Here is a 288,358-nt window from a genome sequence, read left to right as displayed (position 1 = left end):
CATTAAGGTTCATTTTTATAACCTTTGTATAAGATTTCTGTTTGAGACTGAAAGTACATTAAACAGTCATGGTCTGTCAGTGACCTTATATTTAAGAGCAGAGAGGTAATATGGGATTATTGGTAACACATTATTTTACAGGGCATCAATAACCATGTGTAAGAAATTACCATAGAATTACAATGTTATTACATGGTTATTTGTGGCTTTGCCAAATGCAATGTTACTTGATCATCCTTGGATTAATGGGGTGTTGATCGGGTTTGGCCATTTACCTCCATCCTGGGTCATAAACCTGATGTTAGCTGAACTAAGTTCCCAGTCTAGCAGTCATAGCATTTAACATTTCTTTCCCTCTGAAAAAAAAAAAAGTTGCTGTTGGGAGGTCGAATCACAAAATACTCTGATTCTTAAATGCAGAGGTTTTCAAAAAGACTTCATCAAGACCTTTTCAATAATTGCATGTTATTTTATATTCCCCACAGTCTGTAAACAGATTCTCAAAGTCTGGAGATTCATATTTTCCCAAACTATTTGGATTTTTCCATCAAGAGAACACTGCTGGCCGCCACCTTTCCCTGCATTGTAAATGGCTCACAGACTCAGAGAAAACTGGAGATGTTTGAAATTACCCTGAAGATCATCGAGTCGAACTAACCCAGCACTGCCAAGCTCACCACTAAACCATGTTCCCAGCACGAGGAACACTTCCAGGGATAGCCACTCCACCACTTCCCTGTTCCAATGCCTGACCACCCTTTCACTAAAGAATTTTTTCCTAATATCCAATCTAAACCTGCCCAGCACAACTTGCAGTTGTTTCCTCTCGTCCTGTCTCTTGTTACTTGGGAGAAGAGACCAACCCCCACCTGGCTACAACCTCCTTTAAGGTGGATGCAGAGGGTGAAAACATGCCCCTGACACTCCTTTTCCTCAGCCAAAACAGCCCCAGATCCCTCAGCTGCTCTTCACCAGACTTTTGCTCCAGGCCCTCCATTTGCTGGTGGATGCTATAAGAAACCATAGGCGAGCCAGAAATTTAGACCAATGCACTGCCTTTGTGCATTTAGAAATTTTTAAAAGAAACATCAAGCTGTGGACATGAGGTTTTGGCAGAGAGGCTGGCTGTAGCCTCTGCACTTTTAAACACTGACAGCAGCAGGCTTTTCCCTCCCTGCATTTCTGTTTTCCTAGTCCTTCTCCTAAGGTTAAGGCACACTGAACACAGCCCTGACACTGGCTATTTTCATTTCTTTGTATGCAGAGATCAGCCACAGAGCTCTCAGCCGACCAGGCCTGAGAGAAGCCTAAATACTACCCTACAACAGTCTAGAAAGTTCACCACGGTGAAGGCTTTCTGTTCCTTATGAGTGAGAGTTTCAAGGAAATTTAAATATTTTAGGGTAGATGCAGAGTTGAAATTCCTATGTGCTTAGGTTGGCTTTATTGGTATCCCTCACAGCAGCAATAAAAAATAAAACAATTTCAAAAAAATGACTGAAATTCTAAGAGCTTGACCTTTTCTTCCACCTCTTCGAGTAATAAGGGAACATATTGTGGTCACAGTGCCTTATGCTCCGTTTGTAGTCACTGCATAGAGTTGTAAATCGAATATATTGCACAGTCATGGTCATACATAGCCCTCATCTGCTGGTCAGCAAGGGTCACCCCATGCTTTGTATGACCCTTACTACAGTCTGACATGTGAGAAAGTATTTTTTTTTAATCAAAGACATGCTGTGAAAGACTAGGAAAGACTAAGAAAGAATAAGCAACAAGGGTTCAGTAACACACACAGTCCTCAGGGCTTTATCCCGCTCTGCCACTGATTCCCCCTGCCATCTTGAACAGACTAACTCCTAGATATCTCAGTCTTCCCCAAATCCCAAATGCAATAGTAGTGCTTCCTGTCTCCATGAGTGATGGAGGGAATTTGTCAGTATCTTCAGCCCCTTCAGCTTCTCAGCTGAAAAGTGCTATTCACACACAGATTATTATATTTGGAGCTGAGGATAAGGGGGATATTCAGCTGTATGGGCTGTCCATAACTGAGATGCCTTTTATTCCTTGCTTGAAATGTAGAGCTCTAACTGAACACCTTCCATCAAAGTGACTGTCATTTTTTCATATTGATGCAGCTGTAATTCACAATTTCTTTTCCATAATCCTATGAGAAACCAGAAAGGGTAGAGGAATTCCCACAGCCTCTTTGTCTGGAAGCTGCTGTCTCCTCAGCCAGGGGGCTGCTGTGGAGGGCAGGGGCTCTGGTAGGACTGGCAATGAAAGCTCTCATCACCAGCTTTTAATCAAACCCACCAGCCCTCCTGTTAGAGGTCTGTCTGTCAGCAGCTCCAGCAATTCAGCGCCCAAAGTGCTCCTTGCTCTGTAGCCTAATTCAGGAAACAACTTTTCTTTAGGAGTGTTAACATTGGCATCCACTACCTCATTCCAGCTTATATTTTAGCAAATAATTTCTCTTTCCTTTCACCAAGTTCATCCTCAGTGGAAATTAGAAATATATATTGCCATACTCTTGAAAATTCCTGAATAAATCAAGGGCTGGGTGATTTGAATTTATAACAGCACTATCCATCACTCCTTGAGCCACACAACACTTAATCCTCCGTCTTTCTTCCATCTGAAAGTAACCTTGGGGATTAAGTACTATTGGATTTAAAATCACCTCACCTTTCTTATGAAAAATATTTGTAAGAAATACTGAAAACATGACAATTTCACTGACATAAATTTGTCATTCCAGACACGGAATATTTCTACCCATTATTTGCATTGTACAGATCTTGAGACTGTAGCACAAAAGAACATACGCAGTTTCCACAACCTCTCACTCCTCCCAAAATTCCCTGTTTAATGACTTTGGGTTTGAAATTGCAAACCTCAAAATGTTAAGGCATTGCTTGCTGGTGTCACCTGAGTAGAGGGCACAGGGATTTGAATGTGGCCTGAGCAGATTTAAACCCCAAATGCAGAAAGCATTTGATTTTGTATCCCAATTAAAAGAGAAGAGAATAATTTTGTAGTAGAATTCTAGCTCGATAATTAACTTCCAAATACGGGAATTAAAAAATAATGATGCAAAAGAAGAAGAAAAAAAGACCAATAACTTTGGATTTTTGGGTGGTTTTTTCTTTTTGGAGATCAGGTTAAATAAAAATTTTTAAAAGTTGAACTGTAAGTTAGAGCTCCTTAAAAAATAAATGCATCCATAAACACCAATTACAATGGGGCAGGAAAAGCTTGTTATTATCCCAGACCTCCTATGAGGGAAGGATCACCTGCTTGTGCTCTTTGCCATTGTGTAAACTCTAAATTGCCTCAAAATGGCTCAGCAGACCCTAATTTATATTCTATGATAACCATGCATTGAGTTCAAAATTCACCAATATTAATGTCAATAAAACTATAGCCAGAATTATATGCAGAATTAGGGCTCCAGCCTGGATGAAGTCTGTTGTAGTCTCTGCTTACATTATTTTCCTTTCTGGGAGAAAACCTTTATCTGGAAAAGGAATTAAAAACTGCATGTCTTGTAATGTAAAAATGGAATAAACATCAGAAGACGTGAGGAAATTAAGCAAAGAAATGCACAGAAGTTAAGTACAGTTTTTCATGGAATTCCCTGTAACTTCATATAATAATAATTATACTTCATAATTTTGCATAGTGATAAATAAACATTTTCCCCAGAAAAAGTAAATATTATTATTTCTTGAACTCTGTGTAAAAAAAAGAGGGAAATATCTAAAATGAAAGCCAGGCATATTTTATGCTGATTGCAGTAATAAAATCTCAACCTCTGCAACCATCAGAATCAATGTTACTGTAGGGGTCTGACCCAGAATTCACTGGAGTCTAGGGAGAGATTTGTCCTGACTTCAATGGGCTTTGGATTAGGCTCTGCAGGAACAGCCAAACCCTGCAAAAAATTTGTTCTGCCAAGTTCAAAACCAGATCTTTGAATACAAATAAAACTGAACCTCAATATCATCTCTTCTTGCAATAAATTCTTCTAAGTTCATTGGGTAGAAGGAGCTGAGATTTCACAATACCTAAAAGCTCAGTTTCCCACATTCCAACAGAAATAAAGAAACCTGATGGGGCTTTACTGGTTCCATCTTTTCTGTTCTCCAGGGAATACTGAAGACAAGACTCCTCACTTGTTGGTGAAACTCACTCTCCGTTCCCACGTGAAAGTTGGTAGGAACCTCTGCCACAATTGCAGTTCTCAGGATGGGAGAGGGATGAAAAATGCATCCTTCTCTTATTTGGTTTCCTCAGAGATTATGGATATAAATCCCATGCCCAGATGGAAGAGATGCCTTTTTTTTTTTTTTTTTTTTTTTTACCCTCTCCACAACTTCTTGGCTCCCATCACTGACTTGGAAGTGAGTTTTATTTATTTGGGGGAAGGTGTCGGCTGGACAGTTGCGGTCGTATTTCACGTGTGTGCAGTCCTATGACTTTAATTGCTCTGCTTTTTCCGCTCATCATTTCCCTATACATTCACTCTTCACTGCAAAGCCAATAAATCCCAATAAATCCCTTGGCTCTGTAGCATACTGAATGCACTTAAGAGTTCTCCAGAGAGGACTGGCCAGCCATCACACCTCCCTGACTGCCTGCTGTCTGCTTCATTCCCATCCGGCATTTGCAACCCAGTGCTGGACTGACACAGCCACGGAGATGGGCTCTGGCGTGGCTGGCAGGTGGCCAAATGCAGGTTTATTTCAATATTACAGCCCTGATTAATAATGTGGGTCAAGGGATTCTGGGGGGATGGCTGGTGTCTCTGTTGTTGCTGGTGTGAGGTTTAGGGCTGGGTTGGAAAAAGAGTGATCTTCAGATTTTAATAGCATTTTCATTAGTTTAAGAGTAACATGTATCATTTCACCAGGCAGATTTTTCTAAATAGCTCTTCCTGTGGTATTTCTCTGCCAGTAGTACATTAAATTAAATAACGTCATGAGAGCTCAGTCACCTGGCTCACCATGATACACAAACAGTTTTATTTAACCAAACAGGGACTTCTGCTTCTGCTTCATGTGTCACAGTTCAGTCTGAGCATCACCTGTCTCTTATCATATATGGAAACCTCTGCAAAGCAGCAAACTGCAAGGAAACCTGCAACAAATCTTTCTGTTTTCAGGAGAACCTAATACTGACTTTTCTTCACCTGTATCTGACAAGACAATGTCTTGATTTCCTCTAAAAATTTAAGCATGTGAAGAAATTATGGAAAAGCAACCACTTGGTTTCTTCTCCCTCCATTCATTCATTAGCTGTAACTAAAACTCATAGCTCACATTTACTCAGAGTAAATTGTTTTGGGGGGCAATAAGAGCAGGAGAAGCTCTATATAAGGCTTGTGTGTCATTTGGTAACAGAAATGTGTCGGGAGTATGACAAGTCAGTTTTTGTGAGAAAACCCACTGTCATGACTATTATTTTAGTTGACTCCAGAAACATGTATAAAAATAAATCCCACACAGGATCTCTTAAATGTATGTAATACTGCAGGTCCATAAGCGAACACCTGGATTTAGCAGTCATAATCCCTACATCTCTTCTGTTTAATGTATGCATATAAATGCATACACACACAGAGATTTGCTGTTTTAAACACAGGCCATATTTAAGCTTCCTTTCTGTGTGTCGGGACAGATGGATTGAAGTCACAGCAACAGTAAATATAATGTTTCTGTCTGGTTAACATGAACAAATATCTCTGCATGCAACGTTCATGAGTCAACTTCAATGCACTCAGCAGAGCAGCTCAACAATTTTACCAGCTCTGATGTAACACAAATTTAAAATACATGGTCACTTGCTAAAGAGCTGCAGAACAGATGACTCTTCCCAGCTAATGTATTCACTGTCAACTTCCCCCAGTTTAGTTGCCAGCTAGTTTCTCCTATCCATCAAAGATGTTTTCATTAAAACTGATTAGCTGCTGAAAGCAGAGTGAAAGGGGATACCAATGATTTTTATTCTAAAATTAGCTGCTTTTGTATTTTCGCAAATGTGTCATTGGTTTCACTCACAACTCTTTACTTCCATTTCAAAAGCAGAACCCAAACATTATGTATAAGCCAAAAAAGGTGGAAATAGTGGGAGAAGAATTCTGATTATGAGCATAGCCCCTTACTTTCCCAATACATCCGTAGCAGGTTTCTGTTACTTGCAAATTCTAGTTAAGAGCTTTTTCTCCCAAGACCTACATATTTGTATTACCAAGCATTAAAAAGCACTTGAGAGTCTTTTTTTCTTTTTTTTTCCCTTGAACAAATCTTACCCAGGAGAAGATATAACCATCAGTTTGAAGGCACTTTTCAGACAGCCCCAGGAGAACAGTGAGGTACCTAGAGCTGCTCCCTGCTAATGCTGCCAGTGTTCACTGCCTGACAGACCTCCTTGTTCTTCCCTCATTTACTTGCGGATAACTCCTGCAATAAAAAGAAGGCAATTCCTATAGGAAAAGACCCTTATTTGGTTAAATTATACTGTTTGGAGGGGGGGGGGGGAGGGGTGTGTGTGTAACATGGAGGCAAGCAGTGCACTTTTCAGGAAATCAAGATTTTTTGTGCAAATAGCCAGAGAAAGCATCCTCTTGACAGCAGATTGCTTCTTCCCTGACTGCATTAGACTGGTGCAGTACTGGTGTGTCCTGACTGCAGCTGCTGCTCAGCACTGGCTCTGACACATGGAAGTAGCTCCATGCAGTAATTTGCTCAGAATTAGAAAGAGGAAACTCAGAACAACACAGCAGACAGAGATGATGTCCAAATGTTTGGAGAAAGAGAGCTTCTTATGGGGATTGAACTTTCTGTAACTTGGTTTGCTGTGAAGATTGCTGATTCACTGACTTTTATTATTTTAATGTGTCTCTGTAAAACTAACCATTTATTAGGAGCCAAATCCGCAGCTGGAATAAATTGTCTGATTTATCATCCTACCTTCACAACACCCTTTTTGCTCCGGCCTTTAGTGTTAAATCCCACTTCAGCCTCATCAGTAAAAGCCTTTCCCAAGTTTAAGTGCTGGAGGTACAGGGAGGAAAAGCTTTTTCCTGTTGTTGCTGATACTGCTCAGAGGCTTCGCATGGATTTTTCAGGCTAAGGATTTAATTGCAATGCTTAATCTGAGTTGTCTTTAAGTCTTGGATGCTGTTCATTAGACAGATATTTTCTGCTTCTTCTTTCCAAAACTTAAGCATCACAAAAACAAGACTGTATAAGGCTGGAGCCTCAAAAACCCGCTCTAGGCAGCTCAGGGAGACAAGGGTGTTCCTAGAGGAGGTCTCTAAAACCGGAAAACAGTGCTTCTAGGAATCTTTGCCAAAGCACTTTGGAACTTTTTTCTACAGATGTGACAAACAGGAGGATGTGACTGAAAGAGATTAAGAAACAAAACGTTCAGGACATGAGATACTTTTACCCCAAACAGCCTGACCAATTAACAAAAGAAGTATAGGATATTTGTTTTCTGAAGTGTTCAAAGTGTCGGAGGTGCTTTTCCAAGGCAGGAATGTGCAGATCCTGCCCAGAGACCCACTGTATCTGTCTGAGAGGCTTTCACCACCCTCTGTATGGTGGGAACATTTCTCTCTAACATTTCTCTCTGCAGAGCAATCTGGCTAAAACAGTTTTGTCACTGTTTCATTCCTTTTTATACTTCAAGGGCTCGTAAAAAATGTGACCAAAAGATGCACATGAAAAAATCTTGCCTGACACACAAGTGGGCAGCTACATTTTTCTGTATTAGAGTGTATTCAGAATTTCCTCCATTTATTTTAATCCTGATTTTATATAACAAAATGCAGTAAAACATCTGTTTATTTTTTATTTTATTTTTAATAACAAGAAAAAATTAACTTGATAAACTCATTTCTCTATCTAGATTGCGAAATGCCACATATATTCAAGAATTATTTTTCAGCCAGTCAAATTGCTAGCAGAAAATCCTTCATTTTTCTAGTTTGCTTCAAAAATCTGAAATCAAGTTCTCTCCATATTTGCTTTATGCAGTGGAACACATCACTAATTTCAGATGAGTCTCACAGGTACTTGGGGTATACTGAATGTACTTTTAATCAATGGATATAAACTGAGGTATTTGATATTTCAAATCATCCAACACACAGGCTTTATTTCTTAACTTTTTTCCTATGCAAAGCCCTTTACATCTCTTTTTTTGTGCCCTTTCCCTGACATTTTTCCTCCCACAGTTTCATAGCTTTTTTAAAGATGGTGTGTCTCTCTGCATTTGAGAGAAAATCACAATTCCTGTAGATTTACTGTGGTATAAACGGTGGGAATGTCAGAACGTCACCATCTCCTCTCAAGCTACTGTCCTTCATCCTCCCTAATGCTTTGGAAATTACACTGTTTTCTGTGGTTAAGTCTTATCCATGTTCCCATTTGACACAGAAACAAACAAAACCCAGTTATCTCTGGTGAAGCCCTGCAAATTACAACCTTCCAGCCCAAAATGATAACTTAATCTTCCAGGAAACAGCACAGACAGAGAATATTTGAGCTTTGGGGAATAGTAGCTCACTGTGGCATGTGAAGCCAGAGCTTCATCCCTTCACATGTCCTGGACCAAAAGATATGTGAAGGGGCGCAAGAGCTGAATAATTTTGCTTGTGATTTTCACACTGATTCACACAGAAGGGTCTTAATGCATCTGGCCTCAGATTTTCACTCTTGAAGATCTCCCTGACGTAAAGATGGGGTTAATTTTCCACTTTTAGTGCAATAAGAATGTTGGATTAAGACACCAGTGGAGCAGGTGTTGGTACCAGCTCGGGGACGCTGCGGAGGGGATCCGCTGCTCCCGTAACTCGGTGGTTGTTCCTATGCTGTGGAGGAGCAGCTTTCTGTTCCTGTTTCTCTGGCTGTTTAAACATAATGCATCCCTGAACTGAGGGAGGGAAATTGCAGGCGCTCAGCCGGCCCTTCCTGGTGCACAATGGCAGGAAGACACTGCTATGGGTTCTCTGGGGCCTGTGTGGCCTGATATAACTCTGCCAAAGAAATACAGTGAACCTGTGAGGCAAAGCCACACACAATATGTCAGCTCTCTCTGAAAGGACAGATAATGCTGGATATGGTAGCAGCTGTGCTATGAAAATGTCTTGTCTGCTGGTAGCAAATGCTGCCTAATCCTTGTCATCTTCATGCATAAGAGCAATTTAGCAATTGACCATTAGTCTTATGTATTCATGGTTTTTTCTTCCCTCATGTGTCATCATACTGAACAACTCTGCCTGAGAGAACACATAACCACGGCTGAGAGAGCTGGGGGTGTTCAGCCTGGAGAAGAGAAAGCTCCAGGGAGACCTTAGAGCCCCTTCTGGTACCTGAAGGGGCCACAGGCAAGGGCCTGGAATGACAGGACAAAGGGGAATGGCTCCAAACTGACAGAGAGCAGTTTTAAATTAGATATTAGGAAGAAATTCTTCACTGTGAGGGTGGTGAGACGCTATAACAGGTTGCCCAGAGAAGATGGCCCATCCCTGGAAGTCTTCAAGGCCAGGCTGGATGGGGCCCTGAGCAACCTGGGATAGTGAAAGGTGTCCCTGCCCATGGCAGGGGGTAGGACAAACAATGCTTAATGTCTCTTCCAAACCAAATAATTCCATGACTCTTGCTGCCCATAGGAGAGCTCATAACACTTCAGATCACAGTCGCAAGTGGTTTTTGGGGGGTCAAAAAACATCACTGAAACACCCAGAATAAGGCAAGTGATTCCAAATCCTTTCAAGTCTCAGTCCCCTGCTCCTTCTGACACTCAGTGACAAATAGTATGTGGTCCTGCAATTAAAACTACTACAGAGACAAAGCAAACAAACCCCAGGGCCTGTTAGAAACATCTAATCACGACAGAAAAATTGCACCACAGAAGTATGCTAAACAAAACACTTATTATGAATACCTCAAAAAACAATGACAAATGCAAGGCTGTAAAGATCAACAATAAAAATTAAAAGCAAAAAACCCTCAAAACAAATGTCTCCTAAATTAATGACAATATTTATAGAACAGATCTAAGCACAGACCTAATATTTAGCTTTATTTAAAATTTGGCTCCCAAGAGAATTAAAAAAACAGCTGGTATTGTTGATCTAATAGCGCCATGTCGTCCCAAGCAGACGGTGTAAGGACTGTGTGAGGTTCAATGTCAACAAGCCATAGACTCGGAAAGATTGAGTTTACTATTTTATTTTACGTTGAAATGTTGTGCTGCAATGAGAGTGGAATTAGATGAAATTCTAGAGCAAATATACAGTTTGAACCCTAATTCATTTAGTCAGTTTAAGAAAAGGGAGAAATAAATATCACCCCGCTCAGTACAGCCAGCTGAACTGTACACTTCAACATCCACAGACAGCATCAGCTGGCTTGGGAACTTTGTCTTTAGGAGTTCACTTTGTCTTTCAGGAGGGATCTGCAAGACTAAATTAAAAGCAACACAGCAATCCTGATTCAGTTCTTCATTAGTCACCTATAGAGAGGAAGCAGTTTCTTGTCTGATTTTTGAAAACCTGGCAAAAAATGAGCTGTCTAGGTGTTTGTTTGTGGATTATAATGTCTAACATTTGGCAGTGGAAATATCACTTAGGATCCTTTCTCTTCTAAATAAATATAATTCAAACCATCAACAAAAAACAAACTCAGGAAAGCATTTTGACCTGATGCAGTTAGCCAAAATGATGATTATCTCCAGTGTGACAGTGTGTTCTATGAAATAGGCTGTTCATTTACAGCTTTCCACTACCTTTCTACATGCTATACCTTTATTCAGTGGTCCTGAGAAAATGTCTGGGGCTTGTTCAGCATGAAAAGACTCGTGTGAAAGCAATGTGTCTAGCTGAAGGTGTCCCTGCTCATTTCAGTGAGGTTGAACGAGATGACTTCCACTGGTTTCTTCCAACCCAAACCATTCTGTGATCAGTGAGAATTAATGAGGACGTTGCAATTGCTTTAAACAGCTCCATAAACTGCCAATAGGTATTTATATTCCCAAATTTACACACACAGATATATTAATATGATGCTGCTGAAAAGCTAAAATGTATTTGTTGCTGCCAAAGCTGATTCCATACTACACGCAGAGAGCTGTACAAACCCCTCACACGTCTAGAGCTTGTGGAATGTGTAGGAGGGCAGGAGAGCAGCCAGCTCCCCCACCCAGCCCAGCACACATATGAAAAACACCCAAGGGACTCTTTGATTTGCACAGCACGGGCAAAAATTATTGGATTAGGGTGACAAATAGGATGAGCGGGTTGAGCCGTGCCCCCTCCTTCTCATGTTAAGGGAAACAAAGGAAAGTGCTGGGCGGGCCCCTCCAACGCCCCAGATGCCTCCTCCTGGAAGGATGTTTCTTCCCTCCAGCTTTTCCAGCCTGGCCCTTTTCCATCTCATGTGGAACAAATGTCAGAATAATCCTGACACGGAAATCTCTTAACCACGCTCTAAAATCTGTCTGCACATGGGAGGGAAAAAACCCAAATATCTGATACATGCATCAATATGAGACTTCCCTAATTGACAGAAACCTGGGGATAAATTCCCTGCCAGGAGTGTCTGCCCAGGTGCATGCCCAACACACTCATTTGACATACTGCCTGCTATCAAAATCTATCTAACGTGCCCCTTTTTCCTCTTTATTCATACTGAGAGCCCATAATCTTTTACTAAGAGGAATTTTTTTAAGAAATAACAAGAAAAGTACTTCCTAAGCCTGTTTTACAGGGAAACTTTCTCTTTTGTTTCCAATCCTTGCATATCTTTATCCCCTCTGGAATGATTTCTCAGTGATATATGGTGCTAGATGCTCTTTACCATCACTTTCTTGGCATTGACTTGTACTTGGTTTCATTTCTGACACATCCGGTTGAACAATAAAGTTTTTGGAAAAATTTGAGCCCTGACACACAGGAGCTGTACATAAATTTCCTTTAATGTTCCTAACGGCATCTTTTGCATTCAGGAGACCATTTAATATCACCAAACTTCTTTTTTTCTTTTTTTTTTTTGGACTCTTCTACCTTCTGGACAAGGTCAGTGAGAGTAGCAGAAAGCATGGAAAATCTCTGGGTTACATTTCCTATAATACCCTTGCAAACCAAAAATTTAATTTTTTTTTGTTATTTGAATAGAGAAATGGCCTCTAAAATAGCTTAGAAACTGGGTTTAGCCTTCATTCTTCAGCCTAAAAGTCATGGATTTGGTCCTACTTCAGGAACAGTTGCTGATTCATATAACCTCAGGAATGATCTGAAATTTCACTCGAAGTCATTTTTTCAGGTCTGATAACGACTTCAGTGTATCTCGATATAGAACCTGCCATATTTGCTGTAATATGACAGAGAAATTAATTAGGGTAACCCTAATTCAGCCCAAACTCTTTATGTTACAGCACAGGGCAAGCCTCTGAGCCAGATCCAGCTCCCACCTGGTGGCATGGAAGATGTTTCCACGCAGCATTTTGTTCTTCTCTGGACAGCTGGCACCATGCCTGCCCCCTGCACAGTGAATATTTTTAATATCGAAGGTCTCCTCCTCCTTGCTAGATGTTGGACCACGCAAAAGCCTACATTTGTTGCGCACATTTCTAATGCATAATTTAAAAAAGATAAGCTAGCATGTTGCCTGCGAGCTGTAATTAAATCAGTAATTCCTTGTGGAGTTCTCATTAAGTCGTAACAGTAGGAACAGTCGTAGCCCGAGGTAGTCCTTCCTGCCTGCAGTTTTATTTTGGTTTTCTGCACATCTGCTTCCTATTGTGCCTTTTAGTACTAACACCTTGAGCATGAATGATTCCCCTAGGCTTTCTGGCTGGCCACCTTGCGATTGTTTTTCTCCTTTAAAAAGGAATAGTGAAAAAAAGATCCCCTGACCTAAATGATTCAGTTCTCCACAGAGCACTACTGTCTTCGTGGAATCTTTGTGATAGGTCATATTTACATAGTTAATCCTTAATGATGGGAGTTCAGTGCTTCCTCATGAGTAATGCTGCACATCACACAAGAAGTAGATTTTGTTTTTTGTTTTGTGTATAAGCCATAAATTTTCTTGTTTAAGATCCTCTGTGTGTGTAAAGGCAGGATGGTCCAGCAATATAAGCTGACTTCCAGAGATCCAGGCTCAATTCTCTGCCCTAACACAGAGTTTACATGAAGGCAGAATGGCAGAATTTGTCTTTTCCCTTTGTTTAGGTCCCTATTCCCCGAAAAAGGTTAACCTGAAGTTTGGCACTGGTGACTCACCAATGAGGACGTGGAGAGTGTGGTACTTCCCAGGGCATGCACAGGAACCAGCCCTCAGGGCTGGCCACAAAGGAGCAGAGGAGCAAGGACACATCTGAGCAGCTTCCTCCAACACTGCTATCTGGACTGGACTGCAGGGAGGTGTTCAATGTATTAAATCAATTTCTATCAGATTCCCAACCAATTTGACCATTTACTCTCTTCAGCAGTGGATAAGAAGATAGTTCTGGATGAAGGTAGGCACATTTCAAGGCAAAGGCTGCAGCAATTGCACAGCATGTTGAAGATCCTCTTGTTGATTCTGTCCAAGTTCTGTTAAGACCTACAGATGTTTCTGCTAACACCAAGAAATTGGCTGCTGGGCTTTCTTCACCTTACTATTGAGCAGTTTTTCATCATAAAAAAGACAGGTTTGTACCCAGAAAAGAGAGTAAGGCTTAATACAGCCTCATAGGACCCTCACTAGAGAAACCAGAGTCACGAACAGTAGTTGTTACCCTAAAAAGTGTTTACACTTTAAGTGAGAATTTAATGGAAAAATACATTGACCTGGTTTGAGTGCTTCTGCACCCATGTGCTAGGAAAAAATTAGACAACTTTGTGTGTCCTTTCCCTTTTGCAGGCATTTATGGCTTGCTTTTTAATTAAAAAAATTTAAAATTAGCTCAGGTCACTCTTTGCATTTTTAACTTTGGCAGTGTGCACTACAGACAGAGAACTTTCAGAATCTGCATATAGCATTTCATATCAACAACCAGAGCCAGAAATGCTTTAGACTGTTCAGAAACTATTTATATTTTACAGATATGGTTTTCACACACTTACTACTTAATTGCATTATAAAAGGCTTCCTCCTCTGCCAGGGCTGGTTGAAAAGCAGGCAGTACCCAGATGTTCTGCTCTCTGCCAGACTGTGATGCTTCTGTGAGTGAAGCAGAGAAGCACTTCACTTCCAGACAGGCACAAATTGCATCTGTCTTGTCTTTGTTTTTATGAGATCTTCTATATCAAACAGGATATGTCGGAGGCCCCAATTCAAGTACACAACTCACTTTATGCAAATGTTTATGAGCATGACTGAGTAGGAATGGCTTTGCCATATTAGGAGCTAGGAAAAGGGAATAGTTTGAATAGTATATGTCCAAAATCATGAAGATTTAACTACAGATGTCCCAGCAAAACTCTTGAAAGGAAAACAAAAGTCCAGATAGGAGAAATGTTGTTTATCGATAAAGTTCATGAACTCATTTGTCCCTTAAAGGGAGGCAAAAAAAGAGGGTCAAAATATATTTATAAGGGGGAGAAAGGGGAAAATGTTTTACTTTATGATCACAGTGGTCAGATTATGTGTAATTTAATAGACTATACTCATACAAAAAGGCTTTTCATAAAAGGATGGAGTCTTTTTGACAAAGTGTCTCCTACAGTAGTTTGTTTCTTTTTCTGTCATAAATTCCTGGTAAACTTAGGAAGGCAAGATCCTATAGATAGTGTGGCTGCCCTATACCAGGGCTTTCAAGATAATGCCAACCTTACATGGAGTTCAAGGCTCCATTTCCCTTTGTTTGCCACTTCCTGCACCACTGTCCCCTTCATTCTCCGTGAGGTGCCAGAGCTTTGTGAATTCCACACCAGCAATGCTGTGAGGAGGTGGATAAAGCACAGACCCATGAAAGCAGCTCTCAGTAGTTTTATAACTTTTTTTGTGAAATATTGCTTTATCAAGACAGAAGTTTCCCTTGGCTAAACAGGGAAGGAAGACAGGCTGTAAAACAGAATTCCAAATCCACCCCACTTTTTAAAAGAGTCTCTTCTACTAGTCCCTCCTTCTGTAAAAGTAACAGACAAAGTGCCAAGATTATGAAACCTTGGTTCAGAACACCTTGGGTCTGGCTGGTTTCCATCTGTAAATCACAATAATAGAAATGTTGCAAAAGAGAAAGGACCAACAAGCTGAAAATTAGTGCTGGAACTTGCCTGGCAGCAAGTTCTGGTCCCAGTGACTTGTGAGCACTTACCCAATAGTTCTTCCTTTTCTTTCCACCCCATTCCCAATTGCTTACTGCTTCCTCCCATCTGTTTAGTTTTACAAACTAAGTATCACCCACCATTTCTACCAATTTAGCCCTCAACCCTTTCTACCTAACAGGCCATTCCCCAAATTCTTCATACTTTCGCAAGGTCTCTTTGAGGGTGCATTTCTAGTCCCCCGAACTTCTTTATCTGACCAACTATTCCAGATTCTTACAAAATATCTTCTAAGAGATATTTGGCCTCTTAGATGCTGCCAACTGTTGCTTCTCTGAAGCTATTTTATTTAGTTTGATTTCCAATGCACTTTTTGAAAGCTTTTAGTTACAGAAACTTCAGAGCTTTTCCCATTAGGTTTGGTATTTGAGCCCCCAGGCCTGCAAGTAAAACAATACATGAAGGCATATTCAGATGCTTCCAGACTTAAATTCTTGTAAGATTTCCTTCATTTTAGAGCAAAAATTTATTTTGCATAGTTTTCTTCACTAATTTCTTGTACCAGCAGCCTGGCTACACTGTGTTTCCCAGCAGTCTAGTTTGCTTTATCACTTAAACTTGGTGAGTTACTCATATAATCCTCTGTGAAATAAAATAAAAAAAAACCTACTCTGTAAATATGGCCCATAATGTGTACCTTGTTCTTTAGGAATCTCACAGACATTAATTATTCTGCATCGACCATACCACACTGGAGAAATAAAAACATTGGTTTCAAGATTTTATTCCCAAGGCTTTCTGATTTTTTTTTTGCATCCACAAATCATGTGACAGCTCTGAAGTCCCTCAAAGTCTCTCAAGAAGACATGTAAAAAGAACTGCAAAAAAGCAAGGCTTCAGAAAACATCTCATTCAATATCTTTTCATTTCACTCCCTATTCTCCAACTGGGAATGACATCCTTAAAGGATAAAAACCAAAGACCAACTGCTTTTTCGTCCTCAGACTCTTTTCTAAAAACAGTGTTGTAGTGTAAGCAATTTGGGGATGTTGCACATGCTTTCCTTAAGCTTTCTGCCAGAAAATAAATTTAGAAGTTATAAATAGCACATGTGTATATCGAAAGGAGTTTACCCTATAGGCTTAATGCTATGTACAATTTCAGTTGTTTTCTGTGCTTTGTGTACAGTAGAAAGCAAGTTGCACACAGCGTATGGTTGACATTCTCAGTTCTGATAATGCATGAGGGAACAGCACTAAATCATTTTTATTTGCTGAAATATCAAAAGGCCTCTGGCTGACAACACCAGGGAAGAAAGGCTGTGACTCTCAGCGAGTTAAAAGGTACCATTTTCATGGAAGGATGGCAGAGATGAGAAACTCTTTGCCTCCCTCACACTGCTTTCTTTTTCCTCAGCTGCCTGACAAGGCGCTTTTTGTTCAGCTAGATGTGGATGGGGAAAACTTGCAGACTTGCAAGCTTTCAGTAGGGCTCAAGCAGCAGCGAGTGCTCAGCAGCACACACGACTGGATGCTGACCTTAATCAAGCTGCCTCTTCACAGGCAGCCCCCAGAATTTGGCAAGCCCTGCTTCCAGGCGTTAATTAAAAAGGAGCAGAGCCAAATGTGTTTGCACAAGTGTCACGGTCACACTTCTGTCTTCATGCTCGTTATGTGCTCAGCATCAGAACTGCTCCTTAGAAAGGCTTCTCCAAATGCTCTAGGAACCCAGTTGTGGCAATTTGGGTGACAGCTACTTCAGCTGTGTGTGCAATTAGGGGATGCATAAATGAGTAGGCGGCTGATTAATTTTCTCCATGCCTGTGAAAGCAACGCTAACCAAGCACATAATGGATGCTGAAGGAAAGTGACACTCACTGTTTATGTATTTCTGTCAGGATGAAAGATAACACTTCACAGCGGCCGTGGCATGTCTTGTCCTGAAAATCGGTCCTTAATTATGTTCCTGGCACTGCAAGTAACCTCAGACAGGCAGAGTCAACATGCTGTACAAGAAGGGATCTTCAAAGAAGTGTTGCTCCAATACCTACCCCATGAAGCCTTTGTGGGGGCTAAGGCCCAGCAGGAAGGGTCCTGGCTATGCTAGGTGTGCACACCAGTAAGAGGATATACCTCTGCATCTAGTTTAGTAGCAGAAGAGTGGAGGTTCAGGTTGTAAGAAAGGTTTTTTAGATCCTCCTGCCTGCCCCAGGTAATTTCACCTAACAGATACAGTGTGCAGTAAATGCCTAAATTATAAAGAGCATTATAAAATGTCACATCATTCTTATTTTCAGAAGTAGCATGACTAGCCTTGGATTTTAGTCACAGGTATCATAAATTTCCCTTACATTTCCTTACTGGTGTCCACCCCTGCTCCTTCTGTGCAGGCCATGCTGGGAAATTTCATTTTTAAGAAAGGTATTTCTGTGAATCACAAAAATCAAACCTTCATCTTTGTGACAGGCTTGTAAAGATCTGACACCAAGCTGTGTGAGGGGGCATGAAAGGAACTCACATCTTGTGACTGAAAAATGTGGAAAGGTGGATGGATCACTGGTTGTCCAATCTGACACCTCTTACATTGAAGCATGTTGCAAGCAAAAACAGTCTTTGATACGGAGATTTAACATCTGAAGGTGGATGTGTTGCACTTTAATCTGTGGGAGATCAGGTCCCAGTTACACCCTTTTTAGAAGAAGCTTGATACACAACCTCAAACTGGAAGAAATCCTCATATATCTGTTAATATTTTTAAAAAAGGAGAGAAAACTACATGATGAAAGCTTATTTTTGCTACACTCACAGTGCAGACAGTTTCCTGATGGTCCTTTCAAAGGTGAAAATTCAATTTCTACAACTCATCAATTCTAATTAAGAAACAATTAGGAGACTGACCACCAGACAACTTCGGGGAGAACAAACACAACTTCTTCCATCCATCCATCCATCCATCCATCCATCCATCCATCCATCCATCCATCCATCCATCCATCCATCCATCCTTGCCTTCAGAAAAGTTATTTATTACAGCATTGGAGATTAATAACTCTGACAATAGGAAATAAGGAGGGAAAGTATAAGGATATGAGTGATGAAAAGACAAAACAGCTCAAGGTTTTATATTCCTTGCAGTGAATTTTGTGATTCTGTGGATCAAAAAAGAAGATTTACTGTGATGTTCACCTGAATCCCGTACTTTTGAATAGCCAGATTTTTGAAAAGCTTTCCAGTAAGAGTTTCTGTTGTCTCAAAATAGCCTCGGAATGGGCACCTTATGCACCATGAAATGGAAGAACAGCTTAAAAATGCTTTTTGGTAGAATCTGAAAAGTTACTCTGAAGAGTAGACATCCACAAAAAGTTTGTACAAAATGACTGAAACAACTGCCAGTAAAACTGAAAGCAAATGAGATCACTCTGCCTTCTGTATATGGCACTTGTTTTATAGAACCCTTATTTTGGATGCTCCTTAGAGAACTCAAAATACTTTTTATAAGCTCCTGCTCTCCATCCTTCTTTTGTGATGTCCTGCACCACAAAACCATATGAACAGACTTCAGAAAAACACGCAGAGCTGACATAACCAAGCCTCCTTTCCAAGCAGTACTTAGTAATTAGGAGCACCACTGCACGGACCATTAGAACAATGACTGAGATTGCAAAGGATGATCATGGAAAGAACCAAACGATGTGGATGAGAACCAGGTCAGGATGTAACACATTCCTAGCACTGAAAGCAATGGCTTGTTGGATCCAAAACCTGTAATAAACCAGCGCCAACTGTTGCAGCAGACTCCAATCTGGAGCAATACATTTATCTTAAATAAATACCTTGTGTGGGAGGGGGCAGTGAGCATGTTTTGGTTATTTTTCCAAGGCAGCTGTTGCTAGACAGAGATTCTGAGTGCCCTGAGAAGTATCCTAGTGCAAAAATATTTTGTAGGTGAAGAGGTCAAAAGTGGGGTGCCCTTAAACAGAGGAGGGCTCAGTTTATCAAGTGACCCTGCAATTTGTCATTGTGACATCGTTACCCCACTACATCTGTTTTAAACACTGATGTACTGTACATAACACATCTACATGCAGTGAATTTCTTTCCCCAGTATTTTGTACTGTATGTGCATGTTTATAAACTTAAGACAGAATCACAAGGAGGACTCTGCTCTTTTTCTGTTTCATTCTCCAGAATCACTTACATCAAACACAGAACAAGCACTGGCAATGTTTGTTTATATATCCAGTTTTAACATCAAGAAATTAGGTAAATTAATTGTTATTTCACAATATTCTTAGATTGCCTGTGGCCACGCAAGTTTGTATGTAAACATCTGGGTCTGCAAGCATAACTGAAACTGAGATTCTCCTTTGGGCTCTTTGTCTCAGGCCTCCAAGACTGAGAAGCCAATTTTCTCCATAAAATGTCTCAGATCATCGAGGAACCACAGAATGCACCGGGTTGAAAGGGACCTTAAAGATCACCCAGTTCCAACCCCCTGCCAAGGGCAGGGACACCTTGTGCTGGGCCAGGCTGCTCAGAGCCCCATCCAATCTGGCCTCAGACACTTCCAGGGATGTGTAGGTGTGGATTGATAATGCCAGCTTACCCCAGGACATTCCAAGACAGGGAACTTTGAAAGGAAAATGGGTGCTCCTCTTTTAGCTCTCGGTCATTTTGCTGACTTGCTGAATGTGCTTTTCTTTCACAAAGCAATTGGACGATAATGATAAGAAATTACCAGATGCCACCGAGTTGCATACAACCCACTAACCCAAAGAAATATTGGAAGACATTGTTTTCATTTCATTTGATTACAGGGTGAACTTTAAAATATGATCTGCACAGAGAAAAGTCATCTTTTGATGATCATCAAGCTACCCAGATGATCATGGACGTGTGAGAATGTTTGCTTCAGAAATTCAAACCAAGCAGGGCTCTCTGAGAGGACGTTTTGGCCTTTAAAAAAACCCAATTTGTGGATTGATGATAACTAGGCACAGCACTGACAATAGCTCCCAGACACTGCTAGACAATAAGAAAGTACAGGAAATCCATAAGGCGGATCTTTCTCCTTGGGGGATACACTTTGTCTGACCTGGAAACCACACACTCAGCCCTGTCCAAAAAGGAAAAGATTAGTCACTGGTAGGTGGGCTCTCAGCCCTACCTTGCAGGAGCCTGATGGCAGCCTGTCAAGGATGGGTCCTTGGCTAGGGGGACTTGGCTTCAAAACAAAATATTACAGTGGGAACATTACCATTTGAGCTCCCTCATACTTTCTGTCTAAAAGCAGGGCCACATGCTCAGGCAGGATGCAGAATTAGCATCCGTGGAAGCAACATTCCGCCCTTAGCCATTAGTATGTGACTGTGAATTCGATGATCTTCTTAGTAATCTGTATCTCACCACATTCTCATTAACATTGTATCTGAGAAATCAAGAAATAATAACTGCCCGTGAAATTACTGTGAATTCCTAAATGCTATGCATTTGCAGAGTGTCTACTTTGTCTCTTCCAAGTCTCCTGTTAATGGAGAAGAAAATCCATCAGTACATTAATTGGATTAGCATAGTCCCAAGATTTTTTTCACTTTGACAGTGTTTGAGTAATATGGTTTGGGGTTAATAAAAATAGTTATTCTCTGCATTTCTAGTCACCTCTGTAGGCTGGTTACACACCACCAGCCTCAGAAACTTCCAGTATCACTGCTTCAGCTTCATTGTATGAGGGAAGCATCCACCCTCAAACTATTTTAAAGTGGGGTTTTTTCACTACACAGGGCCCCTCTGCTCCTCACCTATGTTTTCCAGTTATTCCCTCTGCTCATGTACATTCTCCATCCCACAGCAGAGTAGTCCCAACTCTGCATAGATAGGCAATCAGGCATTTGGGCCAGAGTAATGTGCAAGAGACTCCAATGTACTGCAGGGACAGCAGTGAAAGCTTCAGCACAAAGGAACCTTCATAAGCAGTGCTGTCTCCTGTGGCACCCCTCATTCTGAGGTCACTCACTCACAACCCAGTGCCAGAGGTGCCTCCAAAGGCAGGTGGTGTTAATAATATTAATCACCACCCCATGTCCCGGTGCAAGTGGCTCCTTATCCAAAATTCTCTCACTGAACAGGGTTAGGACAATTACTGAGACTTGCACACCTTAAAATGGCAACTTGGGTTTCTCCTCTGAGATGTTCATGGATTTTATAGCAGTTTTCAGCCACCATTTCTCCTTTACTGGAGCTTTCCTGTCTCTCACTGCTGGCTTTCACACTTTCTCCTGTGCTTTGGCCCATGAGCTCCTTTAAAGGGACTGAATAACGTTTCCCACATGACAAATTGGCAGCACTGGATCATTATTATTCTTTAGGTTAAACAAACAGTTTGGGTAGGGAACAGGTCTAGGTTAACTGAGGTAACAAGAGGAAGGAACAGAGCTGCTGCTGAGCCCAAACACTTGGTGGGTGGCATTTGCTTGATTCACTGTTGCTGCTCTGAATTGCACGGAATTGGCAACCCAAGTGTTTTGCAATCAGGAATCAGGACCAAAAGTCTGTGCAGTTTTGGCACTGAGGTCACAAGTTAGAATTTGGGTTGGGTTTTTTTTTATTGCTTTTCTCCTTAGATTGGAGATCTAGCAATTTATTGTTGCTTTTTGTTTTCCTTTCTTAAGTGGATCTGCTTTTCTCATGAATATTTGGCTTTACAAGTCAAGGCTTCGATAGAAACACCCAGTGCAGAAGATCTGTGATGCCACTAAAAGCCTCAATCTGCTCCAAAGGGGACTTTCCACTGGCAGCTTGGATAGATCTCTGTGGAAAGATGAGGCATTGCCTTCTTTTCAGGACTGCCCTGATCTCATCATCTGTTTATTTGGGGGAATCTCACAGGATTTATCTCAGTTATTGCTTTGCACAGGGACAACCTAATAAAAGATACAGCTTTCCTATTCAGCAAATCTTGGTGTGTGGTATGAGACCTGCTGCAGTGTCTGGACCAGAAGGTAAAATTTCATCTTAGTCAGGCTTTTCCAAGAGACAGGTAAGTCCCTTGGTAACTGCAAGGAAGAATGGTTGAATTTCATTGTTTGTACAGAAGCCCATACCCACACTTGCAAAGTAAACCAACCTAGATCCCCACAAGGTCTCTCAGACTGTTTACTTTTAAACTCCTGGAAAATTTGGGGTGGTAGTTTAATTGACTTGTTACGTTACTCTCCTGGCATCTCCTTCAGTACCTTTGCTCACTGTACTGTTGCAAAAAGGAAAACAGGAAAGAAAAGGGAAAAAAAAAAAGAAAAATTCAGTCCCATAAAGATAACACAATAAATGTTGCATCAGCAGTTTTCTAAAAGGATTTTGTTGTTATCAAAACTGGCAGACATTAAACAGACAGAGTCTCAGAATAATTGATATGGGCAAGGGGGTAAGCATTTCGTCTCCCGGTAGGCCAGCCACCTGTGCAAACAGCACTTCCAACTTCTATTTCAGCTGCTGGCTCCTGAACAGTCAATTATTTAGGGCTTTCCAGAGATTTCAGTGGTAGAGAAAAAAAATATCCAGGCCTGTGCTTGAAAGGTAGCTTTATCAGCTTTGCTCAGTCGTGCAATTACAGCCTTTGTTCCTCTGTAGGTGACCGCAGGTTCCAGCCAGACCCTGTCTTGTGTTTAACTTTTAGGGAGCAGTGATAGCACCACTCATAATGTTCCCATGTTCTTCATACCCTGCACAGTCCCTGCAATCTCCCTGCAGGAGACTGGATGGACACTGCAGGAGAACAAGATGGATTCAATGAGACACTGAGTGTTTTATCTCTTCCTTTCCTCCTGAGATAAAAATTCCTAAATAACTTACGGGTGGTTTCAGTAATGACTAAATACCATGGAAAATAAACTGCTTGGAAAGACCTTTTCCTGTAGTTGAAGCTTTCCTGAGCCATCCTTCAACAAGGCACAATTAAAGAATGAAGAGATGAACAGGTTTATCTCACTGAACTGGATTAGACATTGGAGTATATGATACATATTTCTTAGGTAAGGCTAATAATAACAACAATAATAATAATAATTATAATAATAGTAAAAGCAACTGAAAAGAGCTACATTTCTTCCTATTTTTGGGAGGAATAGAACCACTAACTGCTAAATTATACATTGGTTAACCTGGTTTACGATTTCCTAAATGTCTGTTGTAAGGTTTCTTGTACACACAGCAAAGGAGGATTTTGCTTTCAGAAACCTTTGATGATCTACATCATGCCTTGCTCTGCACTCCCACGGGGATTTTGGAAGAAACTGTGCTACTTTTATTTAATGAAACGAACCCTTTTACACAAACATAAAATAATTCATGTGGGAAAACACATTCCTAAAGTGATGTATAAAATTTTTGGCTCTGATCTGCTCATTAGCACCCAGGAACAAGGTTTAAGAGTCAGTGCTGACAGCTCAGTTTTCAGTAGTGGTCACGAGATGAAATATCAAATCATCAAATATGCTCATACAGGAAAATATTTTCCCTGTGTGTTCTTCTCCTTCAAGGATTGTTTACAAGCCCTGTATTTGTAATTCTACCTTCACTATTTACTTGGTGTCTCTCAGAACGAATTGCTCCAAATTCTTCAAGCTGTTAAACACTGATGAGCAGGACCCACCAATTCTTGTTTTCTTCCTGTTTCATTTGCCCAGTAAGGTGCATGAAAAGTCCCTTTAGGTCCTACAATGTTAATGTTTTCTTGCAAAGTTTTTGACTCCAATCCCAAAGTTGCCTTAATGAGTATTTTGGGACCAAAACTGGTGCCAGTTTTGACCAGCCAGCATCCTATTACCCTTCCACTATATTCTTTATCAGATTCTTCACAGCTCACTTAGCAAAACAGATTTATCATTTTGTCTTTCTGTTAGGCTCCATATCCTATTCCTTATTTCATCCTGCTATTCCAATCAAATGGCTATGTGCCATGTTCTCCTGGCAATGCGGCATTTAAAACTTTGATCTTAAAGCATCTCCTGTTATCACCAATGAAAGAGATTGCACTGCATTATGCAAGCAAAGTTTAAACAATAAAGCAAGGTTTAAACACCTTTTAGCTAAAATTTACTTGTTTTTTTTTTTTTTTTTTTTCATTGAAATGTTTTTCCCTTGAAACACCGAATCCCTCCCAGCCTAGGGATATTTCTGCAGCCACAGCACTCTGGATGCACTTCCCAGTCTCCCGGGGTCCTACCCAAAGTTCTGCTGTGATGTCCTCCTCACTCCTGGAGATCTTGCAGATTCCTTCTGCTCCATGCTCCATCTATGAAAACAATGCACACAAAAAATGTGTGGTTTTCTAGATTTCCAAACTGTTCCCTCTCAACAGGGGTCTCAAAGGATCTGTGCTTTCCACCATGACTGCTCTTCTGGGGGGTGGCAGGCCCAAGTGAAGTGCTATTGGACACACAGCTACGACTGCAGACAAAGGGCTGTGAAACAGCATGAGGGAGTTAAACTCTGACTTTCTGCTGAAACTCGGCACAGTTGTTTTCAATAAGCAAGAAAAGCATCAGCTGAAATATCTGTTTTCTGCTAAGAGAGTAAACTAAGATAAAACCTTTCCAGCAAAATGAACCATTATCCACAAAAGTAAAGGGAGGTCAAAGTGCATTGGTTTTGTTTGCTTCATATGTCTTTTTTTTGGGGGAGGGGGTTGGAACATCAGGCAAATGCTAAAGTATTCACTGAGCCCAGTGTTAATAGACATTTGGCATCCATCCTGCATCAGCTGGACTTGTAATCACCAAAGAGATTTACATGGGCCAATCTGCCTTGTGTTGACTGGCCAACATCAATCTTAATGCAGGGTGCTGGCTTCTACAAGGTGCCATTCATCCCTAAAGTACATGGTTCTAGGGCAGATATGCTAGGAAAAATCACAGTAAGACGAAGACTGGAAATTCTATTTTAAAAAAAGTCACCACATCAATGAGATTCAGTCTCCTTTAGCTTCCTCATCCCATCACTGATATTGCCCCTCATAAAATGACAGCTATTTTAATCACTTTACTGCTAACATTTCTGTGGTGCTTTGGGTTTGTCTGGTGGGTAAACAAGTACTCCCCTATTCACTCCCTGATGTTTCTGTAAGGGCCTTTTTATGTGTTCATGTATGTTGTAAACTTAACACAGCTTGGCTCATTTTAAACTGTATAGTGAAAATACCATGGGTTCATTTCAGAGGCTACCAAATGGAAAGTACAGCTTTACAACAGATGTTATCTTACACTCTACCTTTTTTTACTCCTTTTTGAAATTTTAATTTAAGTTCTAGACTTTGTGTCCCTTTATTGATTTTAGAAGACATGGTGTATCTGCACCTTCCTCTTACTCAAAACTCACTTTCATGAAGATCCAAACCAATATTTGCCATCAATACAATTTGTTTTCCTTTCTACCACCAAAACAATTGCAAAAAAATAAAAGTCTGATGAAACAGCTTTGGATCTGTCATGTCAATGGCAAAACTGTGAAATTCACATCAGTTATTCACACAGGTTTCCAATTACTGGAAAATAAAATGGTCAAAAGCATAAGAAAGCAGGCTTACATGTGGAAAGATTAATTTCTAGATGTGTTTGATTACACAGAGTTGCAGATACGCTGCTCCATATAATACTGGCAGATTATTAAAGCTTTGTGTTTGTTGTAGGGACCCTTATCTCAGGTGTACAAGACTTCCAGTCCTTTTTCCTAAAAATGGAGTGAAGGACCTTGAAACACCTTTCAGGATATTCATTCTCAAGGTTTTCATATCTTATGCGAACCCTCACTGGGAACTGATGTTCCAAATTCAATCAAAAAGTCCTCCTCAGTGGACTCCAAGTACATATGCAGAAGCCTTTGTGTCTCCAGTAATTATACAGAAAGACCAGGCATTTAAATTAGACTCTGGGAATTAGACTTCACGGAAATCCTTAGCTCCCAGATAAATATCACAAAAGAAACAGATTTCTGCCCCCTCGCCCTAGCCCCAGAATTTGTTAATTCACCTTCTTCCATTTGTGAGGCAAGACTCACTGTTTCAGCTTTACACACATTCCTCTGCCACATCAAGAGAAAAGACATTAGAAGCACCATTCTGTCATGATTCCCTGTGAAACGTATTTTAACTGGATTTGTCACAGTATATACGCTGTGTGCCCCCAGCCAGAAATGGTGTGCTTGGCCCCTCCCCCAGGTAGCTAGAGTTAATAAAATAAGCAATCCTTTTCTGCATCCTTATCTGCCATCTGGGCATTGCTAGGGTCAGTAATTCCCTATACCAGTGTAAGCACAGATGGATTTGGGGAATTAGGGCTTCATACAGATTGTGATGTAGATTCCCTCAAAATAGGAGCTTTTGTTTTTAAACAAATTAAGTACCTCCTCCTCTGCTTGGTTACAAAGGCCCTTTTCCAATATCCAATCACATATCCATGTAATCCTTTTGTTATTGCAGCCTCAGTAACTACATCATGGGGAGAAATTAAACCAAACCCCTGTCTAGAAATGGTGGGCAGGGAGGCAGCTTCACCAACTCGCCGAGGCACCAGGCTGGGAGCCTTTTGAGCAGTATCTGACTTGACATATGACTCCCAAAAGGACCACAGATACAATATTTCCACTATTTTTGCCTTTCTCCCATTATTTCCTCATCATTTGCCCTGCTGTGCCTCCTTCCCTGAGTCTCTAGAAAGTGCTTGAACCTGGGAAGGGCTTTCGGAGCAAGATAACCAAGACAGAAAATTAATCCTTGGCCAGTCCTTCACCTGGCAGCTGTTTGCCATCAGTTCTGCTTGGACACAAAACTACTTTCAATGGGCTTTTCCTGCATGTCCCTTCACCACTGAGCTCCCAGTGAGTGTCACTGAGCGCGTTGTGTTTTTAAGGAGCTAATTTCACCCAGTGTGTGATGTCTGCATGGTTTCCAGAAAACTCATGGAACAGAAAATTAGCCATATTTTTCCTGATGATTTAGAGTGGTTATTAAATTCTACTTCCATTTCTAATGAGTGCTGAAAAAAATCCACCTCTTTTTTTTTAATTGTTATTTATGACATCCATGGAAGAGAAGTAAGCCCACTAGACCAGAAACAACCTCATACTCTTCATTCAAGTTACAAGTTTAGTAGACAAAATGTATTAAAGTCATTAGAAAGCCCAGTAAACTGTTTTTACAGTAAGCTAAAAAAGGTTACAGTCCCCAAAGTTTGCCTTGTTTAAACTACATTCATCACCACTTTGGAGACAAACATGCATTTAGACACTTTGTCTGGCTGCAGAAGTATTTTCCAGCATCTATTATTTTCTGTCAGCTGACAGCACTGAATCTTCCAAGTACTGAATTTAATGCTGAAAGTGGAAACACTATTCCTGCTTTGCTTTTGCTGTCCCAGTGCACCCTCCAGGCCCCAGCCATGCTGCTAATCCTGGGCTGGGATTCCAGTTGGTGTCGTGGGCAATGCTGGGGTCTCAGGGAAGGGGAGGTGGCCACCTCAGATGATTCCCTACATCCTTGCTTTTCTAAATAACTTTGGCTCCAGCTGGTTCCTCACTTGGTGTAAAAGTAAATTTAATTTTTACCAGGCCACAATGAGTCAAAGAAGTGAGCACAGAGGTCATCTGTGATGTTCTGGCCTTGAACTCTGCAGATATTCAGATCTGGGTGAACGTTATCATGGTGATCCAATTGCAACTGATTAAGTTAAAGGCTGCAAATTATTTAACCCTACTGTTTGATCTATTCCTAGAAGTCTTATTCAATATGCTAGGAAGCAGGGTTTTTTCTTTTTTTATACTTTTCCATTACCTGCTGAGTAAGGAAAGGATTACAGTAATGTCGAATTCCTCTCATTCTTTCTATTGCAGAAGGCTGAGAAAGAAAACTCACCACAGGTTTTTAAGAAAAAAGTCCTGAAAAATATATGTAAAGCAGAACTCCAAGCTTCAACCATGGGAGATGATAATTTTTTGTTGTTGTTATATTTGAAATATTTTTATATAATTGAAAGCCTTTGATTGAGAATGTAAGGCTGAAAATTAGATCATCCTGATAGTCATCCACTTAAAGAGGTGGGAAGCATATCTATACAGGCATTCCCAAAGAGGAATGCTGAAGGTAAACTGCAAATGTAAAGAATGATTCCTCTCTGTACACATCTGTGCATTAACTGTGATTAAATCTTGTCCATGAGAGCTCTCTGCTGAGGCTGAGAATTATTTTTGCTTGTGGAAAAAGCCTGCTTTGTTCTTGCTTCCCCAGCATCAGCAGCAGACAGCAGTAGGAGAGAAGGTGCTGGGCCCAGGGGACAGGGTGCCCTGACATCACAGAGAGCTCCCCTGGGTCCACTGAACATTTAGTGCCTCTTTCTCAGGACCTCACCTATCTGGGAACAGAAGAATGTTTCCCACCAGAGAAGGGGAAACATTTCTGGATTTCAGGTTTCTCTACAGCATGAGGGTGGAAGAAAACCCTCCAGAGGATCCCTGTAGCCATCCAGCCGTCCTCCCAGTGGGGTCTTTACCTGTGGAGTCATGTTTTATGCTTTGAACACTAACACACAGACTGACTGAAGCCTTTGGTCTTAACACAGAATACTTGACAGATGCATAATGGTGTGTTTTACAAGTCTGTGCAAGGTGATCTTTTGATCTCCCCTTGGCCTAAGGAGCAAATATTTAGGCATGAAAACCCGCTGACTCCCCAACACATACTTCCTCCAGTGACCTATGTGCTGTGAGCAGAAATACCTCAGGCACTTATTCTTTATGAGCCTTCAAGCAATTTGAAAACATCACCTACACAATTTTTCCAATCTTTACAAAGAGTTTGAACCCAAAAAAGAGGCGAGGGGATCGTTACTAAAAAATAAAACAGGCGGTGCTTTAGGTAACTGCAAGGTATACGGTACCTCTGCTCTTCAGCTGCACGGTAATTGCTGACTGCTCAAGCTCATGGAAAATGTTTGAAGCCAAGTTGCATGAACATCTCGTGTTTTTAAAAGGCATGCATGCAGTACTTTCATTTGCTCTAGAGCAACATGAGTGTTTTAGCATGATCTCCTCTTCTCCAGTTGCAACCCCACAGGAGAAGCGCTGCATATTTAAAATCAGTCTTAAATGTGGAAGGCTGGCATGTGAATGTATTCCCATGGAATCAATTTCAAACACTGAAATAGGATGCCCTTTACACTTATTTGTGTGTAAGGAGTTTTGGTTTTAAGGGATTAGGGTGCAGCAAATATATTAATCAAATCACCCATTTGATTGGGTTCCTCGCATGATCACCAAGTGTGCTTTCTCTGTGAGTAATAAGAGAAAATAACTTTTAAAGCGAGCAGTGTATCTAGTATAGACTTCAGGAAACGAAGTTTGTTTCCCCAGTCTTAACATGTGATGAATTTCCCTTTTCTCTTTGGAAATTCTTCAATTATTTGTCTTTCCCCCCCCTAAATTAACACTTGGTAACTTGATGTGAAGACTTCTAATAGCCTCTCCTTTTTCACAAAGATGTCCGTGAAATTACAGGAGTAATTTCTACCTACTCAGTGTCCTCAAATGATTTCTGTTTGATTCCTGTGAGCAGTTTCAGCTACAAGCTCTAGTGTGTAAATATCCACCCTTTCAGTCAGAGCAAAGGGAAAGCAGTGCAAGTAGAAACGATGTTTGAGGACTGTATGATTTACTCTACTACCTTTGCAGCAAAGAGAAACAAGAACTGCAATATTTTTATGGCCATGAATTATTCAGATGCTCCAATACTTCATTTCAGAATAGGTTTAATAGATGTTGATGCAATCTACTAATGACAGTGAACTGGAAAAGGAAGGCTTCTTAATCATATGCCTTGTTTCAGCTCAAAAACTGCTTGATTTAATATGAAAAACCTACAGAGGCCCATGCTTTCAGAAACAGCATGTAATTTTAGATTTACATGGGTATAATTTAACAGATTTTAACCAGGAATTGCAGCAATTGCAAATGCAGAGTCACAATTCAGTTACTTTATGCCCACAAACACTGTTTATCTGTTAAAACCATTTAATTTTTGACATAAGCATACAGACAGGATGGTGTTTGGAAGGTGAACTGATAATTTTGTCAGGTTTTTTACCCAGCTGACATAGATGACACTTCAAGATGACACAGGTGACCTCTTCAGTGAACTGCAGGAAGTTGTTTTCAGGTTAGGTTTCGGATATTGCGTGAAATGCTGGTCTTGAGCCATTTTCTTTATCTGACATGGCCTAAGCCCATGCAGAAAGGTCAAGTGACTTGCCCTAAGTGACAGAGTGATTGAGTGGCTCCTAGACCTCTGCTCCCAGCTCCTAGACCTCCCATGCTCCTCAGCCATGTCACACAGAAATTCAACAGCCTCTGCCTAAAGTGTTGCTGCCTCAAGTCATGTCTTGCTGAAACTGTGTCTGGAGGGGGAAGTCAATATCTAAAGGTGTAGAAAAGCATGACTTTTGCCCTCATCAACAAGCCTGCAAATGCCTGTTTTCCCCCTTCTTTCCCCCTGTCCAATCTGGTTCAACATCAGTCAGTGCATCTCCCCTCTCCAGCAGCCTGCCTCTGCATCAGCACCTTTCCAAAGAGGGCAGATTGCAAAACACACTTCTGCTGAGGGGCTTATTTCTTCTCACTCGTAACCTCCTGACTCATTTAATAGACTAAGTATCTGGGATGGAGCCCAAAACTTTGTAGCTGGATTCTGTTTTCTGTCCCTTAGGGCAATTCAGTCCTCCAAGCAGTGTGAGCTTGAGACCCCTCTAGTGTTGCCTGCTTGATGCAAGCGAGGCCACTGAAAAAGAAAGAAAAAGCCCAGTCTGTCGAAGTCCTTATGTTCCCAGCAAAATATTGTTGCTTTGTTTTAACAAATGCTCTTAAAAAGCATGCAGATATAAAATAAAGCAGTCGGCCATCCAGCCCCAGACCTGAAGTGTGTTATATGGACAGGCCGGCCACAGGGCTGCCATTGACTTTAATGGGAGTTTTGGTACAAGACCTATTTGCAGGGTATTGGTAATCTGCACATTCACTGCCACTAGAGAAAGCTGTAGAGAAGTAAAATGTCTTGAGGTGTTCAAGATAATGGAAAAACTCTGTGATGTCATGACAGCATGTCTCAGATCTTATTTTACTCCTGAGTGTCTGAGTGGGTTGGTGACGCCATGATTCCAGAGCTCTGCAATGAGATTTTACATGCTGTCTTATTTCCACATGTCTGAAGGGTCCTGAAGTTTCCCCTGCAGTATATCACAAGTCTTTCTAAATACAAGGATACAAGAGGAAAAATTCCTTCCTCTTTCTGAAGGTAAAATGCTATACTACTTTTTTAATTAAAGCTTTCTTTGAGGGAATTTTAACTTTTAATGCTGCTTTGCCACATATAGATAGAGGCTGTTATTTTTCTAACCCCTCTGAATATTTAGCATTCCACCAGAGGTATTTTTTTTTATTGGCTTGTGCCATAAATCTCAGTGTCATGGGTCTTTTGTGCATACTAAAAAGTTAAAGAGGTTCACCAACTCAGCAAAACCATGCATAACTGAAAAGTTACAAAAACAGATTGTTTCTGAGATTTTAGGAAGAAAAAAAGTGCCTAGAATTATGGCTTGATGGGATAAATCTGCAAGGAAACAACTGCATTAGCAGTAGATATTTATAAGTGATTAGGTATGCTTGTTAGAGTGATCCTTTGGAAGCCAAACATATTGCAATACATCACTTTTTCTCTCAAAGGATTTATGTCTTAATTTTGGACTTGACGCTTTAGTGTGTGAGTGGATCAGCTCAAAGAGCAGATGACTACCAGTGCACTTCCTTGTGCCCTCATTGCCTCTGATTTTGGAGATAATACAAAAGCAGTAAGATTTTCTGTCAGTGCTCTTAAAAGAGAAGGGAATCGGTGAGTGAACTGAATTTAGAAATCTTTTCAAGCAGTCTGTCACCTGCAGAGGATTACGAAGAGGCTGCTGTACAAGGAAGGCAGGCAGCTATACCATGTCAGTCTAGATTGCATAAGAGACAATAGAGGTAGCTGAAATTTGATAGTGCGTGAAGAAAGAGCTGGTAGATTTATTCAAAATGCTGAGCAAAGTGGCTACGCAAAAGGAGGAAGAATAATTTTAACAGATGGTTCTTCAGGAAGGCTCAGAAGAGAGAAAGTCACAAATATCAGAGTGGGAGATGCCCAGGAGATAAATAGATTAAATGGAAACAGAATATGGATTTTGCTGCTCTGTAGAAAAAGCAGTGACAAAATATTCGATGTCATGCAGGAGGGGCGAACAAAAAAAAGCAGATGTCAAATGGGATCAGCTGGGAAGAGTGGAGTCCGTTCTAATCACTTGAGAGAAAATATAAAAAAATACATAGTTTATATGTCTGTGTCTAAACAACTGATATAAGGAGCAGACTTCTCCAAGATTCTGTTCACTGATTATCTGGACAGGAGACCTGGCCAAAATGTACTGCACTGAGGCTCCTTTTTGGCCAGTATTTCTGCCCTTAGTTCCACGGAAACTATGGAACGGACAGGTAGGAGGAAAAGGCCTCAAGTGAACATCCAGATCCCATCCCAGCACAGATCTGGGATGTGTCCAGGACCTGCACTTGGACCTAGAAGCCAGGGAGCACTGCCAAATCCCACAATATTCACATCATCTTAGCAGAGCGCAGGAGGAACGTGAAACCATCAGTGCGATGCAGCTGTGAAAGAAGCAAAGCATTCTCCTGGGATGGAGCAGGGGTGGGATTTCCAGCAGAGATAAGGAAGCATTAATGCCTTAGAAGGCCCTTGTCTGGCACAGGGCGCTTAGTGTCCTCCACACTGGAGGAAAACTAACTTGTGCAGGAAGATGTAGAGTGAGGAGCTGCCTGGGTAAAGGAGAGACTGACACTGAAGAAATCAGTGAAAGACAGAGCTGGGTGGTTTAGTTTCCCTGTAAAGGAGAAAAAATCATTATATTTTGACACTTGGGGACATAAATGCCAGCTAATTCCCATCCACTTACTCCTCAGAGTTTTCCAGCACGTCCTGCTTTGCCCATCTGCAGGGTGACAGCATCACCACCAGTGACAACCGTGGCTTGCTGCTGCTCTCCTCTCCACGCCATAGCTGCTATTAAGGTGGAGGAGAACTTTAAGGTTTTCCCAGGTGGAAGCATTGCTGTTTGTCCAAAATAGCTGTGTTGTTCAGGTCCATATTGCTTGCTCTCTCCATAAATTTAGTTACTTGACCGTGGTTTTGGTTTTAATTTTTTTTCTGGCACGTGGCATTTGGTCCCACAACACACCCAGTGGCTCAGGCCAAGAATGACACTTAATTTTCAAGCAGCCTTATTGATGGCATTATAGCTAATATAAATTATACTGAAATATTTTAAATTGCAGCAAGTTCATTTTGTTGCCCAAAAATAGTGTATGAAGGACTTTGTATTTTCTTTTAATCATTTTCATTCAATAGATAAACACTTTGCAAGCAATTGTTTCTAATGCAAAGCCAAGTTAGGTATTAGATAGCAGGGGTTATTAAATATTTGAGTTTGGGAACACTGAAACACTGAGAAAAAAGGGGCAAACCAGCCAAAACCACCCCTCTCTAATGAGCCTGACAAGAGGTAGACACTTTTTTTTAGGAGGACGCACATCTGGGGCAAGATAATCGATTTGGGCCCCCAGCCCAGACTCACTCAGGGGCCGCCAAATTTGCCCATCTGTGCACACACTCTGTGAAGCATTTGCCCTACGCAGAGAGCCCTCGGCACAGAAACCACCATCCAAATTCCACTTGAATCCTCAAAACACAGCCCAAAAACAGACTTAAGTGACACAGATCCATGTGCAAACCCTTTGTGGAGGAGTAAACTGGGCCATTTTTCAAGCATTGACACCTGTGTGCACAGCTGATAGCTTCTCACACCTGGCTGAACAGATGATTGGATTTGCACCTGGAAAATCCATTTTGAAATGATTTTTGCACGTATTAACTCTATGATGTTTCAGTCTCTATAGGAGTTTATGCTTGGAAAAGACCATGTGCAGGACTGGTAATTTGAGGTAAAAGTTGCCTCTCAATGCAGAGAACAAAAGAGGAAAAAAATGGGGATAAGAAGCAGAATTTCTATCCTATGCTCTTCAACTATTGTTAAAAAAAAAATCTGGAAGCATGTTTTCCTTCCTTGATTCCATCAATACTTGAAAACCACTTAAGGCTACAGCCTAGCACAGGAATGTATTAACCTCTCTGTCTTTTCCAGGCTTTGCCAAACTTTTTAAAGTCTTTGCACCCTACAGTTTTGTATCTCAGATTTCTCAGTCTGAGTGGAGCAGACAAAATTACAAGCACTCTGGTCCCTCACATCCTTCCTCTGACTGAGCAGCCCCAATTCTTCCCCCCAGATCAATGAGCAAAAGTCAAATGGAGGGCTAGGCAGCGATCCTGAAGCCTGCCTTCCCTGCTGCTGCTGGAAGCAGAGAGCTGTGATGGGATACACAGGCGCATCCCCACAGTGACTGAGCTGCTGGGATGGAAAATTAATCTCACAAACACCAATCCCAAAGATCCTAACTCAATAATCATCAACCATGTGCTGTGTCCATGGACCATGGGTGAGGAACCATGCCTACTCTAAACTTAGATCAGAGCAGGCAGAACATCCTCCTCTTACTTTGGAGCCATTCTTTTCCTCACCCTCGCCATAGAATTGAATTTATATTTTCATCTGTCAACAATAAGGTGCAGATAATACCACGTGCCTCCAGGATTTGCACTGAATAACTTTGATCTTGAAAACATTATCCAAAACATGCTGCTGGCAGCAATGCCTGGAAACAGCCCATGCAGGAGGTCCAAATAAAGCTGGTGACATGTCAGAAGAAGGAATCTATGTGTTTCTGCCATTGCTGTTGCTATAAGAACAGTAGGAGTCAAACAGAGATGAAACAGAGCAGCTGAAGGCTATGGCAGGCAAGGAGCACTGGGATTGCCTGGAAATGCAGCGAGAAGCGTCTCCAAGAATAATTGGTGAGTGAGACTATGCCACACTGGAGAGCCATCACCATCCAGAGCCTTGCTCAGCAAGCTAGGAAATGCCTGGGTGCAAGCATCAGTTTGGAAATGCCGATGGAATTTTGCTCGAGCAAGACAAAATAGGACCGACCCGTTAGGTGTGAGAATTGGCAGCCCAGCTGCATGGAAAATGAGGAGCTGGTGGAGACTGTGGATGAAGCAGAAGTTTCTCCACTGTGCCAATCAATCATTTAACACCTTGGTCAGTTTGTGCTGCCCACATAACTTTGGTGGGATATTCAAGCACAGGGGCTAAATATACATTTACAGGAAAATGTGATGCCACGTTCAGCGATGTCTCACTCAGGTCTGAATAGGTCCCTCATTTCTAAGCTCTTCCATCCTGTTACTTCCCAAAATAACTGCGATCATGACAAAGGATGAAATAGCAGAGAAATAGGAAGAAATGAAAGAACATAGAAGAATAAAAAGAAATATCCTTTGTCATTTGTTGGTTGTGACCGTAGGAAAATGGACACAGCTCCTTTGTCTACCTGTGAGTTTCATGCCCAGATTCTTAGAGGCAGCAAGAAGTACAGCAAAAGACTGCAACAAAGAGATGGAAAGGAGTTTGATTCCCTTTATTTCACTACATGAAATGATTGTGCACACCTGTGGTTTGAGGGAAAACAGGAAAACAAAAGATCCATCATATCCAGGCGTGATACATAAACAAAATATGCATTACTCTGAAAAGTGACTACGAATGGAGTGCCTTGGGAGTAAGCACTACACTAAAAACTATTCCTATCTGCCATTCATTACTGTGTCAAAATTGCTGATTTCTGGAGCAGTACTTCCTGTCAGTCCTGAGATGCATCCAGAAATTTCAAAGTAAAGCTGAGTTTATTTTCTCTAATGAGTGCAGCAGTCTAAATTAAGTCTCCAGTGGATTTGCAGAAGGGAAGCTTACTCAACATTTGTGAGTGGTTTTACTGGTATTCAGAAGAATTAGAATCATCTCCTCTGCTTTTCAGCAAAATCTGAAAGGCTATAGGGGAATAAATGTCACACCTCTCTCCCCAAAAGCCAGCAGCTACGATTTTGAACAAAACCCAGGAACAAGTCTGCTGACAAAAATGTCAATAAAGCTCAGGATGTTTACATTTAGAACTAGATTTGTGTCTGAAAACAGTAGTTACACTTCACTGAGCTTCCATGCCCTGCCCCCTGGACACTGAGTCTTCCACACAAGATCTGCCCCACATCTGCATCAACCCAGACCTTGACACCTCTCAGGGAGGATCACCACAGTCTTGCCCAAGGAGCCCATCCAGCCTGAGTCCTCTGCAACTTCACACCACTCAAGTCAGAGGGATTTTTTTTCTCCATAGTTTCAGTGTTTGCTTTATCTAAAGAGGTGAACACCACTGGCTTTGCTGATGACACCAGGCAGGAAGCTGGGAACATTTTTTCTCCCACCCCTTTTTTACCCTTCCCCCAGCACCTCATTGGATTTTGGCATCAGAGAATCAAACTGCATCATCAGTTTCTTACACCTGATCCCTTGATTTTTAAAAGTCCACAAACACAAAGGGCTGCTGAAGTTTTTCCAGCTTAGCATCTGTGCCCATCAGCTCCTGTGTTTCTTTGTAATAAACTTATTAAAACTGTGTATTTTGGTTCTGTGGATTTATTACTTGGATGCTTTTCAAAGACCTAATCTTGTGGTTTTTTGAGACATTAAAATGTTAGAGAGTTTGGGTTAATCTTTTTGCCTTTTATATTCTCATCATTTTGGTCCACTAAAAACAGAGTATAAATAACTGGCTTTACTCCTATCTGCTCTGCCTAAAGTTTTGATAACTTAAATGCAGGCAAATTCTTCCTTGAAGCCAATTAAACTGAAGACTTTTGTAAAGAACAGGACGTGAAGTGGAAAAAAACAGATATCATATATAAAACAATGCAGGATTCCATTCCTTTTACCACAATAACAGCCTTGAAGGGTTTGCTTTCACAAATAATTCAACTCCAGTGAAAGTGATATAACTCAGCTGAAATCAGAGGAACGGCCCTGAACTTTGATTCACTGTTTTGCTCAAATAGTTTAAACTTTCAGTGACGTGTGATTTAATAAAGACAAAATGGAACTGACTACCCTAGCTGCTACCAAGTAATTTAATACACCCTCTTCTCAGCTGTAGATAAACAGAAAATACCATGACAGGGCTACATCAGCTATGGAAATATTCACTTGAGAAGGAGACTGATCTTGGAAGTCCTTCTAAAGTAAAGTGAGAGCTGTTGCTCCCATGAGCTCATCCTCACCAGCTGCAGGGCCAGGAGGAGGTGTAGGATCAGCAATGGGGACCAGAGGGGACTGCCAGGACACAGGGCTGTGTGACAGTGCTGATGTGCCAGCCAGGAATGTGCCATCAGACCCATTAGAAGAGTCTATGCCTTACTTATGCAGCTCAAAATGTAAGAGGAGAATAAATAAAACTACACAAGAACTGAAGGAGCTGAAATCTTAACATTTCGATATTTCTGAATTATTGATATGTGCTTTATCCCTCCGTGTTTATTTGAAGCTCAGGAAACTGCTAAAGAGCAAACTGACATGCCTTATTCCCAGGTTTTATACCCAAGACTGACTGACATGGGAAGTGTGATGCCACTCAGTCTTTCTTCTCACTCAGTCAGTTCCAGGCTGGTACAGAAAAACCTGGAATAAACACAGTTTTTCCTTCTTCAGTGCTGGTGTGGTTTTCAGAGGTGTGCAACAATTATTTCTGTGCCTTTTCCATTCAAAGAGTAACTGATGCAAGCAAAGGGCTGGTTATAAGTTTATATATGATATTTTAGGTATAAACCACTGTGTTCTCCCATGCCTGCCGTTAGAAATCAGACCTTAGGTGTTAATAATGAAAGAGCCAACACCTTGGGGCAAACCAGACATTACCAGGAGCAGGACATGAACTTTCTAGGAATTTTCAAATTGAAAATGCCAGCAATAACAGAGGGACTGTTAAATATACCACACTTTCTCCCTTGCTGCTACCTTTACTCAAAGAGAAATTCTAGAGGTACGAATTCGGGTAAACGAAATTTAGTTTTTGAACATTAAATTTGCATGGTAGTTATAAGAATGTACATACACAGGCATTTTGGTCAGCAACCAGTCATCTTATATTTCATTCAGAAACATACCTCTCATATCAGAAGTATTAAAAGCAAGAAACAAATTACTCTTTTAATTCTGGACTCTATAAATGAAATGAATTGATTGATTTTGATGGACTTATGGTCAGTACAGGAAAAATCGGAATCAACCCTGAATTTGTTGGGGTTTTTCTCAGAATATACCTTTATTGAACAGTTGGCAAAACTACATATCTGTAGTCATTTATTAAACTAGTGTCAGAACTCGTATGAGGCAATTCCTAGGAAATGGCACAGGACAGACAAGAGTTCTTCAAAGGATGGCTAAAAATAACCAGTAGGCAATCCCAACTGTGATAATAAACTTATGCAGAAGATTCTTCAAAGAACAGTGTTATTAAAGGTTTCTCCTAAATGACCAGAAGCAAGACCTGGCCATTAAGACTGCAGTTATTATTGCTGAGATAATTAGCTCTTAGAAAGCTTCTTGGAGTGTATGTAACTTCCTTTCTTCTAAGGAGAAATAATATTATTTCCTCTCAGAAATTAACTTCATTTGCCTTCTTTACATTAGGGCCAAAGTAAATATATAATAAACCTTGGAGCCGAATAATACTTTATATTACAAAAGAATACAAAGGCAAAAAAGGACACCTATTCTTTAAATTTTGGGGGTTTGTTTACATTTAAGACCATACAATTCATCATGTTCTCCTCATGGAGGAAGAGGCTCTAGCTAAGCAGAGGGGGCAGAAGTTGCAGAACCATATTTCCTTGTCCTTATTCTAGAAGACATATTCAAAGACATTCTTCAGTCCTGAAGTTAGAAGAAAAACCTCCCTTTCATTAAAGGGCTGAGTCAGTAAGAAAGAAGTTTTACTTAGGTATTAGGACAGTACCTGGGATAGAGAAACTCCTCCTCAGCCTCAGTTCCTATTTCAAGTTCAATTTATTCCTTTTACCCACTAAATGTGGGAGATACGAGGTACATTTTTGCACACTCGGGCAGGATAATGAAAGGAACACTGGTATCAAATATTTGCAAAGTGAAATCAGAACATGAGGTTCTATAACCAAAGAACATCTGGATTGCAGAGGTTTAAAGGACTGTTAAGCAGTCAAGTCTGCTTTTGGAAGGCTGGAATTTCACATTTGGCTACTAAGACATGGTTTTATCTGGATGCACACATCTTCTCTGTACCTGGAAATGTTACTTCAGTGCCCGGATGTTAAGCTGGCACTCAAGCCATAAGCCAGACATTTTATTTCAGAGTCCTTTATTTAATTTTCCTTGTCCTTGTGTGAGGATATTTCTCCCTTTCAATCCCTCTAGGGCTGGTTCACCCAGGGTTATTTGCTCTCCAAACACTCTGCTTGGAGAAGGTGGTCCAAGTCTGTCTCTGGCTCACTCCTCCTCAACCACCTCCCTGCAGTTCGGGAGGCTGAAATCAAGGAGAAACTTTTTGCCTGAATGTCACCAGAGGACAAGTAAAAAATGATGTAGATGTCAAGGGTGAGGAAAGGCAAAAATATTGGGGGAAGAGGGGATAAGTCAAACTGCAGGGAAGTGAGTGAGGCAATCAGCCTGGCCACTCAGCTTTTCCTATGGTGAGCCACAGGCTATGCTTCAGGCTCTTCAGAGCAAGAACAGGCCTCAGTTTGTCCTTAATTTTCATTTCTCACCTCTCTCATATCTTTCAAAATCTATATTTTTAATGTTTTTTCAAGGGGTGAGAGCAAGGAACAGGCAATCAATTGATCGTTAATCTCCCATCTTACTGTCAGGAAGGAAAACAGTCTTTCGACAGAGTTAATTTAATTATTTTTATGGGAGACTTAAATATTATTAAGAGCATTATTTAGTAACAGGAAATCCCCAGGAGTGGAGCCACTGGAAGGCAAAACTAAGACTGTTTTCACATGAAAACCTGACCCTCTCTGCACAGGACTTGTACAGCCACTGCCACTTCACGTCCAGGGACAAAAATCACACCAGATGAAGGAAAGGAGAATGGGGCACTTGGAAACAAAGCAGCAGAAAGTGGATGTAATTTAACAGCCATGTTAGAAGTTTGTCTGCCTGATACTCAGTTAATTTTCTTCAGCTGGATGAATCCATGGGCTAATTTGTGTGCATCTTCCAGGTGCTACAACTCTAAATTTTCTAAAAGCTCAGATGCCTGTTGAGGTCCATGTATGCACAGAAAACAAAGAACCTGCAAATTCTGGGTTTCTGGGAGTCCTGGAAACACAGAAGTGATGACATCCTCCAGTCTGCCAAGAGAGCCTTGACATGGACACCCATATCTACAATCCCTGAGCATTTGCATTGCGATGATGAAGGGCATGGGGAAGGCATGAGGGCAGTGGGGAAGCATGGCTGCATCCTGTTAGGATCTGGTGGCCAAGCACTGAAAAGCAGAGACATAAAACAAGGAGTAATGTGCATGAATAAACCCTTCTGGAGGAACAAAGAAACCTCTGCCTGGAATCTGGCCCTCATAACAAATCCTTAATGCCTCAGCCATGTTCCAGAGCTGGGTTTATTGACCTAAAATTCTAGGCACATGCGAGAGCGTTTAAGAGAGGCATGTGCTTCATGTCACACTTATCTTTCAGAGCAGGAAAAGGAGGACAATTGGTTTTCCTCCATGTTTCGGTTCCAGCCAAAACCTGAAAGGAATAATAGGCTAGTATCGAGGTCTGTGCCTTTAGGCAGTTTTTATGCTAGATAAAATTCAAACCAGAAACTGTCCTACCATAAAAACAAATGCAGAAAGATAAAAACTTTGTAGCAGAAAGTGGAAAATGAGGGTTATACACTGGATTTCCCTGTAGCTGTTTAAGTATCAGTAGGAAAGTCATGAACAGAAAGAAATTGAGCTGTAACATTTGGATCTGGATCGACTGCGCTGAAAGTTTTGATTTGGGCCCCGAAATTCTGGGTCGTTAATACAGGATACTTTGAGGCTGAGAAAATCTCACACTGAAAGAATGCCAGATCAGGTCAGTAAGGGAACATTTCCTCACATGGCACAAAAGGTGGAATCTGGAGGCATTAACCAATTCAAACACAGAGCTGACCTGGGGCTGCAGTAATAGCAAAGCCAAACGTGTCCTCTTCAAAACCAGTTGACACACTGAAGCTTTCTGTTCACTATTTTTACTATGAAGAAACTGAGCTGAAATCCAGAACTATGATGTTTGGTTTATCAATTTACTCTGCTTTACTCAACCTCATATGTCAGGAATCTCAGAGCATCACCAGGAGTACAGATGTCAGCAGTTGGCAGCCAGTGATTTCTGGCTGCTCAGAGGTCATTTTTCTCTTGGATTTCCCCTGTGAAAGGTTTCAAATTCAGCATTAAACAATATCACATTTCATGCCTGCTTGCTACTTCAGGTCCAGGAACTAAATTTCTTCTAAAGTGTGTAACAGTAAAAGCCAGAGAGGCTCTTCTCTTTTTGATGTTGGATGTTTCCAGGTATGACTGCAGTGCCATAAACTGTTTGTACCTGTGATCAGATCACACATTGTAAAATAGCCAACACACACTTCTACAGATGCATCAGAAAAAGGGGGGAAAAAACCCCACAACTACATGGCTAATTTTTTATCAAAATAGGAAAATGATTAAAAAAAATTTGCTGACTTCAGATTTCATTCCACCACAATGTTTTGCAGTGATTTTATTTTTACTAGTAAAGAAGTCTTTTTCATCCCTATATTATCACTTCATTACATTTATGTACTTGGAGCTTAGCTTGAATGGGCAGGATTGAACAGCAATAATGGTACTCTCTGCTCCACATTTCAACCTAGCTATAAAGATGGGACATTCTGGATTTGAAGGGAGTGAATCTGGCTTATGACATAAAAGGAAAGTTGGACTAAAAATAGTTATTTTGCTACACATTGAATAATTTGCAGAATTGGGTTAATCTTTTTGATTGAAATGAGGAATGAAATGAGGAGTTCATGCCACAGATATGGAAAGAGAAATCCCTCAGAAAGGTGAAAGGCTGTGCTTGTGCTGCTTTAGTAGCAAGCAGTGATAAGGCAAGAACACACACAAAAATTGTTAAACTTTGTTTTAAAAAGGAAAAGGAAAATCGTGCTTTTAGCAGAAGATGTACTGCCTTTCCTAAAATGCTGCTACTGGAAAATCCAGCCTTTTGAGAAGATCCCATTGCATGTCAGTGCCACAAAACCAAGAAATATAAAATAAAAAAATCTATAGTGAGTAGGTCTGTGTGTCTAAAGACTCAGGAATGACTCGCAGCTCCAAATATAAAGTTCTTTTCACTCTGAAAATCTATTAACAAGCACATTGAGTGCACCAGAGATCTGTGATGTCACCCAGACAGAAATGTAATGGACACTTTTCATCTGTTCTGGAGACATGTTGTAAAAGAGCAACAATATAATTATTAATTTTTTTTTTTCCAAAAGGTGGGGAAATCTACAGTCACTTTTTGGACATCTAACCAAAGAGCTCATCATGCAGATGAACTTAATAGTATGGGGCTATGAACTGATCATCTGAGCTATTACTGCTGATGGGCATATTCTACAATCAACAATAATTAATCAGTTTCCTTAAAAGAGTTAGTATACAGTTAGTTAGTATACAGTGGGTTTCACCTCCAATAAATCAAGCTGTATGAAAACATAAACACACAAGAGAATGTTTACAGATGGAAACTCTGACCTAAGGCTTTCAACAGACTCAGACCACCGGAGTTTTGTCCTCCTGGGGTTCACATGCCCGATGCAAAGTGCTGCCTGCATGGCACTTGGGACTCCTCAGAGCAAATCCCAAGCAAAGCCCATTGTGTCAGGAATCCTTAGCAAAGAGAGTGACATTCAACGTGGCAATGATGTGTCAGTGAGCGAAATTTTGGACCCCAAAGAGCAGTGTTGCTCAATAGGTGCCAGAGATAAGCATTTGTGAGTGGTTACACAGACAAATGCCCACAATTCATTTCTCAGCAGCAGCATTCATTCCAGCAGATGTTTTTAACTGAGAAGACAAAAAAAAAAAAAAAAAAAAAAAAGTAATGGAGCTTCTTTCCTACAGCTATTAGTTGGATGTTAAGGATGAATGGAGGAGGAAAATTAGGGAAAGGCCTGTAGCAATCAACTAAACTGAGCTGCTGAAGTCAGAATAGACATTATTGCAGTGGGGAAAGAGCTTCCATACAAGCTACACGAAACCAGCTTGCAACTTAAGGAACACAAAATGCACAAAAGAGCAACAAAATGTTATGATTTATATTATTAGTTGTTTTCTCAGCTTCCCTTGCAGGGGGACAATTAATCCCCCTGAAGGAGATGACAAGCTCAGCATATCAGACCTTAAGTGCTGCACTAATGGGAAGGGAGGGGGAAGGAGAGGTGAGGCAAAGCTGATGAGTCCCTTTACAACTTTACTTCAAAAGTTGCCATGAATGCATTTTAAGAAAGTATATGTTTGCATTTCTCACTGGAGAGTGGCTTATACAGCAAGCTTCAATACACACTTCCATCAGGGCAAATCAAATACCCAAACATAAATAAACTAAAATAAATTAATGAAATGAAATAAAACATAAAATAAAATAAAAAAATTAAATAAAAAAATAGAATAAAATATATAAGTATGTTTAAAATGCTGTTAAAAAGAAAAGGAATGGAAGTTCCACAGATAAGTGCAAAGTGAAACAGTGCAAAGTGAAAGTATTCTATTTTCATTCACTCATTATGTAATGAATGATTCTATATGATCTTATGTTTTCTCAGTGGGCCTTCTAACATAATCTGTATTACATGGGCTTTCTAATAATAATCACCTATATTATTAATTCATTGTGTAATCATTCCATGATTCTGTAGCATGTTTTCTCAATGGGCCTTCCAGCCTGTGAATGAAAATTCTCACATTGAGTGTCTCACGGCACCACTAAATTCACAAAAACCATTCCCACCAACTTTGACTTAGGGTGGGAGCAGACCCACACTTGCTGGATGAGCAGCACTCCAGGAGAGGATAGCTGCATCCAGGGGATGCTGCATGGGCTCCTGGAGCAGAGGGACATCAGCCAGCATCTCCCTGTTGATGGCAGAGACAGCAGCACAGGCACTTGCCCATGCACACCTGGCTGCAGTGGCAGAGGCAGTCCAAATCACCAGCTAATTTTTTTCCCCCTGGTCCACTTATAGGAACATAGATAGGTGATTACAGGGCCTGTAAAAGCTGTATACATGGCTTTCATGACTTTAGTTTTTAATGGAAATGGTATATTCTGTCATTTCAGCCAAAAAAGCTCAAACATTTACTTTGGAAAGAAGTCATAAAGAGCCAGAGCTGCCACTGAAATGCAGCAAAGATAAACATTATTTTATGGTAATTAATTGATAAGGCAGATTTGAAAAGTTTAAAACAAAACAAAACAAGAGCCTTGCAAGCCTGAGGTAATTTTTATTTATTTCTCTGCCATGAATTACCTCTTTATCCCTCGTGCACAGAGAGAAAAAGTGGATTCTTTTTGGTCTCTGGCACAACGCACATGTTATAAACACTACTTTTTACAGTCTCTTTAGCTCATTAAGGTATCAAAAGTTTCCCTCCGTTTCCTTCTGTGTAGGATGCTGGGCACTGTTGTACATGGGCTGCTTGGCAGAGGCTTCAAGTGTTTTACTTGCCAAACCTCTAATGCCAAGTTTGCCTTTGAAGTTTTTGCCTACTTGCCCGAGGACCACTCTGTCCCGTGGTAATCCCATTTCCAACCAAAAGGCTTAACCATGAAAAGGTTCTTTGACCCATCTAATTCTTGGAGACAGAGATTCTGTAGCCATATATCAGGGGAAAATGCCCCAACAAGTCTTTGATTAATCTGATACCTTGTCAGGGAATGGGTGGGTTGTTGCTCTTCCAGCAGCTGTCTGCTGTGGAAAACAGCTCTAAATCAGTCAGTGACATGAGTTTCCTCTTTCCTTCTGATCTGAAAAAGGAGCAAGAAAGAGACCCAGGTTCACAGCTATATTCTAGAAAAATCTAGCAAGACCTTCATCACAGGGTGGCAGATTTCTACGGCTGTGACAGAGCACTGAAATTATGATCTTGGAATCATGCTCCATGGACAAATATGGATTAAAATTTGGAAAATTTTTAAATCTTTTTCAAGAAAAATCTTTTTTTGTAGGCTGTTAACAACTAAGTTTCAAATATTCCTGGCCTGGAAAAGAGTAGTTGTACTTCATACCTTGCCAAAAGCTGGGGGAAAGCAGTTGGTCTTTTCATGTACTGTGAAGACATCCAGGAAGACAAGGCTTTTGAACGAGTTTGCTCTTGAATCCCAACAGCAAACCTTTTGGTGATCCATACTAGGGATGAAAACACCATAATATTGCCTGAATAAAATTCACATGGCAGCTCATTTCAAGGAAATTCATGTCAGGTGTGTCTATTGACTTATCCACGTTAAGAACGATGGCTCTGTTGGTTTGCGCTGAAGATCTGGGTCACCGCTCATGTCAGACCCAAGGAATTGCAATTTATGGAGAGTGGACTGCAGTTAACCAAGGAAAAAGAAGAAATGTGCTATCCTGTGGGACCAGCCCTTAAATAGCATAATTGAACTTTTAACTAAAACCTGTTAAATTGAAATTATGAACTGATTATTCCTTCTCTATTCTGATTGGCCTTCCACAGAAATTTTACCAATTCTTCTCTAATCATCTCTGCTTATTTATTCTGTTGACTGCTTCCCATTTCTTTTTATAGCCTTTTCCTCCTTTCTTTAAAACCATTTAGGTCTCAGTCTTGTTCTACAACATGCAAACTGGTTTGATTTACTTAATATCCACTTATTTTTGTGCTTCTGGATAGTCTCATGTGGAAGCTTACTGAGGATCCATCCTGTTGCTGTGCAAGATTGTTGCACCTATATTAATGGTTTTCATTTTCATAGTATTTGAAGGTCCTAGCAAAGTCAGATTTGTAACAAATAGGGGTTATTCAGAATTCACTGAACAATGGACGGTAAAGACTCCACTGTTTTAAACGAGGAGATGTCCCTTGAATAAGCAAAACATTTTGTGCACTGCATCTTGAGAGAGTTTGCCATGATTTTTTTTGCCCCAGGTGTTGAGTATGGAGCCTCTGGATATTTCCTTTCTGGACCTACTCTGCACCTGAGGCTTCAACTGAATTCCTTTATATAAAGACTAAAAACCCAAGGCTCCTGTTGGCCTGATCACTGTCTTTCAGAACAGAGCAAGCATCAGCAAACTTGTCTTTAAAGCTTTACATCAGTGAAACCTGAAGAAATTAATTTAAATCATATTCATGGGAAAGACGTATTACAAATGGAATTTCACTAAATTAAAGAGCAAACATTAATAAAACTCACATGAAACTACATGAATCGAGAACATTTTCCTCTCCCATTCATAGAGGAGATAATAGAAAAATAATAATAGAAGAATAAAGCTAAAAATGAAAAAGCCAAAGGTTTTGTTTGCTCTCAAATTAGTGCATAGATTGATGCACAAATTTATATGAAATCATGACTATATATCTACATATCTATAAATAGTGTCCTCAAAAGCTATGGGAAAGCTGTACTGTAACAATTATGCTTCTCATGTAGCAGTTAACCTTTTTCTGTTTCACAGACAGTTAAATATGCAGTTACTTCTCAGTCATCACATTAACATTACTGCTCCTTCAGAGCTTTCTCTCTGGCTCCATACACTTCATGCTCTAGATGCTGCAGCTCCCAGTACTTACAAATGATTTACACAGATTACACAATGCCTCATTTATGTATAAAAATTATACAAATGCACTGGAGTATGAATTGGCAAAACAGAGTCAGCTTTATGCAGTACATTTTCCAGTTTCCATAGTATTTTCCTAATTTTGTCAAGTTAATTCATGTACTGCAAGACACTTGACTTTAAAACAGACTCTGATTGTTGGTTCAAGAGCATTATAATGAATGTTATTTGTTCCCCTTCATTATTATGCATTTGTAAATGCCAAAAGTCATATTCCACCAAAGGAAAATAGTTTCCTACCATAGGAGAACCCTGGTTCTTTCCCTCAAATCTGTGTGTTTTCCTTCATGAAGACAAGCCTCTTAAAACTTAACCATCAGATGGCACCAAGACATACCACAGAATTTCTTACACTGATCCTGATACTATTTCTGATACACATCCTAGTTCCCCAGTCATATCTTTTTACCAATCCTTTCCTACTCTTCCATTTCACCTCCTACCATGCTGGGTTTTATACTGCTGCCAGATGGTATTTCAGTTTAAATCGCTGTACTAGCCAAAGACTTGACCATCCAGGTCATGCTGAAAAATACAGGAGGCTGTGGTTCACTGGGATAAATAATCACCAAGAGCTGCACCCCAGTATGCAAAGTAACAACCAGCAAAGGTCTTGGCAGCTGCCAGCCTCAAAAAGAAAAAAAATTGGAAGAATATCCAAACTATTGTTAACAGAATCTGAATATTTCCCAGCTTTTCCTGAGTGATTGTTATAAAACTGACATTTCCCTGAGTGACTATTATAAAACTGACATGTCCCTGGGTATTTCTGCCCCCTCTTTCTCTGGTACAGCCAGGAACAGCAGGATGCTCACCTGGCCACCAAAGCACCACAACCTGAACAGCATCAGGACAGAAATACTCCTCTTTCTCCTAAAGTTTGGTGTTTTCTTGCTGCTAAATACCATTGAAGCTCAGGGCTGGTGGTTTCACCACAGCTTTTACCCCAATTCATCATTAGCTGCCCTCTCTATTGGTCATTACTCTTTAACTGTGTTCAGTGGTTCCATCTGTGAAAAGCACCCTGGGTGCATTTTAAAGCATTGTAGAAGTATGTCGAAGAAAATATTAGCAATGACCTTTTTTTCTCTCTCTCTCTCTCTAATGGGTGCTGTATGCTATTTGCACTTTTAGAGCAAAGGCTATTTCAACTTTTTTCCATTATATAATTCTCCTCCCCCCCCTCCCCCCCAATGGTTTATAACTGTGCAATAAAAATTCACTCAGTTTAAGTCTTGGCAAACAAGGTTTTAAGTTGGGAAAAAGTCACTAAAGCCAAGCTGGAGCTTAAAGAGTGTAAAATATGAAGGAAACCAAATTTTCTTAAATACATTTTTGTGCTTACACAAACGAAAAACAGATTAATTTTTTGTATTTATTGAACTTTGATTGCCATACACAAAATAAGTTCACTGTTGAGTGTGTTTTTCTTGGCCCAAAAACACAGGCATGTTAGGTACATTATTTATTGTCAGACTATGGAAAAGAGAAAGGTGGTACCTAGGAAAGAAAAATAATCATATGAATAATTAACTTAAGCTTGAAATAAAGCTCATAATATGAGGTTTTCCCAAGGTTGTCTACTTAAGTAATGAGCCAAAGCATTCATTTAAATGAAATGCAAACTATGTACCAGTCTCAAAAACTCTGGGGCCCATTTAAATGCACCATGGATGGTGTATCATATTTTTATCACAGTCTTACTCATCACTAGGATGCCTTCAAGGAATCTACTGAAAGAAAATGCTCTGATACGTCTCTTGGTTGCATTAGAAGAGAGATTGGTGACACAGACTGAAAACATCCAACAGCACTGGATGAGTGCACCAGAATAGTCAGAATGGTACTGTAGCTAAAAGGAAACCTGAAACACTACATGCTGTTCACAAAACCTGACTTTTTGTGACTAAACAAACCCTTTTTGAGGCCACAAAAGGCAGAATAATTATTTTATCACTTTGATCTCAGTGAGGCAAGGTGCTGTCACCAGAAAAGCACCTCAAAGTGCCCAGAACTTAGTCATTCAGCTGTGTGAAACAGGTGAATGAAGTTTCAAAGCCAAATAGATAAAAAGAGTCTCAGTTTGAAAACACAAGAAAGGTGTCTCATTTGATATCTTTACACAGTCTGTTTTATGGCTTTTCTGTATTTAAGCACAAGGAGCTATAGCTCTGGAATAATACCTGAAAGGATTTTACCTGCAATCATTGTAAAAAATTGCCAGACCAGGGGCTTAATTAGAGATGAAAAAATTATAAAGCATTTAGTTCTATTAATAATCTTCATATATAAAAATAAAAGTGTCCGAGAAAGAAGATGAGGAAAAACAGGGACAGAAAGCCAAGATCCAAAGTGAATCCAATGGTGACAGGTCCCATATGGAACTCCAGAAGTATTTCTGCTGTGAAAGATGCTCTGAACTCTCCTCTGAGTGCAACAAGCTCCCCTCTGCCCAGTCAAATGCCGAAGACATAAAGGATTCCCCCCATCCGTTTGCTTGCCTTTGTCAAGTAGTTATATATGTTTCTGGTAGCTATATGGTTCTTTCAGTCAAAATACCTCAGACTTGGGGAGCTGAAGAACACTTCCTCAGTGCAGTTTGATTATTTTTTTTCATTTTCTCCCCAAAACAATGCCCATGTAGAATTAAAAACTAGTGCTTAATGGTTAGAATAAAGGTCCAAGAGTCACAGTTTCTGATTTTTATTGCTAATGTTTCCACACAGTTTTTCTCTGGCTGTGGCAAGTCATTTACTTAGTTTCTCCTGATTTCTAACTTTACACTGATGTAAGATGTATAATATATCTAATATATATTATGCAGCATACATTCTATGTTCTATAAATATAGAATAAATAAATACACAAGGTAGACATTGCAAAGAACTTTGAAGGCCTTCAGTACAGGTGCTTAAATGACATATTCAATAAGCACAACTTCAATAGCTCATCAATGTATTTCAAGGCATTGTGTGCCATGGATAAGAGTTTTAATCTCATATAGAGATCTCACAGATTTGGTGCAGTGTTGCACCAAGAACGAGCTGGTGGAATATAGTCTGTACTTCTCTTCAGAGATTAATATTCATGAGAAACTAAGAAATGTATTCCATTTTGTACTGTTTCCCACAACAGTCTGACACAAAATATATCAGGAGAACTTTGGCAAGGGTCTCATATAATAAAATATTCAGTTTACAAAGCAGAAAGTGTGCCCCGCGCTCTTCCATAAATCTACTATAATAGGCACTTGTGGCAAAAAATACATTTCTGAACACATAGAAAACACAGATTACCGCATAATCATGATGTAATTGGTTGAGAGCCACCACGGCTGTTTTCTGCTGCAAGCCATATAAAAGCTTTCGGACTATTTTAAGTTCAGGGCGGAATGAAGTGAGAGGAAGCCTCCGCAGATTTAACTTTGCTGGAAGTCACATGAGCAGATGAAATGAGATCAACTTGTAAAGTGGAGGCAAGCTGTGGCTGGAAAGATTTCCTCATGGCTTCTGCCTTCATAAGCTCAGAGGAGAGCTAAAGCCATGTAGACCATTACCGTGTAGTGAGCACATCATCCTTATTTTCGACCGTGCTGCACTCTTCCATCAAGTTAATAAGGTCTGGATGGGGCTCCTTCACTGATCAGCACAGCAACGTAACCCTGAAATGTCCAAAATACCAGTGCAGGAGTTCCCAACCAGTCCTGTACATCTGGCTGTCTCTATGAGCAAACAAGGGGATTTTTTTCCAGGAAGAAGTATTGCAAATCACTCAGAAATGTGCTGCATCAATCCAAAACATTTATAATCATTTGACTTTGGTTTTTGGGCACATGATTTACATTTGCACATGCACACAGGCAGACAGATCCTCCCTGTCTCTCCCTCCTTCTCTCATGCTTTCCTATAAAAGCAGTTGCTATTTCCTGACTGGCTTCCTTCCAAATTTGTGAACTAATTTAATTTGGCACCTTTTAACTCATTCCATTATGCCCACCACAAACCTTGCCTAGGAGAAAAAAAAAAAAAAAAAGAGAGAGAAAAACCCCATGGGATCAAAGAAATGAGGTGGACAGAGAAGAAAACTGAATGACCAGGGAGCCAAGCATATCAATGCTGGTGTATAAAACATATGGGGCTACCAAAATTGTGCATCCTGTGTGCCATGCACTTCTACAGAGCCAAAGGTGTGAGCTAGGAATGACAAACTCTGCAAGTTTCCCAATCTGAGCCCACTGTGGCACCTAGATGAATTACTGCTTTAGACCCCCAAGGCAACATCTGCACACAACCTTCTTTGGAAATGCCTCTCCAAGCATCGTTACGTGGATAAATCCCCCACCATCAGGAGATGGTCCACGCCATTACAGGATACTGCCACACTCCCACGAGAATAGGTGGGAAATCCTGGGACCTTCTGGAGGTTTCCAGGTGCTGTAGGGAGGCAAAGGCCCCCACACCTCTCTGCCAGGTGACAGCATCCCCCTGAGAGCAGTGAGGAAACGACAAGCAAAGTGTGACTGTCACAGCTGGGCTCCGGCACCGGTGCAGTGTCAGCACAGCTGTGTGCCCCCCCCCCCTTCCCACAGCCCAGCTGTGTGAGTGAAGTGTCCCAGCATCACCATCAAGGAAACGTGTAGCTGCACTGGAAAGACATTCTGCTTCTTTCCCAGGAGCTCTTTGAGCAGCTCAGAGCAGTCCTTCAAAAGGTGTAAGACATTTGGTAACTGACATGAATAGTGCAAATTTTTCTCATACTACCAGGAAGAAAATAACTCCGCTTTTAGCTCTTGACTTCCTAAAAACACCTCAAGAGAAAGATTCAAAATACTTAAATTAGATCAACCCAACTGCCCCCTCTACAGCTAGTAAAGGATCAGGATCCCTCATGCAGCAGATGTACAATTTATGTGGCACATCCACAGATCTTTTAAACACCTCCAGGGCTGCTGATTCCAGCTCCTTCCCTGGGCAGCCTATTCCAATGTTTGGCAACCCGTTCAGTGAAGAGATTTTTCCTAATATCCAATCTCAGCCTTCCTGGTGCAGCTTGAGGCTGTTTCCTCTTGTCCTGTCACTTGTTACTTTGAAGGAAGAGACCGATCCCTTCCTCCCAGAGAAGTCTGGAACCCAGCTAAAAGGACAGTATTTGGTTTCTCAGAGTTACTACAGCCCTGTACTGAGTCTTCTGCACAGTCAATGACTTTGGGGTCAGGAGTGGAGTTACTCAGTGTGTCACATGACAAATTCAGGATTTGCAGCTGAAGTGGCAAAAAAAAACCTGATCCACCCAGCCAAAAGAGAGGCTTACATGGAATTACCCATGAGCCCCCACCAGGATGAGGGTGGGAAGGTGGGCATGGCTGCAGAGGGGGTAACAAGTGTTCCAATGTTCTGCAATGATATTATCTTGTATAAACAGTCACTTGAGATTCATCTCTGCATGTTATCATTCTTAGTCTTGTCAGAAGCAGTGTCTGAGCCACTGCAGTGATGTTATACAGGACTTGCACATTTTCACAGTTCCAAAAATCCCCCTCTCCCACAAGGACAGCTCCCAAATGAACTAAGATTGTTGTCAGAGTAAACCGATAATAAACCTAAACAAAACTCCCCAAATTGCTGCTGCCTTGTGACCAGAATTTCCCAGCATTATTACCTGTCAACATTGGGGATGGCAAATCCTGAAAGTTTTTGTCTTTTTCTTCTCTGTATGGTGCTAAAGAAATCTGGGAATGGTCCCACCTCACCTGTTGAGCATACAGCCATCCCACCTCCTGTCTGCACCAGCCTGACAAGCGTGCTTATCCTCTTACAATGAGGTCCTCTTGCTGTTTCTGTAAATTATTTTTATGAGTTCAGAATAACAGAGTGGACAGGTGAAATGTCTCAGGAAAGACAACGCAGCCTCTCTGAGAACACATTTTCCTGCTTAGAATATTGAGAGAGTTGGAGCACATTGGTGACAGTAGGAGCATAGGAAAATGGTTTTTCACTCACTCAGGAGAAAAAGAATGCAGCTTTCAGTCAGAGTATTGACACCACTACAACTAAAAGCAAACACTTTGCAAATTGTTGACTATATTTTTTCAAAATCTTGATTAAGCTTTGTTCTCAGAGCTTCATCCATTGAAACCTAAGCTTGTGTAGGTTATCTAAGAAGGAAAGTTTAGACCCATGATGCCATGATGATTTTTTGCCTTTTCTTTTATACCCCTTTAATATACCTTTTTACAACTTCTGTATTAGTGTTTTTTGCCTACATTCTTAGACTTACTTGTCAAGCTAGGAGAGTAAACATTTTAGAAGCTTCATAGCTAGGGATCAGAATGCCCCAGACCCCAAGGTCCTCTCCAGAACACATTCTGTAAACCAAGATAGAACCATCCAGGGGAAGGTTCCTTGGGGAGGAGGGGCTCATTCAAGCCTCTCACTGGGGAATTTTTGATAGATATGCTAATTAGTAAAACCTATAATGTTATACCAGATCTTTTGTGGGTGTGCATTGCAGGGTGCATTTCAGTGCATTCCACCTGGACATAGTGCACCTAAGGATCCTGAAAATAAATACAGAGGTAAAATCCTTTTTTCCCTTCTAACCATGTTTGACTCTTGATTTTAAGACCAGGAAAAGGCATCACCCACTTGCAGAAAAACAAAAAGAAGTGGAAATCTCACAATGTCTGGACTGCCTTACTAACAAAGATGTAAAAGTAATTTTTTCAATGTATATCTGTAACTTTTAAACTCACTTAAAGGAGATCCTATTTAGGGAATGTCATCTGAAGCTTACAGAATTTTCTGATTTGCTTTAATCTGGAATGCCTACCTGAAAAACAGACTAAATAGAAGCTCAGTAGAATCTCTAAATAATGTGTTGGTTAGAAAAACTTGTTGGGTAACTTTGCTAATTAACCTTACTAACACTTTTTTCTGAAGACTTACCTCTTTCTTACCTACACTGACATCCCTCTACTTTAGCAACACACCATTCTTAAACCTGGAAAAGAAACCCCAATTCTAAAATTCCTCTTCAATAAAGAAAAACCCACATATATCTTAGGCATCTTTTCCAGTCACCAGCTCACAGTTGTTTGAGTCCACTATAACCAACTCCTTCCATTAATCTAGTGGCCCTAGTTTAATATAAAAATTAGGAAAACTTTCTTTTTTTCTCCTTGAATAGAAGAAAAATTGTAGAAACAAACAAAATAATTACAAAAAAAGATACTGTTAAAACAATATGTTACTACAGGGCTGTAATCTAATAGTTTCAAATTATATCTTGTAGAACTGTGATACAGAGGCACCTCCTGATAAATTTGTTAGAGGTTATTAATAATCATAACTGAATGCCCATCTATACATAAGGACACAAACTAGGCAACCTTCTCCTTTTCCTCCACTTGTCAATGCCTTTTCAATACCTTGTCTCCAAAGGAAAGCCTCTATACACAGTATCTTCGTATTGCTATATGACTAACAAACACTTTCTGCCACTGTTCACGTAGAAATAAATTTAAACTAGATTTCATACATGTATGTCTCTCTTTGAAATGAAAACTGAAATTTATTCCTCTCCACTTTATTTTGAAACTGCCTTTTTTTTTTTTTTTTAATTGTGTCTAGAAACAATTCTGCTTGAAACATTCAAAGCACAAGGCTGTTTTCAATAGATTGACAGAAGCTTTAGGGGGAATTCTCTGCCTTTACTGAAGCCTGGTAGTGCTGGCAAAAGAAATTAGGAGCAGCTGCAAAAACTACTAATGCAAAAAGAGGCAATTCATCCTAAAATATGAAGTCAAATACCCCCTCAACTTGTAGCAGTTGAGAAGAAGCAGTGATTTACCCACACCCCCTCCATCCAGACCAGCTCTGAGAAAGAGGGCATTGCAGTCACACAGACCTAAGGGAGATGAGAGACATGAGGTTACAAAAAGGAAGCATGATCACTTTTCTCTCTAGTCTGAGTACAGTCTCAAGGTGTTTGGTTACAGCAAAAAACATGCCAAATCATCAGAGGGAACAGACTATGATGAGAGTCATAAATCTATTTAGATTAACTGAATTTTTCACCATTTGGTTTCAAGTAGAAGAACTAAATATTTTTTCTTGCAACTAATCTGTTTTGACTCTATGAAAAACATTTTCATTGCAATGAAGTTATTAAAGTCTTAGCACTTACTGTTTTGTAGTTAATATAGGAACTTTTTTCTCCTGGCCTGCTAGCTCCTCTGCAATAAATTTCTTTGCACAGGTCGGCTCTTCACTCTACTTCTCTTATTACTTCATTTAAGAGAATGATTTATTTTAAACCCCAAACCAAACACAGGATCGAAGCATAGAGGTTAAGAAATGAAATAAAAAGAAAACAGACCTTCACCTTTCATTATGCTTGTCTTAAGTATCCGCTTTATTAAACTTACTCACTGTTTAAGTCTGGTTTATTAAAAACCATCAGTGTTTAGCTTATGCTATTTTTGAAGCAGTCTGCACCGTGTAGTGTTTAATAGGCTGTCCAAAACCAGATTTTTGCTGTTGTTGTTTGAAAAGCAAACAAATTTAGAATGCTCCAAGATATCCATTTGTATAATGCAGTTAGCAGTCACACAAGCTTGGCTAATATCATACCAAGTTAATTTTATAAACCAAAATCTGAAGCGTGTTTATTGCCTCTGGTAGGGCTACTCATTGAAGATATAATCTGGTTCCCTATTGGAAATCTCAGCACAGGTTGACACTTACATCAGTGTTTAACCACACTCTTTACCCATATGAAAATCTCTTTACACTCTCAAGAACATGTAAAGAATCACCTGCCAGTAGGAAACTGATTTTCTGTTCCACCCCTAAATCTTGATGCTGATGGATCAAGAATCACTTACAATCAGCTGCACTTTATTATTTATAATATATATAAAATATAATTTTATATATATTGCACTTGGTATAATCGGTAGGAGCTCTGTTCAGAATTTAGATGAGAGGAGGATTGATATGCAGTGAATTTAGAAGCAAGATCCAGTAGCAGACACTACATTTAAAATGTTACCTCTGAGCCGTTGCTCCCATGATGTCCACAGAGAATGCTGTCAAAATAAGGGACAAGATTTTGGTTATCAAGTGTTATTAGCTCTGAAGCAGTGCAATTGTATCATCTGCACTGTATCATCATTTTTAGAAATAGGGAATTTGGTATGAATCCTGTGCATCTCTTTTTTGGTATTGTTTTTCCCTATTTCTATGTATGACACAGTTTGGACAGCTACAGCAAGAAACATCTTCATCCGGCTGGGAAAGTCCCACTTTCTCTGGTCCTTTTAAAACAAGAAGACTGCTTAAACCATGATAAGAACAGCTATATATGGTACAAGCAGATCTTCATAGCACAGGATAAATTCATCTGTCTAAACACAGGCACCTTGTGCTCTTTGAGATGCTCTGAGTCATGGCTTCTCGTGGCAATCTGACCAAAAATACAGAGCAATTTTTTAAACCATTGCCCCAGTGAGGTGATGATGAAGCAGTGTCAAACCTGTATCCATGGAAGGCAGACAGCTCCTCCTGCCCTGGACACAAGTCCCTCTGCAGCCACCAGCGAGGGCCAACAGTGTCCCCAGGGGCAGCATGATCCATGTACAGGCAAGCCCATGTGCTGTCCTTTCCTGTAAGGAATGAAGCACAGCTTGCTGAAAGGCCGTTTCCCGCACCCTGGAAAAATATATCAGCGCTTTGCAAAAGCAAACAAAAAGCCCCAAACTTTGCTCCATGTCAGAATGAAAAGTGGACATTTTTAAATTCCCAGTAGGTATGGCTGTGTTTGAGCAAACCCAAATTGCTGGACCTCACAAGTTGCCACACAGCAGAGCTGTTGTTGCCCTTCAGTCAGCTCTAATTAGGAGCTAATTGAATGAGTTTTTGCCTCAGACATTTCTGCGAACAGCCTCGAACTACAGAGTCACAGCCAAACGTCTTCATTTGAAAAGCTGCTCCTGCCTCTAAACTCAGACATATTGCACACCCCTTTGGAATGCCCTGGAAAGCAGGTAAATAACTCAAAATCTGTAGCTCTCCAGCTTATCCCAAATGCAATGTCTAGCACCTTATAGAAATAACAGAGAAGGGAAATAAATGCAAGAGAGAGAGAAGTAATAAAAAAAAAAAGCTCTAGGAGGTTCCCATGTAAGGTCACCAGAAGAGTTGAGGGGGTTGTTTTTCTTCTCCCTAATAGAGCGGCCTAAATTTAATTTCTCTTTTCATTTTCTACTTTACTCTGCTCTTTTCCTCTCAATCTCCATCCTCCTCCTTCTCCTCCTTTCTTCTCCTCCAGTTTGAAATTCCATTCCCAGCCATATGTTTCTCATTGTGATCCACCTTCCATTTTTGGTCATACAGCAGAATGTGGTTTGAAGATCCAAGAAAGGCAGAGCGTGTTGACACAAGGACGTTGGATTCTAGGTTTTGTCAACACTGAGCTGAAGAGCTTTGGGCCTTGAATCAATTTTAGCCCCCTTGACCAAGGAAACCCTGCAGAGAGTCAGACTAAGATCAACGAGAACAGATTTCCAAGTGAACAGAGCCATATAAGTATATCTTGCACTACAGGGGAGTGGTTTTTATTTTCCCTATGATCTGCCCTTGCTCCAATATTAAATTCAAACACTACTCAAGTTTGCTTGGCATGCAGCTCTTTGCAATGAGACCCTAAAATTTTCTTGTAGGTAATGTTCAGTAATGAAAGCCTAAAAAAACCTTGACTTTCAAACATCAGATGGAGTTTTTCTAGAAATTGAGACAAATATAAATAATAAACCCAAAACTACTCCAAGCAAGTGATGGAGAGCCTCACTCTTCTCCCAGACAACCTGGGGAATTTCCTGCTAAATTACTGTGCTCCCAGATGTCTGGGCATGTGAAGTGGGTCCACCAGCTAAATAAAAGTCCATCCCTGACCTTGGGATTCAACTAAAAACATGTGTATAAGGCTAGGTAATGGAAGAGGGTGCAAGGGAAGGAGAATTAAACTGATGTTGACATTATTTGAAATGTGCTTTAATTCATGCTCTGCCAGATAGCTGCAGATTAATCTCAAACTGTTTATTTTAATGTATCATATTTCTGACTTGCAGCTAGCTATCAGCTGCTGTAATATAAGCTTTAATTTTGGCACCAACGAGTTCGTCATTGTGTTTACATTTGCACTCACACTTTCTTCGGTTTTATCATAAGCAATTTCATGATTTAATGGCACTTACTTTCCTGAATAAGAACTGGTGTAGTTAATTTTTGGTGATGGGAGAGAGACTTTTTATAAACTACCTATTTTCCTTGTGTAATTGCTTGCAACAACAAGGTCTTGAAAGATCCCTTAGTTACACGGCCATTTCTGAGGGAAAGTGGAAATGAAACAGAGGATTATCTGGTCTTAAATTCTGGATTAAGGATCGGGCTGATCTGAATAAATCTGAAAAGTTTTAATCACTTTTCTAGCTAACACACCAAACTCCACATTGAAAATATCCCGGTTTCATTGAGCTCAAACAGAGCTATATTATAATCCAGAAATAACCAGGAAAATGCTGTCAATACAAAATCATACCAGCTAATGAAAATCAAGTAGGTCTTTTGCTGAACAGAGTTACTCTAGCCCAGTGTGGGAAGAAACTTGGATTAATTTATTTGATTCAAATATTTTTAACCACTTAAAAATATTGCTTCTTTAAATTAGTGTAAACTTGGACCGGCAGACACTTGCAGATCCTGATGGCCATGGATAGGAAGTGCTCACTGGATATGTAGTCAAGAGATGCATTCCCATTTTTCTGAGGATAAGACTGGGTTCTTGCTCCCTTCCTCCTGCCAAAGGACGAGCCCAACTCCATACTAAATTTACAAGTGGTGGTCTGGTTTTAGGATCTGTGGCAGGTTTCCAAGATGACATAGTGGGGTGCGCAGATGCCTCCAATGAGCGGCAGTGACACGTCTGAGAGGAATTTTTATAAAACACATGGATGTAAACCTTCAGGATTCATGTTTTACATGAGGCAGCGCAGTCTGAAGTGTCAGCCTTTATAACTGAGTAATGCCGAATAGTCCCAAGCTGGGCTCCAAGTATTACAACTTGCAAAACACTGCAAGACCTCACAAGTGTGGAGACACACAAGCAGGAGGCAAAACACATCATGACTCCTAGCCAGATTTCTTGGCTTGAGAAAATTTCCCAGCGAGAGAAAGTTCCTCTGATTCTGGAGCATGCTAGAGAAATTCAAACAGGAACCATACATCTTGAAGATGCATAAAACTGTGAGAGCAAAGACAAGAATTTTGTACCTATATCTTCAGATTTTGTCCTCTGGGGACAGAATTCGCATATAGCATCTCTGGGAGAAAATTAACTGTGGCAGGGTAACAAAAAGAGAGAATGAGAAATTATAAAGAAGGCAATAAAAAGAAAAGAATAGGAGACGACTCCTAGACCTCACACAGCCTCTGTTAAACAATGGGGAGAAAATCTTCCAGGAATTCAGTAAGACCTGAGAAGAAATAGAGGGACTGCTGGAACAAATGGCTGCTGGCTCCAGTTCCACTGAATGACCTTGACTGTACACATTAGAGCTAGTTGTTACATCAGGCACTGAAATAGAGAACAGACCATAAAAAACTCTGAACATTTCCTCCCATAAGATTCCTTTGTTATAGGACTCTTTTGTAGCATTTAGTAATAATTTCCTCTCTGACAAATGTTCTTGTGCAAATTATAATGCCATTATGTTCTGATGCGAGCTTTTTCCCTCGTTTCTTAGTTAATTCATCTTTATGGAAGTTCTTCAGCTGCCAGCCAGTACTTGAAAGTTATTAATTCCAAGTGACTTTAATAATGCATGGGAGCTGAGAAGTTTAGCAAACTCTCAAAATATTTCTTTACCAACACTTAACTGAATATTATATATTGCCCTCTAATTTCTTTTTCTTTGCTGGAAAACCCTCACCTGGATCTCTGCCATGCTCCATGGTTTTTTCAGCTCTGACAAGGTGGGTTGCCAGTAGGAAGCACAGGAAAGATGGGGAGTGAATCCTCTCTTTATTCCCTGTTTACACGGTAGATTGACCATAGAGTTACCGTAAAACCTCTCCTCTATTTCCTTCTGCACTAAATGTGAATTTTGTTACACACAGAGCAGAGCCAGGGAAGTCAGACAGAGCAACTGAGAAGCAGAGTTGCTCAGACTATTCCTTCCTGTGTGGCTGGCTGGTAAAGGTGTTTCAAGACACCATAGACTTATTGCTTTTATTAATCCTCTTCTGACTGTCCAGGTTACTGCTCTCACATTTTCTCCCTCCATACTCGGGTATGTCCATAAACCCTAAGCTGCACTTTAGTGGTGCCAAAACCTTCATAAATTATTATGTTCTCCCCTTCACTAGCAGATAACTTGTGCTCAGTCTGAATAAATCTTGGCAAAAGATGTAAAATGGCTGATGCACCAGAAAGATTGACCTTGGGAATTCATCTAATGCTCACACAAAAGGTGGTAAAAAGACGTTCATAAAGGAATTTGTAGGAAACTCAGATTGCAGGAGGTACCGCATTTTTGCTTTAGTAACACTCAGTACCTGGCAGCCACTCAATTGATCACGAAAAAAGATACTCTCTTGTTCTGAACAATCTCAGAGGAACCCCACAAATGGGAGCTTACTCATCCTAAAGAATTTTTTCTGGGGAAGGCAATATTTCACCCTTTTGTAAATTTCCAAAAGGATTCTTCTGACTGGCTGTGAAAATCAGCAGGATCTCTCTTTTCTTCTGTTTAGCTTTGTTCAAGTTTAACACAAACAGCTTAAATTCTGTGTGGTTACTGGAACAAAATATATTGCCAAGGATTGAAACTATTAAATCTTCTCTTTTATCTGTTCCTCATGGATATCACATGCCCAGACAAATTAGATTGTTCATAACAGTCTGAGCTTAATATTTTCCCCATTAAAAGGGAAATCCTTGTGATAACATATGCAGAGATGAATCTCTCCACAGTGATTTTATAGTATTTTTTCTCAATGAGGCTGACAAAATAGATTCATAAAGCTGAATACTTTCAGTCTTGAAAGACCTAGGCGTTTGCAGTGATGCTGTGTTTAGAAGCTTGCTCAGGAACTTCAAATCATAAAATGATGCATCTTCTTTTTAAGAAGTTAATTACACCAGTTTTGGTAAAATTCAGGTAAAAATACAATATCTAAATGACCAGTTTTGATGAGGAGACCAGGAAGGGAGAGGGAGTAAATTAAAATGAAAAAGCTTGAAATAAAATAGGTGCAAGCCACTAAAAACATTATGAGAAGTTTGTATGGAATACCAAAAGCTCAAAGTTTGCTTCTCAGCTGAATTATAGCTCAGCCTGGCTGACTAAAGACACCTTCTGCATATAATTACTCCCTAACCACTCTTTGTAAGACATTAGCATGGTCTTGAAAACCTAAAGGAAAAACAATAATTGCCTTTAACACTTTCTCTATTAAATAAGCTAATTATTCAGATTCTTTTTAATACCCATCACTCCAGCCAACTGTCTTGTTTGCTTTTGCTGTGTTATTTGTGCAAACCTGAAAGTCCTCACAGCCTTACAAAAACCTACAGCTCTCAATCATCAGTCACACCACAGCTGAGTAATAGCCTGACACACTGATCTCTTCTTTCCTCACTCCAAACTGTGATAAGAAAGGACCATCTTGTAGTTTCTTGCTGTTTCTCTTTTTGTGGCAGACAAAAAGCCTGCCATCTAACCTGCTCTCTGCTGGCAACTCAAGCGTGGAGCAGACATCTTCCTAGCAGGAGAGCTGTAGTTTTTAACAATGAGTACATCAAAGTGTAAATCTGACTGCTCTGAACCCACAGCCAAACAGAAAGCCTGTTTATGGTGTTTTCTGTGTTACATAAGAGAATTCAGGCAAATCTCAAATGTATTTGCAAGTACCCTGAAACCTTGTGTTACCCAAGGTTTGTCTGTCATAGTGATGTCAGCTCTTGTGCTTGGATTCTTCCAAATTTTATCACGTCATTGTAGCACCAAAAAATCATTCCAGCATGCTGAGCCATCCCTCCATGACGTCAGGGCAAACAAAACCTGGGGTTTAGCCCCGCAGAGGAGGGAGGGAGCAGATCTGCTGATGAAGAAGAGACTAAACTGCCCTCTCTTACCCGAAATCACATCAACATCTGGAACTCTGCCAGTGACCCCTGTGCTCTAGAGGACACACATTGAAAACCTGAGCTCTGCTTTTCAATGGCAATGTTGCTGATTGGGATCATTTTAGGATGAGCTTTAGGATATCTGGAACAGAGAGAATATCTGCTGCCCTTGTTTAATTTTGTAACATTTGGGTTTTTTGTATTACAGCTTTACTTTATAGAGATTAAAATTTATAATTTAATATTTATAGGGTGTTTCATTAACATTTCTTAAAGACCACCTACTTTTGCTTGCATAAAGTAATATGAAATTCATTAGTCTTTCCTAAAATGGCGAAAAAAATCAAAGTGTTAAATTGCATGAAATAACGATTAAGTTACTACCTATCCACAGAATTACACTTTCCTAAAGAAAAGTCTGTTTGCCACAGCAAACTCTAATTCCTTTTGAGAAAAACTAGCAAGAACAACAAAAGAGATGCATGTAAATATTTTAATAGCAGTGGTATTGTTGCAGCTGTAACAGTCTAAAGGCATAGGAGAGGAATCACTAGCAAGAAGATGCAATATTTTTTATTAGACTGACTGACACAGCTGTAAAACACTGGAAAATAGTGAACAAAGCTGAGAAGAAAAAGAAAATCCAGAAATATGGTAAATCAAACATGGATGTCCCCATGCCTCACAAAGGACATCTTCGGACAGAGCTCCATTGAGGCTTCCAACACCGTAAGGTTTCACCCCTGCTGGGGTTCAGACGTTGCACAGAGCAGTGTGACAGCAGGGACCTAACTAAATACAGCTGTACCTGGGCATGCTTATCAGCTTAAAAGGAACACACTGATACATCTGTTAGAGGATGTTATACACCATCAGAGGCAGGACAATGAACTCCAGGGAACACGCTAAGAGATGTCACTCAACGTGATTTGTTCTCCTGGAACTTTATTTATGACTGCTGCACTTAAAAGCACACTGAAGTGCTGGCCAAAGCAAGACTTAAATTTAAATTTGGATTAACCCTGACTAAAGTTTATCCTGAAGAGGATGAATTCGTATTTATATCCAAGTCACAAGTAAACTGTTTTCTCTCTCATCCTATTACTGCACTTGAGCCACGTGGGAAAAAAAATGAAGTTTACTCCTCTGCTAAGGAAGGAAAAAGATTTGCAAAGATTTACAATCAGACAGTCCCGTTGACTTGTAATGAAATGTAGGTGCTTATTACTGACATAAAATTTAAAACCTGAAACTGAGATAAAACACTTTATGGGCATATCCAACAGCTCAAGCACTTTGTGCATTAAATCAAGATGGCATGCTAAAAAACAGTGGCCAAAACCAGGATTCACTGTGGAATAAAAACGTGATGAGGGTCCATCAATTCCGTCTAACATTACAAAAAGCCTATCTTTGAGTTCAGTTGGCCTTTCCTTTCCATGTGTGACTCCAGCAGGACTCAGCTCCCAGCTCCTGTGGGTTTTCCAGTCAGTTTTGACACACATAAACCTAAACACTTGTAGTACCAAATCAGATGTGTGTAAACTTAAAAAGCCCAACTTTCAGTCAGTCACATATTCAAAATAATTTGTTAATTTCACTGTCTCTACATATATACACAGACACAAAAACCCCACCCTATTTAACAAAATTATACAGGCACATATTCAGTGGTGCAGCTCTATTCCTGCCTTTAATTCTGGCAAAGATGACAGAAGAAACAAAAGAAAATAAAAGAGTATTCTCCTTTCAAAGAGCCAAATGGAAGAAATGCCTCTGAATACCATGATTAATTTAACCCTAATTGTTTGAAATGCTCTTCACAAGCATCACGTTGTCTCCAAAGAAACAAACGGAATTGGGGGGTTGCCCTGAAGCACATTGTTTTTCAACTTACAAAACCAGAAGTTATTGAACGCAATTGAACGTGTAAGCTGGTCACCAGGAGCACAATGGAAACCTAAAACCAGGCCAGAAATGGGGAATTCAATTGGGGAGCTCGCCAACCATCCATTTCCATATAAGAAGGGAAGATTCACAATGGTTTTTGTTAAAATATAGGCTGGACTGGGCCTCAGTGTAAAGAGCTCTTTTAAAAACATGTTCCTACACTTCTTGTTGAATCTGTGGAGACAGAGTTCAATAAGAGCAGTGTCCAAGAATAAACCACTCCTCTAGGAATGCCAGGTGCTTATAGGTATTGAGATCAAGACAGCTTTTCAGACTACTCAACATCATGAGTGCAGAGAAATGGTAGAATATTAAGTTTCTGATTTTTTTTTAAAATACAGTTTTGGTTTTGTTTGGTTTTTTTTTTCAAGTTGAACAGAGAGAATAGAAAAAAAAATACTACTGTAAGAGATGGAAAGAAAACATTTCCCTCTGAATAAAAATATTCAAGCAGCATATCTGACTGAAGCATTAAGATTCACATTTTTTTGTGTGCTGCAGTGGCCCCTCTGTTGAAGAAAAATGAGTTTTGTCCTTTGTTAGATCATCACGAGTTTTGAAGTTTTCCTCAAAAAGGAGTGTATCACAATAAGAAACTTTGTTCTTTTCTCTCTCTTGACTTAACAAGTTTAAGTAAATCACAATTCTTCTTGTTTTATTATTACCTGCCATGTCAGGGGAGAGAAAACAACAGAGGAGAAACACAAAAATCTCATTTTTGTATACACAGGTGGGTTTATGTTTCAGCTGTAATATACATTAATGTAGTTTCTGTGGAGCAACACATTAAGCATTAACAGAACTTTTCTAACAGTCTTTTCTGTCAAATAACTACAGCTGTAGCAACTTTAGGTTTTATTGTTCATGACTATGCAAAATATGACTAACCATCCGATAAATCTTCCTTTCTAAACTTCTGAGTTACAAAAGAAATGGTTTAACTCTGTTACCTTCCTCTTTCCTACTGAATATGTTGTAAAATGCTTAAAAATGAATTATTGTGTAAATTCTCAAGCTGAAGTTTTTATGTAAATAGTCCACACACAATTTATAGCATTCTTGTTTGTGTAACGTTCTAGCTTATTGGCATTTGTCCTATGAATATACCGTTTTGGAAATTAGGCACTAGGGTTATAAAACATTGTTTTCCCAATACACTGTTTTAAGAAAAAAAAGAAATAATAAAAATCAGCCTTGAAAGACTTGTCTGGTAAAATATTTTAAATTTAAAGATCAGGGTGAATATGTACTTTCATGAGGTAAGGAAAGAGTAGCTCGTTATTAGAGTAATGACCTTTGCAATTGTACAGGCATCTAGTGAAGGCCACACGGCTTTGGGACAGGCATGGATATTATTTATATCACAGGCACCTTGGAAGTACTGACCAGCTCATACTGACAGCAAGAATAGCCATGGCATGAATAAAGAGATTCCAAGGCAGAAAAAAAGGGGTGGTATTGAAAGAACCAACCTCAGGGTGCTGTCTGTGAAAAGCAGAAAGCTTCTTCATTCATATAATGGCAATTTTTTTTGTTTAATCTCTCAATCTTTCTTTCTTTGTATTCCCTCAAGTGTATCCTAGGCCCCAGAAAAATGAAAAACACCAGCAGACAGCCCCACCTTCCCTCAGAAGGAGGAGGTTGAAAGGGAAAAGAAGGAGAAGCCCTTATACTAACTCAAACCTGGACATAAAGTGATAAGAATGAAATGATTCCATATACACAGGATAACAGGGGCTCATTTGTGTTCTGTGAGGTTGAGATTTGGCCACAGACTCCAACTGGATTGACAGGAGGTAATGTTTTATCTTCCCAGTATATTAAAAACACATGTATCAGACTTAAAAACATACAAATCCACTCCAACAAACAAGCTAAATAATGGATGAAAAGGCAGTAAATGGGGGAGAAAAGTAAAATAAAGGCTCAACTAAACTTTACAGCAATTATAAATGTCATTACCATATATAAATAATTTGTCAGTTTCAAAGTCATATCAACCTCATGATTATTAATGCAAACTTAAAAAAAAACCAGTGATGTGGCATCACTGATTTCCATTTGTTGGTTGTTTATTATCTTGTGTTGGACTTCTGCTTTAAGTGCTCAGTACGGTCTTGATTCTGCAACAACAACAAAATAAACAGAGAAACTTTCTCATTCTTTGCTGATTCCCTCCCATCTCTGTACTCCACTGGAGATGGAAGATGTCAATTTGGATAAGGTGTTTTCCCCCAGAGAATATAAATTTCATCACAACACTGGAGAACCCTATAAAACAATGAAACTATTGAAATACGTCATTCTCCAGATCCTTACTAATGCCATGTAAACAACTCAGGCAGAATCTGAGTGATGCTACAAGTCATGTGCTGAACAGAGGCTTCTTAAACCCCCAGTGACACTCCACCATCTGCACAAGGCTGGGAGGGAGCAGGATTTAATTAGGAGTACAGCAGACATTGAGCCAGAATTACTAAAGCATTCAGGCCCTAGGCTTCCTTCGATCACCTTCTTCCCCTCCAAATCTAATCCTTATGACTCGAACTTCCCAAATACTGACACTGCATTTTCCACATCCAATAGCCTACTATGGTCTCTTCACACTATTGCTTACCTGACATTCATAGGGGACAGCTGCCAACAGGATGCCACATGATTGAAAGAGAATTCCCTGGTCATGTAATGAAGGAGTTATTGCAGACAGGCGTAGGAGGGAGAGTGTGTTTCAGATCATTACCCCAGAACAGTAATTTGTGTTTCCTCCCAGCATTCATGCTACAGTTCAGAAAGAAATCCTTTATAACACCAACAGACTACCAATAAACAAGACTTGGAAAATCAAGTAGACTCTTCTTTACAGAATAATAACCAGCTTCTGAGCCACATAATGAGGGGAAAATGTTTCCTCTTGTACACCACATCAGAATTTCTTTGGGATTAGGTGTGCAGAAGAACCTTCAGTTTTTATCCCAACCTAGCCTAGCCTGTTGCATACATTTGCTTTCAAAATGGATGGTACCTGGTGTTCTTAAAGACTTTCTTGAACTTCTCCAATTTCTATTGATCAATGATTTATTGCATCACTACTGGCTGGGATTTCACGTGCATCTGATATTTTGAGTGGTGCAACATTAACTCTACCTTCTGAGCAAACCAGAGCAATCGAAGTGTCCCCAGCATCTGTAAATACGAAATTACTCTGGGAAGTCAATTCAAAAAGTATCACCATCAGACCCCTTTTTGCAGTCTACCATATCCATAAATTCTCATTCCTCCCTGGGTCTCCCGGGTTTTCTCCTGCCTACCCTGTGACCATCACCCCCCACCACCTTCAGTGGGGCTCTGTACCTGTAGGGTGGAGCAATTGGCTCTCAGCTCAGGAAAGAAATTATCCCATGCTCTGACTTGGTTTTCAAATCCTCACCTTAAGCTAAGCCTGACCTACTGTGGCCTGACTTTCTTGTGTCTGCCCTCACTCTCCGGGGTAAAACACATTCTTTAGCTCATACTCTTTATAAATATCAAGAAACATAGAATGGTTTGGGTTGGAAGGGACCTTAAAGATCATCACATTCCACACCCCCACCATGGACAGGGACACCTTCCACTAGGCCAGGTTGCTCAGACCCCCATCCAGCCTGGTCTTGGACACTCCCAGGGATGGGGCACCCACAGCTTCTCAGGGCAATCTTTCAAATGTGAACCTTGAAGGACTGGCTTTAAAACGCCTTCCCCAGCAGGCAGGGGATTAGGCCCGGGAGGAAGGCATGCAGACAGCAGCACGGCAGGCATGGCACAGCACAGCTTTCTGCTCCCTTGCTCTGATCAGCAGGCATGTTACAGACATCTGCTCAAAGGCTCCTGCCTGAAAAGAGAGCCATGAACAGAGTTTTTCTCTCTTTCACAGTCAGCTGTTCTTACTGAATCCAGACTTTGTGGCCTTATGCTCTTTGTGAGTGTTCTGACTGATGTGATGAGGCAATGTGGTGCCTTCTCTGTTCACCTCGCAGTGCTTAACATCTGAATAAGCAGATTGAAGAAGTCTTCATTCTTCCCAGACATCAGACAAAATGATATCACCTTCAGCCCATGTATAAACAGATTTCTTAAATCCTTTCAGAAATTAATCAGCATCAGTAAACACTTAATTTCCTTCCTCTAGGGAAGCCCTCTATCTCAGACTATGCTATTTGCAATAGGAAAGGCAGCCAAACATGTTCTTGGGTTTAGTTTTTGTACTATTTTGTCTGCCCAAACAGCATCCGGATTGTTTGCTCCCTCCCAGCTCAGGAGCAGCAGCGCTGGCAACCACCACAGCCCTCAGCAGCAGATTAGACCCAGCCAGCACTGCTGCTACAGCAGCACGTTGCTGCCTCCATGGTCTGATTCCTCAGCCAGCCTTCAAGGTGATGGCTTTGGGGCACGTGTCTGAGGTGCTTGTAAACTCCTGCCCCAGAGGTGTAAGTGCAGTGCCTCATCAGCACCTTTGATTTGATAAAGACACACCAACCTTGGTAGCTAAGATTAAAACCAAGCTTAGCTTAAGTCGGGCACCATGAAGGACTACAGAATTATTCTCCCCTTCAAATATCCCCTTGTCCAAGTTACAGAGGTACAAATCCTTTTATTTTAACCTGTTCTTAAAAAAACCCAATAAAACAAAACAAAAGGAATTCTGGAAGAGAGGAAAGAAGTGAGGAGAAAGAGTGCTGGAGTTCAAGAAAATTCCCAAAGTGGAAATAAGCAAAATATACCTATGTAAAGAAGATATAATAATAATAATTTAACAATGATAATAACAGTAGCAATAATAAGGTCTCATTCCTTACAAAAGCTTAAGACTAAGCATCTCCCTTCTGAGGTCGTTCTGGCTCAGCTTCATAATCTCCATGGAGGTGCAGCTTTTTGTCACTTCTCAGAAGAGCCACTGGCCTTCATCACCCCTTCCCTCCCATGCTGATGAGGTGCAGGTGGCTCTGCTCCCTGCCACAGGCAGTTGTTGCCAGGGGAATTTCCCTGAGAAGAGCTCATTTTTTAACCCTGCCCCTGCCAGACCCTTCTGTAGAGGAATTTGACCCACCACTTCCTCAGAAGCCATGTACACCTGGACAGCACTTAAAGGGAGGCAGAAACTGCAGTCGAGTACCTTTCAGTGTTTGTGCTGCTCTCCTCAGTAGCAAGGCCACAAAATGACAAAAATTACCAAAAAAGTGGCTTTTAACTGAAAGGGTGTGGGTTTAGATTAGATATTGGGAAGAAATTCTTTACTGTGAGGTGCTGGAAAAGCTTGTCCAGAGAAGCTGTGGATGGCCCATCCCTGGAAGTTTTCAAGGCCAGGTTGGACAGGGCTTGGAACAATGTGGTTTACTCCCTTCTGACACTCGGGGATGGCAGGGTCCAGCTGGCTGGAGGTGTCAGCAGGATTCACGTCTGTCCATCCCCAATTCATGGACTGCTTTTAAATTTGGCCATGCCACGTACCATCACCTGAGCATATCTGACCAGGACCCCGAATCCTTTATGCATTAAAGCTGTTTCCATCCTGTTGCAATTATTAGGTTTGGGCTGGCTCCTAGAGGGGTGAATAAAGCCAAAGTATTTTTAATTTAGAAAAATAAGGCAGCTGTGCCCACTTTCCCTTTCCTCAATTAACTGAGGAGCTCCCATACAGCTTATGAAACACCTAGACAAATTTACTCTTCTCCATTCCTGATTTTGGAAACAGCCTTTTATTGGTAACATCCAGCACTTCAAACCCGGTTCCTCACAGTCAGCAGTGATGCTACAATCGATGACAAATACTCAGGAGTCAGCTGAACCTTTTCATCACCAGGCACCACAAACAATGCATCCCAATATTTTTCCCACAATCCCATAAGCTCAGAACCAAAACTTATGTGACAGCAGTGCTTTCACACTGAGCCACTGAAAATCAGAGTAAGGCCCTCCCACTTTACATGAAATTAATTACACCACCAGAGGATGGAGTGCAGCTCCATGAGGCAGGTGTCATGCCTCGAGGGCAGATAAAGGCAATTCAATCCCTTAATCCAGTGATTATTTTATTTTTTATAGTGTTCAAAATTCGCAGGGAGAGCTATGCTGAAACATCAGCTCCTGACTGGCCATAAGAGAAAATCAGTGTGCCTTACTAGGACTGGAGTGACTGGTCATGCTTGTGAGCATCGTTTCAAGTATATCTGGAATTTAGGCCTGGAGTCCTGGCGAAATACAAACCCATCCAATTTACAAATGCAAATCAAATGAAATTTTCAAAACTCTGCTCAAGGTGGGTTAAAAGTCCACAGTTACATTTTTTTTAATAAAAGAAGTGTTTATTTTTGCAGAACTGGACTCTTGGCAATGGTATTTCTCTGCAGCTTTGGCATGTGTTTGGTCTGGAGTAATTTGGGGGATCATGCAGCCCACAGCAAGTCCCTGACACTCGTTTGTACCTTTCCTGTGCTGCACCAGTGCTCCAGAGCAAGTGGAGAAGGAGGTTTGTTCACGAAAATCAGTATTGCCTTGAGGGGTCTGCTCAGGCTGTAGCACTCATTCCTAACATAAATCCCAATGCCTTTGGAATTGCGGTGAATGGGACCAAACTCTGGGAACTCTCGCTGCAGCTGATTCTTTGTGTAGCTTCTGCCACTCTCATCCAAATCAGGAAAGTGGAGAGTGGGAGAATCATCTGAAATATAGGCATAGAAATTTCTATACTGATTCAGAGTAGTGAGCCACTTTATCCTTTCTCTCAAAAAGAGATCTCAAAAGGAGAATAAAAGTGGAAAAAAGGTCCCTGGGGAAAAAACTGTGAATTAATGGTTGGTTTATCACACAAAGCATGAAGATCTCTTATTCTTTTTCTCTTTCATTCCCACAGTGCTTTTTAATCCTGCATGATACAGATGGGAATTTAAATAAATTCCTCAATTCCTGTTAGGTCCTTTATATCGGTTAGTGACTTCTGAGAATGACATTGACACATTTCTTACAACCTGCCAGTACACATAAGAGTGTGTTTGTGTGTGCATATTTTCTAAGTTTCTGAAGTGCTGTCACTGTGTTCTGCAGATTCTGCTAACTGAGCCAAGAGAAATAGCAGCAACCACCTATTTAAGGAGAGAATAGGAAAAACACCATTGATATATAAATCTGGAAAACAAGGGGAAGGATTTATAGCTTTATGCTGCAAATTACAGAGCCATCCACCTTGGAGGGAATATAAATATTAATACCATTCTTTCAGCAGTAAAGTATCCCTCCCTTTACCTGTTCCTCTGGAGACTGATCAGCCATCTCCTCTCCCTGCACTGTTTTAAAACTTGGGTACACTGGACACAGCCAGAGCTACAGAAAATTACCAGCATTTACTTTTCACCTCTCAAGTTCTGAAGAAGAAAAGTAGGAACTTAGGTGTGCTCTTTCTCAACAGCCATGTCTCTATTTCTGAATAGATATCCCTATCTGGTAAGGATTCCTGCCTGCTATTCCTGAGCAGTGGCTGAAGCCTGGCACATCAGCATATTATCAGTTTAAAAGTACTATTTTCTCTCAGGCTTTTGGGGGATTGTTACTGAAAAATCCTTTGCCAGGTTAAATATTTGTGTTTGGCTTTGTGAGGCCAGAGACCCTATTTGCTAATGTCTTATACTGATCCAACTCCCACAACCAAACAGAGATTAGATTGGGACACTCTCACAGAAGTATCACAAAAATTTTCTGGTGTTCTCTCTCCTTCTGTTATCTTTGAAGATCATGTTTCCCATACAAAAGAAGGCTACCAAACCCCCCCCCCACTCGAATTTGCTGTGCTTGAATAATTCCTATAGAATGAGCATCCATCAGAGAGCTCCGATGGGACTGGCAACAGTCACTGCTCTCCGCCCACTGGGAAGTTAATGCCAGATGAAAACTTCTCTTTATCCAAAACTCAGATGTTCAGTTAAATCATTACATATGTACTTTATATTACCTATTACACACGACACAAAATATTCGCCTGATTTTAATTAGACCGATGTTATTTGACCGTCAGGGGGAGACCCGAATGAGATCAGAGGACAAAAAAAGAACAGGTAGCTTTTAAGCAATCTCAGGGTGTGGCTGTGCTGTGGCTGAAGTGTCTGTCACAGTGCAAGTGTGAAGGTCTACCCTTACTATCTTCCAGCATTTTCACATCAAATTTGCTTGCTGTAAAGAAGAAACATTTAAAAAAAACTATCAAACTGCTTCTAAAATGGAGCTGGACATGCTCAAGAAAGATATATTGATAACCCAACCTTATGACAGCCCATCCCACAGCTTGAGGAGGTCCCATATAGATATACAGATCTATGTACATGTAGCATAAGGTAGCCTGGCTTTGCCAAAATCAATGGCCTTGCTAAAGTCACAGCAGAAAAAAAATTGCCACATACTTTTCCTAATTGCCAGGTGTTCAAACCATCCAGCAGCAACTCTATTTCTGGAATCAGGCAACGATTACTGAAATTTTATTAATATGTTTTTATAGTGTGAATTAATTACTTATTCAGTATCTTCCATGAGGGAAGCAGCTTTGTTTTTGTTTGTATTGCCCCAGTGTCCATTCTGAAGCTGACAAGCACAAAGACTTTCATCCAGTGATTGCCGAATTTAATCCATCCAACAGTTGCAAAATTCTGATTTTCAATTACCAGAAAAATATGTTCCCAGATCTACCTGTGTACTTCAGTGATTCCTGCTAGATTGGATGTAGGATGTGCTTTCCTTTTCCCCTACAGACTACAGTCATTTTCGTTCTGTTTAGAATTGAAGTGGTGACCTGCAATTAAGTGCTAAACAAGAAAGGATTATTTTTGTTAGGCTTGAGATTCACAGACTATTGTTTTACACTGATCTATGGAAAGCCTTAATGGAAGATGAGCTGGCTGGGAAGGAAGAGCATAAGCATGAGGAGCATTTGGGTTGTTGACAGCTTTTGTTTCTTCTCGCCTCCTTTTTCACTCTTTTTCCACGTGCTTTAAAGCTCCGTCTGCAGAAGATCAAAGCACCAGCAGCAGAACTGATGTTAATGGGTTGGGCCACAATTTAAAATAAAACTTGAAAACTTTACTTTCTTTGTTCGCTTGTTTGTTTGTTTTTCCCTTCAGAAGAGTGCCCAGCTGACAGTGTATTTGACACTAGCAGAATTTCCATCTGCCTTTCCTAGTGAACACAGTTTAATATTCGTGGAGTGGCCACCAAACACCTCATTACACAATATCCTCGATCCTATTGCAAAGTAGGTACTCCAAAGCAGGCAACTTCCACAGGAGTAAAGCAATACTGGAGCCATAAGGAATTGGTGTCCAAATCCACCTGTAACCCTCCAGCCCCAGAGCCCCTCCGCCAGGAACAGCCAGACCAAACCCTCCTGCTTTTTTTCCTTCATTCCTCCTAGGCGATAGCGTCATCAGATGATGTTTCTCATGTCTAATTTTGATGGACAAGGACAAAGCTGTACAGAGAAGCAGGGCTGAGCGGAGCAGGGAAAGCGCCCGGGGTCAGGACGCATACGGGGAACAGCTGGATCGCACACACGGGGCAGGCTGCGAATGAGCTCATGCAGCTGGGGCCGGGGGAAGGCAGCTCTGAGGCTGCCCAAAATGTCACTGCAAACAAACCCTCTCCATTCCCAGCTGAATCACAGCTGTGTGCGTGGGGACCGTGGTAGAAACACAAGGGAACGCACCAAAATGAGTGGCTTTGGGCATGAAATCACTGCAGCACCTCTGAATTCCAGCCCCCCCAGGGCAGAACACCTCGGCACTGCATCCAGACCTATTGCACATGCAGTGGGTAAACCTTCCAGTGATTTGTCAAAGGTTTAGGGTTTACATTTGTTTATAGAAATGGGTAAATGCTGGAAAGTTGGGAAATTCTTTCCAGTCTTATCTGAAACATCACAAACTTCCTTAAAAGGTAAGTTTGGGACTACACTTTCATGATGAATTCCCAGGACTTCAAAGATCTTATTCTGCTTGGAAAGGTCCAACAGCTTCAGGCCTTACTGAGACACGGCTTTTCTCACTATATTCACCATATTTTGAAGCATTTTCTATAAATTCAACTAATTTAAAGTAATGCTGTCATGCCAGAACCTTAAATCACTGCAAATGGTCAAGAGCAAAGTCATACTTGTTCAGAGTGCATATATATATAGGTAAATGTACAGTTATTTGGTTTTATAACATGTTCACCTATTTAGCAAAAGCAGATTCCCAAAATAAAAGAATAACTTTTGGCATTCTGGTTTTTAAATATTTTTCGCATCTTATTTCCTTCCGATTTCCTGTTTTCTTCTGATGACATTGAATGAGCACAAATTGAATGAGCAAAACAGCACAAATTTTACCTGTAGCATAACTAAAGGTTTTTGAATGACATTCATGGCTCCACTACTGTAATTCTATTTTTATTTCACTCTTAATTTTTAAATCAGATTCTGCTCCTGGTTACTTCCAAGCATATCTGAGATAGTGCAGCCTGAGACACTCAGAACTACAGAGAGGCAGATTTAAAGCCCAGCAAAACCCACACTGTGAAAATTTCGCTGCCAGCAGAGAGATTTTGGAGCTGCCACAGAGCACAGTGAGAGTGCCTGGCTTGCTGTGACCTGCTGGCTCTATCAGGTTTCAGTTCTTCTGCCTCCTCCAGATCTGCTCATTTTCTCTCTGATTAAAATGCAGTCAGTGTAACCAAGGTATTGGGAAAAAAAAAAAAAAGAAAATAAGGAATGGCAAAACCGCAGAAATGTTTGGTTAAGTTCAACTGGTACTGACTGAGAGAAGTCAATGAACCTCTGCAGTGTAAAGGCTGTAATGAAAGAAATGTTGTAGGGAGAAGCTGAGCCTCTGTCCCTTTAAATGTTATTAATTATGAGAACAAGCTTGGCTGCTGAGTGAAGACACCTGTTGGAGAAATAGGGTTTGCAGGACCAGCAGTGCAGCTTGTCCATAGCAGATAGACTAAAACAAGTACAAATAACCATGGCAATGGTGGCCTTCAGCACCAGCACAAACCATTCAGCGGCAAACTGCATTTAGCTGAACGAGCAGCTTTTCTTGTGGGTAAAACACCTCTCGAAACAGAGATTATTTCTGCAGATGGGCTTCCCTCACCTCTGTGAAAAAGGCATTATGTGCTTGATGGTGATGCCCAGCAGACCAATGGAGTTTGGGATGATGCAAAATGTGTCAGTGTTTTCTTCTCTTTTGTGAGCAGGGTACCGTGGTGCTGGATGGTGCTGCAAGGCAACCCAGGAAAACACAGCATTTTCCAGGCTGTCTTCACAGGATGTCACACAACTGTACACAAAAAAAAAGGTTTCAATACATCTTGCATCCGATTCTGAGCTCAGTTATCTGAGCATCAATCAGAAATAACTCCCGTGAAGCCAATGGAGTTCCACTAATTTAAAAATAATGAGAACGGAGACTCGAGCTGAGTTCTCCCTCTGCCTTATTTTCTGCCAATTACTGCCTTCTGTTGGGGCATATTTTTCCTTATGAGGCTGCAAGCCTGGGGTGGATTTCACACACCAGCACTGCTGGGTTTTGTCTCTCTCACTGCGAGCACCAGTGTGGCTCTGCAGCCATGGCCCCATCACTCCTGCCCACTGCACCAAGGTGCTATCAGCCAGGGGACACCTAGAAATGGATGCTTATCAGCCAGGGGACACCTGGAAATGGATGCTATCAGCTGGGGAGCATCTAGAAATTGATACCACCTCATGCTATCCAGATAACTCAGCCTAAGAAGAAAACCTGCAAACACATTTTCCAAAGCACTGAGGTCTCGGTAGGTGGTAGATTGTTCCCCTCACTCAGTGCCAATGTCAGTTTCTCTCTCTGGAAAGCATTTTTTCACTTCTGTTTGCATTTCAAGAGTATAGAAATGCAAGGCACTTTGGGATGGTTTTAGCTTGATTATCTCCCTCCCTCCTGAAAAATGCAACATTGGAGAGGAGAAAGTCACAAAAAATAAGGCAAAAATGGGAAAGAAAGGGGCCATCTGAATAAACTCACTGCATTTTGCTAGTTCCTCGAGAGACAAAAACAGCTTCAAAATACTGTTTTGGATGGTTCAGTGCTGTTTTCTCTCATCAGCATTTTGTGGAATGACTAGCAGAGTTTTACTGGTCAGACTGTCAATATATACAATGCTAATACAATAATAAACATCCAGAGTCATGACTCCAGAGCCAGGCTGTTGATAGAGGAAAAACTTTGGAAACACAATGGTTTACTGAGAGTAGACCCCCTTCCCCCAGTCCCAGCAAGCTTGTTTATTTTTTCAGGGTCTTCTTATCATGCATTATTAAAAACAACCCTTCCCTTCCAAATAAAAGAACCACCCAGCAACACAAAGAGGAGTGTCCTTGTAAAGACAGTGTGCAGATAGCAAGAATAATATTGCTATTTTTTGCTGCTTTAAGGTTGAGTGTTTGCTCCCACTTAATCCATAATAAGTCTATCTTTATTTCAATGAACTCATTCACCATATAAATGCCAGCAGACTCTTCCAACAGCATTTATGGAAATAAGCCACTTTGACAGTGCTGTCACTTCCTGTTATTATGAAAGCAAACTAAAGTAATTAAGTCTTGATAACTCCATACTCTGGAATCACTGGATGCTGAGTTAGGGGTTTTGATTGTATAGAACAAGTTTAGGCAGGAATGATATAACTGGTAAGACAGGGAAGGGCCCTGCTTTACGTACTTAGCTCTGGATGCCCCAGCCCAGGAAGCATCCAAGGCCAGGTTGGATGGAGCTCTGAGCAACCTGGTCTAGTGGAAAGTGTCCCTGCCCATGGCAGGGGGTTGGAACAAAATGATCTTTAAGGTCCCTTCCAACCAAAACCATTCTGTGATTCTCTATAGGGTCCATGTGGACAGAGCAGAGGGCTCATGCAGGGCTGCACTGAGAGGGTTAATTTCAGTTTGGCTGTCCCTCCATCAGCACTTTGGTAAGTGCTCCATGTTCTCTGAAGTTTTTCCTAGATTTACAGCTTCTGGCTATAATTGATCATCCATATATAGAACACATAAACTGCTAAAAGAAGTGTGATATAACCATGGGGGAAAAGTCATCCCAGGCCAGGAAAGACTGAACAACAAACTGTAGATTAACTACCCCAGTTTTGTGCAGACTGTGGAACTAGGAAATGGGCCTAAGTACTACCCACATATCACTGCTTATATCCATGATGTGGAGGATAACTCTTTAATTTGAGGAGAAACCAGAAGGATATCCCAAAAGGGCCCCATAGCCTGAATTCTTCTAGAGGAGACTTGCTCTGGGAAGGGCTGCTATATCCTTCTCAAGTGAGGAAGATTTGGTAGTTTTTGAAGTGTCAGTAACTAAGGATTCCCTTTGCTTTGGGAATGGAGTTTTCAGCAAGAATGTAGCACTTTTTAAGAAGGGAGAGGAGAGGAGGAGGGGAAAAAAACACAGCTGGTGTCCTAAGGGAAAAAAAAACCCATAGAGTGGCAAGTCTGCACTGGGGAGCTCCTTAAAAGGGTCTTTCATGTGGTTCTGCATCAGAAAAACTCATTTACTAAGCTATTTCAGCATTTTTGGTTAGTGGGTGACCGGATCATTACAGCATAAAACATAGCTTATATATATGTTTCTCTTTGTTCTTTATTCTTGACCCCAAATCCCACTGGCCCTGGGGAAAGCTAATTAGATATATTGATGAAGGCTACTGCGGTATTTTTGTGCAGAGCTTGAAGATGAGAAAGTTTTGATGCTTTAAGTTGCATCCTACTGTTTAACCCAGTATCACTTCTCGTGTGCTTCTGCTTCAGCCTATGAACATTTGTGGCTTCCCTTATCCCCAGGAGGATGTCTTAGCACCTATATTCACCTATAAACACTGTAATGTGAATGCATCTCTGCTTTCTGTGCCCAGGAGCCTGGGTGTTTGATGGGGGTTGGCACTGCAGCCCACTGCAAAGACCCCCAGCCACTGCAGCACATCCCAGAGAGGCAGACCTTGGTAGAGCAGGCACTGGTTTGTGGAGTAATCAGAGGCAGATCTTGGTAAAGCAGGGGCTGGTTTGTGGAATAATCAGAATTTCCATTAAGGTAAAAGCAAATGGCATCTGTTTTGATTTTTTTTTTTTAAACAAAATACAGGTTCTCCTCTGCCTGTTTTGCATGTGCGTGTTGTCTTCTTGCACACAAAACTGGAGTGCAGAGTTTGTCTGAGCTATTTTTATAGCAGCTGCTTATGGAGAAACAGCACCAAATGAGAAGCAGCACTCAAAGACACCCATTAGCCAGTTCTGCAAGGCTGAGAGCCCAAAAGAGACATTTGCTAAGCATGGTGTGTCTTTCAGCACAGGCCTGGTGGAAACATTAAAACTGGGATCAGCAACTGCCATAAACACGTGTTCCTTAAAGCATCCCAAGACAGGCAGTGTGTTTGCTGTCACTCCCAGTGCTGGAGGTCCTTCCACAGACATGATTTTTGGGATAGCAGACAACTCACAACTTCAGGAACATCGTGTGGTATCTTGTACTGAATGAGATCCCCATGCAGTCTGAGCGCGGGTGCACCTCCGTGCCCATCTGGTATTTTCGGGGCCTTATCATGCAGCAGCCTCAGCTCTGCTTTATTTCTCTCCTTGTTCTGCTCTGATTCCACCCAGCAGCAATGCCCTGCTCTGCTGTGGCTCTCCCACTAATACAACCTGCCTTTTCCCACCAACCTGGCACCCCCCTTACTCTGCTCTGAGATCGGATACAGCTCTGGGCAGTCCAGGTCTGGGAATGAGGAGCCCTGCTGGTTCTCGTCTGTTCATTCCTCTGAACACCCAGGGTCATACAAGAAGCCAGGTTTGATTCTCTTCTGCTTGATTAGCTCCTGGGAAGCCAGCTGGGAAACAGGGATGTGGTCATGTAAATGGACTCCAAGTGGGCTGCAAACATAAAAGTGCTGCACTGGCTCCAGAGCATCACAGAGGCTGTAGATAGCTGGACTCAAACTGTCAGGCATAACCTAAAACACTGGACTGCCTCATGGAAGTTCTAAACACTTGGGATCAGCAGAGTTTGGAAATGACCAGATTTTATAAGAAGGACAGAACATCCTCAAAACATAGCACGGCCTCACCAGATCCTCATCAGCAGGAGACCTCACAACTCAGCTTGTGCTTACTGTTTTATTACTATTACTTTAATATTACTGCTATTAATTGTATTGTTATTAACTTTATTATTATTACCTTTAATTCTGTGGTGGGCAAGTAGGTCTGGAGTGCTAGTTTAACACAGCCAGCTGAAGAGCTGCAAGGTGATCCTGAGCCCCAGGAGCACCCAGTCACACTCTGAAGGGCAATTTCCTCGCCATAAATGCCAGAAATCAGGACTAAAGAGGAAGGAATTTGTCCTACCGCAGCCGCTCCCAGGGCAGCAATCCTCAGTGATGTATGGAGTGGAAAATATGTCAGAGCAGTTTAGCAGGAACGAAAAAAATCACGATGAAGAGAAGGGCGGCTGAGTGACAAAAGAGTCATGAAACAAACATCCAACCACAAATAATTTGTTGGTTTTATTTGTTCACATTATCCTGCTGACACGGCATGTTTTCCCCTGCTGACTGCGCTTGCCGTATCGGCGCTGGAGCCTGGCAAACGTGGAGGCTGCTTTCTGCAGAACAAAAGTGATCAGAATCCATGTGCAACTCCTTGTGTGTCACCCGTGTCTACACGTGAGATCAGCAGAACCAAGGAAAAGGGACCCCAGGATGAAGTAAAAAGAAGAAACAGAGAAGATCTGTGTGACAGTTGACTATTTTAGCAGCAAATTCAGCCTAGAAGAAAGGAAAGCAAAAGGAGAGGCTCACGCTGGAAGCAGCATCCCAGTGCCTCTGAAAGGTGGACAAGGATTTCCCTCCTCCACGTGGGTTATGTCAGTATGGAAGGTCATCTGGGAGTCACGTGTGACCCTCCCAACCACTTCCTAATCCTCAATAACAGAGGAAAGAACCCACTAGAACCAAAAGAAAGCAAAGCACAATCCGTTAAGGCCATAAAGGGCCACAGAACCCTTAAGAGTTTAGGAAAATGTGAAGGACCCCTTGAAAACATTAGGTTGCCTGCTGCTTTTTGTTTAGGAATCTCCATCCAGCCGTCACAGGAAAGATACACAGGCTCTTGGACGTCTCCCTAACAGTTCTCATTTTAGGTAATGTAAATAACATTTTTTACATTAACATCTTATTTATGTAGGATCTTCTGTCTCAGCAGATGTCCTACAGCTGTAGGTGTATAAAATATAAAGCAGGGCTGGGGGCGGCAGGGGAGGATTGATCTCTTCCTTGTACTCAGGCAGCTGAGGAGGCAATTTAGTGGTGCCATGGAATTGTTATGAGCTAATATCACAGAAGCTGGATATCAGGCCACTGCTGAGTAAAACACAATTTGTCTCATCCCTTGATGTCCCACATATTATATATTTAAGTCAAAGATGTAGAAGAAGTGTCATTATTTTTAGAGAAGCGATTTCTATTTTTAGGTAGAAGTGAGTATGTAGAAGAGAATCACAAAATCACAGAACATTTGGGTTGGAAGGGACCTTGAAGCCCATCTCATTCCAACTCCCTGCCATGGGCAGGGACATCTTCCACTCACCCAGGTTGCTCCGAGCTCCATCCAACCTGGCCCCGAGCACTGCCAGGGATGGGGCAGCCACAGCTGCTCTGGGCAGCCTCTGCCAGGGCCTCACCATCCTCACAGAGAAGAATTTTTTTTACTAATGAAGATTTCCCCTACTGCAACTACTCACAGATGTCTGTGGACCTGTGCTGCTGTTCCTAACTAACCACAGAGAACCAGCTCTTCAGCTGCTGTAAGCCAGCCAAGTGCCCTTGTTTTCAGCAAAAAGAGGCCAGTTTTGCACCAGGACTAAAAACTCTTCAGAGCAAAAAAAACCACGAGGCAGTCAGACCCAGGAATCTGCACTGTTTAATCCTATTAAAACCATTTATCAAAGGCAGATTTTAGCTTCACAACCTGTTGCTTGTTGTTCAGGAACCCCACAGTTTTGCCCATTGCCTTTTATTTTCCAGGCACCATAAAATCTGCAGCTTTGTTTTCCACCAAGTGACAGTGTCTCCTGCCAAAGGGCAGGGAAGTGCTGATCAGACAAATTGGAAAAGGTTCTCTTAGTTTTCATACCACAGCTTTTCTCTTGTCACTGACATTTTCCAGATTAAAAACTCAGTGCTCTACAAGATTCATTTATAAGTGTAAAAAAAAAAAACCATTTCAAAACCAGCTACAGACAAACCCTATTAAAAATCCAGGACATGGTGTACTGCACGAGCAGAACAGTTAGATATGTACATGCCTGGCTATTTCATGGATGGAAAAAGAAAAATTGACCCAATTACAGACCTGTCATACTCCACTTCTCTCTTCAGAGTATTGAATGTCACTTAAACCAAAGCAAACAGCCAAGCTCATTTCCCGTGACAAACATCCAGGGACATCTTAAAGTCAAAACAGAAGCAACCAAAATCAGAAGGCACAGGCAACTTTGACAAAGCTTCAGAACCTCGTCAGATGCAATTATTCAGTGAGTGCACTCAAATCAATGAAAAAGAAGGGCCCCCTTTGCCACAAAAAGCATTGAAAAGTTTCAGGGGGATGCTATTTGCAGCATTAGCTTCATAAAAAGCTGCCCTCGGTTTTAATGCTAAGAACAGGTGAATAAAACCAATGCTGAGAAAACCAAAAGGGGTACAGAACAACAAACAACAACAGAATTTAATATAATGTGCCTCAAATAAATTCCCACTTCTCTGCAATTAAAAACTTCAACCACAAAAATCAGTTCTGTCAAAGTAACAACAATATTTCTTACCTCCTTTACATGGCTCGAGCTGCAAACTACTTTGGGGGGAAAAAAAAAAGGATCAAACCCTCTAAACATAACAGGATTAGAAAAGCTCCAAGTGACACCCATACCTGGTGCATGCTTTACCCCAGCTGGAAAGTAATTTCCTAGTAAAACTAAGGCTACAAGTTTTGAGCATCACTGGCACTTACCAGGAATGACCTCCCTCACAAGCAGTAGAGAGCAATTGTCATCCTCAGGGACCTATTTGTTCCATCAGGATCTCTTTTCTACTTCTTGTGCTTTGAGTGATTGGGTGGTGCTGTAAGTGCAGACCAAGCACTGGAGATTCTGTGGGTAATTTTAATAGAAGCGTATTTGACATGGATAAAATAAGCTGGTTATTTGGTTTTTCTGTGGCATTTCTGAGAAGCCAGAGTTTTATGCAATTCCATAAAACAATTGCTGAAATGTCAGGGTGCTCCAGTAGATTAGATACACTGATTTTTGGCTTTCAAAGGATTGCTTTCTTGCATGCTGTTACCTTTGAGTGCTTTCAGCTTTGATTAAATCTCAAAAAAGCCCCCCTACTTTCCAGTCTGTGTTGCCTGTATAGACTCTAATTCAAATCCAGAACAGGAGTCAGATGAAACCATGATGCCCCATCCCTGGAAGTGCTCAAGGCCAGCTTACAAATGGGTAACCTGGGAACAACCTGGTCTAGAGGAAGGTGTCCCTGCCCATGGCAGGGGGGGCTGGAACCGGGTGATTTTTAAGGTCCCTCCTAACATAAAGCTTTTGCTTGTCCTTTTCCTGGTGACAGTAACGGGCTCAGACTGAAATACCAATCAATTTCCCTTTTACAAAAGCATTTTCTCCCTTGTAAAAGAGCATTTAGGCAGAAATTCACAGGCAGTTAGGAATGTTGTCCTGGCAATATCAAAAGCGATGGCTGCCTTGGGACACCAGCCTGGTCCAAGCATTCCAAGGCTGAGGGTGGGTTTTCTTTATCAGAACTCACTGCTCTCTTTCAAAACTAGCAGGCTGCCTCTGGCAGGAGTTCAGAAGAACATGGCATGTTGATTACAGCCCCACCTGCAAAGCAGGGAGGTGTCACCATCACAGAAAAGGCATTCCCTGCCACATGGGGCTACGCAGCTCTACAAAGTCCAGCCTCTTCTTATGATTGTGATGAATTCTACAGGTGTAAAAAAAATTCTATCTTAAAACATTATTCATTTTCCTTTTTAATATGCTTAACATCAGTTGCTTTAAGAGAGACAAACCATTCCAGCTCTCACTTAGCTTTCTACGAACTACAAGGAATTCTTGTAAAACGATGCTGTCACATAGTTTCTTTGCCAAGGTTTAACAAATTGTTTTAATAAAGACTTGCATTATTGAACAAGAGTTGTATTTTAAAAGAAATTACAATGCTTATTTGTAAGGATTCTAGATTATTGCACCAAAATGTGCTTTTTGAATGATTCATCAATATCCATTTCTCATCCCCTATGTTCTTCTATATTAATGTTTGTTCTCTATATTAATGTTTATTTCTTAGTCCCTAATTTGCTGTTCTAGCTAATTGCACAAGATATGCAAGGAGAAACACTAATTACTAAATCAGACTCTGGCTTTTAAAAGGCTCAGGGGAAATAAACCAACAGTGGGAAGACAGGGACCTGTTTATTTTCCCTGCTCCTTGTCTGACGTGCTGCACAAAGAGTCACAGTGCTTTAAGGGAACGCACGGAATCACACGGTACAGCAGCTTGGGCTTTTATGGCTGGGGGGAGGCAGGTTGCTAATCTGTTTTCCAAGCCTGGAGTCCTGACAGGGAATTTGCAGGGTATTAATTGCCACGTGGAATGAATGTCCACGGATGTGTGTTGCTATGCATACGTGTCACAGAATCATTTAGCCTGGAAAAGATCATCAAGTCCAACCATTAACCCAGCACTGCCAAGCCCACCACTAAACCATCTCCCCAAGTGACACATCCTTTTCTGAACATTTCCAGGGATGTTGATTACATCACTTGCCTTGAAAGCGTCTTCCAATGTCTGCTCCACTTTCTTCTCTTGACTGATGACACAACATGTAAGTTATCTGAGATATCACACATCATCCTTAGGGCTCACTCTAGAAACACCAAAATGTTTTTAACCCCTTTGCTGTTACTTTGTCCCAACTGACAAAATTTTCTGATGTGGGGCTTTCGTCCTTATTTTCTTCTAGCTGACACTGTTTGGTGACTCCCTGAAAACGCTCCCTCTGAGAGGATGTAAATTAAAGTCAAACGAATGTAGTTCAGCATTCCTGTTTCCCAGGAGTTAGGAGGAGCCATTTCTAGTCATTCTCCATGTCTTGCCAGGTGTGCTTGCCAGCTGTAAGAGAGGAAGGAAAGCAACACCTTGCTGCACCCTCATTTTGCCCCACACTGAAAGGAGTGGGAAGATTGTGTAAGACTGGGATGAAGTCAAGCTCCAAGCAGGCACAGTGTGATCCCTATCAGTGCCAATGGAATGCCGCCATTTGACTGGCCCAAGGCACCACGCAGCCCTTAAGCCCTTTGGGTGTTCTCAGTGGAAAAAGTGGTTGGTGGAGACTTCTGAAAATTGCAGAAAATCGGCCAGAATTTCTGAAAATACTTCCTTGGATTGACAGATGGAGAGTCTTTTTCTTCCCCACCAATAATGGCAACTTAGAGGAACAGATACAGGTCATTCATGTGGAAATTGTTATTTTTTTATTTGGTTTTTTTTGTACATGCTCATTAATGAAATACATGTGGCCCTAAAATTGACGAGCGAGTCTCTTGAGGATTTACTTTATGAAGTCCAGAGATAAAGGTGCTGTTAAACTCACAATCCAACTTAGAAAAACTCTATGCACTTCTGATCATCTCAGCACAGAAGGATGATGAAACCTAAACATCACTGGAAAAAAAGGCTGTAAAAATTATGAAGAGTCCAACCATATTTTATTGCTGGAAAAGGCTCTTGTAAGATGGCTGAATTGAAGGTGAGGTTCATGCAAAATGTAGGAAAGGCCAGTTTAGTGCAAATATCTAAATTTTAAAAAGAGAGGTTGTGATGCTGACTGGCAACTTAACCACGTGCTGTCAGTCATCCTCATTAAGTGCTATTTATAGAAAACCAAAGTGAGCACATTGGGATGAACAAAGAGCTGGTTTCACAGAGCAGAGGGAAGGCTGGCAGAATTAATACATAGATGGTCACGGAATGGTGAACAGTAAAACGCTAAGATGATAAAGCAAAGAGATCAACCTCTTCACTTTCTTCCCTCAGTCCTACTTCATAAAATAGCAGACTTTTCTCTTAATCAAACTCCTCATTATGGATCCTTTGAAATTGGGAAGGAGAATGAGGAGAAAAAGAAAAAAGATTTAATCATCTTTTTCTCCTCATTCTCCTTCCCAATTTCAAAGGACCCATAATTAGGAGTCTCGTCTAGAATTCAGTTAAGAAAATACCATTTACACATCCTAACACTGAAGAATAATACATGAATTTTGTGCTTCAAAAACACAATCTACAACAAAAACACACTACTGTGAAAGAGCTTCCACCACACCCAATTTACCTTAGGAACACACTGGAAGCTCGAGTCCTTTGGCTGGCTCCATCTCCTGCTTTTGAAGACATCAGTGAGATCCCGCAGCCCCTTGCAGCCCCAAGCCTTCTCATTCCCAGACTGAAGCAATGTGGCTCCAGCTGGATTTTGCACTGCTAACTGATACTCCCTGACACAGGTTGTGGTCTGCAGCATAGACTCACAGTCTGATCCTCGATGGGGGATGTTTTCAAAAAAATGCTGGACTTTATGTTACTTTTCAATGTAACTCATTTTATTATTAATTTCGTGGTTTTAAAGCTGCAAAACTTTGATAAAGAATACTGAAACCAGATCAATCTAGATTTCACTCCTTTTATTAATTTATTCCTCTACCACAAATTGCAGTATTCTTATATTTTCCCTTTCACAGATAAACAAGAGAATGCCAAGTACATCTGCCATTTCCCTGTCCATTGTCATCTAATTAGTAACATCATCAGGAGAAAACATCTCCACCTGAGATGGCAAAGACCCTTCAGCAATCTACCAGCAGAAAGACAGGTCAGAGACAAATTGCTGACATGAGATGTGTTTGGAGGCTCCTGCACACTGCAGCGAGCAGTGCAGACTGTTTTTCTTTCCACATATTTATGACTTACAATACGTCCCAGATTTTGAAATGGGACCATGTAGTTCTAATGATGAACCAGGGGAATTATGCAGCTCACTCCCTCACAACTGGTAACTTCGGATGAGTGCTTCCCTTGGAATCCTTTGCTGAACCTCATCATGAAAGAATTATAAAAATAGGGCAGAAATGGATCGTATGTTTAAGTGTCAAAAACATCTCTATGCCTTTCGGAAACAGGGAAACAAGGAAACCAGTAAAATATACATTTGTCTACCATGAAGTGTCAAAATTTAGAGGAAGGCAGTACTACTTGATAAATTGTAAACCTTGCTAAAGTTATGACATACATTTTGTGTAAGTCCACATTGTATATTATTCTCCTTTAGCAAAACTTTTTGATAATTTCAGAGTGCTTAACTGGCATAACACAGCCCTCAATATGTTTGGTGTTACATTTAAAAGCTTTCATTTGTTAAAGTTTTCATGTGTTATTAAAATCACTGCTTGGATGTGGTACAGTTTGTATTAAAGGATAATATTGAAACTAAATATACAGCTTTTTAACAGATGTTTAATTACAGCAGCTCCTCAAACTCTGAAATCACTTTGTGGATCTCATGCTATTTCAGATGAAATGACTTACATACTAATGTGGGCTACTTTGGCCCATTATCTTTTCACTTTAGAGGGGCATGATGAAGTTGGGAGTGCTTTTAGCCAAAAGGAGTTGGTTCCTAATTGGCAGTTTTGAGACAAAATAAACCCTAAACCAAACAATTAACACATAAAACCCCCTTGAATTGTTGTCCTTTTTTAAGTTCTTTACACTCACCACCAATTCGAATTGTAACCTCAGAACTCACCTCTTGCCTGTAGCCTTAACTTTTCCACTCTCTGCATTCTCCAAGAAGTTGTCCAAGCTCTGATTTATCCCTTTGTAAGTATGAAAGAATGCAGTTATTTATTGTTCAACTGCTGCTTTATGACAGAAAGCTCTTGTTCTCACACTCCTCACTGTCTGTGTACTGGAAAGCTCCAGCTTGGAGCAGAGGTGGAAATCATGGTTAAAAAATGTGAAACCAGTTGCTGCTGATAAAACCCTACAGACTAAAATACAGTTTTTATTATTTTATTAGAAATGTGAAAGTAGATTTGGTACTTTTGGACACTATCTTAGGCTCAACAACCTCATGATACTCTTCTCCATCTTCCTGAGATAGGTACTTGCTTCTCAAAGACTGTTTTCTGATTAAAAAGTTTATATAGCTTAAAAACCTTATAACTTAAACCCAAAAGCGAAGATCAAGGAGTGGAAATTAGAGAGAAAAACAAAAGGTTTCCAATAACACACACTAAAGATTTTAAATAAATATTTTAATTCTATTATTGGCATTTACAGGTAGAAAGCATACAGTATGTTACAATTTTATCAAAATGTGAAAAATATGGATGTTACATAAGTAACAAATGTAAAAAAAGTATTTTTCTTACCTTCCCTGAAAGTAAGAAAACTATTCAGCATAGGAAAATATTGATATAAAAACACAGCTTAGGTAAAAAAAAAAAAAAATTGAAGTTTTTACACAGTACAATAGGTTCATCAGATCTGCATGAAGACGTAAGAACTTTGTGAGGTTCTATTTTACCTACAACTTTAGGGAACTGGGGGCAACTGGTAAGCTACATTAATGAATCTACAAGTAGTTTTCCCTCATATCCGCTCCAAAATGCTAGAGTGCAGTAATTTTCTATACAATAAATAATTCTTCAAAGTTTCCATCATAGAAAATCATAGAATGCAGAAAATGCCACTCCAAGGTCACAGAGGCTAGGCAGTGCTTTAATAATAACTATGATAATACTTATTATAGTGCTTTATAATGTTGAAGCACTTCAGATGAGTTAACTAATTAGCCCTCACAACACCCTGTGAGGCAGGGAACTAAGTGTTTTTCCTACCTTTCCACGGTACAGATGGGGAAATGGAATCAGGGGAGAAGCACAGGCTGCAGCAGCAGCACAGCCAAGCTGAGAGGCCAAGAGATGTGGGAATGGAGAGGTTTGTCCCTTGCTGCTGTAAGCCAGGGGGCTGGGCTGACAAATGACCATCAGGAATCACTGAGGGGGGGGATGGGGGGGAGCAGGAAGGGACCAGGATTAAGTAAGCATCCCCAAAAACATTTCATAGAGATTCAGAAGCTCTCACACAACTTTGTCAAAAAAAACCAAACCAACCAACCAACCAAAAAAAAAAAAAAAAAAAAAAAAAAAGAGAAAGAAACCTGAAACAAACAAATAAACAAACTGAAAAGAAAAAAAAAAAAACTCCTAAAGTGCTGACTGGCTTGAGCTGCTTCTAGCACCTCTTGTATGGAATAAGACTTACAGCAAGCACTGTTGCCAGCAATTATTCAAGCTGATTTCATCCATAAAGTCACATGTGAGCAACTGCAGGATATGGTAACTACATTTTCTGAGACACCTCACTACTGTAATTCCTTCATTCACCATCTTACTTCCATGCACTTCTTAAGGAAAATGAAATCCTCAGTACTCTTGCATCGTAAAACATGTTAGTAGCTGGAGACAATATGCACATCCTTCACAACTGGAACAAAAAATTAGTTCATTTTCAGAACAAAGCATTATTAATTTAAGAATCACGAACCAAACAATGGTAAATAGGAAACCCTTTCCAAAGGCTGCATGCCGAATATCTGGTTTGCAAATACAATGCATGCAGGAGAAATAAATTCATCCAAGCATAATTAAATTAAAAATGTCTTAAGTCTCTTTCAGCAGCATAATGGTTATTATTTTTAAAGTCTCCTCCAACCAGACTGGCCTGGGGTTCAGATGCTGACCTTGGCTTTTCTACAACCATATAATGGTTTGAGCAGGCCCCGCGGCTTTGCACTGTGGCAATACCAGGAGACAAAGCCTATACATACTGTTCTGCCTCCCCTTCCTTGGGAACAGGCTTCGCTGTACCACCTTTGCTGTCTTCACTCACTGCTGCTGCTGCTGTTTTTTCGGGAAGCGATGCCAAATCTTTGAAAACATCCACATAATGCCCAAAGCCCGGGCCCCAGTTCAAGAGGTTGTCCCAGTTGAAGCTTCCCGCTTGCTGCCCCAGCTTCCCGGGCAGGGAGCTCTCCCCGGCGCCGGCTGCCTGTGCCCCCACGGGCCCGCCCTCGCCGCGGCGCCCCGGGTACCGCCGGGGCTTCAGCCTGGAGCCGTAGTTGTCCTCGTCATCCGCGTCGGACTCGTTGACCTGGGATAACTTGGGCATCCTGGAGGTGTACGCCACGGGCTTATCCCGGTCGTACTCCATCTCGGAGCAGGTGAAGGACTCGTGCGAGTCGCTGTCGGAGGAGGACTCGGGAGCGGGAATGCCGTCGGCCGGGTTCCTCGTCCGGGACAGAGGCCTCCGGCAGTCCTCCTCCGAAGAGGAGCGGCCGTGGTCTGCGCTGCAGATGCTGGGGTTCCTGGGGCGAGGGGTGTTCAGTCTCTCCACCTCTTCGATGGACAGCCCCACCGGAGGAGACGTCTCCAGCGGGATCTGCCCTATGGGCTGCTTCAGGCGGCTTCCCGGGCGGGAGCTGTGGCTCGCCATGGTCTGTGGGCTCTTGCTTCTCCTCCCCAGCCGAGTGGCGTAGTTGAAGATGCCGGGCTGGCAGACATCGCCGTGCATCTCCAGCGGGCTCCCTTCCCTGATGGCGAGGTGCAGCTCCCTGGCCGGGCTGTGCCTGTAGAACGTCGAGGATTTGGAGAAGGGTGCGGGGCTGTGCCGAGACAGGGGGTTGGGAGTGGGGCACGCCGAGTGGCTTAGGGACGTTGTCCTCAAGCCCTGCCCGTAGGCGGGCTGGTAGGTCAGGCTGCTGGCGCCCAGGGGCATGGGGGACTGCCGCGCGAAGCCCAGCGGGCTGTGCCTCTGGATGGAGAACTTGGGAGTGTGGCTCCGGAACTGCTTGTAGTGCTGGATGATGTCGGCGTCGGAGGGGGCGATGCTGCTGGCGTTGTCGATGTCGTAGTGCTCGATCTCGGGCTCGGGGGAGGCCAGAGGGGCGCTGGGGATCGTCTCCGTGGTGTGCGGGATGTCCGTCTCGTCGTAGATGAGGTAAGGGTTTTCCCTTTCGATGATATCAGGTTTCGGGTTCCCTTCGGGCTGCTTCCTGACAGTCATGTCATCACCATAGGGCGGGATGTTGTCAGGGTCATCAAACGCCACATTCTCGCTGCCTTTTTTCTTCTTCTGCTTTGTTTTCTTCTCCTCCTTCGGCCCCTTTGCCTTCTTCCCCCGGCACTGGTTGCAGAGGATGAGGCTGAGCACCAGCAGCGCCAGCAGCGTGGCGCAGCTGCCCACGATGGCCGGCACGGCCCAGAGCGGCAGGGACAGCTCGGTGGGGTGCGGCGACGGCAGGCACACGTGGCCCCCGCCGATGCCCGCCCGACACTCGTGGCCAGGGGCACACAGGACGCCCAGGCAGGCCACCACGGTCTCGCACGTCCGTCCCGCGTACGCCTCGGGGCAGCTGCAGGTGAAGCCGGCGTGGGGCCCGGGCTCGCAGCTGCCCCCGTTGTGGCAGGGGCTGGAGGCACAGGCGCCCGCAGGCACGCACTGGTAGGCGAACCAGAGGTTGACGCACATCAGCTCGCCCCAGCAGGGGCTGCTGGCGCACACGTTGGGGCCGCGGCAGCCGATCTTCACCGAGGGGTCTGTCTTGGACAGCGTGGCGAGGCTGTGCTTGCCGGCGAAGGGAAGGCTCTCGCCGCCGTACTTGATGTAGGAAATGCAGCCGTCGAAGCCTAGGAGAAAGAGGGACAGTCATGCTGGGGGCTGAAGGCTGAGTATGCACTGTCAACAGCACAGTACAGGCTCCGCTGTTCAGTATATGAGCCAAGAGTTCACATGGTTGCTATAGGGAAACATCTATTCTAACAGTACTTAATGTCTTTAAATGGAATTTGAATAAATATGCCTTCTAACGACTTCATTCAATATACTGAAATGCTTTTGTATCTACATCTTCCCATATTTCTAAAACTTCTTATCATTTCCACAGAGAAACCTGTGGGCAGCTGGTTTGGCTGTGCTAGCACCAAACATTATTTGAGTTTGCCTATCATGCTATTGCTAAGTCTCCTCTTGTCTTACCATCTCCTAAATTCACGACAGTGCTTTTATATCCCTGAATCTTGAGTGGCCTTTTCCCAGACTTCCCATATCTTGGTTCCAGTTCTACCCTACAACAAGTTTTAGTGCTGTGAGAGCCCAGGGAGATGGAATTATCCCCAGGCTCTGTGCAGTGGTTGAGTGAGGTCACAGGAAAATCCAGTCTTTTGCCAGCCTAATAATTCTCTGTGTTCCCCAGACTAAATCCTTTCCGGAAGGGTTTTGAGGTAGTGCAACCTTACAGTGATCCTTGCTTGGAGCTGTGGCAAAATGGTACAAGAGATTGGTACCACTCTGTCATGAAATAGCAAATCCACTCGAGTTGTACGAGATGGTATTAAAGGTTTATAATCCTCAGAGCTGAAGATTTAGGTTCAGGTGGGAGTCCAGGCAAAAGTGATGATCACCTTGCTGCATGCGTGGTGGTTCCTTGCAGTAGTGATGTGATAAACAGCAAGGGGGAATTTGTCACATCTACCTGGATTTGGAAATTTTATTGGACACACCAAGTTCACAGCCCTGTCACCCTCGTGTGTTGTCTGCCTTTAACAGCACTGCAGATATTTTTGACTCTTGAGTTCATGAAGAGTTTTATACCAGCGCCTTGTAAATCCTTGGTATGTCCTACACAATGTAACCCAATATTAAAATAAAATAAAACAAAATCATATGAATAAGAGCTTTTGGACTGTGTGTGCTTAATGGAAGCCAGACATTTCTAATTTGTCTGCCACAGCATTGGGCAGTGGTGAGAGGTTAGTGTCCTCAATTTTCCTTGTTCCAGTTTTCCTACAAGCCTCTGCTTTTTCCATGTACACGCTGCTCATAAAACATACGTGTAAAAAGGATAAAGGTCAGCACAGCATCCACGTGATTTCGTACCACATTTCATACATATTCACAATACACTAGTGTAAAGTGTGAACTTGCTCCACTCAAAAATACTTTGTCTGGTCACAATTCATGAAGCCAGGAAGATTTTTCAGTATAAAAATATGTGAAAAATACATCTGTATTGTCTGGAGTATCTCACGTTTTGCAGCTAAAAATCACTTCCATCTTTACTTAGCACTTGGGAAATTGTATCAAATATGTGTTATCTACTTCTTTTGCCAGGGTTTGAGACAGTAACTTTAACTCTTAAGGGAGACTGATTTACTTCTTAGCAGCCAGACATCAGTCAGAAGGTGATTCCTTACTGTCCTTGGTTTCTGCTGCTCAGAAATAAATCCTGTTCTTCATTTGACAGCAGGATAAAGCAGGAGGAATTTGGAGTAGCATAAAATATTTAAATCATATTAAAAACAGGCTAAATCCTTCAGTACTTACCAAATCCCTGTAAAGTTTTTGTTTAGCATTTTTGCCCAAATGAAAGATTTGCTTTGATTTTCCACATTCTGACTCAGGTAAAGAATAGATCCTTTCTTCTCCATTAGGGGAACAAAAATATAACAACTGATGTACAGACAAGCAACCTCCCTGTCTCAAAGAAGCCCTGCAGATGGAGTGCCTGCTTTTGGAAACAACAAGCCTGCAGTGTGCACTAAAGGAACAAGGTCTGTAATCCTTGCTCATTCAATTTGCAATTTTTCTGCCAAAGGATGGATATATACTAATTACTGATAAACAGTTTGGGCAACCTTAAAGCAAACAGAGACTCTGTTCAAATCTGCTTATGTGCACTCTATTAAAAAAAAAATTTAAAATTACCTGCAACTGTGCTCTTGAAGGGTTGGCTGGATGGAATTCCTCCCAGAGAAATGGTGAGGACATTCAGCCCACCGAAGTCTTGTGTGGCATGGAGAATGTCCCGGCTGTGAGTCCTGTCCACCGACAGGATGGTGGCAGAGCCGTTCTTCTCCAGGAGGACCGAGTGCCACTGGCCATCTGCAGCATACACCTCAGGGATGTTCCTTTCCACTTTCCCAGCAACTCCAGCATCGGATATGTAGTGCACCTTCCCACCTTTTATCTGGTCAGAAGAACACAGGATGTGTAATTTTAAGATGGTGTCCCGTAACAACTCCTACACAACGTAGCCAGTGTGATGCCTACTCAGTACAGCTACAGTAACATGTAGCCCTGGTGTAACAGAAAGCTGGGGGTGGGTATATTTTTCCCCAAATAATTGCTTTGTACTAAAAAGGCATTAATTATTTAGTACTAAAAATTTGGCCAGAATTAAATACATCACATTGTAGAAACTTCTGCAGAAAAACTGCATCCTAGAGAGCTGCCACCCACTCATTCCGTGGCTAATCCTATTGAGAAGCCAGCTATAGGGCATGCACATGACAACACATTTTAATCAGAGAAAGAATAATTCTTCCTCCTTCTTCAATGCAAGTGTGGAAAATGCTTTGCAGAGTGAACAGATGTTGTCCTTGCCCAAGAAAATTGCATCCAGTTTTTATTACAACACAGTAGGAATGCATAAGGCATGGCAGGGCTTGAGCAAGAGTCCCATTTCATATCTGCTTTTTCTGTTAATTGGCATTTTGCAGAAAACCAGTTGTATTTCAGAAAACTTTCTGAAGAGTTGCAAAGTGCATGATTTTGTAAGAATTTTCAACTAGTGCTTTCTTGAGCAAACTGCTTTAAAACTTGTGAACTGCTAGGGGAAAAAAGGAAGAATATTTTGGCTTTTTCTCTTAAGAATGATGCCTCACAATTCTACTGAATCATGAGATGCGGGATTTCAAACCTCTTATTACGATCCCAAAATGAGATTAGTACAAATTCTGCATTTAAGATGTAGGAGCTTAAAAAGAATCCCCAGCATCCAACCTTGCTGGTTTCTCAAATCCTGCATGAATTTGGGTATGCCAGCTGACCTCCTGAGGGTGTACAGACTTGTGTAAGCTCACGTAGGGTGGCTCTGAAACTTGCTGCAAGTTTCCTTCCGTGCTCTGCACGTTTGGTCACACCTATTAAACAGAACAAGTGCTCTCCGTCCCGTGTTCCCCACCGCGGCTCGGGCAGTCCGAGATCCGCACCACGAGCGTGCGGGACGTGCACAGGCAGAGTCCAGGAAAGGTCAAAGCCCCAGGTTTGCTGAAAGCTCTCAAAGCCTTGCGTCCTTTGTTCCAGGAAAAATAAGGTTCACCTGGGAAGAACTGCGAGGTGACACACCGGCTACAAGAATGCTGCTCTCGTTTCCAGAAACTGTTAAATGTTCTGGATTTGCTTCTCCGGTGATGCAAGCTGAGGACTTTGTTCAGACACTCCAGCTTTAATAAGGCTGTAAGACCACGCTCGTGTCTTGGCAGCAGCCTGAATGAATGCATCTAGCACGTATTCCATTTGGATGGAGGATACAATGGTTAATATGTGCATCCACTTCATTTCTGAAGGCAGTAATTTGGACTATTTGAAAGCGTATTGTTCGATAAAGCTGCCCTCGGAGACAGGATGCTTTTGTTACTGATAGAACACAAAGTGGCATATGTCTAAACTACCACACAGCCCAAGGAAAATCCCACATTTACAAATGCAGCCACACAGACTATTAAAACATATTAAACACCATTTCCCATAACCACTTATAAAAAGGTTGACTGAGACGAATATATACATATATTTATGTCTGCAACCTGTAATTGGTTTGTTATGTCTTACTCTGTCTTTAATGCCCCATAAAAAATACTGCCTTGTATTTTGGTCTTTATGTAAACAGAAAGGAAAATACCATGCCAGACAATACCCTCCAAGCTTAAGGGAAGACTGAGCACAGAATTGAAATTTTTAATTCCACCTTAAAAAAGAACTGTAGAATTATTTACCTGTCAGCAACTTTACCTGTCAGATACTTTTCCATACTGATTTATGATTCTTTAACCCTATTTCTCTGTTTCTTTTAATATTGCACGTGACTAATGCTAACAGACTCAATAAATAACATACTAGGGGAATTTGGAAAAGAAAATTTCCAGAGACAAGACTGGTCCATGACTGCTTCAACCAGGAAAAGATAAGGAATATTCTTCTTGGTGCCTTGAAGCAGAATATGTTTCTAAATTTGAAACAAAGGCTGATGCTAACAGTATTGAGTAACACGAATTTCTGGGTTTTATTTAAATGGCTGAGCAACTGACAAGTAGAATATAATGAAAAGAGAACCACTAAAGCAAACATATTCCTAACTACAGGGCTGATTCAACTTTACTAATATTCCGAGTCTCATTTACTGAACAAATTGGTTTTCATTTGTCTTAGAACTGAGCACTAGCCTTTACAGATTTATAGCTCATCAGATGGGATGTCATTTAAAAGGGTTATGTTCTGATTAATTCCTACAACTTGATATATGCATAGAACCATGGAATGGCTTGGGCTCCAAGGGGCCTTAAAGATCATCCAGTTCCAGCCCCTCTGCCATGGGCAGGGACACCTTCCACTAGATCAGGTTGTTTAATGCCCCATCCAACCTGGCCTTGAGAACTTCCAGGGATGGGGTATCCACAGCTTCTCTGGGCAACCTGTGCCAGTGCCTCACCACCCTCACACAGAGATCTGTTAGCTCATGTAGGTAACATGTAATCCTCATCCTCCACCCGTACAATTCAGAGATCTTAGAGCTCCATTTATGCTAATTTAATCTGATTGTAGATGACATTTCCAGACAGAGCAAGACAAGACAGGCAATTTCACCTTTAACCTGCTGTATTTATCCCATTTCTTCTAACTGAATTACTTGCAATATGCACTTGTAGGAAAATAAGCTGTGACGAAGAGCCTTAGTGATAAGGAATCATTCACCTTCTTCCTTGTTGTGGATTTTGGAGGAAGCATTTTCCATCTGAATTTGACCGTTATTTAATGTAACCTGAAATATTTTCTATCTTTCATGGATTAAGGATGCTTTTATATCATAAAGCCCCCTCTTGGGTTCTTTGGGGGAAGTTTATATCCATCATTTAGTGACTCAACTGCTCACAGTCTGAGTGGGTCTGAGATTCTCTAGTTTTACCCCAATCCCAGCTACACCAAAACCAATTAGCTACAAGAGGAAAAAATGTGAAGGCATGAAAGTAGACACAGGACTCATAGCTTTTCCCTAGCACAGTTTAATATTAAAAACACATGGCGGGTTTTCTCTGAATGCTAATACTTTGGATAACAAGCATATCAAAAGACCCAAAAATCAAGTTATAAAATTGTCTGTTTTAGAGACTGACAAGAATTGTTACAACAGGTCCCTAAAGCCCAACTTCTGCACCGGGAGCAGATGGAGATGACAAGAAGAACTTTGCTGGGTTGGCTTCACTGGCATCTCGGGCCACCACTGAGGGAAATACTCATCATGATATATACTCTGGGAATGAGGAGCAGTGCAGAGGCCATACTGTACTAGCTACAGTTAAATTACTACAGTTTTACTAACTAGCATCACCTGGGAACTGCTTGGCAACAACCGGCATGCTGATGTTACCTCTCCTTCCTCAAACTTCTGCATCTGGTCCTAGGCAAATCTCTGCTCTCTGCCCTTGCACAGCTGGGGCTGGGACTTGACACCCTCTGCTTGCTTGTATAACTTCACCAATATTAACAATAACATGAGTGTTTGCATAAACACAGCACCAGTGCTTCTAGCCAGGAAAGGCAATTAGTTCTCTCTCTCTTTTTTTTTTTTTTTTCCAATAATGCTTGGAGAGCTCACCTAGCAAATTCTGCTAGGGGGAAGAAAAAAGTTTTTTCTCTCCAGAAGTCAAAATAATGAGATCTTATCTGCTAATATGAGCGAGGCAGAAACTTCCTATGAAATGATGTGGTAAAAACATATGCCAGGGAAGTAGTGCAGACTTGCTTCTTAAATGCAGCCGGTGTGTCAGGACAGCTTCGTAACTCTTGACTAGGCAGGTGGAGAATATCCATGGGGCTGAAGCTTAGAAAGTGTGAATTTCTGTATGAATTTCTCTAAAAGTCAGGGAAGAAAAACTTGGAAAGCCTTGCAGCAGTCAAGGAAACTTGGAGCTTACACCAACCCAATAAAGGGGCTTGCCAACATCACTGCTGTACTCATTTAGAGTTATGAGTAAATGGACTGAGTCATCGCCAGGAACCGAACCGTCGCTTTCTCTTGAGAAAGGTAACTCCTGCAGCAATAAGCTCTTTGAGGAAAGAAGAAACAACAAAAAACCCCAAAACAGTGTGGCATTTGAATCATTAATTCAGCTATGTATGCCAAAATAATTTGATATTGACACTAGTCTGTGAGTAAGCTCATGAATTCAAGTTATCCCTCACTTCCTAGTTTGATAAGCTTGAGCCATGTTGGTAGGAATTAATGAAAACCTTTTGGCAATCATTTGCTAGCTTAAGGAGGGTCTGGGTTCAAGGCTCAAAAAATCAGAGATAAAAGGCCAATAACAAAATGATTTGTTCTGTAAAGTGTAATGATGATAATAACCATGGCAATGAGCACCGTTCTCACTGCCTTAAAGCAGTCACTATTTGGAGTCTAGACAAAACTGATTATATACAAAACCATCAAGATCTTCTGATACCTTGGCAAATAGGAAGGGAATTGCTGAGAAGATGAATGATACTGGAGCAGTGCCTAGGTTCAGTTAAAGGCCTACTATTTTATAAAGGAAACAGCAAGAGTAATGGAAAAACGCGATTTTGATCACTGCACATAGGCAGTCCAATCAAATCCAACTCGGCATTAGCTGTAATCTTACCTTCACGGTAGTGAAGTTGCTGCTTTCTTGGACGTGGAGTAAAACTCCGTTCTCGCTCCTTGTCCTGAACTTCACTTCCAAGCGCTCCACGCCGGGGGGGCCCTCGCCAGCGCCCCGAGCCCCAAGTCTCATCAGGTAGTCCCGCTTCTTGTTGGGGCTCATGTGGTAGTCGAGCCGTCCCTTGCCTTCCAGCGACAGGGCCGTGTCAGCAGTAATGTCTGGGACAAGGACAGGGAAGCACTGAGCATGCAGCTCATCACAGCTCCAGCCATCATCTCTACCTAACCGCGACCGCTTTCCCTCGGAGCAGAGATCAAGTTCAGAGCAGGTCATTGGGGGAGCAGGAGTGAATGGCAATTGCAGCCCCTCTGTTCTTTGGCTTCCACCAGAACGTGTGTTTGAGAGTGGGAGTGTGCGAGTAATTTACTGCTGCTATCAGTCAATAGTAAATTAAAACTCACTAGGGAACAAGTGAGGGAGTAGAGAAAAAAATTTGGCTCTCAGAACTGTAATTCCTTCTCAGGGATGTTACTGTTTCCATTACTGCAAGCAGGGTTTCATGATATATTGAACTCTAAGCTCTTCAGGGCAGAGCTAATGACTTTCTATTTGTTATGGCATAAAAAAAAAGTGAATAAAAAAGGCAGAGCATTGACTACCAGATGCTGTTAAAATTATGGCTAAATTCTTTTGTAAACTGGTGCAATAAAAGCATATAAATCAGCTAAACAATAATGGGACATGTAAAAAAACAAAGCCCAGTCATTATACTACAACTACACGTAAATAAATCACTTTGCTCTCCTGGACAATCCTGTATTGATTTACAGGGCTACTCCTATGAGAGTTAATCACCCCCGAGCGTAAATGCCTTGTTTTCATTTACATTTACAATATTTTCTTGCATATAATCCACAGTAAATTTGATGAAAAGGACTTTAGTTTGGAGAAGCCATAAGCACATGAACTCAGTGTTTACGTGAAGGGGTTTTCACTTACCCTCTTACCTCCCCATAGCAGACAAATCCCTCCTATGGGATACCTTTATTTTAGTTATGGATTATATGTTATTGGGAAGCAGGACTTTAAATGAGTGCAAGTTACCAGAAATGTGATATACAGACCAGAAAATATTATGTATTTAAGTTGTTGCCATTTTTAGCTCATGAAAGGACAACAGTCCATTGTGGACTTTTAAACTGCTTAAGAGGCAACATGGTGCTTACTTTCATTATTTTACAGAATTCATTATCCCATGGCCATGAAAAGAAACTCTTAATGGCCTTTGGCTGAGCCACAGTTAGATGTGTGTTAAAGACAGTGAAACCTCCTCCTCACATTTTTCACAGTGCTTTCCTGTCAGTCCATCCTTGCAGTGACACTGCTGCCACGACCACTGATCCACACAAGTGCCACCATGTTGGCAGGGGCTGGTTGTGCAGGCACCTTCCAGTCTGGGACACCTGAAAGAAATCAGATGAGTAGATGCTGAAGGATGTGCACACAAATAAGCAGAGCAAACATGCTGGGAAGCATCCTGTGTTTAAACGGTACTGCCTTTCTACCCCTCAGAGATTCAAAAATGGCTCTTCTTCCCATCCCTGGAAGTGTTCAGGGCCAGTTGGATGGGACTCTGAGCAACCTGGTCTAGTGAAAGGATCTTTAAGGTCCGTTCCAACCCAAAACCAATGTGCGATTCTAAGGACCTCTGTAGACAGCTCAAGTTTCTAAGCAGATCGCAATTTTCAGCATCAAGTTATGACAGTCTTACAAAAGAGGAAGGAATTCAGGGACAGCCAAACTCCCATTATCTGTTATGCAAGGGAGATGAAACTTTTTTAAGGCATTTTTTTATGCTGCAGACAGCCAGAGCCTTTGCCTTACAATGAGCAGGGCAAACATGGGGGTTGAGAGAGGAAGCGTGAAGGAGGAAATCTGGATGGAAGACTGACATTGCTACAACTGTGACTTCAAATACTGAGGTGGAAAAAACAATAGAATCAGATAGTTCAGCATTTCTGAAAGATCACTTAGAGGATATGAGGGAAATTCAGTGACACTTGAGAGGCAAAGTGAGAGAACAGACATGGTGGATTAAGAGGAAATAAAAGGGAGTAGAGGGTTAGCAAACAGTATGAGTATAGTCAAACCCAGGTGGAATTTATAAAGAAACCCAAGAACAGCGGCTACTCAATTTCAGCCTGCAAAGCAACTCGAATAATCATTGACAGTAGAAATGTAATGATGTTGCTTTTTTAAAGACTCTGTAATCTTTAGTGAACCTGCCACCCAAATTCACTTTCTTCCTACATTTTTCTCATTTTACAGTAGGTTTTAAAGTAATTTTTTTCTAACGTGAAATATCTCTTGGTGTCTGAATGGAACAGCATTCATGACAGCTTCCTTTATTGCAAACGGGGTCCATTTGATCCCATATATAGCAGACGTACTGATCTGAGATTCCTTGAGCTGCCAAAGCCTGGCTGGGCTCCAGGGGACGTCCGTTGACTGCAAACTCCATTATGCAGCCCACAAAATCATGGCTTTCCACCTGTCCTCTCCTCTGAAGGATGGGCTCTACGGACCTGATGCCACCTACAGTAACTCGATTTGGTTGTACATCAAGTGTCCTGTAAAAGAGAAAAATAACTAATCAGTACCAGACATTAGGATAGTGATGACAGCACAGGAACTGCAACCATCAGCTACAGCCTGCAGCTAAAATTCCTCTTCCCAAATTGGTATTTTACATTTAGAAGGGGAGACAGAGAGATCAATAGCACTTGAACAGTTGTAGTGGGTATGACTCTAAATTAACATTCAGTTTGCGTGTCAAAATTTCTATTCACTTGACTGAGCAGTGTGCTTGAGATCACAAAGAATAAGGCTTTGTACCCAACTATAATTTAGATATTAGGTGATACTTAAACAGCAGGAAGACAGACTCATTGTTTTGCTAAGATATAATACCTCTGCTGGCAGAGAAACCCTGTGTGGCAGGAAACATGACTGTGATTATTGTAAGAAATTAGCCAAAGTGATTTGGATTAAAGTTATTGTTATCTCCAAAGATGCAACCCAAAGGCTACTGAGTTAGTTACAGTAAATACAGAATAAAGTTTGTTTTCTTTACTGGACACTGTTTATGAACTCAAAACTGTAACAGAAAACACCTGAAAACAATGTCAAAGAAATTACTCCTAGTATTTTTTTTTAAAGACAGCAGTAATAAGGTGATTTTATTTCCTATGTCTTTATGAGAAATGAAAGGTGCAATTTAAATAAATACATGACCCCAAACCATTAGGCAATAGATCTTATCCTCATTTACACCACAGTACAGGCTACTCATGGCCATGCATTTCTGGACTGCCACCAGAGCCTGGGGACAGAGATGGTGTCAGGAACTGCGGATTTCTGAGCAAACTCCTTGTTATGATCCAGTTCCATGCAGAAATGCAGCCTGACCTAACAAGTAGCAGCACACATATAAAATCCAGTTTGCTTCTGCAAAGATGGAAGAAACTGACTCTTGGGAGCCTTATCATTACTCCAACTTTCTCTGGCTTTACAGGGAGATTTCTTTTTAATTTTACTTTTAATTTGACTCCAAAAAAATCCCACCCAAATCCCAAACTAACCCCACAAAAATGAAGAAATATTTACCAGTCAGTTGAAACAGCAACGTTGCTAACAGTGCAGTAGCCTGGCTCCTGATCCTCAGAGCAGGAATCCACTGTCAGGGATGCTGCCTGCAAAAGGCACGCACACAAATATGCTGAATGTTACAAGGCTTTAGTCCCCAGCCAGATGAACTATCTATGCTTAAGTGTATCCTATCAAGGACTTGTCTAGAAGGGAGTACTTGTATATTATGATGTCACTCAGGATTGCAGGGTGCTTCAGAGCCACTGCTCAACTCCATACTCCACCAGCACAGCGAGGACACCACCAAGGTATGGGTAAGAACAGGTGTGGAGCCAACTGTCTGCTTCATGCAGAGAAGCAGTTAAACACCAGTTTTTCACATTTGGGGAGGATTTCTTTCATATTTGTTTGCTTTACTCCTTGAAAGTGCAGTTACTTTGGCTTGTACTGTATCCTATTCCTGATATGGTTCAGATAATCTGAGCAAAAACCTGCTCCCTCCAACCACAAAGGGTGTTCTTTCAGGGCCTTCACCATGACATTAAACATAGTGAGCTTGATAAGAAGCATGTTACAAAAGCTGGGAGTACAAACAGTTAGATTACTAGTTAAAAAATAATAATCCTGGGAGTAGGAACACTGAGATTACTAGTAATAAATAATATCCAACCACTTAATAAAACTCAAAAAGTAACCAAATGGACCTGCTTAAAGTAACCCCTTGACTAAGAGGTCATGAAGGATCTCAGCTTTGATAATGGAGAAGCATCTGGACACCGAGAGTGTGACTGAGCTGATGTTTAGAGAAGTACCAGGCATTATCAGTACTTACAGCTGTCTTACTCTTTATTATTACTATTATTATTTTTATCCCCAAGCCATCAAGTCCCAGACAACGAGGTTGCCTCAACCTGGTCTAGTGGAAGGTGTTCCTGCCCACAGCAGGGGGGCTGGAACCAGATGATCTTTAAGGTTCCTTCCAACCCAAACCATTCTGTGATTCTGTGACTAGCCATCCAACTTATTTACACTAAAGCTACTCATGGCACTTCTATGTGTAATGTATAAAAGTCTAACCAAAGTTGTCCCTAAAATCATGAAATAACTCCTGCTGATTTAAAAAGAAGTTTTTATTTTATTCCTTATTTAGCAAAGAATTGTCCCCACAGTGATTTATTAATAACAGATGCGCTGAAAGAAAAAAAAAAAACCAACCAACCCTGAAGGTTAGTTATTCTTTAAAACAAATTTTCAGAAAAATAAACATAATCTCCACAATGTGCATCTCCTCATGTTTCAGCTAGATGTGTGGTACAGTTTTACAGCAAATTTAAATCAAACGCCACCTTTAAAAGTGCCTGGGTTTATATTTTGATTTAGATTACTCTATGGGAGCTGAGCAAGCAGCACTGGCTATCAGTACATCATTACTCTGCAGAGGTTTTTTCTACTGCCTGCAAATAAGTTTGCTAACAACAGCCTGTTGAAATCCCCACAGATTGTCCATGCTAGTTCCAAATACATGCTGCAAGCTGACACACTGTATTGACCAAATAAATTCAGAGTTCTTAGCCCTAAATCATGCCCTTCAGTACGATTAAATTGTTCAATTTGCTATTTTTAATGAGAGCTTATCTTGAATTTCTTTCCATACAAATGAGCAAAGTGCTTCTCCCAAGAAATGTCAGTCTGCAGTTCCAAGGCAGATTATAGCCCTGTGTAAATGAAACAATTCAGAGGAAGAATAATAAGCTGGCTGCTCTGTATGCCACCACATGCATACATATTTTCCTTCAGAACATCAACAACAAAAACTGAAATGAGTTTTTTGTTCTTAGCTCAATCAGCATAATCTCCCTAACTTACATTGCTATGTGCTCTGCAAGCCAAGCTCCAACCCCAGCTGAAGGGCTGGATATTTGAGAATATATTTTACTTGGACCAGAGTTCATACAATCTATTTTCTAATGTTAGTCAAATGTTCCTGCTTGTTACTTAAGCATTACTCTACAGTTACCTTGCCACATTATGAGCCTTTCTATCCTGTCACTCTGCAATAGCTCAGGAGTGACAACTTAATGATTTTACCAGTTTCCGATAAAATCCCACTGTGCTGTAGGAAATGACAGATTTGGAATCCTGAAGGGGGCCTATTTTATACAGTTTTGGACACCTGGGAAACATTTTTCCTGTAGCAGAAATATCTAAGACAAAGGCAATTCTCTTCACATACTGTTTGTAAACATTACTGAAAAGGTTTAAACATTAAAAACAAAACAAGCAAAAAAAAAAAATCACCTAAAGGTATAGGTTGCCTTAAATGTTTGCTTTCAGCCTGAAGCATTCATAGCTGAAATTTTCTATAAATAGCCCTTTTTATGTTCTCTCTTCTTCTATAGTCCTCTGGCACACTGACAAGTAAAACATTTTCTTTCCCTGTTTTTTTTCTTCAGTGTACTTCATTTATTTGTTGCAACTTTTACTGTGTGCCCCTATACTTAGCCATTTAAATCTTATTTATAGAAGTAACATTCTACTTTAGTTACGAAAATGGGAACCTGGTACATCTCAAAATTAAGGTGCACCTTTGGGCTTAAGAAGATGTGATGTACATTATTAAATTTGCAAGATGCAAATTGATATCTGATATCAAGTAACATTAAATCAAAGTCATTGCTCAACACCACAATTACCTTTCATCTTATTTGGATATGTAAGTCCTACAAACACACACAAATTGGATTTGGAAATCCAGCTGAAGAGGGGATTTCACAGAACCATAGAATCCTTTATGATGGAAAAGATCTCTAAGAATCCAACCACTCGCAAGCACTATCAAGGCCACCACTAAACCATGTCCCCAGCTGCCACATCTACACATCTTTTTAATACCTCCAGGGATGGTGACTCAACCATTTCCCTGGGTGGCCTGATCCAGGCATTGACGACCCTTCTGGGGAAGAACTCTTTCCTAATACTCAATCTAAACCTCCCCTGCTGCAACTTGAGGCCATTTCCTCTTGTCCTGTTGCTGGTTAACTTGGGAGAAGAGACCAACAGGCAGAACAAATGGAGATATCAGATCTTGCACTATGAACTGGAGTTCCAGGCTCAAGGACTAGAGGGGAGACACACTGGGTAGAAGAGTTATTGCTTTTATTCCTTTCATCGCTTCTAGCTTGAAATACACAAACCCAAATGGGGAACCCCACCACATATTACTGTTCCATTACTTTAATTTCAAACATGGGAAGAATATGGAATTCCAAGTATGCTGGCCATTTCTGCCTGAGAAGGGAACTGTTGGGCAATAGTTACTGATTATGGATGGCAAATAGATTTGGTTTCATTTCTAACTCAAACATTGTGGAGTCAAAAAACTTGGCTTGGATTCAAAGAGCATTTGGTTTATGTTCTGCTTTGGAAATAGTATTAAAAAATGAGAGAAGAGGAATAGAAAACATTTACTGGAGAAAAAAATGAAGGCAGGAGAGGGGTCAGAGTGCCAGGCATATGGCAATCAGTTGTCCCAGTTTTTGGCAGAGTTCCTCACCTCAGATGCATTCTGGGAGACAAAGAGAGAAGTAACTTCCCTCCTTCGCCTCAAAAAATTCTCTTAATGTAGCACCTTTTAACTCTTTACATGTATGCTACAGAGGAAAACCAGGCTCCCAGTCTGATGAGATTGGTAAAATCTCTGAATTAGCTCAAGAAGGTCAAGGATGCCTGGAATTTTAAGTTTGTCCACTTCTATTCTCCAAATGTTGAGAAAAATTATTTTGAGGCATTTTGCAATTACTGTGGTTAATTAGCATTCCCTGATAATCATCCCTGTAATCTACACCAGTTAATTAGCCCTGTGCGTAGTCATCTATGTCATTAATTATTCCTGGCTCTCATTTTTCACATTGAGAGTATTGGGGGCATTTTGCACATGTTTTTTTCATTATACTTTATCATCACCATACTAAACAAACCACCATAGGGCTTTGAGTCAGTTGGAATAAGACAGAAATGAAGGAGGTTTTTCCCAAAGTTGGACTTTCTGCTAGCAAACCCAATGTCACTGATTTACATTTCTCTGAGTTCCCCTGGAAGCCAAAGTGATTTGGCTGAACTTGCCTCAAATGCTCATTTTAGCGTTCCTTACCATTCCAGCCCGGCGGGCAATGACGGTGTGGAATTGTCCATCAGACACCTTCTTGGCTGTGGTGAGCTTGTATGTGCCACTGCCCAGGTTGTAGGAGAACCTCAACCTCCCTTCTGCTATTTCCAGGGCCAGGAATTCTGCCCGCTCTCCGGTTTGGTTGTCGTGGTTATACAACAGCAAGGCGTTACTCTTTATAGTGGCAAACTTTATATAGATGTAATTATTGTTGGGATCCATACTGGGGAACTCCATGTAGGACAGCTCTTCAAATCCATAACTGTTCAGCTCGCAGTGATTCCCAAAAACACCTGCAAAATGAAAAGCAAAATCTGGGATTGGCGAGTTTTTCCCTCACCGTGCATTCTCCCAGGAGCAAAGTATGGATGGGCGCTCGACATGGCTGTGATGCACAGGCTCCTTAAGGAACCTCTGGTGTAAAATTAAAAACACACCGCCAGGTGCTGAGGTACATTGTATTTAAAGTTAAAAATTCAAGTTACAAAGGACAAGTTACAAATAGATACAACTATTGAAAAACATTTCATTGAGCTCTATGGCTTCTTTGGAAAACACCAAAACAAGCCAGTTTGAGAGCTCTGTCAAGACATGGTTGTTAATTATCATCAGGCATTTATTAATCCAGTTATGGAAATAAATGTGCAAGTTGAGTTTATTTTTTGCTCTGTGGCTGTTATCTCAACTGTTTCTCACTGGGTGGTTCATTTTTCATACTTAAGAAATAAGCATGTATGATTAAAACATTATGCCTTTTCATGGTTTTACTGATATGAATATTTTGGTGCATTCTACATATTTTTTTTTCAGATCTCTGTCACATAATTTCCCTTGATTTTTCTTTCACTGCAGTGACAATAAGAAAAAACCCCTGATTTTATTTATGAATATTAGTTACATTTACAATGGACTATGTCTGTAAGGGAAATTAATAAACCCTGAGTAAATGTACAGTAAAGGAAATAAAAGGGAATAGAGAAATTATTCCACATGTTAATAGAAAAACTTATTCAGCATTAGTTACAAATGCATACTGAGAATGATACTTTTGTGAGAGGGTTTTCAACAACCTTAAAACATTGTAGATGATTTCTGTACCTTTCTGGTTTCTTTATTAATCTGTTAGGTTTACTTTCATACTTTTTCATATGAGCAATGACAATTTTGGATTAATCTGTATTCAAAATCAATCTTGTTGCAATTGTGTCATGATACCTTAAAATATCCATGTTGTTCTATGTTTTTTTTGGGTTCATTCCACAAACCAAATCTGGGATAATTAAATTCTAAAAATTATGGAACTATTTTGGCACTACTATATGCTTCTTTGATGTAAAATACTGATGTTATTTACAATGGTCTTACTCTTGAGCTCTCCTAAAAGGGCCTGTTACTCATCAGGAGAGCTTTGTTATCATCATTCCTCTTCCTTCACACTGAACTTTGGATATTCTTGGTGGTGAAGGTACTTTAACCCTGCTCCAGCTGTGGTTGAGCTAAGCTTCTTCTTTAGGAAGTCAGTGGTCGTGGATCTAAAGATTTGAAGCATCCATTCTTACTTTTGGTTACTTATACGTATCTATTACTGTATCCTGCAGCCATAGGGAGGAGAGGAGAGAGATCTAGCAGGCAGGAATGGTGCAGCAAGATTGATCTATTTAGTTATTTTACAAACTCTTTTATAGACTTTTTTCTTCATAGTCTAATTGGTCAAAGGATCAGCCACCCCTTGGGGGTGATTGGCTAAAATCCTAAAACATCCATTGTCAAAATATTTTCCTACTGTACCATAAACAAGACTCTGCAAGGTCGCAGGTGTTCATAGTTTACAGAACTTTGCAACTATCTTCCTGAGAGAGAAAAGTCTCTCAGAGCCTTAGAAAGAAGCAGGAAAATTCCTTGCTAACAGCATTTTTGTATCCACATGTATCTATCTATCCACCTATATCACTAGAAAGACTCTTTCTAATTTTTAGGCTGGATCTTGTTATGTTTTTGTGTGAGAGAGAAAGGAGCTGCTACCAGGAATGACAAATAAAATACTGGTAGTGACCACATCACTTTTTAAATTTTCTTTTAAAGAAGAAACCTCTAGTTTTTCCAAACCTTGAATCATTTTCAAACCAGAAATCATTTATGCTGGTAAAACTAAATAGAAATATGAATAGGGAAAGGGGAGATGAAGAGGAAAGGAGGAGAAGAGTACTCACCGAAAGGACAGTGGCAGAAATACCCCTCCAGCCCGCTTTGGCAGGACCCACCATTGAAACAGGGGTTGCACTCACAGTAGTTGACAGTGGAGTCACACGTTTTCCCTGTGATGAGGGAACAAAAGCAATTTCCAGGTCAGACTATTCAGGGCACTAGGAAAGTCAGGCTGGTGTTGTAGGTAATGAGGTTATGAACCGACGCTGAACACATGGCCAGGAGAGAGGGTGCCAGGGACTGGCTGTGGGATGGAGAGAGGAATCACAAGACAGGATGCTGGGCTGCTCCCAGCCCTGTCACAGGCATAATCTGTGGCCCAGAGAAAGCAATGTCACTTTTCAAGTGTCTCATTGTGATTATAGGTACTGGTGGACTGTTGTTTTAATTTAACTGAATTTTATTATTTATTTTATTAACTGGGGTCTATAAAAGAGAGATCATGAAATTAAAGGCAACGATGAACTAAAAAACTGTAAAAAGGTGTCTTTTTTCCCTCCCTATTGAATGCAATATACTCATGAGTGCAAAGGAGATACAGATAGCCCTTGCTGGACCCTGTACAAGCAGGTTGTGCTGAACACAGCCTGCTATTGTACATTATATGATTTTTCTTATTTTTCCTCATCAATTACAACCTCCTTCCTGACTCAGAGAGACCACAGTCCTCTGGACCTAGAACAAGCTACTCTGCATACAGTCCTTTCCTAAGCAGACATTGTCACATGTGGTACATATTGCCAGAGAACAAACTGAAATCATGTAATTAATTTCAGCAAGGAAGGGAACCAAGAGAAAAAGTGAAGATTTTAACAGATGCCAAATATGGACACAGGGATTCTTTGTACAAAACTAAAATTTTCTTTGTATGGAAACATTAATTACAAAAATACTGGTCCTCATTTCTAAGGTTTTCATTGCTTGGCTTTGATGAGTTTAGCAACACTTCCACTACATCTCACTCTTGGAGCCTGTCTTCTTTTTGCCAGCAGTGCCAGCCTGCACTGCCTATGTTCAGCAAAAACTTCAAAGTATTGTTACGATTGTCCTCCCTGCTTCAATGCAAAAACCTCACAAAACCAGCCACAGTCTTCCAGACTTCTCCTAACTTCATCTCAGCCAGGATATATGCACAAAGCAAGGGCTAAGACTGCCTTAATGCTTGTTTTTGCACTGATAATGAATTATTTTATTTCTTATGCCATATGTATATGTTTAACTTAAAAGTACAACATGAGCTTGCACAGAGGGTGTCCATTCTTGTATGGCACATATATCTTTTAATTTTACATCTCCCATGACAGGGATGCACAATAGCAAGTCCTTAGAGGTTGCTGGTGCTTAGAAGTGTAGAAAATCAGGACTGTGCTTTATGAACTCTGCTACCTTTTTCAGAATTTCACAACTTGAGTCACCTAATGAAGAAAACCTCTTTTTTTTTCCCCCTCTCTTCTACTTTTCAGTTTAACCTACAGTTTGCAAGCAGCTCTTCCATGTGAGCAGCAGCTCTCCATGTGTGACTGCAAGCAGGGTGGAAATGGAGCGCTGGAGGATTCCTGTGGTTAATACGTCACTTGTAGATGCACCATAAATCCAGGAAACTTTTCCAGTGTCTGAATCTAATTATGCTTTGGGGGTATTTATTTATGTTTTATTCTCTAATGGGCATGACTGAAGGATGAGCTAACTTTTTATGTGAGATTTTGCTGCTTTCTTTGTTTTCAATTTATGGTCCGTAGTAGAGATCTTTGACTTATGAAGGAGAGCACACAGCAAGAGTGAGACAGACATGCTTAAAATAGCTCAGTGATGTTGCTTAGTTTTCACAAAAATCAAGTGCAGCTAATAAGGCTTACTCAGATTTTTGCAGTCCAGTCTAACTAAATACTCTTCTTTTTCTCAGCTAACAGTAAAGCTGGCACATTTGCTGAGTCGGCAAGAGAATATGGATGTTTATTTCAGCTGCACTTAGTTTAACCAGTGAATAACAGCATCTTCTTCATGCTTAACTATTGTCTGAAGAGTTCTTGAAACCAACAGAAGTGTGTTCAGAATTACAGAATCATAGAATAGTTTGGGTTGGAAAGGGCTTTAAAAGCCATCTTGTTCCAATCCCCTGCCATGGGCAGGGACACCTTTCACTTGACCAAGTTGCTCAAAATCCCATCCAAGCTGGCCTTGATGAAAACTGCAGTTTGCTGAGTTTATAGATCAATTCTCAGCTGAAATTCTGAAAGATGCAAGGTATTCACTTCTGCATCAGAAAGATCTTTTTCTGAAGACCATGAAAATTAGGAGAATGCTGGATAATTGGTAACAGACAGCATTCAACATTTATCATTCATCACCTCCAGCTGATGCTATCACAGGCATGGGCTTATGCAAAAATGTAAGTTCCTCAGACTTTTTAAATTGAAAAATGTAACAGGAACAGATACCAGCTCAATGCTCTTAAGATTTCAGCTGATTTGAGAGTTTTAGTTTTTTGTGGTTCTCTGTGTCCATCTTTTAAAGTGGTTGTTCTAATATTCTAATCTTGCATTTGAAACAACTTCACAAACCTACATTCCTTCATCTTAATGAATCCTGGAAAACAGGAAATGAAGGGTTCAAAGGAAGGGCAGACAACTACTGTAAATCACCAAGCATATTCCCCCCAGAAAGTGATTATTTTAAAAACAAAACCTGTTCATCATTAAGAGATATAATTATAACAGATTGTTTAAACCCTAATGATGCTCTGAGGTAATCAGTCTTTATAATCCTATCCAGTGAAAAGAATGACATTACCTTTTGCAGCATGATGAAGTGAAATGCAGCTGACAAAACATAATAAATCAAAGAAAAGTAAGACTCCGTTTTCAGGTACACCATTATAAAGGTCTGCAGCTCATGTACTCTAATTTTACAGTGAACAGAGCATCTGTCTCAGAAAACACTAATTTCTACTTGCATGCAGTACCATGTAAATATTATTTTATTACCAAGCATGCAAATTCAATTATGAGACTCTATTTTCATTCCAACAGAAGCAGCAAAGCTATGTATATATGGCAAACTGAATTAGAAATTCACTATTTTGGATGCCTCTTTTTTGTTGTTGTTGAAGCACTCAAGGCTTATATTCATGAAGAAACAGTTTGAGGCTTTATTTTTACATCCACTGTGGCTATCTTTGATCACATATGAATGCAAATTAAGAGTCCAGGCAGCTGTGTTCTCTTTCTGATGGCAGTATAATAGTGACATAATAGTCTCTATGTCAAGCATTCTCAAACAATCAGTACACTGACATTTGTTTGCAGAGCCTATTGAATATTTAATTTGCAGAATTTCAAATATGCTTTTGCAGACATAAAACGTCTAAATATACTGTGTGTTAATTGTGATCTTATCTAATAAGCTGTGTTGATATTAAACTCTAAAGATATTTTGTCTTTTAATTACACTGGTGCCATTTGTTTTCTGTCTTGATCAATTAATCTCAGGACACTTTAATAACTCTTGATTCTGCAATGGCCAACTGATTAAACAACATCTGACTTCCAAATAGAAACGTCTGCCTCAGTGGCAGTCTATTTTAGGGTTATTTGTGTTGACAAGGAGTTTAAGAAAGCTCCTATCAGATGCCACATTTAATTCATGGCATGAAAGAAATCCAACACTTCAAACTCTAAGAGTATCTCATCACATTCTCTTAGTAAAAATAATCATCTTTTTTTTGAGCTTGTCACATGCAGAGCTCGATTTTTAGCTGACATAAGGGTTGAGCATTAAAGTATGAGCTTTAATACCAGAAGAAATCCACTGGATGTTTCATAAATGTTTCAAATTACAGTCTAGAGGCATACACTGTAGTTTGCTTGCTAGAGTTAATGAAGTGTTTTGCTTCACTGCAACAGCAAACATATGCCCATTTACTCTCTGGTGCTAATGACCGCAAGAGTTACAGGGCATAGGTGCCCTAGAATTATTTTGCCATGCTCCTGGCAAAATAATTTGATGTGCTAATACAACATGAAATAAAATCCTGGACTGGTAACTTAATTAGAACTGCTTGTCAATTAACAAACAATTGCTCCTGACCTGAGGCTCAAGAGCACATTTGTGAGGTTCACGCGAAAGATCTCATCAGGGTCCTTGATATTGCACTGAATATGCACTCACTGCTGCAGCTGTGATTTAAATTTAAGTAGTTAAACCTTTACTTTGAGATTAATTAACTTTCTCCTCCATACTCTCCTGCACTGATCTGGTGTAAGAAAAAAACTCAAAGGAACAATGGATCCCCCAGTCCCTCCATGGGTTACTGGTGAGCTGTGGTGGTGGCAAGTCCCACACCAGAATGGACACAGCTGTGCTGAGCTAGGCTGCCCTGGGGCATAGGCAATACAGAAATACCCCTTAGAAAAGGCAATGAAAGCCTTACCTAATCTCCTCAGGTTGGATTTTTTTTTCTGATTTCTATAAAAGGTGGCTATAAGCACTGGTTAAAATTGTTCAGACCTTCCTTAAATATCCTACTCATGGCAGAAGCAAAGACCAGCCTGCTTTTCTAGGGTTGCAATGCTGCTGTGTTTGAATGTGTAATAAATATTAGAGAAAAAATAGTCAGAAGGGGTAGGAATGCTGCAGACATTTCTGTGCTTAATGAAAAAAAAAAATGACAAAGGGACAAAATACAGAACAGAACAGAGAGGTTGGCCATTTTGCCTGAATTCTGCTTTTTCCCATATCCTTCATCTGTTTTCTGTCCTGCAAATAATTTCGGGCAGAGGCTGATTTTCTTGCTTGGCACACTTCTAGCAGACTTGAAATGCTCCCACAATATGCATAACAATAACATGTACAGAAAAATCACACTTGAGCATTGGAATAGTTTCTACACATTTAATAAATTTAAATAGCTCTTGTAAAAATCTTTCTGTTCTAATGCAAATCAGGTAAGTGAGATTTGCCTGGGGACAGACCTAAAATAAAATAATATTGAGGGCACCTGATCTTCTGAGTTTTCACACTATGAATACCTCATTTTGCATGACATCTTCATCCACTGGGGATGCTTGCATTCAGACAAGCTTGGGCTAAGAAGGCACATCTCCACACTCTCGCCATCTTTCCTGGACTGTAAGGTATAGAGGAGTAAAAGCGTACCTGTGTACCCGGTTTTACAAACGCAGTTGAAGCTTCCTGGGAAGTTCTGGCAGGCAGCACCATTTTTGCAGGGGTTGGAAAGGCACTCGTTGATGTCCCTCTCACAAGCCATGCCAGTGAAACCCTCCGGGCAGCTGCAGGAGAAGCCCCCCACCAGGTTGTGGCAAGTGCCGTCATTGTGGCAGGGAGATGGGAGGCACTCGTCAATGTCGGTCTCGCACAGGCTCCCATCGTACCCTGGCAGGCACCTGCACACAAAGGGCCGCAGGGGCTCGTTGGCCACGATGATGACAGGGACGCTCTCGTGGGTCCTCAGGGCCGGGCTCACCGCCAGCCTCCTCAGGCAGCTCCCTCCGTTCTGGCAGGGGCTCTGCAGGCACCAGTCGTGGTCCACAGCCTCGACCCGCACCCCACTCTGGCGGAAGAGAACGTCCTTGATGCTCTCGAAGAAGGTGGCCACGCCGCTGGGGTTCACGTACTGGTTGTTGCCGCGCTTGACGGCCGCCATCAGGAAGGTGTGGTTGCTGTCCTCGTACAGCCCGTAGAGCTGGATGGCCGTGCCCAGCCCCGTCAGCTGGGAGCTGGCGATGCGCAGGAAGTGCAGGTAGTGGTTGGTGAGGAAGTCGCGCACGCTGTGGGTGCTCAGGCGAAGGAGGATGCTGTTGTCGATGGTGGTGTTGCTGAAGCCCGTGAAGAAAATCCGGACGCTGCTGGTGACAGCGCCGTGTAGCCCATCATTGCTGAGGACAGCCAGGTCAAACGTGCCATCTGTGGACCTCGCCTGCGAGTGCAGCTCACAGGTGCCCCCAGGAATGCTGAAGAGGCTGGTGACTCCTGAGGTGAAGGAGCATTGGAAGCTGTCTAGCACATCTGGATCCTGTGGCTTTACATTGCCCAAAATTCCACCTGGGAAGAGGTTGCCATAATAATGAACAAAGATTTCCACTGTTCTGGGCTGAGATGGGTTGTCGTTTTGGTCTATTACCTTGATATGCACAGTTCCTGTGGAAGACATCTGAGGAATGCCAGAGTCTCTCGTAATCACTGAGAGGTAGAAATCACTGATTTGCTCCCTGTCAATCTCCCTCGTCGTTGTCAGGACACCAGCGGTGCTGAGGCTGAAGTAGCTGGTGGCAGGGCCAGTGCTGAGCAAGTAATATGTGAAAGGACCTTGGTTGGGAGGGAGATCAGGATCTGACGACTGAAGCGTCATCACCAGAGTTCCAGCACGGTTATTCTCCTGGACTTCTCCTTGGCTGGTGGACAAGGTAGGGCCATTGTCGTTGATATCTTCCAAAGTTACTAATAGAGAGGCACTGCCTGTTGCAGACGGTGTTCCCGAATCGATGGCCAGCACAGACAGGTTGTAGACAGGCAGCGTTTCTCGATCCAGCTCTGCAGTGACCGTCACCTGTCCCGTCTGTGGGTTGATGGAAAAGGCGCTGTTCTCATTGCCAGACCCGATGAAATAGGAAAACCTGCTCCAGCTGGGGACAGAATCTGAATCAAAGGCACTGACGAATGTGACGTGGGTGCCTGGAGGAACACCCTCGCTAATTTGTATATTGTAGGTTCCCAAGGTAAAAACAGGAGGGTCGTTGGCATCCAGGATTGTGATATTAACAGTTACTTCATCTATATCTGCACCACGAATACTCCCCAAATTTTTTGCAAGGACTTTCAAAGAGATTCGTTCTTCTTTTTCTCTGTCAAGAGGTCCTGAAACATAGATCTGGCCACTTTTCTCATCTACCTGGAAGCCCTTCTTTCTGCTGTTGCCGAAGATGAGGTAGTGGACTTCTCCATCAATTCCCATATCACGATCACTTGCAAAAACTTCACCTACAACAGTACCCTTGGAGGCTGCCTCTGAAACCTCAAAATAATAAAGCTTGGACACAAAACGGGGCACATATTCATTTGTCCCTTCTAACTGGATGTTGACAGTAGCAAAGCTGCACCTCTCTTCATCTGGAACATTAAAAGCCTTTACTGTTAAATGGTAACTCTGCTTTGTTTCGTAATCTAAAAATCCCTGGGTGGTGATGGTTCCCGTGTTGGGATCAATGACAAAGAGGTCGCTGTCTGAGGACTGAATGGCATATGCAATCACAGCGTTAGATCCGGAGTCAGCATCAGTGGCGTTTAAACAAATAACAGTTGTCCCACTGGGGGCGTTTTCTAACACGGTGGGAAAGTAGTCCTCAGGGCTGAACGTGGGCGAGTTGTCATTGACATCAATGACATTAACAGTGACACTGCAGTAGCCTGTTCTGGACACCCATCCTCCATCTGTGGCAGTAACAACCAGCTCGTGCTTTTGGTGTAACTCAAAATCAAGTGGTTTGGCTAGCGTCAGTGTACCAGTGGTTGTATTAATAGCAAAGATTCCAGCTTCATTTCCAGAGGAAATATTGTATCTGATCAATCCGTTCATAGCAGCATCTCTGTCTCGTGCTGACACCGTTCTGACCACTGTTCCAACAGAATGACTCTCCGGGATAGTAACACTCATACGGCTTTGGGAAAACTCAGGCGTATGGTAATTTTCTTCTGTCACTACGATTTCAACAGCTACCTCAGATGAGAGTGGGGGATTACCCTTGTCCTTGGCTTTCACTTTAAACAGGAGGTTTTTGTTCAAATCAGCCATTAGTGAAGACGACACAGAAATCCAGCCTGTACTCCTGTCCAGTCTGAATTTATTAGTTTTGCTCTCATCAGAGATGAAGTACTCCACTTCAGAATTCAAGCCAAAGTCCTTGTCGTCCACTGCAGTGACTTTAATTAAGTTTGTGCCAACCCTCACGTTCTTAGTAACAGGAGTGAAATATTTAGGAGCGAGGAAGAGCGGTGCATTGTCATTGCTGTCTACTATGTTTATGGTGACAGTGGTCTCGCTCACTAACGGAGGACTGCCCCGGTCTGATGATGTCACGACGAAGCTGTGCCTGTTGATGTTGACATTGCTGGAACCGCTGGAGTTTTGGTACCTTAAATACTGCTTGTTGAAAATCTCCCCCGTGGTTGCGTTAATGCGGAAGAACTCGGACTGGGATTTTATGAAGTAGAAGACTTGGCCATTGGACCCTTCATCTGGATCAGTGGCTGAAACCTGGGTAACCTTTAGCCCAATCCCAGGAAGCTCAGGACACTCCAGATAATAGGATGGTTTTGTAAACCGTGGGGCGTTGTCATTGACATCCGTGACAAATATGGTGACATCTGTGCTCACCGTCCACCCAGAGTCATGTGCAGAGACCCTGATTCTGTAGCGGTCAGTGTCCTCCCTGTTCAGTGGTCTGCTGATGGTGATGTCCCCAGTGCTGGGATTTATGGTAAATGGGAGACTCGTATCCCTTATGGAGTACCTGCTCACTGCATTCACCCCGATGTCCTCATCTGACGTTGTGACTCGGGTTACTGTAAAACCCAGAGGTGCGTTCTCAGGCACAGAAGCACTGAATATCTGGGAAAACCTTGGAGCATTGTCATTTTCATCTAAAATATTAATGATAACTTTGACAGTCGTGCTCTGGAGCGGAGTGCCTTTATCCGAAGCTTTTATGGTTAGTGTGTACTGAGACAGTTTCTCCCTGTCCAAGGGCCTGATGCTTCTGATCTCACCAGTGGCTCGATTGATACTGAAACTATTTTCAGTATTGCCCTCGATTATTTCATAATTTAGCTGTCCATTTAGGCCACTGTCTCTGTCGACAGCAGCCACCGTCAGTATCTTCCTTGGGGACAGGTTCTCGGCTATTTCTGCAATGAAGGGATCTTGCTCAAACTCTGGTGCGTTATCATTGACATCAATCACTGACACTTCCAATTTCTTGTATGAGGAAAAGGGGGGAAAGCCCATGTCTCTGGCCTCAATCCACACCACGTATTTCTGGATGGCTTCAAAATCTAAAGCTTGCCCAACAGAAAGCTGTCCTGTCACCTGGTCCACCAGGAAGGTGCTGCCCAGGTTACCGCTGGCGATGTAGTAGGACAAAGAGCCTCCTCTGGCTGAAGATCCAGAGACCGTGGTGACAAGCGTCCCAACTGCTTGGTTTTCGGGAAATGTGAAGGTCTCCTGATCCGCCTGAACACGAGGAAATTCGGCTTTGTCCACAAACCTCACGGTGACCGTGGTAGAGTCTGTCTTGGGGTACCGGCCGCCATCCCTCACGTGAACAGAAATGGTGACTTCGGACTCTCCCACCAGTGGTTTTGCAGCCAGGATTGCGCCCCTTGCTGGATCAATGTGGAACTTCTCGGAGTTCTTCCCCATGAGGGAATAATGGAGCTCGGCATTGGAGCCAGCATCTGCATCGGTGACGGTCACAGCGAACACGAATGAGCCTGAAATGGAGAACAAAGGTAGGTCAGTCCTTTAATGAACGCACTGACTGTGAGAAACGTGACACCAGGTTTTCACTCGGAAGCGCATCTTGGAGCAGCATGCTCTTCCTTACACTGCCCTGAGAATGAACTGCTTTTTTCACAAGATGCTGAGTTCAGCAAGGGGCAGGTGAGTTTGGAGTCCACAAGACATGCATGCAGCCAAACTATGTGGAGTTGGAAACTAGGACACTGCATTCAGAGAGACGGATGTACAGATCTCAGTAACTGCACTGGGAACTGGACCTGCAGCCTTTTGGAAGCCTACTTCTAGAACATTCACAGTATAAAAGCCACAAATCCACTAAGATTGAATGCTATTTTGATTTTTAAAATTACTCTTAGCTTATTTATCCATGAAAAAACTCCACCCTGGAATTCAAGGACTATTAAAGTTATGTAAGTGAACAGACAGTCCCCATGGACATTTACTCTACACACCCACCATATCCCTTGCAGTCCCTCCTCTTCCTATTCCCCAGGTACTGCTCCTTTCTCCCCACTAGCCCCTTACTTCTAGTTTTCTAAGAGTATTCCAAGGACAGTAACTAAGAGGACTGCATTTTTAAAAGCACACTGGTCCTCTGAGAAAGGGGAAAAAGATAAATACAAAACTATTGCGCCCTAGTACAATAACATGATTATACTCAAGACTTTTCAGGTCTTTTGAATTTATGCTTTACAATAAGCTTGACTGATGGGCACCATTTGCATTGACCTCTGTATTTGCCCATCTGCAAGGAGAACCGAGGGCATTCTTCCTCACCGGACTTTACAGATCTAATGCGCGGCATGTCTTTCAAATTTGACACTGTTCAAACAATTTGCAGAACACTGTTGATGTTTTATTGTTACTAAAATTTAGAAAATACCCAGTTTTGTACAAAATCATGCCGTTTCCAACCTCTTAAGGGAAAATCATTTACAGGCAGGAATGGCTTTGACAGCATCCCTTAAAACTATACTTCATGTTGCTATTTGTCATGTGCAGTGATTTGTACTCCAGGGGCAGGAATATTTAGACAAGAACAGTATTCAAATCCATGTGAGAAATGGGACAGGAAGAAATGAAGACTTTTTGCTTCACTTATTCAAATTATATTATTATTATTATTACTAGTTTCCCCTTTTAAAATTCACTAAAAAATACCAGAAAGAAAAGAAAGTTGTAAATAAAAAGGTGGATGCATCCCTAGGTTTTTGCTAGGTTAAAAACAAAGTAAACATAGCTTAGGTTCCTAGTTGTACAAGATTTTATACAAAAAAGCACCCAAAAAGATATTGCCAGAAAACATCAGGTCAACCTATGTGTACTTCTCGTGAAAAGAATTTAAAGGAACACCCCAAAACCAACCAGACAAAGTCACTGTGCCCTAGTCAGATTACATGAAGTTTCACCAAGGCAATAATAAAACAATTTCATAATGTTGTTCTGGAAACAGGGAAGAATTGTAAACAAATCTATTCTTCCATGAAAAGGAGAAGTATTTGCAATTGTTTAAAATTTAGACAAAATCCAAGGCATGGAAATAAGCCTTTTTTTCTGTTAGAAGAAAATTTGTTTTGTAAACCATTTGTCATGGAATCCTCTCTGTAGGCATCACATATCCATGTATGCGTATGCATGTGAAAACATGAAACATGTACTGAATCAGAAATTAACTCCTGTGTTGAGTGAAGTAACTTTAATTTGGGTGTAGGCTCCACAAAAGGAAGATTGCTCCTTGGATTTACTTTTATTTTATTTTACTTCGCCACTTGGCTCAAGGAAAGGCAACGTATTTAACATCTGACACAGATACTGAACTTTTGGAAGAGGTTGTCAAAATCCTCTTTAAGAATTGCTCAGAGGAGACTTTCAGAAATAAAAACAGGCCATTGTCTTCCTAACCCTGGCAAAATAATCACGTTTTTGAGTGGGTGCTCATTTACAATATGTCTACTTTACATAACTACAGGAACATAATTGAATTTGGATGGGAGGAACAGAGTAGAAAAAGCCTGCTAAATTGTGGATGGTAAATTCAGGTTTGTTTTTCCTCATTCCCATGGAACACAAAGATAATACCAGGAGAACAGCTGCAGAGGAACATCTCAAACATTTCTGGTGGCACAGATTTGCATTTCATTAAGATGTTGCCCGGAGAAGCTATGGATGACCCATCCCTGGAAGTGTTACAGGCCAAGTTCAGATGGGACTTAGAGCAATCTAATTTAGTGGAAGATGTCCCATGGCAGGTGGGTTGGTGCTAGAAGATCTTTAAGGTCCCTTCCAATCCAAACCATTCCGTGATTCTCTGTTTATCGAAGCGCTTTTATGCCAAGCACTGCCTGTGACCAGGTTACCTGAAGCAGCGGGCGATGGGACGTGGGTGACGTAGGGGTGGTGCTGGAATTTGGGTGGGTTGTCGTTCACGTCAGCCACGGACACCAGCACGCTGGTGGAACTGGAGAGAGCCCTGGGGAAGCCCCCGTCGCTCGCCACCACCACCAGGGTGTAGTTCTCCCTCGCCTCTCGATCGAGGAGCGCACTGGTGATGATCTGTCCCGTAGAAGGGTTGATGGTGAATTGCGAATTGCCGCCCGTAAGCCTGTAGCTGTTTGAAAGGAAAACCAAGGAAGAAAAAGTGGATTAGTATTTCAAAAGGCAGCCTGCTGCCTTAAGATAATAACCATTTTCTATACTCTTCAGACCACCATGCTGATGGGTATCAATACAGTCAGATTTTTTTCTGACTTTCCACCTGTCCCCACTGTTTTTCGTATTTCAAGGCCTGTCATAAACGACATAAACGATATTTCCAAGCATAGTTGTTTAACACACATAGATTTCTAATACATGAGTAGCTGACTGAGCCTTTGGATATTTGAAGATACCATCAGACATACTCTAAAACTGCCTACTGGAGGCATCCTCTAGGGCTGATTTTCCTGGGCATTAATTTCCCCGCATTAAGTGTTACTCCAAAAGGCTGATGTACCTCTTAACTGAATCTGCAGAATATAACTAGAAAAAGTACTGTTTTCTGAAACAAAAGGACGACAGTTTTACAAAATGAAATGAGGATTTAATATCCATATTGTTTCCTGATGCTAAGTTTTGCTATTCAAGATTTCAATGTTAATTTACAGTAATTCATAGCAAATTAATAACCAGAGAGCTCTGGTAACAGAGACTAATTGGCACCAGAGTTTGACTCTTGGTGGGTGTATGTGTGTGCACACATCCCTGTGTGATTTGATAAGAACTGACTCTGCTCACTGCAGCACGTCGTAGGGGCTACCTCTGGCTCCTTACCACACCGAGTTTGTCCCTTCTCTTGGAATGCTTATCCAGCTTGTGTTCACACAGAATGAATCTCAAAGGTATATTTTTAAAGGTACTTGGTTAATATTACCTTTTTAAATAATTTGTGTAATGGATTTTTGAGAAAACAATGGAAACAAAAACTGGCTAAAATGAACAATTCTCATGTTCAATATTATAACCCAACACAGCTGTGGTTAGCATTGCTCCTCTGGTAGAGCACAGTAGCAGCTTTTTTAGGTAATTCTGTGAAAGATTCAGAAGAAAGTGCCTTTAATGAAAGAGATTAATATTCCTATCTTCACCTCTTTAAGACCAGAGCAGGTTATGACAGCAATAATAACACAGCCCAGAAGCTGCACCAACAGGATTGAGAGCCAGCCTGTGTAAAAAGCTGTGGCAACTTCTCCTGCTCAGTCATTAATCTCTACACAATGCCATGAGCACACTTTAATTGCTTAATTATGATATAATGTGAGGGCCATATGCAGTTATTCTCCAGCCATAGCAATGTGCATCTAGAATAGAAAGAATGTGCACAAAGCCTAAAGCACCACTTAAATCTGCCTAAACGGCAGCAGCACAGGCACATTTCATCCGTGCTTTGCAGTGATTTAACCCTGCGTGAGGTGTTGCAGAGACAGAAACTTTCTCTTCTGTGTTTCCACATTTATGTAGTGGCTCAAATGTTAGCACTGGCAAGATACCATGATTTTTTTTTTTTTTTAAAGGAAATAATAAAGACATATTGTATTTGTCATAAGATTATTTGAATTATATCTGCATGTAAACCAACTGGACAATGTAAATGTGTCTCAACATAACTGCAAAACATCCAGACTAAACACAAAAAAACTAAACAAAACAAAAACCAAAAACCCCTTGAAACTCTAATGGTGACAAGTGGCATAAAAGGAATTTGATCCAAACACTTAAAATCTGGCCTTTTGACTCTTATGTCTGCTATATTTAACAAGACTGCTCAAGTGTGCCTTGCCATTTACAACCCCATCGCCCTCCTTTAATGACTTCACAGGTTATCACCAGAAACAAGAGAAGAAGAGTTGGCACATATGGACAGGTGACAGTTTTCCAGAAGATTAACTTCTTTCAAAACACAGTACATTTTTTGACCTTAAGTGAAAATGTTAGCCAAGGATTTTAAATATCCCTTTTGGAAACCAAAGGTTTAATTTTGAAACAGACTTTAACAAGACTGAAAAGAAGTTCTGAGTGCTCAGCACCTCTGACAAGACGACCTTGCATGTTCTGGTCCTTCTGGCTTTCACCAGGTTTGTAATACCAGTCATATTTTAAGATCTACTTTAAATGCTGAATCTGGACAAGTTCTGTCCAAGAAAAACAAAGTCTGTTCCTGAGCCTAAAGAGTGTAAAACAAAACCTGAAAACAATTTTTAATAGCTACTTATGAAGGGGAAAAAAAATTATCAACTAATTCTATGATGAGGTACTGAGTGAATGACAAAAGACTAATGGCAGAGATATTAAAGCAATTTAACCACACTAAAGAAATCCAAGAGCACTCTGATAATTTCTGATTATGGGATGCAATCATTACAGTCATTTATGCTTTGCATGAAATTCTTTTTTTTCTAAAAGAGCTTGTTCCAGAAATAGTTTTTTAGACTAAGAGTGAATAGAATTAAAAGCTTCATTGTTCCACAATTTAATAAATTTAAATTGTGGATTATTTTCAAATATCTAAAGATGTCTAAACGTCAAGTTTCTATTTTAGCTTGTAGCTAATTGGAAAGAAAATATTTCAGTATTTTATAGACACTGCTTTGCCATAACATAGTTCTGTTTTATTTTGCTTCCTTTAAAAAAAAGTGACACAGAGGTATTCCTGTGCTCTTTGAAGAAGGAACTGAGGTACTAACAAAAGGTAAATAAAGAAGCTACTTTTATATCCTGCTTTGTGAGTTTGGAAACAGTGATGTTTGCAGCCACAATAGTTAAATGTGGTAAGATTAAGAACTAATAGAAATTTGCTTTGCATTCCATTCACAATGTATCTGTCCTCAGTGGATAATCTTCAGCTTGTCACTGCCACTCAGCATCTTCATTACTCTTGTCTGTGGAACTGGGAATGGCCAGTGTTCAGCCCAGTGACCAGTGAAGTTCCATCAACTGAGCCCTGAAAACCCTTTGGCATTTAGTGCAAAAATGCCAAATTCTAACTCTCTACTGGTTTTCTGAATGACATAAACTTTATGCCTATCTTTGTGTGATTTTCATGTTAAACTGAAGACATTAACTGACCAAAAATTTACTCAAGGAACATGCTGGCTTGCAGTGAAAATTGCTCACTTCATGAAATGTGTGAATGCAGCAACATGGCAGGTAGAGGGTGCAGGTGCAAGTTAAACTGGCTTGCTTTTCACTCAGTAAAAAAATAAAGTAACTCCACAACTCTCTTTGTCCTTAATATAACTCTAAAAGCCTATGAACAACAAAAAGACAGATTTGCCCAAGTAATTTAGTTACACACATAAAGCTGTTCTATTTTGCCTTACAGCTTTAAGGCACGTTGGTGATGGACACTGGGGAAAAAGAAAACTTCAGGCAAGATATGAGGCAGTATTCCACGGAGCAACAGTAATCGACCTACCTAATAACAGCATTTGTAGAAGCATCAGCATCTGAGGAGTTTACGAGCAAAATATCTGTCCCCGTGGGAGCATCCTCCGGAACAGTGGCAAAATACACGTTAAAGGCAAACGTGGGGACATTGTCATTGACATCATCCACTGTGACAGCAACTGTTCCAGTGCCAGTGAGGGCAGGAGATCCTGCAGGAAAGGGGGGATACAAAGTGCTAGAGGTTACAAACACCAGCATGCTAATCGAAGGTCTGCCAGCCCTGATTTAGAGCCGAGCGCTTGAGCATGTCACAGTTCACAGAGCAAGACAGGCAGCTCAACACAGAGGACGGGGTCAGGTTTGTTTCAAAGTCGTCTTGACATAAAGTACAAGTAGTGAAAGACAAAGAAAACAAAAAAAAAATTATTTCTCTTGCTCCATCTAATTCCAGAAATATTTTGTAATACAAGCTCAGTGGAAAAAGATGGTCTTGGAACTGCTCAGAAAGCCTTCCTGTAACAATTAGGACCAATTTGGAGATGTGGTTGACTTTCCTATTTCTCTGCGAGAAGACCTTCAAAGGTGGCACTCTGACAGCCGTGAAGACTCCAGCCCTCAATTTATTTGTCCGCAAAACAAATGGAGTGGAAACAGTGGCAAAACCCAGCTTTCCATGTGGTTTTTCACTGCCAGTCACAGCCCTGACCTGGGGAGACCTTCTGGGAGTGGGTGAGAAGGCTGCAATGAGTCTCCAGCCCTGCTCAGACTCATTTTCTCCATAGAAGCGACCATCTATAGCAGCAAATAATGCTTGCTTCAATGGGATACTGGCTTACGAGAAATCAGGCTGAACTTATTTAACCCAGGGCTTTCATCCTCCTTGTTATTCTAAACTTAACTCTGATGAGCAGCAACGAGCATCAAGTAGCATGTTTATTCATGTGCAATCTCTCAGTATTTGCCCTCTTAAGCTTTTCCTTTGTCAAATGCAAAAAAAGACAATGGAGACTTTTACAAGTTCATGTTAGTTTTGTCAGTCCATTCATTACACTTCTTTTCAGCCAAGAATCAGCAACATCTCCTGCTAACCAAATTCTTCACTGAGGGTCCCCTGGAAAAAAGGGATTATTCCTTTCTTTGAATACACAGGAAGGAGAAGGAAAAAGTGATAGCAGAGCATGAAACACTTAAGTTATGGCCCCTTTTACTCAAGAGACAGATGATGACCATGCCTGTTTTACCCAAGACTGCATTGCTTTCCCCTTCCATCTCAGATACAACAATTCAGCATTTGCTGGACTGGGAAAAAAGCAATGATAATGAAATGCTTTGGGCCAGAGGCTGGTGGAGTCCTTGCCGTGAGGCAGGCATATTACACGGAGCTGTCACTTGATGGAACGCAGGCTGCCCCGTGTGACCGCCCCAGTCCTTCCAGCCCGGCAGATGATTGGGTCACTGCTATCCAAGGTTATTGCTGGAGCTCAACCTTAGGGCTGGGAAGGAGGCAGGCTCTGCTCTTGGGTCTCATCTGCTCCTGGCAAGGGCTCCAAACACAAAGTTCTTATATAAAAGGAGAAATAACAACCCATTTTCCCACATGTTAACCCTTGAAGGCTGAAGAAGCACCGCACTGCACTGCAGGAAGAAGCTGGGAGCAGCTTCTGCACGGGAAGGAGGATTTTTCACCACAAAATGCTTCACAGTAACGTGGTTTAATGCCCAAATGGGCTGAATGACAGAGCTTCCAATTGAAAGGTGTTATAAATCTCACAAGGCTGGGTTTGGAGGCTGCTGATCAGAGGGGAAGGATCACAACGCCGAGGAAAGAACGTGCAAGCCAAGGAGTATAGGTTTCACATCACACAATAGAGGCCTTTCTCAGCTCTAGTCTGAGGTAATTCACTCTGCCAATTAATACGCTTTCAGCCAGGAAAGTTACATTAAGGCAATAAGTCTGACTCATTTTTTAGCCTTTTTTTTTTTTAACTCACGATTTTGTCATTTAGCCAAACACATATAGATAGAAAAGCCTGCAAAAGTGTTCTTGATTGCTGAAATATTGCCTGTGAAGTGTTTATTATTACTGCATTAAACGAAAGAGAGTCCTCAGTGGCATTTGCTGCGTGTGTCATCAAGCTCTGGCCTTCCAAACGCATTTTATTGACATTCATCTTGCAGCTAATGAAATGAAAGGTTGAAAGTTGTAAAGTTTTGCAGCTGATTAAACAATTTATATATAATTCAGAAATTAATCTTGGGTAAGTCACATTCAAAGAGCATCAGTAATGCAATTCAGCCTGGAAAAGAAAGTTAGCTCACAGCTAAAACCTGAAACTCGCTGTTTTAAATGTATTTGCTAAGTCAAAGCCAAGGCCAGAAAATTCGCTCCATGGGTTCAGTCACAAAAATGAACAGAGGTGGCAGCGCCTTTAGATCCCAACCTTTGCCTCATACCCCAATCCCTTATTCTCCAATTCCCCTTCCTCCCTGGAAGTGTGTCCAAGGCACCATGCAGTGCAGTATGGGCTCATTTGTGTCAGCCTCAGAGAAGGGACTGTACCAGCCAAGGCTGAGCACTGCACTAACAAAATTAGCTGGGGTAACATTAGTAACCCAGACCTCATCAACACTAGCTTGTGGCTGCAGAGTGCTCACAGAGATATCCCAGAAGTCCAATATTAATTCAGCTGTTTGTAACATCCCAAGTCACTGCTCCTCAGCTCAAAACCCCAAGACTTTCTCTTCTTACTTAGATGGAAAAACTCACGTATTTACATTGGTTTCCTGTCTGTGTACTTACCCAAATATGCTTTTTTCCCTCTAAGTAAAATATCACGTCCACAAATTTACTCCTTTATTCTATTACACCGAAAGATAAAGTTGCAATTTCACTGAGAGTCCTCAAAGCTTTTACTCAGTTGAAATTAAACTACTAGCTCACATTTCTGCAGTTACTGAGAAATGTAAGAAGAGGAAATTACAAATGAAGTAATTTCATATGGAAAAGAAATAGCTCGGGGCCAAATTCTACCGTCCTCAGTGAACTTCCAGTGAAAGCTGTGCTTGCATAAGGACCACAGAATTTGGCCCTTGGTAATAAGCAGGTTTCATAAAATGTACATGTCATATTTGTGGTGAGAGAAGTAGTTTCCATGGTCAGGCTGAGTTCCCAGATTTCTTAGTTTTGCTTCAATAGCAAATCTCCCCCAAGTCAGTTATTCTTATTATGGTAGAGCATCACCCCTATTTTATTCAAACTGCTCTTAATATTTTGCATAAATAAGGGCAGTAAATTCAGTGTAAATTCTGCAATATTAGCCAGACACACAAGATGACCCCAAACCGTTCCTAATAAACCAGACATGTTACAACCTATCTAAAATTGCTGTACACAGCTACACAAGCCTCTGAGTACTTTTAAAAACAGCCCTGAGGGCTAAAGCCACAAACATACACTTCTCCCTCAGTGAACTTCCATTAAAAATTTCTGTGATTTTTCATGATAGCCTGGCTATGTTTCGGAAGAAGTAGCAACTATTTCTTTGTCAGACACTCCTCATTTAGAGCATTTCTCTAGTGTTATACAACTAGCAGGTTTCTTCCCAGATCCCAAAATACCATGTCTCACAGAGGCTTGGAATATCCATGTTGGAAAAAAAGTTTTCTAGAAGGATTGAGGAGTGAAGGAACCATCAAATGATGAATAACCAGAGAACATAAAATTGACTATGTGAACTAAATGGGAGAGATCAAGTTGGCTGTTCCTGTTCAGTGAGTATCAAATCTTTAAAATTTATAAGATGGTGCTATTCATGTATTATCATTATTATTCTGAATTTCCCATCTCTGTGTGCTGAGGTCTGTTTCTGTGAACTGCACAGTTTATTTTCTAGGTGGCAGCTGTACATATACACTAAGCAGACGGTCCCACAGACGTCCACACACGTCATTGTTGAAACAGAGATTAACCTGGGACAGTGTCAAAATAGTAACACTGAGTTCAGGGGGAAAACTGCTTCCCACGGACGCTCTCCCAAAAATTTCAGCTTTTTTGCTTACATCTGCAAGTAAACATGTGTCTGGGGATGAAGAGAAGGAGCAGACCTTGGGAGCCTGCTCCTTGGGGGCCCGTGGCGGAGGATGAGTTACAGAGAGAGGTTATGAGAGGCCACCTTGGGATCGGCCAGCACTGGGCTGTGGCTCTCCTCTCTGCAAGAGACACTGGAGGAAGTGACAGGAAGAAACAGCCATGGGGAATGTGGGTCAGGCAGAGGCACGGGGCACGATCTCTCTTGTCCCAGCAAGGTGGCAAAGAACTACAAGCAGGTTTTCTGCTCCATTCACCTATGCTTGCTTGCAGCTGATCACCACAAAAAATATGATGATATTTGCAATTTGTCACCTTAGAAATGGTAACAAGCCCTCTCAATTTTTTCCTCTCCCTGTCCAGGAGAGGTGGGATGAAAAATAATGGCTCTGTGCATCAATACAAGTAGAAGAAAGGAAACAAAATGCAGGAAGGTGACCGTGGGGAGAAATACCATTTACCTGACAATCTCTATTTCTCAAATGCTGGATAACCAGCAAAGAGAGGACAATACACCTTTCTGGATGAACTCATCATAAGCCACTCATTCCCCCCACTTATGCTGATGCTTTGAACCCACAAAGTCACCCACAAGGGATGTACCTAAAGGCTACTTTCACTTTTGCCTTGGTCTATCCACACACCCTTGGAAGAAGGGAACACTATGTGCTTGTCCCTTGTCCTGGGGAATGGGAAAGGGAAGCTGTTTGGGCTCCCTGGAATCCCCAAACACATGGCAGTGTCTGCTCTGGTACATGTTCACCTCTCCATACCACATCTGGGTGAGTGAGGAATGATCAGAGCACTTAGTGCACTGGAGCAGCAAGAAAAAAACCATGGGAGGAAACTTGCAAAGCCATTTAGGTTCTTCAAGAAAGCTCAGGAAAAGATGATGCTATTGGAAATTATCTCGGCTGCATGGTGCTGTTTGGCTCACAGCAAAAATTAGAAATAGGAGAATGTGTCCAGCACACCATCCACATATTGTTTGAAGCCTTAATGGCTTCTAGGTCCTGTCTGCACCATGGTTAGCACAGCAGATAGTAAAACCATCATCCCTTTCAGAAAGCAGGAACTCAAAAGTTTTTGCCAGCACTAAGATATCTAAGTCACGTGCTAGAAAACTAACAATAAAGTTAAGCAAAAAAGCCAAGATACATTTCACTAAAATGAAAGAAAAAAAGGATTAAAATGAAATAAAATGAATCTAAATGGCTAATCAAGACTCATACTGCAGGCAGTTTACCATGTTTTGTGGTAAATTAAACACATCATTATGCTGAAAATTGGAAAGCGATTTAACAGAAATGGAATTTTTGCCTCACTGAAATGTGCTGCTTTGCAACAAAGCGGATTTCACTTCTCCAGTCAAACACTGTGAATGAGTCCCAGGACTAGGACTTGTATGTGTTATCACAGAGAATTAACTTTTACACTCAAGTAAACAAGGCCTTTCTCACAATAAAGTGGCCAATCTTTCTAAATGCATTTAAATGCAGAGTGTGCTGAGCCTCCCTCAACTGGTGAGTCCTAAAATAAATATGGAGCTAGATTAAGTGAAAATGCAACAAGCCTGCATTACACTTTGCATTCCTAGTGCACATGAACCTTGATTTGGAACATGGATGACTTTAACTTCTTTTCCAAGAACAAAGAAGAAACTGCGTATGTGAAATGAGAAAAAGCAGCAGCTCTTTTTACAAGATTACACCACAAATATTTGTCCTGGCTGGGTATGTTGACTGTGCTTTGTTTTCTTCTTACTCAATTTTTCACCACAGGCTGTCATGCTAAGTCTTAAAAAAACTGGTGAGCCTAGATTATTTTGAGACAAAAGCTCAAGTAAGTGGCTAATAAAAGATATTAAAAAGTTAGAAGCTGTACTCTCAGTCAGGTCAGCTGGTGACTGTGGTAAATGAGACCATGCAGGAAACTCAGATTTTCAAAATTTCTGAGTGTGTCAAATTTGATTTAAAAGAACTTGTACTTCAAAACCCAAGGGAATAGATTGATAGCTGTGACAGATTTGTACTTTTGCAGGGATTATCTAACAAGAAAAAAAAAAAAAAAGAAAAAGGGACTCTCTGTACTACATCAGGTACTAGAAAAGTCAGTATCATCCCCCATCTAGCAGCCTAAATAAACTGGGAGCAAACGAAACTAAATTTGAGAACATCAAAAGTGAAAACAAAATAATAAATTAATCACTGGATCAGAGTCCAACCTTGTTCAAGCAACAACATGTCCAGCCATACTTAGGCTGATGCTTGTGCACAAACACAGATACTCACACTCGTTTTGAGAGTGCAAAAGAAAACTTAGTCCCAAAACAGTGATGCACAATGGGATCTCTCATCTGGTTTTATCCACATGGGTTTTAAATTTGGATACCAAAATTCCTGACTGACTACATCCTATGAATTCATTAAGCTTTGGGGCTTCAGAACAGGGGCAACAGCACATTATGATTGATTTAACATGCTGTTGTAAGAAAGGGACACAGAGGGGCAGTTTTAAGGCCTCTGGTGTATATGCACATTTCCCTATCCCTGTTCTCCTCCTCTGATCAGGAGCAGTTTCCTGCAGCTGTTAACCCAGAGAGGTAAAAAAAAGCTGGAGCACTGTTACAGACCTACAGGAACACAGATACTGACTGAGAAGAAAACACATGCAATAAAGTATAATATATATTTAGCACAACTTCACATGTTTGACAATCTCACATGTACGTACTGCACGTTTCTTAGCCAGAAACACATTTATTTCCAGAGCAACCAAATGGTTCAAAACAAGAACAATTAAGGAAAATGCTGAACTTAATGTTCATAAAAATCATGGCATATGACTGGTTGTAAGGGTGCAAGGAAGAAATTGTTCCCTGTGAGGGTGGTGAGGCCCTGGAACAGGTTGCCCAGGGAAGTTGTGGCTGCCCCGTCCCTGGAAGGGGCCCAGGCCAGTTTGGATGGGGCTTGGAGTGATCTGGTCTAATGGAAGGTGCCCCTGACTGTGGCAGAAGGTTGGAATTCGATGAGGTTCAAGGTCACTTCCATCCCAAACCATTTTATGATCTCCCTGTGCCCGCAAGGCAGGCGGTGCTGGGAGAGTGGGCATGTCCATGTGCCCCACCCACGGCCTCTGGCGACCTAAGTGAGATTGAAAGAAAGTGGAACTGCAACTCAGAAGAAAGGCAGAGCCATTAAAAAAATATTTCCTTAAAACCACCAAATTACTCCTCCTTGTTATAAGTTATTGCTGTAAACAGAAGAAACAGAGAAGCTGGCTCCTGCAGGAACTGCTGACTAAGGCAATTTTTGACGGCTTGTGACTCCTGAATATCCCACAGCGAAATTCCTGTAATGCACAATTTTGAATTACTCTTTAAAAACACCCTGTATAAATAGAAAAGATTAACCAGCAGGCTAAGTGTTCAGACAATATGTGCATGTTTTACTTGTTTTATCCTTGCAATTAAGGCTTCCTGAAATTGTAGCTTTGTATTTGAAGATTGAGCTAGCAGATTTAAAATTTATAAGGTGCAATGTTTAATTTAAAAAAACAGTTTAAAATCACCAAGGCTGGAAAAATCTTAGTATTTGTCAAAGGCTGATAAACTGCCTAAGAACTACTCTAAGTATTCTTCTGCAAAACAGATTACATCCAGAGATCTCATTAGCAGATATGAAATAGAATTTCACAGGTAAGTGATGTGAGCAGAACAACAATTTAAAATTAAGTTAGATGTAGAAGTTCCAAACTAATCAGAGCAAGATGGATGAATGAAGAGGTAAGAGAGAAAGTGTAACAGCTTGAAAACCGAAAAACAGACAGTTCTTTCTAACCTGAAAATTTTTACATATTAAGCATTATGTTCTAGCTTCTTTTCCAGTTTAAATAAATGAGCCTGAATCTTTTTTTTTTTTTTTGAAGAGATATACCTGGATTTTTTCCCCCTGAAACTAGTCTGAGTTGGTTTGAAAATGAAGTGCTGTGCATTATTTTAATCTGAGTGAAAATCTTTTGTTGTTTTCACAGATACTTCGGCTTGAGCTGGCCAGTCTGAGCCCTTTGCCAACCTGAATGTAAGTCTCTCCTGCAGCCCACCCCAGAGAACTTATATGCTTGGATTTAGCCCAGAGACTCTCACTGGGCTATTTTGAAAATATTGATCTAATAATGAAGGTTTAAGTCCAAAAAGAGGACGAAATCCAGCAAATGGCATGCTGGGGCTGTGTTGTGCATCTCATGGGGCGGTTCTCTGAGGGAATGGGCTAAAGCCCTCATCTCCTTTGGGTAGGAAATGTGTCAAATCCTATAGACACTGATATGCTCTCTTCCCTGACAGTAATTCCTTAGGGAATATTGGACTGACTCTGCCACAAACTCTCTTCCTAAATAGTTTTTGGAGCTTTTGTCTTCTAGAGAAAAATGTCACAGGGCTAACAGTTTCTAGGCTCTGTGATAGGGCAAGACCCTGCTATTAAGATTCCCACAACCACAAAATGCCACTCTCAATTCTCTTGTCTCCTGATTTTGGATGATGGTAAGACACTATGAACACTACGAACTCATTGATGAATGTTGCCATTTCAGTTCTCCTATGGTGCCATTTAGAAATAAATTTAAAAATTCTGCAGAACTACTGCAACGATAGTTTTAGTACCAGTATTAAAAGAGCAAAAACAATAAAGCCAGTGAAATAGAAAACCACTAAAACTAGACTAGAGTAGACAGCACTGACACAAGGAAGAACTTCCATAAAGACAAGGAAATAAACAGAGCTGGGACAGAACCCAATATTCATTTTGAAACAGCTGTGGCTATAAAACAAGGCCACAGAAGAGAGCAATCCTTCTGTCAACTGATAAGCACCAAGGTGAACAGACATCAGCTCCATTTAGCTCACCAAAGCCTCAGCAAACATTGCACAGAAAGTCTGGCAAACAGGACATCTCTAGCTGAAGTCAGTTGCTTGTTTGTTTTGACAGCACCAAAATTTAAAAATAGCTAAATTTGTTCTAAAAATAATATTCATTTTTTTCAGGCAACATCTTTTCACACTGTAGACTCTGTGTTAGGTAGAAATACAGTGTCTGCTAAGGAAACAGGATGAGCACAAATGTCTTTAAGCTCAGCCACTTAAATCTCACACAATGTTGAGCCTTAAGACTTTCTCAACATTACTAGAAAATACAGCTGTCCTTCTGTTGTTACCCCAAACTGGGAAATATCTTGAAATGTGTTAAAAAAACAACACAACTGCACTGTCATCTTTCACTTGATTTTAGGATTGAAGGGAACCAAAAGCCTAGCTCAGAAGAGAATTCCTGAGAAGTATATAACCTCTCTGCTTGGTTGCCCTTCTACATCCTTGAAGGAAACAATGCATAAGTCAGGGACCAACATTTTCTAAAGAAAAAACATATGGTTGTTTTTCATCCAGGCCAAGGATGTATACAAAGAGCAGCTAACTAAATATAATAATCAGTCCACTGATTCATTTCTTTAGGGACTATTTATCTAAATCAATAAATAGATTATTTAAGAAAATAAAATTTTAAAAACCCCAAAACACAGGAACACAGCTTCTAATTAGAAACATCACAACTTGATTTTGGTTTCATTGTGGCAATATGGCATTCTGACGAACCCAATCAAGAGATGGTGGCTGCAGTTTATTTAAACAGTAGTCCCAGGCAGTGAGTAGGTTTCCAGATGTGCTATTCCACATCCCTGCAATCAATAAATAAGAGGAGGAGGACTGTTGGAATGCTAACATTTGTCCAGAAAATTGCTCAAAGAGTTAAAGACAGGGATGATAAAAGCAGCTGCACCAGTTCTTGTCACGCTGCCAGAGTTGAATGTTTACCTAGTGCTGCATCCCCACCAGATGGGGTGAAAAAACAAAAAGTAGCAAGTCTCTTTTCCCAACCATTTTGCCATGAAGAAAGGTAGAGCATAGCAGAACAGATTTATGTGGTAGAAGCAGACCCATGAAGACACATTCAAATAGTTGCATGTAGGTTTCTTGGCGTTTATGTTAGCAGACATTCTGGGGCAGCATCTGCAATCTAAACACTCTCCTGTTATTCCACAGTCCATCACCTTGCCTGTCGCTCTATTTATAATTCATGCAGTCTGGTCTTAGAGCTTGTGCTGCAAGAGGGTCTCTAAAGCGGGATGGCTAAGCTTCGGGGTTGAATTACATTTTATTTCTCGACCAAAGCCACAGGTGTACAGCTCTGGAAGATGCTGAATGTTCCCAGTGATGGATGCTTTGCGTGTCCTCATAAATCCCCCCTGCCTGGAGTGGCGGTCTAGTATCCGAGACCCAGCCATAGTGAGAGCACAGTGGAAGTGCAGAAGTGAGAGAAGAGTGACGATAATCCAAGGTAGGAATCAAAACCCTTTGTGCAGACTGTCCTATGGAAACTGGGCACGAGACAGGCTGCATGGACACAAATCACTGAGCTGAGCGCCAGAAGTTGTTTTGTCAGTCTCTTCCCTTTCCTAGCACAGAGGGAAGACTGCACCAACCCATGATCCACCCTGAGGACCAGGCGGAGGATTAGCAGCCAAGGCCAAGGAATAGTTGGGCCAGAGCCAGGACAGTGCATATATCATGACTGACTTCCCTGGGCCTGAGGGGAGCTCTTGCTTGGGAAAGCATTTCCTCAACAACCTCCCGGATTTCCACTGCTGGCGCACGTGGTCCCACCAGTGGTCCCGCACCTGACGTGTCCCCAGTGCTTACGAGCAGCTGAGCTCTTCACTACTCACAGTTCTTCTCACGTGCCCAGGACTAAGATCTGGGCTCTGGGAGAGCATGCCTGTGTGCAGTGAAAGAGCACAAAGATCCCTGATGGCACAGGCACTGTATCCCATGCAGCCCTGCTGGCTCCACACTTTACCACCTCCTAATCCTTCCCTTGCTGTTATACTCAGTGTACCTGCTGCCAAAACATGCTGGAAAACCTATAAAGGTGCATTGGATGGACACTTCAAGATAAAAATAATGAAAAATTACAAGTCATCCTTCTTCCAGCAACTTCCCCTTACACAGGCTAAGGTAACACTGCAAGAATCCACAATCACGACTTGATGAAGTGAAAATAAACATAAGAAAAGCAAGAAATCCTTGATTATGGATAAGGATACCAGGAAAACAGCCAAAACTAAGTTGGGAATCCATTAGTTCTTATGTCTAACAGTGCTTCTAAGTATGTATTTGTGTCTGCTTCCTGGAAAGAACAGGAAGAGTTGGCATAGACTTCTATAGGAGCAGGATATCATCTCTGAACACTTTAAACCAGCCAGTGCAGCCTATAAAAATTCAGATGCAGACCCTAAGAAAAATGGGAAGAGGGTTGGACAGACAGAATTTTCCTCTTGATGGACTTTTCCAGAGTTAACTGCATCTGGATGTGTACCATGATTTTTATCTGTAAAAAACCCCCCAAACCTTAAATCAGATGCACCATATATGGCAAGACTGTTCTTTGGGCTGCTAAAGACTACTTGAAAGACTGTTTATTACAGCTATTAAAAGCCAACCTCAAAGTGCAAAGGACAATACCTTTTCCATGATTCATTTTCAAATATAACATGTATGTGGACAATTTCAGACAAGTCTGCTTTCTTCAACACTTTGTCAGGCACAGCTTCCCTACCTGTTTTGCATGTATATTTCTGGATAAATGATCTGTATGCAAAATCCTTCTTTCTAGGAATTATCAAACAAACACAAACTGAGAGACTCAAAAGAAATGGTTATGTTAGGCAAAGAGCTGGACACACCTGTGAGAGTTTCTTTTATAAACATTTAGCAGCTGCTCAAGAACATAAATACTCCAAACACTTTTATTATCCATTTCAAGATTGTGTTATTCCCATCTTTTTGCCAGCATGGCAAGAAATACCTCATTTAATGAAGCAGGCACTGACTAGCAGCAGCCAGTGTGGTACCACCTGGATATCTACCATGCCTACAGTTCACATCCCACTTCCATGAAATCAAGTTAAGTTTTGCCACTGACTTCTAAGGAAGACTTCTATTTTCCTGTGATGTCTTAGATAAATCGTGGCTAGCATAGTTTTCAATGTATTCTTAGCTGGTATGAATTCAGAACAAGTCTTCAGTGCAACCAGAAGATGATAGCTAATGCTATTCACCAGCCTGGCTGAAAACTACCCCAGATCACACCAGCTGTGGATTAGTCAGGCTGTAAACTTAAACACAGCAGAGCAGTTACATTTAGCTTAAAGTTACTGCTGAACACACTTGTGAGTACATTTTAACACTAGCAGGAGGGCATGGGAACTTGTGCGTTAGCTTTACAAGAACATAGCAAATTTAAAAAGGAAGTTTCAAACAGTGTTTAATCAGTGTGATATCTACATGTTTAAACACAGGAACTCATAAAACATACTGCTGTTCTTGTCAGCCACTTATGGCAAAGGTCCCATGCACACTTCATGTATTAACATCTCCCTGGATTACCTGAAACTCGGAGATCTCCCAGCACAAGTAAATATTTTCATTTGGGACTGCTGGATTTAACTGTTGGTTAAAACTCCTAGATTTTGTATTTTTCTTTAGGGACCAGAGTCTAGGAAAAGCCTATGCTCTGGTCAAACTCTTGGCTTACACACAGTGCTAGGAGCAGGGTACAGCTGAGTACTGCTCCCCTCCCTCTTCCAAGAAGGACAATAATTGCTGGCTGCATGGCACCCCTTTTATCAGTTTAGTCTTTGGGTACTTTGTTCTGTACAGCCCTCACTGACTTCTGCCAGCTTGGACTGAGAGACCAAAGAGACATCAAGACAAATCCAGCCTCAGCTTCGGAAGGAACATGAGGACATTCAAGCGAGTCCAAGTCACAAGTGAGCAGTTCGAGGCTACAGAGTAATGGAAAGCCAGTGTAAAAACCATAAAGCACACAGCATCTCTAGCCAAAGTACAAGACAAATGATACCTCAAGCCCTAAAATTGTGTTTTGCAGCTTCGGCTGTGCTCAGACTGCGGAATACCTGAGCACTGCTGCAATAGGAAAATATAAGCCATAGCTATTGTCACTGGCACAAGATACTACACACAGCATGGCAGAAAACAAAACTGTATTCACTTGTCAGCAAGTCGGGTTTGGTTCTATTTTTACTGCTAGAAAGCAGGAACAAGTTCTGCAGTGAATTAAATCCATCAAACCATGGGAGACCGGAGATCAGTCCAAAGTATGATGCAGGATGTCTTTGTTAATAATACTCACACCAAAATCTGAAACCAAACTTTTGTGCTTGGACACCTCAAGTGAAAGTGTAATTAATCTTCATAACAAGACTTCACGTCCTGTTTTAAAATGAAAAAACTTGGAATACATTTGGTACTGTGGAGCAAACATATGACTGGATGCTGAGCAAAGCAGAAAATTAAAATACTGAAATGCAAATTCTTGTTACTTTTCAGGGCTAAGATTTCAGTAAGATTAACTGGGTACTCCATAGCTGTTTTCTGGCCACAGGTGTGACCTCTGCACATTTGTGATGTCAACATTATACAGGGTTTTATTGCCATTTGAACTGGTTTTTTGTAGTCATGCATGAAGTTCTTATGACTTAGGTAGGACCACTTACTACTGCAGGGCAAAAATCCACCTACCTAAATCTGTAGTGAGTACAACTAACAGCAGAAAACCGGACATAAAATCCTGATTTCCAGAAACCAAATTCCCTTTGACATCAGGTAAGCCCGGCTCTCCTCACAGAAATCTCCATTCAACACAGCTACACAATCTCCATCCACTAAAGTTTCAGACCACCACCACGAAAACATTTATGTTTTTGCCCAGAATGCACTGTTTTCCACGTGACCTCAGCAGAAGAGAGTTTTTAGTTGCCTCACCTGCATCAGCAGCCGTGACCAGGAGCAAGTACTGCTCCTTGGCCTCCCGGTCCAGGCTCCGCACCAGGCGCAGCTCTCCGCTGCCCGAGAGAGTGAAGGCTTCCTCTTCATTGCCAGCCACCAGCACGTAAGTCAGCTTGCTGTTCAGCCCTTGGTCATCATCCCTTGCTACAACCTACACAAGCAATGCAAACAGAAGAGATATCAAAGACCTGATGAGCGCAGGAGGTCTGGAAAATTATACTGGGATAGAGGAAACATTCTCTGTGATAATAATCCAAATTAATGGGTTGAATTAATGCAAATGCTGCAAGTATAAATGAGCTGTAATTGTAAAAAAAAAAAAACTTAACACAGTGATGGTGGATTTAAAAAACATAGTTTGAAAATATTAAATAGCTGATTACCTATTTTTCTTGAGCATAAATACAGAAAAATTGTGTTGGGGCTCTGTGAAAACCACAAATGACCTGTATAGGCTAAGCTCTGTATGAGAGCAAGCACTGCATGTCCTGCTGTCAGAATCCATCTAGTTCTCTCTCAGTATTTGGCACACAGCCTCATCCCATGTAGGCAATGACTAGATTGAGAGATTTGTTGCATGGAAGTTGAGAATGAGATGAGAGATAGAGCAGACTCTTAGAGTCCCAGTGGAGGCGTGAGGATAGGTAGGGAAAACACAAACAGAACTCCAAAGCATAATATTAACTTTTGGTCAAAAAAAACGCACCCATACAAACAAAAAAGGAAAACAAGCCAACAATGACTGCAAGTTCAACTAAAGCCAAAAGGCAGCTTTTCCATGTTTTGCCCCTTTTTAATTTTGGAGGAAAGACACTGGGCATTAATACCATGTAGGCATGCTACTAATTGTCAGAGACACACATTTATTGCTGAATGTACCCACCTGCAGAATAACTTTTGGGAGCGTCTCCAAATTCTCGGGGACATTCACAGAGTAGGGAGAAAGCTCAAATGTGGGAATGAAATCATTGACATCCTTCAGTACAATACTGACTGTTGCGGTATCGGTCCTGGGGCTGCTCCCGCGGTCAGATGATTGAACAGTCAGTGTGTAGGAGGGCTTCTTCTCTCTATCCAAAGGCTTGGCCACAGTTATCACCCCTGTCACAGAATCGATCCGAAACTCACTGTTGGCATCTCCGCTCACGATGGCGTAGCGGACCTGCCCGTTTGTCCCTTCATCTGCATCTGTAGCCAACACCTGGATTAAATCCGTCCCTGTCAAAGTATTTTCTGACACCTCTACCTTGTACAGCTTTTGGGCAAAGAGGGGGTTGTTGTCATTAATGTCCAGGACTATCACCACCACATCCGTAGACGAAGAAAGGGATGGCTGGCCCTTGTCTGTGGCTACCACAGTCAAGGTGTAGTTGGCCACGGCCTCTCTGTCGAGCTCTCCAGTGAGCCTCACTTCCCCATCGATAGTGCCGATGCTGAACTTGTTTCCCAGAGGCCGGAGCAGGCTGTACTCGATGTAGCTGTTGGGACCACTGTCGGGATCAGTCGCCTGTGCTTTGAACACCACCGTATCTATGGGCGTGTTCTCCGGGACGTAGGTCAGCTTAGGGGAGATAAAGCTCGGAGGGCTGTCGTTCACATCGAGCAGGATGATCGAAACTTGGGCTGTGCTGGTGTACCTGGAGGCTGGGAGGGGAGCCATGTCATGGACTTGCACGACGAGGCTGTAGAAGGACTGGCTTTCCCGATCCAGAGGCTGCCGGATGCTCAACACGCCGCTGTTGTCGATGCTGAACTGCCCCGCGCTGTCCCCGGACGCGATGCTGAAGGACAGCTGAGAGTTGGGGCCTGGTTGGGGAGGGAGAAGAAAGGTAGATAATATGAATTCATCCCACTGACCTAGGTATCAATATTTCTAGCCTTGTTTCCACAGGAAATCTTCCTTCATTTTCCTATGGAAATGAACCACGTGGTTCCTATACAACCACATGAAGTGTTCAGCCTCCTCATCACCATTTTTGAATCCATCTGCTCATTTCAGGCAAGTTTCAGAGTGGAGAAGAAGCCTTTGAAATGATTATTTTCTGACATGGTAATATTCATGAAAGAGAGAGGGAGGATGTTAACTGGAGAGGCGGCAGAGGGAATGTCTGGCAGGGTTCATCTCTGCATTTCATTCAGCAGGAGCTGCACGGTGGCACCACGAGTAATTTTTCCCCATCTAAAATGGTTGGGGATAAAGGATTTGAAGGGTTTTCCTTCAGAAACCAAGACTCAGTAGTTCTGCTGCTCATTGAACATCTGGTTTCCTCCATTATTCCCAGTTCAACCAAGCAACATTATTATTAATGTAATTATTTCATGAATTCTTCCACTCAATTAAAAAAGCCACAAGCAGAAACTCCCAAGCCTAGCTGGAGCAAGCCAAGAGTGAATAGTGGGGAAAGGTATGCTTCCCATATATGGCATGGTATTCCAAAATATCAGATGAACAGCCCTCACTCATCTCATGATCAAAACATAACTAGCAATTATGGTCAGGGGAGAGATTTATCATTCCAGTAAGGGAAATACATCCTGAACCTGGACAGGGCTGTGAAATATCCTTACATATTCCACATAAGAAACAATGTGTGTTTATTGCTTCGATTCCACAGTTCACTCTGAACAACTAATTATTGGGAACATCCAATTGTGAGACAAGTTTCTTCTCCTCTATCTTACTCCTATTTTAATTAATTTAAAATTTTTTTCTTGTTTTGCATATTCAAGACTGTGTTTAGGGTCAGTAAATTAACCAACCATTAGCTACTAATTTACCCCTCAAACTAGCTTGTTCATGCAAAGAAACCAAGCTGCCCATTTCACTGATTGCTGTGCATTTTGTCATTTTTACTCAGAAGCTCTTTTCTTTCCGAGTGAATTGCTTTGATAATAAAATTATTCCTGCATTAGACTTATTAATCTCTGCTGTTTATTATGCTCAGACTTGAGAAATCTAGTCTTACATGTGGCTACTCTAATTGGCATCTTTCCCTCTCTTTTTCCTCTTGTAGGAGTTAAATTATAAAATGAATAGAATGAAACATGAAAGACAAAATATTTGAATGCAATTTAAAACATTAATACATTTATCTGCCAGATATTAGTGTTTCTCCATTACTTTGATCAAGTGAAGGATGGTGAAAGTTTAATGCTACTCTGATTTTTGTTCAGTTCTATTTTCAAATGACTAATTACATGCATAAAAGTCTTGATTTCAGTAAAGTACTTTCTGGCAATTCAAGATTTTTGCTGATTTTTGGAGATGGGTAGGATTTGGGTCCTGCAAAAGAAAATTACTTTGAAAAATACTCTATTTCCTCCACCCCCTCCCACCCCAGTGTTTTTATGGTGTTTATTCCTAAGAAAAAATTAGTTTGCTCTTCCTTATCACCTCCATGAACCTTTCATTCTTTGTCCTGTATTCTCATGGGTTTCCATGCTGGTAATACTAATATAAATTAAACTGTGAAACGGAAGATTTGCCTAAATATCAGTGGAGCCAGGAAGGCCACTTAGGGAACTATTCTTTTTTTTAACAGCATGCCAAGCTGGCATTGTGCACCTCGTCCATCCCCCCTTCCAAGGTTTGGAACTGGGCTTTTCTTAGGGAGACTGTATAGACATCCTCTTTGTTGAACTTTAGGTTTATTTAATCTGATGCTTAATCTGATAAAACACTGAAAAGACAGACATGGAGTCACCAATTTCATGATAACACTCTAAAGGGTTTTGTTTCTATTTTTATTTATTTACTAATGAGACTAAAAAAAGACCCAACAAAACTACTTCCCCTCTGCCATTCTATAAATATCTATAGAGTTTAGCTGAGAAATTACACCAGCTTTGCCTGGGGGAATACCTTACCATACTTTTTAACAAACTGACAAATGTGTGTGCTTTCCTGGGATATTTTTCCTAGTAATTCTTTGAAAAAAATAAAATCTGAATCTCAAAATGAATGTCTTTATGGTAACTGAGTTCTTTAGCATATATTATTATATTACTACATTATTAAATATCCAAGAGCTGTAGCTGATATTTACTATGGATCTGTACATGAAACAGTCCAAGCTCAGCTAAACAGCTGCTGTTTCCCAAGGGGTGTGCTGAACAAGAAAACGAAAATTGAAGCAGTTTCACTATCACCATATTTCTGTCCTTTATCAGTGTTTCTCCTAAAACAACAGCCATGCCTCATTATAAAACAATGTCTTTTCAGAGCTCCTTCAAACTGTGGGATCATGTAACATAAATAATCAACGAAATTATATTTGTATTGAGTGCATTATCTGTGAGCACATGAAGAAGAGTATAATACTAGCACTAGCTATTTCAGTGCTCTAGATAAATATAAGACAACACAAGATAACAAGTCTGAGCTTGAAACAGAAACAACAATAGATCATAACATTTGCTTAAGTTACAGTCCTATGGGAGAACTCAACCTGGCACGCTCTTGAAATGATATTTCTGCCCTATTAATTTTAAATCCAGCCTGCTAGAAAAGCAAGTGTGCCAGAAAACATAAAAAGCAAGATATCTGACTTCTCATTGCATTGCTCCTCAAATACTCATTTGCCTCCTTGATAACTGAGTGTGTGATGAATGTGAATTGATATATCAGTGCTATGATATAGTTCCCATCCACTGTGCACAGATGGAAATTAATGTATGAGGTGCAACAGAAAAGGAAAACAGACCCATAAGGGTGAAGTGAAATTAACTTCCAAAAGGATTTGAAACCAAGTGTTGTAGTCTTGACAGGAAAGTAAGAAACAAAGGAGGAGATGGACACAAACCCATTTATCTACAAGTCTGAAGGAACAATCCCTTCCCTGGAAATGCACGACACAAGCACAAGTTCCTCCTCCAACTTATGCTTAGTTTACAAAAAATAAAAGCCTTAACAAGTGTGGTGAAAGAGAGATTAATGCAAGAACAGCCAGTATCCCAAAGTTTTGACTTCTGATTTGTTGGCTTATCTTATGGAATCTCTTCTCCCTTCCTCAGTCTGATCTCAAAACCAGTTACGCAATTTTTACCATGGAAAGTTCCATCCATCAGGCAAAATTTATCTCCCCACAAAAATGTTGGAGTTCAACAACTCAGCATTTCCTGAGGAAAAACTGCTTTACTGAGTAATCTTGATAGGGTCAGTCAATTTAGGTGCACAAACAGGGATTCCTCGAAGCATGTAGGTGGCTTTGTCCTTGAAGGACATTTCAGTGCGAGACACTTCTGTGGGCTCCGCTGAGCCCCTGTCAAGTTGAGAGGAGACAAGGTTGCTCAACATGTCACAAAAATAACCTTCACCTGTAAAGTCACTGTGAGTGTTATGAATGAAGAGTTTTGCATTAAGTCACACTGGGTAATGTCTGTGGACACTTCAGAAAATGCGGTACACGATGGAATGATGTTTACATATTTTATGGTCATCTTCTAGAATTATTCTTGCTTGGGTACAAACTGTATGGCAAAATGGTTAAGCAAGCTATAAAAATCATACATTTTACACTCCAACACATTAACACCTTCTGGATGCCATAAACAATCCCAAGATTAAAGCTTATTTTAATGAGAAGTTTTCCCAAGATCCCTTTCAACAAGTTTTTTTAACCTCCACTATCAATACCTTGTAGATGACAATTGTCTTCATGATAGACTTACAAGTTACAGTACGTTTATGATGGCTGCAGATAACATCTGATATTACCACAACCCTCTTTAGAACTTACAATGAACTTTCAGAAAAAGAGTTGCCAGACTTAGGTCTACTTTAAGTGTGAATTTAAGCATATGAGAGCAGCGACTTACGGGTAGTCCTAATTTTCCCTCTTTAGGAAGTCTTCTAATAGGTTGCTAAGGTGAAAGACAGCTTTATGATCACAGATACAGAGTGTGAGGGAACTCCTACCATCATCGGCATCAGCGACGCTGAAGTTGAGGATGGCGGATCCCGGGGGCAGGTTCTCCATCAAGGAAGTGCTGTAGGAGGCCATGCTGAACACGGGCGCGTTGTCATTGACGTCCAGGATGTTGAAGTACACCCTGATGGCCGTGGACTGGCCTCCCCCATCCTCAGCACGGACAGTGAGGATGTAGTACTGCTGTGCTTCGTAGTCCAGGGCCCGGGTCAGGTTGAAGACCCCGGTGACAGGGTTCAGGAAGAAGATTCCCTCTTCATCATCCTCGCTTACGGTGTACGTGATCTCCCCGTTGACACCCGAGTCATCATCAGTGGCAAGAATGGCTGCTACCAAGGAACCTGCATGGCACAACAGCAGAGCACCATCAGGCACTTGCAACAGGCAGCTCCCTGGGCTGCCCAGAGCCAGCTCACCATCAAGCAGATCCACAGATGAGAGATGTCCTCCAAGAGAAATTCAAGCCTCAACACTGTGTGAATAACCATTGCAAAAGTTTTTTCAAAGCTGAAAGGGACAACATATTGTTGCTTTAAAGGGCTACTCAAACACCATAAGCAATGGCCAGGAATGGTTTTTTATCTTTATGCAGATTAGACATCAACAGGGGCAAAAATATCTTTTCTCCTGCTAGGTATTGTCTTTCTATGACTCAAAGGACCCTCTCTTTGACGCAGACAATCACAAGTTCTGGAACCTTCTAGATATTTCTTTCCAAATGCAGAAACCAAAATATGAGTACATACCACATATCCCAGCTCTGCTTTTTGAAACAGTGCCTTTGCAGGGTAACTGCGGTTAGAAAACTAGAAACCTTATAGGGGTCCGTTCTCCGCTGTTTTCTGAAATTCAACGCCCTGTGAATTTGTGCCAGTGTTTTCATTTCTGCATAGCTGCCCTCGCATGACTGACCTATCTGACTAGAGTTTGGAAATCAAGTGTCACTTTTTAGTATTTCGAACACTAATTATAATTAAGATCAGCTCATTTCCAAGAAAATAAATCATTAAATTTCCTTTCCCTGGAACCAGATGAACTACGTGCAGCACAGTTAACTATTTTCAAGCAATGAAAACTGCTTATATCATCAGAACAAAGAAGAGTGCTATAACCCCCTTTAATCCAGCTGGATACAGTGGTATCTTTCACACCCCATTGATTAGCTCAAGCTCTAATGTTCCTTTAACAAGAGGAATGGGGATTACTGCCTGGGATAGAAAGTGGAACCTCGAAGGGGAAACATCAGGGCCCTTCCCCTCTGGGTGAGCCTGCCAGCTGCTCCAGGACTGCTGGAGAACAGAACAGGAGAAGATGCAGTACTTTAAGAGAAAATCAGCCTATTTGTTCCTTCAGCATCCATCACTGCTAAGATGGGTATAAAGCACTAATGTACACCCTAAAAATGATTAACGAGAGAAGTCTCATTTTAATGTGGAGGGAATTAGGCTTGCCTTTTCCAGGGTCATTCCTGCTAGAACAGACCAAGACTCAAGGCTCTGAGAGAAAAGAGAGAATGGCTGGGGATCAGCAACCAAAGCACTCTGTGCTGTAGAGACATCTCAATTACTTCCAGATCAGATTCCTGAGGCACAGCTGATTACTCTGTAAACCTTTAATGCAAAACAACACCAAATTTTGGGACAGGGACTGTGGGGCAGAGTGCAAAAGTTTGAGGCACGGGGGTGATCTTGGTTATTCCAAACTGAGACTCCCAAGCTTATGAAAGCCCTAATAAAAGCTTAAAAGCTATCACCATGTCATTTGCATCTCCTTGGTTTATTCATGTTTTACAATAAGCTTCTGAGATGCTACTGGCAGATACTGCTTTTCTACTAGCAATCTGTATAAAATCTTGGAAGTAATATTCATTTTTCACCTGGAGTCATGTAATAGAGCACAGTACTTGAAAACTCTTTTCGATCTAAATATTTTCTAGTTTATAACCCACCTTTTAAGCAAGAAAACCTCTTGCATACGAAACCACCTTAAAAAGAAGAAAACAACCCCTTGAGAGGTCAGTGGTGGTATTTCCATTTCCTGTTTACCTGGAGTGGCATCTTCTGGGATGTCAAAGGAGTAGACTGGCCTGGAGAACTTGGGGATGTGGTCATTAACGTCGCTGACAGTGATGTTTATCCTCATGTCCGAGGACTGCAGGCCATCGTCAGCACGGACCAGCAGGGAGTACTTGGAGCGGCGCTCCCGGTCCAGGCGCTTGGTGGCTATCAGCTCCCCTGACTCGGGATCAATGTGGAAGCTATCATCTGCACCGCTGATAATGGTGTATGTGACCAGGGCATTGGCTCCCTAAGTCAGAACAGAAGTGGTCAAATCACGTCATTTGCCAGGAAAACCACATCATAACTTGCAGTAAGACAAGGATCGTTCCAGTAACTACACTTGGAGATTATTTTTCCAAACAGTTTCCTTTAATAAACAGCCTTCCTGCCCAGTCCCTGCTTCAGTCCCACAGTAAAGACACATATGCACACAGTTTTTATTTGTGAGACATGAAATGATGAGATTACCCAGATACTTTGTGCTCCACTCTTCATAAAAGGATTTCATCCAGTCGATACCAAAAACCTCTGTTACCTGTTTTAGTTTCAAGCCAGCATCGCCGAGCAGTGTGACATCTTAATAAGGATAAATGTTTATTCTTTTTTTATGTCTGAAGATTAAATTAAATCTCTGGCAGTGGGATCAGCTCTGCCTTTCTTGCTCTCTGGAGATGGCATGAAGCAAGCAGGAGAGGGAGGGAGGGAGGAATGAAAGGAGGGAAGACCTGAGGCAGCCATGTGGCAGCTCTTCCAGCCGCCATGCATGGCAAGGGCCACAGCTCATGGTCAGGAGAAACTCATGGAGGCCGTGCTTGCAGCAGCCCTCAAAGGTCAGTTTCTGCATGGATATATATTTACCCCCCTAAATAAAAAGCCCCAAAGTGATAAATCACACATCATTAAAATCACAGTTCTGATTTCTTGGGTTGTGCTGCAAGTCAAAAGCATTTGCTTTTGGGTCAAAAAATTTCATTTGTTCTTGGGGGAGGAAAAAAAAAGCATTCATGTGGACTTTGAGCATTTTGGTTGAAAGGAAAATTAAGAAAAAATAACGTTACATAGAAAAATGTCATGTCCTTCTTTTTCCAAGACAGGCTTAAGGATACTGAAGGTTTGGTAGCCTCTAACACCAGATAGAGTACCTAAACCCTGTGTGCTGATGGTGCCTGGAAATGCAAGCAGATATTTACTGTGCCCTCCTCTGGTGCCAGGCCAGAGCTCAGGTTTCACAGCTGAAACCTGCTGCTGACATGCCAGTGGCACTAGTGCAATGAACAGCAGATCAAAGAGAACAGGCAGAAAGGAATTCTATGGCTGTTTCAAATACTCCTGCCTAAAAAAGCAAATTAACAGAGATAAACACCTGCTCCAATTTGCGAGAGGAGAGACAAGCAGTAGTTACCTGACCTCACCAGAGTGCCCCGTGCCAAACTTTCTCTCTGGGGTGTTGTTTCAAAGAGCCAGGCAAAGCTAACTGATAAAAGGAAATTTAGAAAGAAAACAGGCTTCTACAGGTGGCCAGCCCTGAAGAGCTGCATGCAGTGCTTCAGCTATGTGCTCAGGTGTGCCTAGGGGCTGTCAACACGCTTTCCTCCAATTGTGTGGCTTAGCCATCACATCCCATGAGCATTTTCAGAGGTGACTGCATTCTTCACCCTGTGTTTGACCACCCAGAGTCCTAACAGAGCGCAGCTAAAACCACAGCCATGTGTGATACTGGTTTATACTGTGCCCTCAACTTCAAAAAGGGGGACGGGGAATAAAAAGGTATCTTGACCCTAAACTGCACATCGCTAGGAAAACTTGGGCTCTTTGTAAAGAATTTGAGTTACAAATGTTCTGGTAGGGAAATTGAAATCATTCCTTTTGAGAAAAAGACTGACTGATTTCTCTCTAGGGTAACAAATCCCTTTCCACTGGATGGAGTGCTTCAGAATGGGTAACAGATTAGGTGCAGTTCAGGAATGGTTAAAAAGAGGCTGGAGCATAAGATACTGCTATAATCTTATATATATTTGCCATACCACATCAGAGAGTGGTAGTTCAGTATTTACTGCTTCCTAAAATAAAGACAAACAGCTAAAATTTTTGTTACAGATGTGCACCTTTCCAAAATCCTGGGTTTTGTCCGTATATTAGGCTACTACTGGAAAATGAAGAGAAAACCAAAATATTTACAATCACATTAGAACCATTGCCGGGGGTGTTCCCGTGGTTCCCTCTGTAGTAGTAAGATTAAGTACACCAATTAACAATCACAGGAAGACTAACCAAGCTAACACAAAAAAGGCCAGGAATAAAATTCTCTTGAGGAGGTTGAACTGCCCTATTATTTGAAAACAAGAACTGCTTGTTGTTTTCAAGTGTAACTTTATAGTTTAACGATAACACGAACTTTTTGCACGAGTATATTGACTTTTTAGGCCTTTCCCTCATGGAAAGAAACTGTTCAAGTAAACAAAAATAACATGATTAACATTTTTGTAACTTAAGTTTCTAAAATAAATGAATGCATCAACAGCATTTTAAGTTATTCATAGCACCTTAGTTGCATCATTCTCCTAGTAATGAATCTAAGTGGGCATAATTATTTTGCAAACAGGTTCATGTACAGAGCACGCATTTAAGCATTATTTCTTTTCCCCTCTTTTTGGTAAAATAAAACATTCTTTTGGAAGGGATAATATTGATCTTTGTCAGGTCTAGTCAAAGGGAAAGCAGGCATTATCAGAATTTTTCTTGTTCTCCAAGGCTTGTCTCAGAATAATGTTATTGCACACTTTGGAACTGGGCTCAACTACATCATCTTGGTTTCAAAGCTGGTTTAGACCTCCATGACACTGGACAGAATTTTGTGAATGACTGCCATGATTCCTAAGGCCAAGCTCACACAAAGGGATGAAGGGAACAGGTAAAAACATGTCCAGAATGGCACTTCTAGTACCAACATTCAAGACTGAAACCATGCTCCTACCTCATCAGCATCCATGGCTGTCAGCTGCAGTATTTTGGATCCATCTCCTATATTCTCCTCTACTGTCAGATCAAGCATGTCTGTGGGGAATACTGGTGGGTTGTCATTGATATCCTGAAGTGTTATTTCTACCTGTAAAAAGCAGGAATGGGAAAAAAAGTTGAGTGAGTGCTGGATGCTGATAGGACCTGAATGTTACTAAACAGATAATTCTGAAAGACATCAGGTAAATTGCTCTTAATCACATGAATTAGCACATTCCCAAATCACACCAACAATAGGAAAAGCCCGTCCGGATATTAAAATTCCACGCTGTTATAAAATACTCCTAGGAAAACCTCTAACACAAATAAAGTTAATTTGACTTGTTGATAGCAACTGATTTTAAATGGTCCTAGTCTAGTTTATATTGGAAAAGATCCACTGATAGACTGTCATTGTAATCCTCAAAGTCAGCCCCTGGAGAATAACTGCCAAGTGCTGGGGCAGGAGATCGTTCAACCATTAAATGCTGCCTGACACGAAGATGAGGTGGTGTAAAATTCTCTCTGAAATGTTTATATATTGGCAACTCTCCGTTCTGAGAGGGGAAAAAACACCCTTGCACTTAATATATTTTATAACAAATAATCTGCTTTTCTCTCTCTCACAAAACTCCCCTCTAATTGCAAACATAAACGTTACTTAAGGAGCACCCACTAGCATCTACTCTCCTTGCCTGTCCAAAACTCAACAAATGTTCTTTTCACATGCCATATTTGTATGCTTTTCCAAGTAAGAATGATAGTTCCTGAAAGGTTGTTTCGTGATCTTTATCCCCAGTTTTTCATAAGCAAGATTGCTGCCCTGCTGATGCTAATTCAAAAAGATGCAGAGCTACGTTTTCTCTTGTTGCTGGGTCTGGAATGTGATATTCCGAAGTAGAAAAAGAAGACACAGCTGTTTTAGATTGATCATGAAAAAAAATGTAAGGTTTTGGACCCAAAATACTGAACAGTCACCAAACTCTGAAGACCCACTAAGGAGAAAATGAGTAGCTGAAAGAAGTCTTACGAAGGAAAAGAGAAAGGTAAAAGGTAAAGGTGTGGATAACTTCAAGAAGGTACCAAACTTGACAGACGAAATATTATTTACACTACAGAATCTCCTATGCCCTTATCGAGAAGGACTCTTCCTACACTTAGATGAAAATATATGGATTGGGTTGCTCTGTATACACCTAACACAGACATTGCTGGTGATCCAAAGTCTATGATTTCAACTGTTTCTAGTCCCCCGTCATAAGATTTTCTTCTCTGTTCTGTTTTCATAGGGACCACCAATTGCCAAGCTCTTCTGACCTGATCACCAGGATGAACCAAAAACCAGAGGAAATGTTACATTAATATTATTATTAGTGTAATATTAATATAGTAGCTGTATCTGCTTGAAGGGGAGACAAAACAGTGGTCTTTTATAGAAGGCCATTATTTATTTATCCCCTATTAATCCCTTTGGCCATTCACAAGTGGTACACAACACAATTCACAGCCTGAGACAGATTAACCCAGAAGGTTTTGTCATTAAATTTATATCCCTGACAACAGGGACATAACAGAAGCACGAGGAGTGCTGAGCAGAGCACCATGAGCAGTGATTGACAACCACCTCACCAGACACAAACTTCCAGAGAATAAACCAGCCCAGGCTGGTTTTCAAGGAGAATGCTGCATCTGGGTGACAATTAATCACAGAAATGGGAGGGAAGTGGTAGAAATGACAGATGAAGGATTTTGCCAGCCCTCCTTGCCCATGGACTGGCACAGCACACTCTTCCTGCTTTCCTCCCCAAAGTGCAGCAGTTCCCCAGACAGGGTTTCAAGGCAAAGCAGCTGCACAGCTCTGCAGTTCATTTATTCCTACCATACATGTCATTCACAGCTAATGCTTCAGCGGTGGGTGACATTTCACCACCAGAACCCATTTCCATGATGAGAGATTACCCTTTCATATGAAAAATATGTACCAGCTTCTGGGGGGTTGGGGATAGGAGCTGTGCATCACCTACAGCTTGAATGATGCAAAATAGCGAGGATCCAAGAATAAGATGGCTAAGTATTGGGGGACAAATAAATTAATTATAAAGTCAGATTCCAGAGGACTGAAAAAAAGGAGAAGAATAAAAGAGGCAATTTTAATCTGAAAAATCAGTTCACTAGGAAACAAAGAAACTGTATTTTATACTGAAGACGTGCTTCAGATGGTATAAAAATAAGAAATTCTCAAATGAGAATTTTTTAGGAAAGAACCCAACATTTTTTAAGAGCATTTGTACCATGATTTATTACTTATCCACAGGGCTTATATAATGTGTATTGCTTCATTATTCACCATTGGCTAAGTCTAATTAACATCTGCATCTAAAGCTATCTTTTTACTTCAGCTTACACACAGAACTAGGGAGTAAGATCCTTGGATGGACCTATTTGCAGAAATTTCACTGAAGTAATCATGGAATCAGAGAATGGTGAGGGCTGGAAGGGACCTAAAAGATGATGTAGTTCCAACCCCCCCCTACCATGGGCAAGGATGCCACTCACCAGACCAGTTTGCTCAGGGCCTATCCAGCCTGGTCTAAGACATCTTTGAGAAATATTTGAGAAAAAATGTCACATTTTCCCCAAAACAAGAGTCTGTTACATTTCATTTAAGAAAGCATAGATCCTGAATGAGATCTGATGTAAACTGAATGTCCAGGAGCTCAGAAATTAATTTCACTTTGAAATTATTCCACAAGTTCCAACACGAAGCAGAAGCCCACAGGAGAACCACAACCACAAAAATCTTGCACTGCCACATGGCACTGGAAGATTGCAGCGTATCTTATCACATCTCTACTGTGAAAAAGAAAGAAAAAGAAAACTCCACCAAGCTTTAATCAAAGATCTAAACTAAACCTTTTCCCAACCAACTGCATCTTTCTAATCCCACTTCACATTTGCATATAGATGTCAATGTGTGTCACTTTAGGAAATACATGGTTTGATTAACATCGTATGCTACCAATTAAAAATTAAGTGTAATTCTGCCTTGGACTTAACAAAGGCAAGACAAGGTGGTCCTGGAGGTAACACCAGCTGTTTGCACCACAGAGTCATGTTCAAAGGGTCTACAGATCATGTGCTGTGCTCTCAGCTCACACTGATGGCAAACCACCCACCAGTGAGAGCAGCAAGTACAGGAATAAATATCTAGGAAACCAAAGGCCTGAAACCTCAAATACACCACAGGATGGAAAACAAGGGAGCTGAAGGGATTTATCCAAACCTTGGAAGCAAGGAACCATTACATGCTAATGCCTGTAGAACTGCAGGAAGCAACATGCCCAGGCTCCACAGAAAGGGAAAATCACCACCCCCTTCTCCAGATTTATCCAAAATGGGAAATATTCTTCCCTGACCTCAAACTCGTCATTCAGTGCAAATCTAGGATGTAAGACAGATACAAACCAACCATCTGAGAGCACTCAAAGTACTGCACTATGCAACAAAAACTTCTGCAACTTTCCATCTGACAACTGCTTGATTCCTATTTGTATCAACAGCTGCTTTAATACAGGACCCAAAATTCTGACTGTCACTCAGAGGACTCACATATAATAAAATACAGGAGCAGCAAAGGTAGTGAAGCTCCTTTTGAATTCTCTAATTGCTCTCTCCAGTGGTCCAAGCACTGATGGGGGCTTTGCTCCTCTGAAAAGCCTTGAATTTCTGCAGAAGCCATGGGAACACAAATAGTTACAGACTCTTCTAAACCTGTTAAGACTGGGAAAACTGATTAATAAGTTCATAATACTGTCTTACTTTTATTGTTCAAGGGAAAATGAAAAAAATCAGAAAGCTTTGTTCAATTCACTTGCACTCAAATCTCCACAAAATTACTCTACTTTTGTACAAATTCTAGTATAGTGCTTTTCATTCACACATTTAATACATCTAGAAAAAAAGACTGAAAATCAAAGCTTTCCCTCAGAGCTTATTCTTCAGACAAATACGTGTTGTTTATTTACTAACCCTTGTAAAATAAACACAGTAATTTTAAATATCAATTTCTATGCAAACCATCTTTGGGTGGTTTTTTTTTAGTAGTTTTGTTTGTGTGCTTGTTTTATGTTTGACTCGAGCTAAGATGCAAAAACACGGACACACAACAAACCACAGAGATCAGCAATATAGAAAGCCAAACAATACCACAAATTTCCCCGTGCACGAATCAAATTTCTCCTCCCCAGGCTTAATAACATTCTCACAATAATGCCCTGCCTCTGCCACAGTTACAGATGGCCAGCCCATCCTCATCTGTGACAATTCGATTGCTGCAGCCTGTTGTCACAGACATTTTCAAAGCAGAGGAAGTATTAATTGCCTTGATCTTGTTAGGATTCTTATTTGCTGCTCAAATTAGCCTCTTGTGGTTTTTTCCCCCCCTAAACATATTCAGAACAGATTAAGGCAGGGCAGCACTCACCTCAAACGGTTCTGCCTCAATTTACTCTGAATGTAGATGTAAGAAAAATAGTTCTTTCTCCATTTAGACAAACCTCAGTTGTTAACAGATACAGGAATCATACCAAAGACCTCAAGTTTTAAAGCACATAGATCTATTAAAGCATTTAGGACATAAACTATTCTTAAGCTTACTCAAAATAATTTGTTGGATTAGGAAACAGTTGGTAAAAGATGAAGTTTCATTTCATAGAGCAAAACCACCAATCCCACTTCAAAAATATTAGTACCCCAGGTAACTATTACTGAACGGGCTAGACAAGTTCCATGCTCAACATAAAAAGCTTAAAATGAGAGTTTTATTCTGGAAAAAGAAATTATTTTAGTGACTGGGTTTATGAGCTACAAAGGCATGTAAAATAAAACATCGCCCTGCAAGGCAACGAGCCAAATTCTAACCAATCATAGCACCTTCCATAAACCAATGGGCTCACTTGGCCAGACCGTAGCCTTCTGTTTTATTACAGTTATTAACATTTAGTTTTCTTCTGCTTCAAAGTCAGGAGGGTTTACAGACAGAACAGTCTTCTGAAGTTCTTCTACCTATCAAACGACAAGGAGAGGAGGAAAAAAGATGACAGGAAACATGAATGAGCTCACGTGGCAGCAGCAAGTTTCCCCAATTTAAGTTGGGAGTCCCAAAAGAGTAATTCTTGCCTGGAGCCACGCTATCCATGGCACACACTTGATCAGAGATCTATAGATAGAACATGATCAGAGAAGGGAGGAACTCCCAGATGCCTCCCACGTTCGATACCTCTTCAAACGCTACAACTATTTGATTAAAGATCAAACAGAGTGGAAAGGCAACAGCTTTTCTTTCAATTTATATGGTGTTGAGTCATTCTTCTTCCCTTTGCTTGCTGCTGTGACGTTCACTGCCTCTCTCAGGAGATACCATCTAACAATCTACGAGCAGCATTGGCACGAATCACCCTGAAGACTTTTGTTCATGCTTAAGTCATTAGATGATCCTTCATTTAAAAAAAAATTAAGGAGCTTTTTCTTCCTTGCTGGAGACCATGGCAGCACATTATCAATTTGAACTGAATAAAAGTGAAAGGATTTTATTTCCCCTCCCTTGGTAAATGTTCTAAATGATATCGTTCATGATCATAAAAGGAAAGAATACAACTATTAATTCGCCCCATCCATGTAACTGACTGAAGAACTTGGCCAACACTAGTCCTGCCTCCATCACTTCAGCCTCTGCATCCAGCAAACAATCCTTCCCTAATCCTGGAAAACACACAGGCATGTGTTGATTCCTTTTTTTATTGTCGTGAGTGATCACACTGGCCACGCACATCAGTGAGGTTGTGGTTACACTCAGTGCTTGAGGACTGGTGCATGTGTGCTTCCTCCAAACTGGAGAGGCAAGGGACTGGGGAGATTAAGCATCAGAGCACAGTGAATTTCTGAAAATGCATTTTCAGAAAGAAAAGAAGAAAAATGCTCTCTAAAAGAAATATAATTTTATATACACACACACACACACACATATATATTCCTAGAAAATAGCTATAGCAAAATTTCTAATAAGATAAACTCCCATAGCCCATCTGGAACCAGCTTCCCACCTTGCTCTAAATCACTGGGAAACAGTAAGTTTGAGGGTAAAAAATAAACACTTACTCTTTAAAATTACTTCAATACCCAATAATAGCAGAGCTCAGGAAGGTGAAAAACCTGAACTACAGATCACACACATTTACAATTTTCACAACAAGATGGAAAGCCCATTTATAAAGAAAATATCTTGGGACAAGGCAATCACTGAGGCTGAATGAGGCATCTGAATATCCCATTTTCCAGGAGGCAAACAATCCCAGCGCACGCTAGCACAATAAAAATCACATTAGTCTCTTGTGCTGCAGGCCAGGAAACCTGTTAAATAGAAATGTAATGTTGTTAAGAATCCCACTATTAACAGGGTGAAGATTGCAGCTGGGGAGAAAATGTGGGGGGAAAAGTGCTAAAAAGGCACTGTTTGGGAAAAAAAAAATAAAGAAAGCCAGGTTTAAAAGACTTAATTCTGATGTCTGAGGTCAAGCTTAATGAAAGACAGGATGTGAAAGCTGTCCTAGGCCCCACCACTGCCCACTGCAGTCACCCCAAAGCAAACATCAACCCTATCTAAGACAGCAGTAATTTAGAATAGGGATTATAGAAATATTTCCTTTTTCCTCACAGAATCAGGAATTACTACTGATTACCAGCCTTGAAATTGTTTTGAAACTTAGGGCTCAATGCATTTTGGAAACATGTTTTGCTTTGTCCATTAAACAAATGTGCATGGAGCCTTAAATATCTTATTATGATTAATATGTAGTGCTGGCATTTCCTGGGTAATTTTAATCTGCGGGCTCTAACTCTAGTATTTTAACACTGTGTAACTTTCCTGGAGTTAATATCATATTATGTAACGTTCAGTAAGGTGATTTGATGTTTTGCAACCAAGACCCTTTTATAAAGCATCCCTATAAAATGCTGGGAGATCAGAGTGATCAAAAACTCAGTGATTTAACTATTAGAAAAATCATAGAATCATGGAATAGTTTGGGTTGGAAAGGATCTTTAAAGACCATCTAGTCCAGCCTCTCTGCAATGAGCAGGAACATTTTCACCTACATCAGGTTGCCCAGAGCCCGATCCAACCTGGCACTGAATGTTCCCAGGGATGGGACATCCACCACCTGTCTGGGCAACCTGTGCCAGTGTTTCACCACCCCCATCATGGAAAATGTCTTCCCTACACCTAGTCTAAATCAGGTGTAAATCTGCTTTCACCATCATTTAAAATTAAAAATCAAAAAGAAGCTACTTCCCTCTGTTGTCTCTACCAAATATCAATCCTAGTGCTAAAGAAAAGGTGTCATAATTGTTCGGTTTTCGCTCCCTTTTTTTTTTTCTATCTGTTAAGGTGACCACTGGGAGTTGCACTGCCTGGAGTCTTGATTAAATGTTTCACTGCATCCAGAACACTTCATCATGCAGCATAGCCAAAATCTATTATGGCTTGCAAGTGACTCATGCTTTAGCTATGAAAAAACCATAATAAAGAGCATTTTACATAAAAATGCCCAAAAGGTTGGTAATTTAATCTTGATTCTAAGTAGTATGCAAGGTCTCTGCGTCCAGCCTGTGCAGACAATAAGGCATTGTCTGGAAATGCGTTACCTACTGTGGTTACATCTAACTTTTCTTGCAAAGGCCAGATGAAAGACATTGAAAAGAAACAATCTTGTCCCAGCAGAAGGCCACCAGCCAGGACAGGACATTGACATTTCCAAGCCAGAAGATAAAAAAAAAAAAGTTTTTCTAAAGGCAAAGCAAGCAATGCAAAAATTCTCATTCTTTCCGAAATCAGTATTTTAAGGTGATTTAAGCACTACATCATTTTCTGCTCCCTCAAAAGAGACACGGTCTCACGTGCAACAGAGGGAATTAAAACTGGCTTAGGGAAAGCCCTACTCAAACCTCGGCTAATTTAACAAAGTAACAGCACACTGACTTTGAAACACACATCAAAACATACAGAATCATAAACATGGAAACCCAATATGATCCAACTTCACAGCAAGTGAGATAAACATCAAATTGGTACAAGGGATAAAGCTGATAAGAAATGCCACAAGCAGTTATTTTTTCCCTTCCTTCACCACCAGAACCATAATGAAATACAGGTTATTTTGTCAGTACTGGTTAATGAGTAACATGTATAGCTCAGTCAATATTCAAACAGTTTAAAAAACAGATTGATTGTAGGAATGAGTTATTTTGAATTCCATTTCAACAGGCCTAATTAGCACACCAGGACCTCTCCCAGGTCTGCCCAGAAACTGCAATCCAGTGGCACCAAGGCAGAGCTGGGCTGGCACTAAGGAGCATGAAAAGCTCCTTCACCCACCCACCCACCCTTTCCATGGATGCTGGATATGCACACACACACGGCCCTATGGCATTTCCCCAGATAAAAGGGGTGACCTTCTCATGAAGACATTACTTGTTCTGCATCTAGTACTACCTCTGGTTACAAACTCAACTCCAAATACCTGCCAAACCAACACAAACACTTGGCAAACACTTGCTAGTGAGGGTTTTTTTTTTTTTTCTTTCTTTTTGGATATTTTTTTTCTTAAATACTCAAAGCAGTATACATTTGGGAACCATTTGGTTTATAACTTTGCATTTAATTAAATGAGGTCTACTGCCATGTAATAAGAAATGGATTGAATCGGTAAGAACATTTCAGTCCATGCCAGAAAAAAAAAAAAAGGATAAAGTCAGAAAATGCAAGCAAGCATTAGAAGTTCAAGAATGGGAATGTCACACCTCTAAATTAAATAAATCACCTAATTAAAGTTACAGGTGTGACATTTAAGACACATGCAGTCATCAGGACAGTATGATAAATCCACCCCATCACTTGAAGGCTGCCCAAACAGCAAAAGAAAAGCTCTTTACCCAGAGCCATGGTAGAAAAAGCATTGCTAGAGACACTAAAGAAAGCACAGATTTTTTTTCTGTGAGTGGAAGGGAATTAAAGATACAGGACTGAATGCTGACTGATGTTTTGCAGTTATGAGGGTTTTATATGTGGCACCTTTCTGAGAAGAATCCCTACAAGAATCTAAATAGACTGTAGCCAATAAAACACACAAGGCCAACGTGTTACTTTCCAGTTCCAGGTTTAGAAGTACAAGGCCATTTTACAGAAATGCCTAGAGGTTTTTTCCCCCACAGCATCAACAGGGTGCTAGCAAGGAACTGTTGAGGCTAGAAATTCCAAGTATTTCTGCATCCTCGTACAAATTTCAGGGAAATGCCTTCCTCACCATATTCCTCTTTTGCAGACTGCAGGCTTATGCAGCAGCTTCACATCTGGTGTCAGGGAGGGCCCCTTCCCTGCGGCCACAGGCCACTTGAGGCCAGAAAGGCTTTTTTCTGTGGCCACAGAGGGACCTTTTCATGTGGCTGCCCTCAGCAGAGCCAGCTGACAGTCGAGGCTACGGTGGCAGGGTTAAGAACTTCAGCTCACTGGGCACACCAGCCCTCCTTTATCCACTTTCCTCCCATACATCAGAATTTTTATTTTGGCAGCTCTATCTTCAGGCATATCTTTCCCCAGTTATCTTTTTGGTCCACCTTGCCTGTGCAACCTTTACTACAATTATTAAGAAAGTCCTACACGATAACAGCAGGCTGATGCACTGGGTATTGGACCAACTCCTATACCTGGACAAAAAAGAAAGTCCTGCATGCCTCCAAAATCTAGTTTTTCTGCCCAACTACGTTCAACATGCCTATGTTATCTCTTCTTGAAAAAATTGCTGTTTCTGGTGATGAGGTTTTGCAACAAAGCCCTTCTTGAAGCCAAATAAAAAGCCCTATATTGGTTCTTCACCAAACTATGAAGATTCAAATTTATATGTAACTACAAACTTTCACCTCAAAAAATATTCTAAATAGCTGAATAACATACATCTTTTGGCCTAGGAATGTGAAGGGTGGCTGAAACTCAGTTTATAGAATTCTTCATGTCAGCCAACAATACTTGTTTCCCTCACTTATCTATTGAATTATCTTCCTCAGCTGTTGGACTTCGGATTTGACACAGCAAATTTAGAAAATCAAGCATTAAAGACTAATTAAAAGTTCTTTAAAAAGACCTTCACCTTTTGAAATTTATCATTTCACCACATCTGTAACTACATACATGACCTTGTGCACTGAAGAGAAATCAAGTGAAAACCCCCAGATTTTCACAGAAATAGCTGGAATAGCTGGAACAGTGTGCTTATGTGGGATTCTTACAGTCATCTTCCTTAATAAAGAATATGGAGTGTTTTATTTGAGCATAAATTCAGAGATTTGACTTTTATTGGTTCCTAAACATCCACTACATCTTCCCTAAATGCAGAACCTACATCAAACTATGAAGTTGCACTCTCTGGCTGCTACAATCAATAATGAGAACTTTTAACAGCCCAGATCCTGACATATTCCTCTATTTCATCTCTCTCCCCCAACACCCGACTTTGCACCACAGCCAATCTCTCACTGACTTGGTTTTATTGTGGATAGTCCTAAGCAAGCCCTGATTACTGGGTCAGAAATATCACCAGCATCTGACAATTGCAACACAAACACAGCTGTCAGGAGGGCTGCTTGATCTGCTCCACACAGAGACTGACCAAACTAAAGCCTCCCTTCAATCAAGTAAAAACTTTGAGTTCTGATAATCTTAGTAAACCTTAAAAAAAAAAAAGGAGAAAGAAATACACTGGCACTTCTGCATATCTTAATTTCAGTGTGGCAGGAAGCAGATGTACCACAGGAGAATGGTTCCCATAGTATTTCGAGAATAGGAGAAACCAAAGGACTTTTCCTTGCTCGGGTCCCTGTCTGATGTCCCAACTGAAGTGACTCAGCTAGCCCTTGTATTATAGCACTTGGGTTTTCCAGTTATTATCCTGATCATGCCAGATCTTTGATCCTTTGGAAGTTTACCACCACTGGTCATTACTACAAGTCTCTGGATACTTAAAATGTATGGGAGGAATTTTAGAAGAGCTGAGTTCCCTTCTGAGGAACACAGGAAAAACAAAACAAAACAAAACAAATCAGAATGAATGTTCAAGTGTAACCATAAAAGATTCAGAAACTCTTCACAGAGTTCCAGAACCCCTAAATACACAACTAAAAGATATAATTCTGTCTTTTGAAGATTGAACCTAAGATCAATTTCTTTGCGTTTTCCCCTTATTTTCCTTCCTTTGATTTGCGTCTTCAGTAGGGTGTCCATGATGTGGCATGAGATTTTTTTTAAAAGTACATTTTTTCTAAAGACCTTGTAGGTTGCAACAGTCTCAGTCTTCCTGGTTTTAACTGGATTAAGAAGTGCTGTGTACTGGATGTACAAACTGGCCCACTATCCATGTGGAACAGATTACAGGATGATCATTCATTGTATGCTCACCATTGAAGCATTTCAGTAATTTTATAGACAATTGGGAAAAAAGAAAAAGTATTCTGAGGACAAACTTTGAATGGCTTACAGTTAAATGGTTATATGATATTAAAGGACAGGAAAACAGAAACAGAGTCAGCAAAATTTAATACAAAAAAGCAAAGAAAGTCACTCATTAACTCTTAGTAAGAAAATTACAGCAACAAACCTGGGCATCATGGAGAGGTCTAAGAAACAATGCTGAGGGGTTTTGTTTCTGGGGGTTTTTTTGTACCATTTCCTCCCCCCCACCACACCTAAGATTCCTGAATCTCAGCCTGGTTTGATCCTTCCATAGGGTGTGATGCACCTCCTTTTATTTCCTAAGTATATAACACAGAAGAATGGCAGAGCAAAACTTTTCTGTAAAAAAAGTATTTTCTAGGTACAAGTGTAATAAATCTGAAAGATTTCTGAGAAAATCATCAAACAGTGGAAAGAAGAAAAATAAGGCAGGCAAAGACTCCTGAATAATTTTAAAAATGGCAACAACTCAAATGCCTCCCCTAGCTCATTGTGTTAATGGTGACAACAACATAATTACCAACATAATTTCATAATGGACAGATGGTGATAGGGCAACAGGGACAGCACTATACCCCAAAACCACCATGGTGTGCTTTACCAGGATTTGTTTCTCTTACAAGTAATTGCATAGGAAGCAGAGATGCAGCTGCTCTGTTTAAAACCATTCTGTAGCTGAAAATATCCACACCTATCTAGAAACACATTGCTTGAAATATCAGCATTTGTGAGAAATTAATAACAGCATCTTCTGCATTTATCAATAGCTGCCTTCTACAAACTTCCAGCAGACTTTCTCCAACACGATTAAAGGCATCTTTACAGTAGTAGAATATTAATGTATCAGTCTTCTGGGGGGGGAAATAAGAGACAGAGATATAAGGTGATATGATTGGTACAGTGCAGTTCAAGGCAGATCTGGCTGCCAGCCTAAGCACTCATCATTCCTTACCTTCAGTCAGAATGTGACGTTATGTGAAAGCTATATGGTCACTAACAACAAAAGAAATCTCAGCCCCCAAAAAGCATGTGCAAACTAAGTCACTCTTGCAGTCTTTTCTATGACCAAACTATAGTACAGAAAAGCAGAAGCTGTTATTTACCTTTCCTTTATGGTTTATGAATCAGTGACACACTCCCTGCTGTGTGCCATTTGCTGACATGGCCTGTTTTGTCTCAAAAGAAGATATTGTTCAAAATGACGAATTATAGGTTGCTGGTGTATTTAACACATCTGCTGATAACTATTAATTGTGCATTGTTCCAAATGTATTTCTTACACAGGTATCACCAAACAACACCCAGCAGCTTTCTCACCTCTTGAAGCCTAGTAAATCACAGATGCCCTCCAACCAGGCCATGGCAATTCCCTGACATGAAATAATATGCAAAATGCTGTAAATATTTGCAATATGCTTCGGGGAGAAAGTTACAGGTTATGATTACAGTAATTCAGGTTCAAATAACAACAGTAAAAAGAAATGAAGGGGGAATATTTGTAACAATGCTAACTGATGGCTGGATTTGCATTCTGTTTTCAGTTACCCCAAAACAAATCCCAAGAGACTCCAGCAAGGTCAATGCCTTTCTTTGCACATCTATACAGCACAGACTAAGGTACTTGGCAAACACTGCTGAGTGAATTTAAATGAGCCTACAATACAAGCAAGTTAGAAGGGTTAATTGAAACCTCTTTGTGCAGAAATGCAAACCCCTCAAATCTGTCAAAATTAATGACAAAAGCCAGAAGAAACATTATGGTTCTGTCTAGACTGCCAGAACCTACAGTCTGCCTTGTATTAATAAACGCTACAGAAAAGAAACTCTGCTGTGAGGGTGGTGAGGCCCTGGACTGCCCAGAGAAGCTGTGGCTGTCCCATCCCTGGAAGTGTCTAAGGCCAGGTTGGACAGGGCTTGGGGCAACCTGGTCTAGTGGAAGGGGTCCCTGTCCACAATCTTTATGGTTCCTTCCAACCAAAACTATGTTGTGATTCACTTTATATCCAGCTCTGGTGTACGGGGCAACAAAAGCACAGGGAATCCTTTTATTTCTCTGGGCTTGATACCAATGTTATGCTTGGATGGGGGAGCAGCTCCAAATGGCCTTGTTGTGACCATGCCTGAGCTACAGAGCCACCTCTCCTCCCCAAACCCATCCTGCCCACAGAGCCCTTGCTGCAAACTGGCTCTGACCCACAGCTGGAGGGAGCCAGGCTGAGCAAAACCCCCTTTCATTTCCCCCATGATCTGCTGACTTCAGAAAGCAGTACAATTGAGGCCTTTGATAATTACACCCTATGTCAGCTCTACGGCTCTACAGCTTCTCCCATCTTAGCCCTTGGAGAAAAACAAGCAAAAGAAAAAAAAAAAAAAAAAAATCTTACCAAGAAAAACCTTACAAAGCAGAATAAGCCTCCCAATATGAATTTGCAAGCCCAGACTGACAGCACAGCTTGGAGGGGCAAAACCAAGCAGAGGTGGCCCTGAATGTGCCAGAGGGCCCCAACTGCTCCAACATTCCTTCAGTGTTTTGGGGTCTCCAGGTATCCTGGACATCCCCATGCCCAGGACACATGAGCACCTCTTGGCACCTCTGGTAAATCCCGACCTGCTGCCTCAATCCACTTCCTGTTTTTCAGGCTGATGAACGTGTACCTAACAACCAGCAGAAATGCAAATAGGACTCCCAAAACAATTTTCCACTGACCTGAAGTAGTTTGACACTTATGAAGACATCCTTCTTCCATTTATCTTAGACAAAAGTCTTTTCCTATGTTTCTAGCAACCCCCGGTAAAACACCACGGACATCAGAACAGCTTTAAAAAGCAGCTTACAAAGTACATTATCACTACTTTCTTTGCACAGAGGGTCATTTAAAATATGCAAGTAGCTTCAAAATCATATTTATTCACTGCCTTTCAGCACAAGCTTGATGAACATTAAACTTTTAGTTCTTGGGCTTAGTATATGTTGGTTTTTTATTAACTTTGTACTTTGCATGTTTAGAAAGTAAAACCATGCAAACCATGATCACCAGTATTTGTGGCTCTTCAATTTAATACACAGCTACATTATAAATAACATTGCTGAACTAATAAAATCATCACAAAAACAACAAAGAACATCAAATTCTGCACTAATTTTTATACTATACAGTCATTACCTCACCAGTACTTTCTAATCAAGCTTCTTGTACCACACTTGTATCATAGTAGCTCATCAGATTTTCTAATTTATGTACAAGGACAGCTCAGCTCCTCTGGTTTCTGGGTACATTCATGTATGTGTCTTATTAAGACTAACTCAATTAACACCACATATTCAATAATCAGTTTGACAAATAACAGCATCAGACTACACAGAAACAGAGCAGCACTTTAATTTTTTTTTTTCTCCTTAGCTTGAGCTTATTTCCCAGCATTGAAATCATAATTAACTTACATCAAAAATCCTGCTGCTGTAAATCCTACTGACTCCAGTAACTATGCCAGAAAGTGGTCCATCATGTGAGTCACCTGCTACAAAACAGAAAACAGCAACCATGCAACAGAATAATGCCAGCTGAAAAGATTTATGCTACTCTCACCACATGCCCCTTCGAATTGTGTAACTCTGCACAATGGCTACGATACCATCTTGTTTCTCTCAAATGTGACTAAGGAAAGGTGACTAACCATTTCAATTGACGTGTTTTTCTTCCTGTGGGCCTAAAAAGCAGCTTATTTGTACAACTCAGGCACCACAGCAACGAAAGTTGTGTCTCTTTTGGCATAGGGCCAGGTAATGCTTGCCAAGTGCCAAATGCTCCAGTAACCTAGATAACTTATACAGAGCTGATGCACAGGGGAGAAAATCAGATTATTACTGCATTTACTACCAGATACAGCCCTAAATTTCATTGTATACAGGGCTGTGCTTTAGGGTGAGCCATCCTCAGCAGACACTTTTGGCAAATACACTTGGCACTTACAGAGAACAGTTTAAAAAGAGAGAGACATAAAAAAAGAGGTAAAACTAAAAACAAGAATTAATGAGTACCTCTGTAATTCTGTAATTACAGCATCTGCTCTTAAGCCTTTGCATCTGCTTTTGTACAGCTGCTCAGCACTGTCAACAAGAATCTTAAGACCATGACCAGATATCATCTCACAACTCCAAGCCAAGCAAAAAAATAAAAAAAAATATTTTAAGTTCACATAGTGGATATGAACTTAAAAGTTTTAAGAGGGTGTCTGTAGGGCTTTATGTTTTCAAATACAAAAAGGCTTGTGTGAAACTGAAGAGCTGCCTTCCAGGAATTAGCAAAAGGAACAATCTCCATGGGAGAGGCTTCATCACAAGAATTCATTGTCTAGCAATTGTGTTTTGCAAACAAGGACTTCAACAAAAATGTTCTGTTAAGTGTATTTTAGTAAAAATCTCCTCGAAATGAAACATCTATGGTCAGGACAAGCAAAGCACCACATTTTAAAACAAAGAGAGCTGTCAGCATTAACCCTCCCATATATTTTAGGAAGAAGGTCTCTGAAGGTGTCACACAAATACTTAGTTCAGAGCAAGCCTTGGCCAGCTCTGGGGGGATCTCAGTAGGAAGGATGGATAAGCAAGTAATTTCAGTGGGAATTCAAAATGGGACATACCACAAAGCTCAAAGCTACTGAAATCCTCAAAGCCTACAAGAAGTCTCAGAAGAATGCTAACAAACACAAGGTAAGAAAAAAAAAAAAAAATCAGTATTTAATAGAGACCACCTCTTTATCTTCTGTGCAGAGCTGCATCCTCTGGGAACGGCTGTTCCCTCTCCCAGCGTCCACTGAGATTATTCCAGGCCTGGCAAACAAGGGCTGTTATCTCAGTTTCAGTCTCAGCTCTGCCAAATACATGAGAACCAAGTGGAGGAGGTCCAAATATTTTTGTAGATGTGCAATTTTTGTCTGTCTGTGCTTTCCTGTCCTACTTGAAGCAGCGGTGACACATTTGGGGTGCAACTTCCACGTGCTAATATATCCCATTTGTTGCAAAAGGCTGCGAGGTCTCTTCCATTGTCTGTAGCTGCACAGTTATAAATGGGTTGAGTTACCATGATTATGGGTGTATTTATACAAAAGTATGAATCAAATATTACTAATTTATGAAGAGCCTAAAATTACTTTTCTTGGCAGACTATTCACCTAGCAGTGCTGTGGGATTTGAAAGGTGTGACACTTCCTTAGGGAAAGGAGAACAGGTCATCTGAGTTATCATTCCCAACGTCACCCACAATTCATCCCCTCCTGTACTAGCTACTGGGGCAGTGGTGGTGCCACAGAAGGTACAGTTTTCCAAAATCCTGCCTATTTCCTTTTCTTAACCTTGCTACTTTGATTCCCCTGCCATTAGTATCTGTCTCTCTCTGTATCTAAGTAGGCAAACTAGGAAAGAGTCTGTCTTCTAACCTCTGAAAAATTAACTAACTCTCACAGGCTTCCTTTGCTGGCCTTATTCTCTACCTGCAGTCATCTCATAGCTTTTACTGCTCTTCTGTGCACGCTTCAATATCCTTCCTGAGTAGGCAGGCAGCGCTGGGGGCGACGTGCAGTCAATATATTCTGATGTTTTACAAGCAACCTTCCAACCCACGCTCCTGACAGGGGAGCTATGAGCTGTTTAATGTGTCCCTTCTGGTGAGCAGTTATGTCCCAGAGTTGTGTTCCCTGTCATGATCACTCCTGAAGGAGAAGCAAGGGAGGTAAGGAGGAAAGATTATCTGCTCATTCCAAAGCCATTAGCAAAAGGTTTTGTGACACCTTTTTTCTAGAGGAACACAAAAGGAGAGAGATACCACCTAGACAGCCAAGGAGAGGGTTCACAGGCACCTAGAAGACAACAAGGAGAGAAAAACCAGCCAACTGTGTACAACAGACCTCATTTCCTGCAGCAAGGGAGCAACAAACACTTGCCACAGGGGAAAAGCCACAGATGTCACATCTCTCTGTGAGAGGGGGGGTCTTCCCATCTGAGCACAGGCCAGCAACGTGCCCCAGGTGTAGGAAAGGCAAGCCACATGCCACGGCATGAACCAGGAGTGCCACGTGTATGGCATGGGAAAGAAGCCTTCTGTTCTGCTGTTCACAGGCTCACCTTAGCTACAGCCCCTGGATCAAATTCCAGTGCAGGAATCCAGGAACTGTGTGGAGCCAAGGGAAAACACTCAGAAAAGAGGAGCAATGATGACTACAGTCACTGAACGTGACCCATAAACTGATAGTGAAAGAGATGAGATTCAGTCTCGGAAATGAAGATGGGGAGAAATTATATGTGCCTTACAGCACAAAGAGAAAGGTAATAAATTGTCTAAAAACCAAAGGACTTACACAGTAATAAAAACAGGCTAGCATCTAGGAGGAAATGCTGCAGCACTGGGACAAAGGAGAGTCTAGGAAGAAGCAGGAAAAGTCACTGCCAGAAACACTGAAGGCCTGAGGTCCTGCCCGCCTCTGTGCTGGAAAACGTGCAGGTTCCTCCCAACCTTCTCTCTGTTGATACCACAACAGTTTAGGAAGCAGTTTAGGTGAACAGTGACTGCCAGTGGTTGGTGAGACCTGCTAGAGACCTCAGTGAGAAAACAGGATAACCAAAGTGAAGCTTCAGCCTGCAGCTCGGCACCATCCATGACGTGCAGGACATTTCCCTGCATCCCTTTTAAATGACCCCCATTGCAAGCCTTTTTCCAGGGATAGGAGAGTATCAGTACCTTGAGCACTATCACCAATGAAAGTCAAGCCTTCATACAAAAAGCATCTGCATTTGATTTGCTCTTCCTGCTGCTCTGCACATCAGCACCACAATTACAAACAGAAGTATTTGGCTCCACGCCTTGCCCTTTTATTGCTTTACTATGCTTCACTGCCAATCCTTATGGCAACAGAACCTGCAAAGTCATGGACTCTTATAAAAATCTTATAATACTAAAACCCTGTACAGCAAGATTTCTCCTACTCTTTGGACACTGTGGAGTTTCCAGGTATTGTTTTTGCTCTCATCTCATTTTATATTTAATATAATAGCCAGAAATATGAGTCAACAATAATAAGTTGAAGATTTTTCTTTTTTTTTTTTTTTTTTTTTTTTCAATCTTAGGTATTTCCTTTCTGCTTTCCTCAGTGCACTCTGCTCTGATTTTATTTATACTTCAAACTCCTTGGGGCAGAGGCAGTCTGTACATTCTAAAGCTGAGTTCACAGAAGAAGGTAGCATACTGAATTGTCATCCTTGCTAGCACACACTGAATGCTTCCTCATCATTTGACCTAAGTGTTGTCCAGGAGGCTGAGCCCACTGGAGTAAAATGTGTCCCTACAACCACAGTCTGAAAATAAAGATTACTGTATTTATCAAAAAACAACAGAGTTTGCATTAGCTCCTGTTCCTGCAATCTTTCTTTAAATCAAAGAAACAAATCAGAATCAGCAAGATAGGAAATACATGGATTCAGCTTTTTCCTCTCAGGCCAATATGCCAGTTATTACACTTGGTTAGGAATCTGAAAGCTAAAAGGTGTTCCCCTGGGTGTGTGCATTAGCAATATGGCAAAAGTTGGAAATAACCAAGGTAGCTCCACAAACTAACTGACCACTAGGTTTACAGTGGTGAAATAGAAATATTTTTGAGCACATGGGTGTGAAGTGGATCTGTGCAGCACTGGGATGCTACTTCTGATGGCTTATGATTACAGGATATTGGGAGAAGAAAAGAAGTCTGTTAATTTTCTGTACGTTTCCCACAATATCACAAGTTTGGAGTGTTTCTCACAGCATTAGACACATGCCAGGAACTCACCAGCTCCAAAGCACATGAGCTGCTGCCTGTGAGCTGCCTGCAATGGTTTGATTAAGTGCAAGGTGATGGGAGCAATAATAATAACAGTTCAACAGATTATAAGCACGTTCAGAGTGGAGGGATAGACTAGGTCAAAATCAAAGAGCAATAAAATTTGAAAATTCTCCTTAACTTTACCCAGAGCTGCAAAATGAAAAAGGCTGCCTTGTGCTGCATTCAAGTTCTGTACCATGCAGTGTTTACTTTCAAAAAACTGTATCTGATTTGTTCAAAAGCTGGACTTCATTGCAAGAGAAATTTTTTTTGGGGGGGATGTAATCCTTATGCACACAATTACTTAAAAAGATTTAAAATAAATAAGAAAAATTCTACAGAGGGACATGTAAGAATTTATGTATTCCTCACATTTTTTATTCAAGTTAAATTTGAATAATGAGGAAGCAGCCATTTAATAAGAAAAGGCAAATCTCAAATAGGCAAAAACAGTTTGGAGGGCACTCATAGAGATTTTTCACTGTGAAAAACAATGAGATTCAGATGAGACCCCAGCAAATAGGAATGCTGCTTCTGGGAAAGGAAAATCACCATTTCCAGTATGATGGTACAGAGGCAGGGTCCAAGGGCATTGCTTCTCATCAGGACCCACCAAAATCCAGCACTGTCCTTTTTTAGCCCAAATAGCCAACCTTTTTTCTGGAAGACTATTTTTTGCAGCACTGAGAACTGATCATCACCTGAAGTCTTGGAAGAGGATAGCACAGTAGGTAAATGCTGCCATCTACACATGGCCAACTGAAGGCAGCTGTGCCAGGCTTGGCAGGGAAAATGCAGGGAAACACTGCTCTGCTGCCCTCCACAAACAACTATCAGAGGGTTTATACAGGCAAACCAGCATTACAGGCAGGAGGCACATCCTGGACAACATAAGTCCCACAAGAAAAGTTCAATATTATCTAAATCTGTAAGCAAGAAGCACACTGAAAGTTTGGATTTGCAACTACTGTGTCAAAAAAGTCTCGTCACTGAATTATCGCTTTCTTCTCCTGACCCACGTGCACAGATTACATTCTGCAGTATCTCAGCTGTCAATTAGACGTTTATATGACACTCACAATATATTTTAAAATAACATTTCATACGGCAGCTGTGTTTACAGAAGGAAATATTTTTATAGGGCTCTTAATAACAAATGTCTCCCCTTTCTGCAAGGCTGTCCTTCATTCTAATTACCCCTTTCACTCTCTTGATGAAATCTGTCTCTGGTAGACACATTATCATCTGTAAAGTTCAGAGAACATTAATCATCTCTTTTGGCATGCCACCTGTAAAGGACATTAGGATTTCAAGCTTCAGTTACATCATGTGACAAAACATTCACAAAAATACAAATCATTACCTAAGATTGAAATTATTAACCCTATTTAGGTGACAGAGTACATGATGGAAGATAGCTTCTTCAACTTCTAATCAACGAAACACACCAAAATACAATTTAAAAAGAATAACTAAGTAATATCTCAGGTTTGGTTGGGCTTTTTCCTTTGTGAGGTTTAAATCTATTTGCTGTCTTTCCCTAATATATGTATACATACCTGAAGGAATGTTTCAAAATCTGTGCTTTAAAAGCAATATTAACACTATGATCTACACACTGGTCTAATATTCTTATACCAAAAAAGACAGCAAGAGGTGAAAGCTCTCCCACCTTAGACTTCACAGATTTGATCAGAAACTTCACGCTACCTGAATAAAACCTATGGCTCACTCAGCCTTTACTTAATGACAATGGCTTCTGAATGGGCATTATTTATTTATTTAACCCCACTTTGACTTCTTTGGGTGATGTATTGTTTTCCCTAGTGTTACAGTGGTACATGAATATTTTAACAACCCTTGGTGTATTTTACACTGAAGAAGATGCTCTGAGAAAGGCAGCCAGCTAACCAGCTTCTGCCCAGGTTTTTGAAACTGTGAATTTCTGTTGTACCTCCCACAATGCTGTAAAATTCAACCTCTTTTACCGATGCACAGATGCAGCAGCTGAAGAACCATAAATTAAAATAAAAAGAAATATTTGTGTGAAGCTTTCATTATTAACAGAAATGATAACAAAAAAAAAAAAAAAAAAAAAAAGATTCAGAAATGAACCCGGGGCCAGAAAAACACAGCCCTTCCTGAGACTGTGAGACACATCCTCTTGACTGAAAAAGGGATGGACATAAAGAAAGCAGTGGTGGAGAAGGAATGAATCTGAAATCTCAGCTCAATATTGTTTTTGGCAACCCTTGTTCTTGCCAGAACAATGCACTGCCCTGGGCTGCATGTGCCTTAACACACCACCAGAATATCCCAGGTAAGTATTTGCTAGAGAAGCACAAGTGGCTGGAAGCAAGCCATTCCTTCTTCTTCAATCTTCTGGAAAAGAGGAAAAAGGGGGAAAAAACATCTTGTCTTTATTTGTTTAAACCTACCTAGAAGGTTTATAGGACTCACAGCTATTAGCAGGGAGAAAGGTAACACACCACAAAAGAACCTCCTGCAACTGACAGCAATTCATTTGTAAACACCTTAATTGATTTTCCAGCTTAGAACACATTTGTTCCTATTTTAGGGCACTGCAGCTTGAATTGCAATTTATTAATTGTACTATACCATGGCTCGGCCTGAAATTTCAGTATGTCTGAGTTATTCAACCCTGCTAGGATTAGCAGTCCTCAAAGCAATGCCAAGGCATTACAAACACAAAAGAAGTAAGACTGGAAAAATCTGGAAATCAGCTAGCTGGTTCATCCCCATGCCCAAAGAGAGGATCAACTGTACCTGTGGTATCCCAGACAGGCACTTCTGCAAGCACTCTGAGAAATATATATGCTAAGAACTTTTTTACAAACTCCCTGGACATGTCTTTACAAAGCATCAGTAGCTTTGCCATTAAAAAGTTGTCCAAGTGACTAAGCAATCCCTCCCTTGATGCACCAAGCCCAAAATAACATTTATTTTGGTGTCCAATAAAGAGATGGAGCTGCAGAAGCCATTCTTTCATTGCTTTCACTGCTATGCAGCAGCATGAGAATGCTCATACTCAGACCAAAGGTTCACCTGCTCAGGCCTTCACTAGTGCAGTAAGAAGAGCTCAACTTCAATTCTGTACAGCCACCATTTGTGAAAGAATTTATGAAGAGCATGTATAGAAAAAATTCTTAAGTAAAATATATCATATTGCTGGGGTTTGGGTTTGTTTAGACATGGCACTGCTGGGTTAGTGGTTGGACTCTGTGATCGTGGAGGTGTCTTTCACCTGAAATGGTTCCCTTATTCTGTAATTAAGAGTGAAAAGGCAAGTGTAAACCATGGAAATAACAAAAGCACTGGAACACGTGTAAGAATAAATCCCCCCACACTTCCCAGCTCCCAGCCATTTTCAGTTCAAGGATTTTTTGAGCAGGATGTGGTTTCTATACATTGTCCAACGTTCCCTTGAACCCATCTTGACTTCCAGCACACACAATGCTTTTTGGCGGGGAGCTCTACTGTGCAGCTCCATCAATTGTGCAGAGAACCACCTCCTTCCAGCTCTTCTGGAGACAAAATAAGTTTCTAGCTTCTTATATCACTTTTTTTTTCTTTAAACGCACACGGTATGTGCTGTTTCAAGTACTGCTCTGATAGATCAAGTAGTCTTACACTCATCTTGATTTCCCTCAAGACCCAGGAAAATGATTTTGAAAACAGGATCAATGCCTCAGCAGAATTTACTAACCGAACACTGGATTAGGGTAAACTCTCCCTGGATCTAAGGAAATGAACAAATGGATCTACCAGGTGTACAGCTGTTCAGTTCTTTGCTGTTTCTTGTGATAGGTCCCCTGCATCCACAGCCTTGACAGAGAGGCCAACCTACCAGCACTTAACACCCCTAAGCAGCACCAGGAGGGACACTGCCAAACACTGCCCATGAGCAGAGCCCCAGAGGCCAAACCCTGTTCCTCAGGGCAGAAAAAGAAAAATGAAAAGAAATGAGAAGTGACAAAGCCAATTGTCATTGCCTCGTTATTTACAGAGAGGTCTTTCAATTGCAAAAACGTCTGTGTAAATGCAGTCCCAAAGCTCAGAGGGTTTTTTACATCTGCACAGGTGAGTATGCTCATATAATGCTTTTTGTGCTGTCTACCTCAAAAAAATAACTTAACTCACAAATTACAATGGTTTTCTGTTGCAAATGGGCATTTTTCTCTCCCCACACAGGATATTGGTAAGACAGGAGCACATATGAGGAGAACTACCTTCACAGCTCACTCACACAAAAATGCCACAGATTAATCTCCAGCTTCTATATTAAACAAACAGGAAAGGTTAGAAGCAAAACCAGGCAGTGCTGGAAGTTTATAGATGATGCTAGAATTTTGCTCTTTGGGTGCTACTTCTCTCACTTCTGAGCTCTCCTGCTGGTGAAACAAGATCAGCTCTTCAATAAAAAACAGCTGGCTAAAGCTAAACCAAGTCATGACAAATTATATTCATACAGCCAACATCATTATATAAAGGAGAAAACGAAAATCTACCTCCCCAGCATCAGCATCTGGAGGTTTTCCTTAAAACTACTGTGTTTAAGGGTATGATGGGTAAAGGACCAACACTGGAAAAAGTCACCTTTCTACCAATGGTTGGCAACAGCAAAGGCCATGGTGATGTCAATTTGTGGCTTCCTATTTTTAGTTTCCTGCTTCTGGTAAATGAAAGGGAGTCACGTAAAAACACAGACTATAACAGGTTGCCATGTTTTGTAGCAGATATTCAATGTCAGAGGTCTTGCACTAGACTTGCAGTGTTTTTCTAAGCAGATTCTTCACACAAATGAGTCTGTAACTGGATCTCATCTTGTTCTAACCTACTATGAAACTGCCCATAAGGAAAATAACTGATATGAATAAAACCAGGCAAGGTTTTCCTACTTGTGCTGGAGGTAAATAGCTTTTTAGAAAAGATGAGGTATCTCTGGGACACATTTTAATAAGCAGAGGAGCCCTGTAGCCTGTGAAAGCCAGGGATGAGGCTGGACGTTGCGGTGGTCTCTTTCAGGCTGATGCTATTCATTGACTAATCCCTTCGTCATGGCCATGGGAGATGGGCTCCTGGGCAGCAGTAGACCACAGAAAACCAACCCTAAATAAATTTGTGTAGAGCAGTTTACGTGCTCAGTACCCAGCTGATCTTTGTGGAGATTCACAGGAGAACTATGAATGAGATACACCAGGGAATCTTCTCCAAAACCCAAAAATCAATACTTAAGAGAATAAACAGCCACTTCCAGAAGATATTTAAAAGCAGCTATCAAGCAAATTACACATTAAAAATCTATGGAGCTGGTAATTAATTTCACAGGCAATGAATACTTTAAAGGCCACCATGTGTGCACCCAACTTCTGAGCATTGTGCAACTGCGTGTTGGACAAGTGTTCCTGGAAAACAATGCCCTTGCTGCCTGACCTGCTCAGATAACCTGCGGACTCCTAGCACCCCGTGCCTATCTCCAGTGTACAGTCAGCAGTGGCCTCAGAAACAAAGCAGACTGCTGAATAAAACAGCAAGGTGCAAAGGGTGAATTTGTCAAAGCACACCACTGCTTTTATTTTAGCTACACAAAGACAATTCTGTTCTCTGAGACCAAAACGGCTCCTGCCCCCAGCGCTGCCAGGGCTTTCTGAAGTTATCACTCTGGGTCTCCAGCCATCTATCTGTGCACGTTTCAGTAACCTTTACTTCTGCTGAATAGCTCAACAAAGCAAAGATTTGCTATTGGCAATCTCTAATCTAAAGGAAAAAACTAAAGCCTGCATTTGGTTTATTAAAACTCCCAGAGGGGAAAGAAAATATATTATATATCTCTCCTCTTTGACCTTATTTGGGACTTTGCTTTGGGAACTGGCAGGAAGAAATCCAATGCTGTCCAAAGTTTTGATTATGGGGAAAACAACTGACAAAACTGCACGCCTAAGGGTTAAGACAACAGTGACAAATAAGAGCTGGTGACATTGCTGATGACAATCCACTCTGAAAGCCCTGGCAGGATGGCAAGGACTGCATGGACAAAGAGAGCCTACACTGCCCAGGGTTGAAAGGACACAATGGACTTCAAGGAAAAGATGTTTATTCTTTGAGCATGATTGTAAACTCAACGAAAATGGAGCTCTGCTTTAAATCCTGCCTGGAGGCCAGGTCAGGCTTCAGTGTGCTGAAAGAACCTGACCAGCTCATGACTCTAATCTCACCCACCAAAGACAACTCGGCCAGTTGTTTGCCATCATCGTTTTCCTTTTCAATACCTAAAACTATTAATCTGCTGCTTCAGGTCTATCAGGAGAACACCACAAGGCAAGGCAGGACGGCACCACAGCCCTCCAAAACCACACAGCATCAATCTTCCCTCAGCTGCAGCCTGGCATGAAACTGCACTGACATCATGCAACCTGGAGCTTCACAGAGAGCATAAAATTTAAAACAGAAGCCGTAATAGGATACGTTTCCATTTGCAACCCCTCCGCATTTAATACAGGGGATATTATCCTCCTATCCTGTGGCAAACTCACTAGGCTGGGGTTTTTTTTCATTCTTGATCTTCATCCATCGAGCAAAATGTCATCAGTGATGACAGTACAGCTCTTGGTAAAGGAATGATGTGTTAGCTTGTGCTCCCTCTGCTGCTCCTGCTGCAGCACAGCAAAGCACAGCTGGATCCGACCTAACGATCCCTGGGGGTTCTGCCCATGGCTTCAGTCCATTTCACTGGTTTTCCTGCACTTTTCTTTTTTAAAAGCGGGAGATTTTAGAACAGAGTACTGATGTACGCAAACATGTAGGGTTTTAAACAAAGCAATCTCTGAGATGACAGATTCAGGCGGGACTCTAAGTCCCTTGGGATCCCAAAATCCTTCTGGCCCTGCTGCACAGAGTTATCTCCTCTCAGCGGGATGCAGAGCCAGTTGAAGGGTGTATGAAGGACCAGCACTCACAAACCCTTCACCCTCTGCAGGCTGCTGCCGTGCCACGGTGGCACATTCCTAATGTGGCAGTCACAGGCAGCTCGACTTTCTGCCTTTGCCAAGGACGCGCTCCCTGCAGGGCTGCTGAATCTAAGGGGGAGTGGGGAGGGAAGAATGAGTATGAAACTTTAGACAAAGGGTAACCATAAAACTATGGTTGGCCATTAAAATGTAAAGATCGGTAACAAAGTGTAAGGAAAGAAACATTGCTCCAGAATTACAGCTCTCTCAACCCAGGTACAAACAAAGCCTTGGAGGAGATAGTTTGGTCACTGATGGTTAAGCAGGTCCTTGGTTTTTACAGCTTGAACACCACCAGTTAAAACAAGTGGTACTAACTAATACCACCAGCATCCCTCAGACCCACAGGAAGACTAAGATCAGTAACATTTTTTCCCCTTTACTCATAGTACTTTATCTAGAAGTACCCAATTGTGTCGATTGTCATAAAAAAACTAATTCTAGGAGAAACACTGAGAAGGAAACAGGAAGAATGTCCCCGATGAAGAAAGGCTGGGCAAGCACACATATATACATTCATTTGCTTGGAAACTGACATCCTGACTGTCTTGGCAAGTTCAACAATATAAATAGTCTATGTCTAGTAAGCCTAGCAGTGAAGGACAAACTTTCTATACATATATTTTTGCTTGGTGTGGGGAAAAGACTTCCCTCAGTATCTAGGATTTTTTTAGGATTGCAGGTTGGATAGCATTCATTTTTTCCTTGTTTGCTTGCATTTTTTTAAAAAGTAACTCTAACTCACAATTCTGATTAATAACTCATAACTCACAAGGTGCTGTGATGATGGAGAAGGCAGCAGCAGACCTGTTTGTGCTTCGACGGGGTGGAGAATGACAACCAACCCTATTGCCATTGTCACCATGAGCCTTATTCAAGTAGAAGCAGGCAAAAAGACATAGAAACGGTCAAAGTTACAGAGGTAAGCCAATAAACAGCAAGGAACATCCATTACAATCAATGCACATTAAACTAAGTAGGAAGAAACTGATATGCAAACTATCCACAATAAAATGTGAAATTCACTTTATCCATCTTCCCTTCCTGGAGAGAAATTGTGCTGACAGAAAAGGCTGGAGGTTGTGCCTGAAGTTTCCTAATCTCCTGCTTTAAACTAGATGCTGAGCCCTTGCAATGACCCGGTGATGCTTCATATTTTTTAAATGGAAGTGTATATAAATAATTTCGCTAGAAATCTATTTGGCAGTCAAAAACAAGGGAAGGAAGCCTATCATTTACTGACCATAACTTTAAAAAAGAGAGGGTGTGTGAATGCATGCTTCTTTGATAAATCTTCCTCCCAAGTATACACCCATATCAGCATTTCCTCCTCCTGCCGATTTCAGAACAAAAATGTGCAGTCTAAGTGAACTTCTATTTTATGCCACAAAAACCTATCATTCAGTGGTTAACAAAGACCACTCGGCATCTGTTTTTTTAAAAGACAGCTAACCAATCCCTGTAATTCAAAAAGACTTTTTCTCATCAAAGCACCACAGGAACACCGCGGAAACATTTCAGAGCTCAGCATACAAGATGTGGGCATTATGTGCGACACAAAAGTATTCTGGAAAACTCAAGGCTCTGGTATGACACTGTACAATTCAACTTTTTGGCACACTCTCCTTCCACCATCATCTGAAAACCATCTGAGATAACCTCTAAAGAAGATCTGGGCAACGGTCTCCTCTTCCCTTCCTTTGTCCCAACAGAGAACTGTAATCTGCTCTTTGATTTCTTTTGTAAAACAGGACTACAAAGGAACAGCAAGGAAAAAAAAGCCTGTTTGAAAACAAGGCAGCCAGACACCCAGCAAGAGCTTCTCATCCAAGCTTGAGGGAATCTCACAGCTGGCTGCTGCCACATCTCCCTCCGGATGGCCATGGCTTCCGTCTGCTTTGGCCATCACCTCCATCTTCTGGCTTAGACAATAGCAACAGGTGCAACAACGCCAGCAACGTGAACAGGACAGCCCACGGAATGCGCGTGCTTTCTGGTGGAAGGCTTTAAGTGATATCCCAGAAGTGCATGCTTGATGGATATCGCAGCCCAGAGCCACGGGACAACACGCAACCTCCCGACACAACAATCCCTACGGCTTTTTGACCGTGATAGTTGGTAAATGCAGCCCAACTATCACACTGGGGGCTTGGCAGTGAACACAGGAAGAATACTTGGGGTGTAGGACCAGGCTGTTCCAGGGTGCCAAACAAAAATACAGTCTTCAGCTTTCTCCTGTTTCCCACTTCGGGGTATCTACCCACCCCCAAGTAAAATGCCACCTGTTGTCCCCACTCTTTCCCCACAGAAGCATCCCTGACAGAAAGACCAGACAGAGCAGCAGCTGGGGAGGAGCCCACAGCCTTTCACCTTTAGGTTACCACCTGGAGACACCAAACAGGTATCAGATCACTGGAAACCACCCCCCTCTGACACATGGACATGGGTCAGCCAAAGCACACCAGTCCTTAAATTCCAGAAGGCACTACAGCTACAAGGAACCCTTTTGTACTTGCGAGAAGAGCAGAAGACAATGTGTGTTTGCATATTTTCCATAATTCAACTGGCTAGTTTCTGTAGGTCGTTTGTTGCCTCTTTCCATCATCCCTGATGTGGACACAGCAGGAACATCTGCAATCCAGGCGGTGAGGGCTGAGAGTCAAGACAAGGGCTGGAAACACAAATATGAACTCATGCCTTGCAATTAAAAAGATAGATGATACCAACCTCACTCCTATATGAAAAAGACTGGTTATTACTAAAATTTTTTCCCCGTCAATCTGAATTTATTACTTAATATTTACTTTTGAACTATCATATTTCCAAAGCATATCTCACAAAAAAACCTTGCCAAATATTTTCTGTCTTGAATTCCTGAAAGAACACGTTTCTGTGCTTTCCAAACTATGGTCCCTCCTTAAAAAAAGTGGCCCATGCAGAAGGAGGAGAAATGCCAAAAGCATACATGGACCCAAAAAGAGGAAAGGTAGCATTTTCCTTGAAAATGAAGACATGTGATGCAATGCTCTGAGATCTAGAGGGGGAGAGGACTGGCACAACCATGAAGGGGACAGTAATTTATCGTACTGTTGATAATAGAGCATCAAGTGGAATAACAACACAGGGCCCTGACCTCTCATTCCAAGCATACATCTTGGCAAGAGGAATTTGTGTCCGGTTGTATTGTCCTGCTGATGGAGCTCAGCTTTACATAGGAGCTCTCTGCATTTTTGGCAGCCGCAAGCAAGTCATCCTGATTTTTCATTTTCGTAAGTGTGCTGTCAGGAAACAAAAACAAGCCAAAAGCCCAAGTGTCAGACTCTGTGGAGTAACATATGCACACAGAGGAGTTTGGGGAAGCCGGCTCTAGTCAGACCACCACACCTCACTGTGGCCTTCCAGGACTTGAAAGGGACTTAACAGGGAAATGGGGACAGACTTTTAGCAGGGGCCATTTCGACAGGACAATAGGCAATGGGTTTAAACTAAAGGAGGGCAGATTTAGACAAGGCATAAGGAAGAAGTTTTCACAATGAGAGGGGTGAGGCACTGGTAGAGGTTGCCCAGGGAGGTGGAAACATTTCACCCCTGGAGGCATTCATGGCCAGGTTCTATGGGGCTTTGAGCAACCAGGTGTCCCTGTTCATCGCAGAGTGGGTTGGCAAGATGACCTTCAAAAATCCTTTCAAACTCAAACTATTCTATGATTTTCTATGAGCTCATTTTGTGGGAATGACTGAACTCCACTATACCCCCACCAGGCTTACTTTACTTCTCTCTCAGGCACCCATTTATACCTGTTATTGACTTTATAACCCAAGCTTTGCTTTCTTTTTTTTTTTTTTCTTTTTGAAGAGGAAGTAGTAGTTCTGACAGGCCTTTAGTTGCTTTTCATTGTAGTTCTCCTCACTTATCTATTTCCAGTAAAGCTACATTTCTGCCTGTCTGAGCCACAGCTCACCCAGGCATCCAGCTGTCAGCAGGGCCCAGCTAACTAGGAGGGACCTCAGTGATGCCAGGGTGACAGGGGTTAACTCCTGTGGTCAGGCCTCTTTTTGTGAACCATCCGTCACAAGACTCCCTCTTGCCCACTGAGCTGCTTAAAATAACTTTTCTCAATTTATATGGGAGCAAAGATTAAATGACTTCAAAAGAAGCTAATACTAGCAGATGAAAGGAAATAATCTTATGGATATATGAAGGAACTAGCTGTTTCTTTGATTACTGCAGGGAAGGAGGTCCCCAGCTACATCACTTCATTAACATCTGAGATTTAACAGTGTCTAAAGGCCCCCCGAAGCCTATTCACACCCATCCCACAACAAACTCAGCAGTAAATGACAACCCCCCTAGGAGGAAGGTACATGCCTTTCAAAACCCAAGATGCAAACAATATTCACAGGATATGAACCCTCCATCTTCTACCATTTATATTTTATTTATCATGCTTCCAAATCCCAGCTGCAAAGCTGAAGAGAGAGAGATGTGGTTTCTCATTAGCGAAAGCAGTAAAACCTGCAAGAAGGAGCTGTAAAATAATGTCCTACATACCTGTCTGGAAAACCCCTGGGATACCACATAAACTAGGATTGGCTGGTATTTTTCATTTAGCTAAATATGAATATGAGTTTCCCTGATCCATCTCAGTTGTACCCTTTTGTTTTACTATCCCAAATTCATTCCTGCCTCCAAATTCTTTCCCCCTGGGGAAAGGTTATAAACTTAATCCTGGAGTTTGCTTCACACATCATTTGCAGCTTGTCAATGGGCTTTTGAATGTAGCTGTGTGCAGAATAACATTAGCTGGGGGAAGGGTCTAGAGAGTTTATTTTGCTAATGGAAAGGGGAATGACAGGACTAAAACCAAATTTTGTGTTTTGCTTTGTCTTTTTTAAATTAAGTTAATAAAAAAAAATTTGTATGACCATGTATTTTTTTCTGCAATATAAGTGAGTATAAAAATTGTTTTCTGGTCCACACTTAGTCAATTTTTCTGTTATTCCTTTCAACCTGTAGGATAGAATGAAAAGCCATTTGTTAAATTATAGCTTTTCCTCCATTTCTGACTCAGTTACACGGTAGGTTTTTCTTCTGAACAAATTACCTCATGGCTCAGTTCAAAACTGATACATTAGCAATGCGGTCTGCAGATACAATCTGCCATGCCATGGAAAAAAACTTCCTCAGAGCTTCAGTGCCTGGTAGCAGTTGTGTGATATCCCTGACTACAGGCAAATTACTAGCTGGAAGTACTGGGTTTAAGAAACAAATTCTTGCCTAAACTGCCTGCTAGTTATGTGATTTGGGGTTTTTTGTTTTTAATTTGTCATTCCTGAGAGCATTTGTGTGCCTTAACAGTTTGTACCATTAAGAAACCTCCTCAAGAGCAGACTGTTCTCCACAAACATTGAAGGCTTAAAGCTGTAATTTCTCTTAACATCACACACACTTCCTATCAAACAAATAGGAATTTTTTGGCACTCTCTCAGGAAACACCTTCCTTTAGGGGGAGTTAAAAAAAGAAGTTATCTTAATGCCCCTGCTACATGTAACTTCAGGAAGTGCACATCACATCACACAGACCAAAACCAGAGTGGAGTGGCATCTGATAAAGCTTGAGGGGCTGGATTACAGTGTCTTGTTAAACATCAGGCTTGCTTGTGCCTCCAGGCTGACTCCTGCTCTCGGGACCACAAGGAGCTGCTCAATTTACGGGAATTCCTCAGTGGGATTTGCCTAATTGCCCAGGGTCAGTTGCTCCTCTCTGCCCCCAGTGCTCCCAGGTTGGGTACCAGCCTGAGGGATGCAGGGACACCACTGGTGGCCACCTCCAAGGCTGATGGGCAGCTGATGCCCTGCACAAGGAAGGAGCTGTAAGCCACGCAAAGAATGTGAGCACGATCTGAAATCCCATTAAAATGGTTCCTCTAGCTATCATCATTCCCTCTCCCAAAGCTGTGGCATTGCTAAAGATTACACATACAAGTTCTTGTCTGTTATTCCCTCAAGCAAGGCCAAATTATCCAGTGACTGGTATTTCCAGTTCATTGCTGGATAAAACAGACAGGGAAGATCCAAGTCATGGAGAGGAGAGGGTGCAGAAGCAGCACCACCGTGCGTGTCGGCAGGAGCACCGCCACAGCACCCACCTCATGTCCCAAATAATCCAAAGAGAGAGACACTGACAAGGAGGCTTTTGATCCACTTGAGGTCCACAGCAACCACCAAGGAGAGTGTGTGAGACACACACAGACCAAAACCACTGCACGGTGCAAGCAGCCCGGCTGCTCCTCTCCGGATGCGACCGCGTCAATCACAGGAAGCAGCTGCGGCGCAGGCAGCTCTTTGACAAAGCAGCCCGACTTTTGCCTGCTTGCCCGTGCCAATTTTAGACTGGTTTACCTCCACAGAATAATGAGACATGAGAATTGTGCTGGGCAACACCTAAAAGCTGCTTTGATTTGTAAGGAAAGCCACAGTGGGCCATCGTTCACAAAGCACAGCCGGGCCGGCCACCCCGAGTGCCTTTGGCCAGACCTGCAGCATCCACCCAAAACATACAATACTTCAGCCTGCTCTGCACTGCTGTGTGCCTTCTAAAAGGCAATTTACACAACTAAGCCTTTCTGTGAAGGAAACTGGAGCACGACATGGTTTGTTAGCTTTCCCTTGTGCATTTTTGAGAAAATATATTTCCCATGGACCAAGTGCATGTGTGGTTAAAGAGAAGCTCTGCAACCACTGCATTGGGACCAAACATGGAATTACGTACAAGCCTGACAGAGACTCATTTTAGTCTTGAAAATGAACAGTGTGCAATTAGAGCAGCACTGTAGAACTACGAGGTGGCTCCTGCAGCTAGAACAGAAATTCCCCTGTCCGTACTGGACCACGCTCCACTGGTGGGCAGGCACTATCAGTAAAATGTCAGTAGGACTTTAAAATGATACAAACCTAGGGGACAGCACTGGAGTGAGACTCAGAAGACTCACTTTGATGTGTCTGTGTCTTCCCATGATGCTGCTCATCTTGTGAATGGTAAGGATTTTGGGATCATAACCTGCACTGTTTTCCATAGGTGGAAAGATCTCTCTCCCTGCTGGCAAGGCAGCACTGCCAGTTTGCTTCCCAAGGATTGCAACAAAGCGCAGCCACTCATACAAACAGGCTGTCCCATGCTAACTAACATTGCCAGGGAGAGTTTGTCTCCTCTTCTTGAAGAGATAACACTAACAACTTAATCCAATTAACAGAGCACAAAGCAAGAGTCTGTAATTCCAGGGTGGATGTGCTCTAATGCCTCCTATGGTTTTAGCGAAAGGAAAGTTTGCACTGGATTAAAGAAAATACTCAACATTCATTTTTGCTTATCGTGGAGCAAAGCAACATATAGGAATGCATGAGCCAACAGAGGCCAAAAGCAGGGATGATGTCTATCCCTTGTGCACAACATCTTTGCCTGCTTTGAAAAAATGCTACGTTTCTCAATGATATCACTAAATTACTGGCTTGCTTTCCATTTGAAAGATACTGCGGAGTATCTCTGCAGTCCTTAAGCAATCATTCTGACCAGCTGCCAAGCCACTTAATCACTTACATGCATTCGAAATAAAAGCTGTCTAACTTACAGGAACTACATCAGCTCAGTTGCCTATCCCAAATTGCAGGGAGCAATGTGGGCCTTTATTCTAATAACGCACAGAGGAAAAAGTTGAGAAACTACACAGAGAATCGGCTTGTTCATCACGATCACGAAATCCCAGTTGCAACCAACAGCAATGAGATTTTTACTGACTTGAGAAAAATTACATTTCTGCAATATCCAACCACACAACCACTAAAAAAAAAAAAAGTACCAAGAAACTTGGGAAAACCATCAGTACGAAAGTTGAAGATAGAGAATAGATCTACTTGAGGCCTAGCCTAATACAAACAATGGGAGTGATAAATCAGAGATTCCACCCTTTCAGTGTGCAAGAGGTTAGAAAAGGGTAGAAATACAAAATACCCAGGATTTCCAAAAAGTCAGAAAGCGTGGGGTGCAGGAAGGCCAGCAGTGAGGTCTGGAGCCTGGGGGCTGGCAATGAAAACTCTCTCACTTTTTGTAGTGGGACAGAAATGAAGGTGTGATAAATCACTGGAAGTCATGTTAACTAGGAATGTCTAGGAATGACTTTCCACCCTAACTGTCCTGTTGGAATAATTTCACTACATATACACAACGGGTTAGATCAGAAATTTTTCATTCCACTTCAGACAAAAGGGCTACAACTTAAGAAACACACGGGGTGAGAGCCACGATGTTATGAAACAGCTTGCTACAAAAATGGCAACTGCCTGAAGAAATACAAAATCTGCAAGAATTAATTTTTCATTTCTTGTGCCTTCAGTTCTTTTCAACTATTACTGTATTTAACACAGCATCACATTTGTCTATCTACACCACGGAGCACCACAATTTGTCATCTTAATACATTAGCTCTGAATTCAACGAAAGCAGATTTTCTTTCTTTTTTTTGCTTGAATGACCAGCAATAATACACAGCTTTCTCTGAACACTCAAACATCATCTTCTCCTGGCCTGATGTTCCTTTTTTAGTCAATTCCTTGCTGGGTTTAGAGAGCCACTGAACTGCCAGAAAGGAGGGAGGCAGCTATAGGAACGCTGCAAGGAGAGGGAGTGACCTGAGAGCATCAGGTTTGCCAGGACATGCAGGTCGCTGGCCCACAAATCAGCTAAAAATGGATAATCTGCCGGACGAGGTGGTAAGATTACAGATCAGAGCAATTACAGCTGGAAGCTGCTTCCCAGGACTAATTGATTAAGGCACCTTAGATCTAAGCTGAGGACAGCATTTGATCCGGTAGGTGCTACGGAGAGCACACAGGACCCACAGAGCTTTCCTTGTGGGATCCAGACTTGCTCCTGGGTCTTCCAGCTGAAGACACTCAGTAAGAGGTACAGCAGGCAGAAGGCACTCGCTGCCAGAGTCCTGTTCCTGTGCTGCCCATACAGTTGCCTTGAGCTTCCAGTGCACCAGGGCCTCCAGATACCTGATCCTTCTCCTTCCTTTGCATCCTTTCATCCCCACCACATCCCAAGCACAGAGAGACTCCCCCTTCCACCTGGACTGAGGAGCTCGCAAGGCACAGTGATGTTCCAGCACTCACAACTGCCACTTCGTGAAACACAGAACATTCATTAAAGCTCAGGAACACACATTTCTGTTTGATTTCGATGATGCCACTTATGCCTATTAAATTATCCACAAAGCACTTTAGTTTAGCCAAACCAATTCCCCACCTCTGCCGCTTGCCTTTTTTTTGGATTTTTTTTAACCTCCATTAAAACAAAGACAATCTGAAGTAAGTGTTTTTCCACAGCACCATCCACAAAGCAATTATTTTGCTGCAGAGATGCAGTCAGGAAGAATAACCTCCCCGCGGTCTCTTTGGGAAGGCAGGAACTGAGCGAAGCCCTCAGAAAGCCAAACTTTCAGCTCCCATTCTTCCCACACACATCTCAAATCATCTACTGCATTTCTTCTGCTCATTTGACTTCTAAAGCTCAAGCAAAGCGGGGATTCAGATAAAAGACAGCACTGGAAAAGAAAAAAGAAACAACTCAGCCACTTCCTATAGTGATCTTTGTGCAGCACTAACCCCAGGGTTTTTTGGATGCTGGGCAGTGTGGGTCGGTTTGCTTTCAGCCAGCATCAAAAACCATGGACTTTGCCTTGGATTGCTGTTCTGTGCCTTTGCACAGAACAGTTCCAATTCAGAGCAACTGTGTAAATTAAGGGCTGCATGTGTGAATAGGAACTCCAGCTCTCTGAAAAGGGAAATACAGCTGATGGACCTCACAAGAGTTTAAAAAAATGAAAAATTTAAAGAATACTTCCACAAGACCAGCTGAGCAATTAATGACAAAACAAATTTAAAAAAAGAAGCCCAAAAATAAACAGTAGTAAATATTGCTTATTAAAGGAAGTAGCACTTCCCAGAGGAACATCATATACACATCTAAACAAAGCAAAGAGCTTTCATATGTTTGCATATCTTGATACACACTCACAAGCCCACTATGGGCAATTGAAAAGAAGTAATGAAAATTTGGCTGTAAGATCAGGCTATGAAGATATACTTAACTGTATTGTCATCTAGGAAGTCATACTCACTGAAACTGTGCTAAATTGTCTGAAAAATACAGAGAAGTAGAAAAAAGACAGTTATTTGTTTGCAGTGAGACAAAAGCTTCAGGCAGACAGCTCCTACCTCCTTGCCCTTCCTTTGGCATCAGAGACTGGAAGGAAAAACCCAGCCATCACCTCTTGTCACCCTGCTCTCCAGGAGCACACAACTTGCAAATCTCATTTCCTCACAGTTTCTTCATTGTTTTTGGGTAAGGAAATTATTTCTCAGTTTTTTCCAGCTTCCAATCAGTTTTTCAGTTCTAAATGACCTGAACTAGCTGAATGAATTGAAGAAACTTCTGACGTAGCAGTCAATGCTTTTGCTATCAAAACTTAGTTAAGTGGTTAAAACAAAACAAAACAAAAAAGCAAAAAAAAAAAGAAAATTATTCTGACCTTTTAGGTGGTGATTTTTCTGAGTGCAGTGGTGAAACCTTTATGACTGAGTCACACAACCAGGTGTGGGACCCTGACCAAGGAGAGGGGTTTGCTTGGCTGCTCCGAAGGGTACTGGCTTTTTGGAGCCCAAAATAAAGCCTGGGTGCCAAGGTAAAAGCCAAAAGGAGTGAAAAGAGTCCTCTCTCAGGAAGCATTTAAGGGCCAGACTTGTTTGTTTTGGCTTTTTCCATGCTTCCTTTACCTACAGAACCACACACAATTCTCATTTGCCTTCAAGTTATTTTAATAGCTCATGAGATTAGGCTTTAATGAATTGCAACTTCACTTGAAGTGTGGACTTCTTAAGGGAAAGAAAATATTTACTTAGAATAACAATCTTGTATCCTGCATGTGATGCTCAAAAGGGACCAAAACCTTCCTGGGTAAAACATTGAAAAAACCATCGCATCAAGAGGGAAACTTGGCTGGCAATAGAGTTGCTGGCACCCAGAGAGGGTGAGAAATAATGGCAGAGGTAGAGGGAGAGATGAGAAAGACATGGGATTAATCGGATAAAAGGAGACGAATGACAACTCAAGGTCTCGCGGGCTGTGACTGTTTTGGGAATGAGCAGGCACGAGTGAAGGGAGAAGGAGGGAAAAGTCTGGGATGCGCTGGCAGAGGTGGGAGGGTGGCACAACAAGCAGAGGATGGGGAGTGCACTTTTCCCTCAGACGAGTGGGGATGAATATCCATGCATCGGCATCCAGGATCTGGAAAGGGGGAACAGGTGGATAATGTATTTACATGAACACACCTCAGCGTCCAGATTATTTTTAAGCACAGAGTACATGTGTCAGAAGAAAGAAATCTTGAAAATAATAATTTAAAAACCACCTTTAGTTATTGCTCTTAGCCTATAAAACTGACTAGGAAATCTTGGCAAAACACACCTGGATTCCCAGATTTCTTTAGCGTGAGCTGTCCTTCAGCAGGGAGGAGCTCTGAAAGGGCTGACTGAGCATCCTCTATACCCTTCCACAGTACGCATGGAGGGACGTGGCACAACTTCTTCGGCTCCTTTTACAGCAGACTATTTCTCACTTTCAAGGCAGCCCCTTTCATTATACTGATATTTCTCTACCACATCTCGTTGAGTCCAAGCACAACACATATCCACCGCCACGGAGCGGCGGCCCCTCAGCCTGGGACACTGCAGCTACTGTTCCCTCTCTCTGGGCTTTGTTTTCCATCTCCCCTTGTTTTTCCCCAACAAGCCATGGCGCAATCCCTGCTCCTGCAGGCCCCCTCCCCAAACCCCAGCTGTCAATGCCCCCTCGCTCCACTCCTGGATATGCGAGCGCTCCGGAGTCAATCTTCCCATGAAAATCAAGTCAATGACCTGCCCTTCCCTGTTCCTTAAGAACCACAAAAAAAAAAAAACCAAAAAAAAAAAAAGAAAAGCCCATAATTTTTCTTCCCCTCAGTTCTCACGTGTTGTTAATGTTCACTCGAGTTGTTAGGCAATACAAAAAGCATTAATTCCTCCAAAGTGAGTTCCCCATGAAAGATTTAATTGTTGCTGATTAGGCATAGTTTTCTCCTTTGCCACCCCCCCTTTTTTTTGGGGTTGGTGAAAAAAGAAGAGCAGAATGCAAAGATATTTTTCACTCAAAGGCCACGTTAGCCTTATTATCTAATCAAGTGGAAAGGCCTTTGTCTGTCCTGGCCCTGCCAAAAAAACAAGTGAGGCAATAAAAACCTTTAAGATTTTTCGCTATCCTTTGTTATCTCAAAAGACCCAAGTTTAGTCAATTGCTGTCACATCACTAGAAAGAAAGAGAGGAGGAAAACAGAAAAGAAAGAGAAAAGACACTGCTCTAGCTGTTTAAAAAAAAAAAAGGCGGGGGGGGGGTTCTGCAACCCATGAAGAAGCCTGGTACACAAAATTGCACAGTACGTTTTAAAAGATTTGCATTTAAAAGATTGAATACAGGTCGCTTCCCAGTGACCATAGAAACATTAGAAAAGGTGGAAAATTCAGTCTACTGAACTTCAAATGACTTTATTAAAGTGTCACTAATCAGAACCCAAGGACACAAGGTTTTAGTGTTTGGGCTAACAACGTGAATAACCCTCAAAAGTCAAATGACCTTCTAAGAGCATTACTTTTAAAAAAGCCACTTGTCGACAGCAAGTTAAGAAAAACTTGATTCCCTCTAAGAAATGAGTAATCCCATGCAGCTCACAAGAACACAACTGAACTACGTCTCTAAAACCAGGCTCATAAAATACAAAAATCTCCAAAGCTTTTAAAAATTATACTATGTGGACAACCAAGCATTTGGTTTCATTTGGGACAGTTTAAGACAAACTTTGAATAAAATACATGAGCTATTAATTTGAAGTTAATATCGACATGCAATATAACAGGGATGAGGACAAATATCTAACAAGCTTCATCAGGAAATGGTGTTTATCCATGTCAGCAGTGCCAGAATACAGGTATGGACACTGAAAAAACACTGAAAGTGACAGCACATCTGTCATTAATCAGAAGGCTACCTGAATCACAGCTCAATTAATGTATTTATGCACCTGAGGCACCATCACTTCTATCAGACAGGCATCACCTCCAATTCGGTTCTGTCTCCAGAGTTACAACAGATGTTCTGTGCCCAAAACTTGCTGTTCTCCTGATACACCCCCCTGCAGCTCTGGGCAGCTCTCCTGGTTCATGCAGCAAGGATTTCTCTCATAGACATCATCCTTTTGAATCTTAACTCGTGCATCTTCATTCCCTTTTGACTATTCAGGTCTTTGCTGTGTCTTTTATACCAGTTTAAAATCCTTTGGGTGTAGGAACCACCTGCTAGAAACAACCACTAGTAATAGGAAAGTATCCTGTAATACAGATTGAACAGTTTTAGAAGTTAACATTACGCAGAAAGAGCCAAGCAGGTCGCTTTCAGAACTAACATCACCTAGAAGGCAGCAAAAATTTAGTTTGCTTATTGTAGTGTCTTCATTATGCTTCAAAACAGTGCAGTACAAACATTACCCACACAGATTGTTCCTTTTCAGTAGCGAGGTTATATTCTAGTGATGTGGGCTCTTTAATTACACCAAGCAGCAAGGCAGCACAGTATCTAACTGATATGGCTCCAATCTTTAGGGATCCTTCAGTTCAACGTAGTATTTCAAAGTCAAATGGATAGAAAACTTCCTTTAGACATGACCATGGGCAACAAACACCGGGGAATCTCTAACCTTTAGCGACCAGGTCCCAGCAAATAGGGCAGATGCGGGGGTTTCAAGTGCTGGTACAGGTAACTTTGCCACAGGGTGTGCTTCTAGGTGACTTACCTCCCAAACTACAGGGGAAAAAAACTGGCAGCCTCTATTCCAAACCTGCCAAACACAAACGTGTAAAGCTCATTAATCTACACTAACAGGTGACTAATATTTCCGACACATTTTGGGTGAGCTGTCACGGCGCAGACTGAGTAATCCCCTTAGCGTGACAGAGCCCAAGTTGGGACTCATGCCCAGCATTGTAGACCTGCACCAGAAGTTTATCCTTCCCTACAGTCGCCTTTTTCCGCTTCCTTGGTAATTTTCCTGGGCTGTGACGCAAGGCTGTGAGGAACACATCATAAGGAATATTCAAGAGCTACCCATACATTATCCTTAGGTGGATATATCATCTTTTTCAGGGGCACAGCAGCAACACAAACTCCAGTAGCAGCCATGAAATATTTCAAAGGTGATGATACAACAATTAAACCCATTTCTTTTATTTCCTCTACGCAATACATAATGTACACTGCTGTGTCCAAGATCTTCCACCCCTTGATACTACCATTTGGATTGAGATGTTTATCAACATAAAATGATGTCTCAAACAGTCATCTGTCAACATGAAAATTCTCTTGAAGCCTTTAAGGAGAGATAGAATTCTTCCTCCTCTGCACATACTTTTTTTAGCTGACACAGGGGCACATGTACATGACAGACCCAAATGCAATGGCTGTCATAAAGGTTCAGCTCTCACAAATGCATGAAACAGTTATTTAGTTTCTTCTTCCACCCAACATGCATATTCTTATCCTGGCAGGAATGCCCATCAAACCCTGGTGAAGGGAGCAGTTTAATTAAAAATAAACACACACACACACAAAAAAAAAAAAAGACTCTTAATACATTAATCCAAATGCAGACAATTCCATGCACTCTATCCTGCATTATACTTGAGTGGCTGGGTTCAGTGTCTGCCCAGGTCTCACATAGCTCCATTTCCTTGCAGGCAAAACTTGGTAGGTGCACAAACTTTTAATAAGATATTATATCATATTAATAAAGGTAATTGATGCAGTCTTATTATTACTAACAATTGGCATAGAAATTCTTTTAAAGTTTCATTGTTAGTAATCCTTTTACCCTAACAATTAAGGAAATCTTAAATACCAAATTAGGTATCATACATAACATCTCCAGAATTAATCCTCTGTATTATAGACAAAACAACTGGTTGTTAAACAAGTGTTAAATAACTACAATATAACGAGCAGCTCCAAGCTACTTATTTCTTAAATGTCAGTGAACAAAGGTGAATGTTTTTCAACTGACTCATGCAAGTAATCTCACTGGAGATGAAAGCTCTATAAACATTTTTTTTTTTTTTAATTAGATCACTTCTTTCATGGGTTTACCTGATGAATATCCTTAATTTGAAGTATTTGGTAATTAGCCTGGTCAAGGACAGTGCTGCATTCATTACTACTTTTTACTCTAAAAAAGTTTCACTTTAAATAAATAAATAAATATTTGCTCTGAAAGGGTAGTGTTTATCCCATAAAGTCTCAAAGAACAATAAATAGACATTAAAACAGTTTAATGCCACAAGTGCTAACTCTAAATTCAGACCAAAGTAGGACGTCAGTTATGGGATTAAATTACAGGAATGAAACAAAAATAAAATGTTATCACAGGAAAAGCAGTGTACTTGTTATTGCAACTCGACTGTGCCTTTGATTAATGTAGAGAAGCTCCACAGTTCCAAACCCTTGTAAGATTTACAGCATAGGAACAAACCCTTATTTGTGCCACTGAAAGATCAGGCAGAACTGTCAGGAGCAACAAATTATTTCCCTGCTTGCAGTGGAGGCCAGGTGTGACACCAAAGGTGGAAGATCTCTTCCTGAGACCAGCAAATGTACAAGAAAAAACAATGTTGAACTGATTTGGATTTGGCCAGGCTGGATGGGGCTCTGAGCAACCTGGTCTAGTGGAAGGTGTCCTTGTCCATGATGGGGGAGCTGGAACTAGATGGTCTTTAAGGTCCCTTGCAACCCAGAGTGTTCTCTGGTTCCAATCCATAAAAATCTTTGGTTAATTACTTGTCCTCACAGTAGCCAAACACTCAGCTCTTTTTTTGCCTGTGCTCTTTTCGTGTCAGCAGGACAGTCCCATCTTGGTCACTCAGGCCCTGAGCAGCACAGTTATGTATGTAGCACATAAAGGGATAACAGCTAAGGCACATAATCCCTGGGTAACAAACTCGGCCGAGCAAAGGAGACCTTTCTGCTCTGCCTGTAAGAAACCGCAGGGATGCCCTGCGCCGCTCGCTTACCAAAGAGATGCCAGGGAAGTTTTTCTAAGAAAAGAACCCTGGTTCTTAAAAAATTGCACTGCTTCAGCAGTATACTCACAATGAAAAGAGAATTCTCATTTGCATCAGCTTTAGGCATCCATGTTCTGGCACTACAAAGCCTATGGCTGATAAAGTACTCTTTCTCCTTAGCAATAATTGTAGTGAAAATGCAAAGATCTGGCAAGATATTTGCTTCTGAAATACTTCTCTATTACCATGGAGAATTTGGAATATCCACCACTGCACTGGAACAAAATGAAGATAAAGGAGCTTGAATGCTACTATTATTGTTAGGATTTCTTTCTTCTTTTTTTAAAGGCTCCGTGGATTTCAAAGGGGCAAGAATTAATCACAGAAATAAATCAAATACTGCTGCCAGCAACAGAGCAGGAAGAAGTGTTAAAAAAACAATAAATGCAAATGATTATTCAGTCTCATAAACACATACATAGATAATTAACAGTTGGAAATTAACATGGGGAGTGTAAGTCCCATGGGTGCCACCAAAGACAGAGAAAACTAGAGGACAAGAAAGAACAGAAAAAGAAATAGTACCTGTCTGCTAAAGTAAAGGTGCTTAAATGGATCAGAGGCTCCACCTCTTTCCCTGGGGAAGGTGACACATCCCATTTTCTTGCCCTGACCTCGTCTCCCCAGCTATCCTACATGAGGGTCTCTACACTCTGTAACTGGATATGGGCATTTACCTGCTCTGCTGCCAGAGCTCTCAACCAGGAGCCCTCCATGCCTGGGGAAAATCCCTTTCCAATCAGCCAAGTGCTCATCCTCAGTAACTACTGAGGCTGTGGACAACCCTGACTTGTCCTGGAGCCCTGGGAGCTACATTCCTTCATTCCACTCATTCCTCGACCCCATTATCCACCCAGGCAGGTCTGTAATGAGGGAGCTGTTGCACCACTAACTAAGTCTTTAAATAACTTTTTTATATTTTTTCGCACATTTGTTGCAAGGCACAGTTAAAACCTGACCACTACAACATTTCTGGCTTCAAAATAATAGCTACTAAACACAGACATTATGTTGTTAAAAATTAAGTGCACAAGTTTCTGTTTGATTAAAAAAAAAAGTTGATTAACTATGAAAAAAAAATATAAGGATGGATAACAGAATTTTACAGACAAATTAAAAAAAAAGAATAGGTGAAGACTCAGTATAGAGAAATTTCTAAAGAAAATGGGGTTATTCTGTGGCTCCAGTTATGTCCAGGATACAGCACAGCGGCCCGTCCCATTGACGGCAAGGTCCAGCCTTACAGAGGTATCCCTTCCCACCCCAAAACAGGCACAAAAGAAAGGAACCAAGTCCTAGGAGACTGCCCAGATGCTCCAAACCTGTTGAATGCTTTTATACCAATGTCCAACACAGGCCATTTTCAGAAAATAAAGCCACTGTCACCATAAAAATTAATGCAAACCAGCCTGAAGCAGAATTTACATTCCTCAAAAGACAGTAAATCCTCAAGACAAGAGACCACCAGACCATCTCATCAGCACGTCACCATCCCACCAATGTTTTCAAAATCCAGGAGAGCCAGACAAAACCTAGCAGCCTGTAACACAAACAATCCCTCAGAAGTATATGTTATGCTCAGACTTGAAGCCACAAATCTTTCTGAGGAGATATTCACACGCTGTAAGAGACCTAATTCCATCCTCTGTCATGATAAAGCTAAATTTCAAATGCTTAGGTGTGCACAAGCTGGCACTTGGGAAACTATCACTGGCTGAGCTTAATAACTTCGAGGGAAAATGACTTTCAGGGGACTCATTAGATGAGAACATTGAGCTGGAAGCTACTGATGGGCATTGACTGTGTAAACCTACAACGGCATATTTATAAAGCAGTTCAGCATGGGATATATCTTTCAAAACACAAATTAAAGTCATCCCATTGAAGCTAGCCTGGTGTAACTTTCAACATAAATCTATACATAACATCTGTTAAATGGATTCGAGACTGCCACTACATTACATAAACTTTTGTCCTTGTAAAGCTGTGGTGAATCACACAGCTATAACCCTACTATTCTCCTTCACATGACTGGGGGAAAGACAGAAAAAACCACAGCAATTTACAAAGTGCTATCAGCTAACATAATGACAGCTCTTCCCCAAAAGAGCAGTTTCCCAACTTCTCTCGAGACCCCTGGTTTAAGAGCAGAGAATTGCAACTGATGTCGTTGAACAGGAACACAAATTGTGGTGTCCCACACATCAGGGTATCTCCAAAACACTGGATTTGTGTAGGATCCGTTCAAGAGAGATGTAATTACACCCTTCAGCAAGCTTCAATCATTGCTGGTGGTAACCAACAACAGGGAATTACAAGTGGAATATGATAGCCATTGTCAACTGCTTTGGACAAGGTTACAATTCCCTTACTTATAGGACAAAGTTCTTATCTCCCCAGATGACAAAAAAAAAATCTCACATTAGAAAGGGCATGTCTCGAGCCTCCTTACTTTTTACCAAGCACTTAGAAATGTCAAGCCAGAGCAACTGTCAATTGGCTTAGAATTGATAAAAACTTACCCAATCCCTGGTTTGCAATTTCAGTGGAGCAAAACACAAAAAGAAGTGTTGGTAAATCGTCCAGTGTAGGTGTTACTTAACCTAAAATCCATGGATTGTGACAGCTTTTCTCTCCCAAAACCACCAAATGACCTGCAGCACACACGATTATGTTAAGATCTTGATAGCTATCACATGGAAATTAATGTTTCTGGCTACATTTAGTATATTGTGAAATATTTGCCTGTTTTTATTGTGCACAACAACAACAACTCCAACTGTGCCTCTTCTACATTCTTTTATAACCATTTTATATGCTCAGTGGGGGAACAGAAAAAGAATTTAGTTAATCATTAAGCTTTTTCTTTCCAAAAGCAAGCCATGCTGACTGTCCCAATTAATCAATGTCTGTGGAAGTTGCAAAGGAAATTTAATGCACTGTTTCTGAATCCTTTATTCAAAGCACCAGCCTTCTGGTTTTCAAATGAAGAAATACACAGCCAGCCATGTATTTGCTATAATCATAATAAAATTGATTTTGGAGTGGTGGTGAAAGTTATCTCTCAGCCTACTAAAAGCAATTCTTTCGTTCCAATAAAACTTTCTCAAATGAAAATTAAAAAAAACTATGGAGGAGATTGCCACAAATATCATTAAGTATTATGAACCACTGAATTTCACACAGTCAGTTTTATACCTTTCCATCTGCAGGTGAAGATGGAGCCACAGAAAGGTGGACCTGTCACCACCAACCTGCTCTCAAGCACTCTAGAAGGATTTGCTGGTTGCTGCTCCCAGTAGAAACAGAAACCTGCATCTACTATGGGATCCACTACCAAAACTTAGCCAAATCCCAAATACAGTGGCTTACTTGAAGCAAGGCATGCAGGTCCCAGCATGGACATCAAGTACCTACCCCAACATAAGTCAGACAAAGCAGCTAATTTTTGACTTCTTAAAACTATGCCACAACAGAAAGCCTCTAAACTAATACTAAATTATTTTTAGCTATATGAGCAGGGAGCAGCATTAGTTTACAAATTAATTTCTAGAGTTCGACTTCTCGACCCAGGCTCTCACAAAGCTGCTCCCCATTAAGCTGCCCTGTAGCCCACTTCACAGCAAAATTTATCCCTAGTTCTTTTCCTTGGAGTACTGTGCTAATACCAATGGCTTCTATTCCTTTTTACAGACCTACAGCCATGTAAAGTGCCTAATTAGAGACTCCAGAACGTCTTGATGATTTCCTTATTTCCTTGGCAAAGGGCAAGCTTTTTGTTAGATGTTTAGTGTTTACCCCGTGTCACTTTCAATATAGATTTTAATTTACACAAATAGGAGGTCTTTCTCATGTACTCATGGCCTTATTTTCTGCTTGGTTATACCAATGTAAATTAAGAGCAATTCAACCAAATAAAATAGAGTAACAGCAAAGGAAAATTAGCATAACTCAAAGGAAAGCCAGTCTACTGTTTAGTAATTATTTCTTTCATATACTCCAGATTCTCATGCTCATACACCCTTTAGAGAGCCAAAGCTGTAATAACAATGTTATATTTTCACAGAAAAAAAAAGTAGCATTTTCCTACTCACACAAAGAAGCCTTTTTTTTTTTTTTTAAGATAAGGGAATGTAGCTGGGCTGCATTTATTTTTCTATTTGTACAGTGGTAGCCACAATTAATAATAATAATATTATGGTGTATTTTTAGAAGAGACTATTTGCACATGTGAGACCTCATGGCATCAGAAAAGCATGTTCATTTTTATTGCACTACATCTCAGAATGAAAGACTGCCTCCCTCCATCAGTTTTGGGCAGCTTTACTGTTGTAAATTGTATTTCCAGGGGTGTTTTGAAAACAGATACATGTGGGATGGTCAGGTCAAGGAAGGGCAAAAGGAATATCTAGAAGACAACAGACCAAAACAGCCCTGACTTGGATGCAGCTTAGTTACACCATTAGGAGTATGACTTCAATATCTTCACTTCTATGAAAAACAACTGTGACATTTCAACTTAATGACTGAAAATTTTAAAAAGATATAGAAAATGAAATTTATTTGCCCTAATGTGAAGTCTCATGTACCATTTTTCTTCCATGCTCACCAGGAAGAGCATCCTGCAGATTTCCAGCTGTCACAAGCAGGAGAACATTACTGCCATCATTTACAACACAAGAGTCTTAGGGCCCTCTAAAGAAATTGCCTCTTTTAAGACTTTGCTTTAAATAGATGGAGGGAAAAAAGGTCTTGCTTCCACTCCCTTCTCCTCAGCCTTGCCCTGATGAATGGTGTTGCTCATGGGTGGAACAGCTCTGACAGACTTGGAACAGCCATTGTGTCTGATGGCAGGGATTTATTTCTGCAAGCAGCTTAAAAGTTCAGACATGACATTTCCAGATAGCGGCGACCAGTTAATTTCTAGAACAATAAATAACAAATGCTAAGAAGAACAGGGCTTTGCTCAGATTAAGCGTCTGTAGGACTTGCTCTTCCTTAACACATTCCTGTCCTGCAGTGGCTTGGCCTCTTCCTCCAAGCAAACTGGAGGCAGAGCTGGGCACCACCTTATTGGAGGAGAAGGCATTATTTGTACATGTGTGTCTGTTGTACATACACATATATACCTGATGTTTATACACAGACATCATAAAGCAAGGCAGTAAACAAATACCCACGGTAATTAATCACCTGGGGGTCCAGGAGACACAAAGGGGCCATGTAAGAGGAGAGCTGGTCATGAGCAGAGGCAGCCACGTGCTGTCAAGGCTTCTCAGTCCAATTTTTTGGAGCTACTTTCAGCAGTGGACGGGGATTTTTCTATTAGCAGATAAGAACTGAAGGTTGGACAGCATGACATAAATCCCAGAAGATCCATTATTGTTCATTTGTTACAGAAACACAGAAACCTAAAAGGAGGGCTTAGCTCCAGCCTTTGGCGTCCTACCGAGAAGGAGTATTGAATTTACACAACTCCTTTCCTACGCTGTAAAATGTATCAAAATAAACATCTTATACAATGTAGTTGTCTTCCTCCCCTCTTACCTGTCCCTCACACACAAACTCAAAACAGTGCCCAGGAGAAAAAAAAGCCCAAAAAAACAACACAATAAGAGACACCTTTATCAGCCTCAGCCATCTGCGTTCCTTTAGTCTGATCCAAGCGTTTTGGCAGGCATGTGTGCAGCTTGCTCCTACCCCACATCATCCTGCCCTGCAAGAAACAGTCCCCTCCCTCTTCCTCCCCTCTCTGCTGGCGTGGGTCAGGCAGCCTTCTGAGTCCCTTAATTCCAGGACTTGAAATAACAAGGTATCAGTGCATACGTTTCACTAATTATGATCTCAACGCAATCACTGAACCTCATGCCGAGGAACTACAACCCCACTTGGTACCCTTGGCCCAAAAAACAAAACAGATGTCAAAAAACCCACACAACTTTCAGTGCTGACCATAGGACTTATTTGGAGCTTAGAAATTTATAGGTAAAAATAAAATAAACCAGGCTAATTCCTCAAAAGTTTGAAGTGCAGGAGTTAAAGGCACTGTTAGAGAAAGAAAACAATGGTAAGAAAATCACCACCACCATAAATCAGTTTCCAGACAATCTGACATGACCCTACTGGGGTTAAAAATCTGGATTTTCATTAATTTGTTCACCGAAATCATAAAGGTTCAAATTCTTTCCTCAAAGCAGACGGGCATAAAAACTTTATAAGGCAACTTTCAAAGGGAATAGAATCATGCTCAGAAAAAAAGAGTCATTTAAATACACACAGAAATGCAGGTCTCAAAAGCGTAAGACTGCAATAAACTACAGATTTTGCCTTCTGTTCCTAAACAGCCTTGTAATTGCAACGTGTCTTCAATATTTCAGGAAGCATGACATTTTGATCGATTAAAAAGAAACCTTGTATTGAAAAGAATAAAGAATGAAAACAGGGAAAACACCAGGAAACCTGAAGTGTAATATTACAGAAGAAAACCCCTATGGAAAATTCAAGCTTTAAGCACATATACTACAGATGTGCAGCACCGCTCTGGCATCTTATTTATCCCTCTGAACTACTTCAGGAGAATTCTCTCAATTTATCAAAAATGATCCAGAAAGGAGTTGACATGAAAAGCACTCAGCTCAGCTCTCTCCCCGGCTCCCCAAGGAACAATCTATTTCCTAGTACACTGCAAGGGAAATAGCATCACGTATTTCCCCATACACAGTGCCCACGGCAAACCCACCCCCTCCAGCTTCAAATAGTGGGGTTTTCTGTCTTAATATACATAGATGGCCTGTGATGTGAACTCTGTTTTTCCCTCTCCCCAGCTCCTTTGGGATGCTACACATCAAATTCTTTTTTGAAAGCCAATTAGCATGGCTCTGTGTAATTCAGTGCTATCTAGTGTTGGATGCTACTTAAATTAATTTGGTACAAGTAGGATATAAATTCTGCTCCATAGCTTAGAAAGAGGACTACACATCTGGGTAGGTGAAACATCATACACATGTTCTTAGAACTAATAGACTTCTTCTGGGTTATATGTCAGGAAATATTGCAGCTACCAAAAATAAAATATTTGCCTTAAAACCCAAAGACAACTAGATATGAAGCACTTGCTGAAAATCTTAAATTAATATGTTCTACTCATTCATATTTTAGACAAAAAAAAAATCTTGAAAAAGCTTCAGAAGCATTAAAATTCAAATGTCTCCAAAGAAACCCTTAAGGAAAAAAACTTAAATGATTTTATAACAAAAACTAACACTCATTAGCATAACTCATTGGGTAGAAAGTTGTCCTTTGTTATTTTTTGCTTCAACAGTAGATAATAAACTCACATAAGAAGCAGTATCAGAACAGAGTTATGAGCCAGCCCAGAGCAGCTCCGCATGCGAGGCCTGCCAGAAAGCCCCCGGCAGGATTGCACACCCTGCTTCCAAAGGCAGGACACACACATGGGTGCTGCTGGCCCAGCTCTGCTCTCCAGGAGAGACCTTGGGAATGAGTTGTGATGCTCCATCTGGTGATGGAGACCTCCAAAAGCAGCTGCTGCCATAACCCAGCTCATAAATCCCCTCTTCGTTCCCATCAGCGACAGAGACAGTCATGCTCAGTACTCTTAAGATGCCCCATAAAAGAGAGATCCAGCTAAGGGCCTGGAAAGGAGTCAACAGTAACTTGTAAAACACGAAGTCTCCAGCTCGTCAGTTTTATCTGTGCCGTTCATACAGAATTAAATAAGGAGTAGGCAGAATTAAATTCTTATTTACTACTTCTTAGTAGATGACATGAGGGCTGGAGCACCTCTTCTGTCAAGACAGGCTGACAGAGCTGGGGTTGTTCAGCCTGGAGAAGGGTCCAGGGAGACCTCAGAGCACCTTCCAGTTCATAAACGAGCTACGAGAGAGCTGGAGAGGGGCTATTTACAAGAGTTAACATATGGCACACCACAAACCTATTCCCATTGGTTTCACTTAAAGATCTGTGAGAAAAACGCTGTCTTCGTGTTTCAGCTCTGTTAGAGAACCCAAATCAGCTTCACAGGGCTCTTAGGAGTCATATTCCCTCACATGGCCACTGCAGGGAACCCAAACTTGGCCATGGGATGATGCCACCTCTAGGACCAGAGTGTAGAGGGGCGGGAAGATGACACACTGCAAGAAGATGCTCTTCTCCAAAAGCTCCTTCCACCTGTCTGAGCCTCAGAGCTGCTGAATGCCTTTCTGGCTGCAGGTCTGGATGGCTGCATTAATTGCAACAGAACCCTTACACATTTATTTAAGATCCCTGTGTCAATACAAGCCACAGCCTACCAACAGTGGGCATGTGTGACAGCTGCAGAATGTGAAAAAAAAAATGAAATGCTAAGGCAAACTCTTGTTTCCATTACTTTTTGCGTAGCTGCTGGCACATAAATTACCACTTCATAGCAGGCCCTTTGAAATTCTTTTGCATTAACTAATGCAACTCTCTATTTTTACAGTGTGATCATGGCTATCAGCTTCCATCTGTTCTACTGTCCTTTTGGAATGTTTTCGCTGTGAGGAAGTAAACAAAAATAGATCACTGTAAAAACAAACCTGCCTGACAGTCTAGACTGAGGGTCTAATTAAAAATAGGATTTATTAGAATAGAGAGAAACGTCGCAGTAAAACAAAGACACAGTTTCTCTAACATATCTGGTATTATTCTTGGCAAAGCCAAGTCAGGCTATAAATTCACTGAAACAAATCAGGATGGCACTAATGCACTATTCTGATCGAGCATCGCTTTTCCAGACTTAGGGAATGTGTTAGGAAAACTCTTTGTTTCACTTCACTTTTAGTCACCATAAATTCCTTTTTTAATTGGAACACGAGAGCGTTAGGGCTTGTCTCCACACAAGGTCTTGCACAGAGTAAGAAAGCAAACTGAGTTAACAGCAATGCTACTCCTCTAGTCTAGACACAGTTAAAACAAACTGTACCAGCAGAACTATGTCATGCCAAGGGCTTGCTTTGATATAAATTAGATGGACACCTTGCTCCTGGAGGGGTGGGAAGTGGCAATTCAAATTTGAAAAGACTCAGAACACGGAAACTCCTGCCAGTCAAAAGGGAACGAGCATCCTTCGGTGAGGTGCAGTCTCAGAGAAACCGCACAGGAAACAGGACAAAACAGCAGCAAAGATCTCAGACACCACCACCAACACCGTCTTGCCCCAGTAAAGACACAGGTGAGGGCTGGGGACACCAAGAGGGCAAGCAGGCATTGGTGACCAACTTCTGGAGCAAATGAGCAGCCACTGACTGCTTCACCCGACACATGGAAAGAACCCTGCACTCCCTCAGCCCTGGGGCTATCATTTTACATGGAAAAGGACTCACTTATTAACATCGATAGAGCCCAAGAGCCACTTGGAGATTTGTATGAAGAATTTAACACTTAGCAAAAATAAGCACATGAAAATTTTGCCCTCTTTTTTTTGGCTATTATTTCTACTGTTTGCATTAGAGACGCATGAAAAATAATATTTTCCGTAATAAAGAATGTTGTTTTTAGAAGTCTAGTGATTTTTACCATAAAAATTATGAAGTGACCTCACATGCAAAAATGCTCAAAGGCTGCTAAAATAGCAAAGAAATGAGAAATTCTAGATATTAAGAACACATAGCAAGACAGAATCATTAAAGAAATTAGAGAGGATTAAAAAAGGGCCAACTTTGAACCAAAACACACAAATTAGTTTTGAATAGTTTTCCACATAAGGAACATTCATCTCCCACTCTAGTTCAAGGACAACTTAGAGATCCTTTTTCAGATCGTGCACGTGACAGCAGTAACTTAAATCATTACACGTTTCTTGGAATCAGCAATATCAGCTCTAGGAAGAAAAACAAAAAACGTCTTTGGAGCTGGGACAAGGCAGCAGATTTTCATTGTTTACTCCAACATTTCATGAGCAGCTTCCTTTGTCAGGCAACAATTGATGTGCCATGTATCATTAAAGAATGAACCGATTTATAAATAGCATGAATACAAGGAGAACCCCATTGTTCTTATTTCTGCTGGTAAATACGAGACATGCCAGATAAGACTTCTCTGAAGTGGGTTTCAAATTCCCTTACTAAATTTAAGGTCTTCCACTAGCCAGCTTGGCTAGAGAAGTAGCACCTTCAGTGTCTGGCCCCACCAGGCCACCCCTTTTCCTCTCTCAATCAGATGAGGAGCGACACCACACCCCTGAAGCAGTACCTGCCCAAGGAACGCAGGAGTGACACAGAGCTACCTCAGCCACACTACGTAGCCTGGACTGAGACAAAAAGCTCCACATCAGCTATTTACACCATGCAATCCTGGGTTTGTGAGCACGGCTGCAGTTCATACTGAGTCAAGGCAAAATGTCCTGTGATTTTCTTCCCAGGAAGCCAGGGCCATTCATTCTGCTTGTCTTCATTAATTTCCAGATCTTTACTAAGCCAGCAGCAAGCATTGTCTGAAACCCCCACATCTTGCCTGAATAAAGAACAATCTCCCAGCTTGGAAGTCCAAGACTCCCAACAGTGTCAATCATGAAGTACTCACAAGATGAAGCTACAAATGCTCAAGTGCAGAAGAAAACCCAGTGTCTCATTTCTCCCTTTCTGCAAAAGAAGACATCTCTTTTGGGAGGGTACTAACACTCCCAGGTAAAAAGCACTAATGGGATCACTGATCTGCCTCTCCAAGTATTTCCATTTTCAAATCAATACCATCACTAAATCTTTCATTTGAAGTCTATTCACTCTCCTCATTTACAGCCTTCTCCTCCTTTCCTTGGAAAGGATGGACCTATTTAAAGTATATGAAAGATGTTGAACTGAACGAGGAGTTCACCCCCTCTCAATTGGCACAGATGATATATACATCACTACATATGATATATAGAGGGACTGTTGGTTCCTAGCAAACCCACAGCTCCCTTCAAGGAAGCCACCCACTGAAGGGTTAAACATGCTAACTGGAGATCCTGTCTAATTCCTCCTAATCCCTAGTAACACAGCACAGAAGATGAGGTATTGTCCCTGGGTTCCTGTTATTGCTGCCAGACACAAACCAGGGTACAACACACGGCCACCCAAAATATCCCGCAGCACACGGTCCTTGTTTGGGGAGGCAGGACTGAGGGGAGTCCTGTGGTGTGCAAGTGATGTCAGTAGGCATTAGTCATTCTACATTAAATATAAAATCATGATGGTGAAACCCTCAGCCCTGCCCAAGAAGTTAAAAGAGAATTTATGTTGGAAAGCCAAGAGAAAGGAGTTTAGCAATTGCTGAGGGGTTTTTTCCTAGCAGGAACATTTAAAAAGGTACAGAATGGCAGACTGAAGGGATCCCTTCAGGACACCTACACTACTCTTTTTTACACGAGATCAACAGTGATGACGGTATTAACCTAATTATTAATACAACAGGGGGAAAAGCTAAGACTGATCACAAAACACATTCACACAATGTCAAATATTATCTGACACTGTTATATTACACCATCTAGCTGTAAAATACACTGGAACAAGCACTTGGGTTTTCTTTACAAATCTCAATTATTTGGTATTTGAAGAAAACTTTACCTCACTACTTGCACTTTTCTGACACACACCCCACCACTTTTCTCTCCATGTAATAACAAACAGGGAAATAGACACAAGATAAAAGCTAGTGCTAAAAAAAATAAGCCACAAGTTGTAAATAAACCTCTTTGTTTCCTAAACTTTTTGCTGTTACTTTACTGAAAATAACAGAAACCTTCAGTTTCAAGGCATGTCAGCTGCTTTGGGTTCAGCAAGGGATTCCCCACAGTCCTGCCATTGCAAAGCTCTGCCCTTGGACACTTTGTTCACAAAGCACTTACATACAACCCTGGGAGCTGTGCAGTCAGTGGGTCTTTAGTCTGATCCCATAGGGCAAACCCCAGGGATGGATGAGAAATATTGCAAAGATACTTTCTTCTTCAATTAGAGCACTAGGTGAACCTTTTCCATATATTTGATATTATTTGAAAAAAGAAATAAAATAAATTAGTGACAGAATTTAGGGAAAAAATAATCACACCATTTCCCAAGGACAAGGATTAATTCACTTCTAGAGCAAGTGGTTTCACACAAGTCTGCTCTTCTTTTATACTGCCTGCTGGCAAGACAAAGCCTGGTCACTGTTTCAAAACTGTAAATATCTCTATTTCACACCAGGTATCTGTCACCCAAACCCATTGCTGGAGTCTCTACTAGACAAAAGATCTATTAACTTCCTTACTCCCTCTCTTTTCACCAGTCTTGGACAGCACATTTAGCACTGGGCAGCTCCCCATGCTCAGTGGTTCACTCACATGCCACGGTGCAATTAAGATGATTTCTGGCATCAGGGCAGAGAGTGTAGCAGGCAATGAAGAATAATCATGAAGACATTGTTAAGAATATCCTATCACAGTTTTTCCCTTTTCTTTAACCATAGGGAGACACAAAACCCAACATACTCTTCACAAGAGAAGGAAGAAAAAAGTACACAATATTCATGCTTTTCCCCACCCAAAAAAAAAAAAAAAAAATCCAAACCAAAACCAACAAACAAAACCAAAGAGAAAATAAACAAAACTTATACCCAGGTTATGTGCGCAGAGAGCTGTCAGATATGGTGACATCAGACCTACTGGGCTTTGTCTGCACACCTGCACTGATGTTTTACAACTTTTCTTGGGGGAATCTAAAGTCAGCCAGTCTTCATCTCACCATGTATATACCATAAAAGAGTTGAAGACATTACAGACCAAAGAACACTTCAGTTTAGTGGCTGTAAATACTCCACAGGTTCCCACACATTTTTTGTCTCTCATCAGTGTTCTTGTTACACCACCAGTCAAACCATCACCTTAAAACCCAGGACTGGAATAAAACACTAAACCTTCTGGATTACACATTTGATGTGCAGATGACACAGAGCATGAGTGTGCTTTAAGGTGGGTTGCTCACATACTTGGGCACTGGCTAATCTTTTATGAAATAAGATTGACAGCAAACTCTTAAGACCAAAACGTGTGCACCGCATACATCAGACCAAACTCCAAAAACATTTCCATCCAAAAGAAATGTGGAAAAAAAGCTAAGTTGCTTATTCAGCACCCACTGACAGTCAGCTTGCACAAAGAATGTCACTGCAGTAGTTCTTGTGTTGGACAGCAAAAGCCTTCTAGAGAAATCCCATCAGTTAAGAGAAAGACTGCATATGGTTATGTTTTTGAAAGTTGAAAGCTGATTATAATTTATAATACATTTATAGGGAATCACAGTAAGCTAATTACATTTGGGAGAAGACACATTTTAGCGGCTATAAAGACTCAACCAGTAATAGGAAATTCTAACTCCCAATTATGCCTCTCAATGTTCTTTACAGAATAAAACATTTGCTTGTGATTTCAGATGCTGTTTGTATTCAACAATATAAAAGTTGTTTGCAATTTCAATGGTTGTTCTCTTCCCTGCTCAGCAAATACTCATGTTAAGTGCTTCTACAACGTGTAAGAATACTGCAGCCATAAGGTTGGGTCTCCTATGAGTCTTTCCCCAGTCAAGAAACTCTGCTCACACTCAGGAGTTGAAGGGTTATGATCCAAATACCTACTGACAAAGGCCTGACCCTCAAAACAACTGTACATCAAGACAAAGTATGACATAATAAGGAAAAAATTATAAAGGTGTATCTTTTAAAAATTGCTGGCAGGTGTACAAAGACATGCACAACAGGAATATTCTCATAAAAGTGGCATGAATTATTTAAACCAGCAGCACTACTAAAACAGGTCATTTTCCAATACACCACTGTTTGTCAAAACATGACCATCAGCAGCACATTGCACACACACCAGGACGGGATCACATCTCTGACATGGAACAATGCTCAAATTCCCTGACAATCACTTCAGAGATATCTGTCACTGCCAGTATAGGAGAGCAAGGTTACACACCTACACAGATCATACTTAACCTGCAGAAGAAACAACAAAAAAGCAGCTATGAAGAGAAAGAATCCACAGCTGCCAAGTAAGAATCGGAAACACCGCTTTTGCTAAAATCAAACAGAAGAAAACCCCAAACCTGCAAACCACAGTATCAAAACTAAGACTTAAATCCCAGGAGGAAGTAGAGCTGGGGGATCTGTAGGGCTGTGCAGTGCTGCAGGAGTATGTTCAGCCAGAGAGGGAAATAGCTGAACCACTACACACTACCAGCATCCTCTGCTGGCTGAGCCACTCAGCAGTGCCAGCCCCAAATTTCCAAGGAATGGCAAGTCAAAGGCTCATGGTGAAGTGCGGAAGGCAGCTCCAGGAGATGCTGCAACTTAAAGCAAACACAGCACTTCTTTTCACACCTGGCTTCTCAGTATTGCCTCAGAAGACAGCAAGAATGGTGTGAATGATCAGCTCTGTGACTCAAGACAGAGCAAATAAAACACTTCTACTTCACAGATGACATTTCAAACCTCTTTTCCACCCTTTGCTTTTCAAGTCAAAGGCAGAAAACCTTTAAAGACCCTTCAGTCAAGGGTCTCTGATTTCCCCAGTTACTGTGTTCAGCTTCGTGATAAGGAAAGTTTCCAACTAAAATGTTACACTTTCACCACCTGTCACATCCAAGAACAGAAACAAGACCATTTTCATACTCATCAGTGAGTTAGGTAAAAAAGTAACCTAAACTGGAGCTGTGTGAGGAGACCTACTATCCCAGGGATTTAGCCAGGCAGGGATGGCAAGAACTTCCATGACTGGAGACACTACATGAGCTTTTCAGAGCCAGTTCTAGTGTCCAATACTGCAATGAAAGGCCAATCATAACCCCCAAATTACACAGGAGTAAAAAGACAGGCAAATAAGTACTGAATAAACCTTTACCTCTGCTCGTTGTGTGCGGGGCAAAACAGAGGACTTTTCAATGGCATAAACATCCACCAGGTAGAGTCGTGCTCCTTGCTCCCTGTCCAGAATGGCAGCAGTCTGGATGACCCCAGTGTGGCGCCCGATGGTGAAGAGGCGTCCAAGGCTCTTGTCATCACACCGAACGGACACAATGTAATATTCCACCTGCGCCTCAGAGCCCCGCGGGCTCGCCGCTTCCAGGGATATCACGTTTGTCCCAATGGGCTCGCCCTCTTTCAGGATGGTGATGTATTTGGGCTGAGTGAAAACAGGCCCGTCAACCCCTTGCAGAATTATAGTCATCTCAGTGGTGGATTTTCTCCTTTCGGGGCCGAGGTCAGTGGCAGAAACTATGAGATTGTAGATGAGCTGAGAAGGCACCAATGCTGAGGCTACTCTTAAATCTCCGCTGTAGCGATCCACAATGAAGGTTTCAGTATCTCCATTGACTATCTCATATTCCACCTCCCCATTGGCACCCTCGTCAGGATCCGCAGCAATAATTGTGGTTAGGATTGAACCGATCACAACCGAGGGGTCAGCTGCGAGGGCGTTTTGTGATATGAACACAGGGACATTGTCATTTTGATCTGTCACCAGAATGGTCACATTCTTGAGAGCAAATCGCCTGGACTCCACAGGAACAGCCTGATCGGTGGCTTTGACTGTTAACTCAAAGAGATTGGCAAACTCCCGATCGATTTCAGCATTGGTAAATATCGTCCCTCTCACTTCATCTATACGGAAGTGATTCCCCCTTGGCATCTGCTGGATGATTGCATACGTTAGCTGCCCGTTAATATCCGCATCAGGATCGTGAGCAGTCACAGATATTACAGAGCTACCCACAGGAACATTCTCAACAATTGATTTAAAGATGTCTCCCGGAGGAAAGTGAGGAGGGTTATCATTGAAATCCCTAACGTGTATTACCACTGACATCGTAGAGGACCGCGGGGGCCTTCCTTGGTCTTTTGCTGTTATGTTTAGCTTATACAGAGATTGCGTCTCAAAGTCCAGTTTCTTGGCAAGAAAAATACTCCCAGTGTTGGGACTGATGCTAAAGGTCCCGTGATTGTTTGTCCCTGTAATGCTATAGTGGAGGTCAGCATTATCACCTGAATCAGAATCAGTGGCAGTGACAGACGACACCAGTTCACCAACCCTCATATTTTCCAAGACATCCACTAACAAGGTTGATTTAGGGAAGGAAGGGCTGTTGTCATTTTCATCCAATACATCAATGCTCAACATGCAAGTTGAGCTTAGGGAAATGGCTCCAGAGTCTACTGCTTGGATGACAAGGGAATACGATGCAGTAGCCTCATGATCTAGTTTGCCTACTAAGGTCACTTGGCCTGTGCTGCTATCTATTGCAAACTGATTTTCTTCATTTCCCTTAATTACAGAGTAGTGAATCAACCCATTAACCCCTTCATCAACATCTGAGGCAGAAACTCGCAGCACCTGTGTCAGATTTGCTGCCAATTCTGATATAGTAGCTTGATAAAGATCTTTCAAAAATTTGGGGGCATTATCATTGATGTCTTTCATGTAGATCTGCACAGTTGCCTGATCTTTTAGGGGCTTCGGCAACCCCTGATCTGTTGCTATTACTGTGAGACTAAATACTGCAGCTCCCCTCTGTCTCATAAGAGCTTCTCTGTCAAACTGATGAGTGCTTCTGATTTCCCCAGTTACTGTGTTCAGCTCAAAATCTGGCTGCATATGCTCAAATGAATACCTGACCTCACCATTTGGCCCAAAGTCTTTATCTACAGCATTTATTTTACCCACATACGACCCGCCTCTCTGCTCCTCTTCAAAATAAAACACATAGTTGGTACTGTTGAACAGGGGCCTGTTATCATTTACATCCTCCAGAATCACAGTAACGTTCACAGTAGCATTGAGTGGTTCTACTGCTCTATCAGAGGCAACAACCAGCAAAACATATCTTTCCTGAAGTTCACGGTCCAGTTCACTTTTTATATACAGCTGACCATCTGGGAATATGCCAAAGGCATCCCCAGCATTTCCTTCAATTATACTGTAAGCTATTTCACCGTTCACTCCCGAGTCTTTGTCAGAAGCCTGTACCTTAAAGAATCTGGAATTTACAGGCTCTGACTCCAAAATAGTAATTTCATAGGAAAGCTGGTCAAAAACAGGCGAGTTATCATTTACATCATGGACAGAGACAGTCAGGATAAAGTTGGAAGACAGCTGAGGCACCCCCATATCCGAGGCCAGGATTTCAACCTGGTAAGACCCAGCATTTATGTCAAGTGGCCCCGTTAAGCTTATAGCACCAGTTTTTTCATTGATTGAGAACAAGCCCTTTGGGTTTTGCTTAAGGCTGTAAAGGACCATGCCATTAACACCTTCATCAGGATCAAGAGCTTTGGCCTGGAATATGGTATGCCCAGCTTTCCAGTTCTCAACAACATTTACACTTTCCACCACGTGAATGAAGTGTGGGGAATTGTCATTTAAATCTTTGACAGTTATATTGACCACGGCATCGCCTGTTATCGCCCCACCTCTAGCAACCACCTTCAGCTGGTAAAACGCCTGCTCCTCCCTGTCAATAATACTGGCTGTGGTGATCTGCCCCGTCACCCTGTTGATGGCAAACACGCCCCTCTGGTCACCTGTCGTAATGAGGTAACTGATATTGGTGTTGAGGTCCATGGTGGAAGCAAAAACAGTACCCACGTGGTAACCCAGGGCAACATTTTCAAAGACAACAAAACTGTACATGCCCTGGCTGAAAACAGGGGGGTTGTCCTGGGTGTCCAAGACAGTGATGGTGACAATGGCTTGGTTCTGTGACTGAAGATTCCCACCATCAGTGGCCACGATCTGCAACTGGTAAGCAGTTTTCTCCTCCCTGTCGAGGGCTATTTTTGTTGTGATGACCCCTGTCTGGCCATGGACCTGAAACCTGGAGGTATCTCCAGCTGAGATGCTGTACTTGACTGTCCCATTGGGTCCCAGATCGGGGTCCGCAGCAGACACAGTGGTCACATAGGTTCCAGCTGGCTCATTCTCTTGGATATGGGCAAAATACTGAATGGGGTAAAACACAGGGCTATTGTCATTCACATCCAGGATGGTCACATTAACTCGGGCTATCGAAGAAAGGGGAGGAGAGCCCAAATCAGTAGCCAAGACCTGCAGGGAGAAGTGAGACTGCTCCTCCCGGTCCAGCTGCGAGATGGTGCTGAGCTTGCCCAAAACCGGGTCCAAGCGAAACATCTGGCGAGGGGTCACAGAGGAGGGGCCAACTGCTGCCAGGGCTGGCTCAGCTTCCTGCAGGGAGAAGCGAACGGTCCCATTGTCCCCCAGGTCCCCATCGGTGGCACTTAGGACAAGCAGCTCAGTTCCTGATGGGGAGTTTTCAGCCAGGGACACCTGGTAGCCCTCAGGTTGACCGAAGCGAGGCTTGTTGTCATTGACATCCAGGATGGTCACAACCAGCTGTGCATAGGAGAATTTGGGCTGCACCCCCTGGTCACGGGCACTGATGTTGAGCACCACCTGAGAAGCAGTCTCCCGGTCCAGCCTGCTGGAGCTGGATGTCCCCGCAGTATGCCCAGCAGTGCCACCCTCAGGGCCGGCTGTGGTGACCAGCCCGCTGTGCTCGCTGATGCGGAACCAGCCCAGCTCGTTGCCCGAGACAATGCTGTACTTGAGGTTGGCGTTGAGGCCCGAGTCACGGTCTGTGGCACTGAGGCCCCGCACGTAACTGCCCAGGGGCACGTCCTCACTGATGTTCACCCTGTACACCGACTGCCCGAAGACAGGCGGGTGGTCATTGATGTCATTCACAAAGATCACCAGGCTGGCCACCGAGGAGCGGCTCACGGGAGCTGCCACCGCTCCATCAGGGGAAAAGACAGAAGTGGGGGAGCCTGGAGGTGGTGGTGGGGCCCCGTAGTTATCCGCCACTGCCACGGTAAGGTTATAGGCCGGGATGCGTTCCCGGTCCAGCGCGGCCGCTACCTTGATAAGGCTGAGGTTGGGTACCTTACTGCTGTGCACCTCAAAGTGCCGCTGCTCGTTTCCCGCCAGGATCGACACGGAGATGTTCCCGTTGGCCGCGGGAGAGTCGGCATCGCTCACCGTCAGCAGGGCCACCACTGTGCCAGGGGCCGCGTTCTCATCCACAGAGGCAAACCGGGAGGTGGCCGGGAAGTAGCGGAACTTCACCCGGGGCTCGTTGTCATTGACATCGAGCAGGCGAATGAGGGCCTCGGCCCGGCCACTCAGCGCTGGTACCCCTCGGTCCATGGCCTGGACGGTCAGCGAGTACTGCTGCCGCATCTCGTAGTCCAAGCGCTCACGGATGCGGATCACCCCACTCTCAGGGTCCACCTCAAAGGGGAGGCTGCCAGCCCCGTCCCCAGCGCCGCTGCCATCACCTCCCTCCAGGCGGTAGCGGATGTCAGCATTGGTGCCCTCATCAGCATCAGCTGCTGTGACCTGGAGAACGCTGGCCCCGACAGGCGCATCCTCAGGCACTCGTGCCTGGTAAAGTGTCTGGCTGAAGATGGGTGGGTTATCATTGATGTCCTGGACAGTGACGTTGACCTGAAGGTACCCTCGCCGACGGGGCTCGCCCTTGTCCTCCACCTGCACCAAGAGCTGGTAGGCGGGGGTGGCCTCCCGGTCCAGCCCTCCACGGGAAACCAGGTGCAAGAAAGCTCCCTCACCGCTGGGGTTGAGGGTGATGTTGAGGCGGAAGCGGCCCTCCTCGTTGCCGGCCACAATCCGATAGGAGCCGTGGTCCACACCATTGGTGCCACTGTCGGCGTCGGTGGCAGTGTCCAGGATAAGCTGGCGCCCGCTGCCCGTGTCCTCCTTGAAAGTCACCACGATGGAGGGGTCGGGGAAGACGGGCGCGTTGTCGTTGAGGTCGAGCACCAGGACGCGCACCTCGCTGGGGTAGGTGGGCTGGCTGGAGAGCACCACCAGGTCCACCACGTCGCTGGCCAGGCTCTCGCGGTCGATGGTGGCGCGGGTGTGCAGGGCGCCCGAGGTGGCGTTGATGGCGAACAGCTCGTGGTGCTCGCTCAGGCGGTAGGTGAAGCCGGGCCGGGTGGCGATGGTGCCCACCCAGGTGCCGGGCGGCTGCTCCTCCAGCACCCGGAACACCTGGCGCGGCTCCGCGGCGGCGGCGGCGCTCCCCAGCGGCGGCAGCAGCGGCAGCAGCAGCGACAGCAGCAGCGGCGGCCCGCGGGCGGCGGGGAGGCGGCCCATGGCGACCCGGGGGCGCAGCGCCCCGAGGGGGCGGCCAGGAGCCGCCGCTTGCCCCGCTCCCGCTGCCCTGCCCGCCGCCTCTCTCGGCACCCTCGGACGCTGCGCTCCGGACGCGGACGGGAGCGGACCCGGCGGCGCGCCGCGCTCACGGGACGCTCCGGCTCTGCCTCTGCCGCCGCTCCTCCCGCCGCCGCTCCGGGGCTGGGGGGCGGCCGGGGGCGCCGCGCCGCATCGCCGCTCAGCAGCCGCCGCCGCTACCGCCGGGGGCCCCGCTGCCCGCCGCTCCCGCGCGGTGCCCGCCGCCCCACCGGCATGCCCGGGCGCTCGGCGGCCGAGCCGGTCCGTGATCCGCGGCCGCCCGGACCCAACTTTGCCCGGCGCTCATGGATCCCGGCCCTCTTGACGCCCGGGCCGGCTCCCCCCACGGGCGCCCATTGGCCGCCGCGCCGCCCCGCCCCGCCCCCGGCCCGCCCCCCGCACCTGAGGGGCCGCCCCGGCGGGACCGGGACGAGCGGGCGGGGGGGAGCCCGGCCGCGCCGGGAGCGGGGCGCGGGTCCCCGGGGCGGTCCCGCCTGGAGCGGGGAGCGAGCCGGGAGCTCGGCGGGCCGGGCACAGCGGGTCGGGCTGCCCCGCACGCCGGGGGCGGTGCCGCCGCTTACTTTGGAGGCAGTTGTGGAGGGAACTTGCGGGACCCGTTATCCCGGGAAGATGCGGCGCTGGCCGCGCCTCCCGCGGGCTGGCAGCGCCCTCTGCTGCCCGGCCGCGCCTGTCACCGCCCGGCGCGGCTCTCGGCAGCGGGGGAGCATCACCGGCGTGCCGGAGCATCCCACGGGAACCGTATCCTCGGTCCAGCGAGCGACTGCCACGCCCGACCGAAAGCCCCCACCGTCCTCCATCCCAAAAAGCCTGTAAAACAGCGAGGAAGCTCCTTTTCCCTGCGGTGCTGCTGGAAGCAAAAGTTTTCGTTTTGTAGGCGTTGGCCGTTAAATACAAGCGGGGTCGGGAACACAAATCTATAGATAGCAATTAAAGTGACAAGGTAAATGCAGCATAACCACCTGATGGATCAGCAAATTACAGAGTTTATTTATCCCTGTGAGGGAGTTAATGAACATGGTAGTGTATTTTCCGGCATGGAAAAGTTGGAAAAGTGAGAAATGAAGTGAAAGAAAGGGAGGAGAGTGTAGAAGGATAAGGTGTCGAATGCAGAATACTAGTACCCTGGATATGATGAAAAAAGGGAGCACTAGCACCAATCTTGACTGGAAGCAGTAAGGAGGAAGAGGTGGTTCCTGTTCCGTATTGTCATCTAGCACAAAGAGATACCTCGGGCCAGTAACTCCTGCAAATCCTCTAGGGGTGGAGCCTTACGCCCGCGACCAGCCCCGACCCTGGGGACACTGCAGCCAGCTGTGAGGGACGGGGAGGTTGAAAGCCTGGTGCCCAGCCCTTCTCCCTGCATGGCAGTGCTGTTGTCGCAGGGAATCTTTCCTCTGGCACACAGCTGTCCTCAGCCTGTATTTAGTTTTTCGCTTTTCGGCGTCTGCTACCGACCGGGAGAAGGACTTTTGTGCCTCGAAGTGCTCTGCTTTTCCTAGCTGCACTAGTTCAGTAGGAGATAAGTTATCCACAATCTATCCTTGGTGTAAACACCTCCTCCTCTCTTGCGAGGAGCTGGGCAATAAATCCGTGGGACAGCTGAGAATGGATCGCCCGTGCTGTCGCCTGCCTGGATCCACAGCGCTGCCGCGGTCTGCACCAGTTCTTTGATATTTAACTCCACCTACAGGCGCGCATCGACCCTTGCCTGCAGCCAGCAAAAGTGTTCTCGAAAGGTGCTTTCTTCACTTGTATTACAAAAATGCTCGCAGTTTAGTTGATCCAGCAAAAGCCAACAGTGGTATTCACAAAGAAATAAGATTATATAGGCTGGAGGGGGAAGGATTACCCACGTAAGTTAACATCATCCTTCACTAGAATAGATCTTCAAGCATTCACCATATCTTAATCACTGGAGTTTTTTCCTCCCTCCATGGGATTTTTCACGTCTGCCAGGTAAATTTGACCTCCAAGTCAAAAACACAGCACTGAGAAATATTCTGACACCCCCTGAAAGAGATTTTGGTTCTTTCCCTAATGAACAGGTCAGAATAAATCACTAGCTGACTATTTTATGTGTGGAACAAGCACAATCTTTTCCTGACATTGTTCAAGCTTTGCTGTGCCCACAGTTTGTGCTTTTCTCTGGGCTCTTCTCTCAAATGTCAAAATAAGAAATGCTGCTACAAAAGCATGAAAATTCAAATATATGAAAGCAAAACACCAGCCTTTTAAATACTGTACATCAGAGGTAAGCAAAATGGCTAAAATTCTGTGAAAAGAAAATAATATCCAGAAAGGAGGAGAATATCTAGACAATGGGACTTAAAGCACCATTTTTTTGCTACTCTAGAAATCCATAAGTAATATCTGTCAATATTAGCTACCAGAATTATGATGTGTGCCCCTTCCATTATACTAACAGAAAATTATACATTGAAAAATTTTGCAACTCACATGAGAATGAATCAAAAAAAATCTATTTGCCAGTTTACAGGCCATGTAATTTAATATTTGCAATTATATCAATAATTTGATATGATAAATGCAAATATTTCTGAGTTTCTTCAAAAACATAGGTTGCTTAAGCCTTTTGCACCTGTAGATGTAAAGATGTTTTTCTAGATATGAGTCATTCCCAAAAGAAAAAAGAACACCCTTTGAATTTCTGAAGTGCTTCAATATATCAAAATTCCATTTCGTAGGATTCAGCAAGTGCTTTTCTAAATCCAAACGTTTATAAAACGTTATACAAAACTTTACAGACAATTTTCAGTTACCAAAACAATTACAGGCAATTTCTTAAAAATAACTTTCTCATTGCAGCTGTATTATATTTTTACTGTGAGCTATTTCAAATATAGCCAAACTTAGAAGGTGTTTTTAAAACAATTGTACTTTTTTAAAAGCTATTTCAATGGCTAAGAAAAAGCCCATTGAAATTATAGCAGCTTTGGTAGGTATTAAGCAATGCCTTTATTATAAGGTCTGCTCATGTCAGTGGAATTACTCTGGTGGTTCATCAGCATAAGTGGTTTGAGTTTTGACCCCTTTCAGATTAACACATTTAGACAGAGTTAAGAGTGTGCTAAGAAGCACTCCACCACTCATAACTTGCAGGCATGGAAATAAAGTGAAGAAAAGGTCATTTTTGCACTTTTGTCTTGCCTCCGGCTCTGTTGATAACACCTCCCAACACTTCATCAGGCTTTCACCTTCAGATATGGAAGAAGCAATCTAATCCCAACACTGTCCAGCTCACACTCCACTGCAAAGTCTTAATAACGACCTCAGTGTCCACTGTCAGCAGATCAACACATCTGGCTGTCACGTTTAATGTGCTTCCAGTGCTATTTTGCCTGAAGTGGGCCATGATGCTGCTGAAATGTTGTGCTGGGAGGCAGAGACAGTGCAGAAGCGGAGGGCTGATGAATGAAATGAAAAGTTATAGGGAAGAAAAAAATTTTAATCATTTTTTTTTTCCTTGGGTAAGTCAAATGAAAATTGAATGCATACCTGTTATCTCACACAGCCCTCAGAGGTCCCAGGGTTGCAACTGGATATCACAACAGGGAGAGAATTTTATTCTGCAGCCAGAACAGGAACTGGTTATGAATTCAGCAGACCTGGCAGGTAGGTTTCTGTGTTTTGTATTTGATGAGCTGAAGGTAAGGGCACAAAAGCTCTGTTTGATGCACTGTACTCCACAGTGATGCAAGACTTGGCACTGGGCATTCTCATTATTCCTTGAAGGCAGCTGGAATCCTGCCCACACTTGCATCATTACAGTTTAATCGACGATCTTAAAGGTCTATTCCAACCTGAATGATTCTATGATCATCTACAGACCCCATCTTCATTGAAGTCTTCATTGATGTCTGACATTTCTTTCTTAAGAGGGTGCAACATCTGTTCAATGAATGAGTAAATATGTTTTTCTTTGGTCCTCTTATTGAGCTTTTTCTCCATTGGCTCCTTTTACTAACTGCATTTGAATTGTTGACACCACTTTGTATTTCAGTTAGGGACAGATGGAGTGGAAAACACCTTTGCTCCACCACTTGCTCCTTTGATGCTCCAGGAATAAAATATTACTATAGCATTTTTCTCAGGATGCAGTTTAGCAGTCATTGAGGCAGAATAATGTTGATTTAAATCAATAGGTATTGAACCCTACCTTTTCCTTATTACATAGATAATACACCATGAGTCCTGCTGTTGTTGTTGAGGATTGAACATGCCATAACATGCAAGTTTTACTTGCTGTGACATGAAACAATTCAGACTGGGCTACTCATAATGTGTCACTGAGAATCACATCCTCCCAGACAGGGACAGCAGCATCTGACTTTAGTGCCTGATTCAACTCCCAGTTGCCTTCCCAGTCACACTAATGAGAGCTGAATTGGCCTTTTGGTATTTATCACTTAATAGACTCGTTCTGCTTGGAAAAAGAAAATTAAAGTGTTTTTCCAGCCATGTTTTATAGCCTAGAAATATACTGGTCTGAACTCGGTAGTTTGATTTTTTCAACACCTGCTCTGCAACAGCATGTTTTCTTTTTCCTTTAAGAGTTAGAGCACTCCACAGGGCTCTTAACTGCATATTGTGGCTGTGGCCTTTTTTTTTTTTTTTTTTTTAATTAAGGTTTGGGGTTTTTTTAATAGCTCATGGCCTGGCTGCTGGTGAAACCCTACTGAAGGCAGCAGCTGCCACATTTTTAAAGATTTTGAAAAATATCCTCTACCATTCAAGTGTTAAATTCAGCATTATTCCACTGAAAGTCAGATACCCATCAAATAAACAGATGAATCCCATCACTCCTGAAGAGAAAAAGAAAGTGAAAATCCAATAAAAAATCCCTACCACATAAAAAGTGGAAATCCTGCAACTCAAAGCCAAAACTACTGATCTCTGGTACTTAAGGATAACTTAAATGACCAGAAGAAAGAAAGGGGATCTCAAAGCAATTCCTTAAGTTTATTTTTGATTCACTTTTCTTTAAAGTGCTCTGATTTCCTTGTCACAAGATGCAAAAGCCTAAAATGCAACAAAGGGCTTGTATGATTCTCTTTTCTAGTGTCGCAGTAAAACTTCCACAGATCAAGTTGGGAGTGTGTAAAGTAACTGGGAAATACTGTAATATGTGGAATGCATACATATTGTTATGTCTTGGAAAGCTGCAAACTGAAAGAGTAAATTTAAAAGAAAAAGCTTTAATAGCATTTTGTCCATAATAGGCTACTTAGTAATAAATAAAAAGAAAAAAAAAAAAAGCAGTGCTTGCAGCTGTTTTAGACTGACAAATTTATTAAGACAATTTTGGTACTGAAACTGTAATTTCCTGGCAACCCACAAGATGGTAGAGTTCAGCTGAGGAGAGAAACTATGCTGAATCTTTTGCCTGGACCATGAACACGTAGTTACTAACTAGTTAAATGTGCTAATTTTGCTATGTCCCAGAAACTCAAACAATTTTGACCTTTTTCTTTTATTTTAATAATCTGTTTAAACATTTGGAGAGCTTTACTTTTCTGGCTTGGTTTTTGTTCTCCATTTGAAGGGAAGCACCTCATTTACTCCCTCAAGCATCTGCACTCCATGCTCTTGATGGAATTTAGTAATGGGATGTAGTTATTGACAGGGAGACGCTGGGAAAAAAGACTATTGTCTGGAATCCAGTAAGTCCGTAACACAGTGCAACTGTACACAGTCACTGTGAAGCTGCTGGACATTCACTCTGTCTTCATTAAACAAAGCAACCTAAAATCTCTAAAACCTCAATTTCTAAAAGTCTCTAAATCAGAAGTACCACCTACTAACCAGTAAAACAGCTCAGCAGATCCACAAATCTGGGAGTTAAATCTGTTCACTGGAGCCCAACAGCTTTGCTGGTAGTTTCCCTGATGCTAAGTGGGGCTTTAGTGACTCTTGTCATGGTGCCATTTGCTCATGGAAGAGAAATAAAGTACCTATGACATCTCAAATGCAGTTTTTGAAGAAGTGAGGCCATGAATGTGCAAATCACTTGGAGCTCAGAATAATAAAATGTTGATATGAAATTGGTTACAATGGCAACTTACTTCAGCATGGATATGATTAGAGGATAAAGCAGGAAAACCTAAGGAAGAGCATATTTAGAAGGAATTTAAGTAAGAGACAGTATCTGCATAACATTCAGAAATGTGTACTCTCTATAGGGGAAAAAAAACCCAACAACCTCCCTCAAGTTTTTTAAAAAATATTAGGAAAAACTATGAAGCATTCAAGGGCAAACAGCACATAGGCTCTGTACTGAGTAGTGTGAGATGTAAGTAGGCCTTATACTACATAACCTTAAAGTAAATTATTACATTTCATGCTTGATAAAAAAATTAAAATCTCAGACTTAAATCAGGCTCAGAATAACACAGAACAAGTCTATTACGTTTTTCCTTTTAGTAGCATATGGTGATTTATTAGGAAGACTTTTCAATACACCAAGGTGCACCTAGGAGCCTTTAGGCTGTACAGAATGCGAAATATATCATGTTTTATGTTAATTAAACGTTTAGTCTTTCACTGATTGAGGAACTATGGTAGAACTTTATTTTTACAAAAATTGCCAGTAATGTTAACATTCTAACACATTATGAAGGGACCCAAAGGGTAAGTCATAGTCACTTTATATCACTACTTAGTGTCATCCTGAAAAGTACTATCATTGCTCTAAGGTGAAATATAGCGCACTAAGTGCTGAATGGGAATTGGCAGTGAAAGCTGGGACTCACATCAGGTGACAATAAATGAGGAATGATTACTTGTGGCTGGAGAAGCAGCTGTAATGCCCCGTGGCTCCCCGTGATTTCAACTACCTGTAGAAAGGACAGTAATGGGGACCTGGGAGGGGGTACCTGGTGATGCCTTGGCAGTGCCTTGGCTCTTTAGTCTCCCTGCAGGGCTGCAAACATCTCTCTCAGGGAAGTGCAGGATTTTAGGAGCACTGCTTTGCCCTTTGCAACTGCACCATTGCAGCAGGATGGGGATAACTGGGCAGTTTGCAGCCCTGAAACAATAGTGGGCTTTCTGAGGAAGAGCCACACAACACCCTTTGCACTCATGTTCTCAAGGTTAACTCCATGAAAAAGGGAAGAAATGTTTCCTTTAAAAAAGGGGTGGCTAAATCCTGAGCAAAGGGTGATTGAGGACCACTTTCTCCTGCAAATCCTGCCCTGGTTGCAGCAGAAGCCTTAAAAGGTACTAAATGGCAACAGTCCCTCTTGGGAATAAGCTTCTGAGAAGAAATAAGTAAACTCTGGTTAGCAGAATATTTATTCAAAATGTTCATCATGGAGGTGATCAGAGGGCTGGAGCACCCTGGGTCAAATACAACAAGAGTCAAACCCTCCCTTCAACAGAGAGCAAAGTCCCTCCAAAGCTCTTTGATGTCCCAGGTTTCAGGTTGTTAGAAACTTTAATAATAAACCTTGTGGTATGCATAATTTCACATAGATATTTGTGTGTGTCTCTGTCCGTCTGGGAATGAAATAGCAATAGGAACAGTGAACCAGAAAAGAGAGAATGAGCGCAGCAAGTATTTCTTTTACACCTCTTCAATATTTGGAATGGTTTTTGAGTGGGAATTACTAAAACTTCTGCCATGATTTTCCTTAGGGATTGCCTCATTTACAGACTGCAGTGTACACTCTGCATCATTTCAGAATAGAATCCTAGAATATGCTGAGTTGGAAGGGACCCACCAGGGTCAGTAAATGCTGTCTTGAAGTTTTTGCTGCAGTGTGCAATCATTTATATTAGCAAGGGTGGTGGAGTTTATTTATTTGTATGCAAGCTGCATTTGAGGTTTAGCTGCTTCACCTTCTTGAGGAGTCACTAGCCATATGGAAAAGCCACTGTCCATTCCATTTGACCGATTCCTCTGTTTTACAGCTGACTGCTTCCATTTAATTTAGAGGTAATGAGGATTTACCGCCCTCCCTCCTCACTTAAAATGTTTCTGTCAGTGTTTCTGGTTTTGTGACCCTAATGAAAAGCTGAAAGCTGTTCACTAGTCACCATTCCAGGGCACGGCAGGAAAGAGACACAACAAGTTTCAGCCTCTTCATGAAAACAAACATAACCAATATAACTCTACAAACGAACATAACTAATTCCTTCGCACACAACGCACTGAGGATCCCAGAGCAGGGAGGGCACCTGCTTGGCCATGGGGAGGCACTGCAGGTTTCTACAACTGACTCTTTCTGCTTCGGCAGGAGTCTTCTTTCATCTTGTGAGCGTTTATTAGACGAACACTCGTAATTACCTGTTCTATAAATCCTGTTATGAAGTTGATCCAGTGTGCAACGTTAACTAAACAATTATTTGCTTTTAAAATGCTTGTCTTTATAATCCAAGCCATATTTCGAAACCAATATTTAAAGACACACTAAATATTGGGAAGGCTCGTATTTTCACACTGAAATAAACATTTCCATGGCTCTTGAAACCATCACAGTTTATATCACAGTGTTATTGTGCACCAGGCTGGTCTGGAGGTATATGCAGCATAATCATGCTTTCAGAAAGGCAGGTTTATCTGTGTGTTTCTGAACAAACCTTTCTTCCAATCTGGACTTCTGTTCTGCTGGGGGTGCCCCTGCCAGCCCAGCTCAGGTTTGCAGACAACGATGTTGGTACCCCAGTGAGGTTGGTACCCCAGGTGACAGTGCAGGCGACGTGGGGGACATAGACAAACATTAATTGCCTTATCGTCTACCTACAATTTTGGTTTATAATTTCCCTGACAGAGCACTGACCTTAAAATGGGAGGCAAAGCCTGGAAAAGATGCAAAAGACCTGTGAAGGCTGAGAAGCTTTTGGTTTAGCACAGCTTTCTTGCCCTTGCCAAGGAGGAGGCTGGCGTGCTGCACACCTGGTGGCCTTGCTGCAGCATGACCCAGGCCTTGACCAGGGAATAGACAAGATTCTGCTCCAGGCTTCTGAACCATGGAAATGTGGGTGATGGGGAGAGGGATGGAAGTCTGATGGGGCAGAGAACCAGGAGCAGAGCCATAGTAATGAGATAATTCCCTTCCTTGCCCTGGAGTTTCTCAGCATTGAACTCTTCCTGCTGCAGGTCATGTTTCCTTAAAATTCACAATAACTGACTTGACTTCTCTTAATGTCTGTCGTTTTCCATATTTCCATTTCCATATTGGGAGTGTGCAGCAGTAATTGTGCTTGGTTGGTGTTAGAGGGAGCTGCAGTGTTTATATTTAGGGTATCCCAGGGTAGATGGCTTTGGCAAGTCACTGCTCAGGGTGCAGGAGGCAAACTGTTCTTGCATGCAGTCTGTGCCCACGGAGCTTCTCGGGCTGCTACAAACCTGGACTTATATGTAGAGAGTTGTACTGGGTTTGACAGCTTGGAAATGATGTAAAACTCATCTCCTCATATTGTGCCATTAATACAGGGCTTTTCTGTTGCTTTTTTTTAAAGTATATGCCAAGGGGTTAAATCTTGGCAGGTCAGATTTTCTCTGTGGCAGGAGGTGTCACACGCCAGCATCTCGAATTGAAGATGGTATGTATTTCCCACAGCACAGTTTTCCATAGCATTGCCTCTACACATCGCAGTGATCCAAAGCAGTGCCAAACTCCCCGAGTGAAAAGCACCCACCTGTTCTTTGGCACTCCCTCCTGCAGCACAAGGCAGGGCATAGGCCAGCAGGATGGATGCAGGGAAGGAGAACCACAGCTAACCTGTCTGTTTACCTGGAAACCTGAAATTGTTGGTGGGCATTTCCCAGGAAGAAAAAAAAGTAATTTGATGGATGTGTGGGTTTATGTTTCTGTGGAATATTATGTGCACTAGGAAGCACATACAGCAATTAGCACTAAGAGCTGTTAATACACAGCCCTGGATCAGAATAATTTCAACAGAAGAATTTTTATTTTTTCTGCAGAAAGTTCTTATAGAAAGGTGTCTGCAATTGAATCTTTTTAACTCGTCCTCCTTTATCTTTCCTCTCTCACTGCTTACCTTGTTCATTGAGATTTTAGGCCATGAAGAGCAGGGACTGAACTCACACTACATTTCAACAACCCATATGAGAGTGGCATCCCTCTTTGCTGGAAGTCCTTTTCTTAAGTACAATCCCAGGTAAAAAAACCCTTTTAATTAGTAAAAATACCTTGCAAAAATATTCTGCCCCACTTGCCCAACTCTAGCTAAACAACAGAAAAAAAAAAGAAGAAAACCAGAATGCTGTATAATGAGCTCTTGGGGTCATATCATTGTGAATCAAGTTTTGATAAATCATTTCCTGTGAAATTTGAAGAATAAAACCCAAGGACTTATTCAGCTCCTTATTCTGTTGTCTTAGATCTGGCTTCCTACCAAAAGAGGTTTACAACAAAGATGTTAGTGCTGTATTTCAGATCCAAGTGCCAATATCAGTATTTTTCAGAAAACAAAACTTCATTGTTAACCAAATTTATTTAAAAACAAATCAGCGGGACCTCTTTGTAATTACGTATGTGCCTAGCTATTTGCAAAATCTTTTCTTTATCTGTAATCCTTCAGAGGATGTAGTAGAAAAGGGTCAGTTCCTCTGAGTTTTCCCCCTGCTCGGAGTCTAAAAGGGTTTAATTGTCTGCACAGATGTTGGTCTCAGCAGGGTACAGTAGCTCTCTGTTATTTTTTAAAAGGGGCAAGAAAAAAAGTTAAAGATTTTGCGAAAACTAATACCCTAAGTATTTTCTTGGAGCATCTACGTATATCCCTTTTGGCTGTCTCGGAGCATATGAAAAGATGGACTATATTTCCAAGCAGCTCTGGACACAAAGCCAGCTTTCTGTGTCCCCTGTGTCCCCCCATCCTGCCTGCCCTGCCCAGCCCAGCCCCGGCAGCTGCCCTGACCCCCAGCCCCAGCCAACACGCCCATGACTGCCCTGTGCCTGGGGATGCTGAAAACAGCTCTGGGATGCTTTGCCTTTGTGCAGGTATAGTCTCCCTTCTCCAAGAGGGGGCTGCATTATGCGGATTTGCATGAAATTTGCATATCTTTCCTAAGAGAAGCTGTGGCTGCCCCATCCCTGGCAGGGTTCAAAGCCAGGTTGGATGGGGCTCTGAGCAACCTGGTCTAGTGGGAGGTGCCCCTGCCCAACTGGTTTGGAGGTAGATGGTATTTTAGGTCCCTTACAAACCAAACTGTTCTATGACTCTGATCATTTTAAAAAGTCCAAATTGTCCTTTCAAGGAAGCATCTTATTTCTGTTACACATGTAGGAAGAAACCTTGAGCAAAGTGAGAATGACCACTGCTCAAATGAGAAAGAATGAAGACTGTTAATGAAATGGTTCTATGAATTTGTCCTACCTAATATAACACTTTTAAAAAAGTTTAATATTCAGCATTTTATGAATGTAATTTTGCTTTCATGGTTTCTCTTAAATTTAATACATATTGTGACTGGAAGTCATCTGCTATTATGTTTTATTAGTATTAAAAATGAATGCTCTTGTTAGTTTTACCACAGTTATCTGAACCTCATTTACCACAATCTCCTTGTTTTCCAAAATAATTGCATCCCCAGAAAGCTATTAATTGCATCTAAAAGCACTACCATTAGCCAAGGCCTTAATTATGCAAACATATTCAGTGTCCCTATGACGCTTGGATAATCAAGGTGGTATTGTCTATAAACAGCAGCCCTGCGCTCAGGTCTTTCTGCCCTTGGCTGAATAATCTTCCCTGCACCTGTTGTGCATCACAAAAATAATGGGATGACTTATGAAATAATAAAAAAACCCAAAATGATGGCTCCGACTCCAGTTCACTCCATGAAATAACATTCCATTTTTTCCATCAGCAAAGGACATGATCCGAAGTATCGATTGATTATTAGTAGGCTTTTTAACAGCAGAATTTTGAAAGATGAAAGCTCTCCTTGCCTAGTCTGTTTTCTTTCAAATGTCTGTTTATAGATCAATTATTTAAAAAAAAAGACAAAAAGGTCCTCCAGTTATATGGATCAATATCCAACAAATGATTGACAGAAGGGAATCCCCATAAGGCACAATTAAATCCTGCAGCATGCAAATTCCATGCACACTGGATTTCTGACCACTGTCAGATGGGATATTCTGGAGGATATGCTGACTAAATGTAGACAAACAATAATTCATAACTGAGCACTAGAACAATAGCTGCAATCCTTGATTAGGATCCTCCCATTATCTTTGGACTGTAGCAGTTTGCTGTAGAGCAGACTCCTTTTTCACAAGGAATTGCTGCCTTTTTCCACATGCTTTTCTTCATCCCCAAATAAATTTGTGGATGAAAATAAACATGAAATGCTGCAAAATGAGCGGGTATTTTGCTCTGGGATGGTTGCTTCAGGTGGATTTTGTGCATGAGGTGGACAAGGCAGCCACTGCACTGAAGCAGGTACCCATATTTTCAGGAATGCTGCTGAGGCTTGCCCTGCCCTGCTCTCACGGGAGGTACCGCTGGGACCCCATGCTGCCTGGCTGGTCCTGCATCCCTTTGTTCCTGAACAAAGGAGCCTCAAGGTAAAAACAGCACAGATCCTTACTCTGTTATCAGCATTAATTACAAAATCAGTTCATGCTACTGAGCAGATGCTCTATAAATTGCTTTCACTGAGGTGCCTCCTGCTTATCGTCCACCTGCGCTGTTCACTCATTTCCTGCGGCGTTTGTAAAGGCAGTGCTCAGTCCCTTCAATGCATCTTGAGTTCTTTCAGTTTCCCAGGTCGGTGTGTTTCCTTAGAGCCTTGTGGATGCCACCTGATAAGCCTGCTCTTTGGAAAAAACAGACATCAGTGATCATCACGTGCCCTGTGGACTGTGTGTTGGATCTGGGGAGCATCATCCTGCTCATGTGCCCCGTCCTTCCCGGCTTCACTTCAGTGCCAGCAGTGCAGCCACAATTTTATTCTTTTACAGAGCTCTGTTTCTGCTAACTGGACATCAGTGCCTTGCTTTCCCACTCAAGGCCATCCCCATTGAGCCAAATTTCATCTTGGATTCTGTTACTCTTTGGAATTCTGCACCACAGAAATGAGAAGCCCTGCTGCATTCACTCCTGGCTCTATGTTACCCAGTATTTTACAGCAGAGCTTTGTCATCATTCCTCTTAGAGCCTAAAATGATGTCTGAAAGCTTGATGTATGTCCACTTCAGACAACAAATACTTTGCTCACCATAGCCTGCAGAGCATCTCTCTATCCTTGTTCAGTAGATACCTGGCAAAACCAATTTTCTTTCTATCCTTTAAAGAACATAATCTTTTACATTCTTATTACAAAATGCGTGATTCAGATAATGAGAGAAAGACCTCACCATTGTTAATATTGACAGTGTTTTCTCCCTCCTTGGGCAAACCTGATTTTCCTAATTAACAAAGTGTTGTCAATTGCTGCATGGGAACATGGGAACCTGTGAAAAAATTTATGGAATTGGCTGTTACACACTTAGAAATATCAAGTGCTTTTCAGGATAATAGCATCTGGTGTCAGAACCTGGAACACAAATTTTACCTGGTAATAGAGGACGTAAGGATAAAATAAAATCAAAGTCTCTACTGTGAACAGAGAGGAATGGGAGTCTTCCATTTATTTAATGTAGTAGAATACCAGAGTTTATTTGAGCATGAATTTCACTGGCATATTTACTGCCATTTTTTTAAGTGGAGAAAATCTGATCTTAGGCAAATTCAAGTATTTCCATGTATCCAGTTACTGTAAATGAGAAAAAAAATACATAGATAAGATTAATCAAACCAGGAGCTTACCACAAAATGTTGTATATATTCATATGTGAAATATAGATGCAAGAGTTTCAAAATACTGAAAGATGCCTGAGGAGAAAAAATGTTCATCTCACTTCTACTGGATCAAAGTCAGTCTTGGCTTGGTTTGAATTATTGGAAAAATTCCCAGGATTTCACCTTGAGAGTGTGTCCAGTAGGTTCTTTTAATGGCCAAAATAGATTTGTAAGCCAGTAAATCAGCTAGTATTAAATTTCCATGCTAATTAACCAGCAAGAAGCATGCTTTACCCTATTTGATGCAAATACTGGACAAAATTTTCAGTGTTTTAGTTCATGTGTCATAGGTAGAAATGAGATGTGGCCTGGAGTGTGTCTTGCTCCTCCTCCTCCTCAGCAGGGGCTCTGAAGGACAGAACTACCTTTGGATGGGATCAAGCACTTGTGATCAGAGTTGCCCTGATCCTTTGAGCTGTCCATATCATCTGAAACCTTCAGTGATCGTTATTCTGTGATGATTTTCACACTGTCCATGACAAGTCAGTGAGAGATAATGATAAAATTAAGCCAGTTTTATCAGTCTTGCAGAGACTGATGCACTAAATTTATTTATGGCCAGTGAAGACAGGTAAAAGCCATCCTTAAAGATCACAGAATCATAGAGCCATTAAGGTTAGAAAACACCTCTAAGATCTTTGAGTTCAACCATTAGCCCAGCAGCACCATGTACACCACTAAATCCAAGTGCCACACCCACTCTCCTTTTGAGCAATGCCAGGGATGGTGATTTCACAACTTCCCTGGGCAGCCTGTTCCAATGCCTGACCACCCTTTCAGTGAAGAAATTGTTCTTATTATCTGATCTAAACCTTCCCTGGACCAACTGGAGGCCATTTGGGAAACCCTGGGCCTGGCAAAAGCCTCTCGCCAGTCTCCAGGGTGCATCCTCTGTGTCCGTAGCAGCGATGGTGAGGCCACTTCTTTTGGATTCAGGCAGGAGTTGGCAGTGGAAATGAAAGGAGCTGGCTGCTGTCATGGCAGTTTCAGCTGGGTAATGTCTCTCCTACAGCCAGAGACTGCAGTAGCATGTGCTTACCCAGAGAACTCTTCAATAATGTATGGTCGGCTGAGGAGCACATCATAATTCTGTCAGGACGGAAAGCGCAGCAGACAGGGGCTGCTTTAACATCCAAATTGGCTCAGGAACCTCTGCTGTGAGGGCTTCCCAACATGGCATTATTGTCACAGCAACCCTTCCATTTTGCACCCATTAACACTCCCCAAGAAGGAAGAGAAGAAGATAAAAGCTAAATTTTCATAAAAGAGGAGCACAATTTGTCCGCAGTAGTCCATGAAACTCCATAATAAATAGAATGAAAACTACAAGAATGCAAAAAAATATCCTTTTGCCTGACATAGCTCTAGCTATGGCTGCAGTTTGGCTGCTCTGGCTGGCTTGGTAGGGCAGGGACACAGTGTGGGCTGTCACTGCAGGGGAAAATGCCCACCCTGGTCAGCACAGGCAGTGCCACTCGCCAACCAGGAACCGAGAAGTTCCATCTCAGATGCAAACTTCTTTAAATGATGTATTCTGTGTCCCAGGGGTCGGATTAAAAGTAAAGGATGCGATTAAGGGATTTCCTCTCTGTGTTCTCTTTGTGCTGTTTCTCAATTCAGAAACAGCCATTGAAAAAATCCCTCAGGGACAGAGAGGAAAAAATTGCCTAAATATCACAATACCTTTTCTCCTTGACTTCTTTTTTTGATCATAAAACCATAACAACATATAACTCACTTCTATCTCTCTGTTTGTCAAGTGTCAAGCACACTGGAGCTACTGAGGTGCAAGTGGTGGCTAGCAAGTGTTTCTTCCCTGCTATATTTATTTATTTATTTATTTATTTATTTATTTATTTAGGACAAGGAAACATATGCATGCCTGTAAAATTTGTAGTTCTAAAACTGAAAATGATGTTGGTTCCACAAAGGCAATGAACTGTCCTCATGCTGGAAGGCAAAACTTGAAGAAGCTTCCTGTGACGTCTTTCATTTCTGTCTTCTCATTTTTGGCAGTAACCTGTGTCCATGGGTGCACCTTACAGAGAAAGAGGGAGGGATGTGGGGAGAGGGCTCTTGAAGGAAGGGCAGAGAAAGAGTGGGGAAAAGGAGTTAGAACAAATATGGACCTAATACTGGATATTATACAAATGCAGGATATGTCCCAAAGAACATGGTCTCCCTTGTAGCATTTAAGAGAATAATTATTAATAAAACTGAAGGATGTGAGATCTTTCTGCTTGGCTTGCAGATCTTTTAGACTCTGCTTTTAAGATTTAAAACAGAGAGCTCGAGGGTAGAGACTGACTATCTGTGTGTCTGTATATTGGAGGCACTTCTCTGTACAACGCTTAATTCAATTGGAGGTTGATTTTTTTTTAAATAGCTTTATTTTGTGCTTGTAAATTTTAAAGAATTTGAGAGGTATAGGGTGATTAGGAGATTTCAAAGGTATGCTTTCATTTAAACCTAAATACAAATATTTTAAAGTGGAAGGGCACCACACTATTCTGCATTACAGTTGTTGCTGAAAAATATTCCTACTGCTCTGCTCCCATGATTGCTGATATTTGCCTAGTCACACATCTACCAGAGGAGAGGAAAAGGGCATCTCTGGCACTCATATTAACACCTTCAGCATAACCCTGTTCTACCTACAGATGCAGGGAGCTTTGCTGGATCTGTTGACTCCTTTTGGAGGGGAAGGATAACAGATTCGTGATTTTTGTTCTTTTTTTTCCCCTTAGACTGTACTGGTGAGTTAAATAGATTTTTGTTTGCAGATGCCAATGACTTCTAAACAATGCCACCGTTGTGAAGGCCTGCCCTCCGCACTGCAGTGCCTGGAGTGGCTCTCCTTTCGAGGAAACCGCTCCCAACTATCCGTCCCCCTAATGAGCATTCCTTATTTCTGAGAAGCTGTAACCTAGAGGCTGAGGTTGCATTGTTATGACAGCACAACTGTGTATTGATGTCGAGCTTGTAGGTCCCTTATCAGTTGTCTGCCCCAGCGCATTCAGTCTAGGACAAACATCATTGAGGCGACTTCATTTACAAGAAGTCCCTGTAGTGCTCAGAAATCCCAGATGCTATCAGGGAGTATCGATGGACAGGGGTATAGCGTGACAAGCTGAAACCTCATACCCCAAGTGACTCTGCAAGGCCGAGGCCTGAGCTCCCCTCCGTGCAGCACAGCAGGGCCTGCCGGCCATTCCTGGAGGTTCTGTGACGAGGGCTTTCCCACAGCCCACCGAGAGCCGGCAGTAAAATTTCCCGTCATTCCCGAACGAAATTAACCCTCTTCTTGAAAGATGAGTTTTCAGCTTTAACCTGTGCTTGGCTACCGTGGCAAAGATGGGTTCTTTGGGGTCTTTAAGGCCCCTTCCAACCCCAATGACCCTGTGATGCTGTGGCCAAGGCCCACTCACCCAGGCCTTTTTGGTAGCCGTCCTGTATCCAGCACGCAGATGCAACTCTACAAATGTGACCGTGTTGAATACTACATTGAAAGTATATTTTTACATTTCCCCAGAATATTTTTTTTTATTACCAGTGAGAAAAACAGCTCCCAGGCATTTTGTGAAATAATGTTGCAAAATTTTATTGGTTCAGTCCCCTTTTATTAAAATTTTGATTTAAAGGGGTTTATAGTACAAATCCCTTTAAATCTAGCATAAAAGTACATTTCAAAATGAAAAGTGACTTTGAAAGAGAATTTCAGAATCATCTGAAGCCATCTGAAAAAAATGACTTGTGACATCTTGAAAAGAAGGTATTTCTACTTTTTTCTCCTAAATATAGGACTATTGTAGCTAATAGTTTCAGGCAGAAAAAACCTTGACTCTGAATGACATCGAGGTATCCTCTGTTCCTGACAGAGGACGAAAATATTTTTTCCTCTCTGCCTTTAGGTGCATGAATTTACATACATCATATGCTGTACTACACTGGGTTTATAAGGCCGATAAAAATGATGTATGAGGGTCACATTACATTTTGAAAAGGCTGCATGTGGAAAAAAAAAAAGCACACAGGAGGAGAAGGAGACAAAAAGGAAGTCATTATCTGTGAATACAGGCCCGGATTTGGCAAACAAAGCTCAGCCCAGAAAAAGCATGTACTGCTGCCTATACAGAAGCATGTGGCTTAATGGGGCTCATGTGGGCATTAGGCTGGCTTGGCAAGGAACGCCGCCAGAAGATTGAAACTGGAGCAAAACAGGAGACAGATAAAAATCAACTTCAAAAGTGCAGTTGAAAGAAATACTAAAGAAAGAAGTGTTTGTTGCATACAGAATTAAAACCTAGCACCGGGGAAGTGGTCCCTTTTATCGCTGGTACATGTCACTCTACACTCACAAGTGTTTCAGAGGGCTCGAAAAACCCCAGAATCGCACGTAAAAGTCAAATATTCCATCCCGAGTGAGGAACAAAAAAGTAATGAATTAACTTAGTTTGCTACCAGATATTCATTCAGCTATTACACAGGTTTTCCTCACTGCTGGGCTGGGATGTACCAGCTGGGGTACCTGATCTCACATCCAGCGGGGATGTCCATCCACTCCCAGCCCTCCGAGCAGTCCCCACGAGCTCCCTGAGGGACAGCCTGGAGTCAGTGGTTCTCTTTGAGAGCCCTCTCGGCGGGAGCCTGGCTTTGACTGTTTGCATCTGTGCCTGTGTGGGTGTGACACAGAACACGCGGGGTTCCCAATGCCGTGAGGTGGGATGCTGTCCAGCGCTCCCCTGACAATTTCTGGGCTGGGAACAATGGTGCTTTATGCGTGCAAGGGCTGACACAGGACACGGGGAGAGGCAGCCAGGAGGAGAGCAGCTGCAGCTCCTGCTGTCCAGCCCAATTCCTCCCTCTCTGCTCTGCAGCCCAGTGCAGGCAAATGGAGCTCCCAGGGCACCCCTAGGGCTGGGTGGGCTTTGCTCGTGCCCCTTGCCGACAGCATGGGAAGGACAGGGCTGCGTGTGTGTATGGCCTCCCATATACTGGCATTCACTGCATCCCATTTTCTCCCTGCCACCTTGTGCTGTTGGGATGGCAGCAGAGGGAGGTGATTTGCGAGCACACGAGACTCCGAACGCCCTGCAGTGTTCTAGCACTGTGCCCTCTTGCCTCTGCTTTGCTGGCTATAACCGGCGAGTGACAGCTGCATTTAGATGTAAATCAATAGGGCTTTTCTTTAAGACGGTCGCAGCTGGCATGTTTTTCTCCTCTAGGCTTTTTCTGGCATTAAAAAAATAATAAAAAAAAAAGTGTCACTACCTGAGAACTAATGAGTTTCTCCAATCCCATCTTTCCAGGAGGAAGAGGACGTGCTAAAGGGACACATCCCAGCAAAACCTTCACGAAGGTCTCGTTCTCCTTCCCGACGCAAGGCTCCAGTGGAACTTCATGCTAAACATGAAGATTCAACTTCTCTCGTTCTTTTATATCATTTGTGTGTTTTGGCTTCTCTGAAAACCTTAGAAACTGCAATCAAAGGTGTTGCAAAATCTGTCTGTTCTTCCCTGCCTCAGTGGGAGCGTGCAAGAAGGAACACGACCGCCTGCCCTCACGACCGCAGCGCTGCCTGGCAGGTGGAGACTTGTGGCCTCACCTCCATCTCCCAGGCTCTTGTGTGGCTCAGGCTCCAGACTGAGGCGTTTCTCCTTCTCTTCTGAGAAGTGTAACAGCTACCACAGGAGCTGGGGAAAGCGGCTTCTGTGGAAAGATGCTGATGACTCATTTTTTGGGAGTATTACCTAGCTAGCCTGCCTTTCACAGCCCTGAGCATCTCTGGAGCTGACTCCTCTGGCCACACTTCCTGAAAGTTGCTCCAAGGCTGCTCTGGCTGGACTCTCTGAGGCAGGGCATGGCTGAACCTGTCTCTCTGGTTTGGAACAAGGGAAGACAGGGCGAGGTACAGGAAACACAGCAAGCTCAGGCATAGATGGCAAAGAATAAATAAACAGGGAGGTGTGAAGTCTGTCTTGGTATGAAAAAAATCCCAAAGAGTAACCCTCATAAACATGGTGGTAAACCCACATTTACTCAGGTGTCACTTAACTGTCACCATTTCACTCCTTCTTACACAAAATCCTTCTTTCTTTTTTTCCTATATATAGCCAGCATATCAGCAGCTCTCAGCTGCAATTCCCTGAAGTCAGTGTGGGCTGCCGGGGGCAGGTCTCAGGATGGAGGGAATTGAGCGCCACTGATTCAATTAGCCTCCTGTGACTCATGGCTCAGAGAAGTGCCAGGAATTGATGGGCTTGGGAAAGTACTTATTTTTTTTCTAATCAGGAAAGAGCAAATCCCAGGAAGTCCAGCAGAGCATATGAACATCAAAGAATCCAAGACAGCCAGGCCAGCCACATCCCAGCACTGTGGAGGCGAGGCCAAGCTGCCTAGCAGGACGCAGTGGAACCAAGAAAACCTCATGTTATTTTCAACATCTGCATAATCCAGTAAGACAATAAATTATTTGTCACCTAGTTGCGGGAGATGATTTGAAGGTTGAGGTCTGCAAAGTTGCTGGCAAGCTTACAGCTTTCCAATTTACTTTTTTTTTTTAAGGATGTGGCTTCAAATATTGAAGGAACATGTAGAAAACAAAAGCATCTGAATAAATACAGCTCTTATTTTTCTTATTTTAATACAACTGTTTTGTTTTGCAAGTCATAGAGGAGCCATCAATTACTTGTCTGTTGTCAGTGTAATGTTTAGTTGAATTGCAGCAGATTTTATTATTTCCAGGCTAAGGATATTCTTTTCTTTGCCTATCAACAAACACTTCTTTAATTGCAACAGAAGCTATGGGCTTTGTATTCCTGCTGCAGAAGACAAGATAATGAAGAAGTCATTATCAGAAATTATAATTTTTGTAGCTACAGCTATTCTCTTATAATTAGGTTCACCACTTTCTGTAGTTCCCCCAGAGAAGCAAAATCAACTGTTGTAGGCCTGAGAAAGTAGGAAGGGAACAAATCACAGTAAGACTGATTTATAGAGACGAGTAACATAGAAAAATAAATACTGCCAGGGTATTTTACAGAGCCAGAAGTTTTGATGTGGTGGTGATGATGAATTTCTTTCTTCCTAAGTGTTTTAGCTGAGGTCAAAGGTAGGACAGAAGATATTAAGTCAGCACAAAAAAGTAAGCTCCCAAGTGGTCTGCCCCACTCTTTGGCTTCATTGTGTGCATTAATTGGTTTAGAAGGTGACAGCTGGAGAGAAGTCAGAATCTACGACTACAGTAATAGTCAAAATAGTAAAGACACCACCAGCAACAACTTCACCAGCAGTGCTGTAATTTCAGAACATTCATTCATTTTCCCCAGGTATTCCAACAACTTGTTTTGAGATCATTAAGAGGTAAATCTTAGGTTATCTTTGGTAATTAATGAATCTGAGGAAAAAAGTAAATACAATAAACCCAACAGACTGGAACAGCAAAGCTGTCTCCATCGAGAAAGAGAACAGCAGCTGAGAAGGTAAAAAGTGTTCATTTCCCTTTGGTTTAAATTAACTTTTTTCCAGTTAAAAATTAGAATATGATCCTGTTTTTCTGTGTCCTCATAAAGATTCCAGAATAATTAGCACTGTGAAAAGGAGACCTGTCAATCTTGAGAGAATTTCTGTTTCAAATAACTGCAGTATGAAATTGGTGAGCATAAAAACCAGCTGTCACCGAGAATGGAGGTGAGAGCAGTTCTGTTCAGCTTGGTCCTCTTCAATAGCACTGGTGTAAAAATGACACCCAGGGTGAGCCAGGCAGAGTCTTCCCCCCCATCTTCCCCTCTCTATCAGATCCAGAAACCTCCACCTGCATTCCTGCTTTTACAACTGCTATTTCCCCAATAGACACACTCTTTGTCATAGTCTATTGCTGACAGGCCTCACTTGTGGGTACTTTCATTAACATCAGGACAAACATATCTGTCAGTCCAAAACCAACTTTAAAGTTGATCTTAGTTGCAGCAGTTGCAGCTATTAAATTATTCTTATGTACTTGACAAAAATTGGCAGTACATTTTAGTGTCTGCAGCTGTATTTTTAGCTGTCATGAAGACCAGCAGGTTTATGAATGGAAATCATTAATAAACCAGGTTGGGTTTGACCTCATTCGGAAGCCAGAATGGGCCCTTGCTGTCTCTGCTGCTTGATTTGTTGCACACTCAGTCACAAGCTCGAGTCCGAGTCCTTGGATGACTCCAAACACAGCGGTTTGACAAATTTGGATCTCTCATACGTGACACGAGTAAATGAGACAATGAGACAGCTACATGTGCACGGATGGAAAGGCACTGCAGTGCTGATGGTGCTGAAGGGCACAGGAGAGATCAGCGCACAGCGGGTTGTGCAGCGCGTGTGCTGCGGGGCCGTCCATCGGCCGCCGTGGCCACACCAAAGAGGGGACAACACAGAGGCTTTGATGGGCTGCCAGCAGCCGAGTGGGGCACTCTCCACCCAGCAGAGGTGGGATCTGGCATCTCACATCATCCTGGTGCCATATCAGGTTCTGACTACTGGCCTGCTACTGTTTATTATGTCGGACAAACAGAAGCCAGGAGTGTAAACCGAGAGAGTGGCGTAAGGCCGAGACATGAGTGGAAGCAAATAGTCTTCAAAAGGCTCTTAGACATTGCTAGATTTATTAACTTACTACTTAAGTTTTCCTGCCAGAATAATATTTGTCTAAAAAGGATTGTTCTTTAAGCTACTGAATGAATGCAGCATGGCAATACTGGCTTTGAAAAGACTTTTGAAGAGCAGCCCACTACTTTTTCAGTTGTGCTGCCATGGCTTTCCTGTTTATTTTCTGCCGCGACGCTGCACTCGATCTGTTTGGTTTGGGTGGTTCAGCTTTATGGCATAATAATTAGTATTGCTTGCTAACAAAACACATTATTAGGAGGAAGTGGGATCAAAAGGATGATGCGAAATTAGTAGCCTGGAGAACAGCGTTATCTTCCTTGCAGAGACGATAACAGAGCCTGATCACATCACCTCTATTGACCACCGTGCCCACATCTGATTCTTCTGCTTAACTTTTCACTGAAGACTCCTCAGAGACAATGAGTAATGCTTGAAATGGGCCCCAGCTTCAGCTGGAGTTTTCTGAATGTCTCTGCTCTTAATGCAACCACGAGAGCATCCTTGTCCCAGTTTTAAAGGTGGACAGCAGAGTCACAGCTCAGAAGTCACGCAAAGGCAGGACTAAAAGTTCTGAAGTACAAAGAATAATAAATTAAATTATATGACTGCTTGGCCCAGAAGCTGTTAATTAAGACGAGGCTATGCAGACTGTTTAGCAAATTTAGGTATGTGGGAAATAAATCAAAAGGAACATGATTAAGCCTGAAGGAGCTCAGCAATCTGGAAGAGCAGAGGAAATAATCAGACCTGTACTGAAGGTATGTGCTCTTGAAGGTAAAAAGAAATAATAAAAAGGCTCTTCTGGTTATCCTTAAAGAATGTTCTTAAGATTTCAATCAAACAAGCTAGAAAAGGGGAAAAAAAAGCCACAAACAACAAGAAAAGCCATTGTAGACTTAAAAAAAAAAATAAGGAAAGCCCATAGAATTTCTGGAATTCAAGTTAAAGTGCAGTGACAGGAGCCTTAAATTATCTAGAAACCACTAAAATTCTTTCAGTATGATCTAGGAAGGAGAAAATTTCCTTTACAAGTGGAACAAAGATTCATTTCCTGAAGGAAGGAGACCTTATAACACACAAGGAGAATTAGAGTGGCTCCAAAGAACAGAAATCATGCATTTCTGCTTGTGATAACAAAGCAGAGCAGAATACTGAATATCAACCGATGCTTTTCGTGAGGTTAAAAATTTTTTGCAATGTCATTCTGTCTCAGAAGAAATTTGGAAGCAACACATTATTTGTACTATTGTTCAGTTTTTCAAGGTATTATTAAAATCATGAAAAAAAATTGTCACGTGTTAGATCTACATATATATGAACAAAAGAATGAGATGGAAAGAAAGGTAACATTTTTAACTTGTGCCAAGTACTGCCAGCAAAAATAGAGCATCCTTGAGACTCTAATTACTAAATTATTCTAAATTCCAAATAATTTTGATACGGATGCAGAATAACTTGTGAAGCCACATTTAAAAAGAAAGTCTAACAAAAGAAAACCAGCAGAGCCAGATAAACTTCAAGGTACCTGAAGGAGTGCTGGGGGTTGCAAAACTTAACCTGCCCAGGCTGGTGGCTTTGGGTCTCCTCCCTCCAGGCTGCTCCTCCAGATCCTCTGCGGGCTGTAGTCAGTGGGAGTCTCACACATGGCAGTGCACCACAGGCATCTGTGATTTCATGATGTGTTTGTATGATTGAAAACACAGATATTTCAGCCTTTACTTGGATGCCATCATTTTATTTAGGCTTTACAGAAAGCACTTAATAGCACAAATTTAATGCCTAGGTTTCATTTTCTTTTTTGCTTAAAAATAATATATAATTAGGTGGTTTCTTCAAATTTTCCTTCCAACCTTCTTTTGGACATATTTAGCCCCTATTTTACCATCCGCTGACTAGTGTAGTGTATATAATAGGAGTTGGCAGATTTTTGACTGACATTTGCCAACTGAATTCAGTCTTCCACAGCAGGAAGAGTGTTGGTACTTTTGGAACTGGCAAAGGACAGCAGGTAAGATGTGGGGACTGCCAGCAGAAGGGTTTCCTGCCAGACAGAGCAAGGGAAAGGAAGGGAATGAAGAGAATCATGTTTGCTAGCAATGATCCTTCTGTTTCCAACACTGGATAAACTGGACCACAGTCTTCAAACCTTTATAAGGTCAGTGCCAGGGTCAGCGGTGTGGCTGAGGGACTGATCTCCTTCACCCTCATCCCACCCAGCATCTTTTTTCCTCGGCATCTGCAACCAGAGAATCACTAAGGTCTGAAAAGACCTCTAAGACCATCCAGTCCACATGTTGTTTGCTCACAAATTCTACAGCAGCAGAGCACAGGCAGAGAATCTAAGAGCTTGGAGCTCTTCCTGTTTGCTACAGTGAGGATCCATGGATGGCATGAGTTAGTTTTATACTCTTTGGTTATAATACAGTGAGATATTATTCACTTTGTAGGTAACATCTGGGGCTCCAGTAAAATCTGTCAATTTTCATAGATTCACATGCTCACAAGGTGGCTGGTTTGCTTCCCTCCTGGAGACTGCTGCCTCATCCAAGGTCACTGCAGCTCCCTCAAAACATCTCCTCTGCCTACTTAATTATATCAGTTTTTACCCTCTTTTCAGAAAGCAGTTGCTCCATTGTGGCTCTTTGGCTTCACCGGGAAGCAACACTTCAATAATGGATGAGTCCCAAGATAAAAAGCACGAAGGGTTTTTATTTCTGACTGTTAATTCAGGCAGCTATGCAAATCTCAACTCAGAAGAACATTTATCATTTTTCAATGCAACAATGGTTCTGGTAGTAGAATTCCTCAGATGTGAAAAGCCACATAGTAACAATAACTTTCTGTTATGATTTTCCTTAATGGAAAGCTGAAGCAAAGGGCTTTACTAACCTCTACATATCTGTATCTGTTTATTTAGAGCTTAACTCTAAACAGAAGAGAAACTGCAAATCAGAAAAAACCCCTATGATACTAACCCATACATACACTACTCAACTGAATGAAGACAAATATTTAATTTGAAAAGGATTCCTTCCTAAAATTGATGCATTGGAGGATAGAAATTCCAACACACTGCCTTTGCTGTCCAGAATTCCGGTTGGGTAATGAGCACCAAGGTGTTGACAAAGGCACTGATAGCCTCCCTGAGAAGTTTTACACTGTTAGAGTATTGTGATAGTTGTTTCAGGTTTCTCCAGAGACCAAATGGTGTATCAAAAACAAAGCCAGCAGGAAAAGAAAGCCACTCGAGGTAGCATGAAGTCTGTGTGGTGTTCTCTTCAGAAAGTAAGCATTTCTGCAAACAACGGGAATAAAATAAACACGCAACTTCCAGGCACTTGAGATTGCTTTGTGGAGCCTAAAAAAGCTTGCTTGAGGGAAGCACCTTGTGCTGCAGACAAAAGAGTTAATTCATCAAAGCTATGGGAAGAACTCTCTTCCCCCAAAGAAAAGATTTAATGGCCCCTATAAAGAGAGACATATTGTGATGCTGTAACCTGATTAGAGGAAAGAGGGTCTTTGTGTCTTTTAGCCTCACAGGAAAACAAGGTGTTCTGCAATAAATAGGAAACCTTTTTCTAAAGCTTTATGGTTTTCTGTGCTATGCCACAAAGCACCCTATATACTACTTACCTCAAAAATCCACAATTAAAGTGAAGTGATTCTCCTCTTTTCAGAAGTCAGGCTGACTGGGAGAGTGGGTCTAGGAAAGAGAAAGCCAAGAGGCTGCTGCTTTGAAGCAAGCAAATGCGATACTCTCATTTTAGAATAATTGCTGTATGTTTGGGGCACAAGGAGATAGATGGGAATAAACCTTGCAGCAGGATGAGTGCCTTCAGGTCAGCCCACAAAAAGCCCTTTTGTGAGCACACAGGGGCAGGGATGACTGCTCAGAGTCACTGAGATGGGCCCCTTACTTTCTGGAGGAGATTACTGAAAGTAAACATGCAACCAAAGCAGAATAAAGGAGGAAATAAAGGAGGTGAGCCAGGCTTGCCATTCTTATAAACTCAAAAATAATCATAGAATGGGTTGGACTGAAAAGAACCTTGAAGATCACTTACTTCCAACCCCTCTGCCATGGGCAGGGCCACCTTCACTAGACCAGGTTGCTCAGAGCCCCATCCAACCTGGCCTTGGATGCTGCCAGGGATGGGGCAGCCAGAGCTTCTCTGGGCAGCCTGTGCCAGGGCCTCACCACCCTCACAGTAAAGAATTTTCCCCTGATATCTAATCTAAACCTACTCACTTTCAGAGAAGGCAAGGGCCATTCAGTGGACAGGGGTTTTGTGTTTGCCATGTTTTAAGGAAAATGCACATTCAGTTAGTAAATGCTAGAAGTTGCCTTGAGACATTTTGAGAAATTTAGCATGACATTAAAAAATAGCATTTATTTTTATCAAAATAAAAATCAAAACTTAAAAAACAAAAACAAACATCCCCTACCTAAGAAAATAGGTACAGAAGGGAGCTGTTGCATTTAAGAGTGCATACCTAGGAAAAAAATTGTCCTTTGGGAGAGCAGTTCAAGCAAGCAGCCTGTGTAATGTAGGATTCTTAACTTCCTCCTCTAATGCAGTTCCTACCAACCACTTTTAAAGAAAATTAGAGCTGATGGACTATTATGTTTAGTCTGTATGACTCCTGGGAGCCAATTTGTGTTATACTATCCAATCTCCTTTACAATTGCGGACAGCAGCAACACTGTACCTGGTAGCTGCCTGCTGCTTAAATGGAGGCAGGTGAAATCTGCTAGAGATCTGGTTTGATTTCATAAAGAGGTGGTATATTTGCCTGAAAGAAAAGAATTCCCCACATCCCACCTTTTTCAATTGCTTTTAGGTTAAGAGGGAAAATAGGAGGCTGTAAGGAAAGAGCTGAAAATCTGGGACAACGCTCGGCTAAGCCGTGGTTTGCAGGAACTTACACAGCAGCAGCTCCGAGTTTCCCTGTGGAAGGCTTTCCTATATAAGTATTTGAACACCAGCTCTGGGCTGAGCAGGTGACTTGAGAGGGTGGGGATAGAAAGAGCAGGAGCCAGGGCTAGGTGTTGGAGGGACCTCGATGCTCCTCCTTTGCAGGTGGCTTAAGGGTGAGAAAACTTGGAGGACACCTTTAGCTTGTGGGTGGGGGCTCTTAAAAATACAAGTTGTCCCTATCGATGCTTTTTCCCCACGCACTGCCTAAGGGTGGCACATGATCCAGGATAAACAGGGGAATGTTTATAAACATGTGAATCCCTGCTTCTTGCTGCCAGAACCCAGCTCTGTGCACGGGGGAAGGTCAGGGAGCCCTGGGACGAGAAAGGCTCGTGGAGGTTTCCATTTGGAAACTCACTTTGGATTTGGCAGAAGAGTGTCCTTTAGGTCAATTAGACTTTCCCTTAGTGATGAACAAAGCAGAAATGCACGAAATACCTTTTCTGGTGAAATTTCTAGCAGTAAAGTGGTCATTCAGAGGACAGGCTTGCCTGGTGGTATGACAATATGACCCTGCCTGCATTTGCAGAGGTAGATTTTTTTTCTACCACCAAGATATCTAAGCTAGCAATCCACTTATTTCCAGCTGGTGAGAGGGAAGGGGAAAGAAAAAGGGTTGGGAGACAGGTAGCTTCTGCTGAATTTTAAGTTCTTGAAATGATGTAATAACTGTGTGATTCATGATGATGAGTAAAGGGGTTCAATGGATTGAGATGCCTGCCATGAATATTTGTGTCTGATAATCCTTTCTAACAGACCCCACTAAACCTCTGGATATGACTATAAACACAAATACTAAAGTTATCTATTATCTACTTATGCTGCATGAGATTTGTCAAGTATTCCAGCACGTTCATGTAAATACTATAAATAAGTAATGCAAAAAAACCCCCTCAAACTCGTGCCATCCTCATTCAGTCTCTCCAAAGCATATTCAGGGGAAGCAGATAGCAAGCAGTAAGGGAATTTGGGGTAATACCAGAAGGGAATAGATTGAAGAAAATGAGGTCGTTGAACAGTACCTAGTAAAATGGATGCTGATTGTTTCGTGAGTGCTCTCCACAGATAACGAACAAAGAAATTTTGACACAAAGTTAATTACAAAATCAGGTCTGCACTCTAATGGCTAATTACTACCCGTGTAGGCTGACAAATGGCAAAGCCTCCCAGTTTCACTCTCAATAAGCTGCATCCAAGATCCTGAATTATGATAGCAGCTAGAGAATGAAGCACATGCAAACACCTTATCACTTTGAGAAACCCTCTCTGCACCCAGATTTAGCTGGTTAATTTTGCCCTTGTGCCTAATCTACCCACTCATCCCCACATCAACAGGCAGCTCATTAATCACATCTCCTGCTTTGTTTTCTTTTCATTTGATATCACAGCAGGTCATTTTTCTCAGCGAAATAATCTGAGTAAACAAGAATATTTCCTGGGCTGGAAATCTCTGCCCTTGGAAGGAGCTTCTGTCAAGAACATCAGATGTAAAGCAAACCTGAAAAATGGGGGTGGGAATGGATGAGCATGGAACCTCCTGCTCACGTGGAAGTGCCCTTGCTTGGGAATGCAGAAGGAGTTGCAAAATGCTCACCATAAATAGCCATAAATATTTATTCCAGTGCTAAGGTAAGGATCACCTTCCTTAAACACATTGTTGGGTGTGTGAATGTAAAACCAATAAAGCATTTACTCTCAAGGAAAGGTAATGTTTCCCGTTTTAGGCTCTGCATCTCTTCTTGGCAGTCAAAGGGGTCAGAAGATCAGCTGCCCTTGCTGTTGTGTTGCCTTAAGAAATCCTTGATAATACTACAAATGTATGAACTACAGCAAAAAGGACAAATTGCTGTCAGTACCATCAGGACCGTCTCTTTTCCTCTGTAAATACTGTTTCTTATTTACTCTCTCACCTGTTCCTTCTGCTTACCAGACACAATCAACAAATACACGTTGTGCACAGTGAGACCGAGGGGATGAAGCGCAAGATGTAAACCAACCCATATTAATCCACTCTGCTTTGGTCACACAAGTACCTCAGACACATGTGTCCTCCAAAAAGTAAAAATCCCATCCCAGCTGGCTCACTGAAGGTCATTGCCACATCCTTCACCAGCTGAGACTGGTGTATAAGCTACTTGACACCTCTGGAAACTGTCAGCAGGCAGAAAGGGCAGCTCCTATCAGGCATTTCTGACACACAGCAGCAATCCTAATCTAACAGCTCATGGCTGCATCTTGGATTAAACTGTGAGAAACATTTCTCCCCTGCTCAGGCAATGCAGGCATTGTAACTGGCCCTTAAAGCTCTGTAAATGGGCATCACGGCCCTTCTCAGTGGTAGAAACCAACAATATTCCCTCCAGTTTAGGAATTCCCCATGTTCAGTATAGCTTTTAGACTGAGGGAGATTTTTTTTTTTTTTGCTCTGAGCAGCGTTAGCTGCTTGAAATCCCACTTTTGCTCTGGCTTGCAAAAATTTGATTTTGTTTAATTGGAGGGAAATGCTGGGCAATGAAAGGAGGAGAAAGAAAAAGACTGCACTAATAATTTCTGGGTAATTAAACTGGCATGGTGAAGAACTGAAGCACAAGGCAGGTGAGGGCCAATTCTAACTCTGAACCATTACCAAAACCTATTTTCCACAGCAGCAGGAAGTCAGTGATGTAAGTGGAATTTCCTACAGCCTAAGAAACAGGATAATGTAGGTTGGCATGTGAATATCTGGAATTGCCTCAACAGCAAACAAGAACTTTCTTAGATTTAGCCATGGATTTATAAGTAGGATTCTTATCCATTTTTTAAAATGTTTTTCCTATTATAAGTAGAGCTATTATGTTATCTTGGAAGCAATAAAGACTTTTATGTCACATTTTGGTTTACAATAGCCATTAATGTTGCTATTTGATCTGGTTGGAACTCAGCATGTTGATTTTGTAAAGGCTTTTGTGAACTAAAGAGACTGAAGCAGCAAGGCAAAAAGAAGCCACAGCATTTTTAGTTATTAAGTACAATACATTCTATGTCTCTTTTAGCATCTAAAAGTGTCCCAGTCTGGCTTCCATCTGAGTAGTCTGACAGCCTGAATTTTTTACCCTGTATTTGCATCGTGCATTGTACATACACATCTCAAAATATCAGAGTTTTGTATGGTGTCTGAGGGCATTAAACCCCACGATATTCAAAATGTGTACCACAGCCCAAGTGTTTTATATATAAAATTTATATAGGCTTTAATGCTATCAGACATCTCTCCTTGGGAATGGCTATGACATACGGAGGAAAATTCATTTTGGAAGAAGCAGTAAAGCATTCAGAAGGAAAATGTGTTAAAAACAGAAGGAGGGTGGGCTTTTTTAAACACCACAATTTAAAACCTCTTCTCCAGCCACATTGAAAGAAAAAAACCAGCAAAGTCACAAGCTTAATTGCCATGGCTCCATTTTGCACAGACTGCATTTATATATAACTGTTGTGATTGCTGCCTGATGATGAATTAGGCTTTGCTAAAGCTATGCTTCTTTATTTTTTTCATATTTTTTAGCCTAGCAGCTGCCTCTGCAAGTTCTCCTCATGCTGACTGCCTTGCTCTGTGCCTGTAGCCCATCAGCCAGTGAAACCCTGATGCTGGGTGAAGTCTCTGCAACATTAAGCAAACAAATCCCCTGTCCCTGAGTGGTTTTATACCTTAATGTTTTCATCACTAGAATGTTCTGGACTTGCACCCCAGAGGAAATGATGACTTCCAAGGGCTGGAATTGAAATGGTCTTTGTGTTTTGAGGGAGAGAAAGCAGCTCCAAAAAACACCCCCTGACCCTCAAGTGCCAAGAAGAAAGATGAATTTTGTGAGATGTTCTATAGCCATCTGGGATGTGGTGCAGCTGATCTTCATCACAGAGAGGTGCTGATGGAGTACAGGGAATGCACTGGACACTGTGTAGTCCAACAGGAGATATTCTATCAAACTCAGCGTGCATCTGCCAAAGGAGAGCACTGCAAACATGACCCTGTTGGGGCTTAATGCATCAGCAGGAAAGAAGTGTGAAATCAGTGTGTACCTGACTCTGACATTCTATGTTTTTCAGTAGTACAGCTGTTCTTTCAGATGGGGAAAACAATATTTGGCCTGTAACTACCTCTATTTCTCTTGCTACCAATTTCCCTCTACCACAACCAACTAGGACCTCTTGCTGCTTCCCACATATGTATCTTATAGATACCACCAACACAAGTCATTAGACTCCTTACGCAAGTGACTTTTCCCCAGCTATTTTTTTAATCTCTCCCTGCATACACACAATGTGCTAGGATACATTCCCAGAAAGAGCCATCAGATGCATCTTGAAAGACCATTTAAGTGCATCAAGTCAAAGTAAGAACTTGCACAAAGTATCTCTTATCTGAGCTCAGGAGTATGGTTTGAATATGCATATGCAAATACCTTGAAAAAATGATACAAGAAGTAGGGTTTGAAGTTTCAGCTTGCCATATCAAGGGTTAGCAAGAACACTTGGTTATGTACCAAGCTGCATTCTGCAAGTTGTTCTTCTGGATGCCATTCCCTGTTTCATCAAGGATCGCCAACAAGCAGTGGCCATAGCCCACATTTAGTATGCCTGACCTCTCATAAGAACATAGTGCTGCACAGGTGCATTTCAAAAACTGTACAGCTTTAAAGCAAATTATTGCAGAAATTTAACTGTCCCCAATATAGTTGTTCTCCTCTCCTTTTAAGGGACAAAACTTCCACATAGAGTATCTGAGAATGACAGAAAATAAAGACACAAGCCAACAGCCCACCATTTTGCCTCTCCTCAGAAATATAACACCTATAAAGCATCATTCTCTTTAGCGCCGTGCTGGGGCATTGGCTGGAGATTAGCACAGAAACGGAAGTTCCACCTCTTAAATCACCAAAGTCACTCATTGTAGCACTTAAATTTTCTTTGGAAGTTTCCCAAAGGCAGACCAGCCCTGTAAGCCTCATTCCTTTAAGATGTGGCAAGATCACAGCCTGAGACACGATAGCTGTCACCCTCCTCAGGTGACACACACACTGCAGCACGTGGGAGTGCAGAGGGCCATTCTCTGAATGTCTTTCCTGTTGGTTCAGCCAGGTTTAAAACAAAAGCTGATCTTGGTTTTAAAAGCAGATTCCTTCTCCAATCTGAACGCCATGAACTTCCAGGTTGTTTCCTATGATGCTTTTTTCATAGGACTAATGTGGGAAACCCTGCACCAACTAATCTTAAAGCAAGGGGAGCTGCGAGGAATGAAACTTTACAAGTTCTGGTCAAACCAGGATCTTAACAGGGTTAAAGCTCTGTGCTTGGCCAGCCTTTAGGGGACTTTTAAATTAAAGTGAGAAAAGAAACCCAAGCTCCAAGTGCAAGACAGGAAACCAGAAAGGGCAGTGTAAATGGAGAAGCTCGTGCTCAGAGCAGAAAAAACTAGGATGAATTTTTTCCGTGGGATAAAGTACAGATGTGCCAGCAATGTCATCATAATGCAAAACAAAGCTCTGGAAGCTTATTGCACCGAAAACAAACAAACCAGCAAACACAATGTGCTTTATTTCATAATCTCTGGTATCCTCCTCCTCCAGGGATCAAATCCACATCTGGTATAAGATATAATTTGATTATCACAACTGAACTAAATGAATTTATTGAAATTTTGCATCTGTCCTTTCATGCTCAGGAATGTTTTCAGGGTACATGCTACCCAAGATGTGATACAATCCTCACTAGCAACCCCACCTGGATCACCACAGGCTGTTTGAATTCAGAGCAACAGAGCAAACAAAACCATTTTCTTTATCTTCCAGTGTTTGGCCTTTTTAAGAGACTTTCATAGCACAACTCCTCTATTTGGGGTCTGGCAGGAAAACAACTCTGGGCAGGTGTAAAGGAAGCTTGGACTGGGTCAGGAGAAATATGGCCAAGAAAGGAAATGAGTTCAGTCTGGAAAAGAAATTAGGACAAGGACATAGGGATCAGTAGGCCCAGAAGTGGGGCTGAAGCCGAAAACAAATGGAAGAGGAAACCCAGAAAGGATGCAGCAGAGATGATGGGGGGGTGAAGAGGAAACACACATGTACAGGGAGTAATTAGGTGACCATGGTAATGAAAAGGAAACAAAAAGAATCCAAAACAACATGAGAAAGATGTAAAACTTTTTTTTTTCCCTCTCAGGCATAAGCTGAAAGCTCTTTTTGCAAAGAAAAGGAATAAACTGCGTCTGAGCCAGACTATCCGAAACTTCCTGCACACATGAAATTTTTATAAAGTTGTCCCCATTTGCTGCCTCTGGTCTGAGGCATTTCATCTTTAGTGACACAAATGTGAGAATCATTTAAATCACACATCACTGACGTCACAGAATAGTCTGAGCTGGAAGGCACCCACCAGGATCATCAAGTACAGCTCTTAAGGGAATGGCCCATTCAGGGATCAACCCCAAAACCTTGGTGCTGTCAGCACCATGCTCCAACCAGCTGAGCTGAACTCATCTCACAGGATTCAGACTTATAATCTATTGTTAATAAGTACCTCTAAAACATCAGATGCTGCTCTCCTGGGTGAAGAACTGAAACATTACTCCCCAAGCACCTAGAGAAAGGCTTGTTTTTAATTCGAAAATCAGCTTCTTCACTGGAGTATTCTTCATGCTTCTGAGTGGTACATTTGACAGAGAAATACCTCCTTGCAAGAACCATTAGAATGTACTAAAAGTGATCACCTCACAAGCTTTTGTTCATGAAAATGAGGAGGCAGTGGGGGGAAAAAATGACAATTTAAAAAAGAAAAGACCAGAATTTAAACTCAATTCACAGTTTTATAAAGCAACTTTTAGTTTTTCAAGAGCAAAGATTGTCTTGAGTTTCCAATTTCATCTCAAAATGAGCTTCAAATTGAAGTTAATACAGTCATCCTCCTGGTTCTGATCAATTGTACCCTGGCTCTGATGTGAGACAGAGGTGTAGGAAAATCTAAACCAGGCAATTACAAAATGCCTGCAAGGCAGCCTCTGGTTTAGAGGGAGTTCCTGAAGCAAAATACTCATTGCGTTGAAACTCTGCTTTTATATATATATATATTTTTTTTTTTTTAATCCTTGTTATTGTTGCACTGTTAACAATTTGCATAAGGAAGAAGGGGACTGAAAACCTGATCTGAGGCTGAAATGAAGAAAGTCATGTTTGAAGCTGTGCCTTACAGCAAGGAGTTATTTCCAATTTATGATCTTTACATGCCCTGTTGCCTGGTGTCTTTTTGTCCAGAAGAGGATGAAACAGGAAAAGAGAATCTGAATGGAAATGAAGTAATGCCATTTGTTGTGTCATGACACAAGACAAAAGTTTACCATGTCAGGAGCTCTTGTACCGAGATCATTCCCTTCCCAAATATAAATGTTCTGCCTCAAAATGACAACAGTTAGGAAAAAAAAAAACCCCAAAAACCAACATAATAATACTAAGAGGATCACCAAAATTATTTAATAAGGAAAAAGACTCTATTTTCTCCTGTTCGTAATTAATAAACTGTTTCTGGAATAAGCAGTAAATAAACCCACCACAAAGCTGACTTCCAACAAGGAATATTTCAGCTTGGTATTTATGTTTGGTATTTGTAGAAGAAATGAAAACCACAAGCACAGAGGCATTTGGCAAGTGCAAGAAGAGTCGGTCCAGCCACCAGCCATCGTTTTCTGCCCTGCCTGGAGCTGCCTCTCAAGACACAGATTCTAATTATATCAGTTCACAGCCTCACTGGTGAGAGGGGACATGACTGCACTGGGGACAAGAGGCTACACACATTTTTACATGTAGCAGATAGATGTCAATTTAACTTTAGTGATATTGGGGTGCAGCTATGTATTCGTGAGGAGTTCTGCAGCAAAAGCTACAGACAAATTCTAATACAGGTTGTTTTATCAGAATATCTTCCTGATGATTACCTGCCTCCAAAAGTGCTTTTTTACCCAAGTATTCTCCCTGAACAAGGCTGCCATTATTCCCAGAGAACACTCATAGGAAGTCTGCAGATCATTATCTTGTACACAGAAGTATTTTGACATTTTATCAGATTAACTGGATATGTCTTCTTGAGGTTTGTTGGGCTTTTTTTTAAATTAGGGCTCTGAGACACAACCGTAAATAGGGTAACTTGAGCACCCAGTGGCTCATTCCAGGGTGCAGGGGCTGCAACTTTAAAACAACTTCCCTCTGCTCAGTCCAGTGATAAACTCCAATAAATAAACCCATTACGTAGACATGTAAATAATAATTTTGTAGTTATCCAGCACCATCCTCCCTGAATTAAGAGCAGTACCAGCAGCAGTGTACCTGAATAATGGTGATGTCCAACCTCCTTTGTCCCAGTGAGGTGGCTGACCTGAGCCAGGAGCACTGCACAGCACCTTTAGGAACAGCAGAAACATATAGTTAGGCATTCCATTTTTGCATTTTTGACAAGAGCAGAAACTCCCCAGGGACCCCTCACAAAGATGATGTGAGTAGCAAGCTGGGAAGAGAGACACAGGCAAAGAGCATCCCTGGAAAGAGCACCTGGGGCACCTGACAGCACTGAGGTCTGAGGTGGAGGAGGCAGCACAGATCCCAGCACAACCCAGGCTTCTCCTGGGGTAAACTGCAAGGTTCAAGAGAACACTGCAGCCTTTAAAAATTACTTGATGCCAACTATCTCAGACAGCAGGCCTTTCACTGGGCAGATTAAATCCTAGTTGAGTTTTCTATGTGCTTAAGAAAGGAATTTGATGCACCTTCATTGTACATAAATATACAAAAGGCATAAATAGAAGGCTTGGTTAGTGATGGTGCTAAGCAGAAGCACAAAACAGTCTTTGGGAAAACTACCTTTTTGGATGGAACTGTATCCACAGATATTTCTGAAACCAGGGACTGAGAAGCTGCCACAGCAGAGCAGACTGCTGGGGCTCGCCCAGAGGTGGGCAGACACTTTGGGGAAGGGATGTCAGACAGATCAAAATCTGCATGTTGGCTGTCACACACAGACCTACCTAAAAGCAAACCACGTGGCTGAGGCCATGTGTCACACACACATGTGGGAACACACAAAAAAGGATGACAGAGCCGAGCTGCCTTACTGAACACACACCAACGCAAGGTGGTGGGGCTGCGCAAAAGAGATGCAGCAGAGCAGAAAGGGTCTCACAGAAACCCCTGTGTGGCACCAAGGTAGGCCTCTTGGCAGGTTTTTAGAGGCTGACTGTCAGGGCAAAGACCCTTTGTGTTAATGCAGAACAATTAGCTGGGAAAGGCTGGCTCAGGGACGCAGAAGGTGACAGCTGCTGTGGCAGCCCAGGGGCTGAAGGTGCAGACACAAAGTGGCCTGGCTGCATCCCTGCAGCTCGCCTCAGGGCTTTCAAGGAGGGTTTTGTCTCTTCAGTGCCTCATACAGAACACTGACATAAAGCCAATTATTGGATGGGGTCTTTTGTCAGCTTTCCTGTATGCTTTCAGGGAAAGAAAGGCAAGAAAACAAGATCCAGTTATTAAAATGGTACAATTTTCTGCAGCTTTACTTAGCACAGACCAAATGGTTTTGTTTTCGCTTCCCTTGTGTGGCTTCCCTTGTTAGAGAAACCAATTGGAAATCATTAGTGGAAATATTAGCAGGAAAGCTAATGGGTTTAGCCATTCATATGAATCAGTCACCGGATATTTCACAAACTGCTACCTGGAGCACTGATAATGTAATTTGCAATACTTTATTTGATGCTGTCAGCCCCCTCGGATTTGCAGAAGATGGTGAACAGCAGCAGCTCCAAGCACACTGTCTGGTGAGGGCTGGGCCTCCAGCTCTGCCCTCCTGCACAGGCTGCCCTTCTCCTCTCCCACTAAATGCTGCCAGAGAGAGGATAGGGATAATCACGTCCATGGGGGAGTGAAAGGCTCACTTTGGGCACACTGATGTCTAATACCATTTCCAAAGCTATCCATCCATCAGGACTAATCAGGGCAAGCAGTGTGCAGCAGGACAGCAGCAGACCAGCAAGCTCAAGGCCAGAGCTTTCTCCAACAGCACCTGGAGACCCACTGGAGCAGCATACCCCCTTCAATGTTTGGGCACATTGTCACAATTTGCACTGCTAACTTAAGCCACACTTGGATACAAAGGATCCCTGGGCAGGAGAGCAAAGTCTGTGCTGGAATCAATGCCAGGGATGCAGTCCCAGAGTGGTTTGCTCCCCTTTCCTTCTAGAAGACTGCTGAGAACCAGCACCCTCACTATGCACACAGATGTTCAGAGGAAGCCTGTAATAACACCAAAGTGCTGCAGCCTTTCCTAACTTGTTTCCTTAATCCCATGATTAATCTAATCAGATGGGATAAAAGCCAGAAGGACTTAAAATATGTGCACTCAATACCTTGTCACGGTTTATCAGGTCTGGGGATGAGCATCTGTGGAGGCAGTTTGCTTGCTGCTGGTTTCATTTCAATCCTCTGGGAATTACACCTGGATCTTACCTTCAATGAGATGCTCACATGAGAATAAACAGCTTTGCCAGAAATAAAATTAAACAAACATTTTTCCGGGATGTATTTTTCAGGGAATTCAAACGTTAATCCCAAGCAATTAACTCCTGAGAATTTTAATTCCCCTCCCTGACACACCACCCCATAAAGTGCCTGGTTCCTTCTGAAACCATGAAAGGATGATTTCTCTGAAATGATAGTGACTGGTCTGCTTTTGTGCATATTATTTAATCCATTGCTTTAAATCATGAGATTTAAAGTGCAATTTTTTGCTATGAAATACAAAATCTATGATGCAGATGTAATTTTCTTTCTTTGTGTGGTGCTTTAGAATGCCACTTGCATGTAAAGAAAATATAATGTATTTTTCTCTACCTCACTAGAGACTTCCACTCCAGCATGAATTGACTGCACAATTAAAATTAATTTAGAAGAGCCAAAAATTTTTTTCAGCAAAACAAATGTATATGAAGCATGCTTTTCAAAGAACACTTTTCCTGTTTCATCCTGTGTACTCTGTGCATAATCTGTATTCAAGATGTAGGATATTTTTCTGTGCCTCGGGATGCATTTGAAGTATTTTTAAAGTAATTATGCATTATTATAGGATAGGAAATGGCAGTTTCCTCTCTCAGAGCTGTCTGGAATTCAGGATTGAAACATACAGTATCTTTAAGTTGCTGCTAGTCTGATCTGAAAGATCATCCATTTCCCCTCGATAGTACAGGCTCAAATACTACCCCAACAATGTGCTTTTCATTTTCTAAACTCATCACTACTGGCATTTCTTTCCCCAAGTCATCTTCATTGGTTTAAGAGGGTAGGTCACTGCCTGCAGTGGCTCATCACTGGTATGTTAAAGGCAAACTTCATTCTCTGATGCACAAGGCTATTGGAGGATGTCATTGTTGCCTGATGGCAAAAAATTTGGAGTGGAGCACTATTCAACAGACTGTAGGTTGAGTGAACAACCACCCCTTCTCACAGTGAGTCCCACACTCACTGGGTGTCCTAGAGCCAGGCAGAATCAGAGGTGTTACAGCCCAGGACAGGTGAGAACCAGCTCCCCCATTAGCTGTGCAGTCCAGAGGGCAGGTGAGGAACTAAGGGAATACATTTGCAACATCATTTTGGGACTGCCATCTGCACGGTCTCTGTGTGACGGGACAGACAGGAAGGTAGCTTTGCTGTCTGAACATTTGAAATCCAGACTGTTATCCCAATTACATGCATTTTTAAAAGTCCATAGGCTTCTCATAGGCAATTTCATGGAGAGGGGAAATAAAAGGAAAAAAAAAAAAGCAGGCTAATAAAATACATTAATTGTGACTATTTTACCAAGCATCACTAATTAATCCACTCAGCAGCCCCATGGGTCAGATCACTGCAATATCCCATGGGTAATTTGTCAGTACATCTCTGCTTTTCTCCAATTGTCTGTCCAATTCACAAAAACAATTGAACTTGAGCTTGGACATCCTGCCTTTCCAAAGTGATTATTGATAATTCACCCATACCCGCAGAATGATAATGACAAAGGGACCAAAGAGTTCCACTTCAGGAACATGTCTATTCCTTCGAGTTCACAGCCCTAAAACCCTTCCCTCATTACACTGAGGCAACAAATGGCCTTGGAATTATGTATTTTAGAGATGCTTTTCAGTTAAAAGTGCAGGAAGACAGAGGTCTTGTGGCACAAGAAATTGTTCAAATACAAGAACAAAATCAGACCTTAAAAATATCTTGTTCCATTAAGACAATCCTGATTTCACTGAGATTTTTGTCATGATGAGGAGCTTGCAGGAGTGATGGCAAAGTAAGCCTGAGCTGCAATCCAAACTGTGCTCACCAGGGTTCCTGCATCAAGCCTGCCCTGTGGATTCCAAGCCATGCAGGGCATGAAAGAGAAGAATTGCAGCTCATTTAAACAGTTGCACCAAGCTTGGTAAGTCAGCCAATGCTATTTTGCCATGGACCAGCAATGTGGGATTTACCCAGTTCCTTTAATGCAGACTTTTCCTGGATAAAACTCCACATTTTTTGGCAGACACTGATAACAGTGACCCAGCTAATTAGCTTAAGCAAATGAGCTACAGTTATCTTGATCAAGTAGGATTAAAACAGCAGATGCTTTTTATATGAGGTTCTGAGCACTAAGTAAGCTTTTTAATTTACCATTTATTGATTCAAAATCAATATGCTCACTCTGATCTGGGTGAGACTGGAGATCAGAGTGACATTCAGCATTAGACTGCCTGTCAGCATGGAGAGGAGTTCAGTTTGTATCTCCCAGGTTCAGGGCACCTGTCTCCAGCAGGAACCTGATTTTGCAAACATCATTTACTTTGGCACTTCTAGCTCAGTTTCCAGGAGATTTCAGCATGCACATCGAAGCTTTATTGAAATATCCTTATAACTCATATTTGGAGGGTCAGTTTGAAGCCCTGAGGATGTCAAAAGAGAGACTGGGCTATTCATCAGCATCTTTTGGTACTGCTCTCTCCAGCAGATGCATAAGTGATGAGTGAGCAGTAGCTCTGTATGGAAACTCTGAAAGGGGGGAGGAATTTCAGGGGGAAACCACTGCCCCACAGCCTTGCTCGGGAGGAGGATCAATGCTGGAGCTGGAAAGCAGTTTACACTCAAGCATGACCTTCCAACCTTTAGCAGCACTGGCTACATCAAAGGAAGATGCCCTATCTATGACGATTTACACAAATAATCAAATCCCTAAATTTACCGGGGTTTTTCTCCCTTTCATGTGTTGCCTTTGATGTTGCAGCCTCCCTGTGCAGGTGCAATAACAGCCCTGGTCAAAGGACTGATGCAAGAGAGCTGCATTACAGCTGAATGTCCCAGATCTGACTTGCCCCTGCAGGAAGGCACGACAGGAAGAGTCACATGAAAACCTACCCAGGGCATGGAAAATATTTTTACACCTACCCAGGAGGCCAGGTAGTTACAATTGTCTGCTGCTCTTGGGAGGTCCATGAGACAGTTGAAAAACACAAGCTTGTGGCTGCAATACAGGTCACAAGAATGTCCCATACCAATTCTCTTCCCTGCCCATCCAGTTTTACTTTTACCTAACTGCTAATAACTGTCATTACATGATTGGACAATGATGAATATTAAACGTAAAAACAAACAGTTACAATGTTTCAAAATTATCACAGTCAAGTAAAGCTACTTTAGCTCAGAGAACTATTGCAAGGAAAGACCTGAACAATAGGAAGCAGCACAGCAGGCAGGGACGTGGTTCAGACACCACAATGAAAGCTCTAAGAGCTAAGTTATTAAGATACTTATATATATTTTATGTTAAATTTCTATCTGCCAGAAGCCCCCTGAGAGTCTTTGTTCTGGGGGTTTCATGGACTAGCTGGAATATGCATTATTTATTAGACATGCAAATCATGCATGATAATCTCAATGAGCTAAGTATAATTATTGCAGACAAACAATAAATTTGTTTATAAACTGGCCTAATATAGCCATATTTTGCCCTGAAGAAAGACATTAAGTTTTCTTATTCTTATGTAAAATGGAAAGAAGGGTTTAGAACAGTCGGTTCAATGGTTTGGTGGGGGGCTTTTTAAATGATCTTAAGAATAATAAATAGCCTGTGACCTATGTTAAGGAACTGATAAAAATGTAAATCTAGGTTTGTTGCAGCAAAAGAAACATCAATGGGAATTACTCCTAGTCCTAGGAGATGATAGTTATTCAATCAAATTAGGATCATTTAGGTATAAGGAAATCATCACTTAGAAATATTTCTAAGTGCATAAGCAACACCACATAAAATGAATAAAAATAACCTACCAGGAGCACACCCCCTGATGCCAGCACACTACTCTACAGGAAGTAGGAAGCAATCAGTAACTTTCACATTCCTTTTAACAACTTAGATTTGTCTACATAACATGTTTTGGTTATTAAAAAAAAAAAAAGGTATTTACCTGGAATTTTCAATACAACTGCATTTTTGACTTTTTCTGGAGGGCACACAAGCAGTGGTTTTGTTTTACAGAAGCAGTCTCTCCTCAGCATGAGGGACTCCACAGCTCTCTGGCCACAGCTGATCACGGTCCTCAGCTAATACAGACAACAGGAATTCCCTCAGAGTTGCTAATTATCACTAGTGTCCTGCCAAAACTAGAATAGCAAAGCATTTCCATCAATGGGCTTTATAGACCTGCAATATTTATGGCAATTTTCTTGCTATAGTGGGATTCTACTCATGACTGATTTCACTCAGTGTACTTCAAAATTTACGGGAAGTTGGCTAATGTTTCATTAATTTTAATTCAAAACCTATGCAAAAATAAATCCTGCAAAAGATGCAGTCCCCAAAGCTTGGAGACTCAGTCAGCTGGGCACAGCTTTGGGGTTACATTTCTGGATTTATCCATACTCCCCCATGACATTAATGCATAATACATAGGGATACCTGATGCAGCATCAATTCTGCACCAGCTCCCAATGGTGGTTGGTTGTTTTCTCTTTCCTTTAAATTAATCCCCTTTGTTTACCATTTTACATAACACTCATATGTAAAATATGTTGTCTGAAGCCTTCTTTGTTCTTGCTTTTCTTTTCTTTTTCCTTGAAAAAGCTTTCATCTTTCTCAAAAACATTGAAACCAACTGAAAATAAAAGCCCAAAATAAACACGCATTGAAAACCAACTGTCCTTGCCCCTTCCTCCCTGCTTTTAATTCTTCCCCTTGTTTAAGTCTTCAAGGGCATGAGGTGGCAAATCCCATCCTAAATGTACTGAGATTTTCAGGAATTAGAGCTAAAATAGGCAAGTAGTTCATGTCACAGTCTAGAAAAACACCAGCTCACCACAATACACAGAGTTTTCCTCCCTACACCTCAGTCAGCAAAGCAGCAAAATCTTCCTATGGTAGTTCTTGAAAAGAAAATGCATGAGACAGAAATTGCATGGAACCATCCTACAAAGTACCAATTCAGTTTGCACTTCTGATTCAAGAGGATGCCCAACTGCAAAGCCCAGTCTCTTTCAATTACTTCTAGGAATATTTAAGACATTCCCCACAATTTTGTCCATTCCCTTCAGAGAGTGCTCCCATTCAACTTCTCCTCCCTCTCCACCAGAGCCCCTAATGGCCCTGTTGTTTGCCTGCCCTCCATGCCATCCTCCTCGAATGAGCCTGAGATCCTGCTGAAAGCCATCAGCTGTGGAAATTGCAGCAGGATCAAGTGGGAGCAGGAGGCTACTGTACAACATTGCCTGGCAACGTGCTGCTGGAGCCACATTACATGCCATCCCTGCCCTCCATGCCTGCTCCCAGGCAGAGCTGGGGAGGGAAGCATGCTATTAGCTAATAGCCACCCAGGCAGCAAAGCACAGAGTGGTTCTTCGCCTCCTGGGGAGGCTTTACAGCCCATTAGTGACAACTGCAGGGCAGCAGGTCCTCAGTGCCACCTGCTCCCTTGCAGGAGTGCTTAATACAGGTGTGGAAGGGCTGGGGAGCCGGGGCCTCAGGCTCATTCACAGGGGGAAAATGTTACCTTTCTCCATCCCAGAAAGCAGCCAGCAGGAGGAGGGGTGTCTGCAGCACATGCACCACAGCCTCCAGACATCCACTCACAGCCCCACTGCTCTTCACAGCAATTTCAGTCTTGGAGCCAGGAGCAACAAAAGCATTCCTAGGTGTTGCTTTTAATCAACAGTTACATCAAACCAGGCAAGCATTTTTCAGTGGCTGAAAAATACCTGTTGGCTTAGCAGCTCAGCTCTTTTGCTAGTGTGTTTCCTATGGCTTTCTCTCAAGGTCAAAAAAACCCCCATCAGAAATATTAGAGATAACCCCATGTCTCCACCAGATTTCCAAATCATGTTCAGCTGCTACCCTTTCATATATTTGCTACTAGCGTTAGCGCAATCCAACCAGAACTTCTGCAAGTTCATTTTCAGTCCTTTTACTTTGGCTATGAACTTGGAGAAAGAATACATGAGGATAAAACATATTAGGTTCAGCTTTAGCAAAGTCTTGGAAGTAATTATGGAGCCATGGAAGTGTAGCACTAATAAGTTAGACAAGGCCAAAGGGAATGCTCTACTAATAACAAATGTTGAAGGGACTGGAAAACAGGCAGGGCTTCAGTAGATTTTATTTGACTACACAATACAAAACTCATCATCAATATTCCCTGTGTAGCACTACAATTCACACTACAGTGCAGATGGTTCACATATTTTAAATTGTAATTTAATTATACTTTTCATGATCATACTGTATTTGAACTCAACAGAATTACTACCATGTTTCTGCAAATACTTTATTGCAGAAATATGGCTTTAACAGCCAAGTGCCTTCTCATAATTATCTTTTATTTTTATACATCTTTTGCATCATTAGAAAAATACAAATTAAGTACAGAACCTAGGCCTTGTAAATTTATATTTGCAACAAGGCTCTGTTGTATTTCTTTAATTGTATAGGCTGGTTTACTAAAGCTGTTTAATGGCTTAACATCATTAAGTCAAGAGACCTTGTAATCAGCTGCAAGATAACAAAGAAGCAGTACACCTTTCTTTTGTCAGTGAAATCCTGTATTTAATCTTTCCACGCTTTGACTGCAGCCTTAAAAATTATTACCCAGTCTGAGAACCACTATGGTGGTTTGAGAGACATGGAAGGGGTCTGCACCACCCTCACCTCTTCCCACACATTGGAATGAAACCTTGGGGAGTTATATAAGTTATCTCTCTCACCCTTTTTCAACCATCACTATGCCTTTTATCTTCTTTCTTTTCCCTTATGTGTAGTCATAGGAGACATTTCTCAAGGATATAAACCAGCCTGCAGTCTCACTAAACCCTCATTGCTACATTGCATCAAAAAATATAAAATCTCTCTTCTTCTGGGACCACAACTCACTCCTACAAGAAAAAGTAGTTTACAATGAGTAATTTCACACATTCACCATTTTATCTTGTTTTCCTGCTAAAGGAAAATAGACTCACCTTCTCCCTTCCCTCCAGTCCCACAAACATCACTAGATATTGGCTCCTCCCTGCTAAGAGCTCACCCCCAGACATAAACACTGCCTTTTTAACTCTTTGTCCAAGGTTTATATTGATATCCATCACTCCTCCAATGCCTTGCCTGCAGAACTTATGTCCTACACCTGGGATGGTAGGTGGAGCCCAGGGGCGTAAAAATCTTTAAAAGGAGCATTGAGGATAGAAAAGGCTTTTTGTTCGGACTTGGGGTTTTTTGGTTGCTTTTGCGGGGTGTTTCTGGGGGTGGGGTGTGGGTGAGTTTGTGGGGTTTGGGTTTCTTGAGTTGTTTGTGGTTTTGGTTCCATTTTTTTTTCCTGTTAGTGACTACTGAGGAATCCTTCACATAGTGGGGCTATATTGATTCTTAGTATTTGATAGACTTGTTTGCAAGAAATTTAATCTCTTTTAGTTGCTTATGCTTAATAATGTTCTGGATCCTTAAAAGCAAGAACAAAATGCAACAACAAAAAATCAAAACAGGGCTGTGTACAGCCTTGTAGAGGGCTGTACTTTGGCTTTGTGGTTGCAGATCAGCATTTTCTATTTCAGCTGCAGCTGAGCTCTGGGGCAGACTGTATCTGCAGGAAAGGGCAGTGAGGACCTGGAGCAGCCCGTGGTACCTGCAGGTACCTACAGTCAGTTGGATGCTGTGATCAGAGCACTCTTCACCAAAAATAGGGGTTCCAGTCCCTCTCGAAATTTTCTCTGGAATTCTAGGCTGATGTGAAGAAGCAGGACATTGGGAGAAAGCTTGAAAAACTTCAGAAGAGTGCTACTCCTCTTGTCAAAGCACCTCTCATAAAGAGAGCACCCTAACAGAAACAGCTGGCCTTTCCCTTACTCTATTCCCAGGATATCTGGAAACGAAGCAAATAGGAAAAGGATTTTGTATGTTAGTATCTAGGTTCCTGCCCTCAGAGGGGATAATCTGCTCTTCATAGGATTTTTCACTCACATTGCAAGCAATCATCACTAAATAAAACATCTGAAAGCTTGTGGAAGATGGTCTGGGAGCCTCATTTTTCAAACTGATAAGAGAACATCCTATCATAAGCTATGGTTGTGCCTCTTCTGTTGCAACAGATATCTGAAAGCAGCACTTATTTTCTAGGTGCCAGTAAGATCATTGACCTGACCTAAAACCTTTCCAGGATTTTAATTCAGGCCCCTATTATTTAGCTCTAAACCCTTAGTTCAAGTTTACTTTAAAAGAATATTTCTTATCAAAGCACATCAGGTTTTAAAGTTTTCCTGAGTAAAGCAGTCTTTTAAAAACAATTTTGCCCATAATTGTTATGTTGCTGGCTTAAGGGGAGGTCAAAACATAAAATACCATGTTTAATTGGTTTGTTTTGGTTTGCCTTTCCTATGCCCTCATTAATGCTGTTGTTTTAACACCACCTTCAGACATGGGAGTTCTCTCATCTCTGGAGTGGGTTCACTCCTTTACAGTATTGACTTCTTTGTCTCCACAGACTTGTTTTGTTCATTTCTGCTTTTCTAATATGCTTCCCACTGTTTAGACTTTCAAAGGCTAGCGATGACTCAGTTCTCAAGGAGTTAAAGTCCTCTTTCCTTTTTCCTGTAGCAGTGCACCCCAAAGGGTTCCAGGACTATTGCATACGAGTGGCCATGGAGCTGGTATTTATTTTGTGACAGTTACATAGGAAATAGGAAATTGAAGGTTAAAAGTTAATTTGGGAGTCATAAAGGAGCTGGTTATACTTCTGGCTGTAGTTGCTGTATGAGACACACACTGGAACTCCAAACAGAATTACAGATCACCACAGAGAAAAATAAATATGTGAGCAGAGCAACTGCATTTGCCATTGATGGGAAAACAATGAAACATTTATTGTACAAAAGGGCTGTATGCATTAAAGATGTGTAAATACTTCTACCAGAATACTCTGTCCTTAATAGAATATAATATGCCATTATGCAGGTGGAACAATGAACATGTCCCGAAGATAAATGTGCTTGTCTTGGATGCTGAGTCACTTGGACTCCATTTCTGTGCTCACAGCACCCGAGGCATATCATGCCTACCTCCACGAACAGACACTGTTTTGTTTACCCTAATTTCTCCTATTTGCCCATTACTGAATGTTTTAATGCAGTGACTACAAAATGTCAGTACTGTTTGCTGTTGCAAACTTCCATCTTCCCTACTTGGAAGTCATGGAGAACTCTGTTGCTATCAAAGACTCCTGTTGATTAAAATAGTTCAGGACTGTGAGTTTCTAGGGAGCTCTGGGATGTGCTGGTTATGAATGGCATTAACTAAAACTATTTGAAATGGCTCATTTCTATAAATAGTCAATGGAAAAACAGTATAACTGAAAGCCATTCTTGATTTCCATAAGTGCATTTAAGCCTCTTGCCGTAGCAGCAGAGTCGTATCCAAAGGGCAGTCGATGGCCCTGTGCCCACTGCTTTCAGCAGGACAGGGGATATATCCTATTATTGGGGCTCATTTATGTGGCTGCTCTGCCTCCTTGGGTCTTTTTCTATCAGAAGGCACACTTCAGTGTCCTTCTGAGGCTAAGCAAAAATCCCATCCGGTTTGGCACTCCTGAAACCTTTCCTTTAGAATTCAGATTTTCCCCAAGGAGCTGATCCTGCTTATCCTTACTGTTGGGCCACCCTAAAGTTGAAACGTTGGGCAACAAAACTGGTGAAGAGTCTGAAGCACAAATCTCCACAGGAACAGCTGAGGGAGCTGGGAGTGTTTAACCTGAAGAAAAGGAGGCTCAGGGGGACCTCATCACTTTCTACGACCACCTAAAAGGAGATTGTAGCCAAGTGGGGATCAGCCTCTTCTCCCAAGCAGCCAGTGACAGGCCAAGGAAATCGCTTCAAGTTGTCCCAAAGGAGGTTCAGATCAAATATTAGAAAAAATTTGTTCACCAAAAGCCTCCTCAAGTGCTGGAACAGGCTGCCCAGCCAAGTGGTTGATTCACCATCCCTGGAGGCCTTTAAAAGATATGTAGGTGTGCCATTTAGGGGCATGGTTTAGTCGTGGCCTTGGCAGTTGGGTTAATGGTCAGACTCAATGATCTTCGAGGTCTTTTCCAACCTAAATGAGTCTATGATTTTACCTATAGAAACTACTGGGAGTTTTGAGAGTGGGAGGGTTTGAGGAACAGTCATCCATATGGGGAACCTTCGCTGGCACAGTACAAATCTCTCCAGAAGGATTTCTTGGGCTATTTCTGAAACCTTCATCTCCAGTTTCCAGAGTCCAGCACACAGCCCTGACTCAATACACTCATCATCACCATCAACCAATTCTGCCCGCCTCCCATTTGGTTTGCATGCTTCTGCCCCACATTTTCATCTGTGAGACAAATTCTTCAATTTTCTCATGTAGTTCACTTTCACTTTGCATGATTACTCAGTAGTAGGTTTTGAGGTTGGTTTATCTGAAAGGTGGCAGCTTTCAGACTGCAAATCCAATGCAGGAGGGTAATTACCAGGCAAGCAGCGCTCTTGCTGAGCTGAAATTGAGCTCATGGTTCCTTTTATTTTTTGTCATATCAAATACATCTGTGGCCTCTCTCATTTTTATTTTTTCCTCTCTCATGTCACATATTTATTTTGCAGCACTATTTGTCCTTTGGGGATAGCAGCCGAGAGATTTCTGTGGGTGGCACAGGAGCAAACCAGAGGAAGTAAACAAAACGCAATCCAAATAAACAGTTCAAATACACACAGCACCAAGGGCTGCCTAAAGATAGACAACGGGTGGCAAGCATTTCTGAGGCTTTTCAAACATTCCATCTATGAACTGTCTCTCCTGAGCAAATCCACTCAGCAAAGCTACTTAGTTCACAATGATTGGCTCTGTTAACTCCTTGTATTCCTTCTCTCCCCTGTTCTTGCAGTGAGGTTTGGATCCGGTTCCAAGCTTGCACCGTGTGTTTCTGACTTTATTCACACATAAACAGTAAAGCCACCTGCTCCTGTTCTCCTTGTGTGTTTCTTTCCTTTGCTCCCATCCATTGCATCCCACATCAACCTTTGATCTCTGCATCTGATTATGACTGCCAAAAGCAGCAGTGGATACAGAATGAAGGACATCCACACTGAGGAAGAGGTACCACTTGAAAGCCTAATGCAATGATCCTTTGCACTGCAGCACTAACATTTTTAGTATGTTTTCTTTCCTTATCTGGTAAATACACTGACACTTTCTCCCCACCACCTTCCCAATTTCCTGCTATTTTCCCGTGTTTTCCAAAGATGCACTGTCTTTTTTGCAAGGAGCCAGGGAGTGCTAATTGCTCTTCTCCACTGCTTGGGCTAATTAACTTTTCATTACTGTTTCATTGCTATGAAATAAGTCATGGAATTCAAAGTGAATAAAAAAAAAAATAAATACAGATTATGCAAAACTTCAAATAAATTTATTCTCAGGAAGCCATGATCATGGCCACAGTTTGACAGAGGAGTATCATCATGGATTTTGATAGGACTGATATTCAGACATTTGCTTTGCAACAGAATATAACTGCTCTAGATTTTATTTGGGTTTTTTACAGCTGAGAGAAGGGGAAAATGCCATTTTCTCAGTTTGCACTGTTTAGGATTCTTTCTTGGCAGGGGATTATATATTCTACAACCTCAGTAAAGATCATCCAAGCCAAGACTAAAGCAACCCAGTTGAGTTTTAAAGAGTTTCTGTGTGTATAATATGCTTGTGTACCAATTTTCCTGCCCTTTCTTCCTTTCAGGCCTTTTTGAATTAGGGTTTAGGGAACAAAACATTAAATAAATGAGAAATAAAACATAGGAAAAAAAATTTAAATTATCCTATAGTTTTCTTAATTGAGTGTGGAATGAATGATTTTCCCAGCTTGTATTCTAATATGCAGTTCTGATTTCTTGTTACTTGTGAACCCTATTTAGTTATTCTAATATAAACTCTATTTTTTTTTCCGTTAAAAAAAGTCTTCTGGAATCAAAAGAGCAATCACTCGGCACTCAATCATGTAAGCAACAAAGAAAATTTCTTTGACAAGTAACATCTTATGAATTAAAATTTGTGACAGCAGATTTTGTGAATCAGTTAGTCATCGGTAGAGCTACATTTTAATTAAGGTGAAACCATCAGAAAGCGTGCTAGTGCACAAGCCAAACCAATCTTCATCAAACACACAGGCTGTGCCCAATTCCTCTGGGATATAACAGGTGTTTTAAATTCCCAGTGAAAACATAGCATTAAGGTTGCCTTTACTGATTGCACATTTGTGTACAGAAGTACAGAGGTGTCTGAAAATTGCTCATCTCCCCCCAGAGAGCACTTCAAAATGTCATTTGCTACCCTCAGCTCATCGGTATTTCATTCCTATTATCCCTGCACCTCAAGTCAGGACCTCAGAGTCGCTGTAGCAGAGCTCAGCACGTTCACTGAACACTTCTCAAGTGTTATTTCATCCTCTGCTGCTGCATAAGGTCAGCCCTGACTGCCAAACCTGCCTGCGGTCCGGGAGAAGGGAATGTTGACTTCCTTTGGCTGCAGCCATGCAGCTTGGAGGATAAACAGAGACCACAACAGTGATTCATCTGCTCTAGGGGAAGGTGTCGCTGCCCATGGCAGGGGGCTTGGAACCAGATGAGCTCCAAGGTCCCTTCCAACCCAAACCATTCTGTGATTCTGAGTTTTTCCCCAGCGGCGGAAAGCAGACATGAGGTTACCTCACAGCACTTCTTTTCCTGGCCCAGACTTTATGTCCTACATCTCTGGGATGAATAAGTGTTTTCATATATCATAGATAGGGAAAGTAAATCCTCACCAGTGAAATTATCAATATCACTGTGTGTTACCACTGACAATTTCAGCTTGCTCTCACGGATTCCTCTCTGCCACTGACAATTAATTTAATCTTTAATACAAGGCAACATATCTGCAGAGACACACGATTGTCTTGTACACAGCTCTTACAAGGGAATTTTGTGGGATTACTTCCACACAGAGAGGTTGCTCCCCTCTTTATCCAGTGCTGAGTTTGTGCTGGATTTCAACCTCATTGTACTCTTGGTACTCTATTTCTCTGCTGTGTGCATTATAGAATTCTCTTAATTTCATGCATGGATGGCTGTAGAAAGAAGAGATAAAGTTTCAAGTCTCTTTGTTTAACCCATACGAAATAATTAAAACACATTTTTCATCTAAGCATTCCCCTTAGGGCTTAACATACTGTGAGAAACACATCCTAATGTGAAATGAGCTTCAAGACAAATGGTCCTGGCTTTAGTTTGAAAGTCACCCCTGGAAAAAATGCATTTGTCTCCTTACTCATGCCACTCATTTCTTTTTAAATTCTGACACGTTAAGATAAAATTGTCACCAAAGAAAAGCACTTCTCTTTAAATAGGAAGCTGAACACTTTCATACAGGTATAAAAACCCTTCAGGGCTGGTTTGCTGTGGGCTTTGGCAGCTGTTGAAACCTCCCTTCATCCAACTTGCTGGCAGAGCTGCAGTCCTCTGGGGCAAGGACAAATTCTCCGTGTCCCTCTCTTGGCACACACCTGGTGCTGAACACAGAGCTCTTATGGTCTCACCCAGCTCTCCCAGGAGCCACAGCCAGGTTGGGCTTGCCTGAGCTGAGTGAGCTTGCCCAGGGCACCACTTGAATGATTTCTCATTTCCATGCAGCCTGGCATTATTGCATTCACTGAACACTTATGAAGAAAGAGGCTATCAGGAAATAAAACACAACAGGTAACCAAGAAATCTCTTTTAACACCCTGAAGCATGACTAAAGGACACAGGCTGAGTTTCTAGCACATACCTATGCTTTATCTATCTATCTATCTATCTATCTATCTATCCACATTTTCCATGGCTTATTATTTATTCTGTCAAGCATTTATCAATGTAAGCCAAAGCATTGGCACTGAGCCGCGAGGAACAAATACATGTTCCCCCAAGTTGGGAAAATCAAGGTGTTTCCACCCAAAGCGTTACAGCTACTTAATGAAGCAGCACATTAATTTTGATGTACGGCCATGAAGGCCCCAGAAGGCTGGTTTTATCTGGGTTATGTTCTCACGTCTCCAAGAAATATGGGTTCACATCAAGGTGTTATTTGCTCTTGTAGAACTGAATAGGATTGTCCCTCCCAATAAACCCAGGAAAGGCCTTCAGTATCTCTTTTAGCAAGGTAAACAAGAGTCTGTTATAGACAATAGATCTCTCTCTGGCTGACATCTCCCATGTGCCTGTTTATAAATTCCCCCAGCCAAATCCTCTCATCAGATACATACATATGGGCCCCAGCCATGGAACACTTACACTCATGGAAATGCATTGAGCTCCCCAGTTCCCACAAAGCCTTATAAGGCTTCTGTACAGTTATGAGTACAGAAAATTACTCTAATGAGAAAACTACTTAAACTTAATTGTCTCATTTAATTGGACTGTTTAAATTGCTAATCATTTTGTAAGTATTACTTTCTAAGTTGTTTTTAGCGGGTAGTTTGCCCTTTTTGCTGTTGCTGGAGGAATTCAGTAATAATTAACTGACCTAGTGTGTAATTATACCATTGAAAATAAGCTATGAGACATTTAATAAAAAGAGACCATTAACAGGATTTGAATTTACGACCTTCAAAATATGAAGCAAACACTTTATCCATGAGGTCACACAAGCTTTCCCTACTGTCTGAGAATTTACGGTCAGTACATTAGCCACAGAAAGACTTTGCTCATTCTTTGGATCTACTGAGAACACACTGAGAAGCCGATTAAAATAATATTAGAAGAAATATAGCAGTGGAAAAATGCTTGAGAAATTTGCCTCCTCTTAAACATCTATACCATGGCCTGTGGAAGAAGGACTTGATGTGGTAAGGCAGCAGATGTGATGGTAAGCTCAGATTTTGGGGCTCTGAGGATTTCCCTCCCCGTGGGGTTCCTTGTGGAGCACCAGCCCATAATGCCCTTTCCTCAGCTACAATAAATGGTGGTGGTATTTTAATCTGCAAACTCTGCTGATCTCTGAGTCCTTTCTGTACCCAATTGACAGGACAGAGTTTGAGATAAGAAAATTACCAAATACCTTGGCTCTCAGGCAGCCTGGCAATTTGTGCCATGTTTTCCTTCAGCTTTTAGGACATAATGCATTTTACTGAGTCTCTCACATGGAGCTGCAACAGCTTTGCTGTACTTCCTGTGAGATCTTTGGCTATAAGAAACACTGCACTACAGATAGAAGCATGACATTTTTAGAAGTTGCTGCTCCAGCAGCATCAATGTAAGGAAAATGAGGCTGTTGTGGTTTCTGGTTGCCAGGAATCTGGGCAGTATCCTCAGGAGTTATCAGCTGTGTTGTGCTTTAGAGAGTGAAGCAGAGCACATCCTGTGCAAACCTCATGGGATTTGAGGAAGTATTGCCATGCTTGCTTGTGAAATCACACAGATCTTCCCCCAAACTCATAGATGGTGGCTGCTGTCTCTTTAGGACTTCCAATATTTTGATATCTCATGCATTGGAACAATGAGAACACGTACTTACAGATATGTGTGCAAGAACATAATCTTGCAGCAGATGCCAAGAAGCTGATAGCTTCAACATTCAAAAAAACCATTCAAAAGCCAAGGGCTGGTTGGAAAGATCCCAGTTCTTTCTGCTGGCCGGAGAGTTTTTTCAGCCCCAGGTTGGGGCCTGATATTTAGGTAGAAAATTCAGAAAGCAGAGGTGAAGGGGAGTAAAGCAAAGGTGAAGGTGAACACACTGCAATTGGTCATAACCACTTTCAGTGCATCTCAGGTTTGTTCCCATCCTTCATCCCGTGTACCTAAGCACTTTGAAATGGAGTGTGACCAAACAAAACACAAAAAAATTTGGAGAAATGCTTGAATTATTTCTTCCCTATAGACCAAACAGTGTCATTGAGGCAAATAAAGTGGAGAGCCATGTCTCTTAAACTCTTTTGCATCATCAGTGATTTGCAAGGCATGGTGGTGTGGCTGTCACCTGCTAAAGTTTGGGTTGTCTGTACCTCATGGGTACATGGCTCTGGGTGCTGTGATCATAATGACTTTTCAGAAAAAAAATTGATTTGTGGGCTAGGATAAAGAAGAAATATTCACTAACTAGCTTTGATTAACAAGAATAGAGAGCATGAAATTTTTATAGTATGCCTGAATACTAACAGTTTTTGGTTGCTGATGTACAGGGCAGAAAACAGATTTTGGGTGCAAACAGACTTGCAAACTCTGATTTCTAAAACAAGCAAACCTAATTTTCAGCTGTGACAGGGAGGAATGGTCTGTGTTATCAAATACAAGTCCAGTTCAGGCAAGGTTGACGACCTCAGTCAAATATTTATTAAAGGGGAAAAAGTATTTGTAGTGACTTGTTTATTCTAGCTCTTGCTCACACTGATAGGATTTCCTCCTCGGTGTTATCGTGCCGAAACCTTCCTTGTGACTAACTCTGTCTTTTGGAAATATTTCCCGTCCAAATCTGACCTTTCCTGCTTTTCTTCACTAGAAAAACAAGCAGCTCATTTCACTGGTGGGTTATGTGGCTTTCCCAGACCCCAGAGTGGGGCAGATGATGATGATGGTGATAGTGGTGGCGGTGGGACCATTCAGAGCACAAGAATGACTCCTCCAGGCAAGGTGCAGCTCACCAGCAGTTCATGGCCAATCTGCAATCCCAGAGGATGCTTGGAAATTCAGTTTGGTAATGTCTGAACCATCATGCATGTTAAAGATGAAACAGCTAAATACTTTAATCGGTCTCATTTGTCTCCTGAGCTATACACTGTGGAACAAATTGCAAAATTACATCTAATAAAAAAAAAAAGGCATGTGTTAGGGCTTTATGACAGATATATTTTTGCCTGCATAATATGAAAAGGATGTAATAAAAACTACTTTCAGGTTTGGCAACATTTTCTCCCTGCAAGATTGGAAGTAATTTTTAATATACTTGTCACCAGTAAGATAACACTTAATGCTTTTATAGTATAGTCCCCCCCGAATCTGAAAGTACTGTGCAAATTAGGGTACGTGCAATGATTTCTGCAAATATAAGAAGAGATTAAGAGGCAGACAACCTGTAAAACATGCCCAGTATGATGATAGAATTTAGTGACAAGCTTGGTAGAGATATTCACCATTTCTAGCTTTTCAAAACTACAGAAGATCAGATATTTGTAACAATAAGGATAAAAAATTAAAAGTGTTTTAAAATGATTCTATCTACATAAATTAAACATCACTTTCATTAAAAGACATTGCTTTTGGAGGACAGAATTTCTCACACACCTCAGTGTAGTCTGAGGAGAATTACTTCTTTTTAAAATGATTTTTAAATAACTTTTAAAGTTTTCCATTATTATCATGTTCTCCTCAGGTACTGAAATGTCATCAGGGATCTCATCAGCCTGCTGTTCTTCCAAGTGCAGCACTCTCAGCACGGCACTATCCTCGTGTGAGCTTTCTGTTCCTTCCAGCCAGTGTTCATCACAGAGCAATAGCAGAAAGAGCTCCCTGTTCAAGGAGGAGAAAAAACTTCTTGACCTCTACATACAGTTTATGTATAGCATGTTTTCACCATATTTCATACTGTAATTGTAATGTCTATTTTTAAAATTATCCATTATAAGTTAACACAGGTAATCTTGTCTTCACTGGTTCTGAAAGTACTAATCTTAATCTAAAATAAAATTATCATTTTCTTCTTCATGGTTTTCTTCTTTCCAACCAGAGGTCAGAGGATAATTCATCATCATTTTCTTGATAAACACTCCTTTACTCTCTGCTTATTACTAGCAATCCAATCTGTTTATTAATTTGCTTTAATGACATAAAAAGCAGTTTAATGAAAGTATGCCGTGCATGACCTGTGTTCTACCAGGGAATTACTTAAACTAGGTTACTAGAGGGCTGGCAAACTCCAGGCTCCAGGAGCTACAAGATGGAGAGGCAAGGCTATTAAATTTCAGGGGCCCTCTGTCTGAACTGAAGTACATTCTGTACAGACTACACCTTGCAATGAAAACCAAATTTTCACATACCACGCTATTTTTAAAATGCGTATCAAAAACTATTAAATAACCCCAGCAGACAGCAGAAAGATATCATGGTCTGAAATCAATTTTCCCACGCTCCTTCTTTCTAGTTTTCACACAAATCCCTGTCCTCACCTAACCCATTACAGGCAAAATTTCTGCATGCCAAGGTATCCCAAATATCCCCAAACAAGAAATGCATGCCAGATGACCTCTTAGGCTGTAGTTCCCCTCCCTGTGCTGCCCCTGAGGTCCTCACCAGACATCCAGCACTCACCACTCCTGGGCTGGATTCATTTCTCCCACCTAGCTTCACCATCAGCAGCTTTCACAGAAAAAAAAGGGACAATTTGTTTTCCTCATGGACAGTTTACAGGCTTAAGAATATTCTTTTTAACACTGTGAAGAAAAAATTTGGAATATTTATGGCTAGTCAAAAATTTAGTCTTGATGCTGGGATTTATTTAGTAATCTGTGAAGGATGTAAACCCTTCGCAAATAAGAATGTAGTGGACAAAAGTTTAAATTTTGTAACTTGGAGGTGCAGCTCTCAGTTTTAAGAGAGAAAAAAAGAGAAAATGAAGGAGGTTATTGAGTGCCTCACAGAGACTGACCAACATTCACGTGTGTCAGAGTGCTGTTTCCACTGCGCTGGTTTGCTGTGGTTGGAACAGGTGCCCCTTACAGCAAATAAACAGGGAGCTGTGGTGTTGTTCTCAGCTGCTCACCCAGTGCTGGGGACCTGCTGGGGCTCAAGACCATGGGAGTCTAGGCCAGGGCTACTCCAGCTTCTTGTCAACGTTTTTCCACTTAATCCCACTGACTTCAGCTTCAATCCTGACGTATCATTCCCACTTCAACATTGTTTACAGCTAAGAGGGACTGGAGGATTCTGGAGCTGATTTAATCTAAACACAGAGAGCTCAAGGCTGTCCAGACCTATAAAGGAAATAAATAAACTCCTTTGAAGATGGGAATTGTAACAAGGATGGTTTTGTTTGGTCTTTATTTAGCTTCAAGGAAATTAAATTCCTGTTGTAGGAGCTAGTTGTGCTGTGTTTGTTCTTAATTGACTAGACAAACTTTGCATGTGCAGTGCAGAAAAGAAAACCTTGGAACTACTCAGGCTCTGTACCTTATGTAATTTGTTTTTATCTATTTCTCAGCAGCATTTGTAAGGTTGTGTTCGTGAAACAAAGCACCAGAACAACTTTTCTAAAAAATTAATGAAAACAAAAGGCATCTGAAAATATGAATTTTCATGTGGTTATGTAAATATGCATGCAGCTATATAAAGGACATGAGAAGTATGAAGTATGAGTAAGTGAAAAGTCTAGTGTAAGACAGGGCATAAGCTTAGGGATAGGCCTTTGAATTGAAGGTGATGTATCCATAAGAAGTTGGTAGGTCAGGAATGGAAATATAGTCAGGAATGGAAATTTTTGTTTTCAGTGTTTAAGAAAAAAAAAAAAAAAAAGATAAAAGCCACCTTTCCCATGGTCAACAAAACTAGTGCAGGGAATCCCCATCCACATGGGATGATCACTTTTCTCATCACGCCTCTAAAGCAATCCCATCAGCTGAGCATCTTCCCCACTGGGCAGACACAGTAAAAATAATGCCTAAACCTTTTGTGCTTTCATTTTAGCATCTATTGACTTAGGAATAAGTTGAGGAAAATGCTGAGTTTTGCTGTTGTAGCTGGAGCAGTGGAACAGTGCCCATAATTTTCCTCTACAGGAAGCATGCCCTGCAAGGCAGGTGATCAAAGCAGCTGGCCATCGCTGCCAGCAATCGCTGGGAGTTTCTGTGGCAGCAAAGGAATGACTGCACAGGAGACGTGAGGAATGCCAGAGTCACAGGTCAAGCTTTAATGGCTTCTGGAGCCCAGAGTGAGATTCCTGTGATTCCTCCTTCATGATGACTTTGTCTGATAAAAAGAGATGGAGTGGGCATGCCCAGGGATGTGCTAGGCAACATTTTTAATCTTGAAGCTTAAATAGAGGAGGCAGGGTTGGAAATCAATGTAAGTTAATCAGGGAAGGCAAGATACGGTCAAATCAGAGCATAAAAAGTGCTATACAGAGGACCTGTGAGAAGCCTCACTTTAGATACAGTAACAATAAATAAAGAGCCCCAAACTGTGATTTGTTTTGAGGTTTTGTTTTGCAATTTTTAGTAATTGCATTACTAGTGCAATAATTTCATTATATAAACCCCATTGGTGTTAAAATATACATTATGTTGCAGCCTCTCTTGAATAATAATAACTGACTGATCATTATTTATTTAAATCGTCTTTCCAGGCCATTTTCTTTTGAAGTAGTGAGCCTGAATTTCAAAACAGAGCATTAAACATTAAAATAGAGTCAGGCGGTCAGATCAAAATACAATACTGGGAACAGGTGCAACTCAAAATCCTAGTCCAAGGTGTTTTACACAAAATTTTGTTACAAATTAAAAAGGTAACTATCTACTTATGTGGAGCCAAGAACAGCTTGTTAGCCTGGTTAATGTTTTACCAAACTAACCAATTTCTTACTTGTCTAGTCAAAATGCTAGGCCAGTACAACATAGGTGGCCTCTGAGTAATAGTGGCAAAACTTTATGTTTTGGACTCCAAATGCCAAGAGATAACCCTAGGAGACAGGATTTACAGCTTTCAGTCCTGTAAAACCTTTTTTTTTTTTCGCTTTCAGAAAATGTTATTTCATTTGTGATTAAAAAACATAATTCTTTGGGGATTTAATTTATAAATTATGGCTAAGAAAATATTCTGCAAACTTTTGAGTAATTGTATCCCCAGATCCCTGCGCCATGGACAGATAAAGGAGTAAGGAAAATGAAAGGTGACATTGGATCTCGAGTTCCCAGCTTATCAGATAGTTGGATACAGACAGATCTTATCGAAGCATTAGTCTCCAAAGAAAATAACTCTTCTTTCTAGTGTGGATCAGGCAGAGAGACTGAATTAAAAAGGACCTTCTCCATTTCAGCACTTCAAATGATACCATAATTCGTAGTGAGTTCGAAGGTCAAAACAAAACAAAAAAAAATAACTTCATTTAATATCTTACAACAAGGATGACATTCCTGATGAGTACACATCCTTACATTACCTTGGGAAAAATGGTCTAAGGCACATAATGAAGTAGTGATACTGTGGTGCTTGGGATGGTTATTTCATAATAGGTGGTGTTCGGTAAATGATAAACATATTTCTAACAATAAAACTTAATTTTTGCCAAGAGATATTGTATTCTGCTTGATTATTCTCCTCTATTATAAAGTTGGATGGTGCTTTGAGATCTAGTGGAAGGTGTTCATGGCCAAAATGGAAGGGTTGGAGCTATATGTGCTTTAAGCTCACAACCCAAACCATTTCAATATCTTGGAAAAAGTCTTCAGTACAACATTAAATAAAATCCTGAGCAATATTTTGGATTCTGAAGGAATCTCTAAGTGAGATGCTGTATCTCCTGATGTGTGGAACCACGGATGAGTCCATAATGGGCAACAGTCACTGTGCATGGTCCTTCAGTACTGATGGAAACATGCTGGGAAACAGCGAGGGCCCACCTTCAAATGGAGGGTGTCCTTCAGAAATCTGGACAGGGAGGCCAGTTTGCCAGCTCTGAGGTTTTTATATCACTGTGAAAGTGAAGAAAATTTAGTCCTCTTGCCTATTTATGCATGTAGAAACACAGAAGGCCCTAGGTGGGAAATTGTATTTTAGTATCAAACTTGTGCTGGAATACATGGGCTGAATATGGCACAGTTACTACTTTTATGGAGCAACTGGAATGTTCAGACTTCCCAGAAATAAAAAATTCTAATGACAAGATGCAGCCACTTTGCCTTGTTTTTCCCAGTTGCCTTTGGGAAGAAGAGCGCTACATGGCAGATGGCAAAACTTCAATAAATTGCAATAAAACCGTTTAGAATTCATGGCATGTCGTACGTTGAGGTAGGTACTGTCAGCAACTCAGAAGCAACAAACTTCACGCATGACTCTAACCCATTTGACAGTATTCAATGGGATCAAAAGCAGCTGGGGTGGAGAGAAAAGTGGGTTTTGTTGTTCTTTATATAAATACCTGATTGGTAAAGTCTTACTCATTAAAAATTGTTGGTTTTCGGTGATTTTCAAGTTGACGCTTCAGTGACGGCCAAAAAACCCATAGACAAATCCAGTCAAGCAGCAACAGAAGTGCACTCGGAAGACCATTTTCTAACAGATTCTTTTGGGTTATGAACACTGCCAATGCCAGTGGAAACAAAAGCAGGGGAAAAAAACATGATTCAGAGCCCAGTGGTTACATGTCTCCCTGCTTATGTGGCCCTTAGATGCCCCTTTCATCTTTTACCAATGGGAGCATTGAGATGCAAAGTACTAGACCAGGACAGAATAAAAATTTGAGTCAAATAAAAAGAAAAACCCTTACAGCAAATAAATGGACCTGGTGGGTAATTTTTACAGTGCTTTGAAAGGTTTTAGGAATGTAGGATTAATTTTATGGTTAGTCGTGTGGAAAGCTGATGGAACAGAAACATAGCAGCTTCCCAACACCAACAGGATTGTGGAAACACCCCCCACCCCAAACACGCCAAAAACTAAGGACAGCAACAAACAGAAGGAAATTGGGATTCAGTCCCAGAAAGAAAACATCTAAATTTGAGAAGGGGAAAAAAAAATAATTGTGCAGAAGGTTTTGACACAGCCAGCTCAGGATGTAAATTTGGCAGCGAGCATATGCAGAACATGACATGTGAAGAATGGGAATGACTCAGATGAAATCAAGCTAACTGCAGGGACAACAAAAAGGAGCAGGAGCTTTCTCACAACAATCTGGTCATGTGCAGCCTTCAGGAAGAGAACAGCTTTTGCTAGTACTACCACACAGATATCAAAGGCGAGTTTTAATCTTTCAGTCAATGACATGGTAAAATTATAAAATCACAGAATGACAGAATGGGTTGGCTTGGAAGGGATGTTGCAGATAACCTTGTTCAACCCCGGGGCAGGGACAACTTCCACTAGACCAGGTTGGTCAAAGTCCCATCCAACCCGGCCTGGAATGTTTCTGGGGATGGAGTATCCCCTGACTCCCTCAGGGTAACCTGTACCAGTGTCTCACCCCCCTCGTTGCAAAAATTTTCTTCCTTGTACCTAATCCAAATCTGCCCTCTTAATCCCTGTGCTGCCTTGAATTCCCATGCTCAGTAAATGTGCTTTGTCACTGGTTATTTTTACAAGTTGAAGCAGAAAGCCCTCCATCCTTCCTGCCTTCCACATTGGGCTCTGCCAGAGCTGCGTCAGCAGCTGCTCAGGCTGGGAAAGGGTGGAAAAATGTGGCCCCTGAAGTGGCATGTGAAATGATAACCCTAAATGCTAAAAACACTGCTCCCACCTCCACTGCTGCCTCAATCACGGCCCATCACCAAACTGCTCAGCAAAAAGCAAACCAAGCCCCCGGCAGGTCAGCCTAAAGACTGTGTGAGCCCTGTGGGGTTTATCCATGGGAGCTCAGATACATGTGTCAGGAGATATGGGAGCAAAGCCAGGGATTTAAGTGGCATGTAGCAATGGGACACAGAAAAAAAAGCCTTTGCAGCTCCTATCAACAACTTTCATCTTCTGCAACTGTTTGAGGAAATAGCTGGCTTCAAAACAAATCAGTAGGGGTTTAGATGGCTGCATTTCAATTAATCTCAGGAGGAAATGGGAGGATGGGAGGAGAGGTCCCTTTCATTAGAATTTAGACCAAAAAAAAGAAAACAAACCCAAAAACATAAGCTGTGAACTTGCTGTATTCCGAGGTTAACAAAGATAAAAACAAAATGTAAAGGTTGAGCCCATGAAGATTTTAAAATGCTATCTACTGTGAAGTAGGCTTTACCTAGGGTTTTGTGCTAGGAAACTGCTGGCAGATGAGGAAAAAGTTGGTCTCTGCCACAAAAATTTATGGTGGAAGGAGGGATGGGAGTGTCTGAGATACTCAGTTAAAGATAATATAAATAAATAAATGAAAGCCAATGTACAGAAAGATATGAAAAGTGAGCTGCTAGAGGAAAAAAGAATATAATTAAATCATGGACATGGTGTTTGTTTGTGCAGAGCAAAAGCCACATACCTCAGAAATGTAAATGATATTGCTTTAATTAGACAACAGAAATTAGGCACTGGAGGGAGAGCAGAGCTGCTTCTTTAAGATATGTTTTGGATCAATTGATGAAGCAATGCTTTTATTTTCAGAGAGAATTGGGCATCAGACTACAAAACAAATGAAAGGCAAACTCTACTACAACTCATTAGCCGAGAATTTACAGCCAACACGGTAGTGTTTTACAGCAGTATGAAAATGCTATTATCCGTGGAATTTGTCACAGCAGGAAGCCCTTTTAAGTGGTCTGTCTTTCCCTTTGTTTTTTAATTATCGGCTAGCATATGAACTCTGACATCCTATTAACTGAGTGTCATCTCTTCCTGCAAAGATGAGTGGCATTATTTACAATTTGATGTCCTATTTGAAGGATGGACATCTCCATGGCTTGAAAAGAATGCATCCAGAGCATTTCCAAGCTGCAGATTTATATTAAATAAAGCCCCACAGCTGTGCTGGGACAGCTGGTGCTGAGTGGCTGGATGCCATGAAGGGCAAAGACAGGATCTGCCTTCAGACAGATTTCAAACAAAACCAGGGAAGAAACATGTCTGAAATCAGCTGTTTAAAGCAGAGCTAACAGTGAGCCAACGCTGAACCAAAGGTCTCCACCTGAACGAGCTGGGAGGACAGGCAGGCATGGCACTAGCAGGGGTACTGGGCCATAAAAATGGACTTCAGCTCTTGGCCAGGTGGACCTTGGCACTCCACCAGAGCACTGTTCTGGTCCTGCTACTCTTTGAAGACAGCTGTAGTGATGCCGGATCATCTTGCCAACTAGATTTGCTGTCTTCTAAGGTGTCCCCTCCTTGCTGAAGGCCAAGAGCATTGGTGAAGCCATGTGAGAGGCTTTCCAGGCTTCTGCCTCTTCCAACCACTCCAATTTTAACAACCATTATGTCCTTTTGTATGCCAGGAAATAATATTCACACGATAACACTTCCATGTGTTTAGGAAGTTGTTTTTATTTTCTTTTAACATTTGTTGCTTTAAAACTTTTAGTGTAGATCCATTCAAATCTGAGAAGCAGGAGAGATAATAACTGGGTTCCAAAGCAGAAGAAATGATGTTGTTAAGAAACATGTCTCACAGAAGGAAAATTTGGAGCTAGTGAGTCTCTCCACAGAGCTCTGCACAGCATCACAGAATCACAGGATGGTTTGCGATGAAAGGAACCTTAAAGATCATCTAAGAGGCATTGGGTTGTTTGATTTCCCTTTAATTCCAAATCAAGAAAAATGAAAGAAAAACTAAAAATCAACTTACAGGAACCTGTGGCAGTTATTTGAAGCCTCATCACCATTTTCCTTCTACTTGTACTGTCAGAAGTAGCAGTAAAAGTAGCTGTTCCCTGTTATATTTCAGCCATCAAACAGGAAAACCTGAAAGGATGGCAGGTAGGATAAGGAAAGAGGATGGAAAGGATAAGATTAATGAACCAGCTTAAGGGGGGAAAAAAGCAGAATAAAGCCAAACCCAGAAGAAAAAAAATGATGTGTAATAATCTGACTTTCCTGAAAATCAAGTGCAATGAATTTTCTGTCAGTGTGCACTCGTCAGACCAATGCAACCTTCTGGAGGTAAATGAATCTGCTCCAAGCTTCCATAAAAGTGGAGCACACAAAGGTAAAGTACAGCTTTCTCATGTATAAATCTGTATCAATTCACACATTATAATGCAGTAGAAACACCATCAATTCACCTACATAAAAAAAGAGACTGTTTCCTGAACTTTTGAAGCTAGACAAATAATTGAGTTAAAGGAGAGTTGAATTGGAACAAAGAGTTTGTATTTTCATCTTTTATCTCTGAGCCTTTAAGAACAGCTCTTTGCAGCAACAACCATGTGGTTCTGCATAGCATTTCTGGCCCTTGAATTTCACAGACTTATAGAATGTTTTGAGTTGGAAGAGACCTTAAAGATCATTTATTTTCAAGCCCCTGCCATGCACAGGGACATCTTCCACTGAACCAGGTTGGTCACATCTCCCCAAGGGAGTTTTTCTCCCATTTTATTTTCTTCTCTTTTTCTCCCCAGCAACAAAGGGACGTGGAGTGTCTGTGACCTGTGTGATGAGAGGCACTGCAAATTTAGACAGAGGGGATCTATCTCATTGTAAGAGGGAGACTTAAGGGGGAGATTGAGTGAGGAGGTCTAGGAAATGGATCCCCCAAAATGACTCAGCCCACTTGCCTTCTAGGAGAATAATATTCCTGTCAATAAAGATGTGTGAGATTTCCTTTGAGCTAAAAAGGTCAAATTCACACAGCAGAGAGCAAGGCTGAGCTGAAGAGCAGGTGACAGCAAGCCTGTACCAGGCTGACATCATGGAGAGGCACCACACAGCTCAGAAGGGTCTCAGACACTCTTTAGGACAGCTGGCCATGGAGAGAAGGGTTTGCCCCAATGCCTCAGTTCCCAGAGAGATGGAGCAGGGTTGTAAGGAATTGTGTCTTTGCTCAGATCTCTGTCTCTCATCCTCCTTCTCCAAGAGGTGCAACAGGGCAACTGGGGTAGAAATTGCCTGTAAGAGGGAAAGAGTGGCAGGAGATCCAAACGTGTTGTATTTGCAGCCTAATTATCATGCACATCAAGGACAATAAATACATGGAGGTTCCCAAAGTCCTCATGAACTTTTCATTGGCAACGGGCTGATTTGAACAGCCACGTGTAAACATCTCCAAGCTGTGTAGAAGCTGCACATCCTGATTATTCTCTGGGAAACAAAAACCACAAACTGTCCCAGGCAGTTCGAAGTGCCCGTAGCAGTCTTCGGTGACAGGCCTCAGAATACCTTTGTGAGGGCAAGCACTGTTGCCTCTGTTTACATGGAGAAAGCAGGGCACACAGGGACACAATGACTCCCTCAGGTCTCCAGGAGAAATGTTGCCAGAAATGAGAATATAACGTAGTTCTTGTCATTCCAGAGCTCTGCCTTCTGATTCTTGTCTCTCTGTATTAAGATCTGAGGTCAGACATAACTTTATTATGCCAGCATTTTTTTCCTTCTTGGAGGAATTATGGATTGGGGTCAGGAGCCTTAGTACAGATGTAATTTCTACCTGTGTGTGAAAGGCGCTGTTGTGAAACACTTCACAGTCAACACACATGTTCTGTCCCTGGTATCAGTGTCCTCAAGTGAGGAACTGAATGATCAAGCAGCACCTTGGCATCGTTCCACGGCCACATAGCACAGCCACCTTCCTTCTGTCCCTGCAGGCTGTGCCTGTAGAATCATCACAGAATCACAGAATGTTTAGGTTTGAAAGAACTTTTAGGATCATCCAGTTCCAATGTCCTGCTATGGGCAGGGACACCTTCCACTAGACCAGGCTGCTCAGAGCCCCATCCAACCTGGCCTTGAACACTTCCAGGGGTGGGGCAGCCACAGCTTCTCTTGACAACCTGTTCCAGTGCCTTACAGTAAATAATTTCCTCCTAATATCTAATCTAAATCTATTGTTCTTCATTTTAAGTAGTTTAATATGGGTTTCAAATAGGATTGCAAGGGCAGAAGCTAAAAGCAATGCCTTCAGAGAGACCAGATGATTGAGGCTTTGAAATGCCATATCTTGCCTTCCTCAGAAGAAGTTTGCTGATTTAGGCTTGCTCTGTTTTGGCTGGTAGAAGTACCTGAAACATCATCATAATTCTTGTGGGAAAAGTGCAATTATTCAAAATAAAGAAGTCATTTTATGACATAACCTTTTTCCAAGTCCAACTTGCCAGCTGCCCACTTCAAACAGCCCCTTGGCAGAATTAAGTCTTCCAGGAGTATCTCAGCCTTAATTTTTCCCAAAATTTCATTCTTTGACACAGCTTTTTCCTTGGACAGCAGTTTGTCCCCTACCACCACCTTACAGTTCAGCTTTCATGTGTCTATGTCTGCAAATTTTTGCCATTTCCCTGGAAAATCTTTGCTGTTCCACTGTCCAACTTCCTCCGCCTCAAAGTAATACTTGACAGCAAATGAAAGCAAATGAACTAATTTGCTACAATCTAAAAAATTCTGTTGCTTGTCCACAATGTATAGACAATTTGCACAGAACGAATTCCAGATTGAATATCTCCAGGAGTGAAGTGAGTGAGCTGAGGACACCTGGAAAGCAAAACACACTGTCTTCTTGTAGCTGCAGAACAGAAGCTTCAGTAGCTCTAGGAAAAAGTGCTTTGTTCTTTTCAGGGTAATGTGTAATTCTGGCTGGCATTTTCCTCCAGGTCTTTACTAAGATCGGTGTTTGCAGTTTCATTTATGTGATATTTTCCAGGTCAGTTTTTTATTCTGCCTCTCCACACCAAATTTTTTCATCTGTTTACTTGAGCTTAAAAAAATCCTCAGCTCATACAGTATTCTGAAAAAGTCACCTAAGCCAAAGTGCTGCTACAAGAACCTGCCTTTCGTGGCTGTCTTGCTTAAGGTTATGCAGTTGTAGTCCTTAAAAGCACTGAGACAAGTGGAAAATAGCTTCCTTTCAATGTGTGAGGTGCTTTTTTGAAAGGCAGGGTTTGCCTTTCAGGTGCTTGGCACTTCTCAGTGTTGGAGCTCTGCAGATATGAGCTCTGATTAAAAAGTTTCTTGTGTTCATATGCGTTATCACTTAGTAGCTAATATCACAGAGAAATATGGTATTTTCTTCATCTTATTTTGACTTGAAGATGAGAAAAGAAAAATTGATTTACAGTCTCTCTCTTCCCCAGGGTAGCTGATTAGAAGAGAAAGGATCCAGCAGTAGGGGTACAGCAACGCCTTTGAAGGCTCAGGAGTACAAAACCAATGAAGTGTGGTGATAAGGGCTATCCAGAAGGTCAGGCTCCCAGATCAATATAAAATGCAAGCAGACATCACCAATGCAGAGCAGAGAAAGTGCCATAGGCACTGCTAGAAAATTATAAGGGTTTTTGTTTCCTAGGAAATCTCGATTCCATTAAAATCAATTTACAGCCTAGTTTATCTACTGGATGTGTGCACACTTCCCTTCCCTGCCAATACAATCGGTATCTCCTGGGACGTTGCCTTCTATACGTTGTTTCCTCAGCTGTAAAGCCAAGGCTGTTCCAAATGGGAGAGTCACGATACAATGGATGGTAATTACACAGCACTGGAGGATAATCAGCAAGCAGGCTTTCTTCTGAGGGGCACACAGTTATTGTTTGGTAGAAATCCTGTTTAGCATTCCACAGTATTTATTCAGACCTGACTTCCTTTCACCTCATCAACTACATTTAAAGCCAGAAGCTTTATCTTGAACTGGAAAGATTCTGTTTTGTTATAACTCAAGTCTCTTCTTGAAACACAGACCAGGTTGGGTTGTGGTTTTTTTTGGGTTTTTTAGTTTGCCTTTTTTTTTTCACATCCTTTAGAAAGGAACAGAAACTGCTGTCAATTTTCTCCTGTGACAGCTCCCCAACGACCCAGCAATTCTGTATTTACTTTATCATGGAGTCATTAGTGGGCTATAAATCTCCCTGATGAGCCAACAACCTTTCTGTGGGCAACTCGTTTACCTTCAGAATCCCATAAATTCTCAAAAATTAAAGCAGTCTTAAGGATGGTTGGGAAAATACCATTCATAACTGAGACTTCCAGTTACAATAGCTGGATGTACAAATTCAGAGTTGGCTTATAAGATTTGCATCCTGCAACTAGCCAAGAAAGGCTGGAGATGTTTTAGGTGATGGGAGCCAGGGGGGAATTCAGAGGGACATGGGAGGCAGGAGACACACTGACATGGGCATGAGAGAGGGGGTGTTGCAAGATAAAGGGACAGAAGACTGAGGGTGGGATGACAGTTTTTAATACACAGAGGGCAAAGAGAAAAGGGTTTATTATGGATGAAGCACAAACTAATGGTCTCAGCAAGGTTCCAGCAAGGAAGACTTCTTTCAGCCACTTGAAAGGCACCTAAGAGTAGAAGATAACAATGCTCTAAACCAAATGTTTTGGGAGAGGATTGTGAGCCTTTATGAAGAAGACAGAATGTCACCTGTCAGGACTGCCCCAGCTATGGCTGATTTCTGTCTTGAGTCAGGGGAAAGGATGGCCCTTTTTGCCACTTTCCAGCCCTGTGAGCCCTACCACAGCTCCAGGTCACACCTCCAATTAGTCTGGTCCTTCCAGGCTCCATCACAATTGATTGTGATGCTGCTTTCTTCCCTTTTCAAACAATTTTCCTCTGTTAAAAACACGGTCAATATTTCTGCTATATCTAAAGTACTGTGATGAAATAAATGATAATTTTATTCCCAAGATACTCATGCTGTTCACGTCTCACAACTGTAATTCCAGAAAAGTAGAAAAGAATGTTGATATCATGGCTTGCTTTTTTGTTCTTGTTGCTGTTGGGGTTTTTTAAATTAAATTGGAGCATTTCTCCCTTATAAGCACCTTACATAGATTGTTTTCAGGACGTTTCTGACAAGGTTGGCAATTTGGGCTTGTTTTCTTATCACAGTCATGTATTAAAGTCCAAACAAATACTATTTCCTTCACGTCCTTCTATCATCATTGTGCAACAGTGTCATCCACAATTTTAATTATGACATCTCATTTCAGGAGGGTGTGAGCTGAATCCCAATGAATAAATTCATGAAGTTTAACCTCTCCATGACCCCATTTCCACTGTGTTTTTTTTCTCAAGCCGACCCAGCTCATTAGCTGTCCTGACAAAAGCAGCTGAGATGAGATGTGAGTCTCATAGCTGTGCTTTAAACAAAAAGAAACAGTGGGAGGAAGGAGAAAGGTGGAGAGAAGCGTCGTGCTAGGTCTGGAAAAAATCTAGTGTGTATTTGTAAGCAAGCTAATTTTTCCTCAATATGACATGGTTCCTAGCCAGAACATGGATCTCAGACAAGACACTACCCTGGCATTATAATTATGTTCAACCCTAACTAATTTATTTCTAATGTACTGTGAGTGGCACCCAGCTCATTGAGATGCAGACTCTGTTCCAAGGACATCCTGTGGCTATCGAAAAAAACCTCTGTCTCACACTCAATTTCAGCAGTGTTTTCACTGTCAACTGTCACCATTAGCACAATGTTTAGGCTCCCTTTAAAATAAATCAGCCCATTTTGTCACCCTCTTATTACTCTGCCAACAGCCTTGAATCATTTTAACGAAGCGCCAGTTTGGGGCCCAAGTTGCTGTTGATATTTGTCTTTGGGCATCTACTTTGTTTGTGCATTTACCCCTTAATAAGACTACTTAGAAACCAAAAAACACGCTCCTGAAAGCATTTATCTCAAAACATCAGCTTATGAATCAAGAGAGCATAAATTTTAACCCAGATTTTATAAGTGCCTGGCGAGACTCATTGGCATGTGTCAACCTCATACAGCATCGTATCCACTGAGTGAAGAATTTTTTTACTGTTTTTATGGCTTTCTTATCATGCTGTTATTCATATCTTCAGCATTAAAAACTAGGAATTCCAGCACATGAAAAATGGGAATTTCCCCCTTGATTTATTTTTCCTTTCTGGCAGAGTGGCAGGGTCAATTTTAGGGACAATTATTTAAATAATGTGCTAAAAGCCTGTTTTATCTATAGTTTGTTACTACACTTCAGTAAACAGAGCTTCTGTGAAATTGCATTGTATCTCAGGTACTGTGTCTAATAACTTATCCCCAATTCAGTTTTCTGAAAGACCTATGAACTACTTTTACTGAATCCAATGGATTCCAATCATAATTCCACTTGTGACTTTCCACTTACAATGAGAAGGAATGCAGCTGACTCCCCAAGTATCACCATTATTGGTGGTGTCTTCAGCTTTATTTAAATACCTCAATCTGGGGACGAATAGCAGCAATTTTCTCCCGTTGTTCTGCGCCAGGAGGAAGACGTTAGAAGAGCACAAGGGAAAATAGGAATCTGTTGATGTTAGCTGAATTTATAGTGAATTGTTACTGGATGAAATCTTTTTAGAGCAAACATATCCTGTTTACTGCAGGATTTTATGGCAGCTCTCAAATTTGCATGCTGATTACATGAAATGTAGGAAGTCCCTCCCAGCCGTACGATGGGAAAAGAGGATTGTTACAATGTGAAAGCCTCTGGAGCGCTGTGCGGTTTGCTCTGGGACATGCAGCAAGGGGCACAGCTGTTTACAGCAGGAGAGCAATCCCCATGACTAGGAACAAACCTGTCCAACCTGTGCAAAGGTTTTGTTGTATATGGGAAGTTTTCAGATCTGTAGTTCATAGATACAGAGTGACATAAAGATTATTCTTGGGCTGTTGTTCTTCGAGCCAGCACAACCTGAGTGTGATCAATAAACACAGCAGAGTGGTAGAGCCCACTTTTCTCCTGCTCACCCTACGGTGAGCACTTCACCTGGCACTCTGCCTCAGGCTGTTTCAGGCAACATAGCAGGGCAGTCAGGTTCTCCACCAGCCCTCTCAAACCCCTCGAGAAGCCAGAGGTTTTCCAATAAGACCACAGCTGACTCATTACCAGGAAAAAAAATGATATCTTGGGAGCAATTTTTTTACTGGTAGGTTCCATGTCTAAACCTTAAGCATAAAACCATTGAAGAGTTTAGGCTGGAAAAGATATCTAAGGCTACCAAATCCAACTGCTAACACAGCACTGCCAAGCCTACCACTAAACCATGTCCACAAGTGCCACATCTACACGTCTTTTAAATATCTCCAGGGACAGTAACACCACCACTGCCCTGGGCAGTCTGATACAATGCTTGAGAACCCTTCCAGTGAAGAATTTTTTCTTAATGTCCACTGGTCCACCCAAACCAAATATTTCATTAAAAAATAAGTTGGAATCTGCCCCGAAACAAGGCAGTGGCTGTGTGGGCTGAGAGCTGGTTTGGTTACCTGATTTGGCACCTTCTTACACAAAAAGTCATTATTTCCACCAAGTGGACACCAATGGCAAAGGATTCTCTAAAGGCCCTAGTGTAAGGAGCAAATGTTTTTTTTTCCTATTCACTGGCACAAAATAATCTAAGAGTAAGCCAGAGAGAATTAGTAAATGGGACAATAAAGGGAATCAAACAGGAAAACCGAGGAGAAAGGAAGAGGGAGTGGAAGAGGTACAGCGAAGGGGAAAATGATGTATTGATGTGGAGGTAGCCAGCACACAGGAAGGATATGGGAACAACAGTTAGCTCAGATACTTAACTCCTAAATACACTGTCCATTCCTGATAAGTTGGACATCACTGGGGGTAATGGCTAGGCCAAACAGCAAAATACAACCCTCATCTAAAAAGAGGGGGGGAAAAAAACCAGAAACAACATATGCAAGACACTAGAGAGCCTTTAAAATTCCTTTACAAAGCAAAAATGTTGCTCTTCATACCCTGTCTCCCCAGTAACCATGTACATTTATTCTGCCATTTACCAGTACCTTGAGGATGATCTTTTCTTCTGTACTGATCCTGAAACTTCTGTTGACACTCTGTTGTCATTTAACTGGTGAAGTACCTTTAATTCCACTGCTAAGAATGAACCCTGATATATTTGGCTCCTGTACCAGTGTCACAGGTGTTGTCTCTCAGGTACCAAGGAGCTTTACAGCTCATCTTCTAGAGGTGTCACTGTGTGAACTGTAAGCCAGTGTCAGGCACAGGTGTCCCTCTGTGACCGATATAACTGGTACACTGGCCAGATACACAAAGGTGTCCAGTTCCAAGCACCCACAGAGGCAGAACACTGATAGAAGAGTAGCAGATAAGTGCCCTTTTTTAGAGATTTAGAAGTGCTAAATACTTTAAAGAGTGAGACCAGAGAAAGTAACAACTCAGAAGAAGTCCTGAAGACCCTCATCAGTCAAAGGATTAAGTGGTGACTTAACAAAGCAGTGCTTTGACAAAGAACTGAACCCAAACAGCAAGTCTATATTTAGGCACTGTGGAATGCTTTGCTGATCCCCTTTTTTTCTGTTAAATTGACCTTATTGACCACAGAGGCTGAGAAGTCAACTTGTTACCAGTTACTCTTGTGCTCTGTTCCCCTGCTCAGTTTGCAGCTGCAATATTTATGGCAGACAACATCGAGCCCAGTGAAAGGAGCTGCAATTCCCAAACCTCTCCTTCATGCCATCAGCAGCATTCAGTAGACACAGGTTCAAAGGAATGTGAGGACAAACCTCGTTCCCCAAGGATATAGGTCAGTCTGAAGGGCTGCTGTATAACTACAGGCACAATTTTCCCAGATAAATTATGTCTCACAATGTCAGACATAGACTCTAATTGAGTAAAATGTACTGATCCTCTTACTCAACAGGGCTTTGTTTTCACTTAGAACATGGTTCCCCTTGGCCTTGAATTTTTCAGGGATGAATTCTGGATGAGAAGGAGAAATGCTGGGGACTGAGAAGGCAAAGGGTGAAGGAAGCCCAAGGACACTCATTAATGCTGGTCTGTGCTGATCTCAACTCTCAGTGTGGATGTGGTTGCATCACTGTCCCTCCCTGTTCAGATATTACCAGATAATCTTAATTACAGTTTTTTGCTACACAAGGCTGTCACAGTGCTCCACAAACTGCTTGGTGAATCTGAGAATATTTAGGTGTTTTATTTTAGTAAGGACCATGATGACCACAGAAGGTGCCCAGCTAAGCAACATGGACCATCTGCTTTCACCCCATAATTTCTGTAACAAGTCCTTTTCCTTAAAAGTGGGCTAATCAATAAAAGTAAACATTAGGAATGGAGAAACCTTCATAGATATTTAGGCAATATTAAAAAATCAGATTTTTTTTCTTGTTCCTTTTGCAGTAAGGTAGAGACCATACTTACTTTAAATCTTTCATTGACCCCCTGCCTGCTCGTTTTTTCCTTTGAAACTGAGCTTTGCATTTCTGTTGTCCTATTAGTTTTAGCCCTCTGCTCACTCTAGGAGATTTTAGTTACTTTTTACTATTAGTAGTCAGCTGTATAATGTAATACATACAATTCTAGATATTACAGAAACTGGGAAATGAATTTGCAACTGCTTCAAGCATAGAGCACATTCCAGCAGCAGCAGCAGCCTGAGCTGATGAGACTTGGTAAATAATGTCTCTTCTCTGACTTGCTTTAATAATATTCATAAAAGAAAAGACATACAATTTTTCATGGGCCCTGAATGGTACATTCATCCTATACCAATTCAGAATGAAATGGTAATTCCTCTAGTTGCAAGTTACAGTTTTCTGTATCTGTCCTGTTTTGGGCATTTTTGAATGTTCCATAACCAACAAAATGACATGAGAACATTGCAAAGGTATCATATTAAATTAGGAATGTAATTGTGTGGCCTGATTGAAAAAGACAGTTATTGCTAGAATTAAGGGTTTCGTTTCTTTGTAAGCACAAAACCCCAAGCCCACAGCACTGATCCCAACATTGGGCTCTCCCAGTTTGTGCCGCTGTTTCTGCATGTGGGATTTGTAGCAGAACATCCACAAAAATTGCAATGGGAATGACAGTGTCTTAAATGAGGCTTGGAAACATATTGATTCAACTCACTGATGACAATGGTTGACTGTAGCAGCTTTGCTCCTGACTGAAATAACATTATACTAGATAAATAGCAGTAGGAATGGGAAACAGTTTTTGGGTATAGACTCATTCACCAGTATGTAGATCATATAAAAATTAATAGTATGGAACTTATGACTTTGTAAAACATTAAGATCTTTAGAATATAAAAAATGATGAGGGAAGTTTACATTTCTTCCCTCTGAAAACTCACATTTTCTGTCTTATCATTTTCTGACAAGTCTTCCTAGTGCCAAGAGAAATGGATGCTGAAAACTCTCAGTTTAACCCTGGAAAGGCAAACAAAGTCTAGCATGCAACATGCAAACAATTTTCCCCCTTTGTAAATACTTCATTATTTATGCCCCATCAGAGAGGGCAAGAGAGACAGAGGACTTTTTCTAAGGGCATGAAGGGATAGGACAGGGGGGAATGGCTTCGAACCGAGGGCAGGTTTAGATTGGATATTAAGAAGAAAATCTTGACTCTGAGGGTGCTGAGACACTGGCACAGGTTGCCCAGAGAAGCTGTGGCAGCCCCATCCCTGGAAGTGTTCAAGGCTGGGTTGGATGGGACTTTGAGCAGCCTGGTCTAGTGGAAGGTGGCCCTGCCCATGGCAGGGTTGGTTGCAACAAGATGGTCCTTAAGGTTCCTTCCCAAACCATTCCATGATATGGTGTCTTCCTCACAGAGGAAAATCTTTGGAAACACCAGTAGGAGAAAGATGTTTGTGGCACTAAACTGTGGTCAAAGCCAAGCTGGAAGTTACAATAAGAGTTAGGAAACTTGCAGGCTGCCTCATACTTTGGGATCTCTTTGTGTTTTTTTGGGGATAGCTGAGACAGTCAACACCTTTGGAAGAAGGTAGAAACCCCTGATTTTTGGCAGCATTTTTCTGTTTGGAGTGGGCAAGCTGGAGCTTGGAGAGGAGGGGATGAATTATTCAATGATAGAGTTTTGCTGCAGGAAGAAGTGAATTGTAAACACACTTACATGTGTATTTTCTGTGATGTTTCCCTCTTTTTGTGGGAATTGGGAGATGATTTTAACCTTGAGTTTTTCTTCTAGGACATAAACATTTAATGACAGAAATATATTTTCTCCATAATTTATGCTTTTGGGAAATGGTACACAAATCTGTGAATATTAAACAAGAGTTTATATGTAGCTTTTAGGGAAAGATATACACAGTATGTTGAGCCAAAATTGTGTCAAAAATATTCCAGTGAACATATGTCACACATTTATGCATTTGTAGGATATTTTATACTGACAGGTCAGCAGCTGTTTTACTTTGTTTCAGGGATCTCTGCCCAAGTGCTTTGTTTCACTCTTAAATTTAGTCAAACTGAAAATTTGTCCTGGTGACAATAAATTCTCTAATTCGGATTGATTTCCTTAAAAAAGGAGAAGGTAAAGTCAAGGAAATTCTCTTCAGCTACAGTACATTAATTCCATTCACTGGGAAAGAAGATTCAGTGAAATAAAAAAATTAGAAGTGCATGTAAGAATTTGTAACTATATACTTATTGTAACTCAGTTTGCTGCCAACCAAACAATTTTGGAGTTAAAATAGTTTCTTATAAACAAAGCTTGTAAAGTTAAAATAATTTCAACCAAAATATATAAAGAATATTGCATGGACCAATCCAGATGAGAATATTTGAATATAGTAACAAGTTCTAGCCCTAAAGTTTTGTATTTTGGGGGTTGCTAAGGACTGTTTTCCCCTGCTGTGTAACCGTTTCTGTACCCACACTCCAAAAAAATCATTCTAGCATGGCTGGGCCTACACAGCCATGCTATCAAAAACTTTTGATTGTATTTGTAGTTAGGTTATTCCAGCTATGCTCTTCCCACGGCAGCCCATAGCATCTAGTAGGTGAAAATGGGATTGAATTAAAATGATATATGTGTATAGTGAGAGTATAATTCCATCTAGGCCGGGCTCTTTAGCCTGTGTGACTAAATCACAGGCCACAGCTCTGCATTCCTCTAATGGATATAGATTGGATGGCAGAGGTTTATACAGCAGCCCTGGTTTAAGAGGGGTCGCTATTGATAGCTCTAATACAGCTCTTTAATTACAAGTGAGGACTCGTCGCTGGTGGCAGCATCTCCTGTGGATCTTTGCAGCCAGGGCACGGCCAGAAATTTTGGCTGTGTGATACACAGCAGTGCCCTGGCCAGCAAGCCTTACAATCATGGCAAAGCTAGTTTCCAGGTGGCCCAAAGGCTGACAAAGCAGTGGGTAATGAAGAGATGGTGTCTGTCCCTCTGGTGACGTCTGCACAGAGCAGGTGCAGATGGTAGATTTTGGATGCAGGCAGTAGATTTTGGGTGCAGCCAGAACGATGCAGTGCTGGGGTTTGCAATGAGGATACAGCAAAGTGTTATCTCCAGGGAGATTTCTTCTGCTGTGGAAGATGTCACCTTGCTTTACCTCCAGCCAGGTCATTCATCTCAAAATACCCAATGGCATTGTCCACCCCCCCTTCCCAAAACTTGGGTGTGGCTTGTACTTGACATTTGCACAAGTTAGGCTGGCTCCTTCCCAATATGTCTTGTTTATCCCTCAGTGTATTACTTCTGTTTATAATGATCCTTTCACTAGCTTTCACCTCGTTCCTATGAACAGCTTTGACATTTTAAAGGGGAAGGAATATTGTTTTTCATAGTGTGGTGTTTTTACCCCATCCCTTCTCACTATCTCTTGCACAAAATGCAGAGCTCTAGTCCCTGTCCATGACAGGGGGGATGGAACCAGATGATCTTTAAGGTCCCTTCCAACCCAAACCATTCTGTGATTCTTTGATTCTCTTCTGGCATGAAGTTTTTTGCTACCATTGCTTATCCTA

At 41.7% G+C, this 288,358-nt stretch overlaps 1 protein-coding gene across 1 annotated transcript; it reads right to left on the bottom strand.

The window, feature by feature from the left end:
• Positions 1–89,444: 89,444 nt before the first annotated feature.
• On the bottom strand, positions 89,445–211,702 carry FAT4 (FAT atypical cadherin 4; the record flags this gene model as incomplete). Its single annotated transcript, XM_082282669.1, has 17 exons — positions 89,445–91,312; positions 93,390–93,651; positions 98,363–98,580; positions 99,701–99,825; positions 100,813–100,992; positions 102,029–102,114; positions 106,161–106,468; positions 108,386–108,490; positions 113,535–117,884; positions 120,270–120,520; positions 123,863–124,043; positions 137,817–137,991; positions 138,724–139,646; positions 143,758–144,108; positions 145,813–146,074; positions 148,802–148,933; positions 206,414–211,702. The coding sequence occupies 17 exons, from the start codon at positions 211,700–211,702 to the stop codon at positions 89,445–89,447; spliced, it is 15,066 nt and encodes a 5,021-aa protein (XP_082138795.1).
• Between the last annotated feature and the right edge of the window lie 76,656 nt (positions 211,703–288,358).

This window comes from Coloeus monedula (assembly GCF_965178545.1).
Source record: "Coloeus monedula genome assembly, chromosome: 5".
In the NCBI taxonomy this organism is placed as follows: domain Eukaryota; kingdom Metazoa; phylum Chordata; class Aves; order Passeriformes; family Corvidae; genus Coloeus; species Coloeus monedula.
Note: the sequence above shows the minus strand (reverse complement) of the source record. Positions and strands in the feature narration are given on the sequence as shown.